Genomic DNA, 288,358 nt, shown 5'->3' on the forward strand with positions numbered 1-288,358 from the left:
ATTCTTTGAAATTACGAAAACAAACTTACTCAGTATAATTAAAGAAAATGAAGTCAGATTGTTTATCATATAATATTCTGAAAGTTTCATAAAAATCATCGAAAGAATAGGAGAAAACTTATGGTCATATAGAGAATAACAGGCTCGGTTCCCTCACCCCTTCCAGCCCATATCAGCCTCGACCTGATAACATTGATATCAAAAGACAGTAGCTTGTTATTCTATTTATCATGAAACTCACACAGACTGACTAGAAAACATATGTCTTCTTCTCGTATTTCTTAAAAAATGTCTTCTGAAGCAAAAAAATAAATTTATATTTTACGGATTTAAAAATTCATCCGCCTCTGAAATTCGGAACGAAAGAATATGGCAGCCATATTGAATTCAACTCCGACAATGTTTTTGACTTTCTAATATTCTTGTAAAAAAATAACAATGAAATAATTTCTTACCTGCGTAAAAATCAAAAATCATCATCTTGAATAAACCAGAACATGCTTTATTTCCATACTATACAATATACAGCATTTGACTCAGACAACTACATGTCAAAAGCGCTGAACATTTCACTTCCAGTTCCAGACTTTAAAGTTTTTAAAATCACTAAAATTTTCATTTTTATCCCTGACAAGATATTATTTGAAAATAAATTGGCTGACTTAATTAATACTGACATAGGACCTGTTAACTTATGCAGAAAAATGGCCGAAAAACACTGCAAAGTCATAGCCATTTCAATACAGACAAACAAAAATAAAATGACTTTAAATTCTGTAAAAGGAACTGACCCTGTACCTTGTGGTCAAACGTTGTACAACCTATTACAATGCCAACTCTGAAAACAAGTTTGTCAATGATAATGCATTGTACTCTTGTACCGTACAAAATTCTTTTTGTCTCATTTTTTAAAGTAAAAAATAGAAACACTGACCAGCTACTGATTTCAAATATTTTTTCAGACTTTTAATAATTGAATGATGTTTTCAGGGTAAGTATAATCATATACACATGTCACAACGCCTGAAAGTGAGTGTTTAACCAGTTGTGACAAAATGCATTATATTTCCATTTTACTAATTATATGCAAATTGCTGGAGGTAGAGGTATAGTTAAGGTTTTTAAAATGTGATTACTGCCTTATCAAAGTGGCATGTACATCTAACAAATCCTTAGGTCAATTATGATACCTACTTTCTAAAGATCGATATCTACACCCGCTCTTATTACTCTAAATACTACAATGACATGAAGACATTTCAATTCACTGAAACACATATTATTATATACATAATTATCAATTATCTTTGATAATACATACCCATGGTTTCTGGTCCCCCTTAATACAGTGACATAAAAGTTCAAAGTATTAAGTATTATCTGACCAGGCCAGGGGTGTCATTGGATGCCATCCAACTCATTGATGCCAGATTTTGGATATGAATGCATTGTGTCATCAGAAAAATATCAGGGATTAAATATGTCAACCATTTTTTGAAGAATCTTCATTTATATTTATTTAAACAAGTTTTTGTGAGGTAAGACACACTCGCTGGCTTAAAATACAACTGGTTACTTAAATCAGCCCAGCACCAGAGTCATAGTATATGTGCTTTGCTTGAACATTGAGTAGTATGACATGATCTACTTTTGCATATTAACTACATCACAGCTGTCATACTTTGCTGAGTGTCTATGAAACAAGGAAACAGCAATGATCTCAATTAAGGAGTTACCCCTGTTACAAAATACTTAATCTCTAATTTTTCAGCAAATTGAAATAAAAAAAAAATGATGTAATTTCAAAGTTTACAGGATAGTGAATACAGGTAATTCTAACACGATCTGCAGCGATTGCTATATAAACATATAGCGAAATTCTACGATAAAATATGGTTGGCTGTTACATTTCACCCCCTTTGATTGTGGCATAAGAGATTCTACTTCAGTTCCATAACATACAAATTATTTCAGGGCATAACGGTTGAAAACAGCATTTCAAAAACATAAATATGATAAAAAGACATACTGACTTATGTGTAGGACCGTAAAACACGTTTCGATCTCTACGAGCGAATTCAATTAGCTTAATTAAAATTCAGCGGTGATGTCATAAATGTATGACATAAAGTATGACGTCATGATGATGTAACGTCATATAAAGTTAACCTCGTAACTTGTAACACAGGGTCAACTCCCCTAATTTGATGATTCTCTTCATAATTAGTTTGCGAGTTGTTAGATTACTAAATTATAAACTTCTGAAAATTCTGATAAAAAAAATCTATACGTTCCATTGGCTATGCAACTCTTTCTAACCATAGGGGGTAAATTGTAACAGTATATGACCCGAATGGCGTATAACGCTGAAAATGTAGTACTGTAAAATGCGAATCATTTGCGATGTTAGAATCGAAATAATTAATTAGTTCCAATAATTTTATCAATTAATAAAACATGGGCAGTCGTTTGGATGCGAACGATTAAATCACTCGTGCTACGCACTCGTGATTTAATTATTACGCATCCAAACTCCTGCCCATGTTTTATTAACTGATAAAATATAGGAACAGATTTATTATTTCTTAAATAGTAACTTATCAGTTTTAGTCTTTGTGGCCGGGTGGTTAGAGTAGTTGACTTTAAATTAATCGTTCTTCACTGCTATTTGTTCGAAACCTTGCTCAGTGTGTAGCATTCTTTCATGTGTGGAAGTAATCTAGCTGGCTTATAGGACAGTGGCTTAATCTAGCTGCCCGCATTGAAAGTTGATATATGGCCTATAATTCTATCAATCTGACATTAAACTCAACAAAAACAAACATTTGTATTCACTCAACTGGTCTATTGGCTTAAGGATAACATGGAGTAATAGGCTTGAATTTCACCAAAAGCGTACATACAACTTGATTATGTAAGCTTTAAAAATGTCAAACGATAGAAATAAGGTGCATATTACGCTGAAAATGTAGTACTGTAAAATGCGAATCATTTGCGATGTTAGAATCGAAATAATAAATATGTTCCAATAATTTTATCAATTAATAAAACATGGGCAGTCGTTTGGATGCGAACGATTAAATCACCCGTGCTACGCACTCGTGACTTAATTATTACGCATCCAAACTCCTGCCCATATTTTATTAACTGATAAAATATAGGAACAGATTTATCATTTCTTAAATAATAACTTATCAGTTTTAGTCTTTGTGGCCGGGTGGTTAGAATAGTTGACTTTAAATTAATCGTTCTTCACTGCTATTTGTTCGAAACCTTGCTCAGGGTGTAGAATTCTTTTATGTGTGGAAGTAATCTAGCTGGCTTATAGGACAGTGGCTTAATCTAGCTACCCGCATTGAAAGTTGATATATGGCCTATAATTCTGTCAGTCTGACATTAAACTCAACAAAAACAAACTTTTGTATTCACTCAACTGGTCTATTGACTTAAGGATAACATAGAGTAATAAGCCTGAATTTCACCAAAAGCGTACATACAACTTGATAATGTAAGCTTTAAAAATGTCAAACGATAGAAATAAGGTGCATATTGACAAGTTATATAGTGAAAGAAGTTCTAAAATATTCCTTTAGATTACCTCCCCAGATAATTTTGGTTTTTCATGAGTTATCTCCCTTGAAAACTAGAAAAAAAAAATATTTTCTCCTTTTCCCTACGGGGAATTTTACATTTCTTTTTCATATTTGTATCAGAATCATATAATGCAGTTTTCTACCGCAAAATTTTCTCGAAACTCAAGCTCAGATTCTCATAATCAAAGAAATTATATATTTCCCATAGGCATCAATGTTAACTTCAATACCGATTATCTCCCCCCAAAAAATGATAAGATTTGAAAACTCTCGGTGAAAAGTTTTTCATTTTGAATGTCTTTAAAGTGACCAAATTTCATTTAAATATTACTATCCAGTTACAAGGCATGCGATATGGCTATTACACCATGTTATCCTTAAGTTGTTGAGTGCAAACGGTAGTGACTCAACTGTCTATGCCATAATTAGTCTTGCTATACACATGTTAAAATAGAGTCGGCGTATGGGGAGTAGTCATAGTAGTACATGTTATTTAATAAGTTTGGCTCTTTGATACAAAATCTGTCATTAATCTCCATTTAGAATAAATTTAATCACCAGTGTTTCTACCTTCGCCATTTTGTTCATACAAACTGCCTGTTTGTTCAAGAACTCCTTTTAAAAGAAACCAGTTTCAGTTTATCACTATTTTTTTATCCAAACCGAAACCTAGAACCCAAACCGGATTTTTGCAAACAAAAGCGCAAATGAGCCGTGCCATGAGAAAACCAACATAGTGGGTGTGCGACCAGCATGGATCCAGACCAGCCTGCGCATCCGCGCAGTCTGGTCAGGCTCCATGCTGTTCGCTTTTAAAGCCTATTGGAATTGGAGAAACTGTTAGCGAACAGCATGGAGCCTGACCAGACTGCGCGGATGCGCAGGCTGGTCTGGATCCATGCTGGTCGCAAAGCCACTATGTTGGTTTTCTCATGGCACGGCTCAAATATCCTCAATGCAATCTTATGCAATATATAATACCGTTATACGCTTCATACTTTGTACTGGAATTGATTATCGGCTATGAATTGAATGTACAATTTTATGTCGAATAAACAATATGTTATAAAAAAAAAAACAACATAATACCGTTACAATCAATAGCGAGAATATTCTACCAAATGTCACTATCGTTATTCACATTTAGCAATTTAAATCCACATCTGTGACAAAGTATAGCGAAACACGGCCATTATGAGTAGTTACTTAACAACTTTCTTTTCTCAATTTTCCTTGTTAATGTATTTGGTAAGATACTGAAACATTTGTGAACGATTCGTTAATAAAGGCTTGGATACAAATAACGTAACTTAGCAAAATAATAGGACTAGGTTAGACTGTGTTTGTTTAGAAAAAAAGAGGTAAAGAAATGTAAAGCACCCGTCACATCCCCTAGTACTGTAAGCTTGAGCGGTATTATATATTGATCATATGGAATGGATTCCATAATCCTGAAGGATCAGAAGTATTTATATCAGCAGTTTTGTGTTTCAGCTTGTTCTCTATATGATTTAAACTGTCCCATACGTTGCGGTAAAACGAGAGCAAGATATTACAGGGAAAACGAATAAAACTATACATTATTTAATTAATAATCATATACAGTTATCCATAAACTAAACAAGTCAAATGGTTTATCGCGGCCAGAAATTTGTACAAACCGGACAGAAGTTGCGAAATTGTCATTTGTGCAGGAAAGAAGCGTTTACCGTAATGTCCAGTACTGGACAGGCATAGTGACCATGCACGGACACAGCCAATTTTCTCAGAGGGGGCCGATCCCCTGCCCCCCCCCCCCCCTGGACATTTTGAAATTTAGCACTTCATTTTTTGCATTCTGGGACAGTTTTATGGACTAACCTGTTAAAATTGGGAAAATGATAAAATCAAACTTTCTTGAAGGTAAAATTCTTAGTTTCTTTTAGATAAATAATATGAATTATGTCGGGGTCGCGTATGTAGCACCAGCCGCATATACTTTACATGCAGTCCTAATGTTGCCTTTTTCGAAAAACATTTTCTTTCCTTCTTGTCTTATTTCCTTTTCTAAAGATTTTCCAGAGGGGGTCCGGACACGCGGTACCCCCACTCTGGATCCGCGCATGGTGACATATCATGCTTTCTGTTTATGCAGGTAAACTTGCGTTTGGTTAAATTTCAACAGAGCACAATTGTCTGAACAGAGTACAAACTCATTACTGTTTTTTCGGGCAAGGGTGGAAAAAAGTGGTAAACAATGAAAGCAGTAACAGTTTTATTAAAAAAAAATAAACAATGAGACAAACATTTCCAACATCTTTGGACGGTTCAAAAATCCCATGTTAAACATACGATAAATCCCGAAACGCGTGAAAATGTTCCGAATGTAAATCGGGTGAAATAGACGCTCGTATAGTTAGATTATGCGTCTAGATTGATTAAACTGGGCGAGTCTACTTACTTATTACTTGATGATGAAAAAAACGTGTTTTTAAATGTTGCTCTTAAACAAGGGTGGCGGTTGAACTACTAAAAGTACAACAACAGTTAATTCACAACAAATCGTACGGTATGTTTTTATAATCAGTAGAATCTAGTCGTATTTACGCTTATGAGGCCTGTTTCACCCATAAGTAAAGAATTCACAGGTCCATCATGAAATATTTTCCCCAGCGTGCAAATACTTGTCCTATTCAATATGATCGCGGCCTCATCGGAGGCGATCAATGAATAAATACATTTTATGGTAAACAAGGAACAAATTGTTAATAATCTAAAATGAAATATATATCACATTTTAAATTAATCCCCCATCACTCGTGGTTATAGGAATGGTCTCCGTCCGTCCTTCCATCTTCCATCCTTCCGTAACATTTTTGTCCGCTCTGTATCTCCTAAACCCCTTGAAAGATTTTCATCAAACTTGGGTCAAATGATCACCTCATCAAGACGATGTGCAGAACCTAAGAGTCAGCCATGTCGGTTCAAGGTCAAAGTCATAAATTAAGGTCAAAGGTTTAAGCCTTCAATTTCGTGTCCGCTCTGTACCTCCTAAACCCCTTGAAGGATAATCATGAAACTTGGGTCAAATGATCACCTCATCAAGACGGTGTGCAGAACCCATAAGTCAGCCATGTCGGCTTAAGGTCAAGGACACAACTCAATGTCAAAGGTTTGAGTTTTTCATTTCGTGTCCACCCTGTATATCGTAAACACCTTGAAAGATTTTCATCAATCTTGGGTCAAATGATCACCTCATCAAGGTGATGTGCAACAAATAAATCAGCCATATTGGCTCAATGTCAAGGTCACAACTCCGGTTCAAAGGTTTGAGCCTTCCATTTCGTGTCCGCTCTGTATCTCCTAAACCCTTTGAAGGATAATCATGAAACTTTAATCACATGATCTTCTTATCAAGGCGATGTGCAGAACTCATGAGTCAGCCATGTCGGCTCAAGGTCAATGACACAACTAAAGGTCAAAGGTTTGAGCCTTCCATTTTGTGTCCGAACTGTGTCTCCTAAACCCCTCGAAGGATTTCCATCAAACTTGGGTCAAATGATCACTTATCCAAGACTATGTGCAGAACCTTTGAGTCAGTCATGTCGGCTCAAGGTCAAGGTCACAACTTGGGGTCAAAGGTTTGAGCCTTTCATTTTGTGTCCACTCTGTATCTCCTAAACCCCTTGAAGGATTTTCATCAAACTTGGGTCAAATGATCACCTCATTAAGAACTCATGATTCAACTATGTCAACTCAAGGTCAAGGTCACATCCCAAGGTCAAAGGTTTGAGCTCTGTTTCTCTTACACTCCTAAAAGGATTTTCATGAAACTTGGACCAAATGATCACCTCATCAAGACAATGTGCAGAATTCATGGGTCAGCCATGTCAGTTCAATGTCAAGGTACAGCTCAATGTCAAAGGTTTACCTTTTCACAATTCATTACAGTGGCGGGGGATTTAGCCGTCTTTCAGACTGCCTTGTTAAAAACTAACATTAAGCATTGTTTAAGATAAATACATGTTTAAAAAAGCAAAATTTACTGAAAATAGAATATTGAGTTTCTGTTGACGTTGTTTCCTCCTTGGCTTCCACTGATAAATGACTTCAATCATAAGTGTATTAACCCTAAGGCCAAACAAAATGTTTAGTTTCTCAGGCCCCGCCGCATACGATTTTGACCCGCCGCATCTAAATTTCTAATCAAAGAAAAATCGACAAAATTCGCGAAAAGAGAAATTTCAACTAGGCATGCAGACACTAAATAGAGAAAAGGCGTGAAAAGAAATGGTCGCATAATGGCGTATGCAAATAGTCAAATTTTCATAATGAAAAAAACAACGTGACAGAATGTTTCATAGAAACTTAGATCATACACTACCACTATAATTTGGGGTCTTATTTTTTATCTGATTTTGCAGTTTGCGTGTTTGACTGAAATGACTATTATTATTTTATTATTATTATTTTTCTTTTTTTTTTTGCATCAAACATAACTCCAACTTTTCTTTTGATTTTTATTTAGCACTGATAATATTCTTTAAGAAAATGTAAGTTACAGATGTTTAAAATGGGTCCTGGTGTGTACTGCGACCATTGGAAATATGTCAAGTTTATATAAAATAAAGAAGAATAGCTGTTTCTTTCACAATGGGCCATATATTATTATACTTTTATGTATCTTTAAAAATGATGGTCGGCGAATTGTAATAAGGAAAGAAGTTTATGATTTTTTCATCTAGCATTTATCTTTCATCTAACATTTTTCAAATTGCAAAACTAAACACCGCACTTTAACAATTTAAATGGTTCTCTTTTAATTTTTCGCAAAGGTTTCTAAGGTTGCAATTTTGTTTCGTTTATCCTTAGACGAATAATTACAGCAGTAGTTTGATGAAGATTCATGAAGCGGTTCATGAGAAGAGGTCATTAAACGTGTTTATATTTTTAGCTAAATTGGTCCCTATCCCCATTTGTAACAAAATAGCAGGAGACCTTACAATATTGATACACATCGAGTTTGATAAAAATCCATTACATTTTAGTGGTTAATGCGAAGAAAGGCATATCTACTTTTAGCTATAGTGGTCCCTAATAGGGCCCAAGTTCCTATATAAATAAATTTGGAAGAGGACCTTATAATGATGCTCCAGACCAAGTATGACAAAGATTCACCAAGCTGTTCATGAGACGCTGTATAAAGGCATTTCTAGTTTTAGCTCTAGCAGCCCCAAAAAGGGGTCAAATGTCCCAGCTGAACAAAGTTGGCTGCGGGCCTAATAAAGATGCTACAAATCAAGTTTGATTAGAATACATGAGAAAAAATCAATTAAAGGATTTTTTTATAATTATTAGATAGGCCAACTGATCCCGCTTTAACAAATAACATATCCGCTATTCATGAATCTTTGGACAATGACGTCACACCTATAAAAAAGTGAAGGTCAAGCAAAACATAATGTAATTATTTCAATAGTTCTGTTTCATAAGCAAAGTTTGACCGTAGTCATATCACATAGATAAACTGTATGCAGCGTACCTTCTTTTCAGTGTTATGAGATTCAGTCATTATATAGCATATATATAATAAAACAGAATTCAACTGAGTTCAATATTTGCCTACCATACTAAAGAAAAATATTCATATATAATAAATCAGTTAAATAATTTGTAACAAATATATCAAAGCAAACAATTACTCATTTTAATATGCAATCTGAATAAGTCACAAAAACAAGAAACCTTTTCATATACAGACGATAAAAGGAAAATCTTTTAAAAAGCACTTCTCTACATAAAAGACTCTTATCACACCCTTATTCATGTGATACGCAGACCGTATTCAGCTCTTTCTTTAATTTGATATATGTTGGTATTTGAACAGGTTTTTATCATATTTATTAAACTTACTTACTTATCATTTTGAGATATATCAATATTCTTGTTAAATATACTGAGCCAAAGTTAGCTTTAAAACTGTAAACAGCGTCGTTTAGGACAAACGCTTTGTCTACATTTCACTCCGCGTAGCACAATCAACAGAGTGAAAGAAATTGACACTCTCATCCAATCAGGAAGAGTGTTGCATAACTCTTCCATTTTGATAAATTATCTATAATGCGTTATCAAGTTGTTTGATTTGCAAACTGAAGTCACGTGGCATAGGTAACGAAAACGAATTTAGACGGCGTCGCCGAAAAAAATCTATATTTAGCCTGGGTTTTTCATATGTACAATTCTTATGACGACCACATCGCGACTACGCCCTCGTGTTTTGAGAGAAATCATTATGTCATGGTACGGACTTGGTTACGTAAGGTGTCAGACAGCCGGTTAGCTCAGTCGGTAGGGCACGCGACCTGTAAGCGAGGGTCCCGGGTTCGAGCCCCGGACTGACTACACATTTTTCTCACCCTTTAACATTCGACGCTATTTTGATGGTTCAGCCAAATGCTTGTCGAAACAAGTCGTCTGACTGGTTCAAATAAAAATAGATTTGCGAAAATAAAAATAGCAATATCGGAAATCCAAATTATACAGAAGACGAAAGTGAATTGGTCATTCTCAGATCTTCGTTTAGAAGATCAAGTACTTTAGTCAGGTTGCTGTTGCATATGGATTAGCTTCAGTGTTCGGTTTTACGCCCGTTTTCAACGTTATTTCAGTTATATCAGGCGGTCAGTTCACCTAAACATCACTCATAGGAAAGACCAGTATTAGACCCTAAAGTCCGTAAGCAACTGCCTAATTTCTCACTTAAAGAATCCTAGTTGGTAGCAGGGCTCGAACCTACGGCCTTGTTTCAGTCAGACTCAGGGGATTCAGAGATTACAAGTCCAGTACTGTATCCCGTACATCACGAATCCGGGCTTAATAAGGGCCGCCAGACATGAGTTGAATCTGCCAACATTCCACCATAGGACTATCAACACAAATTGAAAAGCATCAAAACGTGTAAAAAAATAGTCCTATATTTATTTTTTTTATAATCTTGGAATTGTGCGAGTGTGTAAACAACTGCATGAGGACTACTTTTTAAACAACAAAAACCAAGCAGCAGCAGATTCTAGAATAATTATGAACTTTTTATTCATATTCGAAATATTCGGAATCACTCCGCTCTAGGTTTAGGGTTGAAACTGGCTCCCTGGCACCCTGGAGCAAACTAAGTTGTATATATAGTTGTACAGAAAAGACCTTTTAAAAATCTTCTTGTCTTAAACAATAATGCACAGAGCTTAGATATGTGGCATGTAGCATTGTCTAGTGGACCTCTGCCAACATTTTTCAAATCATGACCGGTCTATGTACAATGAAATGTTGATTCTTTAGGAGTATCGGTTGAAATATCACTCAATAAGCACTGGCTACTAGTCCTTTCAGGGCTTTGATGTTTTATACACAACTAAGCAATTTAAAATACTCAGATGGTCTTTCAACCTGGTCGTTCAAAGGCGGTGCCGAATGTGTCTCTTTATATGTACAACAAACAACAGATTGGCCTGATCCTATTAAAATGCACAATTACTGTATACGTGAAATCCTTAACCGGACTGAGATCTTCCTTGACAGCCAGCTTCAATCCGTTACCCTAAACGGTGCAAGCTCAGTTCCCTTACCTATCTCCCAAGGAGTTCCACTTGGACTCCTACTCTCCTAGGATACATTCTTGACCGCCCGCAAAATATCCAGTGTAATGGCACTGCAATATACATGTCACTTTACCTTTGTCAAAGTGGGAGTTGGGCTGGGATATGGAATTCAATTTCTCCAAATATCAAATTATCTTCGTCAAAAGAAGGAAATATTTTATTCCCTCGCACTAATACATGCATAATATACTACAGTAACTCAGTATTATATATAATACTGGAATCTGCCAGCTCAGCAAAATACCTTGGTGTGAAGATTTCAAATGATCACTCGTGGGAAGCACACATATGTAGGTCAAATAAAAAAGGAAACCTTATTCTAGATTTCCTTCGTAGGAATATGAAGGTCAATTCAAGACCCAAAAGTCAATTGTATGTAGGAAGCCTCATCAAGCCATAGCTGGATTATAGCTCCGACGTCTGGTCTCCATACACAAAAACTCAAATGGACTAAACAGATGCGGTTTAAAGACGTACAGCGCGTTGGGTTATGTCCGACTTTGAAATCACTTCCAGTGTCACCGAAATGCTACATATTCTAAGATGGCGCAGGTTAGATCTCTGAGCCATTGATTCCCGAATCTCCGCCACTCCGACTCTCTTTATGTACAAAATTACAAATACTCTGTTTGAAATCCCAATGAATGATCAAATACGACAGTTCTGCGAAATAGTCTCCCATCTGACGATCCCTTCCTTCAAGCTCTTGAACAGAATATGCTTTGTCACTATAACCCTGCTTTTCACCCCTATTTTTATCTTTGAAATCACTAACACATTTTCCTTTTCTCTTTTATATAGACCGATTTACTATCTGTCGCTTGACACACACGTGTCTATGTCCTTGTAAAGAGTTAAAAAATAAATGAAGAAAGATATAGTTAATGATATTTAATAATCTTTCTTTTGGATCTATGTTCCTACTCTGAAAAAGACACTTGGAAAGGTTTTGCATGTTTAGTAAGATAGCCCATGGAACTATTTTATATACTTATGTATGACTGTACTAAAGTATACCTTACCTGCCCTGTACTTGGTCCTTGCTAAAATGCCTTCTTGATTTAATAAAAAAGCAAATGCAAATGGACCTGGCTCAATTTCATTCAGTTCAATTCAATGCAATTCAATATTTATTCATTTCGGTAAATAATATAACATTACAAACATAAGCTATAAATAGCTTTTGACCGACATATTTATACATAGAAATCAACATGTTAAATTACACTTTTCATTCTACATATAAATATCTTTAATTATTAGAACTTAGGATCTGAAACACGTAATACATCTTTAATAATGGTAAAATATTATAACTAGAGTTTGTCATAAGAATGGAAATAAGATAATTTGATACATAAGTAATAAATAAATAAAACAGAAATAAAGCAACCACTTGCACATGCAATAACAGAAATTGGTAAAAGTCTTAAAATAAAGTTCATGGAGTTTGCAATCTAAGAAAATAAATGAAGCATAAAAATATTAAAACAGCCTAAAAGCTGTATAAGATATAAGATATAAAATATAAGAAGATAGAAAAACAACTGAAAACTAGACCTTAAAACTCAGACACACGAAAATAAGAGAATAAATAAAGCAGATTAAACACAATCTTAGTAAATTCAGGTTTACTGGCAAAATGAACATGAGCAGCTAGACTCCGTTCCATGCACCAAATTTTTTTTTTTTTTTTTTTGGTAGTTAACCTCATCATCTCTAAGAGGTGCTGCGGCAATGAGTTCCAAAGTTTGTGTGCATAGGATCGGAAGGGTTCTACCATAACTTGTTGCTATTGGCTATATTTGTGTACCTAAAATTAAAAGAGTGTGTTTTAATATTAACCATGTCATGTAAATAGGTCGTTGTTTGTGAATAATTTTATGAATTTCTAGTGCCATAGTTCTGATTCATTTTATTTTAATGTTGGTAGTTTAGATTTGGTTAACAGTGAGTCGTAATCTGATTCGTAATCGTTATAGATGAAATGTAAAACTCTTTCCTGTATCTTTTAATTTCTAGTTGGCAGCGGCTAGGTAGCCGGATCCGGATTTTATATGAAATAAATAGCATGCTAGGTAAAAATGGCGGCGTAAGAATTTAATGTCTTGAAAAGAGAAATTGAAAGAAGCAAAAAGGAGTAAATATAACGAAATGTAGTTTGACTTTTATGTCGTGTTACTGGTACTGTTTAGTTTCTCAGCTTGAACATTTCGGCCTGGGTGGTTCCAATACACCCGCTTTCATAGCTTTGAGTATTGTCTGGCACAACTGATACGTATTAGACCTTCCTGGTTTTGTATTATCACCCCTTGGATATGGTGCCTGCTTTTTAATTTTGTCTTTTGGCAGTTCCTGTGATATACCGTGCGGGATATGTTCCCAAGTGTGTCCTGGTCACAAAAAGGTATCCTGCGTGACAACTGCGAAACTTGGTTTCACATAGACTGCGAAGGCATCGGCAGTCATAGTTACGATAAACTCTCAGACTCAAAGTTCAGCTGGTACTGTCAACAGTGCGGCTCTCTTAACCACTCAAGTTCACTGACTGAATCCCTAGATACTCTCAGTGACACTTCTTATTATTCCCCTTTAAGTCACGACCACAGTAAAGCAAGTTTCAGCTTAAATAGCTCTTCTTTTCTCCATGAGCCCCCAGAAACCCCAAAGGCCTCATCTACCCCAATCCCTAAAAAGAAAAAGGTTACTCCCAAACCTAAACTAAAAACATCTGAACGTCTCACAGTCCTTAACATTAATTGTCGCTCTGTCAAAAACAAAATCCCTGAATTACACCTAGTCATTGACCAAACTAAACCAGATGTTATATGCCTTATGAAACATGGCTTAAGCCAGACATCAGTTCCTCCGAAATATTTCCTGATAATCTTAATTATAAGGTATATAGGGATGACAGGAGTGAAGGTCAAGGCGGAGGAGTGATGACAGCTATATCTAACTCACTGATCAGCCAAGAACAACCAGACCTCAAGACTTCATGCAATATAACCTGGGCCAAAATTACCATCACTGGCCTTAAAGATATCTTTGTCGGAGCCTACTACAAACCCCAAGAATTAGACGCCGAATCCCTGTCCCAACTTTGGTTATCCCTTAGTAAAATACCCAAGGGCAGCATAGTATGGCTACTTGGAGACTTCAACCTCCCCGACATTGACTGGTCAAAGAGTCCTTAAACAAACTTGTAAAAACAGATACTTTATGAAGAATTTATTGAAAGATATTCCCATTTAATCTTGAACAAACAGTTAAGATCCCAACTAGGTTATCCAACACCCTTGATCTCTTCTTTACAAACCATCCATCCCATGTCCACTTGGTCAAATCCCTATCGAGTCTAGCAACCTCGGATCATGATATATTTTTTCATGAATTGAATCTTAATAGGGGCCGCCCAACCCAACCTAGACGCCCTATAAATCTCTATACGAAGGCTAATTGGGAAGGGCTAAAATCTGACATGAAGGCTTTTGGTGCTAGCTTTCTCACCGAAAACCATTCAGACCCTGAAGTAGCGTGGAATTCATTCAAGGACCGCCTTAATGAATCCCAGTCAAAACACATTCCATCTAAAATGTCTAAACCCGTGCCGACTTGGCATGGTTAACCCCAAGAATTATCAGGCTTATACACAAGCGTGATAAACTGTACTAGAAACTACACAAATCTCCCTCCCCAGCCCGCCAACAAAGATTCAGATCCCTTAAGTCTTCTATCCAGAAGCAGATAAGAGCCCAATACTGGTCATATATGGAAAGTATCATATTTGACCATGACTCACAACCTGGTAAAAACAAAAAGTTCTACAGTTTCATCAAGCACAACAAAAAAGAAAATGTCGGCATCGCCCCCCTCAAATCAAATGGTCTTACCTACACGGACCCCATCCAAAAGGCTACTATCTTAAACAAACCATTTGAATCTGTCTTTTCCCCTCCCCAGCCCCTTAGTCTGAAGCATATATGTTCCAACGTTCTCTCATCCCCAGTCTCCAAGATGAATAAGATCCAGATCACCACTGAAGGTGTGGAAAAACTGCTCCATGGCCTATCCCCACATAAAGACTCAGGACCTGATGAACTATCCCCACGCATCCTAAAAGAACTCCACCATAAAATTGCTCCTGTACTTGCCCATATATACAGGTTATCTCTCGAATCTGGCCTAGTACCCAGTGATTGGAAAAAAGGCACTGTAGCCCCCGTATTTAAAAAAAGTCTCAAGTCTAAACCTAGTAACTATCGCCCAATTTCCCTAACTTGCATTGCTTCTAAACACCTTGAACACATTGTTGTTTCCAATCTTATGACCTATTTTGACAAGCATAAGCTACTTAGCCAGTTCCACACGGCTTTAGATCAGGTCACAGTTGTGAGACTCAGCTCATTAATTTCACCCAGGAACTTTACAATAACACTGAACAGGGTCAACAAACAGATGTTATTGTCATGGACTTCTCCAAGGCGTTCGACAAGGTCGATCACATAAGACTAATTTATAAACTACAAAGTCTTGGTGTCAACCCACAAATTACCAATTGGGTCAAATCTTTCCTGTCCAACCGATCCCAGAAAGTCGCTGTTGATGGTCATTTTTCCAGTGAACTTCCTGTACTGTCTGGAGTTCCCCAGGGGTCTGTTCTTGGGCCTTGTCTCTTCCTGGTATATATCAATGACTTACCAGACTCGGTCAAATGTAACGCAAGAATGTTTGCAGATGACACCATAATATACCTTACCATCAACTCCATTTCAGATAGTGTATCTCTGCAACAAGACCTCATTAACTTAGAAACCTGGGAGAAGACATGGTCCATGGAGTTCAACCCGGACAAGTGTGAAGTCCTTAGAATCTTTAGAAAGAAAAATCCCGTGGTCTACCCCTACAAACTTCACAACATAGAGTTAAAAACTTGTGAGGCAGCTATATATATATACTAGGCATAACCATTTCCAAAGATCTAAACAGGTCCAAACACATTGACAATATCACTTCCAAAGCAACTTCCACTCTTCGCTTCATACAACGGAATGTGAAAACTGACAATAAAAAGGTCAAAATTGCTGCCTATAACACCTATGTCCGCCCTCAACTTGAGTACTGTTCAAGCGTCTGGCATCCTTGGCAAAAAACCCTCACTAGCAAAGTCGAAAATGTCCAAAGGTCAGCTGCTAGGTACGTCATGTACGACTACAGTTACACCAGTAGTGTTACACAAATGCTGAAAACTTTAGAATGGAATACACTCCAATATAGAAGGTTACACAACTCATTAGTAATGTTTTATAAAATAAGGACCCAGACAGTTGCAGTCGACCAATCTCATCTTATTCCAACTAGAAACCTAAATTACTTAATCCCCATGTCTCACACTCAATACTTTTCTAACTCCTACTTCCCAAGGACCATCCGTCTCTGGAACTCCCTACCAACTTATGTTAAATCTAGCCCCAGTCTCGGTATCTTTAGAGAGAGGCTGGCGGTGGTCAGTATGTAATTCTATTGCCTCTGCCCCATTTTAACTGTAGCATACTGTCTTGTTTAGCTTTTATTATTTTAACATTGTAACATATCATTTCTTTAACAACTGTTTCTCTGACAGCGCCGCCCAGTGATAGTCGGAAATCGACGGTTGGGTGAAAGATGTAGATGTAGATGTAGACAGACTCCATACTGTAACCTCAGATCCCCTTTCTAAATTCAACTTTGTTTAGTTCTGCCCATTGTTTTTTTCTTTTAGGGCAACCCCCTTTATTTTAACTGGGGACCATACGCCGCTTTTCATGGAATTACATGCAAGTGTATCATTGAAGGTTCCATGTGCTACGGTGACCGCCGTATGAACACATCTGCGGATGTCTCTAAATTACTTTTGACTTGTAGCATGTGTAAATGTTGAGTTCTGCTCAACCCGGGGCTAGAGGGCGTGGACGGTAGTGTCCATAAACAGGCTCAATTACACCGAGCAAGCAACATTTTCGTTTTTGTTGTGTTGAGCGACCTCTGGAATTAAATGTCGAAAAAACGTTATAAAGTAACTGGATTTTATATGAAATAAAGAACAGTCGGATATAGTGGTGTTCAGCCTATACACTGCACCATCAAAAATGTTAACGTGCAAATTGCACGTTTCACAAAATGGCTGTCGATATCAGGTTGGCGAGCGCATGCGAACGATTAAAACCCGAAAATGTTGATGAATTGTCGAATCTAGTCACTCCAGGTGATGTCATTACATCTGACACTGGATTTATGAGGTAACTGCTAAAAAATAAATTCATGACAAGGTACAAATTTCAAGCAGCTCTTGTATTTATTTTTTATTTTCTGAATAATAATTTAACTTTAGGTTTAGGAGTATATCACCAAAACACAAAAATATTTTAATATGAAATTAGGCGCTGCCTATCTGACGGGAAACAAAGTGATAGTGATACGGATTCTTTCTTTTTTTCAGCATTAAATTGTTCTTTCTGATATTTTCTGTTTGGCTTTCAGTTTTGACAGTAAGCCTGATGGTTTTGCTATTGTTATAAAAATAAGAAGGGGAAATGTTTTAAAAAGTTTTGTTTAAATGAACATAGATCTAAACATTTCTTCAAATGTATCAAGACAAGACAGACAATGGAAAATAGTGTTCATGAGTTAAAGATAATAGCAGGCCCTTCCCCAGCCGCATAAGGCGCCGCGCTACCGCGGCGCTTAAAACACGAAATACAGCTTCCCGCAGCGCTTAAATATCCCGCGCGGTGCCTCAATTATTAGCGCGGCGTCTTAAATCAGTAAACGATTTCATCCCCGTGAGGTACCTCATGTGTAGTGTATATGTAATTTCCCTGTTGACATGCCTCGACGATTTTTTTGATCAGCAAATTACGTCACGGCGAGTGCACACAGGTAATGAGAATCAATGAAGTGTTAAAATTAATTGATAAATAGTATGGAACTTGCGTAAGCAGCCAGCTGATTACCAAGCACGTGAACAGTGCCCTAGATTTCTTCGCGCAAAATTTAAATTAGACCGTTGTTAGTATAATAACAAGTATATATCAATGCAGTTTGATTCTACTGTAATTTAAATTAGAAAATGCACAAATTTTAATGAATATCGAAAGTAAAAGTACGTTTAGAATGTCCGTTCACGAGTCGTTATTACTCCCGATGTCGTATGCAATTTTTCCATATTTCCTTCAAAAAAAGCTGACAGTCGGTGTATTTTTTAGGATGAGAAACATCAAAATTTGAGTAACTATCTCTGGTTTACCCTAGTAGGTCATGTAACTGAGTAAAAACTACTTTCAGACAACATTCCGAAAGTGTACCAGTATCCGGATAGTATATTTTGGATATGCGTTTTAGTAAACTTTAACCTGACTGTAATAGCACTTTTCTGTTAATGAAATATTGATGAAAGACCTGATCAATACAACATGACTTTTGATAATTATTAGTTTACAATGTGACCTGAAACAGGCCTTTAACTATGTTGTTCACAACATGATCTTGGTTTCAGGATTAAGCTAATATATTTAGGCCCTCCACTATTTCATATTCATATGAATAAGTTGACATTCTTGGTGACATTTTGTAAGAGAAAGGCTTGAATGGTTTAACCTAAACTATAAAGTAAATAAAAAGCCTTTGTAAACTTTGTTACTGGTTTTGGGAAGATTTACCGCTTAAATTTATTCTGTGACATTTCCTTTAAGTGTGCAATAAAGATAAATGGAATACATATTAACTATAGACATCTAGAAATGCAACTACTGCTATGATAACTTTCAGGTTGAAAAGAGCACCCTGCCCCTTTCGGACAGCACCCTGTCCATTTTGAGCTCTAGAAATAACACTATATGATATATATTGATGGTTATATCATTATGTGAAAATGTAGAAGTAATGAAATACATGCTGTTGTGTTTTTTTGCATATGGTATACTTAAAAAAGCACCATTTGGGTTAGATTTAAAAAAAAAAAAAACGAACACGGGAGGGGATACCCCTCCCGCACCCACCCCTTATTCCGCCATACAGACTTTACCCCAGCGCCTTAGAAAATTTCTGGGGAAGGGCCTGTTTTAAAAAGTTTTGTTTAAATGAACATAGATCTAAACATTTCTTCAAATGTATCAAGACAAGACAGACAATGGAAAATAGTGTTCATGAGTTAAAGATAATAGTGATATTTGGGTGTACAGAATCTAGTCCCAAAATACACCATTAGTTGTACTGATGATAAAATAGAGAAAAGTGGAAACTTCACATGTCGCTCAACACGACAAAAACGAAACTGTTGCATAAACCCGGACAGATAACGAGGGATTTTTTACCTGTCACTTTTTTATTTCTGCAAATTGTTATCATTTATTGTTATCAAAATAATGCTTTTGCTGAAAACTTTACATAATTCAAATTTATATCTAGCAAGCAAATTTTAACTCACACGAAGTGAGCGTCGGAAAGGGGTATGTAAAATGGGGGCTGTACGAACATTGATAAATTCGAACACTTTCGTCATTTACAAAATTTTCCTCATAGTATTATATATGGTGCAACAGTCATTCAAAAGTGACCCAATATCAGGCCTTTATGTGTTGTCAGTGAGCATGCGTAAAACACACTCTTCCTCAGTAGTTTTGGATAAATATTTTATTATATACAGATAAATGCAAGTCATTTATTTATACATAATATTACCAATTTTGTTTCTGTTTACAACGATCATGCCTTTGCTATCAATTTGTTTCTCTAATACAAATTTCTGAATCCGGAAATGCACATATTCTTTTCAGTTCATTTGTTACAAACAAATAGTTTCTAAAAATGACAAAACAATCCAAAAAATAAAACACAACAATTTACACATTATGCCTGCGTAACATCACATTCAATATCATCTTGTTCTGATATTCTTTTTTAGTATTGATACCGGAACTTACATAATCCTGCTATCCTAAACACGGACTATTTTAATTCTTTTAAATGCCATTATTGTCAAATGACACTCTTTTAGGACAAATTGTGTTCCACTAATACAGCTATGGTAAAACTCGTGTATGTGAGAATGACAAACAACCATTTACTTGTGAAATTCTTATTTCAAATTCATTGTAAAAAGTTCTTGACCAGAATTTTATATATAACACAAACACTCTTGGTCGAAATTCAATTTAATTTACCTAACTGCTAACAGTCAGGGACCTTTTTTTGAATATGATTAAGGTTAATTTCTTAGCTTGATAGTGATCGTAGTGAGCCTCTCAAGTTTATAGCCAACATTTTTTTCCAAGTGTAATTTTACTAAAACTCTAGTCAATGAATTGACTTTTAGAAAGTAGTTGCAATGTATGTGAAAGATTGTGGAAGGGAGGGGAGATAAGCAATATCGATATAATTATGCTTTTCCATGCCTTCAAATATTTTGTTCAAAATTTACAGACAGAACATTGGTTAACTATACTTATTATTGATTTGTGTTCCAGTAATTGAAAAAAGTGTGATAAATATAAAGAAAAAATATTAAATTGGGCCTAAGGTAAAAAAAAAAAATTCAAGCACCTTACGAGATTCGAACTCGGACCTCGCGCATGGAAAATACGTGCGCAAACCACTGGACCACAGTGACTTGTGACATAAATATGTGATAAAATTATGTATATAAATAAATTTTGTTAGGACAGCGTGTCTATATTCGTTTTACATTGACATTTTTGAAGTTATTGGCTTTTCTACATTCAAAAAATAAATAAACAATGGTTTTGTTATTCAAACAGTGCAGTAATGTAGCTTACATCATAATTCATTATTGGAAACAAAAAGCGGGCCGCTTGAATCATCCATAAACTCGTTTCATGAAGAAACCCGGATAACACCGATTTCTATTGATACCGCGAATTTTCAACTCGATAGAATACTTTGTTTTAATAATGCTGCGCCCGATCGTTCATAAGAAATTTTATTTTATCAAATGTCGTCCTGAAAATTATTTATTGCGCAAGCACGGCAGCAGGTCCGGTAGAATTATGGGAGAACAACAACAACAAAACTGGTGAAGGTATAGAACATATTCCCAAGTTGAACGGTATATAGGTTTACTTTGACATATACACACGTACACATTATCTATAGACGGAAAAACCTTTGGTTTTCCCGTATAAACGAATAACATCGTTACCAATATTTTACTTAACCATTACATGTTCTGCCCTACTGTCCCGTACTGAAAATATTCTGAAAAAGTTGTCCCCCTTTGAAAATGAATGCCATTTGTAAAGAAATAAAAATAAACAATTGCTGAAAACTGTGTTCCACTTAATTATGTGAAATTTCAACACTCGCATGCGATTGCAAATGAATCAAAACTAACATGTGTAACAGTTCTTTGAAAATGGTGACTTTTTGAAGGCGTTTGACAGAACATGTAATGGTTAAGTAAAATATTGGTAACGATATTATTCGTTTATAAAATATTTCTGTGTTTTGGTGATATACTCCTAAACTTTAAGCTTAAAGAGCTACATAGCTAAAAAAAATAGCTAAAAAATTTCAGCTCAGATGTTTATATGCTGTGATGGATAAGTACAACCTCTTCAGAGTTGCCCACTCTTAAGCAAAAACAGTCTCAACTAAACATCATCAAAATTTCTCTAACTTAGAGTCTATGTTGTTGTTGTTGTTTTTCCTTTATGTCAATTTTCAGCTGACAGTAGACTCTGCGTATATATTCTTCTCTTTGTGGAATTATTTCTCTAAGTAAACTTAACACTTTATTAGTCACTTTGGGAAGTTGGTCGCTTTAGATTTACTTAAATCTTCTAGTGTCTTTAATAAATTGCTGAAACAGCTTCTGAATTTCTGTCCCAAACTCCCTCCTCCCCTCTACATTGCCTATCAGAACTTTCAGATTTATGTCTGCAACTGGTTCACTGTGTCTGTTTGATGCCTCTTCAACCTCTCTTTCTAGTTTATTTCTTTGGAAAAATCTCCATAAATCTTTCATTTCCTTCAGTATTTTCATATCTTCTTTGCCATTTTTGCCTCGCAGTTAACCTTAAATCTTTCGTTAATTCTTTCTTGTCTACTTTCCTAGAGTTTTCCTCCACTTGCTTTCCTATCATTTCACTTGCCGCCTCCTTTGCTAGCTTTCTGCAATTTCATTTCCCTCTATATTTTTATGTCCTGGCTTGAATCTTGTTATTCTTGTTCTCTAGGTTCTGTAATATTTGTCTTGTTTCTATTGTTAATGCTATATTGGACTCTGGTATTGTGTTTGAAAAAAATGGTTTTAATTGCTGGCTGACAGTCTACAAACAAGTGAATGCTTTTTTGTTGGATGTTTTTTTCCTCTAAAAAGGATAGAGCCAAATGAATTCCATTCAACTCTCCTACATAGGTGTTGCTGTTTGGACTAACTGGGCGTTTTAATTGGACTGGATCCGAGTTTGTACCTTTAAAGTAGATTACATGCTCCAGCTCCTGTTGGTCCTGGATTTCCCAGTGTTTACCCGTCTGTGAACATGTTGATTTCCCTGTCTGTCAATTTGCTAATTATTTCTGTTATGGGTGGTTTTCAAAATAATGAAGCTTTTTCTTCTCTCTCACCTTACTTTAATTCAGTTCAGTTTTAGAATGTGTTTTGGAGCAAATTATATCCAAATCAATGTAATCAATAAATGTGTGCAATTTCATCTTGATGGCTCAAGCAGTTTTAAAGTTATATTAAATTATATAGCTAATTTTGTCCCCTGTGCACCCAAAAAAGTGTGACATTTTACATGAAGTATAGTTTTCAACTGTGGTTTACTTTTTAAAATCATGCTTTATTGTTACAGCTTTGACTTTTTTATGCAACTTAAACTCTGCACATTTAAATAAAATAATTCTTTTTCATTACATACATCTTACTGTTACCAATATTTCACATCTTGTGATGGAACCCCCTTCACAAAAAATAGTGAAAAAAATACTAAATTAAAATGTTGAACACTACAATTTCATAACCCTATTACTTTTTTAAAGTCTTAATGTTTTTCTAAGATGTTTATCCTTTCAGCTGTGAAGACACAGTATGATTTTTTTCTTTAATAAATCGACTTTCTCAGAAACTTGATGAATTTCTATACACCTAAAAATGTCCCCTGTGCACCTTTTCAGTTGTTAAGTGTCAGATTTCTTTTATTCTTTAAATAAAATGGGATTTTACTTTATTTTCCTTGAAAGGGAGTTACAACAGATACAAAAGCAGCATTCAACTTCACATATTACAGACTGTTAAATATTCACAAAGCCAAAAGTGATGTCCCCTGTGCACCCTTTTTTTACATATATCAATTATCATAGCATTCCAGTAATTTGTGGTGGCAGTTCTATATTCTTAGCAATGTGAATGCAAAATTTAGGCATTACTTGATAATTTAGCATTATATAAGAAACCCTGGACAATTTAAAATTCATTGTTTGCATTTTTTCTGAAGTTGCCAATTTTCAAGTTTGAAAGTGGAAACGTCAATTTTATTGCTTCTTAAGCTCTTAAGTTTACCTACATATGTAAATGTTCACTAGTAAATATTGTGTAGTTAAAAGAATTTTACTTACCATGAACATATTCTATGAATAAATATTTTGACACAATTTGTCCCCTGTGCACCCTTTTTAGTAAAATTATAAAATATGTATGAATTTTACTATTCCGTTTTATCATGCATGGTATTTAGTCATTTTTCTTCTCTGAATAAGCAGTTCATGTAAACTAAATGATTTCAATGTGTTAGTTATGTTTAAAGTCACTTATTTTTTATTTAAAGCATTACATTCTGTTGAATTTTCATGTTTTTGTAGTGAAAATTTTCAATTTTGTAGTTATTTTGTGGAATAAACTAATTTTTTAATAGTATTTGTCTAAAGTTGATTACCATTAGTCTTTTTATGAATAGAAAACTAATAATGGATGAATATTACACTGATCTTCAGTATCTGTCCCCTGTGCATCTGTAGAATAGCTCAATTTTGAGTTGACAATTCTAGAAATTAGAATTACTGGACATTCTTGAAATTTGGCATGTGGTTTATAAGCATGCAAAGTGTGAGAAAAAAATAGGTTTTATAATTATATGTTAGTTATATTGCATTCAGCAACAACTTTTCTAGGTAAAGTTTTATTTTCATGTCAGATTTGTGCAGAAATGGTGATTTTGAAAACCAATGTCCACAAACATATGATTAAATAAGTTTCAAACAATACACATACACCCATTACTTATCATTTATGTTGAAAAAAATACTGTTATACATATTTCCTTGTCATAAAACCATGCAACATTTATCACCCATCTTACTGGAAATTCACTGAACTTTCGAATTAAAGGCTGAAATATTTTCTGATTGGCATTTCTCAACACTTTCCTAAAGTTATTTCCTTCAAATCTGAAGTATTTGCTATCATAAAAAATAGGTGACCACCCTAAGAAATGAGTTTGAATTTTTAACCCCTATGTCACACTTTTGCTTCATTATTTTGAAAACCACCCTTATGTTCTCCACTTGCTGGTCTTTCTTGTTCTGATGTTCCTCTTCATTTTTAATGTAACTGACCTTTCTACATAATGCTAGGCCTCCTTCTTTGCTGTACTTGAAGTCTGTTTCTACATGTTCTAACTCTGTTTGGTAAGAGTGAGGTTGGGTGCGCACCATAAACCGGTTTAAGCTCCCCAGTGGTGTTTTGCCACTGACCATTCCAAGGCTGTGCCCCACTGTGTTCCTTTGTTTGTTCGTTTTGTCCTGATGTGTTGGCTTTGTGTGTGTGTGTGTGTGTGTTCCTTTGTTTGTTCGTTTTGTCCTAATGTGTTGGCTGTGTGTGTGTGTGGTGCACGCGTCTGCGTGCTGTGGATTTCGTTTTGAGGAGGCTGCATTTTTGGTGCGTGGCATTCCCTGTTTGATATTTGTCTTTGTTTTTTACCTTTAACCTCATTGAAATGACTTATCAGGTGTTTGTACATGCACTTGTTTGTCTTAGCTCTGTCTGTCATCCATGCCTGTAGGTCCTGTTTGATTGGGTTTTCTTCCACTTTGCTGTAAAATCTAATCAGCTCTTCTGCATTTTTGCACTTTAAGTGTAGAGATATTGGCAGAGTACCTGTCATCACTTCTAGCTGATCTGTCGCTGTAGAAGACATACATCCTGTTGCAGTCAGTAGTGCCTTTCTCTGTACTTTCCCAAATTCTTTTTCAGCATAATCTATAGCTGTTGCTATCACTGGCATTCCATAATCCATCACTGGTAGAACTAAAGTTTTGTACAGCCTCGTGAAGATTTCTTGATTTCAGCCTCTCTTATCATTACCAAAGTGACTTATTGACCTGAGAGCTTTGAAACCAGATTTTGTTCGATTATTAATGTGTTCATGGAAGCTTAGTTCGTCATCAATAACTATTCCTAATACTTTTTTCTATCTGACAACTTTCAGAGTTTCATTTTTTAACATGACTTTTTGGTCCCCTACGTCATAGCTTTCATTTGGTTTAATGATCAGAACCTCAGTTTTTTTCCGCTGCTACTCCCATATTCCATCTTGTGCACCACACATTTGCTAATGTGTCAATGTCTTTATTCAGTTTTTGTACAACCTCTTTGATGTTCAGTCCCGATTCCCACATTGTACTGTCATCGGCAAATTCGGTATGCTTACTATTTACTTTTGTCATGGCATCACTTGTATATATGTTGCACAGAAATGGTGATAAAACCGATCCTTGAGGAATTCCCACTTTTGATACACAATCTCTTGACTTTTCACCATTAACAGTAATGTAAAATCTTCTGTTATACAGGTAGTTGTGCAAGTATAACCATAGTCTACCTTTAATTCCTTGTTCTCTAGCTTTATGTAAAAGACCTTACCTCCATACTCTTTCAGAGCATGATTCATAGTCTAGGACAGCCACTACTGATACCTTATTATCTGCTTTTGCTAACTGCAGGTTTTGTACCATTCTGCCAACTGCATTTATGCAGGACCTGTTTTTCCTATATGCTTCCTGACTTCCCGCGAAAAATTCCTTCTACTTCACATTTCCATCTCAGCCTATTTGCTATTACTCTTTCAAAAATCTTGCCTATCACACTTTCTAGAGTTATTGGTCTGTAGGCCCACACTATGTTATAATCATCTTTTCCTGGTTTTGGCATTATTAGTTTAGGATCTGTCTTGAAAGCTTGAGGAATTTCTCCCATTTCCCAGCATTTTTGAAAAAATTTACATAGAGCTGTGATCAAATTCTTCCCTCCATTTTTAATAAACTCTATAAAAATCTTTTCTTCTGGACTTGGTGCAGAGTTAGATTTTGCACATTCAACAGCAAGTTTCACTTCATGTTCAACAAAGTCTTGGTTTTCATATTCATCTTCTGTAAAAAGAGACATCTCGTTCTTCTGTAATTCAACTTCTTCTTTCACTTTATTCTCCACTTCCTCAAACCAATCTTTTTGTTTGGTTTCCACTTAAAGAATTTCTTTCCCATAATATTCCAGAAATTGTTCTATAATTTCCTTTTCTGTAATTGCTATTTTTCCATCATTTTTCTTAATTGGTTGCACTACTGATTTATCTGCCCCTTTTCTGTTGCTATTAATTATTTTCCAAAATTTTTGAGGTTCTCTAGGATCAAGAATTTTTGTTATTTTCTAAGTATTCCTCTTTTGCTGTTGTTTCGACCTTCTTAAACTCATTCACCGCTAACTCTAATAATTGCTTATTATATGGATCACTCCTTTTGTGAAAAAAGCGTTTCTGCTTTCTTACGGCTTTTGCATTTTGCTCTAGCTCTTTTGTCCACCATCCCTTACTATGTATACTTACCGTTTTCTTCTGCACTACTTTCTCTGCTGCCTCTAATATCTTATTGCAAATATCTTGGTATGCCTCCTCTATATCTCTGTTTTCCTCCCAACTGTCAAACAGATTGTGGCACTCTACTCCAAATTGGTACCAGTCAGTTCTTTTAAAATCCCACTTGATCACCTTTTCAATAACCTCTAAGTTAGAGTCTAAGCTAAAATATTCTATCAAATTTACCTCTCCAGAACAACAAACTCTACATAACAGTCAAAATTTGTATCTCCTACAAAGGTTGTACTGTATATTAATTTTATTAATTTTATTAAATCCTATTTTCAGTTACTGGTTTAATTCTCCGATACTTGTCAAAAGTTTGAAAATCAATTAAGATAGTAGAAATTTTTTATACATTATTTTTAGTACGTCTTTTTATGGCTCTGTTTGTATACCAGTAAATTCATGTGCAGTATTGAAAGTAGTGTTTTTCTAATCATCTAATTATACATAACATTTATTTGGACAGTTTTAAACAAAATTCTTTAAAGCTTTATGGGACTTTAAATTCTCAGTCTGGTTTAGGTCAGCAATATGACATAAAGAAATTCTTTTATCTTTACATCATTTCAGAGGCCATGGGACGTTTATGGAAGATGGTGGACATCACGCTTCAGTTGCTGGAGTCGTACAAAGAGTTAACAAGCTTATCTGTGTCAAACCTCTCAAAACAAGGTAAGATAACTCTATATTGAAAAAGTATCAAACATCTCGGACAAGAGAAGATAACCAAAAATTGTCATACACACGGGATGTTCAAATTTTGTTTAAAAAAAAAGTCGGTATCTTTAGTATATTCTTTACAAGGTTTGGTGAATTTTCCCCTTCTTTTGAGAAAAAAGCATTTCTAGTTTTACTGTAAAAACAAAGTACCTCCCAGGTCAAGAACAGATAACTCCTGCTGTTAGTCCGAGCTGATAACTTCTGTTTACCAGCTAGGAACTTAACAATGTTTCATGTTTTAGAAATTGTACTCAAAGCAGTCAAAATAACCCAGCTATATACAGTCTTTGCAGTATGTTCATATAAAACGTAATATAATAGTTATTCCCTTTTCTTCCAACTTGTGGTTTAGCCCTTACCCTGCTAAACTTCTAAAATCGACTAGTCCATCATTCAATTTGGGCAACATGACTTCTTATTTAAAGGGGTGTTTGCTGAAAATTTACTGACTGAATAGCAAACAGTGCAGACCGTGATCTTGGCAGTCTGACTAAAGTACATCTCCTATCGCTACGCATAGGATCTGAAAACGACCTACTCATAGCCTCGTTCTGACAACCCTTTCGCTAGCCAATCAGAGCTTAACTTACAAAATTTTGCAAACTACCTGTAGCTTTGACTTTTGATATTTACAATTCTTGTGTCGTAATGCGTCAGATAGCCGGTTAGCTCAGTTGGTAGGCCATTTGCTTTGAAACCGAGGGGTCCCGGGTTCAAGCCCTGGAATGACTGCATATTTTTCTTACTCCTTGACATTCAAACAAGTCGTCTGATTGGTTAAAATAAAAATAGCAATACTGGAAATCCAAAATATACAGAGGACGTATGTGAATGGGTCGTTCTCAGATCTTCGTTTAGAAGATCAAGTACTTTAGTCAGATTGATGATCTTGGTCTGCACTGTTGCAAAGGCAGAAACACTTCCTGCCAGCAGGCAAAGGCAGAAACACTTGCTGCCTGCAGGCAAAGCGTTAAGGTACAGCAGAACTAAGAATGAACACTCCCCATGATAGAAGGGAAAAAGCCAGTTTTGGATGAGTAGCCCATTACCCATTTTTAGGTGAATAGGCATGGGATGTCACATGCTATCTTCTATTCAGCTAAGCTGCTTAAATATTGCAGATATAATGGTGAAGTTGGAGACATTGTAGTTGGAAGAATACTTGAGGTTGGTATGAAACGTTGGAAAGTTGACACACATGCAAAATTGGACTCGGTGCTTATGCTTTCCTCTGTGAATTTACCTGGTGGTGAATTGGTAAGTGTTTTTAATACTTCTGATTCTTCAACAGTCATTACATTCCAGGATATTGAAATCAGGGATACCAAATTGACCTGGATAGGCAACTATGTTTAATAAAGCATAAACATTTTCACTTTTGGGCAGAGAAATAAGATGCTCCTTCGGGAACATAATCAGTTGTCTCCCTTACCAGTGAAGATATATTTTGATATATATCACACTGCAAATAAACAAATATCCTCTATGCAGTTGACTTGGTAGCTGTAACTACTGTAGGAGGAAGCAATCAGATTTTAAAGTGTTGAATTACAGGAGAAAAAAATTTGATTACAGAAGAAAAGTATTGGATTACAGGAGAAAGGTGATTGTCAAGGGCAATGTTTGTGATTGAGTGATTATGCGGAGGGTTATGTGTATTTAGAATAAAATTGTTAGAGACTGATTTTCCATTCTGTAACAAAGAAACGCTGCTACCAGCATTAAAATGGAAGTTTATTATTTTTTAACGTGCTTGATTGCATCTTGTTCTTAAATGAGATCTTTCTGTAGAGTTTATATTTAAAAACAAAAATCAGATTGTATCACAGGCTGTCAAAGAAATGTTTTGTTTTTCAGCGCAGGAGATCAGAAGAAGATGAAAAGTTGATGAGACATTATCTAAAAGAAGGAGATCTGATCAGTGTATCCTTTACTTATCTTCTCTAAGGTTGTCCAAGTGGGGTCACATAGTTGGATCACAATTTGCATGTCACTCATTTTTTATGGGTTTTATTCATTTTTACATGCCTTGTTAAAAGCTTAAATCTGTGTAGTTAGAAATTGAAAATTGGATAACAATAACAGTAAATATAAAGGTAAAGCTTTAAAAGATTTTTCTTAATGGTATAGTTTTATGTATTTTCTAAATATAATAAAAATGATACAAACCTTTGAAGGTTTTTGTGAATAATATTTCTTAAAGCATTTTAAAGCAACCTTAATTTTCCCTGTTGCCTTAATTTTCCCTGCCACCATAATTTTCCCTGCCACTTTTTTATGCCCCAACATTTATGAGGGGGCATATAGCCTAGCTGCTGTCCATATGTATGTCTATACATCTGTAATTTCCGAAATCTTGGGTGTCCAAATCCTCCCACACTGTTAGCCTGATTTGCTTCAAACTTTCCCACATCATGAACAAGCTTGATGTGTAGATGACCATAAAGGAAGGATTTTTTGTGAATATATTTATTGGAGTTATGGCCCTTTGACAGTTTTTGCAGTATCTTTTGCGCACCGGTAATGTAGTGAAATGGGTAAAAAAATTTAATCCTCAAAAATGGGCCAATGTTTACAGTGAATGCCTATAACGCTTTTTAAATGGGGTAAAATTTTCTATCCTCAAAACCTGACCCCATTTTAGTGTAGGAACCCTGAAACTTTTATTTTTTTACTTTTAATTCCTGAAATTGAAACATTTATTTCTTACGGTTCTGAAAAGCGGACTTAAAATTTTCTTTCAGTTTTAATATTTTACCTGTTAAATTCATGATAAATAATTTTTGTCAGGAATGTCTTTATTTAAAATACCTATTTTTATCGATATAAATCAATAAACTATCAAATTTGCATAATTTAAGCATTCTTGAGAAAACCCTGACCTGTTTAAATTCAAATCACATATAAGGCCACACCAAATTGATGTCTTGTTGTTCGGATTTTTTTCAAAAATATTTGGGGCGAGCGAGCAAAAAAAAATTAAAATGTTTTTTTTTCAAATCACCATTTATTGATGCAAGCGAAGAGCGATGAAATAAAAAAAAAAGTAATTATCGCTTGTGTCATGTTTAACACCAAATAAAGTGTATTTCCATCTATATTGTATGACAAGCCGAAACAATCTTAATTTTGGTTCAGCAAAAATGTGTACAAAATAACCTTATCGGCTGATGTTCAAGCAAGTGGCAGTTAGTTTCGGAGAAAAGACTTTTCACTGAAATGGAACTTGGACGTAGTAAGTTAGGAGTCCGAAAATACATTTATTACTGGATATTTTATTGTGTTCCTCAGTGTAAAAGGCACATGTGGCAATTAGTGGCTGAATGTTTGTCCCATATATACTTTCAATGGGTCTTCTTTATTAGTATACTTAAGTGGACATGAGAATATTGCCAGGAGTTCCATGTTTGATAATTATCTTTTGAGTTAGGGTACCTGGTTAGAACTTTATTCAAACTAATTTGACTTGATCCTCGGAATATTGGTATCGGTTAGGTTGCCCAACAGAAATATAAAACAATCATTAATGTGACCGTCAAATTATTTGGACTAGTTTGAATTTTTTATCACGTGTTTGCATTTGCAGGGGACATCAATCATTATACATTGAAAATGCAATTTGTGTTAAACATAATTACTAACAATTGTGATATTACTTATTTTTTTCTTCTCTGACCCCCAATACTTCAAAGGAAAAGACTCTCAATACTTCAAAGAAAAAAAAAATGTTTTTACAAGCTGATACTCACTTTTGCTCTTCCATTTCGCCATTTCTTTGGTGTCTTTCCTTTTTATTAATTGTGGTATTTTTCTGGCAGTCCCACATGAATTTGATCGTTGTCCAATTATAATATACAGACAACAAATCTCGTACATGTGATATACCAGGTTTTTCAACATCTTGACAGCGTTGTTAGTGAACGTCATTTTTCGTAGTTTTACGTGATTTTTCCCAATGTTGAGCTTTAGCTGCTGTAATTTCTACTCAGCTCCAATTCATTTACAATACTTGTTATCACTACCAACTTATTCCAAAGATTATTGTCTGTTAACTAGTATATTTTTCCTAATTTAATTTTACACAATTTATTTCATGCAGGCTGCCATTTTTCATGCGTCTGCTCACTTTGATGAAACAAAACCACTACCATACAGTTTAACTTGTATTGACAGTAGCAGATATGGATGGTTGGCGGGTAAAATGAAAATAAATGTACTGAAAATGACTTTTATTTTTATTTCCTTTTGTCAAAAAATAGGGTCTGCATTCCCGTAAACTAGAAAATTAAAAAATGCTGATATAAAATTCCAAGCTAGGTGCGTTTAAACTTCTGAATTTCCACCTTTTTATTCGTTCCTACTGATTTCGACCGAACGCAAAAAATACGCCAGGTGCGGGCGGTCAAAAAAAAAAATATATTTTTTTTTTCATTTCCCGTCAAATTGATGCGAGAAAACCGGTAATCAATTTGGTGTGGCCTAATAATGCCTTATAAGACGAACGTAAGACTTACGTTGATTTGGAGACATTTTATGGGTTATCTCGAAAAAATTATAAAAGTGATCAGTAAAATTGGTCTTATTGGTCATGATTCGGTCATTATTGATTATTTTTAGCTCACCTGTCACAAAGTGACAAGGTGAGCTTTTGTGATCGCGCGGTGTCCGTCGTCCGTCCGTGCGTCCGTCCGTAAACTTTTGCTTGTGACCACTCTAGAGGTCACATTTTTCATGGGATCTTTATGAAAGTTGGTCAGAATGTTCACCTTGATGATATCTAGGTCAAGTTCGAAACTGGGTCACGTGCCTTCAAAAACTAGGTCAGTAGGTCTAAAAATAGAAAAACCTTGTGACCTCTCTAGAGGCCATATATTTCACAAGATCTCCATGAAAATTGGTCAGAACGTTCACCTTGATGATATCTAGGTCAAGTTCGAAACTGGGTCACGTGCCGTCAAAAACTAGGTCAGTAGGTCAAATAATAGAAAAACCTTGTGACCTCTCTAAAGGCCATATTTTTCATGGGATCTGTATGGAAGTTGGTCTGAATGTTCATCTTGATGATATCTAGGTCAAGTTTGAAACTGGGTCAAGTGTGGTTAAAAACTAGGTCAGTAGGTCTAAAAATAGAAAAACCTTGTGACCTCTCTAGAGGCCATATATTTCATGAAATCTTCATGAACATTGGTCAGAATGTTCACCTTGATGATATCTAGGTCAAGTTTGAAAGTGGGTCACGTACTGTCAAAAACTAGGTCAGTAGGTCAAATAATAGAAAAACCTTGTGACCTCTCTAGAGGCCATATTTTCCATGGGATCTGTATGAAGGTTGGTCTGAATGTTCATCTTGATGATATCTAGGTCAAGTTCGAAAGTGGGTCACGTGCCATCAAAAACTAGGTCAGTAGGTCAAATAATAGAAAAACCTTGTGACCTCTCTAAAGGCCATTTTTTTCAATGGATCTTCATGGAAGTTGGTCTGAATGTTCATCTTGATGATATCTAGGTCAAGTTCGAAACAGGATCATGTGCCTTCAAAAACTAGGTCAGTAGGTCTAAAAATAGAAAAACCTTGTGACCTCTCTAGAGGCCATACTTGTGAATGGATCTCCATAAAAATTGGTCAGAATGTTCATCTTGATGATATCTAGGTCAAGTTCGAAAGTGGGTCACGTGCCATGAAAAAGTAGGTCAGTAGGTCAAATAATGAAAAAACCTTGTGACCTCTCTAGAGGCCATATTTTTCATGGCATCTATATGAAAATTGGTCTGAATGTTTATCTTGATGATATCTAGGTCAAGTTTTAAACTGGGTCAACTGCGATCAAAAACTAGGTCAGTAGGTCTTGAAATAGAAAAACCTTGTGACCTCTCTAGAGGCCATACCTTTGAATGGATCTTTATGAAAATTGGTCAGAATGTTCACCTTGATGATATCTAGGCCAAGTTTGAAACTGGGTCATGTGCCTTAAAAATCTAGGTCAATAGGTCAAATAATTGAAAAACCTTGTGACCTCTCTAGAGACCATATTTTTCAATGGATCTTCATGAAAATTGGTCAGAATTTTTATCTTGATAATATCTAGGTCAAGTTCAAAACTGGGTCACATGAGCTCAAAAGCTAGGTCACTATGTCAAATAATAGAAAATATGACGTCATACTCAAAACTGGATCATGTGGGAAGAGGTGAGCAATTCAGGACCATCATGGTCCTCTTGTTAAAATACGTATTTGAACGTTGTGGGCATGTTGGCAAAAGTTAGGACTCTTTTTGCAATACCCGAAAGAGCACTGTATTGTTGAAGAACGTATATTTGGTTCTTACCCGAAAGAGCACTGTATCTTTGAAAAACGTATATTTGGTTCTTACTCATAAGAGCACTGGAGCGCTGAAGAACGTATATTTGGTTATTTCGTATGTTTTTAAATGGTAAATGAAGTCATTATAATGTAAATCTGCTCTTGAGCTGATAAACAGCAACAACAGAAAAAAACGTACTTGTTCATTTCAACGTTGTTAAACATACCTTTTTCTGAAAATAAGTCAAATCATGCATCCGGTTTTAAACTTGCAAAAAAGGCACCCGTCTCATTACGCTGCAGGCAATCGCTGTAAAGATTGGCCTGGTTTTGAGGCAAGGAATTTTTTGCCTGTTTCAATACGCTACAGGCAATCGCTGTAATACCTTAATTTTCCCTCCCACCTGGATTTTCCCTGCTGCCTTAATTTTCCCAGAGAGCAATTATATAAAGCAGTTAGGTTTAAGCTTGGATTTAGCTTCATGACTACAAAGTGTGAGTGGTAAATGAAGGAAACAGGTGTGACATAGATTTGACAACTTAAAGTCCTTAACAGCATTGTAGGCGGAAGTTCAGTCAGTATTCAATGACGGGTCATTATCTCTTCATACCAGATCATTGAAGTATGGCAAGGTTTGTATTGTCTGTTGTCCATAGAATATATATACAGTAAAACCTGTCTTAAGCAGTCAGCCAAGGGAGTGGGGAAAGCGGCTGCTTACATCAGTTGGCTGCATAATGCAGGTAATTTGTAGAATGAATGACAATTTTGGGAAATGAAACTCTGGCTGCTTGAAGACAGGTTGGCTGCTTAATAGAGGTGACCACTAAAGCAGATTTTTCTTTGGTCCATTTACTGTAAGTGATTGGATTGAATTTCTTGGGTTGACACAATTAGGAAATTAACGAAAAAATAGTCCCCTGTAAGTATTAATGATTTCACAGTATTAAGGATATAATGTAATACTATGTATGACAATGAATATTTGCAGATAATAATACTAGTATTTGTTTTAATATACTAAGTTTATATATGTTTTAGATAAAGTTCTAACAAAGCAATTTATTTGGAGCTTCACCGGTGAAAAACTCTACCCAAAGTTTTTAACTTAACATATGTCTTTTCAGGGTTTTTTTCAGCCGTTTTTATAGCCGTTATTCGGCTATATTCCCAATGCCAAAAAGTATGTATTTTTCCCAAAATGAGTGCAAAAATTCCCAATCTACATTCTGAAAAAAATTTCATCAAAATTGCATAAACATGACCAAATTATGAACAATTTTGCAATGGCAGTATGTTAAAGAGGTCGTACAATGTGAAACAAGTGTATGTGAAAGTGCTTAAACACATCCTTACTGTATGCTATGGGACTAAATATATCCCAATATGGAACATTTACGCATCAAAATTCCCAATATTGGGGGTATAGGCTTTGTTCCCAAATCAGAAAGAAAAAACCTCGAGTGAAACAAGGTACATGTATTCCTTATTCTTGTCACGTTACTGTTGAATATAATTTAATATGATATTATTATTTGTGGGGCAGAGGGATGGTAGGGGGGATAATTTTCATTGATTTCGCGGTTTTGTCCATCCAAGAAATCAATTGTCAATGAACAGATAAAACTTGCACTCATTTTATCTTTCAACATTTAAACCGTACAAATTAATACTCACAAGAAATAGCCATTTTTTGCTCAAACCACAAAAGATTGTGCCCATGAAAGCGATTTCACAGTATACCTACATGTACAATTGGATATAAAATAGGTGTTATTCAGTGTTTGATTTAATGCTATTCTAGCATAAAACTGTTGTTCTTGTCACTTTTTGGGAATGTATAAACAGGAGAGTAAATTGTGTTGACATAGAGATTCTCGCGCTCATGTGTTGTTAAAACACCTTTTCATATATGGTGTTCCATGGCAAAGCGTAATCATATTACGGCCCGAAAAAGATAATTCTTAAGGAAATTATGTCATTGCAATAAAACAATGCAGACATTCCTGCGTATATAATGGAAATGAAACTCAGGAACCAACCTATCCCTTGGCATTCAGCAGATGTTATAACTACAAAAACAACATGCATTGTCCTTACAGAATAAAACTCCCTCTCTTTTCCTTGAAAAACAAGGTTCACTATGCTTGAGTCGGAGTGTTGACTTTTAATTCTTCTTGGAAACATTCCATTGATTTTTATTCATGTTTCAGTTAGGCCAGGGATCACTATATCTAGTTTCGCCATCTCTGATAAAAAGACGTAAAACACATTTTCACTATTTACCATGTGGGGCCACTGTGATACTTGGAAACAATGGATATGTGTGGATATGTCCAACTGAAGGGGAGGTATCAGAACAGACAGGTGGATATGAACAAAATTTAGAGGTATATATAGATATATTAAATTATGTGTAATTTATTAAAACAAGGTAAAGTTTTTTATTTAACGCGGGTAGCCAATAAAAGTCTCCATCTTGAATGGATGAAAAAATTAATTTTCACCCAAGCCCATGACAGGTCATATCTATCTTGCCAGCATCCAGTCTAGTGCTGATACTGCTGGAAACAGTACCAATTACAAAAATGTAGATTGAATCTCCCAGCACTGAACACTAGTAGGGATGTCAGACACGAGGTGGAAAACTCAGATTTCTGGCATTGCAGTGCAACCTGCAAACCACTGCTGAACTGACTGTCTTTGTTAATCACACCTTAGAACAAAGTGCTCAAGGATGAGCTATTGTGATCACCTTTTGTCTGTCGTCGTCGTCCATCCACCTGTCCACCAATTAGTGCTAAGACATTAGAAATCTTATTGAATGAGCAGTCTTCATGAAACCTTGAGTATTCCAGCTTAAATTAAGACAGATTGTATATCATCAATAAAGGTAATATGCAAGATTGCTCCAATAAAGCCCTGTAGAGTTTTGTCCCTTTACTTTTAGTATATATAATAAACTATATTTCAAAACCATTTTCATTTAACTTGTATAAAAAATATTATGGCTGCAAGATCTCATAAAGGGTTAAAAGGAACAAGATTTCTTTGTTAATACCAGAGATCTTTCCTAAATTGAATTAGTTAAAAAATCTATATTTTCACTACAAAAATTTCAAAAATTAAAAGATTGTCATATGACCCATAATTATGTTTGTGTTGCCCTTACAAAAAAAACCAATAAAACAAGAGAGGAAGGCAGTGAAAGGAGTCATGGTGGTTATTTTATTCTTTCAGCCTGTATTGAGATCTGATCGTGAAGTTGTGGCCCGGCTCGGTAACTGTGTACAGGCTCTTGCAGACCACAAAATGATGCTGTATGACACAAGTATTCTCTACACATACGAAGCCTCTCTTAAATTTCCTGTACGTATGAACTCTCTTGCTTCAGTGGACTACCCAAAATTGGATACTTTTCACATCAAGTTTATTCCGACTTGTTTGTCACCAACACAGTGGCAATGTTCATTGTCCTGTCTTGGATATAGTTAATATTTTTGGAGATGTTCGGTAAAATATTTAGAACTAAGTGCTCATGTTACTATTTTTGAATATCAATAATTATCAAAAAATAAATCTGTTAAAATTAATCTGTCTTTAACATCGCATTCAGTCAATGTCTAATGAGTCAGGGGCAGTTAATGTCTTTGACATTTTTCTTGGTAAAACATTTAGATAGATTTTCATGTCATATATGCAATAACAGTGTCATAAAAGATTATGGACTAAAATATATGTAGATCTGCTTGTTGCCTGAAAAACAGAAATCTGGCAAAATTAGCTCCCAGTTGTGTATTGGGAGCTTGAACGGAATTCTTTCTTGTGTGGAAGAATCCAGATGGCTTACAGGCTGGTGGTTCTACCGTACTTACTGGAAAGAAGTACCATCTTCCTACACTGACCATTCTCCTCTATGTCAACTCATATGAAAGACCTACCCTGTGGGCCTGTGAAAAGTCAGTATATCACACACATCTTTGCCTGAAATTATGTCTGAAGGGACACACAGTGTCTTCCTATACCATTGAAACTGGAAAGTTGTCATATGATCCATAATGTATTGGTGTGACTATAAAATCCACCAAAGCAATACATTTTATATCAAACAGTGAGGAATTTATTATGATACATATTTTTAGGTTCAGGATATAGAAGTCTGAAAAAAAAGATTTTGACAGAGATTGGTACAAAACAACTTGATTCTAACATCTGTTGTGGTCTTTGCATAAAATGTAGTGTGTAACAATGTGGGAAGATGTCAGTTTGAGTTAAGGGTTTATAAATATTAGACTTTAATCTTTCAGATAAAGGATATAATGAAGCCTGAGGTTAAGACAGAGATAATAGACTTAGCAAGACAGAGGTTAGAACGGGAAGGAACTTGAGACTGAGATTTATTGTGGTGTTTGTTTCAACAATATTACACTTGTACTGTATGTGACGAAGTGCAGAATGCAGAATTATTAATGAGGCATGGAAAAGGCAACACTGAAAGATGCAAGACATTTTTGTATGAGCCTGACATACTTATTGTTGTGTGAGGAATGAAAAAGTGGATACGTGTCGCCAAAAGTTGGTACAGAAGTGGCTGTACAGTGTAACTTCTGTCAAGGACACATCAAAAACAGCAAACTCCTCTGTAAAGACATATACATTTAATTAATGGAAGTTCTTTGTTAAATAACCTGTAAAGAGCCTATGACGATTCTGCAAGAAAGACATTCTAGTTTTTCAAACCAATGTTTGTCGGGAGAGGTTACAATGTTATTTAAGAAGCAAGGAAAAATACAAAAAGAATATTTTGCGGCTGGAAGAACTTTTGACACTTAACAGAACAGTAATGTAAAGCCAAATACACCAACTGTGGAAAACATTATACATAAATATTGGAGACTCATTTTCATGGTTGTACCATGCCACAAAATTAAATCCGGACAAATATATAAAATTCTCTTTTTTATTTTTTATTTAAAAAAATTGGAAATCTGCTTATTCATGCTCTTAAAACTGCCTTTTTCTAAAGAAATCTACTAAATTCAATAGGGGCCTTTGTGGTCAATTGCTTAACTTGCGGCCATAGGTTTTGTAGGCAGAAAGTGTTACCCCTGTCAACTCAAACCATATCTGCAGCTTATTGGTCATTGTCCCGTTTGTCAATATGTACTCTGTAGTGGGTCGTAAAACTAGCAAATCAACATTAAGTAGTAACAGGATAATTAGCACTGCAGGGGGTCTCCCATAGACCATGAATAGCTATAAAAGTATTTCCTCCTATGATTGTATAATGGTAATAATAATAAACAAGAGGGTCATGATGACTCTGGCTCGCTCACCTTAGTTATATGAGCCACATGTTTCAAGTGGCAAACTGATGCTAAAATATTAAGAAAGTAGTTCAGTAGGTCACATTCATGGTCACTGAAAGTCGGTTTTAATATCGGTGTGCAAAACTGTACATGTCAGTTAAATTTCAAGGCTGTATCTTAAAAAACAAGAAAGTAAAGTAGGTCAAGATCACAGTAAGGTGACACCTAATCACTTTGGGTAATCAGGTAATTATAATTAAACAGTCTAGGAAATACATGTATGATCGGATAATTTTTTAAGTATTTTTTTCCTATATAACTCATATAACAAGTGACCCCCAGGGTGGGGCCTCTTTTCACCCCGGGGCATAATTTGAACAAATAGAGATGCACTAGGTAATGCTACATACCAAATATCAAAGGCCTAGGCCTTGAACTCACAGGCAAGAAGATTTTTTTTTCCCTAATTAGGTCTATATTAAACTTGGACCCCCTAGGGCAGGGCCTCTTTTCATCCCAGGGGCATAGTTTGAAAAATTTTGGTACAGGAACACTAGGCAAGGCAACATACCAAATATCAAAAGCCTGTGCCTTGCAGTTTCAGGCAAGAAGATTTTTAAAGTTTTATCCTATATCAGTCTATGTAAAACATGAGACCCCCATGACAGGGCCTCTTTCCACCCCAGGGTAATAATTTGAACAATTTGTTTTCAAGAAGATTTTTTAGAAAATGTTGACGGACAGACGACGGACATTGAGTGGTCACAAAAACTCACCATGAGCCTTTGGCTCAGGTGAGCTAAAACTAATGAAAATAACAGTATTAATCAAAATTCAGTGCAAGGTGTTAGAGTTGTTGCACATTCCATTACCTTTAGTGCTGAGCAGATCAAGCCCAACTATTGTCTGAATTCCTTTGATGCTTTCAAACATCCTTTTAAAAGAGGACTTTGTTGATAGAAACCGTTAAGTAGAGTGAAAAATTAAGAATGTTCAATGTAGGTATTGGTCAGCTTGGATACAGTATAGTTTTATTTATAGAAATTACACAGATATATGTCAAGCCAACATCACATTTACCCTTTTTAGTTCACCTGTCGCGTAGTGACAGGGTGAGCTTTTGTGATCGCCCTTCGTCCGTCCGTCCGTTCACAATTTCATTGTGAACACGATAGAGACAACATTTTGTATTTGATTTTAATCAGACTTGCACACAATTTGTATTGGCATAATATCTCAGTTCCTTTTGAAAACTGGCCAGATCCCATCATGGGTATCAGAGTTATGGCCCCTTAAAGGGCCAAAATTTACTATTTTTAGCTTGTGAACACGATAGAGACAACATTCTGCAATCAACTTTAATCAGTCTTGCACACAACTTGTATTGGCATAATATTTCAGTTCCTTTCGAAAACTGGCCAGATCCCATCGTGGGTTCCAGAGTTATGGCCCCATAAAGGGTCAAAATTTACAATTTTTGGCTTGTGAACACAATAGATACCACATTTTGCAATCAACTTTAATCAAACTTGCACGCAACTTGTATTGGCATAATATCTCGGTTCCTTTCGAACACCGGCCAGATCACATCATGGGTATCAGAGTTATGGCCCCTTAAAGTGCCAAAATTTGCTATTTTTGCCTTGTGAACACGATAGAGACAACATTTTGCAATCAACTTTAATCAGACTTGCACACAAGTTGTATTGACATGATATCTCGGTTCCTTTCGAAAACTGGCCAGATCCTTTTATGGGTTCCAGAGTTATGGCCCCTTAAAGGTACAAAATTTGCTATTTTGGCTTTTGCAGCCATATAGAGACTTAATACACTTAACAAAATTTCTAATTGGTCAGTTTATATTGTATTACTATTTTGTTAATGATGCATGTATTTACAAGAAATTTCACATACCGACATTTGAATAGGTACTGCAGCTAATTATTGATTTATTATTGGCCGACTCACGCCCCGCGTAATCACATTAGGCGTTTTGACCAATATTGCATATTTTGCACGTGCAGGGCATGCGCACCAATATGCACTTGTTAGTGAACATTTTTGGCACTACTGACGAAAGTCCTACTAGAAAAAAACATTTCATTGTGAAATTAACACAAGAGCAACGCGCCCGGGCTCTCGGAATTTTGCAACAAAGCTCAAAACCGGTCACTTCAATGAATTGTCCTTGGGTTAGATTTTGCCAAAAGAGCGTGGATGGTACATAACCAACGATTGAAGGTTCTTGTAAACAGAAATAAGGTTAAAAATGGAAATAACCATCAAAGTAACACTTACAAACAAATTATATCAAAATTCCTTTGAAATTGCAAACATAATTACACACATGTCGTAAATGTGTCCTGGCTAGCAACATTCCGACAGCTCGATCGCGTTGCTTTTGTGTCAATTTCACCATGATACGTATTTTTCTAGTAGGACTTTCGTCAGTAATGCCAAAAGTGTAAACTCACACGTGAATGTTGGTGCACATGCCCTGCACTTGCAAAATATGTAATGTTAGTCAATACGCTTAATGCGGTTATTTTGGCTGTGAGTGGCCAATAATAAATCAATAATTAGCTGCAGTACCTATTCAAATGTCGGTACGTGAAATTTCGTGTGAATACAAACAAAATAGTAATACAATATAAACTGACCAATTAGGAATTTTGTTGAGTGTATATGGTTTATTTGATAGAAACTTGCAAAATATCTTCAACAACAATAAATCTTGGATTCCATGATGAATCTTTTCCGGAGTAACAGCCCCTGACTGACCCCTAAAAGAGCCAAAATTTAGTAATTTTTACCTTGTGAACACAACTGAAGTGACATTTTATATTTGGTTTTAACCACACTTACACACAACTTAAGTCACAATAAAGGGGCCTTTGTGGCCGAGTGGTTAAAGTCGCTGACTTCAAATCACTTGCCCCTCATCGATGTGGGTTCGAGCCTCACTTGGGGCGTTGAATTCTTCATGTGAGGAAGCCATCCAGCTGGCTTACGGAAGGTCGGTGGTTCTACCCAGGTGCCTACTGGTGATGAAATAATGCGCGGAGGGGCACCTGAGGTCTTCCTTCACCATTAAAGCTGGAAAGTCGCCATATGACCTATCATGTGGCGATGCGCCATTAAATAAAAAAAAAAATAAGTCACAATAAGAGCTGGGTTCCTTTCGACATCTGGCTAGATTCCATCATGGGTTCTAGAGTTACTGCTCCTGAAAGGGGCAAAAAATTTATTTTGGCCTTTTCAGCCATATAGAGGTTTCATTTATGCTTTGATTTGATACAAACTTGCACAGAATGATGATCTGTAGGTCTGGATTGAAACTAGGTCATGTCGGGTCAAAAACTAGGGCATCAGGTCAAATACATTGTAATAGGAAAAGCTTGTAAACAACCTAGGGGCCCCATTTATGACCCTATCTTCCATGAAACTTGGTCAGAATGTTTATCTTGATGGTTTGAAACTGGCTCATGTGGTGTCAGAAACTAGGTCACCCAGTCAAATTAAAGGAAAAGCCTGTTAACACTCTTGTTCATATGATGTGCGTGAAGCTTTTGGTCAGAATGTTTGTCTGCATGAAATATCATATGAATTTTTATCTGGGTCATGTGGGGTCAAAAACTAGGTCACCAGGTCATATCAGTAAGCTTGTTTACACCCTAGGGGACACATATTTTATTCTATCTTCATAAATTTTGGACATAATGTTTGTTTTTATGAAGTCTTGGACAAGTTTGTACCTTGGTCATGTGGGGTAAAAAGCTAGGTCACTAGGTCAAATCAAAGTAAATGCTTGTTTACACTCAAGATGCCACGTTTTTTGGTCCAGTCTTACTGAAAATTGGTCAGAATATATGTTTCCATGTATCACTAGGTAAAACATGTTAACACTGTTATAGCGTGTTACACAGGTGAACGTCCTAGGGCCATCTTGCCCTCTTGTTTAAACAAGACATTGGAATTTAAATCTGATTTTATTTTACCATACAATAAATTAGAGAGATATAACTTACATCACAAACACTAAAATAACAGGTTTTACTTTCCAAATAGAAAATAACTGCAACGTTATGAAATAGTATACTGAAAATGAACATATTGCTATAAAAAACTATGCGCTGGATTGCAATATGAAACCTTTTAGAATAAAGAATTTTATGATATTCCAATAAAAATTAGCAGCATTACACATTCCAGCATTTCCTTTTTTTTTTTGTCAAAAAAGGTCCGGTACCGACTGAACTGGGAAAAATCGCTGCATTTTTTCTCAATTCAGGAATCGTTGGTTTCATTCTGTTTTTCTAGTCATCAGTTACAGTAATAAATGCCCCAGATAGGCTTGTACTTATAAAATTGCAAGCAATCATTAAACTAAATATTGGCAAAGTTATGATCTATTTTGCGTACAAGTCAATAAATTGCCAAACCAATGAATAATTTGATCATTTTCCTTTGTCTTTTTGAGAATAATTTGATGGAAATTGGGGAAAAAATCATTTTTTTAAATTGGGAAAAGGTCCTTTTACCGGTACTTTATATAGAAGGAAAAATATTGCTGCATTTCTCTTGAATATAGGTAAAACAGCATTTTTGCCAACATATTTTTGTACAGAACATAAAGTCATCGCCATAGCATGTACTTCTCCGAAGCATTTTGGTCCCGTAGAAAGTCAAGCCACCACTAGCACAAACTTAAAAAAGGTTACCAGGCTTAGCTATAACACGTTTGTGGTGGAATTAATCCAATTTATTACTCAAACAGAAACAGGCTGTGGTTTTTTAGTTGGCTTTTGGTTTCCACGTATGCAGAAATGAATGCACTTTATGATTCCGCCAATTACTGCAATTCCAAAGGCTGTAGCAAGCAGTGGTATAATCCAATCATTTTCTGGTAAGTCTTTGTCTGAAATAGAATATGAAAATGCTATCAACACTTACATCTGATTATGTCTGAGAGTTTAATTCATAAAACTGAAAGGTAAGTTTGAAATTCCATAAGGCTTTAGATTTTATGTTAAAACAGATGAAACAGCCATCCAAAGAGATGTTACACATAATTACATGGTGAGAAAAGCGCTACTTTCAATACCGCACATGAACATTTACAGAGGCATAAATGGAGGTAATGAAAAGCATGTCATTGAATGCAGTAAAAATACCTCTGTTCGGCTAGTTTTAGTCTCCATTTCTTTTTTGTTACACAATAATTCACAGCCTTGTTTGCTGGGTTTCGATAGCTGCTTTGACAAATCGTCACATGCTGGGACAAGGTAGAATATAAAAAAGTCTACTTAAAATCATCACTGGACTGGAAAATGCCTCGAGTATGCACAGAGGCTCGACACTGATCATTCCTGTAAGGTTTTGTGGAAATCTGCCCAGTACTGTAAGAGAAGTAGCCAGAACATCATAAAATTTGATGAATCAACGGCCATAACTCAGCAGAAAATCAAATCGGAAAATGCCGACGATATGCACAAGTGGGTTTGGCAGTGTTCAGTCTTGTAAAGTTTGGTGTAAAACTGTCTGGTAGTGTCGTCAAAGTTGAGGCAGACAAAGACATAAAAATAAAAACTACCAAAAGACATTTTCAAATTGCTTAGTACTCTTCACAATGTAAATATAAAGTTTTTGTCAAATTTACACGTGCACGCACACGAGGCTACAGCAACAGCGAATGTGTCGTTCTAAGAAAAAAAAGTAAAATGCTCGGACCCTTTGAATTCGAGACACCTAGTTTAATCGGTATACTAGTATAATATATACTTGGAATTCATGTAAAATAAACCAGATATATTGTAACACCACACTTACCTTCCAGATGGTAAACCCAGCTCGTGAGCTTCTGAAAAAAAATATCGAAGAGAGAGTATGTACGAATTAGATCTACTTCTAAGCAGCTGTAATTCCCAATTCCAACGCAAGAATTGGGCGTATCGTGATAGAACCCAGCCGTATGTTCCGTTTACGTCCTAGTACATTTTTCTAAATCTGTTATTGCAGTCGAATGAAGTAAAATAGTGAATTTTGCTATGGTTCCCAAACCTGTAAGACTTGATTTTCTGTTATATAGAAATTATTTATTAGATGACTGTTCTGTCTAACATTCCAGAACGCTGTTCGTGCAGACTGGAGTAATCAATGGAATGCGCGGATAATTGAGCTGCTGAACTAAGACAAAAAACATGTCATTGAATACAGTAAAAATACCTCTGTTCGGCTAGTATTAGTCTCCATTCCTTTTTTTTTTTTTTTTGTTACACTGTAATTCACAGCCTTGTTTGTTGGGTTACGATAGCTGCTTTGACAAATCGTCACATGTGAGTCAATATATTGCTATGGGAAGCCAGAATTTCTGGAAAACCCGTCGGACGACAGTGACGCAAAATTGAACGATAGTTTGTAGATATCTGAGTTATATGGAATTTCGTTTGTAAGGTAAATATGAATATTTGTCAACGAAAACCTTGATGATTCGTTACTAAATTATTCACGTTCTTTCCGAGACCGAGTTTGATTTATTTTACCATACCTTTACCTCCCAACGACCTCAAATGCTGCATCCCATATTTTCACTAAACTTTCTTTATCACCCTTAAATAAAGCTATCTAAAGTGTGTTGAAATCATAAACCTGTGATTTTTTTTTTCAAAATTTTGAAAAAATCTCTTAAAAATGCTAGTGTATACATAACATTTGTAGCAATGGGTCTTCAGCGAGGCCATCGGAGGAACAGTGGGTTTAACTACAGTAATTTTCTTGTATTAGAATGGGCGTTGGAAGTCAGTATGTGAACGGCATTTGCACGACAACTGGTTAGAATGCGACATAAATGCACGTTTGATAAAGTATTGGCAAAAGAACGGATGCATATTTACCCATACCATGCTAAATTTCTATAATGAACCTGTCCATCTTTCAATTTAGACAGTACCATTAACTATTAGAAGGAGTGCTTACCAAAAAGATACTGACTGAATGACGAACAGTGCAGATAATGATCAGACTGTACAGATGTGCAGGCTGATCATGATCTGCACTGGTCGCAAAGACAAAAACTGATAATCAGTCGTGTCGAACATGGACAGGGTAAATAAAGGGGATTTTCAGTTGTTACTATGCTGTTTCTAATTTATTACTACTTCGCTTTTTGTGGTTACATATAAAGTTGAGTAGATGCCGACGGTACCAGCAGTTCGAGTAAATGAAAATTTATTAAGCGGGCAGAAATCTGAAAACCGGTTTATACATTGGTTTATACCTAATGGAACGGCAAATACTATGCCTGTATACAAGGAATGAATTTTGAGGTGAATGTAAATATTGCTCATAGGATATCAGTCATTTTAGATGAAAATTACATCAATAATATCAGTGAACAACCAAAACTTGGTCAATTTTGTATCATTATGTAGATAATGTAGTATACTCACAGCGCATGCGTATATTTTATACACACCCAGTTTGGGATGTTGCTTCAGCAGTTGTTAAGGCGCACTCATATAATAAACATATACTTATAGTAAGAATACTGTGTTGGTCATTCTTTACAATAAGACATGGTGTCAGAAAATTAACGATTTTAATACATCCGCATTTGTCAGGATTATTAACAATCATTGTGCATATAGTGCATATAGTGTATCGGATTTAAATAATGGATTTAACCGGTGTACCGACGCCTACAATGGACTGGGACAGTCCGAATTTGTTGGAAACATTCAAAACCTTTAGAGGTCACGCGGAATTGATATTCCAGGGTCCGTTAAAGGGGAAAGATGAACCAGTACAAATCACATACTTGCTCCTATGGATGGGACAAAAAGGAAGAGAAATTTATAAAACTTTAGTGTTGACAGCTGATCAGAAAAAATCAGTAAAAGCTACCGCCGACGCATTTGAAAAACACGTTCAGCCGAAATCAAACCCAGTATTTGCGCGGTTCAAATTTAATAATGAAGTGCAAGGTGAAAATACCATGGAACAATTCATCACACGACTTAAGATACTTGCAAATGACTGTTCTTATGGCGAAGCGTACAAGGAAGATTTGATTAGAGATCGAATCGTGTTCGGTGTAAAGTCGTCCAAAATTAGAGAGAAGCTTTTGACAGTAGGTGAGAAACTAACATTGGCGAAAGCTGTTGACATATGTCAAACTGTAGAATATGCACAAGAGCAAATGAATAACATGCAAGAATCGTCTTCTATTAACTTTGTACGGAAAACTACTCACAAAAAAGAGGAATCGAGAAAACGAGATATAAAGTGCAAAGGCGGGTCGCGGAAATCAACGGAAAACAAGCCCGATGTCGCGCACAAATCGTGCCAAAACTGTGGTCAATTCCATGGGGACAAAACAGTGTAAGGCGAAGGGAGTGCAATGCCGAAACTGTAAAAAATGGAATCACTACGCGAGGTGTGCAGGAGTAAACGTGTCAATGAAGTGAGGGCTGATGATTCATCTGAGGATATTTACATTGATACAGTAATTAGTGCTGTGGACAAGATGTGCAATCAGGCATTTGTGGATATTAAAACTGGACCTCATTGGGAAACAAATTTCTTTCAAGATAGACACTGGCGCACAGGTGAATGTTTTACCTCATTTTGCATTGCAACAATTAGGTGTAAAAACCGCACTCTGTTCCTCTGTAACGAAGCTCACAGGTTATAATGGCAACCCTTTAGTATGTCTAGGTTCCATTACCCTGCAGTGTACCCATGAACCTTCTGCACAGACCAAGTATGTAGAATTTCATGTAGTAGACACCCAGTCACCACCCTTGTTTGGTTTTCAGACTTCCATAGATTTTGGCCTAGTTAAACTCGCACATGCTGTCACTTCCAATTATGTATCCTCCCCGCTTAACAAAACAGCAGTGCTGAATGAATATTCCCAGGTTTTTAAGGGCATTGGCTCTATTCCAGGGCAATGTTCTATTTATCTGAAACATGATGCTAAACCTGTGGTTCATCCTCCACGTAGGATTCCTGTCGCATTACGAGATAAATGCAAGAAGGAGCTAGATAAGATGGAGAAATTGGGGGTCATTACAAAAGTAAGTGAGCCTACTGAGTGGGCCAATTCAATGGTGACAGTACAGAAAAAATCAGGTGACTTGCGAATTGTACTTGATCCGGGTGACTTGAACAGAAACATTCAACGTCCTTATCATCCGACGAAAACACTGGATGACATACTTCCCCAGCTAAACGGTGCTACATTTTTTACAAAATTAGACGCTAGGTCAGGTTACTGGGCCATGCATTTGACAGAGAAGTCTTCCATGTTGACTACATTCAATACCATATTTGGGAGGTACAGGTATCTGAGGCTTCCAATGGGTATTTCGTCTGCCATGGATCTGTTCCAAAGAAAATAGACGAAATATTTGAGGTCTCCCAGGGGTAGCTGCCATAGTAGACGATATTTTAGTATATGGCAAAACAAGGGAGGAGCATGATGCGAATTTGAGAGCAGTGCTCCAAAGGTCACTAGAACAAGGTATACGCCTTAATCCAGATAAGCTGGAGGTTGGGCAGTCCCAGATTAGTTATTTCGGTCATGTGATATCTAAACAAGGTCTTAGCCCAGATCCAGACAAGGTGTCTGCAATTCGAGAAATGCCTATCCCGGAAAATAGGTCACAACTCGAAACGGTACTTGGCATGAGTCAGTATCTCGCTAGATATGCACCTAGGCTATCTGAGGTCACTTTGCCCTTACGAGAATTATTGGCGAAAGATGTAGAATTTCGCTGGGGTGAATCACAGCAGCAAGCTTATGATCAGATGATTGATATCATAACGCAAGCTCCTGTCCTTGCTTTCTATGACCCGGCCAAACCCTTAGAGTTGCAAACCGACGCAAGTAGGTCAGGACTTGGGGCCACACTCCTTCAAGAAGGTAGACCTATAGGTTATGCCAGTAAAAGTCTTACGCCAAGCCAAATGAACTATGCTATGATTGAGTTAGAGTGTCTTGGACTGGTATTTGGCTTGAAGAAATTCCACCAGTGGGTGTATGGGAAAAAAGTCAAAGTAGTTACAGACCACTTACCATTGATAGCTATATGTAAGAAACCCTTATTTGCTGCACCTGTTAGGTTACAGCGGCTGCTCTTAAACATTTCACAGTATGATATAGATGTCACTTATAGGCAGGGAACTCAGATTCCTTTACCAGATACTTTGTCTAGATTTCCGGTAAAGGATACAGATCCGTCCCTGACGGAAACTGTAGAAGTCCAGGTTAATATGGTCAAAAGAAGCTTACCGGTAAGTGACCGGAAATTACAAGAAATCAAGGTCAATACTGACAGGGACGAAAAACTTTTGTCCCTGAAGCAAGTCATTATTGAAGGTTGGCCTGATGAAAGAAATCACTGCAAGTCAGAACTGCTAGATTTCTGGAATTATAGGGATGAGCTTACCGTCATGGATGGGGTAATCATGAAGGGTCACAAAATTGTTATTCCTAAATCACTTAGGGCAGACTTGTTATCAAAACTACATTCTTCAAGTCATATGGGAATAGAGAAAACAATAAATAGAGCAAGTGATATTGTTTTCTGGCTTAGAATCACCCAGAAATTAAAGATCTCGTTCTGAAATGTCCTGTATGTTTGCAACACAGAGACTCAAACCAGAAAGAACCGCTTGTCTACAACCCAAGTTCCAGAATAACCCATGGCAGGTAGTTGGCACAGACCTATTGAGTTCAATGGCAAAGACTTTTTGATAGTCGCTGACCATTATTCACATTACTTTGAGGTCAAAGAGCTGCCTAACTGTAGAAGTTCGACAGTAATAAGTAGGCTCAAGGGCATATTTGCTAGATTTGGCATACCAGAAATTGTAGTATCTGATAATGGGCCATGCTATGCATCTCATGAGTTTGCAAACTTTGCAAAGCTCTGGGATTTTACACACCAGACCACAAGTCCTTACCACAGCTCCGGTAATGGTTTTGCGGAAGCGTACGTGAAAATTTGCAAGCGCATTTTCACGAAGGCCAGAGCATCAGGCACCGACCCAATGATAGGAATACAAGAATATAGGGTTACAAAACTTAAAAATAGGGTTTTCACCCAGTGAAATTATGTTCCAACGTCAAATTAGGTCAGTGTTGCCAGTTGCTAAGTCGCAATTACTTCCCCGGCAAATCTCACACAAGGTCATTCGTGAGAAATTGTCAGCAAACAAGGAAAGGGAGAAAGTGTATTATGATATGACAGCCAAGCATTTACCACCATTAGAAATAGGAGATTCGGCACGAATTCAGCAAGCAAATAAAAATTGGAGTCCTGCAGTAGTAGTGCAAAAACACCATGATAGGTCATACTCTGTTAAAACACCTGACGGTAACACATATCGTCGCAATAGGAGGCATTTGTTACAAACCAATGAATCAAAAGAGTGCATACCTGATGTTGACATGCAAAATGTGGAAAATAACAACCTTTCGGCGCCTCAAGAAAATTCTGACTGTATTTCACAATTCTCTGATAAAAACAATAAAAGGTCAGATAGTGAAGCAAGCGAAAAAACATATATGAGTAAATCTGGCAGGGCAGTTAAACCTCCGACAAGATTAATTGAAACAATGTAATATGATAACATTAGATAGCGGAACACGCGTGCTATGTAAACAATGAACAGAGATAATTAAGTGTTGATAGCAAAAATATGTCATTCATGGAGAAACAGACTTTATGAAAGAAATTTTACGTTATAGTAAATTTGGAATATTTTGATTTATTTTATTTTAGCTTTCAGAAATTGTGTTCCTTGTTCTTTGCCAAAAGGGGAGATGTATCATTATGTAGATAATGTAGTATACTCACAGCGCATGCGTATATTTTATACACACCCAGTTTGGGATGTTGCTTCAGCAGTTGTTAAGGCGCACTCATATAATAAACATATACTTATAGTAAGAATACTGTGTTGGTCATTCTTTACAATAAGACAAATTTGTTGTATTTGTTTTTAGATATTTCCAAATTAAAAGATGTCGTTGTGTCAGATATAAAAGTACACACCGGCTGAGCATATGTACACAACTTAGTATAAACATACACGAAAAAAGGAACATCCTTGAACCGCCAACGGGAAAGCCAGCACTGGAAATATTGCACAAGTTTATAAGCGCCGAATATTATTTTCTAACATCTACCATATGGCGCCAAACCCTACAACGTTTGAACTTTTTATATAACAGGATGGTTCAAATAAAATTATTACTCTCTACCCGGTGAATCCCTTACCCACGAGATAATCACAGGAACACACTTGTAACAGAAAATGATACAAACCAAACTGCATGAAATCGTGAACACATGGTCTGAGGACGAAACCAGAGTACCATGAGGAACACCATTAGCACTCCTGTTTATTACAGTTTATGCGTGTTTTCGTTGCGAAAACGTCTCTTGTAAAGAAAATATACTCGTGGTCACTAAAACAGACTTTGGGGACAACTGTTACTGATTTGATTTATTTTTTGCAGCACTGTTGGCATTGATATGAAAAAGTCGAGGTAATACATTTTCAAACATGTGTTTGCTAGTCAATTAATTTCTAGGCCAATAGCCTTGAATCGTTCAATATGATAATGCATGTCGTATATTTAGAACGAAACAAAGATTTATTCATGCTTGTTTAGGAAGTAAAATTCTGACTTAAGCTGTGTTTACGGGTTAATCCCTGCATATGTTTCCTTGAACGATATTCTTGTTTCACACATAGCGGTTCTATCCCAATTTCTGGACAAAGCTTAAATACTTGTGAGCCGCGTGTTTGAGGGCACGCTTGATAGCCGCGTGTTTATGACACGCTTGATAGTCTCGTGTTAGAGCACGCTTTAGGACACACTTGATAGTCTCGTGTTTAGAGCACGCTTGATAGTTTTGCGTTTAGGGCACGTTTGATAGTCTCGTGTTTAGGACTCGCTTGATAGTCTCGTGTTTAGAGCACGTTTGTTAGTCTCGTGTTTAGGGCACGTTTGATAGTCTCGTGTTTAAGGCACGCTTGATAGTCTCGGGTTTAGAGCACGCTTGATAGTCCCGTGTTTAGGGCACGTTTGATGGCCGTGTGTTTATGACACGCTTGATAGTCTCATGTTTAGAGCACGCTTTAGGACACGCTTGATAGTCTCGTGTTTAGGGCACGCTTGATAGCCGCGTTTTTATGACACGCTTGATAGTCTCGTGTTTAGAGCACGCTTTAGGACACGCTTGATAGTCTCTGCTTCATTTAGCAATGGCTTTATAGGAACAGACTCTCTGAATGCTGATCTAGTTTGGGAAAGGGAATTGGAACAGCTAAATTGTTAGACATACATTCGTATTGCGATACGTCTGATATTTTTAATCTTCAGTGTCCTGGTCGGTATCATCAGAGGGAATCTTTTAAACTCCAACACCTAATCTATGTAATAACGGACCACTATCCCATTCAATAACTGTTACATTATAGAACGGAAAGTAAAACTTATTCATGGAATAACTCTACATGTAGATCGAATTATCTGACAGTAAATACGTAACACAGAATCATGTCTTTGTATTTTATTACGAAATTACTAATTACATGCAATATTCGTATTATAAATGTCTATTATAGTATATACATTGTACCTGTACATGGTTTCTTTTTATACAAAGTTTACATTTATATAAAATACTATAACCTCCCACAGTGGCCCACCTCGACTGAATGTGTAACGCATCGTCGCATATGTATTTGTTGTTCCGTATTTGTTGTTCAAATAGTATTGTTCTTGCCCTTTAAGCTTGTTCATAATTATATGTATGACTGTCATGAAATCAGTCTTTGTATCAACGAACAACTTTGTGTCGCGTACTCAATGAACTATGAATTTACATTATATGCTTGTACAAGGAAAGAGTTAAAAAAAACAACAACAGAAGACAAAGCACTAGAAATTCACACCTCTAACATACGACTGTCTGTTGTATTCATTTGTCTTGAGCTAGTCAAAACTTTTAATATGGGGCGGGCTTGCAGTCTTTGTATTTCTTTCGTTTCCTTTCTCCCGTCTGTGTTTGAAGCGAGATTTTAAATAGAAGCTACGTACATCTTCGGCAAAGAGAGAGAAGAGAAGAAGCTGTTAACGATGAAATTTTTCAGACTGGTTGTCCGTGGACAGCATTGACATTGTTTTTCAGGTACTTGTATTTATTGCGAGAGATGCACCAACGTACCCACACAACAACAACAACCACAACCATGAGAGCCCCAATGAAAAGCGCTAACGGAATCAACCAGTCTTCAGAGCTGGAATCCTTTGGTAGTCGTTCTTCTGTAATAAATATGAACAACCGATTGTTGAAAATGAAACTACAAGTTGTATTAACATATACTGAATTGTCGAAATGGCTGATTTTGTTAGGAACTAGTCATTGTAATGTAAATATTTGGGAAAAATACGTACTGAAATTTAAAATTAAAATTGTCTAATACTAGTATATATTTTCGTATATACAAATATGCTTACCGATATTGTTGACCAAATTGCCAATTCCAGAGTCCATTCTCTGAAAAAAAAGATACAAAATGTGTGTAAATAAATGCAGACAGTAAACAGATCGCCAACATTACGGAAGAAGAGCAATATTAACGCATAGACTGCATTTAAGTGTTAAATGTTGTGTTTTAAAACTATGTATTGAACTGCAATATTTTCTAATTATCTGAACTATTTATTTAACAATTTATTATAAATATTGATCCAAAGCATGCATTTTGTAAATATCTAGTGTTAATTTTCTTCTGTTACAATCTCATTAATAATATTTTTTTTTTACCTTATCAATCTTGTGAAGCTCAGACATTCTCGCCGGATTATAATACTAATATTCAGTAAATACAAGTTTTCTTTGTGTTTACATCTGTTTGAAGTATGTTTATATTATACGAAAGTTGTGTTTCCAATATATATATATATATGAGCGTACGCAACACGCAGTGAAGGCGTGATGGATGGACTAAACGCACTTTTTTCCGCTATTTATATAGATATGATCATACAGTGCGATTAAATATAGAATATATCTCACCTTGAAGTGTGATAATTTCCGTACTTCCGCGTTCTATCGACACACATGGTATTAATGATTTGAAGACAATGCATACTATTAATTAAGATAAATTTTATCCTGTATCTCAAAATGCTTAAACGCAAATGCGATATGTATGGGATCACACTGTCGGCCAAACTTTATCATTTTTACATCGATTATTCACTGTGTTATAAATGGAATCGTTTATTTAATTTTCTCTTAAAGTCTTCCTGTGTTAAGCTACGGTGTTTATGAATATGTGCATTGAACTCGTCGAATAAAAGAGTACCTTGTATCAGTCATTTGATATAATACCATTTCTTAAGTTGAAACTGCAGTAGGTTAAACAAGTTTAAATTATTAAGTCAATCTAAACTTGGTTAAAATGTAATAAAATAGGCCTATATAGTTGTTTACAACTATCAAATAACGGTGGGATTCCGCTATTATTCATGGGCAGTTACTATATTCTTTCCTGTTCTACTGACACAGTTAAAGTCATATGATGCTATACATAGCAGATTTTAAAACGTAAATAAAACAAAAATAAGACTAGGTCATTCCAAAGTGAAGGACATCGAGCTATAAATAGGACCGACTACAAACACCGAATATACTGGTTATTATCAACTTTACATAGTAAGGAGAATGTCTGTTCCTTTTTAGCTAAACTATTCGAAGAATAGGAAGAGTTGGCATAGATCTGCGTCTGCGTCCCGTTTTGGTTTAGATTTTTGTCTCGGTAATCCGAGTGTTCACTGTGATGATAATAGACATAAAACGCACAGGTCTGTAACTTTTATGAAGTTGTGCCTTTTCGAATTAAAGCAGTATTTGACTAAGATTTTATATGTAAAATGGCGTTTCAGAAACCACTATTGGGAATGAATTGAAACTTCATACACTTATTTACTGTAATGGTCTGGCATGCAATGCAAAGATTTGCCTTTTCTCTAAGTAGTGATCCTTTTACGACATAGCAAGTTTTGTTAAGTTTTGGTATGCCAGCTGATATTAGTGGAACTTTGGGAATATGATATGCATGATTCAATTTCCATACCTCTTTTTAGCTTTTTTTCACAAAACTATGCCCCCTTTTCGTCTTTCGGCATTTATACATTTCACTTTCGTTGTTAACAAGGTTTTTCGTCGTCAGTGGGAAGCCAATAGGTTTTGTTCCCTTCTTTGTCAACTGACTGGTACATGTACACTAGTTAGCATCGTACACTTATCGGCATAGAAAACGCAAATCATTTTTAAAAAATAATCAACTTTTATTCAACATAAATATTTAATAACATCTCTTGACACTAAGTTGCATCTATAACTTAGCAAAAAGAATATTTTTCAAATCAACAGGATTTTGCTCTGTCTTTGGTCAGTATGCCGTCCTTTCAGGTGTGAATCCAACATTTTTTTAGTGTCTTCTCAATAACGAAAATGCGGTGTTTTTTAAGAACCGTCCTAAAATATTCATTTGCGGGTGTTTGGCAGAGATTTCAGCAAACTGAGCATATTTTCCAGCAGGGTTTTCCCTTGGTGCATATACATACATATGTATTTGTTTAATTATCTGTTTATTTATTTATTTCTTTGCGGTCTCTCTCACAACGAGTCCGTAGCTGCCATTCGTTCTTTTAATTCACTTTCACGAAGACGACAGTTTGATTAAAACATTGAAGCCACTTGTCATTTATAGACCCGTAGAATGTGCAATGATGGTATCTCTATCATAGATTCTCATCAGAGTGGAAATCAAAGAGCAACCATGCATTTGTGCCGCCATTTAGGATCGGTAACTTGGGACTGCTTGCTTCCTGCGGTCATAAGTTGACATTCATAGGTCGTCAATAATGGCCGGTTCCTTACAGTTGTTCCTAAGGCGGTAACACCCAAGGCCTACACCGAACATGACCACAACAATTAATGCAAACGTGAATAGCCGCAATATGACAAAGTGGACATCATCTGAAAGCAAATGGCAAAGTCTAGAGACGGTTAAACTAAACAAAACACCAATATTAATGGAGAAATACTTTGTAGCTCTTGCTTCCAAACGTAGAGTAAAGCGCCAGTCTTACATATTGTTTTACCAATGTTGTTTATATGTAATTAACCTTTAAACCCTTTTCTTTTAGATATTAAATTGATAGCTTATTTAACAATACAAGTACCTGTATCATCTTCTTTTGTATAATCTGTCAGGTTTGTGATCTAGAAATAAAAAAAATAAACTATTTTTCGTGCTTTCTCAATGATTTTTTCTGAAATACATAATATCCTGATAAACTCACTGTTTTACAGTGTTTTATTAACTAACTGTTGTCAGTGAGTTTATAGAGCATGCACATGACACTGCGTGTCATTTGGCTGGCATATGCTTACAACAAAGTAATATGCTCAAGATTTCTAACCAGAACATAAATAAATAATACACACACTTTCGTATTAAAATGTACATATTTTTTTCAATCTAACATTAATTTAACCTTCAAAGCTTTGCACTTGTCTAAAATGGGTTTCAAACAAATAGAAAATCTGATTAATTGACATTCCACTCTTATACTGCATCTTTTGCACTCGAGGGAAGAACATTCAATAAAGCAAACAGCCTCTATACATTTGGCAAAAAAAGATCATTTGGCAATTTAAGCTCTGTCAATTGAACGGGTCTTTTAAGATTTTTATGTTAAGCACAGCGTTGTTTTCGTTGTTGGTGTGTGTGTGTGTGTTTTTTTTTTTTTTTTTTTTTTTTTGTAGTTTAATTTAAAGTATGTAAAATGCATCAGTCCTAAAGACATTTATAAAATGTTGTATTCTGTAATTATAGCTTTAATACAAATTAATAAGTTAAAATACCAAATATGTTTCACCAACCTGCAAAGTTCCATTGGGCGCCGTGTAATTTAAAAGATGTAAAAAACTCCAATTCTCTTTAGAATCTTCAACTGGATTCATATCATAAGTAAAATGTAGGTCTACCTCGTCTTGATCTATCATTTTAAATTACATATGTATTAGGTAAGTACAAACAAAATTTCGTCATGCTGATATGCAAATTTTTTAACAGGAATTCCGGTAGATTTTCTAAATATAAACGCCAATAACAATATTCTATATATAGGCGAAACGTTACAGGTAGCGCTTTTCAAAGAAAAGAATTTTATGTAGTTTTATTAGTCTGTTGTCTTTAATTCATATATACAATTATGTTGTACTAACAAAGAAAAGTACTATACACTTTTTTAATAATTAAGGAAGGACTTAAGTCTCAGACCTATATAATTTCATAGTGCTTTTACTTTTCTTAGCGACAGAATGTCCTTTATTCACTATTCTAGACCTAATTGCCAAATACAGTTACACTAATAAAAAAGATATACTGCGTAAATACGAACTAAAAATATACTCCGTCATAATTATTACAATCTAATTTTAGAAACACTATATATATGGGAATTTAAACCTGGTACGTATTTTCCTTCCTTGTCTTTAATTCAATATATGTCTTGGCCATCTTCCAAGCCAGAGATATTAGAAAATATAAACGTAGAAGTTTATTTTTTTAATGACACACGTTTTTTTCATCTTTCACTAAAATATTTTATCATTAGATATTAACTGTAGATTTAGAAAACTATCAAGGATATACAACACTTGACTTCCTTCTTTACTTAATAAACGAAAAAGTTTAGATTTTTTTTTAAATATTATATCACTCGGGCTGCGCCTTCGTGATATCTTTCCTTCGAAGCTGAACTCGACACATTGATTTGATTCTGAATCAACGACAAAATCACTATTCTTAAAAACAAATATAATAAAAACGAAATGTCACCACTAACATTGTAACGACATCTAAGACCAATAAATATTGCAAAGAACCCGTAAACAACTTTAACGACAACTAAAAGGAATGGGGATAATTTAGAAAAAAAATGTATTTAAGACTTGTGTAAAGAAATAACGCATTTTGCGTTGATTTGTACCATTTAGAGTGGAAAAAACTTGCAGAAACATCCTTACACAAGAAGTAATATACCCATAAGTTAAATATTCTTGCGACGCCTTGTTACATAGTCACAAAAGTAGTAAGCCCTTTTTAATTAAAGGTGGTTAATCAGATTTTGACCTAGTAATGAATTTGGTCGAAAGTGTAACAAATGGTCGATTTAATACACTTATTTGTGTTCACTGAAGGCTAATTACATGCTAGAATTTCACTGCATTTGAATTTCCTATCTGAGTTGCCAAACAATAGATAGAGTTATTTCAACATATGTTTAAATTTAATACACACACCTGCCCATGAAATCTTATGAATATAAGAACTATTGTATTTTATTGGTCAGATATGTACATATATTATTACTATATAACAGCCGATATCCATTAGAAATGCAACTTTGTAAAATGAATTTTACCTCCGTTTACCTATATTTGTTGCGCAACCAGGATAGAAACTAGGAAATAAATGAATTCTACTAGCCTGGCTCCCTGGCTGCATGGTTATTTTTTATATAAATACTGCAAGCAAAATTTAAAAATCTTAAGCCTCTAAAATAGCACATTTTATCTGATGGCTGAACCATGTTCGGAGCCAGGGGCAATAAAAAATGTCAATGTAGAAACAACCTGCTGGAGTTACTTCCCTCTTAATGAATAAACTTGTATATATGTAAATAAGAACAAACATAGGGACGGGAGCCAGTCTAGAATTCTACAACTACACAATGTTTTACAACTTGTCTTTTGGTAGCTATCAAATGCAAATGCGAATTTAGAAATTGTCAATAGTTCACATTTTGAAAACTTTCATGTTAGTTAAAGGGAAGTAATTACAAAATTTCATAAAAATAATAAAATATACATTTCTGATAGGAACCTAACTCTGTTAAATAGGGTCTTTTGGTTGTTTTATCTTTAGCCTGCTGGCCTCAACTGATTTTGCCTTTGCGACCATTGCAGACCAAGATCAGCCTGCACTAATCATGGTCTGCACTGTTCGGTATTAAGTCAGTAAGTTTTCAGTGGTGAACACCCCTTGAATAATAAGTGGCATTGTCCAAATTGAATGATGGACCGGTCCATTGAAGAAATTTAGCAGGGTAAAGGTTAGATAAATCTCTAACTGAACATACTAAATATGAAAAATATCATACAATGTTGCCCAAATGTGATTGGTCACCTCAAACAACTTTCGCAGGTCAAAAAGAAACTGCAATCAAGATACATTTTTTAGGAAAAAGAAAACGCTGTTCTATAAATAACATTTTAACACGACGCAGTAAGAGACAACTCAACTTTTCAGTTGTCTAACAATTGTTTTTCCATTACCAAATCTGTACTTCCTTGTCGCTTTTATTGTGGTGTATTGATGACGCTTCAAAAATATCCTATTCTCATTTTTTTATTAATAAATTATTCAATAGATCTACACGTATCATTTATCATTAAACTGTCTTTATACAACAGGGTCACATGTTTTTTTTTTTTATATATAAACGGACACTCCGACTGGACTGCATGGTGTGGTGATGACAATTTGCTGTCCAGTTAAGTGTTTTATCCATGCAATATGCTTTCTGCTTATCAGTCAGACAATTTGTATTGGATGTAAACACATCTATGTGATAAGCTATTTTCCCCACCGTGTTTCCTTAGTCTGTTTCTACTTCTGTTGCATGCTTTGTGCATTAGGCATATTTTGAGCATATCATCAGGCAAGTTTTGCTCATAAACATCAACGTACACATATAATTACTACCATTCATAACATGTTTTGTATTCCGAACAATCTGTTGACACTCAGTAGTCGTCATCCGTTCTTTATTTTATGAAAACGACATTCAGCATGAGAATGTTTGAAACCTTAACGCCAATTTCATCTAGATCAAATGACTGTACAGATTAGCCAATCGCGGACTCTCCTGAGGGTGGAACTAGTGGTACACAAAGCTGTTTTGCCTGTGACGTGCCGAAACTCAGAAAGGTAACTTCAGACGACTTGCTACCTGCGGCCTTGGGTTGAAACTCAAAAGTCGTCAATGATGGCAGGTTCCTTACATTTATTTCTGAGGCGGTAACATCAAAGACCAACTCCAAACATCATTACGATGACGAGCACGAACACAAACAGCCGTAATGTTACTAAATGTACATCATCTGAAAGCAAACATTGAAAATCCATATGTCCGTTATATCAACAAGGCAACAAATAATTGTTAAAGTTCTGGAAAAATGTAGATCTAGTTAAATACCAGAGACAAATATCCTACAGTAAAAGCCACGTTGAATGAATACAGGCGCCTAAAACAGCACATCGTATTTAGGAACGTGTAAATGACTGGCATTTACACAAATATATAGGCATGGTAAAACATCAAACAAAAGAGCGAAACAAACGAACAAACAAACAAAGAAAACAGTGAAACACCAACCTTGGGTTCGAGCTACTATTTCTTCATATAGAAGTAAAATTTAGGGTAGCTGTATTATACCAGTATTACCAGAATTATTTGCAAGTTCATGTGAGAGGAAAAAATAGGCCACTAGGTCGTGGTGGGTAAAGTGGTAGTATTGGACTGGGAATTCATGGCATGGTTTCGTGTTTAGAACACGTTTGATAGCCTCGTGTTTAGGACACGCTTGAAAGTCTCGTGTTTATGGCACGCTTGATAGTCTCGTGTTTAGGGCACGCTTGATATATAACCGCGTGTTTATGACACGCTTGATAGCCGCTTGTTTGGGGCATGCTTGATAATCTCCGCTTCGTTTAGCAATGGCTCTATAGGGACAGACTACACAGTGTCAGACTTTGTGCTTTAGTGGTCATTGAATGCTGATCTAGTTTGGGAAAGGGAATTGGAACAGCTAAATTGTTAGACATATATTCGTATTGCGATACGTTGATATTTTTAATCTTCAGTGACCCGGTCGGTATCATCAGAGTGAATCCTTTAAACTCCAAGACCTTAATCTATGTAATAACGGACCACTATCCCATTCAATAACTGTTTCATTATAGAACTGAAAGTAAAGCTTATTCATGGAATAACACTACATGTAGATTGAATTATCTGACAGTAAACACGTAACACAGAATAATGTCTTTGTATTTTATTACGAAATTACTAATTACATGCAATATTCGTATTATAAATGTCTATTGTAGTTTATACATTGTACATGTACATGGTTTCTTTTTATACAAAGTTGACATTAATATAAAATACTATAACCTCCCACAGTGGCCCACCTCGACTGAATGTGTAAAGCATCGTCGCATATGTATTTGTTGTTCCGTATTTGTTGTTCAAATAGTATTGTTCTTGCCCTTTAAGCATGTCCATAATTATATGTATGACTGTTATGAAATCAGTCTTTGTGTCGATGAACAACTTTTTGTCATATGTCGCATTCTCAGTGAATTATGAATCTGAATTATATGCTTGTACAAGCAAAGAGTTAAACAAGAAGACAAGCACTCTAACATACGGCTGTCTGTTGTATCGTTGTGAAAATTGTTTTCTTTGCATGCTCCTATATATAGCAATTTGGGGCGGTCTTGCAGTCTTTATATTTCTTTCGTTTCCTTTCTCCGGTCCGTGTTTGAAGCGAGATTTCAAAAAGAAGCTACGTACATCTTCAGCAGAGAGAGAAGAGAAGAAGCTGTTAACGATGAAATTTTTCAGACTGGTTGCCCATGGACACCAACGACATTGTTTTTCAGGTACTTGTATTTATTGCGGGAGATGCACCAACGTACCCACACAACAACAACAACCACAACCATGAGAGCCCCAATGAAAAGGGCTAACGGAATCAACCAGTCTTCAGCGCTGGAATCCTTTGGTAGTCGTTCTTCTGTAATAAATATGCGGACAACCGTTTGTTGAAAATAAAACTAAAAGCTGTATTTAAATTTATTTAATTGCTAAAATGATTGATTTAATCAGGATTTGTTCAGAATAATATTGGAAATTAATATTTGAAAGAAAATACATACTGAAATTTAAAAAACAAAATTTATATTAGGCCTAAAAAAATCTTTGTTTCCGGATACATGATCAAAAAATTGGGTAGGTAGGTCGGAATTTTTTTTGGGAGGGGGGGGGGGGGGGGGGGGGGGGTTATCAAGTGAGACTTTTCGGAAATTATTTTTGTGTCAAAGAATGAATACAAATAAAGGGGTTACACCTTTAGAGCATCATTAAGTTGATCTTTTAACTTCACTTGACATGTTTAAAGCATAAAAATGCAGTTTTGCAACTTTTTGTTAAAAACTTGAAAAAAAATCTCCAAGGCCGTAGAAATAGTTAGAGTCGCGCCAAACATTTAGAATAGGTCGGGATACCGGAAACACAATTTCTTACGCTTTATCTAGTATAAAAGGTCAAATTTTCTGGATATCTTAAGTTATCATATTTACCTGTTTTTCCGTAGACGACAAATAGACGACAGTTTGAAACATTGACGTCACTTGGCATTTATATCTAATACTATATACTCGTAGATTGGGCAATAATGATATCTCTCTCATAAATTCTCCTGATGGCGGAAATCAAAGAGCAACGTTGCATTTTTGACGCAATTTAGGATCGGTAACTTGGGACTGCTTCCTTCCTGCGGTTATAGGTTGATATTCATAGGTCGTCAATAATGGAAGGTTCCTTACAACTGCTCCTGAGGCGGTAACACCCGAGACCTACACCGAACATGGTCACAACAATTAATGCGAACGTGAATAACCGCAATATGACAAAGTGAACATCATCTGAAAGCAAGTGCAAAGCATATAGCTTTTTAAACTAAACAAAACACCGATTTTAATGGAAAGATACTTCGTAGATCTTGTTCTAAAATGTATCTAGTAAAGCGTCAATCTTACATTTGTTTTACCAATGTTGCTTATATGTACTTAACCTTTGAAACCTTTCCTTTTAGATATTAAATTGATAGCTTATTTAACAATACAAGTACCTGTATCATCTTCTTTTGAATGCTCTGTCAGGTTTGTGACCTAGAAATAAAAAAAAAATATTTTCTGAAATACATCGATACATATCCTGATAAACTCACTGTTTTACGGTGGTTTTAATAACTAACTATTGTCAGTGAGTTTAAAGAGTATGCACATGACACTTTCTTTGTCAGTTGGTTAAAATAACTTACAACAAACGTGCCAAGGCTTTCTTAGCAGAACAAAAAAACTAGTAAAATGTACATATGTTTTTCAATGATCAGATATCAACTGATCCAGATATCAACTAATCCTTCAAAGCGCTGTGCTGGTAACATGCACGGGTTAATTTGAATCGACATCAAATAAAAAGAAAATCTGGTTGTTTGACATTCCACTCATATATTGCATCTTTGCACTCGGGGAAAGAAAGCTCAATAAAGCAAATAGCCTCTACAGTGTGTACATACCACGTGGTTTGTGACGTCATTTTCGGGTATTACGGCAAGAAAATTAATAAACAAATCCGTCGATTCAGAAATTAAAAACACCGTAAGTATTTCATTTTTTCTCCGATTTGAATAATTCTTTTACGAGACTCAAGCCAAAATAGTGGGCTATAAACATAAGTCAATGTTTTTTCTGAATTTCTAAGCAGTTTTTGCAAAGGTCCGTTCCAACCCTGAAATTCGGCAAATTCTTGGAGGGTAATACGGCAAGAAAACCCCATGTTTTTACAAAATAATGCAGGATTGCATTTTGACTGAATTATAGCCCCTTTTCGACTTAGAATAAATGTTAAAGTTTGCGTACCACCCCAAATATTTTCAAAGTCCATTGAGATACTGCTTTCATATTTTGCGTACTTGTTTACCATCATGACCCCAGTCTGTAAAAAGAAGGAGGCAACTCTATCAAGCATTTTGACTGAATTATGGCTCATTTTCAACTAAGAATAAATGTTAAAGTTTGCGTACCACCCCAAATATTTTCAAAGTCCATTGAGACATTGCTTTCATATTTTGCATATTTGTTTACCATCATGACCCCAGTCTGTAAAAAGGAGGAGGCAACTCTATCAAGCATTTTGACTGAATTATGGCCCCTTTTCGACTTAGAATAAATGTTGAAGTTTGTGTACCACCCTAAATATTTTAAAAGTCCATTGAGATATTGCTTTCATATTTTGCATGCTTGTTTACCATCATGACTCCAGTCTGTAAAAAGGAGGAGGCAACTCTATCAAGCATTTTGACTGAACTATGGCCCCTTTTCGACTTAGAATAAATGTTAAAGGTTGCGTACCACCCCAAATATTTTCAAAGTCCATTGAGATATTGCTTTCATATTTTGCATACTTGTTTATCATCATGACCCCAGTCTGTAAAAAGGAGGGGGCAACTCTATCAAGCATTTTGAATGAATTATGGCCCCTTTTCGACTTAGAATATGCTTATTGTAATGTTAAAGTTTTACTCATTGCTTATATTATACTATCAAGCACTGAGAATAGTCGAGCGCGCTGTCCACTGACAGCTCTTGTTAGGGCATAAAGATTTAGCACTTTCTGGTTTCATCATATATGATTGGATATATGATTTTTAAGTTTTATGATAAGCCCAAGTTATCTTCAGTAATGATTCTGCGATCCTTGCCATAACCAGGGTCATAATTTAGTAGTAGACAACTGTTTCATTACAAGACCTGTATTTGGAAGATGTTACACCGACCCTTGATTCCGTCTGTATTAACTATGTTTTATTTACCAAAAGATAGGTATGCCTCAGGAGCAGCTCAATATCGCACTTATGTGTGCTCTTTGGCTAATCACTAACGCTTTATTCAAAGGTCATGCAATAATTCTTTCTCTCGCGTTTGGTGTGGTCTTTGTGAGATACACATGTATATTTTTGTTATTTATGAGCTCAACCCGGGGCTAGAGGACATGGACGGTAGCATGCTTTTCCACTACCGTCCATGAACAGGCTCAATCAAACCGAGCCTTCAACATTTTCGTTTCTGTCGTGTTGAGCGACAGGTGAAGTTTCCACTTTTTCTGTTTTACTCAACTCGAATTTATTATATTCTTCTAGTCGTTGGTTTACGCGTTGAAAGTGTCCAGATATTTGAGAAAATATTTTAACACATTACGTTTTGTATACAAATGTATTGTTTTTATTTTTTAAAAGTGAATCTGCATTTTACACTCTAGTACGACATACAAGAAATACTGCATACACATGTATATTTTTGTTATTTATATATGGTTTACATTGATTAAACTGTGATTAATGGACGATACGACAAATGCAAAGTCGAGATGGAAATGCTTTGGTCTTAGTTTGCCCATCGTCAGTACGGTTTTTGTTTGAGTAAAATATAATTCTGAAATACAAATTTATCACAAAAAGATGCTACACAGTCTTCATTTATGAACGCTGATTACTAAGTTTCAATGTGCATAATATGTCATTGCGTATATGGAAACTACAAAGCTAGCTTGGTGACCTTTTATTGAGTTTGCATTTGTTGTATTGCCATTGCTTTGTTGGGTCTGACAGAATGAATACATGTTGTATTTCCAATTTTACTTATAATTCACTGTTATGTTTTAATAAATTTCTAAAATGTGTTACTATCTGCATATACATGTACTATAACTTAATGTGTTGATTTTATGTTAATAAGTAACTTTATTGAAAATTTTATCTTCTGTACATATCCACGATGTAACAAACTTTACATTTGAACCCGCTTGTTGGTTTCTGTGTCTGAACACTTACGTCTTAGATCGTTTCCCAAGTTTAAGTTTAGTCTTTGTTCTCGTTTTACTCTGAAACAATTAAAATACGTCATCCGAGTATTTGTCTTTGCTAACATCAAGCTTTTTTTATCAAAGTTTAGTAGGTCTACACCATAATCACGAAACCTCAAAGACTTAATCCTATATAAAAATTCGATACATTATCAATTACTTTTATTGATAGACATTGTTCAGATGTCCCACTTTCACTAATTCTTGATAAGTATACACATAATGTGAACATGTAAGATGTATTTTCAATTTTAAACACTTTTTGTAGGCATTTTGGCAGTTTGAATCTTTTAGGATGGTTGTTAGCATTCGCGGATGCAACAATATAGATACATAAAAGACTCATTTTTAAGATACCTCTTGAGACTATAAATAAAGTAGAAATAAGGAAACTTCTCTTGAAAGCTCTAAATTATTAGATAACAAGTAATGAAATAGAACAATTTTAATAGATCTACTAAACGATCTTTAAAAATCTTTATTTAAAAAAACCGTTCTTTCATATCACATCATACCGAAATTATTCTTAAAAGCTGAAGAAATCTGCAAACAGGTATTATACATGAGGAAACGAGTCTCAAATTCAATAATCCGCGAAACTGTTCGTAAAGGAACAATAGGTGTATTCATGAATCTGCTTGCCGTCATATCATTCTTGCCGTATTAGCATTTTTGGAAGACACATTTTTCACAGAGAAACCTACCATTTTATTTCAAGTAAAGTGGTTCGCAGGCCTTCTTGGAAACGAAATTAACAGCGATGAAAGACACAGCAATGTAAACGGAAGCAATCCTGCATTATTTTGTAAAACATGGGGTTTTCTTGCCGTATTACCCTCCAAGAATTTGCCGAATTTCAGGGTTGGAACGGGCTTTTGCAAAAACTGCTTAGAAATTCAGAAAAAACATTGACTTGTGTTTATAGCCCACTATTTTGGCTTGAGTCTCGTAAAAGAATTATTCAAATCGGAGAAAAAATGAAATACTTACGGTGTTTTTAATTTCTAAATCGACGGATTTGTTTATTAATTTTCTTGCCGTAATACCCGAAATTGACGTCACAAACCACGTGGTATGTACACACTGTTGACGGAACTTTTCGTCATATAGTTGCCAGGCATGTGTTTTGAGCGAGGTTCTGGATGATCGACATACAGCGAAAGAGTTGGGGGCTTTCAGAAGGATATTTGGAACAATAAATGTCGGCGTACAGCTGAAATGCACGACACCAGGTTAAGATATGATTAATTTTTCGAGGAGATGTCTTTTGTACTGACGTAACTGTAGCCGTTTGTGACATTGTGATAGTTGTTGTCTAAGATATGTTAGTTTTGAAGTATAAAGCAGACAAGTCAACATATTGTAAATACCAAATTGCTTTTTTGGTTCTTTTGTCAGCAGGAGGGTGCGTTGTGGAGAATGACCCGAGGTCAACTGGCACGTCCACGCCTTCATCCTCTGACTCGGTGGACGCATCAGACGACACAAAATCGTCTTCCACTTGAAGAAGTGTCATTCCTAATTTTTCTGTACCTTCAGTGCATAGTCTTTTTGGCGGAATTATAAGCGAGGATATTTCTTCTCGAATGTCATGGTCCTGTGAGATGGCCTGTGCTACCAGTTGCACTAATCTGTTACCGGATGTTGCGTTATCAGTGCCATCTTCCTTCCGCGACCTCTTATTGGCAGAAGTTTTGCTACCCACAGCTGTCGCTGGATGAGATTTAGGAATACTGAACAATTTTCAAAACTTTTACGCAAGTGACAAACTGATGCCGTAGAATAATGTCTAGAGCCCTTGACCCTATATTGGTTTGTATGTTATATAAACCACCAAAACATGCTAATCTAATAAACAATTAATTGGTATGAATAGTATAAAGTCACAATTCAATATTGCAGGTGCCCTCGTGGAAATTTACTGAGGTGCCTTTTGTGGCTGTAGAACCGGGTTCCTTGAGAACAGTTTGTACATCTGAGGCAAGTGATCTGAAACAAAAAGAAAAGGTGAACAGTAAATAATTATAATCTTTGTCAATGGCCTTCAGAGTGAGCAGAATTATTGAAATTCCTTCTCTACCTGTAGGACTGCCCCACGTATAGAGCTATAATAGCGCGCCATTCCTCGTTCAGGGTCAATGTGGACTCCATCTGATGCAATGAAGTCCCGAAGAAACCGTTTATTAAAATTGTTCCTGGAATGAGACCAAAATATGATATGGGCTTGGATTGCGCATTGCGCCTGCAACATGGCATTTGTTTCAGACACACGGTTATTAAAAACCCCAGTTCCTAAACGTTCCAGTAACCACCACCCGACAGCCTGCTGCGATCAACCTGTGAGCAAAAGAAATTATTTGGTGAACTAACTCTGGGGGTGATACTTGTGTGTTGCATAAGTCGTTGCTCCCAATGTCTAAAAAGACAGCCTGCACCTGCAAATCCGAAACCACAGATAGCTCAGACCATAAAGATTTATCAAGCATTGGGTTCCAGATAGTGGCACCTCCGAGTCCATGCCAGTAAATCTGCATCCTTTCAGGATCGAGGTTTAGATTAAAAAGACCATTTGAAAAACACCAAACCTGAAGCCGTCTGGTGAAGGAATGGCCTATTATCAATACGTTCAACATTTAATGGTTCTAAGATAAGTGGGCGGATAAGAAATTAGGGTAAAAGTATGAAATATTAACAAATAAAAAAGTTTCAACAATTTATGTAATTTTATGTCAAAAGTAGGTCAGACACGCTGAGCGTGTTTCCGTCATAAAACAAAATATTGCACGCGTTTTAGAAGAAAACTTTAGTATTAAAACATGTACAGATGTTTAATACCTTAAGGTATTGGACCCGTAATAGAGTACCTCTTTTTTGAAGAGTATTCAATTCATACTATAAACCTACTTTGACTGCAATTTTCAGGGGAGCGTAGGTTCAAGCCCCACTGAGACCAATTTATTTTTCTCCATATTTTCCTTTTTTCTAGTAAGTTTTTACTTCTTTCAAGACTATTTATGGATGTATTGTACAGAGGTGGAAAATTGCTCATTTCATAAGCGAGTTCTTTCTGTTTAAGGTGAATTTATCTTTAAATCTGGAGGGGTAGAGTTAGACATCTTTAAAAATATTGAGTTACAGGCGGTAAAAGTTTTCTATTTTGCCTTTATTCTTTAGATTACATATTGTGGAAGAAATGCAGGTAGGTTTTAATTCTGCCCCAAGGTTATTTTTGAATGAAGTGAGCAAACTTCAAAACAGACCCACAGGATTCGACCTTAATTTTTCAGTGCTGGGAGTTAGAATTCTGTCTCATTAAAACTGTTTACTTGACGCAACTTAGAAAAAATGATATTTACAGTTTTATTTTGTGTTTTATAATTGTTTAACAATAGATTGGTGTTTCTTTTATCAAAATTAATGTTGTAATGAATTCTCTGCAATGAGTGTATTACTGTTGAAAAACGGCGTTAAACCCAATAAAAAAAAACAAAAAATTCTCTGCAAATGTTTTAGATAGTGGCCATCGCATTGAAGTTTGTTTCTTCTTGAGCTTGAGGAAATACCATATATTATACAAAATTTACCAGAAACGGCACAGTAATGTTGTTTTAAATTTGCAACACAGTGCGAAACAGTGTCAGCTTTAAGGTAGTTCTGCACGTTTGGATCGAAATTATTTCTACAATGTAGAATTTGATTAAACACTGATTTTTCAAAACTTCAGAATATATCTAGAAAATTAAGCAAATAAAAAAGATAGGGTCGTGTGCTTGATTTTTTGCTAGACTGATTTGAAAAATAGGGACCTCAAGCAATATTTCATAATGAGAGTCTATGGGAAAATCATAACTTTCTTAACATTTTCGCGAATAGAAATTTTTCTACAATGTAGATTTTGATGAAACTTCTCACATTTGTAAATAAAGACATGACCTTTAATTTGATGAAATAAAATATATAGGTCCGTGTGCTTATATTTGAGATATTTGATCATGATTAAAGTAAACCGGACATTTCAGGCTAATTTTAGGACGTTATTTTGAATTATTTAACATGTGATCTGTTTTAATATCATATTTTGACTTTACAATATAGCAACAATACCATTGTAAAAAATTTACTCACAGGTTGCAATTAATTCATAAAATGATTTTCTGTTCCGTACGCAGAATCCAGTCTTTATTCTACGTTTCCGGAAAAATGGCGTCACGCCATCACTTCCGGTTTATCAAACGTGCAGAACTACCTTAATAATATACCAAGCAAATGCCATTTTTTAAACATTACTATTACGGTCCACCTTAAATGCAATAAAAAAGGTTTGTTAAAAAGGGAGAAAACAAAGAAAACATCGATAATAATTATGTAAAAAACTTCTCTGTTCTTTGTTAGGTCCTAATTTCTGAAACGAGGCTGGTATAGGTTAGAACAAACTAAAAGTGTGCTCGGTTAAATGTGCTCGGTTAAAAGGTACTAAAAGTGTACGTTTGTGTGCATCCTCGCCTCTACCGTACAGTAGAAATATGACGTTTCGCAAAAATAAATGAGTTTATATTGTCATATAAATTATCATTTTATACACGGCATTCCGTTTTTTACGACATTCTTTCAGTTCCAACCTGTAAGAAGAGCAAATAGTTTACGCAGTCTAAAATTTTCAAGTCTGGATGACAAATACAACCTGACACCCCTCCTTTTTTACTACAATTTAGACTCGCCTCTTTTTAACCTTTACTCTGCTAAATTTGTATAATGGACTGGTCTGTCATTCAAATTGTGCAATTATACCATTTACTATTTGAAAAGGTGTTTACTGAAAATATATTAGCCAAATAGCGAACAGCGCAGACCATGATCAGACTGCACGGATGCGAGCATGATCTTGGTCTGCACTGGTCGCAAAGGCAGAGTCGCTTGCCTTCAGCATGCTAAAGGTTAAGTAAAAGCTAAATAGCTATAGTGACCTCGTATATTATACCACGGCCTTGTAATGAATGAAGAAGATATAATTACGATACTTCCCACGTCACTTACAGCGTATGACTTGACTCTTTCAAGGCGGGTATTTGATACACAAGTGATGAATAATATAGAGGTTAAGACTGTATTCATTTTTTTCATTAACTTCAGTTGGGAGAGATCTAAACTTATCAAATATCTCTAGAGTATTTAATCAATTTCTTATTTTCTGATCGTTGTTCAGGGCAAAATAGAATTTTTCCTTCAAGCTCTCTGTTTCGTGTATGAAGTTAAACTAACTCGTCCCTTAATTTCTTGTGACTTTTCTCAGCTTCGTTTTTGAAAGATTGAAGCTCAGCCTTGAGATGTCTATTTTCACCTATAATGTATTCAATATAACTTACATTTGAGGATTGACCCCATTTTGAAGATGCTCCGTTCTCCATTCTGAGTATATAAACAGTTACAAAATATTACGTTGTTTAATGACATCAAAGCTTGTGTGAACATGTTCTCAAAGACATGGGCTGATAAAGGTACCTAGTTTGAATTAGTGAGGTCTCTAGTTAACCTAACAACGTAATTATTTAATTATTTAATTGATTTCTAATTACTCTAGTGGTGAGAAAATAGCTTCACAGCCAATTAAATCTTGTAATCGGCCGGACTTAGATACAATTTCCTAACCTTATCAACAAAAATTATGATATGTGAGCCAAACTCTAGACAAAGTTCGGACATTACGTCAGCTTTCACAACAATAAGAACAGAACAGAAACAGAACAGAACATAATTCTATTTTATTAACTTATACATATAAAGTATCTCGCTACATACATACATTTTAAATTATAGTCAAAAAATAAGTCAGACAGCTGGTACAATTATTGACAGGAAACATATCACTTTTGAAAAGGTGTCAGTTTCTGTGTGAAACTTTTAATATTTGATCCTTCCAGGTATACCGCATTACAAAATTACAAAGTTTAAAAAAAGTAAAGTAATGAAACGGCGTTTCCATTTTTGAATTCCCGCACAATGGCATTCTTAGAGAAAACGCACCTGCTTTTCATAGACCGAAATAATATCGCTGTAAAAGTTGGTCTTTAAAAAATCTCAGTACAAAAGTATGCGTGGGTAAAAAGTAAAACATTATTTTTATCATACCTGAGTTTGTTCATGGATCATGAGACACAGATACTGTTAACATGATTTTTTATCAATGAGAAGCGTACCAGTTTTTTAAAAGGTTGAAAGGGTATGGTTACCGTGTCAACAACTTTGAATGGCGAGAGAATATTTGAGATTTTTTTTAATCATACTTCGTTAAACTATTTTTCCCACGCACCCTAAATGGGTATTTTACTCACTGCGTTATAACTAAAAAGATGGATTAATAGTATGTTGTGAATTTCTATATTTTCTTATTTGCTATTATCATTTTTAATATTTATTCCATTTCAGTTTCAACAGTTTTTAAGTTTGTATTATGCTGTCATGTTGTGCTTAATTTTGACTGACTGACTGACTGACTGACTGACTGACTGACTATTCCATAGTAAATTTCACAATTATTAATGTTAACCTCATTGACAAAAAGCGGGTAGATATCGAGTTACAAACGACCTTAAATAATTTCCCACGCACTATGATGTATAATAACCGTGTGCTTTTTGAATTATATTTTGACTCGAGGGATTTCCCTTTATGCGATGGAGAGCAAAAAAAAAAAAAAACAAAAAAAAAAACAACGTATTCCCTCACCGTACCGTATTCTCTTACCATATGCTATGTGTACAATATTTTCTTATTATATGACACGTGTGTACCGTATTCTCTTACCCACCTACCACGTGATCACGTGGTAGGGCTAGAATACGGTGTGCACGTGTTGTACCCACCATATTACACTACTGATATATTTTATTGTGCAACTGCAAAGACCCACGCAGGCATATTGTGTATCGCTAAATGGACCTGACAATGTGTATGTAAGGGTAACTGCATCTAAACGTTTACCTAATCCCAAATATACAAGTGAACAAATCGCATATTCGAACCGTGTGAAAAGCTGTTATTATCATTATTTATAATTTAATATCCTCTACAATGTAAAGATTGCATACTTCTTAGGCAATGAATTGAACGTTATTGCACACATTAGGGATGTACTAGTTATTTTTGTTGTTATCGTTTTTGAAATCTTCGTCAATGTTTAATTTAATGCATGACTTCTGCATCCGAATTTTGACATGTATCTACCCACACATTGCAAATATTTTAAGTTTTCTCGTGCGAAACGTAACCTTTTTCTAGTTACTGTATTTGCACTGCGTAAATTGCTATATGGTATTTCCGTATCTAGACTTGGATATAGATTGATAGATTTAATTGCAAACATGAAAAATCAATATCACCAGGGGGAAGGACGTATGGTGGTATGCTGTAAGGATGAGCGAAATGTATCGCTGTAACAAAAATGGCGGAAATTTAAACAGAAAATACACCTTGCAGACATATTTTTGACAGGTAAGTGGATTTTTGCTTCACATTTCAAGAAATAAATATGCCAGTGCTGTGGCGCAAAGCCTATTCTTTAGCTATATTGTTTTTACAGTCGCATAAGTATAAAGACTTATGCAAGGTTTTGCGCTTGGGTGCAATGTTTACAAATAAATGTCTTGATATTTGACGTAATTTTGCCCTTTTCCCCTGTAAATATGACACTTTTCTGATCACACCAATGTTGTTATATTTAGCGTAACTTTTTTCTTTCTCAACATCGGCTGATAATTTTTGTTCTGCTGCTGCTCTCTTGGTTTACCAATAAAACATATGTCATTTGAAATTTGAACAGCTGTGTTTGCTGTACTATATGATTCCATGACATTTAAACTTACCTTTTACGTTTTTAGTCCCCTACTGGTTGAAAACCAGTTTCGGGGACTATAAGACTGCGCTTTTCCGTCCGTCATTCCGTCCGTCTGTCCGTCCGTCCGTCCGCAATTTCGTGTCCGGTCCATAACGCTGTCATCCATGAAGGGATTTCAATATTACTTGGCATAAATATTCCCCATGATGAGACAACGTGTCATGCGCAAAACCCCTAGCTCAAAGGTCAAGGTCACAATTTGAGGTCAAAGGTCAACAGGGCTTTTTTCCTGTCCGGTCCACAATTCTGCCATCCATGAAGGGATTTTAATATTACTTGGCACAAATGTACGTACCTCATAATCAGACGATATGTCATGCTCAACTTTCAGACCCCTAGCTCAAAAATCAAGATCACACTTGCCAGTCAAATGTTAACATGGCATGAAAAGGGTCTGTTTCGTGTCCGGTCCATAACTCTGTCATTCATTTAGGGATTTAAATATCACTTGGCACAAATGTTCCCCATGATGAGACGACGTGTCAAGTGCAAATACCAGACCCCTGGCTCAAAGGTCAAGGTCACAATTAGGGGTCAAAGGTCAACAGGGCTTTTTTCCTGTCCGGTCCATAACTCTGCCATTCATGAAGGGATTTTAATATTACTTGGCACAAATGTTCCCCATGATGAGACGACGTGTCATGCTCAAAAGCCCGGACCCCTAGCTTAAAGGTCAAGGTCACAATTGGAGGTCAATAGGGTTTTTTTTTCCTGTCCGGTCCAGGACTCTGTCATGCATCAAGGTATTACAATATTACATGGTATAAATGTTCCCCATGATGAGACGACGTGTCATGCGCAAAACCCAGAACCCTAGCTTAAAGGTCAATGTCACATTTGGAAATCAAATGTCAAATTCAAGAATGACTTTGTCCGAGCATTTCTTCATGCATGGAGGGATTTTGATGTAACTTGGCACCAAAAATGTTCACCACCATGAGACAGCCTTGTTTTTAGAATTACATCCCTTTGTTTTACTATAAATAGATTATATTGTAACATTTTTATTACTGGCCGTAGGGAAAAATCGAGACCACTTTTCTGTGGTACAACATGCATGTTACATCCAATTTTTAGGTGTATTTTGACCTATCTCTACCTGGTAAAGAGTTTCTTGTGAACTTAATTTATATAGATTTTTTTGTTTTTTAAGAATTAATTTCCCTTTGTTGTTACTATAAATACTTTATATTTACATTCGCCCTATTCTTTTCCATTGAAAATTATGACGTTCATTTCGTATGAACAGCAAAAGGAAAGCCGCGAAATTTACGTCATCACTGCTTAGTGATAACCGACCGCCGTTTTGACGACGTCCGCGTATAGTCAGGGAAAACGTTCCTTAGATGACGTCGCAGTTATTCCGTGTTTTGAATAGAATGGCCGGGAAGCTGATTTTAATGTTAAACGCCACAAAATATGTGCAATTTATAATATTATCTTGTTTACAAATGGAAAGGAAATATAATGTAAATATAAGAAATGAAACTATTTTTTTCGGTGTTCATGCGAAATGAACGACAGAATAGGATCGGCAAATTAAAAGCGATTCGTGGATTTGCCGATCCTATTCTGTCGTTCATTTCGCATGAACACCGAAAAAAATCATTTCATTTTTTAAATATGATAACTTTTTTATAATTGGCCAAAAAATTCCATATGAAAACAACTGTAGGTTTTTATATATGCAAATTTTAATCCAATTGTTTTGTTATAACATATATAGTACAATATTGTTTATACATCAATAGTTCATTATGTTATACTCCAGTACAAAAATTTAGGTGCCTTCCAATAGGGGACTTTGTATTGCATGGCAATACTTCATTCACTTGTTTTTTCTACTATATTCACGATTATTAAAAAAAAACACAAATCAGTCTCATATTTCAAAAAAGAATTTGATAATCTCATTAACTTAAAGATGATATTGTTCAAATGAAGAACTTTAAGTAGCCACCTTACCTCCTAAGGCTTTACATTTTATTGCATATTTAGCATTTAGAGCCTTTTCATTTTCACAGTGCCGAATTTGAATTGTACGTATAGGCGTATGCCCAGGTACGCTGCTGGCGTCGGACTACGTCGGACTCCGCTTTAGTACGGGCAGCCCCGGATAACTACGTTCAGCTACGGATCAATACGGCAAGGTACGTTTCAGTACGGATGACTATGTTTTAGTACGTTTAACTACGGATGAATAAGTTTCAACCAAGTTGGACTAAAGTCACGCTCAAATGGCTACGGATCGCTCAAACTTTTATGCATGTTCAAAAGTTGGAGAAACTTGCAAGTTTGGGATAAGTCTTGAATACGTTTTGACCAAGTGTTGGTACGGATTGATACAGATTACTACTTTTAGGTACGACTCAGGTACGGATAGATGCGGATTACTGCGTTTCTATCCGTGGCTAGACGTAGCTATCCACGCCATATGTGTGACTGGGGTATTAGGCAAATTTGTTTGTTGTCTATAATAAAATCTGTCTCTTTGTCTCGTATAGAACATTTTCTCGAAAACATTCATCTGTTTGAAGAATATCATGAAATAACGTCTTGATTTTATCATTATTGTGATATTATTTCATTACATCCGCCAACAGAAACAGAGACTGAATTTAAATTAATGGAAATTTACGAAATAAGTATAAAAACGTCGTTATTTTAACTGGATGTAGGGGAAGCGCCGCGGTAAATAGAGCGAAATCTAAAACGATGACACCCATTTTTCTTTTACGGAATCGATAACGATTGAAATTTTGCACGCTTGTTCAATTTTTTTTCAAAAATCTATCTGGCAGTTTCTTAAATATGGGCGTCTTTACGCAAAACTCTGGGTGAAGCTCGACGTCAGTTTTGCGTGTTTTGCGTTCATAAATCGTTTGCCTCCGATGTGACGTCGAAAGAAACTTGACAAATTATATATCATTGGAGAGGTGATTTTAATACAAACTTGAAAATAAGAATTTTTGCCGATTTTTTTTTATATAAAAACGCTACTTAAAAAACCTGTCAAGTACGTCATTTAAGGCTCTGCTGAAAAAATGACGTTAGTGGTCATGTTTGAAGATTAACAGATGCAAAATGGAGAATAACAGAAAACTGGAAAAAAATACCAGTCAATTGGAAATATCGTCAACTTTAATTTGGTAAAATTTCATAACAGTCCGTTGAAAATCGTTAGGTGGCGCATATTACCTTAACAACAATTATAATTGAGCCGCACCATGAGAAAACCAACATAGTGCGTTTGCGACCAGCATGGATCCAGACCAGCCTGTGCATCCGCATTAGCGAGCAGTATGGATCCTGACCAGACTGCGCGGATGCGCAGGCTGGTCTTGATCCATGCTGGTCGCAAATGCAGTAAGTTGGTTTTCTCATGGTGCGGCTCATAGTACTGTCCCACGTCAAACAATGTGATACTTGTTTTATTATACCGAAAACATAAAATGAATTTAAAATACGCACATTTCAAAAATTAATTTATAAATTGTTTCAGAAATAGGAAAAAGTTCGAAAGTATCAAAAACATACAAATCGCTGCCTGTCACTCTGCATTAAAAAGGCATACAAATCGGCGTATCAGACCGCATAAACTGATGAAAGTACCTTTTTGTTTAAAATAGACTAAAAGTAATAAAGGTAGAATTTTTCATTGAAAAAAAAGAAATATATACCAAATTTGTTATATGTGAGTTTTGGTTTGGCAATGAAAATGAAGTACAATTATACCGCATGAACAAAAGCCTAGCTCTCCATAAACATACGTTCAAACATTGGTGTGATGACTATCAAATAGTGTGCCAGTGAATAAATTAAGATAGTCAATGTCCTAAAACGACACTAGTTATCAGTAGACTCGACTTCATAGCTATGCGTAAACACACATAACTAGGTTTTGAAGAAATTAAAATTCTAAGTAAAAATATTTTACAAAATTTACAACTTCTTTAATATAAGTTAGTTTCTTTACGTACCAAATGGATAAAATGCTATCCACATCATATCATTTCAAAACACTAATAGCAATATCACATTCGCTTAGTGATGTACTAATCATGTTGTAAAAGAAAATTCTTATAGGTCAGAAACTAGTATTGTATATGCTTATTATATTTTGAATGACTACAGCTGACAAACAACCGAATGTGCTCATCTTTTTTATAAAAGTTTACGTGTCTTGCAGGAGAAATGGCGAGATTTTCCGAGAAAGTCAACGTGACTATCTGCGGCGGTGGAAACGGTGCCCATACTCTTGCCGGATTATCTTCATTAGTTGAAAACGCCAATGTTACTGTCATTGATGTGTACGAAGACGAGGCTGAACGATGGACGGAGACTATGAAGAGCATGGGTTTCACTGTGAAATTTAGTGATGGTGAATCTCTCTATCAGAAGCCAGGAGAAGTCAAATTCAGAGTCTCAAGAGATGTAAAAAGCGTTGTTCCAAAGTCAGATATTTTGATCATCTGTGTTCCAGCATACACACACGAAACTTACTTAAATCTCGTATCTCCGTACGTGCCCGATGCATGTCCAGTAATTGGTATGCCCGGTCAGCCGGGATTTGAATATCAAGCGCTGACTATTCTAAAAGAAAATGATAGAAAATGCACCGTAATGTCTGTCGAAACTCTCCCATGGGCATGTAGAATATCCAAGTATGGACAAGAAGTGGACGTAGTCGGTACAAAAGAAGAAGTGCGATACACACTGGTAGAGAAATTACGACAAGACAAGAAAACTCTCAAAATGGATCCTGCTAGCATTATTCAAACCATATTAGGACAAAAGCCAAAACTATACAGAGAGAAAAATATTCTAAAGTACACATTCCTTTGCATACCAACTATTCATCCTCCGATAATGTATGCTAGATGGAGAAATTGGGACGGCAAACCATTAAATGCATCACCGCTGTTTTACCAAGGTGCTGATGAGGACGCGGTGAAATATATGAATGGTGTTACAGATGAGTCGATTGAAATAGCCATTGCGCTTACAAAAAAAGTCCCTGACCAAGATTTTTCGGTTGTTTCAACGATGCAAGAATGGCTGTTAGATCATTACACAGACCAGATTACAGACAAACGATCACTTTTCACTTGTTTAAAAACCAACAAAGCATATGATGGTCTTTTACATCCTACAACAAAAACATCCGACGGAAAATATGTACCAGATTTAACCTATCGGTACGTTAGAGAAGATGTGCCCTACGGATTGATAGTGATCCGTCAAATAGCAGAAATGGTTGGCGTGGAGACGCCAGTGATTGATGAGATCATCTTGTGGGCACAAGAAAAACTCGGCAAGGAGTATCTGAAAGACGGAAAGCTTTGTAAGCTGGACCGGGAAAACGGAAGACTTCCGCTGACATATGGCATCCGTACTATCGAGGAGTTCGTCAGCTTTTTCGCATAACGTCAACTGAAATATTTCATATAAGTTTTGTTATCGTTTGTAATCGAGATACAGTAAACGTCAAGTTTAACTATCATCTAATGATTTAATACACCTGCTTCTGTTTTACAAGGGCCATTCTAAAAATGACAATTGCGCGCTTCCGTAGAAATTTCACATGCAAGAAACTCGTGTTTTACACCGATGAAACATGAATGACTCCTATATAATCCTGCAATGTTTTACTGAAAATTATTGTACCGTTTTAGATATTTAGTTTTGTATAAGGCGTAGACACGCTAAGCGAAACATGTAGCAAAAATCTGAAATTAGAGCGTACATTAATGTACGTTGTTACCTAAAAGTACCTGCAAGGCAGATACTCAGTAAACTGCATACTTCATATTTGTTTCCAGGTGTGTACGTATATTTAAAAAAGTCAGGCAGTCCTTAAAGCCAGCCCTGAACAGCAGTGACGTCAAAGAGCATTGCTGCTGTAAGACGTCTGATTGATGAAGACGTCAGGTACACGGTGTCCGAGATAGCGTCTTTTCTTGGCATGTCAACGTGGAGAACTCGCCAATAGGGTCAAATGTGTTATAGAAACGCTGAAAAAGTTTTCAAAGTTAGGTGATCGCACAATGTCACAGCTTTTAACAGGAAGATGAGACCTGGATACATTTTAATGAGCCACAGCCACGTTGACAACAGACAGTGGCTGCGAAAAGGTGATCGTAGACCAGTAATTGCAAAAAGAACTAAGTGTCAAAAAGGGTCTTTAACTGAAAGGGTACTGTTGTGCACATTTCTACACCGTCAGAAAAGTCAGTCACTGGAAAGTTTTATGGAAACAAAGTACTGAAAGCTGTTAAACAAAAATACAAAAAAAAATGCTTTCAAGGACTGGCCTTCACGGTCTCCAGTTGATCCAACCAGCGGGAAGTTAGCAGTAGAGCAGTAACAGCAGTAACAGAAGTATTACTGCTATTACTGTTATAACGTTGTAGCAGTAATAGCAGTAATACTGTTGTTACTGCCGGAACGTTATAACAGTAACAGCAGTATTACTGATACTACTGCTGGAAGTTATAGCAGTAGCAACAGTATTACTGCTATTACTGTTGTAAATTTATAGCAGTAACAACAGTATTACTGCTGTTACTGTTGGCAGATTTAGCAACAACAACAATATTACTGATGCTACTATTGGAAGTTATAGCTGTAACAACAGTAGTTGGAAGTTGCGCAAAGTACAATATTAAATCAATTTTATCAATTTATTATTGGCTATCAGAAAAATTTTCAAAGCTGTTCTTTTTATAATGTTCTTTTTATAATGTTTAAGTCTTTTTATATCTCAGGAAAGGGGCTTCAAGCCCTCTTGCTGCTGTTATTCACAACTTTTATGTAGGTTTTAGGATGTATTTCACGATATCGTAATATTGTTGGTATGTTTGTTCAAAAAGTACTACATATTATATTGTCGGCGGATGTTCAGGATACCAATGGCATCCTATTTTTTAAAGTTTTTTTAATGTCCGAAATTGGCTCAAATCTTTATTACTGCTGTAATTCACAGCGTCCAGTGGGAGTTTGGGATGAAATAATACATGTGGATATACTGCTAGTATGTATGTTAAAATATTAATACATTCAAATTAGCCGACGGATATTAAGGATGTCGACGGCATACGTCCAAAGAAGGCCTCATCGCGAAATTAGAACATGTCTTCATACTCAGTTATAATACTTTATTCTGCACCGAAATGATGCTCTTAAGCCAATATTTGGTCATCTTAGGTCATTGTTGGGGTCTTTATAAGATACGAAATGAAATTAATTTCAGCACTTTATGCATAATGTTTCGACAAAAAACGATGTCCGGAAAATCTGAATTTAAAGCATTTTATAGGTGTACGGAAATGGGCTCGAATCCTTGTTACTGCTGTTATTCTCAGCTTCCAGGATGACTTGAGGATGAATCAAACCAGGTGGATATCTTGCTGCTATGTATGTCCAAATAAAAGTATATATTTCATTGCCGACGGATATTAATTATACCGACGGCATACGTCCAAAGAATACCACATCACGAAATTGGAACATGATTTGGTGGTCACTGCTGTTTTCTGCGCCGAAACGATGCCATTAAGACAATAATTATTTGGTCATCAGAAGTCATCATTAGGGCCTTTATGAGATATAAAATGATTTTTGTTTTAGAAATTTATGCATAATGTGCCGACGTGGAACAATGTAATATGTTGAAAATCGTAATTTAAAGCATTTTTCAGGTGTCCAAAAATGGGCTCGAATTCTTATTACTGCTGTTAATCACAGCTCCAAAGTGGACTTGAGGATAAATAAATACATGTGGATATATTGCTGCTATGTATGTCCAAATGATAGTATATATTTTATTGCCGACGGTGTTTCAGGATGCCGACGGCATACGTCTAAAAAAGACCTCATCTCGAAATCGAAACACGTTTTGGTGATCAGTTACTGCTGTATTCTGCGTCGAAACGATGCCCTTAAGCCAATACTTTGGCAACTTAGGTCATCGTTGAGACTTTCATAATATATGAAGTGAATTAATTTACAGCAATGTATGCAAAATGTGTCTACGAAGAACAGTGAAATGTATTGAAAATCTTAATTTTAAGCAATTATTAGGTGTCCGAAAATGGGCTCGAATCTTTGTTACTGCTGTAATTCACAGCGTCCATGAGGACTTGAGGATGAATCAAACTATGTGGATATATTGCTGGTATGTATGTCCAAAAAAAAGTACATATTGCATTGCCGGTCGATTTTCAGGATGCCGACGGCATACGTCGAAAAAACGCCTCATCACAAAATTGAAACATATTTTGGTGCTTAGATGCTGCTGTATTCTGCGCCGAAACGATTCACATGAGACACGATTTGGTCTCCTAAGGTCATTGATGAAGTCTCTTTTATATACAAAATAAAATTAGTTTTAGCAGTTTATGCTTGATATTACTTCGAAGAAGGGCAAAATCTGTTGAAAATCGTAATTTCAAGCATTTTTCAGACGTCCAAAAATGGGCTCGAATCCTTGTTACTGCTGTTATTCACAGCGTCCTGAAGGACTTGAGGATAAATAAAACCATGTGGATATATTGCCTGTTCATATGTTCAAATGATAGTATATACAACATTGCCGGCGGATTTAAAGAATGCCGACGACATACGTGCAAAGAAGACCTCATCTGTAATCTGGAACAGTTTTGGTGGTCAGTTACTGCTGTATTTTGCGCCAGAACGATCCCCCTAAACCATTATTTAATCATCGCCTTTATGAGATATAAAATGAATTTAGTTTTAGCAATTTACGCAATATGTGACGACGAAGACCAATGTAATGTGTTGAAAATCGTAATTTCAAGCATTTTTCAGGTGTCCGAAAATTGGCTCGAATCCTTGTTACTGCTGTAATCCACAGCGTCCAGGAGAACATGAGGATGAATTAAATTATGTGGATATATTGCTGGTATGTATGTCCAAATAAAAGTACATATTGTATTGCCGAACGATATTCAGGATGGCGACGGCATACGTCGAAAGCACGCCTCATCACAACATTGAAACATATTTTGGTGCTTTGATGCTACTATATTCTGTGCCGAAACGATGCACATGAGACACGATTTGGTCTCCTAAGGTCATTGATGAAGTCTCAATTATATACAAAATAAAATTAGTTTTAGCAGTTTATGCTTTATATTACTGCAAAGAACGGTAAGATCTGTTGAAAATCGTAATTTTAAGCATTTTTGAGATGTTCAAAAATGGCCTCGAATCCTTGTTACTGCTGTAATTTACAGCGTCCTGAAGGACTTGAGGATAAATAAAACCATGCGGATATATTGTTTGTTCATATGTTCAAATGATAGTATATACAACATTGCCGGCGGATTTGAAGAATGCCGACGACATACGTCCAAATAAGACCTCATCTGTAATTTGGAAAATGTTTAGATTGTCAGATATTGCTGTATTCTGCGTCAAAACTATGCCCTCAAACCATTATTTGGTGATCTAATGTCATTGTTGAGGCCTTTATGAGATATAAAATGAATTTAGTTTTAGCAATTTATGCAATATGTGCCGACGAAGAACAATGAAATATGTTGAAAGTCGTAATTTCAAGCATTTTTTCATGTATTCGAAAATGGGCTCTAATCCTTGTTACTGCTGTAATTCACAGCGTCCAGGAGGACATGAGGATAAATCAAACTATGTGGCTATATTGCTGGTATGTATGTCCAAATAAAAGTACATATTGCATTGCCGGTGGATTTTCAGGATGCCGACGGCATACGTCGAAAAAACGCCTCATCACGAAATTGAAACATATTTTGGTGCTTAGATGCTGCTGTATTTGTCGCCAAAACGATGCACATGAGACACGATTTGGTCTCCTAAGGTCATTGATGAAGTCTCTGTTATATACAAAATAAAATTAGTTTTAGCAGTTTATGCTTGATATTACTGCAAAGAACGGTGAAATCTGTTGAAAATCGTAATTTCAAGCATTTATCAGACGTCCAAAAATGGGTTTGAGTCCTTGTTACTGCTGTAATTCACAGCGTCCTGAAGGACTTGAGGATTAATAAAACCATGTGGATATATTGCTTGTGCATATGTTCAAATGATAGTATATGCAACATTGCCGGTAATGAAGTATTTCGACCCCCATAGAATAACGACCCCCGGTCATTATTCTATAGAAAATGTGACTCCTTTCCTGTAAAATATTGACTCCACTTATAAAAAACTGACTTCCTTTGAAAACTCTATAAAATAACGACTCCCCGGTCATTATTCTATAAAAAAAAACTGACCCCTCCAAGTAAAATACTGACTCCCTAAAGATGACTCCCTTCGAAACTCATAGAATAACGACCCCGGTTATTATTCTATAGAAAAAGTGACTCCTTCCATGTAAAATACTCACTGCCGAAATTACTACATTCGAACTCTCATACAATATCGATTCCCGGACATTATTCTATTTAAAAAAATTACTCTTTCCGTGTAAAACACTGGCTCCTAAAAAGACTTTCGACGATAATATGTATTAAAAAGTGATCCCCACCAAATCTAACGGACAATTTTACTAGATCTACAACACTAATACCATCCATTGCCAATAGTTAACATTTTGATTGTACTACTACTAGTGGTGCCGCTACTTCTATTGCTATTACTACATGTACTTCTTCTTCTTCTTCTACTACTACTTCTTCTACTACTACTGCTACTACTGATACTACTATACCTGCTTCCACTAATACGTCTTGTACATCTACTTCTTCTTCTCCTGCTGCTTTTGTTGCTGTCACTTATTCCTCTGGTGCTGCTGCTACTGCAACTGCCACTACCACTACTACTACTACTACTACTACTTTCTATTGTTGCCGCTACCGTATTTTACTGCCACTGCTAAGTATTGCAACTTCTATTAATACTAAGTTCTATGCTAGCAGTTTCTTGTGCAGTTTTCTTATGAAGAATTACTTCATACCGAAGTTTGCAGGGATTATTGACACTGGTGTGTTTTGTGAACGTATTATGAATTGTTATTTTCCTGAAGAAAATGTATACACCAAGATACAGCGTCTAGAAATAGAATCCCTTTTCCCGTTACGGAATGCTCTGAATTCTGTGTCAAGTGATGGTATCTGTGGCTAATGGTCAAACGGAAGGACGGACGGACGGACGGATATGGGCAAATCTATATGCCCCCCTTCCCCGAGTGGGGGCATCAAAATGCAGCAATTAGGCCTTAGATACTTGAGTTATCACTAAATTTGACCAAATGACCGGGGGTCGTTTTTTTATGGGAGTCAATATTCTTCGTGCGGTTCAGTTTACTTCACGTGGGGGAGTCATAGTACTATGATCTGGAGGTCATAATATTATGACCGAGGGGTCACTTTTTCTATAGAATAATGACGAGCGAGGGGTCATTATTCTATGGGGGTCGAAATACTTCATTGCACCGGCAATGCAATATGTACTTTTATTTGAACATACATACCAGCAATATATCCGCATAGTTTGATTCATCCTCAAGTCCTTATGGACGCTGTGAATTACAGCAATAACAAGGATTCGAGCCTATATTCGAACTCCTAAAAATTGCTTAAATCAAGATTTTCAATACATTTCATTGTTGTTTGTCGGCATATGATGCATTTTAAAAATGCTAAAACTAAATTCATTTTACATCTCATAAAGTCCTCGTCAATGACCTAAGATGATCAAATATTGGTTTCAGGGTAACTATTCGGTGCAGAATACAGCAGCAGTAAAGAAATAACGCATTTGTGTTGATTTGTACCAATCAGAGTGGAAAATACTCAGTATTGCAATACTAGCAGAAACATCCTAAAATTTTAATTACAGCCACAAGAAGTAGTATACGTTATATAATCTTGCGTTGCCTTGTTACATAGTCACAAAAGTAGTAAGCTCTTCTTTAAGGTGGTTGATCAGATTTTGATTTGGTAATGGATTTGGTCAAATATTTAACAAATGATCGATTACACTTATTTGTGTTCACTGCAGGCTAATTACATGCTTGAATTTCACAGTAGGTATATTTGACCAACAGAAGATAGATATTTTAGCATATGTATAAATTTAATACACACATCTGCCCATAAAATCAAATGAATATAAGAACTATTGTATTTTATTTGTCAAATATTTACATTGATATATATATATTTTTAGCCGAAATTCGTTAGAAATGCAACTTTGTAAAATGAATATTACCTCCCTTTAACTGTTTTTGAGAAAAAAAGAAGACGCTTCTATAAATAACATTTTAACACGACGCAGGAAGAGACAACTCCTGTGATCAGTTGATTGTGTTTCCATTACCAAATTTGTACTTCCTTGTCGCTTTTTTTTGTAGTGTATTGATGACGCTTCAAAAATATCCTATTCTCATTTTTTATTACTAAATTATTAAATAGATCTACATGTATAATTTATTATTAAACTGTCTTTATACAGCAGGGTCACATGTTTTTTTATGTAAACGGACTGGACTGCATGGTGTGGTGATCACAATTTGCTGTCCAGTAAAGTGTTTTGCCTGCTTATCTGTCAAACAATTTGTATAAGATTAAAACATATCTATGTGATAAGATATTTTCTTCACCGTGTTTTCCTAACTTAGTCTTTTTCTATTTCTGGTGCATGCTTAGGACTATTGTGAGTATTTCATCAGGCAAGTTTGCTCAGAAACATCAACTTGTACACATATAATTACTACCATTCATAACATGTTTCGTTTTCCGAACAATCTGTTGACACTCAGTAGTCGTCATCCGTTCTTTATTTCATGAAAACGACGTTCAGCATGAGAATGTTTGAAACCTTTACGCCAATTTCATCTAGATAAAATGACTGTACAGACTAACCAATCGCGGACTTTCCTAAGAGTGGAACTGTAGGTACGCAAAGCTGTTTTGCATGTGCCGAAACTCGGGAAGAGAACTTGGGACAACTTGCTACCTGCGGCATTGGGTTGACACTCAAAAGTCTTCAGTGATGGCAGGTTCCTTACATTTATTTTTGAGGCGGTAACATCCAAGACCAACTCCAAACATCATTACGATGACGATCACGAACACAAACAGCCGTAATGTGACTAAGTATACATCATATGAAAGCAAACATTGAAAATCCATATGTCCGCTATATCAACAAGGCAACAAATAATTGTTAAAGTTCTGGAAAATTGTAGATCTAGATAAATACCAAAGACAAATATCCTACAGTAAAAGCCACGTGGAATGAATACAGGCCCCTAAAACAACACAGCGTATTTAGGAACGTGTGAATGACTGGCATTTACACAAATATATAGGCATGGTAAAACATCAAACAAAAGGGCGAAACAAACAAACAAACAAAGGAAACAGTGAGACACCAACCTTGGGTTCGATCTACTATTTCTTCATATAGAAGTAAAATTTAGGGTAGCTGTATTATACCAGTATTACTAGAATTATTTGCACGAAGTTCATGTGAGAGGGAAAAATAGGGCACTAGGTCATGATGGGTTAAGTGGTAGTATTGGACTGGGAATTCATGGCATGGTTTCGTGTTTAGGGCACGCTTGATATATAGCCGCGTGTTTATGGCACGCTTGATAGCCGCTTGTTTAGGGCATGCTTGATCATCTCTGCTTCGTTTAGCAATGGCTCTATAGGGATGGACTACACAGTGTCAGACTCTGTGCTTTATTTGTCTCTGAATGCTGATCTTGTTTGGGAAAGGGAATTGGAACAGCTAAATTGTTAGACATACATTCGTATTGCGATACGTCTGATATTTTTAATCTTTATTGACCCGGTCGGTATCATCAGAATGAATCCTTTAAACTCCAAGACCTTAATATATGTAATAACGGAGCATTTTCCCATTCAATAACTGTTACATTATAGAACTGAATCATGGAACACCAGTACAACTAACACTACATGTAGATTGAATGATCTGACAGTAAACACAGAACACAGAATATGTCTTTGTATTTTATTACGAAATTACTAATTACATGCAATATTCCTATTACCAATGTTTATTATAGTATATACATTTTTCCTGTACATGGTTACTTTTTATACAAAGTGTACATTTACATAAAAGACAATGACCTCCTACAGTGGCGCACCTCGACTGAACGTGTCACGCGTCGTCGCATAGGTTCCGTATTTGTTGTTCAAATAGTATCGCTCTTGACCTCCAATTATGTTCATATGTATAACTGTCATGTAATCAGTATTTGTGTCAGTGAACAACTTTGTGTCATATGTCGCATACTCGTTGAACTATAAATTTATATATGCTTGTACATGCAAATAGTTAAAAAAACAGAAGACAAACACTCTAACATACGACTGTCTGTTGTATTCGTTACTGTCTTGAGCAAGTGAAAACTGTTTTCTTGGCATGATAGTATATATAGCAACTTGGTTTTGCAGTTTTTGTATTTCTTTCGTTTCCTTTCTCCGGTCCGTGTTTGAAGCAAGATTTCAAATAGAAGCTACGTACATCTTCAGCTGAGAGAGAAGAGAAGAAACTGCTAACAATGAAATTTTTTCAGACTGGTTGCCAATGGACAGCAACGACATTGTTTTTCAGGTTCTTGTATTTATTGCGGGAAATACACCAACGTACCCACACAACAACAACCACAACTATGAGAGCCCCAATGAAAAGGGCTAACGGAATCAACCAGTCTTCAGCGCTGGAATCCTTTGGTAGTCGTTCTTCTGTAATAAATATGCGGACAACCGTTTGTTGAAAATAAAACTAACAGCTGTATTTAAATTTACTTAATTGCTAAAATGATTGATTTAATTAGGATTTGTTCAGCACAATATTGGACATTAATATTTGAAAGAAAATACATACTGAAATTAAAAACAAAATCTATATTAGGCCTAAAAAATCTTTGTTTCCGGTAACATGCTCAAAAAATTGGGTAGGTAGGTCGGATTTATTTTTTTTTGGGGGGGAGGGGGATTGTTTTTTATCAAGTGAGACTTTTTGGAAATTATTTGTGTGTCAAAGAATGAATACAAATAAGGTGGTTACGCCTTTAGAGCATCATTAAGTTGATCTTCAACTTCACTGGCCATGTTTAAAGCATAAAAATGCAGTTTTGCAACTTTTTGTTAAAAACTTGAAAAAAAATCTCCAAGGCCGTAAAAATAGTTAGGGTCGGGCCAAACATTTAGAATAGGTCGGGATACCGGAAACACAATTTTCTTACGCTTTATCTAATATCGAAGGTCAAATGTTTTGGATATCTGTAAGTTATCATATTTACCTGTTTTTCCGTATGTACCAATACGCCTACCGATGTTATTGACCAAATTGCCAATTCCAGAGTCCATTCTCTGAAAATTAATTTTAAGAAAATGTGTCTACGAAGACGTGCAAATACATACCAAGACAGTAATAAAATGACCAATAATTAGATTTGCAGAAAGTAAAACACATCGCCAACGTTAAAGAGGAGAAATATAAACGCATAGACTTCATTTAACTGTTAAATGTTGTGTTTTAACATTTGAAAATTTGTTTTCAAATTAGAATTTTATGAGTTAAGTGAACCTACCTAACACTATACAATCAGGATTTGTCCGTTCGGCACGGAATTTAGCCCGCTGTAAACCGGAAATGGAAAAATTACCCTAACACCGGATCCATTTCCGTTTCCCCTCACGTGACATCCACGCCTTCTTCAGTTTTTAGCTAGCAGGGTACACTTTCGAATTTTGGCCCCCGTCAATATTTGTTATAAAGAGAACATCGTGATTTTGGATGTCTGTAAATTAAGGTGAGAGATAATGATTATTAATTCTTTAGAAAATTTATACAGCCGATACATGTAAAATTCTGATGTCAGTTGGAAAACTAACTGCTGGTAGCTTTGTATGATCAATGAGACACCATTTCGCGGAAAAATTCAATTCACGGAAGGGTTCTGTGCTTGTTGATTGATACTCAGGAACATTTTCGTTATTTTCCGAAAAAACGAGCTGGATGGGCCCCCATTCCGTTTATGTCCTGACGTTCAGTAAGGACTATTAAATTAAGAAATGCAATAAAATTCGACAGTGTTCTTGCAGCGGGATCATTGTAGACTGTTCAAAAGGTGCAAAATTGATGATTTTGGCACGCTATTTTTCATGGATGATGTAAACCTTTCGCTTTGATAACTTTCTTTATTCTTGTATGAGAATCCCGATCTTGCCATTAATTAAAAGCACAAAACATGCACGCAATTTATAAAATAGCCACCCAAATTTTGCTCATAGGGGAAGTGCAATATTGCGACGCGCTACATGTAAGACCGTCCGTGCCCAAAATTTTCGCATCTAAGTGTACCTTGCTACCTTATACGGCGTGAAGCAGTTGCTTTGGCAACTAATATGAGGGGAGGTGGGAGGGAAATATATATTGTATAGTGTTAGGTAGGTTCACTTAACTCATAAAATTCTATTTTGAAATCAAATTTTCAAATTTCATTTCGTTAAGTCTCACCTACCTAACACTATACAATCAGGATTAATTAGATTACAAAGTAATATATGGTGGATGGGATATTAGTTACCCAAAAATGATTTTTTTTTACAAATAATTTCATAAAATAATGAGATAACTCACCATAAATGAGTCTTCATCTGTGTTATTGTTGGATCTATAATCCAAGCTGACATAAATACCATATAATATAAACATCCCTCCTGTACAATCTCTAGTATTATGTACACATTATACACTTATCTATATAATCTTCTTGATATATGAAAAATTCATATTCCAGCAGCCCGCCGGAAGATATAACCCACAATATTATATCAGTTTGAATGTTCATTCTGTAAACATTCAAAATTTACCCTTTAAACTGTCTCATACATATCTGTTGAAATGTTTATTCTTTAAACATTTAAAACCTCTAGATTTAACTGTCTAATATAATGTTTCACAAAAGTGGTCTCGCGGGACCAATCAGCGGACTCCATGATTTGCTCCAAGGGAGCCCCTTTAAACAAAGCCCATGAAGGACCAATACTTCTGGTAGAGTGTGCAGTAACATGTCCTAAAGACTTATTGCACAATTCATAGCACAATTTGATTGTGCTGATTATCCATCTCGAAACTGTTTGCGTCGATACTGGACGATGAGGTTTATTTATTGCAAGAAACAATTTCAATGTATCTGCCTCTGAGTCAGATCTGAACTGTTCTGTTTTCCTTAAATAATAAGTCAAAGCCCTTTTTGGATCAAGTCGTTTATCCCCTGTAAATTTTGGAACAAAAATGCGTGTTTTAACATGACTGGGCCTGTCAGTTTTTGATAATTCAGTCCGAAGAAATGAAATACCGTTTCTTTGAACATTTAGAAATTGTTCTCCCAGTTTCAGCTGTTGAATATCACTAAATCTTTGAAATGTGGTAATAGCAATCAAAAAACAGGTCTTCCATGTGATGTGTTTCAAAGAAGCATCCCGCATTGGTTCAAATGGAGCCCGTTTCAAGAAACCTAAAACAGAAAGTAAATCCCATTCAGGTACAAGTTTCTTTTTAGGGGGACGTTCATTGAAAATAGCTTTCAGTATGCGTGTAATAGTTGCATTTTGTCCGACAAGTTTGCCGTCAAAAGGTGGAAGAACTGAACTAAGCATTGACCTGTAGCCATTAATTGTCCTATATTGTAGTCCTTTCTCATAAAAAAGATAGGATAAAAAATCACCACAGTCTATCAAAGATGCCTCATAAGGACAGATTTGTTTCCGATTACACCAACTAGAGAATATTCTAAATTTGCTTCTGTAGTCACTTTGAGTGCCTTCTCGCCAAGATGAGGCAAGTAAGGATCTAGTGTTCTTCGAAAAGCCTTTTGATAAAAAATTTTTGTCGATAACTTCCATGCAGTCAGGTCTAGACTCTGAGGGTTTGGATGAAGAACCTTGTTCTGTCCCTGTGATAGTAGATCTGACATGCATGGTAGTTTGACAGGAGAAGCTATCAGTAATTGTAACAACTGTGGGAACCAAAACTGACGAGGCCAACATGGGGCTATTAGAATCAATGTACAGTTCTGTTGATGTTTGAGATGATACAAGATTTTGGGTACTAACTGAATTGGAGGAAAAGTATAGGCAAAAATGTTCTTCCATGATATTGAGAGAGCATCCACTGCAAATGCTTGTAGGTGTGCAATCCATAAGCAGAATATCTCTGTTTGTTTGTTCTGAAAAGTTGCAAACAGATCTATTAGGGGAGTACCCAAAATCTTGAATATCTGCTGTACTACTACCAAATTCAGGGTCCATTCGGTCTCCTGTATCAAATTTCTCGACAGTGCATCCGCTAAAAGATTCTTTTTCCCTACAATGTAAGCGGCTTTCAATTTGATGTTGTTCTGAACCGCTTACATCCACAGTGACCATGTCAAGTGGCACAGCTGTGTAGAATGGGTCCCATCCTGTTTGTTGATGTATTGTATCACAGTTGTATTGTCTGTCCTGATCAATACATTATGATTCCTGATTTTGTTCAGAAAATGTTTGATTGTGTAATAAACTGCATTTCTAAACAGTTTATATGCATCATTTTCTATGAAGGAGACCATGGACCTTGAATTGTTAGATTGTCCATGTGACCACCCCAACCCCATGTCGTACTTGCATCTGTTGTTATTATGACAAGAAAATTGTCTTTCACTAATGAGCGCCCCTTCAGAATGTTCTGATCCTGTAACCACCATTTCAAATGAATTATTAGCTCTGGTGTAACAGGAATTGGGTAAGATAAGGACATTCTTGCAGGGCTCCAATGCTGAAGTAAATGGAGCTGGATTGGCCTCATGAACAGACGGGCATATGGTATCAGTTCCAGACAAGATGCTATCATTCCCAACAATACTGAAAACATTTTTGCTGAGTTTGTTCCTTTCATGATTGACAACACTATATTCTTTCAATTTTCTAATCTTTCCAGAGTTGGAAAAACTATGCCTTTGTCCAGATGAAAATTGTACCCTATGTATGTCAAATTTTGCATTGGAACTAAATGGGATTTCTTTTTGTTCACAATGAAGCCCAGTTGAAAAAGAGTGTTGAGAATTAAAGCTCTGTCTTGAAGCAATTTTTCTCGACAAAGTTTTAGAGCTAACCAATCGTCTAGGTATGTGGAAAGTCTTACTGCCTGCTTTTTTAGAAAAGCAGCAACCACTGCCACTATTTTGGTAAAAACTCTTGGGGCTGACGTTGGGCCGAAGCATAGAGCCCGGAACTGATACACTACGTTCTGAAAAGCAAACCGCAGATATTTTCTGTGACCTTTGAAGATTTTTAGATGGAAATATGCATCTTTCAGATCTAGATTTATGGCATGATCGTCTCTTTCTACCATGTTTAGGACTTTTTGAACAGTTCCCATTTTGAAATGTACTTTTTTTAGAAATTTGTTCAATGGTCGAAGATTTATTACTGGTTTTAATTCCTGAGAGTTTTTCTTTGGAACCAGAAAAAGTGTACTGTAGAAACCTTCCTTGATAAATCATTTTGGAACTTTTTGAATAACATTTTTTTCTAAAAGATTTTCTATTTCTGTTTTTTATGAGTATAGCTTGGTTCGGCGGAACGTTTATGCTTTTTATACCAAAAAAAGGAGGTTTCTGCAGAAATTCCAACTTGTAGCCTGTTTTGATTGTATCCAGAATCCACTGGTCTGACGTTATTTTTGTCCAGGCATGATAGAAAAGAGACAATCGGCCCCCGACAGGAATATGTGGAAGTTTCGCAATTATACATACCTTGTCATTTGATTTTCCCAGTCTCCCCTTGACCGAGGAGCTGTAGACTGATTTCTTTGTACTTGTAGGGAATCTAGATTTACCCTGTTTGTAGTTGAATTTGTTGTCATCTTTTTTCGGGATTCTGTAGTTCCGAAAAGAATCTCTAAAGCCAGTAAATGAACTTTGTCTTTGATAATCATTCGATGACTGATTATCATATCTCGTTTTTTTACTTTTGAACGAGTATCAGAATGTAACTTTCTTTTGTTGTCCTTTTTCTTAAAATCTGGAATTATCTCATCGATCTGCTTCTTTTTTTCTTTGCGGTCCTTCAAAAAGGTATCAAAATCTGGACCAAATACCCCTTTGCCCGATAACGGAATATTGGCCAGATCAATAGCATCATCTAGTTCATACAACTTTGAGTCTGTCATGGCAGCTGTACGACGTATTATATGATGAAATGCTCCTGTACGTCCAAACTGATCCAACTGCTGTGTAGTCATAGCAAAAACATTCTTTACATTGGTGATAACTTTGTCTTTATCCCAATTATCTTCTACAAGAAGATCCAACAAGGTTGCTAAACTTTGCTGTACATAAGATGTCATAATAATACCCATTCTAGAAGCCTGTTGACCCTTGTAAGCAATATGTTCAATTTTCTTACACGGTTGTGTAACAAGAGAACGAGAATTATTCTTTGTGAATGAACCTTTAGCACCATAGTTCTTGATCAAACAAGATTCCAACAACTTATCTAATGGTGGAACTTGTAAGAACTCTTCTGTTTCTTCGCTTGTTGGAAAAAAGAGTCCAGATTTTCTTCTCTTCAGAAAAACATGATAAAAAACGAGGTGTCTTGGAACGTAAACTGTTTTCAATAACTTCTTTCTGAGAGTCATCAAGTTCAAGCCAATACGTTTCTCAGTTTTCTTAACACTGGCATATTCTCCAAATAAGTCTTTTAAACACTTTTTAGATTCACTAGAAAGAGTGTTATTGTCATTGGAATTACCATTACCAGAATTTTGTTTAGAAGTATTCTGATTAATAGACTGTCCAACTGCCTGCAACTCAGACAAGAAATTTTGTTCTTCTTTGTCTGATAAACTGATATTGTCACTGTCTCTAGAAACACTCGACTTTCTTGACCTAGAAAAATCACTGGATGAACTACTGTTCGATTCATAACGCCTATCCTTGCATCTACTTCTATAAGATTTCTTCTTGGGTAGAGAAGTATGTCGTCTGTGTGACATAGAGCTGTCCCGTCAGTGTGACCGGGCTCGCGAGTGTCTGTGAGATATACCCGGATGCCTGTGTCGTGATATTTCTCGTCTGTGTGACGAAGATGGATTATTTGACTTTTTAAAGTCTGATAATATTTTCTTCAGTTCATCCATGACCTGAAACTGACTACTTACATGTCCACTTTTTCCAAAAGATTCTTCGTCAGATTTTTCAATAGTTTTCCGTTTAGAAACAGATTTCTTTTTCTGTAAATCAAAATCCGAATCCGAATTTCTGTTGTCCAAAACTGGAGAACCCTTAGTCGCTACGGGCGAAACTGCGGATAACTGGTGTTTTACTTCTTCCTCAGCCAAAGTAAAACACGAAAACACAAATAAAAAATTCAAAAAAGAATCCAACAATCACTGAGAAGAGCGAACATTTTTGCATCCGACTGCTTCACGCCGAAAGACAAAACTGAAGAAGGCGAGGATGTCACGTGAGGGGAAACGGAAATGGATCCGGTGTTAGGGTAATTTATCCATTTCCGGTTTAGAGCGGGCTAAATTCCGTGCCGAACGGACAAATCCTGATTGTATAGTGTTAGGGAGGTGAGACTTAACGAAATGAAACTATATTTTCTAATTATCTTAATTATTTATTTAACGATTTACTATAAATATTGATCCAAATCATGCATTTTGTAAATAGTGTTAATTTTCTGTATTGGAAGAATCTCATTATTTTAATTATCATAATAAAACTATTTTTACCTTAACAGTCTTGTGAAGTTCAGACATTCTCGTCGGATTTATAATACTAGTATTCAGTAAATACAAGTTTTCTTCGTTTTACATCTGTTTTATGTATGTTATGAAAGTAGTGTTTTCCAATCTATATATTATAGCATACACTTTGGGGAATCACATGATCAAAATAATCTCTAAACCAAAACAAATTTATGAATAATGAGAAATAATACTGAAACAACTTTTGCAGTAACTTTAAAATATATCCTATCATATGGCAACAGAGATGTTTCTTAAAACTACATAGATTTCAAACACAATCACTATATAATTATCTAGAACACTTCAGGAAACAGAAACTTTTTTTATTTTTCTCAGTGTTTATAATTACAGGATATCTATCATTATTGTCAACTACATAATAATTTGGCAACTTTCATTAGTCATAGTTAGGCTATTTCTAAAATTCATATCTAATTCTGGTAGGAAATTTATTCATGTTCTTCGAAATTAACTTTTGTTTGGAGATTAAATTTTAAACCAATGTAAACATTGTTACAAAGGTATAAAAATATAGTAAATAACGATGGGATTCCGCTATTATTCATAGGCAGTTACTATATACTTCCTGTTCTGCTGACACAGTTAAAGTCATATGATGCTATACATAGCAGATTTTAAAACGTAAATAAATACAAAAATAAGACTAGATCATTCCAAAGTCAAGGACATCGAGCTATAAATAGAACCGACTACAAACACCGAATACACTGGTTATTATCAACTTTACACAGTCAGGAGAATGTCTGTTAGTCACTAATTAGTTTCTTTTTTAACTAAACTCGAAGGATAGGAAGCGTTGGCATAGATCTGCGTCTGCGTCCCGTTTTGGTTAAGATTTTTGTCTCGGTAAATCTGAGTGCTCACTGTGATGATTAGACATAAACTGCACAGCTGTAACTTTTATGAAGTTGTGCCATATTTTTTTTCGACTAAGCAGTATTTGACTAAGATTTTACATGCAAGATGGTGTTTCAGAAGCCACTATTGGGAATGAATTGAAACTTCATACACTTATTTACTGTGACGGTCTGGCATGAAATGCAAAGATTTGCCTTTTCTCTAAGTAGTGATCCTTTTACTACATAGCAAGTTTTGTTATGTTTTGGTATGCCAGCTGATATCAGTGGAACTGTGGGAATATGATATGCATTATTCAATTTCCATAACTCTTTTTAGCTTTTTTTCACAAAAATATGCTCCCTTTTCGTCTTTCACTTTTGTTGTTGACAAGGTTTTTCGTCCTCAGTGGGAAGCCAGTGGGTTTTGTTCCCTTCAACTGACTGGTACATGTACACTAGTTAGCATCTTCGTACACTTATCGGCATAGAAAACGCAAATCATTTTTAAAAAATAATCAACTTTTATTCAACGTAAATATTTAGTAACATCTCTTGACACTAAGTTGCATCTAACTTAGCAAAAAGAATATTTTTCAAATCAACAGGATTTTGCTCTGTCTTTGGTCAGTATGCCGTCCTTTCAGGTGTGAATTCAACACTTTCTTAGTGTCTTCTCAATAACGAAAATGCGGTGTTTTTTAAGAACCGTCCTAAAATATTCATTTGCGGGTGTTTGGCAGAGATTTCAGCAAACTGAGCATATTTTCCAGCAGGGTTTTCCCTTGGTGCATATACATACATATGTATTTGTTTAATTATCTGTTTATTTATTTATTTATTTCGTTGCGGTCTCTCTCACAACGAGTCTGTCATTCATACTTGATAGCTGCCATTCGTTCTTTTAATTCGCTTTCACGAAGACGACAGTTGATTAAAACATTGAAGCCACTTGTCATTTATAGACACGTAGAATGTGCAATGATGATATCTCTATCATAGATTCTCATCAGAGTGGAAATCAAAGAGCAACCATGCATTTGTGCCGCCATTTAGGGTCGGTGACTTGGGACTGCTTGCTTCCTGCGGTCATAAGTTGATATTCATAGGTCGTCAATAATGGCCGGTTCCTTACAATTGTTCCTGAGGCGGTAACACCCAAGACCTACACCGAACATGATCACAACAATTAATGCGAACGTGAATAACCGCAATATGACAAAGTGGACATCATCTGAAAGCAAATGCAAAGCATATAGATGGTTAAAATAAACAAAACACCAATTGTAATGGAAAGAAACAAAACACCAATTGTAATGGAAAGAAACTTCGTAGCTCTTGTTCTAAAACGTATCTAGTAAAGCCTCAATCTTACATTTGTTTTACCAACGTTGCTTATATGTACTTAACCTTTAAAATCCTTTTCTTTTAGATATTAAATTGATAGCTTATTTAACAATACAAGTACCTGTATCAGCTTCTGTTGAATGCTCTGTCAGGTTTGTGACCTAGAAATAAAAAAAAATGTTTCTAGCTTTCTCAAATATTTTCTGAAATACATCGATGCATATCCTGATAAACTCACTGTTTTACGGTGGTTTTAATAACTATTGTCAGTGAGTTTAAAGAGAATGCACATGACACTTTTTGTGTCAGTTGGTTAAAATAACTTACAACAAACGTGCTAAGGATTTCTTAGCAGAACAAAAAACTAGTAAAATGTACATATGTTTTTCAATGATCAGATATCAACTGATCCTTCAAAGCGCTGTGTTGGTAACATGCATGGGTTAATTTGAATCGACATCAAATAAAATGAAAATCTGGTTGTTTGACATTCCCTTCATTTATTGCATCTTTGCACTCGGGGAAAGAAAGCTCAGTCGGCACAGCATCGGAACGGTATTCCGAGGCCCCAGGTTCGAGTCCCGGTCTGGCTGCACATTTTTCTCACCCTGTGACATCTATTCCATCCATGAACACATTTGACAAGTTAACCCTTACCCTGCTAAATTTCTATAATGAACTTGTACGTCTTCCAATTTGGACAGTACCATTAGTGCTTACCAAAAGATACTGACTGACTGACGAACAGTCACGCGCAGATCATGATCAGACTGCATGGATGTGCAGGCTGATCATGATCTACACTGGTCGCAAAGGCAGAACCAATCGTATCCAGCATGATAAGGGAAAGGGTCTTTTAAGATTTTTATGTTCGACTACTCATTTTAAGTACAGCGTTCTTTTTGTTGCTTTTTTTTGTAGTTTTATTTAAAGTATGTTAAATACATCATGAACCCATCTATAATTTGTTGTATTCTGTAATTAGCTTTAAAACAGACTAATAGGCTAAAATACCAAAACTCTTAGATAATTTTAGAGTTTCAGTGGTATAAAATGAACATATATTAAGTCAAATTGTGATTTCAATTTTTTATATCAAATTTGCTTACTTCAGTCTTTTGAATGTTTACTGTTATCATATGTGTTTTCTTGCCAGTAGATTTTAACTGTATTATGTGCATGAGAAATAATTCAAGGTCTGATAACTGTTCATGAGAAATAATTCAAGGTCTGAAAAACTGTTCATTTTGTAGAAACAATGCCACAATACACATAGAGAGTATTTCAAAATTTTCGATTTTATTCATATTGTAAAATTATTAATTATGACCACAAATATTCACCATTCGCCCTCCACCTCTGATCCAGGTGGGGAAGTTGGCAGGTACTTACAGAAAACAGGTTTGTACTGGTACAGAATCCAGGAACACTGGTTAGGTTAACTGCCCGCCGTTACATGACTGAAATATTAGTACTGTTGAAAAACGGCGTTAAACCCAAAACAAACAAACATAAAATATCAAATATGTTTCACCAACCTGCAAAGTTCCATTGGGCGCTGTGTTATTTAAAATATGTAAGAAATTCCAATTCTCTGTAGAATCTGCAACTGGATTCATATTATAAGTAAAATATGTAGATCTACCTCGTCTTGATTTATCAACAGTATCTTGAAATTTTAAATTACATATGTATTAGGTAAGTACAAACAAAATTTCGTCATGCTGGCATGCAATTTTATCCGGAAGTACGGCAGAAATGTAAATAGATTTTCTAAATATAGACGCCGATAACAATATTCTATATATAGGGGAAACGTATTGTTTGGGTACAGGTAATGGAGCATGTATCTGAAATTTGTTTTTTGTTTTACATATTGATAATATGCACTTTTCAAAGAAATTTATGTAGTTACTACACGAGTGTTTTATAGATTGAAACAAACTTTCTGTTGTCTTTAATTCATATTTAGAATTATAAAATACTATACATGTACACTTTCTTAATTATGAAGGAAAGTGGTCTATAATTATAATTACCTTTCGTAGCGGCAGAATTATTTACTATTCTAGACCTGGTTGCCAAATACAGGTATACTTAATACTGCGTAAATACGAAGTAAATATACTTCCGTCATAATACAATCTGTCATAATACAATCTAATTTTAGAAACAAATAATACATGGAAATTTTAACTGCCGTACTTATTTTTCTTCCTTGTCTTTAACTCACTGTATAAAAATACAACTTTGCCACCTTCCAAGCCAGAGATATTATAAACGTTGAAGTTTATTTTTTAATGAAATACTATTTTCATCCTTTACTGAACTATTTATCTTTAGATATTAACTGTAGATTTAGAAAATTAACAACAAAATGTAATGCACTTGACTAACTGTGTTAACTAGCAGTGTATGAAGTACTGAATCACAGCTAAATGTCATTTTAGTGTCAGTCAGAGCTAGTAAGTTAGCTAGTGAATAAGTTATCTAGTAAGCTATTATTAAAGGCACTGGCCTCCAGATCAGTTTGGCTAAAATAAATATTGTTCTTTCATAATGAAGTTTGGTTATATTATGAACATTAGAATATGAGCTTTTGTTTCTAAACTATTTTAAAAAGGCCAAATCAAGAATAAAAGACGACCGCGTCGAGAATCGAACACGGGCCGCCGCAGCAATAAAGAAATTTTCCGCCGTCGCTACCAATAGCGCTAGGGAGGATTTAGTGTTCAATGCCCGTTAAATATACTATTAATAATTGAGGCATTTTACCTTGAGTAAAGCGTTACAAACGCTTTTCGATTTTCAACATAAAAATTAGTAAAAAACAACTAATTCTCATGTGTTTCTGTAACATATGGTTTGTCAGTAATTAAGTTTTAAAGCATTCTTAAGAAATATTATGCAAAAATATCACTGCATGCTGCTTAAGTACATACATTATAGTAACGAAAAGGCCTCCATGTGGCTATTTGATGTAATTATTGACATCATAATGTTCTCATACCGGTCCGCGCGTCAGCCGCTCAGAATATACAACACTTGACTTCCTTTCTTTACTTAATAGACGAAAAAATTTAGATATTTTTTTTTTAAATATTATATCACTCGGTTTGCGCCTTCGTGATATCTTTCCTTCGAAGCTGAACTCGACACATTGATTTGATTCTGAATCAACGACAAAATCACTATTCTTAAAAACAAATATAATAAAAACGAATTGTCACCACTAACATTGTAACGACATCTGAGACCAATAAATATTGCAAAGAACCCGTAAACAACTTTAATGACAACTGAAAGGAATGGGAATAATCTAGAAAAAAAAAATAATTTAAGACTTGTGTAAAGAAATAACGCATTTTGCGTTGATTTGTACCATTCAGAGTGAAAAAAAAATCAGTATTGCATTACTTGCAGAAACATCCTAACACAAGAAGTAATATACCCATAAGTTAAATATTCTTGCGTCGCCTTGTTACATAGTCACAAAAGAAGTAAGCCCTCCTTAATTAAAGGTGGTTAATCAGATTTTGACCTAGTAATGAATTTGGTCGAAAGTTTAACAAATGATCGATTTAATACACTTATTTGTGTTCACTGAAGGCTAATTACATGCTAGAATTTCACTGCATTTGAATTTTCTATCTGAGTTGCCCAACAATAGATAGAGTTATTTAAGCATATGTATAAATTTAATACACAAACCTGCCCATGAAATTAAATGAATATAAGAACTATTGTAATTTATTGTCAGATATGTACATATATTATTACTATATAATAGCCGACATTAATTAGAAATGCAACTTTGTAAAATGAATATTACCTCCGTTTACCTATATTTGTTGCGCAACCAGGATAGAAACCAGGAAATAAATGAATTCTACAACTACACAATGTTTTACAACTTGTCTTTTGGTAGCTATCAAATGCAAATGCGAATTTAGAAATTGTCAGTACTACACTTTTTGAAAACTTTCATGTTAGTTAAAGGGCAGTAATTACAAAATTTCATAAAAATAATAAAATATACATTTCTGATAGGAACCTAACTCTGTTAAATAGGGTCTTTTGGTTGTTTTATCTTTAGCCTGCTGGCCTCAAGTGATTTTGCCTTTGCGACCATTGCAGACCAAGATCAGCCTGCACTGATCATGATCTGCACTGTTCGGTATTAAGTCAGTAAGTTTTCAGTGGTGAACACCCCTTGAATAATAAGTGGCATTGTCCAAATTGAATGATGGACCGGTCCATTTCAGAAATTTAGCAGGGTAAAGGTTAGATAAATATCTCACTGAACATATACTAAATATGAAAAATGTCATACAATGTTGTCCAAATGTGATTGACCACCTCAAACAACTTTCGCAGGTCAAAAAGGAATTGCAATCAAGATACATTGTTTAGGAAAAAGAAAACGCTGTTCTATAAATAACATTTTAACACGACGCAGTAAGAGACAACTCAACTGACCAGTGGTCGAACAATTGTGTTGACATTAACAAATGTGTACTTCCTTGTCGGCTTTCAGGTGGTGTTTTGATGACGCTTCAAAAATACCTTATTCTCATTTTTATTAATGAATTATGGAATAGATCTACATGTATAATTTATTATTAAACTGTCTTTATACAGCATGGTCACATGTTTTTGTATAAACGAACTGGACTGCATGGTGTGGTGATGACAATTTGCTGTCCAGTTAAGTGTTTTGTCCATGCAATATGCTTTCTGCTTATCAGTCTGACATTTTGTATTGGATGTAAACACATCTATGTGATAAGCTATTTTCCCCACCGTGTTTCCTCAGTCTGTTTCTACTTCTGGTGCATGCTTTGTGCATAAGGCATATTTTGAGCATATCATCAGGAAAGTTTTGCTCATAAACATCAACAACACGTACACATATAATTACTACCATTCATAACATGTTTTGTTTTCCGAACAATCTGTTGACACTCAGTAGTCGTCATCTGTTCTTTATTTCATGAAAACGACGTTCAGCATGAGAATGTTTGAAACCTTAACGCCAAATTTCATCTAGACAAAATGACTGTATAGATTAACCAATCGCGGACTCTCCTGAGGGTGGAACTGGTGGTACGCAAAACTGTTTTGCCTGTGACGTGCCGAAACTCGTGGAAGGTAACTTCAGACGTTTTGCTACCTGCGGCCTTCGATGACACTCAAAGGTCGTCATTGATTGCAGGTTCTTTACATTTATTTCTGATGCGGTAACATCCAATACTAACTCCAAACATCATCACTACGACGATCACGAACACAAACAGCCGTAATGTGACTAAGTGTACATCATCTGAAATCCATATAGATCTACATGTCCAAAAAATAATTGTTAAAGTTCTGGAAAATCTAGTAAAATAACAAAGACAAATATCCTAAAGATTAGCCACGTTGAATGAATACAGGCCCATAAAACATCGTATTTATAGACGTGTAGATGACTGTCATTTACACAAATATTTAGAGAAAGTAAAACATCAAACGAAAGGACGAAAGAAAGAAACAAACTAAGACCAACCTCTGGTTCGATCTACTATTTCTTCATTTAGAAGTTAAATTTATGGCAACTAACACACAAATGGTAAATATTATACACACACAGTCATAATTTTCTTTGTTAGGCATTACTGTATACACACATTACGATAATGGAAAAAAATCGCAAATACCTGTGTCAGATTCTTCTTTTGGATACCCTCTCGGAGGTAAGGTAACTCCCCCACCCGGAAATGTGTCATTCTATAAATTATAAAAGAAATGATAAACAATGTTTTGTCACTTTAAAATTAGGAGAAATTGTTTTACAAAATTGGTAGGAATTACCTTCGTTCAGTAACGTTTCGGTGTAGTGTTAAAATGGATTTGTGGAGAAAGGTCATATCTTTTTCAGTTAATAAAATAAAAGCTGTAATAATACTCTATAGAAACAAAGAACCCAACCAAGTAAAAATAATAGCAGCTATTGTATAGACAAACTGGACACTATGATACCAAAAACCGGACACAATAATAAAACTTAAAAGTACGAGCGGACTTTTGTGTCAGTCGCAACACGACAGTCATATAATTGCTATTACGTATACCAACGTAACTCTTATATAAATGTAAAAAAAAATGTTTATACTTCATTTATGTTATTTATCAAAAAGTTCATCAAAGCCTAAAACGCAAACACACTTTAACATTGTCAGAATATAACTTACCTGCCAAGTCCCATATGATGCCACGTTCATGCTATCTAAAAGTTACAGAAAAATATTCTTCACTGTAGAACCAATAATCGAAATTCTTCGATATTTTATTTATTCCTCGTTATTGTTTTCAGTTATTTCTCATAGCAAAACAGCGAACAAAATAACAAGATTAAGCACGTGGTTTCTTGTTTAACAGGAATTCTGAAATATAATACACTATACATGTAATACTCTAAACATAGATTTAATCTTTTAATTATGTTTTAGTAAATATTTGCAGTTAGATGAAATATGTTTGATAATTTTAAGCAATACATGATAGTTAAATAGTTTATAGGAAGACCAGTACAGCTGGTGTTTTGTATATTTTACTTATATTAATATACTGTATTACATTATCTATTTTTAAAGACGTGTAGTTTAAACCTGAAACTTATGCATGACAGTTCAAAGTTACATACCGTATAGATCCGTTCTATAAATAATGGTTATCTAAATCAGAACGTAAATCAGTCTAATTCCGTATGCTTCTAAAATGAAGATGAAGGGATAACCGGCCGACGCCCGCTGGACAAAAAAAAAGCACTGGTAAAAATAACCTCGCTGTAAATAGATAGGCAGAATTTTTCATTCATTTTCAAATTGGCAGTTTTGTTAAGGGATAGACATAGCTTACATTTCCAATTTTTGGTCTGAAAATTATCGTTAGATTTATAGAAATTCCCTAAGAAATCTTCAGTCTGAAATTTTTTTTAATAAACAATCTGTGAAAAGTTTGATCGTTTGGTTTAACTGATGTATCTTTTCGGAGCATCTGTGTGAAATTTTGGGGTTCTACGTTCTTTCTGAGAAATGGTATTAGCAATGAAAATGTATGAGCGAAAAAAATCATGACTGTCGCATATAGCCGGCGGTATTTGCAATAGGCAGTCGTACTCAGATGTTGGTTATCGAAAATACAGGCGTAAGCAAGTTTTAAAAACAGTCCTGTTGTCAAAGTATGCCCTACTGTGTCCCTTCTTATGCATATTTTGTATCTTTTTGGCTTGGACTTACGGCTCTATATTGACAAAACTGCCAAGTTGAATGGCAAGGATTGGCTTCATATCAAGTAGAAATTCATGAAAAACTCTTCCTACCCATTTACAGCGGGCGGGGTTTTTTGACCAGCGGGCGTCAGGATAGCCGGTTACCCAGCGGGCGTCAGGATAGCCGATTATCCAGTGAGAAGTCGTTTAAACACTGACGAGAATAATCATATGATTACAGACAGAAAAGACTACCTGGCCAAAGAAAAGTACTCAAGCAAGTACAGTTTTCTATCACTAATCAGAACGATACTTACTAAAAGGCACACTGTGCTCCTGTATGTCTTGGGACAAATACGCGGACAAGCTAAATGATACCGTCAGGCAAAAGACAGTCCTGGTAGACATGTTATGATGTTTTTGTTTGTTTGTTTTGTTTTTTCGTGTTTCGTAAAAAAGATAAATGCCAATGAGTTAAAGGTCACGGTTTCCTGAACCTTAGCTTGTCAGTAGAAAACAGGGCATTTAATTCAGTAGGGTAGTGCGATATGACTAACTTCATATTATATATTTAATAAAACAAATAATTTATTGGAGTAAAGATGTTTATTCATTGGCAGGTCGCCGGCAGTCAGCCAGTGGATGCAGTGGCAATCAACCAACGGATTCCGTGGAAGGCAGTCAGAGGATGCAGTTGCAAGCAGCCGGTAGTTTCAGTTGCAGGCAGCCTACGGATTCAGCACAAGGCAGATAGGGGATTCAGTGGCAGGCAGCCAGGGCTTTAGTTGCAGGCAGCCTACGGATTCAGTGACAGGCAGCCAGGGGATTCAATGACAGGCAGCCAGGGATTCAGTCACAGGCAGCCAGGGGGTTCAGTGACAGGCAGCTAGGGGATTCAGTGACAGGCAGCCAGGGTATTCAGTGACAGGCAGCCAGGGATTCAGTTTCAGGCAGCAAGGGGATTAAGTGACAGGCAGCCAGGGCTTTAGTTGCAGGCAGCCAAGGGATTCCGTGGCAGGCAGTCAGGGCTTTTGTTGCAGGCAGCCAGGGGATTCAGTGACAGGCAGCCATGGATTCAGTTGCAGGCAGCCAGGGTATTCAATGACAGGCAGCTAGGAGATTCAGTGACAGGCAGCCAGGGAATTCAGTGACAGGCAGCCAGGGGATTCAGTGACAGGTAGCAAGGGGATTCAGTGACAGCCAGCCAGGGGATTCATTGACAGGCAGCAAGGGATACTGTGACAGGCAGCCAGGGGATTCAGTGACAGGCAGCCAGGGAATTCAGTGACAGGCAGCCAGGGGATTCAGTGAAAGGCAGCCAGGGATTCAGTTGCTGGCAGCCTGAAGATTCACTGACAGACATCCAGGGCTTCAGTTGCAGGCAGCCAGGGGATTCAGTGACAGACAGGCAGGGCGTTAGTTGCTGGCAGCCAGGGGATTCAGTGACAGACAGCCAGGGCTTAAGTTGCAGGCAGCCAGGGAATTTAGTGACAGACAGCCATGGCTTCAGTTGTAGGCAGCCAGGGGATTCAGTGACAGACAGCCAGGGTTTCAGTTGCAGGCAGCAAGGAGATTCAGTGACAGACAGCCGTGGCTTTAGTTGCAGGCAGCCAGAGGATTCAGTGACAGACAGCCAGGGCTTTAGTTGCTGGCAGCCAGGGGATTCAGTTATAGGCAGTCAGGGGTTTTAGTGGCAGGCAGCCAGGGCTTTAGTTGCAGGCAGCTAGGGGATTCAGTGACAGACAGCCAGGGCTTTAGTGGCAGTCAGCCAGGGGATTCAGTGACAGACAGCCAGTGCTTTAGCTGCTGGCAGCCAAGGGATTCAGTTTAGTTATAGGAAGTCAGAGGATTCAGTGACAGGCAGCCAGGAGTTTAGTAGCAGGCAGCCAGGGGATTCAGTGACAGACAGCCAGGGGTTTCAGTGGTAGGCAGCCAGGGAATTTAGTAGCAGGCAGGCAGGGGCTTAGTTGCAGACCGGCAGGGGATTTAGTAGCGGGTAGCCATGTGATTCAGTGAGAGGCAGTCAGTGGTTTAGTTGCAGGCAGCCAGGGAATTTAGTAACAGGCAACCAAGGGATTCAGTGACAGGCAGCCAGGGATTCAGCGACAGGCAGCCAGGAATTCAGTGACAGGCAGCCAGGGGTTTAGTTGCAGGCAGCCAGGAGATTCAGTGGCAGGCAGTCCGGGTTTTTATTGGCGGACAACTAGAGGTAGTTGATAGTGGAGGTCGGGAAAAGTGAGATTCTGCTCATAGCCTTGAACGAAACGGCAGAGACGGAGATAAACATCTTGGATTTTAAGTAAGTACAACTGTAAATGTAAAGACCTTGCAAACTGAACGTTTTATTGAAAACACATAAAGAAAACAACATTTTAACTGAAACGAAATAATAATGACAGCACATATGACAATGGAACTCAAAAGATATTGCACCAATCCCGATAACAAATAAATCAATAACTAAACATATAATGCATATAGCTAAATGTGAGTCCAACCAGTAAATCACTGCGATGGATGCGTCTAAATATTCATTGTATAAACACTATTTCTATCAAATTAGACAGTAATTCCTGTATGAAATTTTACAGCTGTAAAAGACCTGTATTTTTGTTCAAAATAACAGCCATGCTTATTCCAAATTTACACCTGTAGATTTTATATAACAACATTGATTTTACAGCGGTAGATTTCAATTTACAGCTGTCAAACAACTGTAAAACAGTTCGAAATATGCAAATGAGCTACACCTGTGAAAAAAAGTTACTGCTGTAAAAATGAAAAAAAGTTACAGCTGTAAAAATGACCAAAAATTACAGCTGTAGAAATACAGGTGTTGAAAAAGAAGGCATTATTTTAAGGGACGAAAGTAGAGGTGCAAAAAGTTTTAGGATGAATTGCATTTCTCTAGATAAGTTAGCAATTACTATGAAAATGGCAAAATAAATGATCTAGTACGTAAGTATATGTGGTATGATTACAGTATAGCAACAGAAAAATTCAAGAGTAGGATAAATAGAACATATGCAGATCTTGTTTATAAAACTTTCTTTGTCAGTAATGAAAACATATGACAATATCTTGTAATTATTTCTTTTAATTAAACTTATCGGCTTCCAGCATAGAGTAAATAGTTAATGTATGTACTTATACATGTCCTTTTACAACTATAACAGATAATTAAACATCTGTACTTACACTATACCGCTTTAAATTCCAAAATTTTACAAGATGTAATGTCTGTGTGAATTTCAGTTATATCCCGCCAAAATGCAATAAAGATGGCTGACAATACTCATGTTTCCCTCCAAAAATTTTACAGCTGTAATTTTGAGACATGACCATTTTACAGCTGTAACTTTCAACAGTAAAATTTTTACAGCTGTAAATTGAGACCTTCATATTTTACACCTGAAAATTTCAACTGTATTTCTGATCATTTTTCCACTTACAGGTCTTTAATAGTTGTTATTTCAAAATACAGGACTTTTACAGACGTTTTACAGCTGTAAAACAGGTCCTTTTTTCGTACAGGTTAGCCGGTCATATGTAATATTCAAATTTAAACAGTTATTTCGAACTTTACTTCCAAGGTAACTTGATATGCTATTTCCGCAATTTCTGTCGAGAGTGCGCATGTGCTGCTTGAGTCTCCGGGAGGTATTAATTCAACCGAAATAATAGTATATTTCAAAGATGGAGATTCTAATCAGCTGTCAGATTCTAACATGATTTCTAATCTGTCCGGCTATTTTAGAGGCTCTCTTGCTGCCTTCCTTAACGTCTTGATCTCTGCAATGGAACAATAGAGGAACTTAATTTTGCACACACATTATATAAAAATGCAATGTTAATTATTTAATTCAGTGAAGCGGTCAATTACTTTAACATTTTTTAAAACTGCAATGTTCCTTTTAAATCACGAAAATGATCTGTCACATTAAGATGTTGTAAAAATTCGATGCTATTGTTTCATTTAGGGAACTTGTTAACTACTTTTAAGACTCGGGAATACTGTGGTAAACTGGTTACATCCAAATTTTTATTCAGCAGCCAGCCAAGGACGCGACACTGTCTGCTAAAGCGAGGTCGCCGCTTAAGGCAAGTTGAAATTAGATCAGAAAGTAAATTTTGTAAGATGGCTGACAGGCTGCTTAAAGCAAGCAGCTATGTTATGCAGGTGACCTTTAGAACATGTTCATCTGTAATTCTGTGAATGATGTAAAACTCAATAACAAAAGAAGAGAAATATGAAATGTAGAAAAAATAACTGAAGGATCAATTATATACAACTGCGACCCAAAAAAAAGGTAAGGCAGTGGACCCGTAATGACAATGCTTGTCGGCATTTTTCGTTCGATGCCGTATTCTCCGAATGCTATTTCGGCATTCTTCGGTGTTTATGGAAAAGCAATATTCTGTTATGGCCGAAGGATGCCGAAATATCATACGGTGATACGAAATCGTACGGAAACTGCCGATTTTCATAACGGGTGGTCTACATTAATCATAATCAGACCACATGTAAACAGCATTGATCCCATAATGTTTAGCATACTCCAAGCAACTCACTTGTAAACACCAAGTGATCCTGATAACCACCTAAAGGAAACTTATATTTTTATCGTCTTATTTCCGATCTTTTTGTATTTATTTTATCGCCTACATTAGCATTAAATCTCTTAAAGCAATCAAAAAACAATTCAATAACTAAAAGTTTGGGATGGCAGAGGTATTTTCAATATAAAGGGATGAAAGTGAATGCGTTGTTGTTGTTGTTGTTTTTTTATTCTTGTCTAATTAAAAAACAAGGACATGGAAACAAGTTTGCCTCTCCTGATTAAATCACGAGTTAAACAATCAAAGCTACAAAATCAAAAATACCTTCGACTATTTCGGTTATTTCCCGCATTAACTCCAGGAGTCCAGTTAACGCCCCTTCTAGCCATAAACTCTTTCAAACCGGTCTGTCTTTGCCGCTTTTCTATTTCTTCGTAAACGCATCTGGGCTGCTTTTCCCTCCTAAAACACAGAAGGCTCTTTAACATTTTTTAATTGTAAAATGACCTAATTCCTGCACGACTTTTACGCCACAAAGACCTTTTCGACGTAGAGACTGAAATATGTACTCTGATGTCCACCCTTTATAAATTAAAGATTTTCCAAAGTATTCATAAAAGATAATGACAACATTCTGATGAAATAGCTTTTTATATACCAACAACCATGATTATCAATTTACTTTTGGAATCCCAAATTAGATAATTAAAGAAACCATTTCAGAATAAAAACCCTAAAAAGATATCTCTTTAATTTGGAAACCTTTGGTATTGTTTAGAAAATGTCCAATTATTTTGAGAAACAGCTCATTAATTTTACAAAAAAGGCAACTAGTAAGCCAGTATCGATTTGCTGGTAGATCAAGAATTAGGTAAGCAAAATTTTCAGATTGGAATCCAAGTTATGATAAGCCAGTAAATCAGTAAATCTTTTATTATTACATTAGGAAAGAACAATAACACAACACTAAGGAAGTAGTGCGTAGATAACATATTGGAATTTTTTGCTTTCCTTTTTAGTGTCTGAGAAGGGTGTAAATTTAGATTAAGTATAATAAGCTAATTGGATTATACAATTTTCCTACAAACATTCGATCAATGCCAAGATGCTATTCTGGACATGGAGGCCAACTTAAACACAGTTCAAGACGCCGTACATAACAGACAAATAGGAACAACGCGTACCTTTGTAAACAGAACCGAGGGTGAGGGGCTGGGTGGGGGAGATTATACGTTTTTATAACCAACCTAAAACCTAAAATTAACTTGCATGACGAGACCGTGAAAATAGAATCATTTCATACTAGTTGTAATCACTCTAGTATACAAAAAATGAATAATTTAGAATGACTTGTGTTTCTGCAAGTTTATAATTGAGCCGTGCCATGAGAAAACCAACATAGAGCGTTTGCTACCAGCATGGATCCAGACCAACCATTCGCGCAGTCTGGTCAGGATCCATGCTGTTCGCCTTCAAAGCATATTGCAATTAGAGAAACCGTTAGTGAACAGCATAGATCCTGACCAGACTGCGCGGATGCGCAGGCTGGTCTGGATCCATGCTGGTCGCAAATGCACTATGTTGGTTTTCTCATGGTGCGGCTCAATTAACGCTCTAAATAAAATTTAGGACAATGCTATCCTATATATAACCATGACCTACTTCATTCTAAAATCAATTAGAACAAGGTACTGGCTAAATGTTTAAGATAAGTTAAACAAGTAATTATTGCTTATATTGCATTTAAAAATGATAGTTCGTATGTTACGTGTTCAATCGTTATAAATAAATTGGGATTTGAGACATTTTCATCCGTGTTAAATAGAATAGGAAAGACTGTTTTCGTCAAGTTTATTAATTGCACTGGAGTATTCTAATTGACCCTGTATCTACAAAAGATAAAACTAAAACAAAACAAAATAAAAAGACATAAAAAAAGAATTTAAAAAGTTCAAAGATCTCACTTACATAAGTCTTAGATTAACTTTTTGCATAGAGGTACTGAATGAATGTTATGGATTAAAGTGTCTAATTTTTATTTAGCTAATTGAGTTCGTTGTTATCAGTCATACTAGTGTATAATAATGTTGTTCTCTTCATTTGTACAATGATAAATAGCTATGTTCTCCATGTCAGCTGAGCCTCAATTTTGTTTCTTTAGATTTGGATGGTTATTCGTTGTTGCATAATTTTCAACAATAATTTGAGCCGCGCCATGAGAAAACCAACATAGTGGGTTTGCGACGAGCTTGCTCGCAGACTGGTGTGGATCCTTGCTGTTCGCTTTCAAAGCATATTGTAATTAGAGAAACTGTAAGCGAACAGCACGGATGCGGAGGCTGGTCTGGATCCATGCTGGTCGCAAACCCACTATGTTGGTTTTCTCATGGCGCGGCCCATTTGTAAAACCATTTGACAAACAAATTTAAGTAGTGAACTGAAACCACGTACTACATTTTGTTCGTTCTCCGTGAAGACATAAATTTAACTTGTGTGATTAAAGAAGGATGGAAAACGGGTATCATCATTACAGTAGATACTGTTTATACTATAAACCATGAAGCTAAATTGTATTCTTGCTCTGTTGAGCTTTTTGTACAAAGATGTAAAACAAACGTCATTATCGACAGATATGAAGAGATAGACAATGACCAACACAAATCTGAGAAAGTTGTAACTACGCCAGTCTTTGTCATCGACGAAGAATGAGACCATGACGGAGAAAAACATGCGAAAGAGCTCATTCCCTTATTTGGAGGAACTGGTGATAAAATCATTCTTCGCATTGAAACACTAGGAAATCACGACATCAATTCAGGTGGTATCAACGAAGAAAACGGTTTGATTCAAGATCAAAATGAATTAGAAAATACAACAATACCGGTAAGATTTTGGTTCAGTTTGACTGGGGTTCCATCATTTTAAGCAACCTTATCAAGTCCCCTCCAAATCTTAAGAGGGTTTAGTATATGCAAAGGAACATGGTTCGTTTTGCTCAGAAAAGGGCAAGGACGATATATTTACTTTTTCATGTATAAGGAGCCTCAGTATTTAATTGATGTCTGTTAGAAATGGCTATTGTGCTATTAGATCTTTACAATGTAAATTTTCAATTTATTAATTTCTCTTCTTTCTTTTTTTCTCAGTAAATTATAATACTGTATGTTCATTTCATTTAATTTGATATTTGCACTAAAGGTTTGTATGGGATTATTTTGTTATGAGTACGTGATGGCGGCCAGTTGTTCATAATGTTCGTACTTATTACCGAAAGTGGGAGACGGGCCACTTTCATCGCCTTACTTTTTCTCCTTTTCGTGTCAGGTAGTAGAATACCTCGATTAAATACAGAACCTTAGATATGTACGAAAACTATAACTATACCCGCACTCACTTGTTTTTCAGCCTTTGGTATGCTGGGAAATGACCTGCTCAGACTGTACAAAACAGGAATCGGACATACGTAAGTAAATGTTTTGTGGCCTTCTATCAAATTGTACGTCAATTTGGACCGATTTATGAATTTTACCACTGCGGTAGGTAAAACGAAACTTGTGATTAATGACACTTGATTTTGATTTTGGTTGGTTTATAGTCATAATTTTACCTCTTAGGTCGGTCACATGACGACTTCCCAGCTTTTAATGGCGGATGAAGACAACAGGTGCCCTTGTGGGCTTCGTTTGGTCCGTTTCGGGCACGAGCGGGCATCTGGATACAACCATCGGCCTTCTGTAAGCCACTTTGATGGTATCATCACAATCCATGCAAGTTTTCGAACCAACAGTGGTGACCGGTTTAATGACGTGCAAACACGTGAAAGCATAGAAGAGCATGGCTTCCATTCTTTTTTCCAAAAACATCAAATAACAGACAATATGCCATTGAAAGACCCATCATATAATGCATATTTATAGGTACTATTTTCAATTTTTGAGTGGAAAATCTTGATTAATTAATCAAGAACAAACATCCGCATAGTACGTAGCTTCTGTATTTATATGAACTAAACTTGTGTCGCTTTCATCCCTCGAATTGCGAAAGAAACCATGGCAGCCGCAGACTTACTATGAGTAAAAATACTTTTTATATTGAAAACAATTTTCTTGTGACAGTACAAAGGGTCTTCTATAACAGTTTGCTCATTTTTTTCTGTTCTTGGGATGTTTTCTCCGAGCTTTACTGACAGTAATGGTACGAACTGTATTATGTTTATTGGTGATATTGCTGTTGTTAGCATGCGTTAAAACTGTCCACCACAAACAGAAGAAAGTTGATTCCAATGGAATTATAGGAAGGTTGTTAATGCAGACTACAAAGAACAACCGATCGAAAAATGTGAGAAAGGAACTTACAACTTTGAAAGAATATAACTTTGTTTTGTTTAGAGGACGCTCATGCCAGCTAAGCTGCTTTTCATATATGTAAATGAAATTGTACAGCGTATGTCGCTATATTTAAATTTGATTACTTATATCATACAGTATTATAATTATGTTGAACTCAAAGTATAATTAATTTGACATGTGATAATTTTAGCAAATCTTGTACAGTGTTGGTTTGTCTGTGATAAAAGTTATATCTTAATATTATATTGATGAAACGCATTATGTTTTGCTTTGCGTGAACAAAGTTAGTGTATGTATAAGTAATACAGAGGTATTTTGTTTTAATGTGAATGTTGTTTCAGTTAATTTTATGCTTACAGAAAGGGCTGTAAAATAATATTTGTGCATTGTTAGTTCTTTTGGCTAAGTACGTAGAGGACAGCGATATATCCACATAACTGTAACAGCGTGATATCGGTAGAGGTTCCGTTCCCCGCAAAGTTATTTGAAAAGTATTTGAACTATGATATATCTAAATGTACGTATATGTGTATTCAACTTTTTACAGTGTTAAATTACATGTTTACACCTTAATACTGACTTGAATAAAAGGAAAGCGAAAACGAAAACGGACGTTTATCCACTTCGACTATATGGGTTAAACCTATAAAACAGAACAGACATGACATCGCCTGAAATAGTTTATGTTCTCTGTAAAAGGATTAGGGGTGGAGATGGCGTAAGAGTAGCGTGTTTAGGGCATGCTAACCTCACGGTAACCGAAAGATACCTTAAAAGTTTTACGTTTACTTTTTCCCATATAAACAACTATTCCTAAAAAAAAGTCTGGTATTAAAACAGAAAGCAGTATTTGTAAAGTAAGTTTTGTAAGCATAACACATAACCAGGAAGTTTCAAAACTAAAAATATGTTTATTATTTATGAAAATTCGTTGTTAAGTTTTTACTTCCTTCTAAAACGTATTGAAATGTGCGGAAAAAAATGTTCCCAGATACTCGTTATGTATATTATATATATAGTGATGTGACCAAAATGTTACTCCTAATTAATTTATGACCCTGTATATACACTGGTCAGGATCCATGCTGTTCACTTTTAAATTCTACAGAGAAACCGTTAACGAACAGCATGGATCTTGACCAGACTTGATCCATGATGGTCGCAAATGCACTATGTTGGTTTTCTCATGGTGCGGTTCAATTATTTTTTTTTATCATTCTGTCTTGTACTGCTGTACATAGTTAAAGGCAAGTCGATACAAACAAGCTAGTTTCAAATACGCTGCTGCTTGTATTTCATAAATCAAAGCACTGAAGTACTGACGGGGCGATTGTTTTGTCAGTCCGTTGGAACTCCGCTACCTACCGGACTGTTAATGATTTTGGTCTAGTCCTGTTCCTTCTCTAATCTGCAAGGATTATTAACCGCCATGAAATACTGTTGAAAACGGGTGTTTACACAAAAATCGCTTACATCTACCCTCCCTCAACCCCAAGCAAATTGTAGACAAAGCACTTTTTACAATATTACTGAATGTTTCTAAAACGAACTTGTTTAGTATAGAAATTGTAAAAATAAAAACAACAAACAACCCCTAGAACCTAGCAACTGATCTGGAAGAATTGATTTTTTTTTTAATTTATGCTTCCCTTTTACATTCAAACCATTTTGTGCTCATTTTTTATTGTATTATATGCAAAACCATACCTAGTAAAAGTAATACTTTTATAATTATAATGCAAGGAATATAATACATATCAACATTTGTGATGAATGAAACTGTGCAATAAGTCTGGTTGGTTTCGTAATGTTGTTTGATGAGCTATTTATAGACCGAGGTCATATAGCTATCACGAGGAATCCCGTTTCCATTTAAACAACATAAACATATTTAAGTGTTTCAATAAAATTTTAATTAGAAATATTTTTGTTAAATACATCCCTCATTTCGCATGATTTATTAGCTTTATCTCTGCATATTAAACAGTGTGTGTATTATGTCATTGAATTTTACCTTACCAAAGACGAAAAAGATCCATTCATACGGATATTTCATTCACAGGGGGCGAATTAATTTACCTTTATTATGTAATATTTTCTAATGTTATCTGAAAGGATAACAGACAGCTGTATGGCATAATCATTTACAGAATCACGTAGACATTATAACATTCTGTGTATTTTGGACAATAAACGAATATCAATTAGGAAACCATTACAAAAGTGTTATTAATAGTTAATGTTAATCATGTAACGTAATAACTTCCATCCTGTATATAATAATTTTTGGGAAATAGTATGACTGTTAATTATACTGCACATGTCAACAGAAGTTATTTTATTTTTAGATTGCGGGATAGTCCCATTATTTTTACCAGGTTAATAACTAAAGAAATTAAATATTTGAATAATCTTATTCAACAAAACCCACTTCCGACCTGTTTAGTGTAAAAGCGTTTTCTGTTAAATAGAATGGTACTGCTATAAATACACAATCATATTTAATTTGTACTTCTTTAAATGATTTAGGTTGTTTCGTCATTTTTGGCGTTGTGATTGTATTGTCAATTGTCAACCACAGCCGGAAAGTAGGTAAAGGTCGTTTTTATAGACAACAAATAAAAAACTAACCGAACAAGTGAATCCCACCTTACCGAAAACACATCTTATGTTCATGAACATAGTCTTATTTAAAAAAGAAAATGAAACTGGTTTGTTAGCACGTTCTGTTTGCATCTAACTTTAACACAATGTGGAATTTTGTTCACTTTATTTTCCAGCTTGGAATAATTTACCGGATTACTATTCGTGTGTTTTCCCCAAAATCTCTGTACAAATGTCACAAGTGACTTACCCATGTATAGGCCTATAAATTTATATATATCACTTAAAAAAATAACAAAAGCAGAACTTTTAGGTAATGGGTCCGTAATGACAATATGCAATTTATGTGACATCACGTAATCTCCCTATGCAGCTTCGGCTTTCTTCGGCTGCTAATGTTGCTTGATCGAGCAACCAGACGGAGAATGCCGAAGTCTGTTACGGCGAATACGTAATCACACGGAAATCACCGATATTACGGGTAAACTTTTGAAATTACTTACCCATACCAAATTGTTCATCTTAAATCAGATAAAAGCAAATTCCGGCCAAAAATAAGGATTTTTTTCGCAACAAGTTGAATCTTAATGGTTTAAAAGTTCATTAATTCATATCCTATAAATTATATAACCCCACATCCTAGGTTATTTCCCGTGAGTAAAGAGAGTCTGTTGCATATAGGTAACTTTGAAAAGTAACTGCGAAGGTTTCCACTTAGAAATTAACTGGTCTTCACAAAGTATCAATACCCCGTGTACGTCATGTACAAACCGCTGGCACCGGCTAAAAAAAAGCAGGCGAAGTGTCCCAGTGGTAAAACTACCCTACTTCAAATTTAAAACCAGCGTTCGTGAGTTCGAACCTGGCGGAAGATAAATGATCAAATGTTCAAATATCATAGTACTCATTTGCCGAACTTCACGTTTTAGGCGAGATATGCGAGACTGAAATGAGCAAGTGTATTTTTCCGTTCATGATCACATTCTCTACCTAGAGATAGGTTATAACATAGCTTTCTTTCTGGTATGATGCCAATTTGCAGAGGGTTAATTCAAGGATGACAAGGATTTTAAGACATGTTAACCTATAAACCTACATTACTAGGTATTAAAGGGAGTATAATCCATACATTTAAGCGAAAAATAATCTGTCAAAAATCCATGAAAATGTGAGTATTCTATAAGTGACTAGTGTCAAGATATTCGTATGAAAGTATTAAATCGTTGCAACGCTTTTGAAATAATGCAGAAAATTTACATTCTTCTTGCATTTTTACCAAAATCTAACTTTTTTTCACCAACTTTATCATTTTTCATTTTCATATTTATATTGTGCAAAACTTGGTGGAAATTAACATCTTGAAAATTTTCATTCAAACTGTTGGAGGGTAGCTTTAATAAATGTAAATCAATTGTTTAAACTGCAAAAACGTAAACATACCTAAAAATATAAATTTAGCTCAGCATCTAAAATAAGCGAAAACGTACCTGCCTAAAATATACCACATAATTGTTACTTTTTTATTCTTTCAAAATGTTAGACAATAAGAACTACGGTGAGGAATGTAGATCCGTATTTTTCTAAGAAAATGTCACTGTTACGATACTTTTAAATGTAAAACATTTTAAGTTTTTGACTTTTCAAAGTCGCGTGTTTAATTGAAGGGAATATGTTCTGTTTAAAGTACGAAATCATGAAAGTGATTTTTTGTTATCTTTGTCTTTGGAACGTTTGTCTCGCAAGCGTCATTATTGGTATAGATGGCGGCAATGACGAACGAAAATCTGAAAAAGGCTCTAACTACGCCAGCATTTGTCATCAACGGAGAATTAGAAAATGCACAAGAAAAGGCTGAGAAAGAACGTGTTACAACGCCCCCGCTTGGAGGAACAGGCGACCACATCATTATTCGCATCGAAAAACTAGGAAATCGTGGCATCAAACCAGATGATGTCAATGAAGAACATGACTTGATTGTAGATGAAAATGAATTCGAAAATACAACAACACCGGTAAGATTTTGGTTTGCTATCATACTAAAAGACGTTATCATGTCCATCTCGAGGTATCCGCCCTCAAAACCTGATGCTTCGAGGGTTTTTACTGTGCAACGAAATTTTGAATAATAGAACACAACTTGCTTAGCAAAGATATGGGCAATGAAAAAAGGACACAGTTGAAATAGTTACCTTTTTTCAAGCATTTGACGTCCAAATAATTTTTTTTTCTATTTTAATAACATTTTATACGATTAGATTAATGTGTATATCTTTACATGTGATTTTAATTTCAACTTCTTCTGGTGTGTTATTTCATTCTGAATAAATTGCGATATTATATACACATTTATTTTCCTGCAAAAAAATGCTATTGAATCGTGTACTTGATATGGATTCAACGCAATTTCTTAAAGTTATTTTGGTTTCCTAACAGCGGTCAGTAAATCAAACCCAAATTCCTAGAGTCCGTACCGATCAGTATATAATCATTTAACAAGTACAACAGGAACTGAAAGTGGTACACGAACGCTTTAAATTCTGACACTTTGCATTTTCTCAAGTTTTGCTATTGGTATATTAATCAAGTACATTTAAAAAAAACATCATATATTTATACGAGTATGTTGAAAACAACAAAGCGAAAAATAGAGTAATGCTGTGGGGTCATTGTATTTATTGTTTTCCCAATTTTTGAGTCACAAAATATACATAAAATGTATGTAGAGTTTCTTTATAATGCAGGAAAACACTTTTTTTTCTCGTTTCATGTTAACACTGCTTGTGTTTTTGGCACATCGGTCGTAGTTTTTGTACTATTTTGCCGATTTTTTTCTTGTTTTCAACAGCATATTTTTCTGAATGTACAATATATTTGATGCATGTACTACATATGGCCAAATATATCCGGTGGGGGGAGGGCGGGTGGTTAGAAGTTTCTATTAGTATATGTCAACTTCTTTTTCAGCCGTTGATATGCTGGGAACTGGCCTGTTCGGACTGCGCAAAACAGGAATCGGACATACGTAAGTGTATTTAGTCAAGTTATACTTTAAATGTTTTATGGACTTTTATCAAAGTGTTTTGATCATTTTCTTTCTTTTCCTTACGAAAAAAGAACGATTTGGACCGAATTATGCAGTATGTACCATTTAGCCTGCTTATGGTAAGTTGACAAAGATCAGCCTGCACTGTTCTCTATCCAGTCTGTAATTTTTAATGAACACCCCCTAGAAAAATAAGCGTTACTGCCGAAATTGAATGACGGACCAGTCCATTTTAGAAATATAGCAGAGTAAAGGCTAATTTAATACAGATGATGTGGCTGTATACTTAATCAAAATGCGCAGTAGGATTTTTTTCCCAGTACTGGCAGTACGCCATTATGGAAAATCCCTCAATATAACGTCTATTGATAGGTAAATTACGTAATGTGGATTCCTAAACAATCTTTAACAAATTAAAAATAACTCTCCGCGTAATAATATCAAATGGAGAAAACGAAAGTGCGCCAAGCTTATTATGCTTGCGCCCTTCGATTGATATTTCTAGCAGCGCTGGACTTCTAATTATAAAAGAATCGAATAGTAATATTTGCACGAAATTGTTATGGTGTTATTTATGCACCACAGTTATATTACTGACTCAGCTCTAAATCTGTTTTATTTCATTAGTCAAATTTATTCATTTTGGTTATTATTTATAGTAAGTAGTGACACCAATGTTGGTATAGTATTGAAAAAAGCCACAGAGCTTGTATGTAATATTTGAATTGAATTGTTGAATAAATTATACCCCACCGAAACAAAAAATAAACACTTGGCACTTCGCAGGATGATCTAATTTTGCTGTTTTTCTGACATCAGGTTGCTTTCTTCGAAGTTTACTGACGGTACTAGTACGGACTGTCTTGTGTTTAGTGCCGATGCTGTTGTTATTGATGGCATGCATCAAAATAGCCAACCACAAAGAGAAGAAAGTTTATCTCAACGAGAATTGCGGGAAGGTTCTTAATGAAGACGACAAAACACAACTGATCGTAAAATGCGAGAAAGGAACTTGAGAAGAAAACAAGGAAATACGCCACGCCATTTATTCAATGAGCAAATTCTCAAACCGTTCACGTTTTTCTCCGATTTTTTTTACGCCTTAGTAGCCACAGTGGCTCTGGTTATATGGCTGCATATGTTTTGTTATAAACAGAGCTATAAACTACTCGTTCCTTTTTGTTATTTTTCTGTGAGAAAGATGGCTTTAATATAAACGTTATTATTGGGAGTACAATTATATTTTAGTCTTAGTGTTTCAATAAAAAGAAAACGTAATATGAAACCATTACATACAGATCAAGTATTGTCTGAATATAACCATTAACAAAATCTTCATCATATATTATACAATTATTGACTCTTGGGCTATGCGATATTCACCAGAAAGTAGAGGTCTGCCCTCTCCCGGTGAATATCACATCCTATCCAATGGCTCAAGAGTCAATAACCGTTTTATTATACGGGTTCAGGTTTATGAATATGTAAAAAATATTTTTTGCAGCATATGTGATATTTAATGTTTGAAAATAACAATAAATGACTTCCATTCTATTTTCACTTTATGTTCGATTCTTGTGGATAAGTCGGAGCATACAGCAATTGAATGTGATAAAAAGACACTTAAACGAGATGAATTATTTTGTAACATAGGCTTTAGTTTTGGCGATAATGTATTGCATGAATTATTGAACGATTACAATGACATAAAATTTCAGAAGCTCATTGTTAGACGCTCGATATCAATTTCTTGTAAAAATGTTCATAACCAATTTTTAAGAGTTGCCATTTGATATGGTGTTTCATGTGTACATATTGCTTGCAAAGATGATAATTTATAAAATGATTTAATTAGTAAGTGGTCAAATGCATTAACTGCATCATGTTATATTATTCTGTAATGAAACGGGACAATGTTTGATATAAAGCGAAAACCTTAATATTTGAAAGAAAAAAATACTTCTATTACAATTCATATTGTTGTGTACATTTTGTTTGCTACATTGTTATATTTATTCTCATCTGTAATGTTGTGTTTGAAATGTATATCACTGAAAAGTAGAACTAAGTATATAAGGAATAATATACAAACTGTTTTGCGCGCTTCTTTTCACAAATACCTGAACTTGTCGCTATACTTAAATTGTACTTGCGGATCACTTGTTAATAATCTGTATTATATGTTTGACCAGAAAGTGCAATTAATTTTACGAGTCTTAGTGATAATTTTTGTAAAATCTTATATTTTAAACTGTGATAAAAGTTGTGTCTAAAAGAGGCAAGTATTTTTAGGGTTTTGCTTTGCAAGGAAATACTGTACCTTTAATATTATGAATAAATTATTGTTATACATATGTAGCTCAATTGTATTTTTCAACAGGTATTATGTTCTTTGTGTAAACATGAACGTTGTTTTAATTTCATTTTAGGCTTTAAAAATTAATAAAAGAGCTAAAATTTTGAATACCTTAAGTTCATATATTGTACACAAGTAATAAACCAAAGCGTCTTAAGGACTTTTAAAGATAAGACAGAAATACTGCCTAATGACCTCGCCCTGTAACCTCCGACAATGAAAATGGCATGCTGCACATCGCTCTATTTTATCTTGCCAAGTAACCTTAACAATTAAAAATTCAAATGTTACATACTGCTTACATTGCCTTATTGCAAACATTTGTGTAGGAATTCTTTCAAGAGGGTAAAAACACGTAGAGTTAATAACAGTGCAATTAGCTATTTGAAAAAACAAAGAGCTTTGCCAAAATGTTCTGTTGCCACACGAGGTCATCCCATTATGCTAAAGATGTTTGGAGAATCTAAAAACATCTGGTAAAGTAATTCCTCAGAAGCATGCAAACTGTCAAAGAATTAGTTCTTTTTTTTACAAAATAAAAGCCCAAATTATGTAACTTGCCACAGAAGATAATCACATGATACGTATCATTATTTACATGCTCGTTTCTATATTCCCCGTTAAGTTACACTGGTACCGGAAACGTAAATATTTTTTCATACACTGACGCCTGAATTTCATATCGGGTGCGTGACGTAATTCAGTGTGTGTTGTTTTCTATTTAGTTCAGTATTGTCAATCCTATTCGGGCTATTGAACATATTTATGATAATTACATAATATTTATAAGTGTAGATGCGTATGTAATGAAAAGGTTATTATCTTTGCATCGGTAAATATGCTTTCGTTCTTCAGCGGAAGAATATTGCGCTCCTATTCCGCAGAAGAACTCGTGCATATTTCCCGACACAAAGCTAATAACCTATAATTATCAGGTTTGACAGCATTTAGCAGACTAGTTTTTAGAAACATGCTTCCATGCATTATATATGTATAGGTTATAGATCATTTACTGACTTTGTAATGCAATTAAGTTTGCTAATTGGGGCAACTGTCTGGCTGGACGCGCTCCGCGGATTACATATTACTAAATCCGAGGATGAAATAGTGGCGTTGTTGAAACATGCCAAACAGCTTATTTGTCACAAAGGTTAACATACGTCATTACATTCGAATGCATGGCCAATATGTAAAACAAACCCCATGCGACCCTCTCATTATGCGCAACATATTCACGCATCGAATGTCCGGATGTCACACTTATGAGATTTAAGACAGATACTACTAAATTAAAGCCATGAAATTCTAATCATTCTGTCTTATACTGCTGTAGTCATGACCCACTTCCTCCTGACAAACTGGTAAAAACAAGCTAGTATAAGCTGAGCTTTCAAATACGTTGCTGCTTATATTTCATAAAAAAAATGAGGGTATTGTTTTCCTTTTGATCTTTGTTTTTTTTTTTGTGTTTTTTTTTGTTCCAACAGAGGGCGCTGAAAAGTTCTTATTCTCTGTAAATAATTATTCTATCTGTATATAAGTGATACGTATCTATCAAAAATATAACATGGAAGTTATTGTTTCTCGTTATTATAGCTAAAATACGAATAAATTTCAATTATTGTTGGGAAATGACACGTTCATATAGTCCTGGCTGGTTTACCGGTAAACTCCATTCGAACGACGCAAAAGAAAACTGGCATTTCAGTGTTACCGAAATAAACAATATGTCATTAAGGAAACATTAATCATATAACGTAATAATATCCATCTAGTAAGTTACTATTTTGGGAAATAGTATATGACTGTTGATTACACTTCGCATGTCCGTTTGCCAAACAAACAGCCGAAATTGAAATTATTCCTAGATTGCGAGAGATAGCAAGTTAATAACTACTCGTAAAGAAATTAAATATTCAAATGACTTAAATAAAAATAAAAACCCGCTTTCGACCTATCTAGTGTAAAATGTTTCATGTAATTATACTGAATCATATTTTTAATTCATTAAAATTTCTTTAATGAAGATATTATATCCCGTATCCTGTCACCAACAAGCAGTGTAACGATTTTATCTTGCCGACTACCTTTTACATCCTCGCTGTACTGATTTGACACAATTTTTATATTGATAAAGCTACTTACAGTTACAGTGCAGACAGGAATCCTGAAATGTTCTCTGGTTTTCATGCTTTGATTATAGTTGATTAACACCAGCCATAAAATGCAAAATGAACTGTATTTTGACAGAATCACAAAACACAAAAGCTCATTTATACAGGCCATGAACTGGTTTTGAAAAACTTTTATGTTCCATCCTTTCGAAAAATGATCAGATTACTCGATGTCAGAAAATTCCTAAAACTTCGGCTTTAGTCCCATTTCCTGTTAATTCCTTTATCTTGCAGGTAGATTAAATGGTCCTACAACAAACTGCTGTCTTTCAAATGTGTTAATTCCTTTGCTTTTCGATGATTTACCTAAAACAACATTTCAACCTGTCAATCGCGGCCGTGCCATACAGAGTTACTGTTCTTCTATATAATTTCCACCCCAATTTCCACTAACTTTACGAACCTAAATTAGATAGGAAAAATGGGAGCGGCAAGAAAACACTAAATTCCTTTATCTCTGAAATGATATCTATAGCTTGGGCTCATAATCTGACTTGTTTTTAATTGCCCTAGCGATGCGGCAGCCATTTTGTTTTTAATCAAAATTCGTAACTGTAATGTACTAGCAGGATATGGAATATATCCTGTCTCCACGTGACGTCTGTTGACCAATATAAATGCAAGAATCTTGTAGGAGGCGAGATAAAGGTTGTTTCCTGAAAGTAAATGTATGTAGCATCAGTTTTTGCATTGTGATTGTATTGTCATCGAACGCCGGAAAGCAAATAGTGGTCGTTTTTATAGGCTGATCACTACCAAATAGAATACAAGTAGTCCAAATATAAATAGTACTAATCTTTTTTCCTTTCCTAGTGCATTTTCTCGGCAACAACGTGCTTACTTTTACCCTACCGCGTTTCAGTATGTATCACTTTGCATTCTATTGAAATCGGCATGTTCCTATCGCATGCTAGATAAAAATGGCGGCGTAAGAATTTATTGTCAAGAAAAGAGAAATTGAAAGAAGCGAAAAGTAGTAAATTCAGCGGGTTGTATTTAACGAACTGTAGTTTTCTTATATAAAAGTTAACACCTCCTTTTCTTTTTGTTTTTCTAAAGTAGCGATCTAGTTCTTTATGGGAATATAAGTCTCTGAAAATCTGATATGCTAGAAAATGTTGAAAAACCGTTATGAAGTGAGTGATTTTTATATGAAATAAAGAACAGCTGGATTTAGTGGTGTTCAGCCTTTATATAAAAGCAACAAAAAGAAACTCACTGAATAAGTCAATCCCACCATACCGAGAAATCTGTTCATGAGCATAGTCTTATTTAAGAAATCAGAAATATCAGAACCAGAATAGAAATTACCGATCCCTCTTAAAGAATAGAAGTTACCGATCCCTCTTAAATCAGATGAAGGCAAATTCTGTAACCTTTTTTTTTTCGCAGTAAGTTAAAAAGTACATTATTAGATATATTTTGAGCATTTAGCATTTATTTTCGGAATAAAGTTTGAGAAACATTTTTTTTCTTCAATATGGCTGATATCCTGAGAGAAAAAAACGCTCGTATATTTTTAACAACGAATGACGGGCACCAGCTCATTAAACTAAGCCACCCAATTAATCGCAAATGTTCTATCTTTAAGGATATGTTACAACTTTGGCATGCACTCCAAATGAAAATACATAACTGCAAGAAAGTGTCACTTAATATAGATATATACTGTACAAAACAGGAACGTTACCGCTTAAACAGTGAAAGATTCAAATATAATAAGGTGCAAATCAGGCATTTGTACCGTTACAGCTCAGGGTTAGAAAACAGAGCCTTGGAAACTGAATTTTGAAAATAAACCTAGGACATTTTATTAAAACGTTAAAATCCACCGAGTTCAACAAGGTGCAATATATATACATGTATATATATATATATCTGTGTTGCCTCAATGTCATTTGTCTAGAAATGTAGTAAAACGATTTTGCTATTCTCTACTGCAGGTAGTACAGACAGATCACTTTTCCATTGCTTTCAACTTTTATTTTGTTGGGTTTAACGTCGCACCGACACGTCATATGGCAATTTCCCAGGATTTTATGGTGGAGGAAGACCCCAGGTGCCCCTCCGTGCATTACTTCATCACGAGCGGGCACCTGGGTAGAACCACTGACCTTCCTTAAGCCAGCTGGATGGCTTCCTCACATGAAGAATTTAACGCCCCGAGTGAGTCTCGAACCCATATCGATGAGGGGCAAGTGATTCGGAGTCTGCGACCATAACCACTCGGACACGGAGGCCCCGCAATAGAGATAAGGTATAACATTTTCTTCCTGGTCTGGTGTTAGTTTGCAGATGGCAAAGATGACAAGATTTTTAAAAGACGTTTAAATACTTATTATCCTACACCGTCATCTGACCTACTATCTAAACAGAACAAAAGCATTACTTGGTACGCCGGGTAAACTAATATCCGCAATTACCTCAGCATTTTAAATAAGCGAAATCCTACCCACTATTTTGAACCTAACAATAAACTACATAAATTTTGACAGGATAAGACAATAAGGATTACACTTAGGAATGCTGATCAGCAACTTTAGAAAGGCGTTTTCTTCTGTCACGTTGCTTTAATATATTAAAATACTATTAAATATTAAATATTTTACGTTTTTTGACTTTTTAAAGTCGTGTTTGGTTTAGGATTAGAAATACAGTTTCTTCTACTTATTTAAAAGAGTACGAAATCATGAAAGTGATTTGTTTTCTTGCTCTTTGGTTTATTTGCACACAGAGATGCAACGCAAACGTCATTATTGGTGTAAATGGAAAGATAGACAATGACGAACAAATATCTAATAAGGCTCTAACTTCGCCAGCATTTGTCATCAATGAAGAATTAGAAAATGCACGAGAAAAGGCCGAGAAAGAACTTGTTACGCCCTTACCTGGAGAAGCAGGTGACCACATTATTATTCGCATTGAAAAACTAGGAAATCGTGGCATCAAACCAGATGGTGTCAATGAAGAACATGACTTGATTCTAGATGAAAATGAATTCGAAAATACAACAATACCGGTAAGATTTTGGTTTGCTATTATACTAAGAGACGTTATAAGGTCAATGTACCCCTTGCCTCAAAAACTAACGACGGCTTTTTAGTGTGCAACGAACTTTTTAATCATAAAACAGGACTTGTTTTGCAAAGATATGGAAAGTGAAAAAGGTACAGTTGATACTGTTATTTTTAAGCAGAAGGCACCCAAATATTTCCTCAAATTTACACTATTAGATTAATGTGTATTTCTTTTACGGGATTTCAATTTCATTTTCTGTTATGTTATTTGCTCTCAATAAATTACAATGTTATATACACAAGTCATTTTCTATAATTGCACTACATGTCCGAAACATTGCGGAATTACACTAATTTCACATGGGTAAAAATTTTACTCTGACTTTATCAGACTTCCTACTTAAAAACTACAATCAATGTATTAAACCTATATTATATTTGAATGTCACAAAATATAAATAAAATGTCTATAGAGTTTCGGACAATCGCTTCTTATAAATACCGCTTGTGCTTTTTGGAATTTATAAAAATGGGTATCCGTCGTAAACTCTTTCTATTATTCGATTTTGCGGATTGTTTTCATGTTTTCAACAACATATAAATCTGAATGTATGATATATTTGATAACTGCACTGTTCAAATTTTGAAAGATATTGCCAAAAAATATCCAGGACTGTTTATTCGATTTATATATGTTGTTGTTTTTCAGCCACTTATATGCTGGGAAATGACCTGTCCTGACTGCACAAAACAGGAATCGGACATACGTAAGTGAATATTTAAAAGTCGATTCGAATGTTTTATTTTTCTTACATTTATCAAATTGCAATGAGACATTAACTTCAGATAGTTTATCTTTAAACAAATACAGGTTGTACGGGCACATGATGCGGATCCATATTTAATCACAATGCGCAGTAGGAAATGTTTCCAATAACTGGCAGTATGCTCTAACACTTCATACAACACTTATTTATAGGTAAATTACGTAATGCGGGTTCCCAACCAAGAATAACTTTCCAAGTAATGTGGATTCCCAAACAAGAATAACTTTCCGCATATATTAACTTGCGCTAAGCTTATTATGCTTCCTAAAGAAAAAAAACGCTTCCAAAAGAAAGAAAAAAAAGTTTTAGATAGCACCGAACTTCTAATTACAGAAGCCATCTGCTCTTTTTCTTTTCTCAGGCTGCTTTCTCAGAAGTTTACTGACAGTACTGGTACGGACTGTGTTGTGTTTAGTGCCGATGCTGTTGTTATTGATGGCATGCATCAAAATAGCCAACCACAAAGAGAAGAAAGTCGATCTCAATTGCGGGAATAAAGACGACAAAACACAACTGATCGAAAACTGTGAAAAAGGAACTTGAGAAGAAAACGAAGGCCACCCTGTAATCGTGTTTTTCTGTAAATATTATTTTCACATCTTAAGAATCAAAATGGCTCTGGTCATAGGTTGTGCATGTTTCTTTGTAAGCGGAGCATAATGTATTTCCTATTTTTTTATCAGTATTACCTATTATATTTGTCAAGTTTTATTAACACAGTAGGAAGAATAAGCAAATCCTTATTTTATTATCTCCCTTTATAGCTGACAATATAAAATGCGCGGTATTGAAAGAAATGCTGTTCCAACAGTAATTTCCATTTCACATTTAATCTGGACAGCTGTTTTATCAACCTATTAGGCTGATTGCATTTAGGAACTTCAAATGCATTCTAAAAAAATGGCGTAGATCTATAAATTTTATTACCGGAGTATAATTATATTTATTTTAGTCTTTGTGTTTCAATAAAAAGAAATAGTTTGCTTAGCTTTACATTTTGAGTAAAAAAAATCTAACATGAAAATTGTACAGCATATAAAACGTGTATATTACTCAACAAAACAACTGTCAGTGTAAATGTACTGATACATAAATTGAATTCCGGAAATGCATAAATGGACTACATCTTCGGACAAACGCTTTTTAAAACTCGCCATTTTCAAACAACTGTTAGATATCTTCATTTTGGTGCATTTGAAATAATATCCCAATGCAGAAATTTCATACAACCAGATGGAACTAAGTTTCCAGCAATTATTTATTTTTATTTCCTTACAATGTCATTTCGGTTATTCTTGTTCGTCCTGGAATGAAGGTCTGAATAAAGGTTTAAAACACAAATTACATGTAATGCAAAACAAAATAATTAAGATTCATTCTGGGATACTCTGTTACTTGGCAAGATTATTCACCTAAATGTGTTAAATGTAGAATACAGAGTGAAACGAATACGAATCAATCATAAGCATAGAGTGTTTTATGACACTTGTCTTCGGTGATAATTTTGTTTAAAGTACTAGATCTACTCAGAAGAAGTTTATGTTACCTAGTATTAATAACAACACTAGTAAACAGGGTACTGGTTCTAAGGATTGGAATTTTCTTTCTGACAAGTGTTAAAAACATCAAAACATTCAAAAGGTTAGTCAAGAAATTTCTTTCGGATAAGCAAGTTTCAGAAGTGATTCTGTATACTACTGATCTGTATGTGATATGTGTATCTGTGATAAATAAGTCTGACGCTAATGTGATAAGTGTATTAAATTTTGATAAATTTTATACAATGTATAATGCATACTTTTAGTAATCCCGTTTTGTACCAAAATCAAGGTAATTCTTTTATTACACTTCCTCTCCTTCACTTTATCTTTTAGTAGATAAGCATAGACGCCACTGAAAATAAGCTTTTAGCTAATGGGTTATCCACAGGGCTCTAGCTTTCTCTAAAATGTAACACCTAGCATAGTATTTTCAGTTTTATAAAAGATATGCATTTTATCCTAGTCTTAATGATAGATTTGTTGTTTTTTTTACTACGTATAGTAATTGGTTTTATATGCTGTGATATTATATTAATTGCCTTGTGTTGTATTTATACTACGGACCATAAATGTCAATAATAAATAAACCTAAATGATAATTTGCTTTGATATCCTGTGATTTCTCTGTTCTACTTTTGATAGTTATTTCTATAGGGTATCTACCAAACTCGGCATACAACATGTACAGTAGAGTGCTTTTTCTAAGATGAAGTGCTGTTGTTACAACTTCACAGTGTATCTTTTCTAAAAGAGTACAGTCTTCGTATCCCAAAATTTTTGAGGAATATGATAAAATTGGTAATATTGTATGATCAAAAGTTTAAATATCAAGTCGATAGACAGATGTAGATTATATATTCTTTATACAGTAAAATTAAATTGACGAGCTTTCCTAGCTTGTTGAGCCAAATGTTTGCTAGTTGTAAGGAAACTGCCCGATTTTTCGAAAAACTAAAAATTTGTAACTTTTAACAAATTTCTATTGGTGTCTGGAGTCCAATGTTAAATGAATAATTTCTGTCAGCTCTTTTGCCAAATATTAAAACTTAAGTCTTGCTCGTATAATATTTATACTCAAATTCTAAGTATCACAATACTGTACAAAATCATTTAGGCACTCTTGCAACTAAGTATGGTCTTCTGATAAGAAGACTGTGTCATCAGTGTTGTTAATAACATGCAATTATATATGTTTGACCTAGAAAGTGCAATTAATTTTTTAAGACACAATTTTAGCAGAATCTTATATTTTAAAATGTGATAAAAGTTGTGTCTCAATGAAGCAAGTTTGTTAGGTGTGACCAAGGCAAGGCGGTGACCAGGCGTTGGCACACAACTTTGCATGTTTATAATAAATGTTCATGGAAAAGAATGACAGAAGTTTAATGAAATTCTACTAATTGGTTGGTTTTTTATGTACAAATCTGTAGATTTTTAAACAATCAAAGGGAAATAAGGAAAAATGACCAATTAAAAAAAAAAATGACTAGCATCATCATAGTATGTTAGTTCATATTTATTTAAAGTTTCATGAAATTCTACCAGCTTGTTACTGAGAAATGGCTGCAGACGTGGATTTTTCATTAAATAAAGGGCAATAACTCTAAGGGAAACAGACCAACCAAAAAAAATTGACAGTCATCATCACAGTATGTTGGTGCATGTTTATTTCAAGTTTTATGAAATTCTACCCAATAGTTACTGAGAATTGGCAGCGGATGGACATTTTTCATTAAATCAAGGGCAATAACTCTAAGGGAAATTGACTAATAAAAAAAAAAAACTTGACTGGCATCATCGCAGTATGTTGATTCATGTTTATATCAAGTTTCATGAAATTCTACCTGCTAGTTACTGAGAAATGGCTGCGGACAGACGGACGGACGCACAGACAATGTCATTTCATCAGCGGGGGATTATAAAAGTGGCATACTGCACATCACCCCCATTTGATCCCGCCCAGTAACCTTGACAACTTCAACTGTTACATACCGCACATGGCCTTATTGCAAAAATTTGTGTAGGAACTCTTTCAAGAGGGTAAAACCATGTTGAGTTAATGACAGTGCGCTCAGCTATTTGCAACACTTCCGCCTCATACTGGCTTTAATAAAATTTCTATGTTCAAAGCATATACTAGCTAAAATGTAAGCCAGATTAATGAAATTTGCCATGTGAGGTCATCTCAGAACTCAGATGTTTGGAGAATCTAAAATCATCTGGTTAAGTAATTCCTGAGAAACATGCTTATATGCAAAACTGTCAATTAGGTTTTTATTTACAAAATAATAAGTTACATTTATGCAACTTGCCACAAGGTAATCACATGATACCCGTCATGTTTGAAGTTTGACAGCATCTAAGCATGCCCATACTTTAAGGATCATGTAAAGCATGTCCACCCCTCAGTTATATGTTCATTTTGGAAATTATACCCAACAGACCTGTATTGATCTCAGAACATACATATGCAGAACTGTTCATCAGAAGAAAATACTTTCAATACAGGTTGCCTTATTAGGGAATACGTACTTTGTCATACAACACATTTTATTTTGTAGAAAATATCGAACTTCAGAACTTATTTCTTCTCTAAATCTGTTTTTGTTGTGTGTCTAACACACTTATCTAGATACTCCAGGAAATGAAAACTAGTGTTTTGAAATTTTCTTCTACTTTTTATAAACAGTTTAGTATATGAGCCGTGCCATGGGAAAACCAACGTAGTGGCTTTGCGACCAGCATGGATCCAGTCCAGCCTGCGCATCCGCGCAGTCTGGTCAGGATCCATGCTGTTCGCTGATGGTTTCTCTAATCGCAATAGGCTTTGAAAGCGAACAGCATGGATCCTGACCAGACTGCGTGGATGCGCAGGCTGGTCTGGATCCATGCTGGTCGCAAACCCACTATGTTGCTTTTCTCATGGCACGGCTCATATATTCTTATAAATGGTAAGCAAAAGCTTATGTGGCGCAAAAAAGCTAGAACAAAAATTCACCTGGGGAAAGATTTCAAAGGCTTTACAAGGACCTTACACTGACAATGTGGAACATCCACACCAATAAGAACTACATCTTTCTCTGCTTTTTGATATAATTTTACATAGGACGAAGTATTCGGACAGACTGAAATCAAACCGGTGTCACACAATTATTGACAGTTGCAATGTTAATTCAATATACATGGCCTTAGTATCTTGTTAATTTTGGCTCTGTATCAAAATTAACACGTACAACACGATTGTACCTCAGGAGGATAATTTTAATGAACTTGGTACAGGACCATTAGATGATGCTATACCAAATATCAAAGCCCTCGGACTGATGGTTTTGGACAAGAATTTTTAATTTTTTCCCTTTGGTTGAGAGTTCTGTATGGGATTCAATTCTTTGAACAATTTTTGAAGAAGACCATCCAAGGAACACCCCTGTGAAGTTTCATCAAAATTGGGCTGGTGGTTCAGGAGAAGATGTTTAAAGGTAAGTGTGGCCGGACGCCGGATGGTGAGTTATCACAGCTGTAGCTCACCCTTGAGCACTTTGTGCTCAAGTGAGCTAAAAAGTAGGAAATTGTAGGAAATAAGGCCTGCAATTTTGACGTCAGCTTGGCAAGAGCACTGAGTAACAATTGAACGGCATCTTTGAAAACAACGCTCGATATTTTGTGATTTTTTTTCTTTGTTTTCACCACAAGTACATACAAGCAGTGCAAATGAGAGTCTATAATTTTAACGGTTGGACTTGGCTACTCTCTCCAACTCATCCTTCTTCTTGATGGCATGGGAATTTGATGATCCCTGAAAGATAAAATATCAAGTTTGTCAAGCACAGTGAAAGTGAAAACAAATTATATTGGTCACCTTCTATTACACAGAGATCAGAAACAAACTGAAAAATTTAAGCAAGGTCACTGTCAAAACTTAGGCCTGAAAAATAAATGTGCTTATGTTAAAGGCAGTGGCCTACAGATCCTACGAAAACAAAAAAAGAAAATTTTTAGGTATCAGGAAATTAATGCTAGATATTTCTTTAGAATAGAAAGCTTTGAAACTTAATTGCTGTCAGACTATATGTTATAGAAACAGGAGAGAAATAGTTGTTTTTACTATTTTTTACACTGAACATTGGAAAGCGTTTGTAACACTTTACTGGAGGTAAACTGCCTTAATGATAAATATCTGTATTTAACATTCAGTAAATACATATTCTTCCGTGGTGTATTGGTAAATACCGCATGAAAATCTTCATTGCCATAGGTATGTTTGTTTCTTAATTTGGCATTTTAATGATAGTTTAAAAACAAAATTAATGTTGTAATGTTCTTAGTAAGACTAAACTTTTAATTTCAAAGAAAGATCATTTTCTAACCCAAATTTGGAGGTCAGTGTCTTTAGGCTTAGTTCACTTTATAATAATTAACATCTGAACAGCTTTTCACATGCATTTATATCATATGTGTATGTCAAACATCTCATTTACCATATATTAAGTCTTAAATACCACAGAAGAAAACAGAACACAGAGCTAAAGCAGGGTATTAGCCATTTTTATTAACTGAACAGACCCTTCTTTAGAAACAGTTTTTATAATTTTCCATAGAAAATTTACATTTTTTTTGTATTGGTATGGTCTTTGCAGACTTTGTGAAATTTCATTTATACAGTGACCTTTTCTGCCCTTTAAATAGGGATATCTCTAACTGAGCTCTGAGCAACATTTTACCTTTGCAGCATTAATCAGTTCGTCAGCCAAGCACTCGGCAATTGTCTTGATGTTTCTGAAGGAGGCATCACGTGCTCCCGTGCACAGCAACCAAATAGCTTGGTTGACACGTCTGAGAGGGGACACGTCAACAGCCTGACGTCTCACTGTACCAGCACGACCAATACGTGTTGAGTCTTCACGTGGTCCACTGTTGATGATTGCATTCACCAAAACTTGGAGAGGGTTCTGTAAGTAAAGCAACTCCTAGTTTACCTCAGTTTATTTAAAGTTAGACCATAAAGCAAACCTTAGTGGACGCACTGGTTAAGAGGGCCAAGACGCTTTCTTAGAGGTTAAGGCCCTGGGTTCAGCGTGTCCTTTAGCAAAGCACTTCATTCACACTGCTTCAGTCTAGTACTGTCTACCCAGCTGAAAATGGGTACTGACAAATTGCTGGGTGTAAGGTATAATTTGTTTCAAATGTTTTTAAAATAGGGTCACTCAAAATCTCAAAAGAGCTTATTTTCGTTGTTACACAAAAGGACGGTAAATAAAATTTACCTTTACTTTTAGCTTTGTGTTGGCAGATTCCAACCCCACCTGCCAATATCTTCTTGAATCATTCCTAACATCTCTGTGCCTTTATGTATTATATCTTATAAGGTTTATACTCCCATGTAGCTTTTCCCCCCAAATTGTGGAGGCCCTAGCCTTTTTTTTTTTTAGAAAAACAATATCAAATCTTCTTGAATTTGTTAAGTTTCAGCACTGTTTTCCCTAGAACTGTGAATTATATATTGCCTTTATATGTGAAAAACAATTTACATTACAGATTCAAATTGAAATACAGTCGACTTGCGACCACCTCTTTTAAGTGATTTTTTTATTAAACGACCGGTCAGAATCCCTCCCGAATGTTTTCATTCTATTAAACGACTAGCGACCACATTAACGACCACAGGTAAAATATTCGATGAAAGTATATATTAAGCACCTGTGTACTTGGCAAGTACTTTTTGCACCTGACTGAATGCATTTAACTTTGTTCACGATCTTAAAACAAATTTTGAAATCATACATGCAGTTTTTCGCCATCATGGCATCCACATTGGTTAAACACAAAGTACATTAATAGTTAAAAGTAACTTTTCTCTTCACCTGATTGAAATTCATTAAGAGACCATTCCATTAACAGACCACTTTTTAGCAGTCCCTTGTGCTGTCTCTTAATACAGTGTTGACTGTATACATCATTTAAATTATTCTACATGGAAGTGTTATTTTGTTTTGTATCTATACAAATGTTATGGGGCAACTTTTCTTCTGAAGCCTGAACCTGTTTATTTATCAACTAAATGTATGTCCAAATACTAGTAGTGATATGCAGATATTTTCCCATCATTTTGCAACTACTCAACCAATGTCCTAAAAAATTAAGACCTGTATCAATTACCTCCCCTGTTAGCAGGTGAATGATCTCAAAGGCGTGTTTGAGAATTCTGACAGCCATCAGCTTCTTGCCATTGTTTCTACCGTGCATCATCAATGAGTTGACGAGACGCTCAACAATTGGACACTGGGCCTTACGGAACCTCTTCACTTGGTATCTGCCGCTAGAGTGTGGCAGGTATTTGGCATATTTCTCCTTGACAGCAATGTAGTCCTGAAATAAAACAAGCTCTTTAATCCTTAGCCTACTATATTTCTATAATGAACTTGTCCATCTTACAATTTGGACAGTACCACACTACCACTTATAATTTGAAAGGGTGTTCACTGAAAATTTACTGACTGAATAGCAAACAGTGCAGACATTGATCAGCCTGCAACAATGTGCAAGTGATCATGGTCTGCATTGGTCGCAAAGGCAGAATCACCTGCTGCCAGCAGGATAAAGGTTAATCAATGCAACTATTGAGATAGATACAACATATCTGGATCATTGTTTGGAGTAAATCTTGATTTATTCAAGAATATTTACTGTGAATGAAAAACAAGTAAGCTGTTTGTAAACCAAACCGAACAAGCAGGAAACTGGGTGTTTATTCTTTAGTGTAAAGTATTTAATGTGACCTTCTTATAATAGGAAATCATCCTACCAGTTCACCAACGTGAGGAAAGTGTTCTCGAGTTATTCAACTTACTGACTGAAAAACATCCAATGAACTTCCTCAATGGCAAATCATCCTATGAAGTGTCACCTGTGTGCCAAAAAGTCAATCATGATACATTGACCTTAGGCCTACTGTCACCAAAAAGAATCATGGTTGTCTACTGTATAATACTACAGACAAAAATACTTGTGCAGTTCAGAAAAGTCCAAGTGCCAAGTATTATACCTGACAGTATTAGTTTTCAAAGTGATATAGTCATATACGTACAGTCAAACTGATATCGCTAACTTGAACGTCTTCTGTTGACCATTTTCCAAATAGTTTGATTTCCGGCAATTCTGCCACAACTGGTGCTGTATCATCCCAGCTCTCCATGGTCTATTCTATAATGATAAAATAAAGGGGTTTAGTAATGTCAGAGTAAGAATGGTCACTAAGTCTATTCAGGAAATGTGAAAAGCCTGTTATACATATAGTAGAATTTATCACATACAGGTACTATGTGACACACAGAGCTCAGGAACTGACCAGGGTATGTAATCAATTAAATCTAAATGACTTTACCATTGTAATCATGGCTACTTTTGTTTACTTTATCATTTAGCAGGGCTCAACAAATTCTTTGAAAGCAAGTCGCCCAGGGGTCTAGCTAGGTCCTATTTTTTGGGAGCTCACTTCTCCCTCAAGCTGATTTAGAGAGAAGTGGGGAGACTTTTCCTACCGTTATGCTGTTGGGTTATTTGAAAGGTGGTGATTTTCTTGTTTCTAGATAAAAATCATTGATGTGACCATTCATTTTCTTAGTTAGATCATTTCCCATACAGTGGTTATTATTTCATTACAAAATTCTGAAGAAAAAAAAGTCGTTTTCAAAATTCAAGCCGATGCTGTAAATGTAACCCGCCGAATTTTGGTAATATCTTGTATGAAGTGTTGATTATTAACACTGAGTCACCACATCAGTGAATGTCAGTATCTCACTCGAATAAAACTGAAAACAAACTGTGTAAACTAGAAATACATCAGCCCTTTTTTTGAGGTTTTGCGGAAGGGTGGCGGGTCCTTTCAGAAGGGGAAATTTGCGTCGTAAAATACCAAATTGGGGATTTTTTTTTATATATAAAAAAGCCCCCAAAAACACAGATTGAGTAAGATTAAGGCCTCCCCTGGCTCTTTCACACTTTTAACCATGACTTAAGCCAATTGCAAAATCTTGGGACCATTTCATACCCTGAAGTGCCAAAATTAGAAGCCATTATTTTTTTAAAATCCCTTATTTCATTTTATACTAACTTTAACCAAGCAATTTGCCCTTGAACCATTTCATCCTAATATCACATTGAATCAAAAATAGTTTTTAGTCTTCTCATTAAAATGTTAAAATCATTTTTAAAGAACAATTTCAAAACTAAAGTAATTGCTCAATGTACGAATCTATTCCTTCAATAGTTTGCAATTTTTGAGTTATCTCCCTTTAATGGGCATTTTTCACTACTTAGATGTTTATAAAGCATTAATATTTAGTTCTTTATTTTTGACCTTTGTATTTCAAACTTAATATAAGATCATTTATCAACAAGAGCACCGCCTTGCGGGTGCTGACGCTCATCTGATTTTTTTTGTATAATAGAAATATTGTCCTACCCATGATTTTCTAAGTCTAAAAAGGGCCATCACTCTTGCAAAAAGCAGGATAGAGTTATGTTTCTTGATGTACAGTGTCCACTTATGATGGTGAAAAACTGTTGCATGTTTTAAAGCAATAGCTTTGATAGTTTATGAGAAAAGTTGACTTAAACATAATATTCAACCAAGAAAATGATTTTTCTAAGTCCAAAAAGGGCAATAATTATTGCAAAAAGCAGGATGGAGTTATGTTGCTTGCTGTACAGGGTCAGCTTATGATGGTGAACAAGAGTTGCAAGTTTTAAAGCAATAGCTTTGATAGTTTAAGAGAAAAAGTTGACCTAAACATAAAACTTAACCAAGAAATCTGACATTTTCTAAGTCCAAAAGGGACCATAAATCTTGCAAAAAGCAGGATGGAGTTATGTTTCTTGCTGTACAGGGTCAGCTTATGATGGTGAACAAGTGTTGCAAGTTTTAAAGCAATAGCTTTGATAGTTTAGGATAAAAGCTGACCTAAACATAAAACTTAACCAAGAAAACTGATTTTCTAAGTCCAAAAGGGGCAATAATTCTTGCAAAAAGCAAGATGGAGTTATGTTTCTTGATGTACAGGGTCTGCTTATGATGGTGAACAAGTATTCCAAGTTTCAAAGCAAAAGCTTTGATAGTTTAGGAGAAAAGCTGACCTAAACATAAAACTTAACCAGGCAACGCCGACGCCGACGCCGACAACCGCTCAAGTGATGACAATAACTCATCATTTTTTTTCAAACAAGAGCACCGCCTTGCGGGTGCTGACGCTCATCTGATTTTTTTTTGTGTAATAGAAATATTGTCCTACCCATGATTTTCTAAGTCTAAAAAGGGGCATCATTCTTGCAAAAAGCAGGATAGAGTTATGTTTCTTGATGTTCAGTGTCCACTTATGATGGTGAAAAACTGTTGCAAGTTTTAAAGCAATAGCTTTGATAGTTTATGAGAAAAGTTGACTTAAACATAATACTCAACCAAGAAAATGATTTTCTAAGTCCAAAAGGGGCAATAATTATTGCAAAAAGCAGGATGGAGTTATGTTGCTTGCTGTACATGGTCAGCTTATGATGGTGAACAAGTGTTGCAAGTTACAAAGCAATAGCTTTGATAGTTTAAGAGAAAAAGTTGACCTAAACATAAAACTTAACCAAGAAATCTGATATTTTCTAAGTCCAAAAGGGGCCATAAATCTTGCAAAAAGCAGGATGGAGTTATGTTTCTTGCTGTACAGGGTCAACTTATGATGGTGAACAAGTGTTGCAAGTTTTAAAGCAATAGCTTTGACAGTTTAGGAGAAAAGCTGACCTAAACATAAAACTTAACCAAGAAAACGAATTTTCTAAGTCCAAAAGGGGCAATAATTCTTGCAAAAAGCAAGATTGGGTTATGTTTCTTGATGTACAGGGTCTGCTTATGATGGTGAACAAGTATTCCAAGTTTTAAAGCAATAGCTTTGACAGTTTAGGAGAAAAGCTGACCTAAACATAAAACTTAACCAAGAAAACGAATTTTCTAAGTCCAAAAGGGGCAATAATTCTTGCAAAAAGCAAGATTGGGTTATGTTTCTTGATGTACAGGGTCTGCTTATGATGGTGAACAAGTATTCCAAGTTTCAAAGCAATAGCTTTGATAGTTTAGGAGAAAAGTTGACCTAAACATAAAACTTAACCAAGAAATCTGATATTTTCTAAGTACAAAAGGGGCCATAAATCTTGCAAAAATCAAGATGGAGTTATGTTTCTTGCTATACAGGGTCAGCTTATGATGGTGAACAAGTATTCCAAGTTTCAAAGCAATAGTTTTGATAGTTTAGGAGAAAAGCTGACCTAAACATAAAACTTAACCAGGCAACGCCGACGCAGATGCAGACGCCGACGCCGACAACCGCTCAAGTGATGACAATAAGTTAACTCATCATTTTTTTTCAAAAAATCAGATGAGCTAAAAATCAGATGAGCTAAAAATTGAGTTGTCCTTTTTTATTTTATGACTTTTAAAAAGCTTTTTAAATGCTTTTAACTGCATTATATATAAATCTCAATTTACAATTTATTCCATACATATTACTGTATAGCGAAAATACCACCTAAAGGTATGATTAGCACTTTGTTTTGAAGCTCTTGTTAGGTGCTTTTAAAACTCCATCCCGTGTATCAATGCTTTACATTAGGCATGTGAAAGAACCAAACAAACTGCTTTAGTTCATTTGTATCTCAAACTTTCTTTACTGAAATTTAACCAACGCCAGTGAAATGTTGGGCAGACAGAAATGTTTTACGCGTAGACTGAAATGAACGCGATTGAAATCTTCGCGTCGACTGAAATCATTTCACGATCGTGCAGATTGTTTGTGAGCCCTTCAACTTAACAATATTTCCAGATTTTTTCGTTCATTTCTTCCGCGAATCGGCTTGTTATTAGATAAATATATCTGCGAATCGGATTGTTGTAGATAAATATATCCGCGACTCAGAAATTCTGGAAAGGGAAATCCCGATGACCGACGCTAATGGTAATATCTGAGATGTTCCGATTGCGGCGTTTTTAGAAGAGATGTTTAGAACGCATATACATTCAGACCTATTAACAGCATGCCCATTCACGCACTGCAGTACGTGAATCACGCACAAAATATCAAATGCACGCATAAAAATCACTTGTTGGGGGTACATGCACGCAGAGATTTGGAACTCCTGTTCAGCTGGCAAATCGCTGTTTATTTCATCATGCACTTGCCAATTGTTTGGTACAGTCTTAAACACAGATCCGGTCCAGGGACGTGATAATTTCGTTTCCATCACCGAATTCTCGGCGTAATTGTCAGCCGCATAGAGGGGTTTCGTAAGTGTTTTGGTCAGACGTCACATGGGTCGTGTGCAAAAAAAGTATGGATACAAAATGCAAAAAGGCATTTTAGCTTTTATAAACTCAACAAAAGGTTAAACAGTATTTTATTTTTGGATATTTAACTGCAATTTTGATACACATTGCATATCTGTAATAGTTTGGAAGTCAATTTAACATAGTTAATACATTACATGTCGTTCTTTTATCATAGATAACAAATAATAATTATTGTATACAGTATTCCAATAAATCGCATTTTTTTTGCTCTCGAGCATGTTGACAAATGCAAAGTGTCAAAGACGTAACCGCGGCGCTTATTGGCTGAACTCAATTGAACCTGGTATATCAGATAATTTGATTCACTTTCACATTTCTCGGGAAAATCTCGCAAGTACCTGAAGTAGGCGGAGCTTAAGTTATGCTATCGGTGTGTGTTTGTGTATTCAACACTCGTTATGACCATGCAAACTGTCAACAGTACTGGTCACAGTAATTAGTGTGGAACTCGAAGATTTCGCTTCGAGGTTAAATTTGAGCGAAGTTTGAAGTTCCAAAGCGCCTTTTTCGCTCAATCGCCCACTCGCGAGAGCCCTGTTGCCCTGCAGGAAAATCTGCCTAGAATCTTCACTCTTCCTGCTTCTATTTGGACTTCTGTTTTACAGACCGTAATCTATTTTAAAGTTGTTTCATAACACTTAAACAGTACATATTAAATGGAAATCTTGTTCTGGAATTTCCTATGTCTGGCTAAATTAAATGTGATCATAATATGGTACATAACCAAACTGGACTGATTTTAGATAGCAATAAATCAACTTCAATTTCCAGTTGTTTTATCCGACAGCCTTCTTTTTTTCCCCAAATGTAATATTTTTAATATTTTCGTATTCATTATAGTTCTATTATCTCATAAAAAAATTATTCCAAAAAAAAAAAAAAAAAAAAAAAAAAAAAAAAAAAAAAAAAAACGCCAACAGCAAACCTGCGGCCCTGGCAAAAAACATGCAATAGTATGAAAAAGTGCCTTAGATCTCTCGGCAATCCCGCGGATAACTTCGAAGGAGATTATTTTTTATAATAACCACCTAGCTCTTTTGGTTAAACTGCCTGCACAACATCAACTAAGCTCTGATCTATTCTAGCATTCCTTAGACAAGCAATTTGTGTTGAAATGCTCAGAGTGAGTTGTTTTTACTTTTTATTGCATTGATATTAAATGGTAATTTTTAAAACTAGTCCAACTAATTTGACGTGATCGAAGGAAATATTGAGTTATTTTTCTTATGGGCAATGTCTTCACTCAACTCAAACACTCCAAAGGACAAAAACAGTGGAGGAAGTTTCTGATGAAATCGTCATTGTTGTCGATTTGAGTTTAAATGCTGATTCTGTTGCGAGTATGAGATAAATTCAAATAAAACCTACACATATCAAAAGGGTTTCAATTCCTCATTGATATTATGTAAAAATTAACAAATAATTTCAAACATTATGAATTTTCTGGTGATTTAAACCTGTGTACGTACTGTACACGGTTAACATTTAGTATGATTTATTGCATAGTGCAACTTCACTACTTCTGGCTACCGTAACTTAACTGATGCGGTTTTTAATTTCTGATGATCGCATCCATTAAGTTTGGCAAAACCCCATTTGGTTAACTAACCAGTATCAAACCGCAATATCTCGTACAGTCTCTCATGAGAAACTGATGACATCGTGCAACAGTTTAGAGCAGATGGTTATTTTTGAAGATCAATTTCAAAATTTTACCTATTTATGAATCTATTTTAATTATAAATATACCCACAAAAAACATAGGTTTAAGTTCTCAGAAAATGTCAATAAACAAAGATTCTATACCACCTACTGGTTTTCAAAATGAAGAGTACCCTGATCATTAGTGTTTCATAATCGGACCCAAAGTGCAATCGATCATCAAATCGAATCGGAAGGGTACAATCGATTGATTATTAATCGAAACACTCATATATATATATATATTATATATGGTATTGTTAATTGGTTTCACCACTGTCTACACTCAAGAACAGTAATGACACTATATTGTTCTTTAATTTATTTCAGTTGAAATGTATACAAAATGTACATGTAATGAATTGTAAGAGTAACATTCAAATCAATATTTGTCTTTAAAATTGTATTGTCACACGTTTCGAACTAACAATTTTCTTCAACCTTGGTATATTGTTGTGATTATCTCAGGACAATAATATAAAAATGGAAATGTGAAATGAAATTCATTGGTAACCATTCTTGTTTAAGAGCTTTTTCCACTTGAAAATAGCCAAAATCAACAATATATCTATATAAAAAAAACATCTTGAAAAGCAGATTTTTCCAAAACAAAAACAGTGATCTTTCTTTCATACTTTTATTTTCTATTTCCTCCCAACTGTTTGTACACACACACAAAACAAAAATATTTACAGTAAAATGAAACAAGAGATCACAGAGTGATCTTGGCGCCCACCAATGTGCCATTTTTGAGTGTTCCAAATTTCTAGACTTGACCAGCTCAAGGTCAAATTTCATTTCCGTACACACAGTCTAAGGAATCTTGGTCAGATACAGAAAATATCTGTGGTTTGCTGCCCAGCATGTTATCTCATTATCACTGACAAGCTTGCTGACCACAGTGAATTATGACCCAACACTGGAGGCTGATATAATGTTGAACATCTTGGCAAATTGTAATCTAAAAATCTGTAACACATTAACTTTCTATGTTTTTTTTCTTGATCAAAACTTGAAACCCTTTGTCTAAAGAAAAATTAAAATGATGATGTGTACGACTTCAGTCCAGATGCACATTTTACAATATCAGTGAGCTAAGAATCCAAGCATGTCTAAAAAGCACAAAAACACATCATTTATGAGAGCACCACAAACGGAAGCAACCTCTGAATTAACCCCTGAGTCTATCAAATATTGCGTAAATTGATTATGGAAGTGCATGTTACACTGACACTACAGTTTATGTGCAAATATAGTAAATGTATCATTTATTGGACATACTAGACGGAAGGAAGGGAGTAGGGCATCAGACCAGGGCTTGGGGGAGTGTGTAGTTTGCCCCCACCTCCAACAAGTTTAGTGTTGATATGGTGTAATCTCAGGATCTAGACTGCTTATACTAATTTCAGCCCGCCCACTTAGCTCAGTAGGTAGAACGTCGGTCTACGGACTGCGGGGTCATGAGTTCGACCCTTGGGTGGGGCGCATGTTCTCCGTGACTATTTGATAAACGACATTGTGTCTGAAATCATTAGTCCTCCACCTCTGATTCATGTGGGGAAGTTGGCAGTTACTTGCGGAGAACAGGTTTGTACTGGTACAGAATCCAGGAACACTGGTTAAGTTAACTGCCCGCAGTTACATGACTGAAATACTGTTGAAAAACGGCATTAAACCCAAAACAAACAAACAAACTATACTAATTTCATCTGTGGATATATTTAATTTTATTCATCTTATTTATGATAAGTTTGAAACATACTTCCAGACTCATATTTCGTGGGCTGAGCGCGAAACTATTGTAACTGTATATAAATAAAGAACAAGATACAATAGTTTCGCGCTCAGCCCTCGATTTGTGTCCTCCCTGATCCCCATGATAAAAGGACCCCTGTCCTCCTTGTTGAAATGGCTTCTATGTGTGTATGTATGTATGTAATTAATATACTACATATTTATACATACATGTAATTGTTAGGTTTTATTAATGTATTTTAGCTCGATTGTGAAGAAAGCTTGTAACTAAATTATTGTTCAAGCAAGGTCAAAAGTTCAAAACTATGTACTTTAAATAATTTTAACTCTAAATATTATGCTAGCGGCAATTGCAGTGGCAATTGTATTTGCCTCTACGACCATTGCAGAACAAGATCATGATCTACACTGTTTACAATTCAGTTAGTAAGTTTTCAATTAATACCCCTATAAACTATAAATGGTACTGTCAAAATTGAAAGATGGGCAAGTTTATATTGTAGAAACAAGGTACATAGTAACCGTTAAAGCTTCAAAAGCTAAAAAATATTAAGAAATCATGATCATTAATATTCTACAGTTGAATATAGAAATAATGTATTTTGTGTTGGCTAAATTTAAAACATACTTTTAATTATCATTGTTACTTATTTTTACTTTTTTGTTCTAAAAACATGAAAAGTCGGTTTTTTATTGTAAAAGCATAAAAATGTTTGAGATCAGGATGTTTAAATTAATGTCGACCAGGAGACTCAAGAACAACAAATCCATTTCTTTCACGTCTAACGTTATACATGTAATAAGACATTATAAGACATGTACATCCTTCTTATTTTGCCTATTCAAATGTCAGGCTGGTCTGGATCCATGATAGTCGCAAAGCCACTATGTTAGTTTTTTCATGGCGCGGCTCATATTTTGTTTCCTTTTCATAAAATGTTACTAATTGTTATCAATATATATTTTGTTACAGAGACTCTACATATTATAATTAAAAACTATAACTTTTTAGGGCCTTTGATTGTTAGCAATGTTTTACCTATATTTGACATTGAAAAAAAAAACTGAAATTAAAATATAACAGAATTTAGAATGATAATTTAAATTTATACTTATACTTTATTAACCATTTGATCAAACTTGATAGAGATCTATCCCAAAATTCTACTGACCAAGTTTTGGTATAAATGTAACCAGTAGAGAAAAAATTTTAAGTACAATGTTGACGCAGAAAGACGGACGATGGACGCCGTACAATCCACCTATACTAATAGCTAAAAAGAGACATGAATATAACATTGATTGTGTTGTGTAAAAGAGAACTGGTATGACTGACAAGTACAGTTGCATGCAAAAATTAAACATAATATAAAAACTGTCGTTTTGTGAAAGAATACAGTTATTACTGAGAATATTTAGTTGCAAAGACAATGTTATTAGGTATTGTTATAATGCTTAGTATTATGTCAAACTTAATGCCAACTGATAACAAAACACGGAAAATCTTACTCCGCGTAATGAAAAGCTAGTTGTATTTGGCAAATAGAATAGTTACGACTAAACATATTTGAGATCTTTGTTCATTGCTGACAATAATTATTGTGGTTACTGAACAATTAAATTTCAAAATCTTTTTGTTGTTGTTTAACACAATACTACGATATGGTTTACGAATACCCATCTGCAAATAAGTAGGACCAATGTGCGAGGCTAGTTTAATAGCCAATTATGTTTATAGCGTAGCAGTTCAGTTAACCCTGAACAATACGGTAAAGCATGGTAAAACCATTGGCAAATCAGTCCAAATCTTCTGACTTTGAACACCAGCCCCTCACCACTGTTTGAAACCTCGCTTTTTCATGTTAGGAAGCCATCCATTTGACACGAAGAAAGTCACATACCCAGGTATCCGCGCATGCCAAAAATAATGCAACTAGAGACCTCCTCCTCAAAGAAAATCTTGAAAGTTGCAATATGGCCTATGATATTGTGTCAGTTTGATGATACTAAAACCAAATCCAATCCTCCTTTAATTTCAAAATGAGTACAGTGACTGTCATTACTGTTTAAGAGCTCTCGCACTATTTTCAATATACATTTATGATAAATATTTTCTTGCTCTATGTCCAATTTTGTAAATTTATAGTGCTCTATCTCCCGATAGAGCAATACACCTTTAACATTTTTTTTCTATTTTTGTCAAATTTGCTCTATCTCCAAAGTGAAAAATATATAAATGCAGAAAAGTAAAAACGAAATGTATTTAAAAGCAATTACAGTCTAACAGAACTAAGCGCAAGGAACAAGTACATATATTTATCATCATTTTCGCCCAGAAATAAAGAAACTAGACGAGAATTAAACTTTGGAAGCGATTTTCGCCACGTTTAAAAAATGGTAGATAGAGCATCGTTCCACTCACGCGACGATATACAAAAGCAATCTTCAAATAAAGAAATCATGAGATAATTGTTGCTAAACTGATGTATAAATTATGTCCATAGGTCTTCTTTAATATTGTTTAGCTTTGGCTGTGTGCTTGTAATTCTTATTAGCCCCACTCTATCCCTCAGATTGCTGACCACCAGCTGACTGTCAGGGTATATTAGATCAAAGGGTCTGTAGAGTAATTACATCTGTATTCCTGCTGAGGTGTTACTGCTCAGAGCTGAGCAGTTTCTTGTCAAGATTCCTTAGACTGCACAACACTGTGCATGTGGTCCAAATTCGAAAGCTGTAGCTGGAGAAATGTGAAAGTAGGTCACTAGGTCAATGTCAAGGTCAAAGTTTGTTTCGGTACACAATCCTATGCATGTGGTCCAAATTTGAAGCCTGTACCTTCAAAAATGTGAAAGTAGGTCACTAGGTCAATGTAAAGGTCAAAGTTTGTTTCGGTATACAAAACTATGCATGTGGTCCAAATTTGAAGGCTGTAGCTTGAAAAATGTAAAAGTAGGTCACTAGGTCAATGTAAAGGTCAAAGTTCATTTCAGTACACAAAACTATGCAAGTGGTCCAAATTTGAAGGCTGTAGCTTGAGAAATGTGAAAGTAGGTCACTAGGCCAAAATCAAGGTCAAATTACACTTCAGAACACAAATCTATGCATGTAGTCCAAATTCAAAGCCTGTACCTTCAAAAATGTGAAAGTAGGTCACTAGGTCAATGTGAAGGTCAAAGTTTTTTTCAGTACACAAAACTATGCATATGGTCCAAATTTGAAGGCTGTAGCTCGAGAAATGTGAAAGTAGGTCACTAGATCAAAATCAATGTCAAATTTAATTTTGAAACACGGAACTATGCATATGGTCCAAATTTGACGCCTGTACCTTCAAAAATGTGAAAGTAGGTCACTAGGTCAAAATCAAGGTCAAAGTTTTTTCCAGTGCACAAAACTATGCATGTGGTCCAAATTTGAAGGCTGTAGCTACAGAAATGTGAAAGTAGGTCACTAGGTCAAAATCAAGGTCAACTCATGTCAAGGTTCATTTTGCCACTCAAAAATATACATGTGGTCCAAATTTGAAGGCTGTAACTACAGAAATGTGAAAGTAGGTCACTAGGTCAAAATCAAGGTCAACTCATGTCAAGGTTCATCTTGCCACTTAAAAATATACATGTGGTCCAAATTTGAATGTTGTAGTTATTGACAAGAACATTTTAAAAGCTTTTCCCTATACAAGTCTATATGAACCATGTGACCCCCGTGGCGGGGCCATTTTTGACCCTAGGGGCATAATTTGAACAAACTTGGTAGAGAACCACTAGATGATGCTACATTACAAGTATCAAAGCCCTAGGCTTTGTGGTTTGGACAAGAAGATTTTCAAAGTTTTTCCCTATATAAGTCTATGTAAACCATATGACCCCCAGGGTGGGGCCATATTTGACCCTAGGGGTATAATTTGAACAATCTTAGTTGAAGACCACTAGATGATGTCACATACAAAATATCAAAGCCCTAGGCCCTGTGGTTTTGGACAAGAGGTTATTCAAAGTTTTTCCCTATATAAGTCTATATAAACCATGTGACCCCCAGGCGGGGCGATATTTGACCCCAGAGAAATAATTTGAATCATCTTGGTAGAGGACCACTAGATGATTCTTCATACCAAATATCAAAGCCCTAGGCTCTGTGGTTTTGGACAAGAAGGTTTTCAAAGTTTTTCCCTATATAAATCTATGTAAATTATAGAAATAAACAAAGGGCCATAACTCACTCATAAATTGTTGAACCAGTCTGATTTTCAGGGGGACACAACTAGGGTACCAATACATCATTCTGACAAAGTTTGGTCAAAATCCCCCCAGTAGTTTCTGAGGAGATGCGATAACGAGAAACTGTTAACGGAAGGACGGAAGGACGGACGTCGGACCACGGACGCAGAGTGATTTGAATAGCCCACCATCTGATGATGGTGGGCTAAAAACACACACACACATACTAGCTGTTGGCACATATATCTCCAAGAATTATATTTCTGCTTTTAAAAACCAACGAGTCCACAATATTTTTTTCAAATCACACCACGAGTGACCTACAGAGATATCAAAAGAATAGTGCATCACATCAGCAGTACATTCATGTCAAAGATCAAAGCGGTACTCTGTTTGAAGTTTAAGAATTTTGATTGACGGGTAGAAGCGGTTACATCTGGCAGGGTTCGAATTTAGCCAGATTTTCTACTCGCATTTTTTCGCAAGTGGTATTTTTTTTAACTTGCTAAATGAAAAAACAACTTGCATTTTCCGCGACTTGTCACTTTATTAGAACATGAACACAAACATCCACGTGACGAGTCCAGCCAATCGTATCTGCGCTATATAAATAGTAACTTAATATAGATTACCAAAACAGGGTTTTTTCTTGCTGTTTTGGGAACATAGCATATACCCCCAAAATTGGGAATTTTGACGCGTAAATGTTCCAGATTGGGAAATATTTAGTCCCATAGAAAAAAGTAAGGATGTGTTTAAGCACTTTCTCATACACTTGTTTCACATTGTACAACCTCTTGAACATACTGTCATTACAAAATTGTCCATAATTTGGTCAATGTTTGTGCAATTTTGATGATTTTTTTTTCAGAATGTAAATTGGGAATTTTTGCACTCATTTTGGGAAAAAAACATACTATTTGGCATTGGGAATATAGCCCAATAACGGCTATAAAAACGGCTGAAAAAAAAAACCTGCAAAAAAACCCATCGGATGCGGTAAACGTCATCAAAATTGGCGCAGGTACTTGTCAGCAGTTGAAAAGACATGCACACGGGACATGTATCGAGTGTAAACTTCCGTTTACGACGAAAGATGATAGAGTGCTCCGGAATTCGTTCTGCAAATGACAATGCGCTGCAATGACCGCAAGTTGTTAAAGAAGGAACAGTGTAAGATCGAGACGACCGTTAGAAATGCACATTATTCGGCCAAAAATTTTCACACGCAAAAAAATGCTGGTGTCTGAAATCTCACCTCGCAGTTTGAAATTTGCGCTCGCATTTCGCGAGTATGCGAGCTTAAATTCGAACCCTGTCTGGGTGTGATGTCACACTGTGTATTGCAAATATTACGAACCTTATGAATTTCTTTCGCCAGTTAGAGTTATTGGATTAATAGGATGTTTTAACTTTTGTAAATTTTTAAGGTAAGAAAATTTTGTTATTGTAATATTTTGACACGCTTATTTGACTTGTAAAATATCAGTGTAGTTTTATCCTCGGAGCAGATTGAAAAGATTATGCAGAAAAAAAAGATTGAAACTGAAATTAATATTTGTTTGTATAATTGTTTAAGAAATTATGATTGTAATAAATTCACGATTGTTACATATACGCAACTGACAGAATGACAGCATATTACAATCAGTCCGATAGTTGATTCTAAGTATCTTTTGTGATGTGTGACAAATCCATTTAAACAAGAATATAATTATATTTCCCCACGATTTTTCTCACTTTTTTGTTGGTAAACAATTGCTTCACATACTATCCGAACTTACAGGAACAGAAAATTATCCAAGTTCCCGGTATTTCAATGCAAACAAGTGCTCTTTCTTGACAAAATATTTGGTAAAATGGCGGAACAACTCCCATCGTCGGAATCGGGTCCTGAATACGTGTAGTCCTATTCAGCAGGTTAAGTAAATAATACATGGAAAATAGATCTATTATTACAGGACAATCGATTGCATCTCACACAATCGATTGTCGCCGACCTGGAAAAATTAGCGATGATTATTCGATTGTCGGTGACAATCGGGAAATCACTACTGATCATGTAACGACTGGCGAAAATATTGCAGAAAGGGCAGGGATTCCATTTGACCCGGGACCCCGGGTCTGGACCCGGGAGATTTTCAAAAGACCCTCAATGGACCCGGCATGATACTTGCCTGTGCGTCCTTCGGGACCCGGAGGCATTTTCCTTTAATAATCCTTTCTCTTATCATTCATTTCCTTCAGTAAAACTATTTCCACGATAGACACGTGTATTCCAAAACAAGAGATCACAGAGTGATCTTGGCGCCCACCAATGTGCCATTTTTGTGTGTTCCAAATTTCAAGACTTAATGACTAGCTCAAGGTCAAATTTCATTTCCGTACACAACACTGTGCATGCGGTCTAAATTTGAAGCTGTAGCTTGAAAAATGTGAAAATAGGTCACTAGATCAATTTCAAGGACAAAGTTCTTTGTACACAAAACTATGCATGTACATCAAGTTTGAAGAATTTGAAAGTAGGTCACTAGGTCAATCTTAAGGTCAAAGTTTATTTCGGTATACAAAATTATGCAAGTGGTCCAAATTTGAAGCCTGTAGCTTGAGAAATGTGAAAGTAGGTCACTAGGGCAAAATCAAGGTCAAATTTCACTTCAGAACACAAATGTATGCAAGTGGTCCAAATTTGAAGCCTGTACCTTCAAAAATGTGAAAGTAGGTCACTAGGTCAATGTAAAGGTCAAAGTTTGTTTCGGTACACAAAACCATGCATGTGGTCCAAATTTGAAGGCTGTAGCCTGAGAAATGTGAAAGTAGGTCACTAGGTCAAAATTAAGGTCAAATTTTATTTCGGAATACAGAACTATGCATGTGGTCCAAATTTGAAGCTTGTACCTTCAAAAATGTGAAAGTAGGTCACTAGTTCAATGTAAAGGTCAAAGTTTGTTTCGGTACATAAAACCATGCATGTGGTCCAAATTTGAAGGCTGTAGCTACAGAAATGTGAAAGTAGGTCACTGGGTCAAAATCAAGGTCAAATTTCATTTCGAAGACGAAACTATGCATGTGGTCCAAATTTGAAGCCCACATGTACCTTCAAAAATGTGAAAGTAGGTCACTAGTTCAATGTCAAGGTCAAAGTTTATTTCAGTGCACAAAACTATGCATGTGGTCCAAATTTGAAGGTTGTAGCTACAGAAATGTGAAAGTAGGCCACAAGGTCAAAATCAAGGTCAACTAATGTCAAGGTTCATCTTGCCACTCAAAACCATACATGTGGTCCAAATTTGAATGTTGTAGGTTATTGACAAGAAGTTTTTAAAAGCTTTTCCTTATATAAGTCTATATGAACCATGTGATCTCTGGGGCGGGCCATCTTTGACCCTAGGGAGATAATTTTAACAAACTTGGTAGAGAACCACTAGATGATGCTACATTACAAATATCAAAGCCCTAGGCTTTGTGGTTTGGACAAGAAGATTTTCAAAGTTTTTCCCTATATAAGTCTATGTAAACCATGTGACCCCCGGGGCAGGGCCATATTTGACACTAGGGGGATAATTTGAACAATCTTAGTAGAAGACCACTAGATGATGTCACATACAAAATATCAAAGCCCTAGGCCCTGTGGTTTTGGACAAGAGGTTTTTCAAAGTTTTTCCCTATATAAGTCTATATAAACCATGTGACCTCCGGGGCCGGGCCATATTAGACCCCAGGGAAATAATTTGAATCATCTTAGTAGAGGACCACTAGATGATGCTTCATACCAAATATCAAAGCCCTAGGCTCTGTGGTTTTGGGCAAGAAGATTTTCAAAGTTTTTCCCTATATAAATCTATGTAAATTATAGAAATAAACAAAGGGCCATAACTTACTAAAAAATTGTTGAACCAGTCTGATTTTCAGGGGGACACAACTAGGGTACCAATACATCATTCTGACAAAGTTTAGTTAAAATCCCCCTGGTAGTTTCTGAGGAGATGCGATAACGAGAAATTGTTAACGGAAGGACGGACGGAATGACGGACGGACGGACGGACGGAAGGACGACGGACCACGGACGCAGAGTGATTTGAATAGCCCACCATCTGATGATGGTGGGCTAATAAACGCTCGCGGTCATGCCCTCCTGCCTTTGATCTTCTGCTAAATCCCGCCCTTTCTCCTGCAGACATGCCTCGCTGATTTTTTTTATCAGCAAGTTACGTCACGGCGAGTGCACATAGGTAACAAGAATCAATGAAGTGTTGAAATTAATTGATGAAGCCTATTGATCCTGTGGACAGTCAAAAAAGGCGCCAATTATTAAATTATCGTAAGCAGCTGATTACCGAGCATGTGAAAAGTGCCCTGCAAGATTTTTTCAGGCATACCTTAAATTAGACCATTGCTTAGTGATCATACCGTAATTTCAACAAGAAACTTCACAAATTTTGATGAATTTTGAAAGCAAAAATGAGATTAGAATGTCCGTTCACGAGTCTAATTACACCCGATGTCATATGCATATTTCCAAAATTCCTTGAAAAAAACTGACTTTCAATGCAGTTTTTAATGATAAGTAACATAATTATTTTAGGAACTATCTCTGATTCACCTTAGTTTGCCAAGTAAACTGAGCAAAAACTACTTTCCGGTGACATTCCGAAAGTGTACCAGTATCCGGATAGTACATTTTGGATACATTTTTATAAAGTGTTATAGCACTGTTCTGTTATTAAAAATTAAATGAAACATAGAAGAAAAATCTAATCAAAATAACATGAATTTTGATAAATATTAGTTTACAGTATATGACCTGAAACTGACATTTTTATTATGCTGTAACATGATCTTGGGTTTATTGTTTTCTTAGGTAAAGATCTATGTATTACTAAAAAAAATATAGTCAATTATATGGACGTGTTGGGACAGGACTCCTGTATTTTGGAAAAGGACCCTTCAAAATTTGGGCCCAAGGGTCCTGGGACTCTTGGGTTTTCAGGTCTAGTGGAACCCCTGAAGGGGTACCAATTTGAAAACTTGTGTGTGTAACTTTTGTTCAAATTATGTTGCATGGATTATTTTATGCCAGATCAACAGGCTGGTAACATTGCCCGATCGGGCTTATGACACAAAAAGTAATATTTCTTGAAAAATAATGAAGATATTTCTTTCAAACTTGGTCCGTTTGTTAAGCATAACAAATGATACAAATTAGAATAAAAATAACTTGGTTGCCTTCAGTTTTGGTAAAATTATTTCCCCTTTTCAGCGTTCGACACTAACTTTTTTGCCAGGTATCCTGAAGGAATACCTGCTGGGAAATTTAGGAATCCCTGCTGAAAATTAGGAGTCCCTGATAACAAAATGTGGTAAGAACATGAAAAAACTAAAATCTAACAAACACAACTGTTTACAGTACTACATGTATTTTATGTCCACTTTATTTCCATTTTACATCAATGACAACAATAGCTTGTATGACTTTTGCTGTAAAAGAATAATGTCATTTCTGTCTAAGTCCTCTTGCCCCTCATCTTCACTACCATCGCACTCCTCTGCCATTTGTTGTAGTTCGTCTAAATGTATGCCGCCTAGTTCATTCCCCCTTATAACCCCCTTATTTGTAATCATGTTTTTAATATAAAAAAAAAATTCCGAAAAGTCTCCCTTAAATAAAAAAAATTCAAAAAAAAAAATGTTCCGACCTACCTACCCTAATTTTTTCAGCATGTTACCAGATACAAAGATTTTTTAGGCCTTATTAATGCAACTCCCACAGACTTTATCTAAAACTAGTACATTGGTCATAACAGATTTTCTTAAACATTTCATATTTTAGTTGTTTTATTTTGCACATTGCCTAAAAGTGGGTGGGGTTTAGTGTTTGCATGCTTTTATTATCAGCAAATTCTTCTAAATAAGAGCTGCTTTGGCAACAGTGATCATATTTTTCGTAAATGCAGACGTTTATTGGCTTTTTATTTTAGTTTGTACTTGAAAAATCTTGTAAGAAATAATAAAAATGTTCGAAAATGTCGGTCTAGAAAACGAGTGACAAATACGAAAAACAAAAGTAACAGTTAAAGTTCTTGAAAAGATAACTGTTTTAACTTTATTTTCTCATCATACCACGTATAATTTCTGCTTATTTAATTTGTTTTGCCCAAACAAAGCCTCGGCAATTATGATAATAAATTTGTTATAGACCGTAACGGCCGACCGGCTCATGTAATCGTATCGAGCACACAAAATAATGGTACCAACACGATAATCTAAGGCTGCATTGTTTATCAATTAACTTGTAAACATTGATCAATAAACACCTTTGATAATGACAAGGCAAATTGTACTAAATACAAACCGCGAGATAAGCACGTGTCATTTGGCGCGTGGCGTGACTGACATCTGTCGGTAGCTAATTAACATACGACGCTCCGCCTACTGCCATATTTCCGCTTGTGCCGGCGAACAATATTGAAATTCACTGGGATTTTGATTGACAGGGGGCAGAACTATCGAACTTGGAACGCATCTAAGTAAATTTCCGCGAGTCAAGCCGACGCACGTGCCGTAATTTATGTGGGTAAAATACGAGTTTTTCGCGGGTCAAAACCCGGGAGCTCGGGTCAACTGAACGCCCTGGAAGCCTTAGCAAAAGACCGATGTTTGAGCGAACAAGACTGGGGAATTTCATTGTTTAGAATAATATTTTATCTGAAAATCAAGAGTCCCGACGGAACACCGAAATTGTGAACTTTAGGATCCCTTGCGGATTTTTGGTGTCCTCGGGATCCCGGGACACCGTTAGTGTCGAACGCTGCTTTTCAGATTTTTATGACGCATAATCTTTGAAGTCCAAAAAAAACAATGTTCTAATGCTAAGTTTAAAACAAAAAAGGGTTAAATGGCTTTCTAATGCTCTATATTATTGCGCCAGTACACGAATGTAAACATTTTACTCTGCTTTCACTTACAACATTATAGAGAAATGTTAGTCCTAAAAAAATTGCTCATACATCTGCACTAAAAACAAAGTATTTACCCTAAATATATAGAATAAAGGTATTGGCGCACAAGTTTGGAGCACTAGAAAGCCATTGAACCCTTTTCTGTTTTAAACAATGCATTAAAACATAATATTTTTGGACTTCAAAAATTATGCATCATAAAAATCTGAAAAAGGGAAGTAATTCTAACTAAACTGAAGGCAACAAAGTTATTTCTATCTTGATAAGCATTATATGAAATGCTTAATAAATGGACCAAGTTTGAAAGAAATATCTTCATTATTTGTCAAGAAATATTACTTTTTGTGTCATAAGCCCGATCGGGCAATGTTACCAGCCTGATCAAAGGAAAAATGGATTAGAAATATTTTAAAGTTGAAGGTGAGACCGTTTCATTTCATGAAATTATACAGATGCCAGACATACTTCAGGCATGATTCCTGGTTAACCTTCAGTACGCGATTCGTTTCAGCTCAGAGATGCAGAACAGCATTGGATCATCTCTGAGCTGAATTGTTTTAGCTACAATTTAACCAGCAAAACGTGCTATTACATAAAACAAAAGCTCGACATATCATGAAGGACAAGAATAGATTTCTTCCACCGGTTCTGTTCTAAACCAAATTCAAAAAGGGCATTTTTCTCATCACTTGAAAAACACCAAATTCCTTAAAGGTGGAGTGTAATTTCTCAATTATTTTAACATGTATCTATGTCAACACGGTCACTCTTAAACCTTATTTGAAATCAATACAAAATTATGGTCTTTATGAAGAATAAAACTGAAAATTCGTACGAAAAACTAATATACGACCTGTTTCGTACACGACCGGAAGAAAAGAAAGTCTGGGGAGCACATGCTTCCGGTGAATGGATTTAGACTGGTCTCCATCTTTACATTAAAAAACCTTAAGATGTAAAAACGACAAAAATAATTTTATTTACGGGTATCACTAAAAATCGACAAGAAGGGTTTTAGTGAAAAGAAGCAACACTGAAGACCCAAGAAGGTTTATTTAAGTATTCAAAAAAATAGAAAAAGTGGAAACTCCACAGGTCGCTCAACACAACAAAAACGAAAATGTTGCAGGCTCGGTTTGATTGAGCCTGTTTATGGCGGTAGTGGAAATGCATGCTACCGTCCACGCCCTCTAGCCCGGGGTTGAGCAGAACTCAACATTTACACATGCTAAAAGTATAAAAACAATTTAAAGACATCCGCAGATGTGTTCATACGGCGGTGCAAATGGAACCTTTAATGCTACACGTGTGTAATTCCATGAAAAGCGGCGTATGGTCCCCAGTTAAAATAATGGGTTTGCCCTAAACGAGAAAACAATGAGCAGAACTAAACAAACTGGAATTTAGAAAGGGGGTCTGAGGTTATGGAGCCTGCATATTACAGGAACTGCCAAAAGACAAAATTAAAAAGCAGGCACCATATCCAAGGGGTGATTAAACAATACCCAAAGCTATGAAAGCGGGAGTATTGGAACCACCCAGGCCGAAATGTTCATGCTGAGAAACTAAACAGTACCAGTAGCACGACATAAAAGTCGTGCTGAACGATCAAAGTCATTTCTTAATAGAAAAAGGGACTGATTATATTAAAGAAATGATTTTATACATTATGCCATTAAATTTTATTTTTTTATTAAATGACATAATTAGACCTAAGAAAACAAATCGTATACTGCCGTATTTTTTTTGTCGCTTTCGGGCCTGCTTTAACAAAGGCAGCGTCATGAAGGTTTATTTTATTCTCCATAAGTTTTTTATATATATAAATATGATTGATTTATAATATTGACGAATGATTTTAAAGACATCATATCATTTAATAAAGATTTTTTTATCATTAAATTAGTTAATTATACCAAATAACAAAATCTTATACTGCAGTAATTCTTGTCGCTTTCAGGCCTGCATAAACTATTTGAAGGAAGATTTTTTTTCATGCTAAACAACGAGGATAAAAATCCAACAGGGAAAGACACATTCCAAAAATGCAGCCTCCCCAAAACTTTAACCCAGCACGCGTACGCACATATGGCCAACACACACACATTCTCACACAAAACAAACACACTTGGACAAAACGAACAAATTAAGGAACAAAGTTGGGCACCACCTTGGAACGGTCAGTGGCAAAACCAACACTGGAGAGCTTAAGGATGTATAAGCGGTTTTCCTAGGATATCCGCCATTTTGTGGTCTATGTTTTAAACCCTGAACAATTATATTACATGGTGGCAGCTAAATGTAATAACAAAATTATTAACAATTGTATTAAACTGAAAACTTTCAATCTGTGAATCTGGATCATATAGCTCAATTTAATTTCGCACATCGAGAAAAATTTGACTTTTCAAGAGCTGAAAAGTGGTTTAAAAGATTCGAACGTTTTTGGTTGTCATCAGGACTTACAGAAAAATCTAGGAGATGGAAAAAAAAATACTTTGATTTATCGAATGGGACAAGAAACGGAAGAAATTGTTATAGTATTCGGACTCTCCGCTGATGACAGTAAAAAGTGGGACATAGTAACTCGGAAATTAAAACAATATTTCATTCCAAAGACAAATGTAATATTTGAAGGAACAAAATATAACCAATGAATTGAACGAGAAAATGAGACAGTGGACAGCTTCGTGACAGATTTATATGTGTTAGTAGAAAACTGTGAATTTCGGGACTTGCATGACCAGCTTATACGGGATAGAATACGAGATAGAATAGCTGTCGGCATCAGAAACCACAAACTGTCGGAAAGACTGCAGTTAGATCCGGCGTTGACCGTAAAAAGGGCAATAGCTGAAGCGAAACAGCGGGAAGCAGTAAGGTTCCAGCAAACTGAAGTCAGAGGCAGAGCAAGTAGTGAAACTGTGGATGTTGTGCGCAGTCATAAGACATCAAGTCGAGTAAGAAACTTTGGCAAACAACAGTCATCGGACCCTAGGAAACATACGTCGTCAGCTAGCCAACGTCGCAGGTGCGGCAGCAAACCAAAGCATCCAAGAGCAAGAAATATAATGACATAAATGTCAAAATATAGGACATTTCATGAAAATGTGTCTGACAAATATAGCAGAAATAGAGCGGGACTGTGACGATAGTACTTTGAACGATAGCGATTCATTCTTGAGAACGATAGAAACTCATAGTACCGCGGACGAAGGTGATTCATTCTTGGGGGCGGTAGAAACGGAACCATAGAAAATAAATGACTGTAACATTACCTTTGAAATCGACACAAGGGCAGATGTAACAGTCATATCAGAGACGCTATTCAATACGATAAGGTGTGGAATTAAAAGAAAATAACAGAAAATTACAAAGTGCTGGAAGCACTAGATTTAACGTGCTAGGAAAATTGCAGTGTGTTTTAGAGTCCAAATACACAGTGTGTGTCACGGATTTATATAATGTAGTTAAAAAATTAGGATATGCCTGCTATCGATCAAGCCCTTGAGATCATACAGGTAAACATATTTGATTATGTCTCTTCTGTCAATTCCGTGGAAGAACAAGTTAACAAGAAATTTCCTAAGCTGTTCAATGTGCTAGTTAGGACAGACTGGGAATTCAAAATTTCATTAACAGAAAACGCAAAACGCTATTCTGTATCTACACAGTGTAGAATACCGATTCTATCAAGAAAAGGTAAGAGACGAACTCGTCCATATGGTGAAAACAGGGATTATCTCAAAAGTGTCCGAACCAGTTGAATGGTGTTCTTCCCACCCTTGGTTGTGGTTCCGAAACCAAATGGGGAACTAGATTTAACTAAGTTAAATGAGTCAGTAAATCATGAACGGTGTCATCTGTCGTCAGTTGAAGAGTTGCTAGGCAAGTTAGCAGGCGGGCGCTATTTCTCCAAATTAGAGGCACGCAGCGGATTTTGGCAAATTAAGTTAGCAGAATATTCGCGTCATTTGACAACATTTATCACACCATTTAGCAGATTTTGTCACAATTTCTGGGCTTTCGGGATAACACTTACCAGAATTCTATCAGTAGAAAATATCGGAATTACTAGAAGGCATTCCGGGTGTGGTATGTAAAATGGACGACGTTTTGGTATTCGGGCATACAGGAACATAACAACCGTCTGTTTCGCGTGATAGTGGTAATTGAAAAAGCCGACATCACGCTGAACAAGGAAAAATGCGAGTTTTGTAAGCCGAGCCTGACATTCCTAGGTCATGTCATACGTGACCGTGGTACGATTGAGACCGACCCTAACAAAGTCAAGGCAATAGTAGAGATGCCGAGACATGTATAACCAGAGAGTAAAATTCACCCCTAAGATATCAGACCTTTCACAGGCATAACATAACCTACTTAATACACAAAACTCATGGGTTTGGGATCGGTTTTCCAAAGGTTAAAGACAGAGTTAAGCCCCCTCCACCACCCCGAGGTTTCGGTACACAACGACCCAAAAAAAGAAATCTTGGTCTCGGCCGATTGAAGTTCATTTGGCATGGGTGGGGTCATAAGGCCAAAACATGGTAATGTGTGGAAACCAGAAGCATATGCATCTCGCTCTTTGCCTTACACGGAACAGAGATGTGCTCAAACAGAGAAACTGGGTTTTAGCATTAACTTGGGTTTGTGAGAAATTCCAAAGTTATCTAACAAGTACTCATTTCACTCTTGATTAAGCGAACACAAGCCATTGGTTCCGCTACTAAATACAATACACTTGACTGATTTTAGCCCAAAAATTGAAAGATTTCGTATACGCCTGATGCGATACGATTTCAAAAGTGTCTACAAAATGGGAAGTAAACTGATAACAGCTGATTATTTATCAAGGACACCCCAGTCCCAGAAAGTAAAGAATTGAAGTCTGAAAGTGACACATACGTTCAAATGGTCATTAACAGCCTACCTTCAAGCGTTAATCGACTGGAACAAATTTATCTAGGAGATGAAGTATGCTCTAAGCTGATAAAATGTTGTAAACAAGGATTGGCCAGAGAGGTCAGCACTCCCTAAGGTCATTGAAAAATACTGAGTATTTAGAGGGGAAATTACGTTTCAAAAGGGTCTCCTCCTCAAGGACACCGACCTTGAAATACTACAAGCTATGCAGACTGAAATAATTAATAAAATTAACGGTGAGGCACATCAAGGAATAGCTAAATGTAGGGATCTGGCTAAGCAATCTGTATGGATGATCGATTGGCTTAAGCTCAGTATTAGAAGAGGCCGTAAAGTCATGCCAATATGCACTGAGTCAAAGTGACTATGCAGAACTATTGATACCACTTGAGTTTCCCAAACATCCTTGGGAACGGGTAGCCAGTGATTTGTTTGAAATAAAAGGCCAGACTTACTTATTATTAGTAGAATATTTCTCTAGCTATACTGAAATATTCTAGGCCAGACAGAGGAAAATAAATGTGAAAATAATGAAATGTTGACCTTGCCAAGCCAAAGTGAAACAAGTGAACACAGTGAACACATGGTCGAAATCGAGGACAGTAATACCACATGTTAAACAACAAGATCGGGAATATTATCGAAGCCTCACAATAGATTAAATGAATCATGTCAACTTCTCATTTTAATGATTATTGCTTATAATAAGCTTGTAAGGGAGGTGTTGTGTTAGCTATCTCGGACATGTACAAGTAACGCCCCATGTGGTTCTGGGACAATCTGTGTATGAAAAGAATTGGAACCACTGCCTTACCCTTGCATGATCGTAAGAGGCGACTAAGAGGGTCTTAACACTTGGTTTTGCAGTAACTCTGTGATTCCAGCAGGTATGCAAATTTTGATTCCATACCTCGTTTTTATTTCGATGTAAATGAGATGTGGAACCAAAATTTGTAGTCCTGTTTGGCGCCATATAACCTTTACTGTGCTGGTGCGCCGTAAAACCCAAAATAAATAAATAAATGTACAAGTAACATGATACTTTGCATGCAGGATAAGATATTACAGTAGAGTAGAGACAACACTCTGTGACTAGTGCTTGAATTAATCACATCAATCTATCTCGTGGTCTATGTTTTAAACCCTGAACAATAATACTACACTCCCAACACCCGAACCGTTTATCGATCCATTACCCCACCCAATCCGCACCGCCTCCCTTTTCTGTATTTTGCATATAAGTTAAATGTACTTCTTGGATTTTTAAGGAAACCGTATACAATATTTTTCCGTTACAGCTTCGTTTTGTTGTGGGCCTACTTTGCGATGCTTGCTCTATGTCTGCGTTTGGGGTGTTCTGTAAATGTTCTTCCGGAAAATCTACTCCTAACTTTTATCTTCTAAATGGTCTTTAATAGACAAAGTCAGTTCTGAATAGGTTAAGTTTAATTTTTGATATTTAAACATACATGTAAATACATTTTTATATTCACGTATATTTTCTTCAGCAAGCCGAGGATCATAATAGAAGCTTCATTTACACACATGAAGATAATTCAACAGAAAATAATTAAGGTGGCTATGCTTTCAGAGTGATACTGATGAATCTTGATACCTTAAGGATATTTTCATTAAAATTTATCAAACTGGCATTTTTTTTAAATATTAGCCTATTTTTAAATTTTCGAACAAAAATATTTTCAAGATTTTGCTGATTACTGCGGTATTTAACGTTGTTTTACTTCAAACCGTTAAATAGTCTATTCGGCCTGTAATTGTTAAAATAGTATACTTTTATGAAACTCTGCATGAACGACGTTCTACAGCTAATATAACTCAATTGATAATTTCAGCATTATCAATATTATATACGCAAAGGGGAGAACGAATCAAATACTTGATGTTCCTAATTATAAACGTTAAACGGTTGCTTGTTGATATATTGACTTTGGAATTATATGTAGCAGTGGCCGGGGTGCGTGCTCCCGGAACTTTGGACAGGACTGGGTTATTTCGCACCTATCCTACAACTGTTATTAAGTAATTTAATTCAGACAAAGCACATGTCGACTGAAATGCTATTTTCAAGCACATGTCTGCACTAGCTCTTTGAAGATGTGCCCATTTAGCTGCTCAATGACAGCTGAAACCCATCACAGCATTGTCGCCCATGTGCTTTGTGCGATTGTTACAAAGTATTTAAAATAATGAACACAATAATGTTTCTAATCAACTTACTAATGCATCTTTTGACATCCAATGATACTCCCATCTGTATTATTATTAATCCACAATGATTGAATATTATTATAATTCTTACTTCTAACAAAACAAGTACCAGGTCACCTTTCCATTGTCAGTGCACATACTTTTACCAAGAGAACCAATCAATTGCGAGAACGTACCGATAAACACGCCCATGTGTAGTCATTCACACGTTTAATAGCTTTGACCCAGTGATCGAGTCAATACACATTGTCACGTGACCTGTGTATTCCATATTTGTAAACAAAATACCTTAGTTAAATATAGTCTGTTTCAAAAGTTATAGTTTCCCTTTCTCGCTGCCGAAATGCTCCATAAAGATCATAATCATAGAAATGGTATTTGTTTTGCGTGTATGACTGGGATGGGGCTAGAGACACATTCGCAGTACTGTAAAATACTTATTTGCTGTAGTGTGGATGTGCACTTACCCCCAAAACAGTCCAGTCAGTGAAAATGTAATTCTACTTCCTAGCATATTTTAGAATTGAAATTAATAACACCATGTCACGTATACTTGTATTGTATTTAGAGCAACTGTTCGCTCATACATCATGTAATATGATTTGAGGTGAAATAAAGTGTTGTCTATGTCTATGTCTATGTAATATGTTATAAACGTGTAACCGTATACAGTATTTTTCTACTTCCAGTGTATTTTAAGCATAGATTTTTGCTATGAAAATTAGAAATATTTCTAACATGCATTTGCATAACTGTTGGTAATAATTCTACCACTCTCTTAATAAGCATTTATATAGTAAAACTATGAAAATATTGAATTTCAAACCTAATCAAAATTCGAGCCTTTGTAACAATGACTCGTGAAATCCTAATCCTGAATTCATCAAATGCGTAAATTTACAAACAGAGAGAGAGAGAGAGAGAGAGAGGGAGAGAGTGAAACGAGAGCTTTTCTCGTCACAAAAATCTGCCACATTTAATTAATAGGTCTTCAAACACTTCACCTAACTTCCATTGTGTACGTTGTCTACACATTTGGTCCTTGAAAGAAATAACATTTGGTCAGTGTTTGAGAAAAGTATAAAGGATTTATGGCAGACTTGTGGCGAGTAAAGCACTCATTTTTCATTAAAATCTGTCAAGTAATAAGGAAATTATATATGCAACAATCTAATATGAATCCAGCGATACTTCCAGTGCGCTTACCGAAAAGTCACGTTGTTGAGCCTGATTTAATATCACATCGCTTTATTAAAGCAACAAAGTGTCAATGCGTTTGCAATTTTGGTTTTGAAATAAGTATATATAATACTTGTTATCATGTCACTGAACGACCCAAAAGATGAATTTTGTGCAATTTGTTACTGACAGGTGAAAGATTTTCTAGTTTTCTTACTTTAAAACTATTACAAAAATGATAATTTCCAATATTCTAACAGAAAAGCGAATGTAGTGTACACAATGGTTTGAATATTCCAACCCATCCTGAATTGTAAGTGACGACTGGGACAAACAACGCCGGTTACCACAATTTTGCTGACTGACCTATCAATGCCGCAAATTCTAAGTAGGCAGGGTATCCTTGATATGGACTGTGTCAATAACAATATATGACAGCTATTTCTTTCAGACTTAAATTAGTTTTTCTTACTTTTATTTCGTTATTCAGCCTTGTGTCTCAAAATTGTGGAAGACGTGGAAAGTCGAAACTCAAATTAAGGTCTAGTGCTTAATTGTAATCTGATAGAGTACCGTATTCCATCTGGCACTACAAATTCTAGACAGCGTTTAATCATAGTAAGCTGAATTCTGAATTAAACTGTTCTCTACTTATTTAAATGTAGAAAGGTGGTTCTTACTTACAAAGAGGAACTCTTGTGTCGAGCGTGACATTTTCTATTTCAGTACAAAATAGAAAAGTCTTCTAACGACTTCTAACCAAACTGTTTCAATGTTGCCTACTCCGAGGTTTACCAATGGATGTGGTGTCCCACAATTCATCGATTTCAAGATAAAATATATGTAACCCTGTAAACATGAAGTCATTAGGCCAGCAACGGAAAACCGTCAAAGGATAATCGTTGTTGGGCCACTGTTGAATATATTTTGATAAATTTGTGGAATCTAAGAGAAGTTCTTTTTATAGTCTGTATGCATGTAGTATCCATATGACTTTAACATTATATTGAATACGTTTATCTAAAACTGGCGGATGGCACAAGCGTTGATCGAGTACTTAATTCTGTAAATAAAACAACTCATATTCTCGTAAATTTTAACATATTTTTCTCAGTTAAATACAGACAAAAGTAAATTTCATACATTTTACGCAAGTTTATGTGCATCTTTATAGTTATTGTTATCAATTTGACGTAGGTGGTTTAATTACCATTTTCGATTGTTTTACAGGGGACTGTTCAAGAGTAATAATGGAGCGCCTAGCACTGTAGTACACAGGAAAAAAAGAAAAGATAGAAAGCTGCAACTTCAGTGAGAAAAGAAAACAATCAGACAGAACTTGGATATATAATGAGTTGAAATACAGACAGTAATTCATTTTAATAGGATTTAATCAGTGACTGAAAAGAGAAAAATGGTTAGAATGAATCAATATTTGACATGTTTTAATGATGAAATATTCGGTTATATTTCTTCAGGAAACTTGCAAACAAACTTTGAATAAATGTTAGATTTCTTCTTGTTAAATGTCAAACAAAATCACAATTATTTGAAAATAAAATGTGTACTATATATGATATTAATCTTAGTTTTTTTTTCAAATTTGTAATCGTTTGGATAGCGTTGGCATCTTTCTTTTAGCCAACAAAGAAATAGAGTTGACCCAACGTTGGACCAACCATGATAGACGAAAAAATGTTGTTGGCCCAATGGAGGGCCAAAGATAGGTGTAGGATACCAGTCATTGGGCCAACGGTGTACCAACAGTTGGGCCAACGTTGCGCCAATTAGCAAAATGGCTTTGGGTCAATGTTGGAATTCTTCGTTGGGCCAACGAAAAGTCTGCAGTTGGGCCAATGCTTGGTCAACACCTGTCTGCTATCTGGGAAATTTGGTCACTTAATTTTGTATGAACTTGCCCAGTGAGTGAACCTCTAGTGCTTTTGGGGTCATATTCGGGACAGTACAATACAGGAATCGTATAAAGGCTCCGATTCTAAAGATTGGTTTGCGGTGGGTTGGTTTGGCAACAGCCGAACTAGTGTATTGTTGCTTTCCTCTAAATCATAACCACGTGTGCCCCGCTATCTGGCTGTGTGTTGTCAAAATATGCAATAACATTAAACTTATCCGGATAAAGCAATTCTGCAAATAGCACCTTGCATTCTGTTTAACTGAATTTAAACCAAACTTGACATAAATATCCCTTTTTCAAAGGCACCTACATTCATTCCATGTATATATGTAAAACATTTTATGTAGCTGGAAATAATAAGTGAAAACATCTTCTTTAGTTTCTATGAAATACCCATAATATTATGTATTCTATATACACTATTTATATGGAAAGTTTGTTCACTTCAAGGAATTTGCACAAGTATTGTCCCTGAAGTATGGATATTTCGCCTCGGTCAATATTGCCTTCTTCTGGTGATTATTACATCATATCAAACGACTCAAGAGTCAATAATAATTATTGTATACTGTTTAACATTCTAAGTACAGTATTCCTTCAATAATATAATATTGCTTTGTTATTTTGACAGTTTATATACTTTGCTATCTAATTTGAAAATTTTAATGTAATTCTAGAGGCACGCCCTTTTAAACATTTTTCCTGTTACTTGTATCTCCTAACAACCTCTTTTTTTAAATTGTCCCAACGAAACAAGTTAATAAAAACATTTTGTCCAGGCCAATTAAACATATCGCCTTTTGTCTAAGATATCAAGTGCGATCTCTTACATTGCTATATTCAACTTCTATCAACCGTCCTAATTACTTTGAAGATAAGTAGAGCGGCTCGAATTTGATTTTTCTTATGTATAAGTTTTTATGTTCTGACATACGATACTGCGAAGAAGATTATAAATTTAACATAGGCAAGCCATTTTCAATTTTTTATCAATTCTATACATGTAAACAAGATGTATTCTAATGATGTGTGATGGTCGTAAAAATACAAATATAAATACATGTTATGGGAGATTCATTTGAAAGTTAATGCGAAGGACATATTCTCATAGTTTCATACCTTAATTTTACTGACAAATATATATATACATGTTTGGGAGATCCATTTGTAAGCTAATACGAAGGGTCTAATCTCATATTTTACCTTAAAGTTACTGACAAATATATATACACGTTTGGGAGATCCATTTGTAAGCTAATACGAAGGGTCTAATCTCATATTTTACCTTAAAGTTACTGACAAAATATATATACATGTTTGCAAGCATTCTATCATATACCATAAATTGAACGTATATGTGCATCAAAGAATGACAAATCGACATTCCGTTAAAGGGGCATGTCATCAGACGTACACCAAACTTTCCATTACTAGTATACCAGTGAAATATCAAAAGGAAATAATTCATTTGAAGTAGGGTAATATTCTACGGATATGTTATAAAATGCAGCTAAATTCCATTTGTGTTTCGTATTTGTTTACCGCGTTACTAGCGCAAAAGAGAATTTTATAATACTTTACAGAATGTAGGAAATGTTCTAAAAATAAGTTATCTTGAGTGTATACCGTATTTATTTTCAATCAGTCAAACATTTACAAAGTTTTCAAGTACTTATTCATGAAGAGTGTACAAATTGTACAATGATTTGTGAAGGGAATGATTTATTTAAACATGCAGCAGCATTGAAACGTAGTAAAATCTGATAGAGGCTATACGAAGTAATAGTTGCTAAGCTTCATTCCTATTTTTTGATTTCGCTCCATAGCCTCTACCCTATACTTAGAAATGAATGAATCATTTTATTTCATTTTCGTCTATTAACACAATTAGAATAGTAATAACCCAAAGTATTATTTAAATCTAACACAATGATCGTGTCCTACAATTCCACTGTCGACGCTTTTGTTTTTGAAGTCATATCTATGTCTTCTTTTATGTTTAATGTCATGCTTAAACGAACAATGAGAATACCGTGTAAATATATAATTATGAAATATATTTGGTTCTGAAATTTGTTTTGATTTTTCTGCACTGGAATGAAAACAAACGTTTTCTTACAATGTATGATATAATAAAAAATTCAATGTTAAATTGTAAGACTTCGTGTTAATCAACTTTTAATTTAGAATCTTTGGAGTAAAAATGAATCCGGAAATGAAGGTATTTAATTACAAAAAGGCTACTAATCTTACCGACGATTTTCGTCGCTTACAATGTGTAACGCCGATGGAATTTGATTTCCCGTGGGAGGTCGATAATTGTCCGATATGTCTAGATGTCCATGATGACCCAAAACAGCTAGCATGCAAGCATACCTTCTGCAAAGTGTGTCTACAGTATACTATCGACAAGACACCAACAGATACCAGGCATGATGACAGGGGCTTTGAGTGCCTTATTTGCGGATACTTTACTAAGGTACCATCTTGCACTCGAGATTCATGCTATACAAAGAATAAAATCTGTAAAACAATTCTTTGGAAGGATAGAATGCAATTAAGCAAAATAATAGTAGGCTAAGTTTGATCGAGTCTGCCCATGAGAGGTAATGGAAAGTGCATACCTCTCGCGTCCCCTAGCACCGACTTAAACGGAATCCTATTTCATAGATACTGAATGGACTCCATGATCCCAAAAACACGCTGTAACAATGTTTGGTAAGAATTTGATAATTTGTTTTTACTGACAATATCTGCAAATGTTTTAATAATGTAATAATGACAGAAGCCACACCTGTGAATTTGATCTTACCTTTAAACTTATATACAATACCTATAAAACTTTACATGTATGGATGACACTTAAATTAATAAATAAATGTAATTATCTTAAACGTACAATCACTATAACTGAAATATAATATAACGAGATAATATCAAATTATTATGTTTAATCTTTAATAACTTTAGTTCATGTTTTTTCATTTGCAACTTTTACGCAAAACCATGTGCAAAATGTGGCATAGAATTTTAATAAATACACGTCCTGGTGTATCTTGTCACATGATTAAAAAGGGACGCACGGTGTCGTACTATTTTGAACTGACGAACTATATTTTGATAAAATCTAGTGACTTCAATTATTCTTAATTCTAACACGACCAGCAAATAACCTACATACATGTAGAGCAAAATCTATCTCATGTTATTCCGCAATATACTGTTTGCGTGCAAGGACGTCATCCGATCCAGGTGCGTAGCACGGTCGTAAAAAGTAGTTACCATTTTTTTCTAACACTGTTGATACTAGTATGTCTTGTTAGAATCGAAATGATTAGTTCCCAAGTGTGATTTATCGCAATAATCCGAATTTTTCAGTCAGGACTACGGCCTTCGTGATATATTCTTACGCATAAAAACTCAAAACTCGGGTTATTCTACGATAAACCACGTTTGGGATCTTATTATTTCTTAAATAATGTATTACCACCTTTGTATTTATCCTAATTGTACAACGAGTCAGCTGTCTGACAATATTTTACTCTTCTGAATTAATTCCTTTACAGTACGTACTTTTCAGCCTATTCACAACAAACAACAGTAATTATATAAGAAGCTGACCTAGTTTGAACTGCAAATAAAAATGTAAGAAAATCACTAAGATGTGCACTTTCGGTTTTTTTTAATTCTAATAATTTCATTTGGTAGCCTCTATCCAATACATAGAAATCGACGCAAGTATGTAGGAAGTCCTTTAACAGATCATGTGTCTGAAAACTTATTTTACTATTACAGCGTATATTATTGGTCTGGTACTACAAAGGAATAAACCTGTTTTTCTGTTTGCAGATACCGAATTATTCCATTCCACGTTGTGACTGGGCATACAATATATCAGAAGATTTCAGATTTCCAGAAGCTATACAAGATGCTGATGGTAGTACCGGTGATGATGAATACAAACCAACTACAACTAGTAACAACGATGACGATGGTTACAAACCAACTAAAACAGGCATTACAATTAATTGATAAAGAAGTCTTATATTTAACCCCATGAGCATTATTTTGACCAAAGAAAAATGTGTTACGAGGTGACATGTGACATGTAGTCAGTTTAAGGTAGTGGACCCGCAACGATAATCGTTAATATCAGTTTAGTTTACGCAATTCGGCATTATTCGGGCGTAAATACATGACTTTCCGTAAAAAAAATGGAGAATGCCGAAATCGCATACGGAGAAAAACGTCATTTGCCAAATGTCATTACGTGTCCAATCTCTTTAGTCAATTCCTTTAGATACTTTATTTTTACAATCTTATTAACTATATATTATATTCTGCATTCTTCATTCAGTGATTTTAAATATTCTACTCCGTTTTAAAATCAGTATGAAAGAGGCCTACATTACAGAAACAACACAAGCAAATACAATTTTTTATTCTATCACGCGTCTTTCAGCGAAAAACACTTATACAGTACCATAGAAGAAATTTCCCTCTCAAGAAATCAGCCGTTGGGTTTGCACTACATCCGGAACGGGAAATTTGTAATTAATGCCATATGGAATATATTCAATTTATGACCCTTCATTAAACTGAATATTATTTTAACTACAATGTATATATGCAAATTAAACAGATGTATTAAGTTTTATTCTTGCCTTTTTAATTAAGCAAAAACAGCGATATTACTTCCCGAACAGAAGATTATATTAAGTAAAACATTCCCTTTTAATGAGTACACATAATTCAAAGTCGACTTCCCAAACGGAAAATTTCGACTAATATGAAACACAAATTAAACGTCTTCAGACGATAATGACACATTTACTCTGCTTTAATTGAAAGGCATATAATGATTAAGACATGTAATAGTTAAATGTTTTCCCATGTCTGCTTTGCCTGAAATAAAATATTTATGTTATACATTGGTTGTACTTTCAGAACGCTTGAAAGAAGATAATTGGTTTGTCAAGTGGAAAATTTCAACATTTCCAAAGTCTTATCTGCTAAACAGAGGCTTAAACCCATTTAAGAGGCTCAAAAACTGCTATGTGTTTGCCAACACGACCAGTACAGATGATATTCAAGGAAGTGGTGAAAGGGAAAACGGCAGACTGGTTCAAGATGACTTTGATGACACAACTGAACTCCAGAGCGAAATATTAGCTATTGCTTTCTTCGAGGATAACGTCATAGTTTATGATAATGGTATATCTTATGACTTCCAGTGAGAACCTAAATATCCAAAATTTTGAAACAAAATTGTCTTTGAATTATCGTAAAACATACATGCGTGTCATCGTAATTTTTTGGCAGCAAAGTACAGCTTACAGTACTCTTCAACACTTTCTAAGTCTACACAGAAGTATATACCCTTAACAAGTATTTTTTAAAAAGCAAATGTTGTCTGTAACTCAGTTGTCATTTACAATTACTCGTAAGCGAAAAGGGAACAACTAAAGTGGAAACTGGAATAAGCTATTTGCGAAATGTTTGCTTTACTCAGTTTGCTCCAGTGTAAAGTGTTTTGAAATGTCCCCTTACTTACTTCTAGTTTTACGAGAGTTTCGAATACATAAACCTTATAGATCTACCTTTATAATGTCTATATGGGGTTTGAACGATGCTCTGTTTACTTTATCATTAAATAGTCATCTGACTCGCCTAAAAAGGTAGAAGAAAAGTGGCTCCTACTTGAAAAACCCAATTTTTAAAATTCATCATTACAAGCAAAACTGTACATGTACTTCTTTCATGATATTTTCTTTCAGGTCTACACGAGATTCAAATGTACAACAAAGAAATGACATTGGTGTCAAACATTAGGGAGAAGGGTATATTTGACATAGCAGTTCTTGGGACAATCATGTACATGACAGTTCCAGAAGACAAATGTATCCATGTATATGATCTCTTAAACCAGTGCTATCAAGATCCACTTTATCTAACGACAAAATGTTTCGGTATTTGCACATTTATTGACAATCTTGCGGTTTTGTTGTGCGAAGAAAACGACCAAAAGTATCAAATTTGTTTTTTGAAAGCTATTGGAGTTTTTGGAGAAAAGATAGAACTGAGAGGTGGCCGTTTTAAATTCACGTGTCCGAGACAGCTAACCATTTGTGCAATCACACGTGTGGCTTACGTCAGTGACAATGAGGCGGGGCTTGTGAAATGTTTTCGCCTTGATGGACGTCTGAGCTGGGAAAGATTGGTTTATGGGGCGGGGCCTTTAGCGGTATATAATGGTTATCTAATGGTAGGTCGAGGATATACTAACTCAGTAGATGTACTTATCAGTGGCGGAAGATTTAATGGAAGGCTGCAATCATTTCAATACGAATTGCTTGAACCTCAGAGCTTAGCAGTTTCCAACGAAAAATCGGAAATTGTAATTGTTGACGGGAATAACATGATCCATTTGTTTACTCTTCACAAAAGAGAAGAATTTGTACAAAAGAAAGAAAGTCGGTCCTGCTTGATAGTTTAGATATTCAAGTACAGTGGAATATTGTAAATCAAAATATCAAAAATAAAGGTTCAGAAAATGATCGCAGACATTGTAACAAAGACCCGACAAATACAGGCATAACAGAACAAGTCAAAATATTCTTGATTACATCAGTTCTTATTAAAACAAATGATACTTATTTTCAAAGTACTGTATCAAAATGTATGTCCAACATCGTGTTCAAATCAGAAAGCCATTTCACGATGATTTACCTTCTTTTGAACACGTGTTGTGTAAAATAGTATTTTGTTGTTATAACATAGCCTCATTGTTCACTAACCGTTACTGTAGTGTATTCCTTAGTTGACTGTTATAATGACTTCAGGATTCATATAATCTTTATATTTTAATTCTCTTATTGTTACATTGACATTACTGTTCACCGAAATTGTGTTCACATTTTGTTTACTGGTTATAATTCTGACTGTACTATTTTTTACAATAATGTTAACATTATTGATAACAATTTGTTAATGTATACATTGTATTGCTCACTGGTTGCTATACTGACTACATGAAGTGATGGCATATTAAATTGATGGTGTCGAATAGCGCTCTTTAACTTAATAATTATCTTCGAAACTGTTCATATTTGTATGATGAACATTCGTAAAGTGAAGAAAAACGACCCGTCATTTCATTACAATCATCCTATTATCTCACAACAAAAAGTCTCAAACAGTTTTCTTTTAGAAAAGTCAATACATCTTCTAAACACTTAAGAACACATTTCTGTTTTATGCTGTCTTTAATTTGAATGAGTACAAAAGATTTTCAAAGGAATAAGCAATGACTTATATGTTGACATTAGACATGTCTTAAATAAAATATATATAAAATATAATATATTTGTCTAAATTTGTAACGTTATCTGGGATTCGAGATTTTGTCAAATGTCAATTATATACAACCATTTCATTACCACTACGCCCCATCTAAAAACAAAAACAAAGATCGACTCCTACGAACACTGTGTACATTTGCGTGTGTATGTACGAGCTATGAACACAAACTTACATAGACAAATCAGAGAAAGGAAGACGAAACAAACAATGAAAGAAACATAATATGGCACTGCCATTGAATGGTCTATGACAAAAAGCATGGTGGAGTTAAAATCATTAAATTGTAGCAACATCTCACTCTTAATCCTAAATGCTATGGCTCAAGTTGCAATACGATGCAGATGTATTTGGTAACCAATGCACAAACATTTAATTGTGTATATATTTAAATAATTTTATTCAATAGTGTAGTCTTAAACTTGTCAACGGACACCTGCTTGGACTTAGGATACAAATTTCCATCTGTAGCCCCTATCCCTGCCGACTACATTTAAAACCTCCTGGATACTTAATCGTTGCTTTCTCTGGGGATCTAGTAAGGCTAGTTGACAATCTCAGTAAGTCAGTGATAGAATATCAGCTTTGAGTGCGTGAGGCTAGGGTGGAGGGGGAGTTATTCCTGGCCTCATGATATCAAAGAGGTAAAAAATGGCAGTATATCCATCATGTTTGGCACTCAGTATTTGAAGAGTTGTTCAGTGAGGTAAAACAGAAGTCCAAATAAGTATCTGTTACTGGATTCCACGAGAGCTTTGTAGCTCACTTGGTCTGGTGATAATATATCAAGTGACGTTAAACAAAGTTTACCTTTTGATTTATACTCGTAAGAGATGGAGTCAATATAAAGCTGGAGTAATCCCAGGTAACAACAAGCTATGAGAACAGTTTAATGTAGGAAAGATATCATAAAATGCAAGGTTACAGGAGAAAAAGGGTACCTTGTTATTATAAAAGACAAAATAACTTACCTTAAATATGGAGTACAGTAGCCAATTGCCCAGGAAATAGACTAAGGGCGCTTTTGTTTGTAACAAACTCAGTTCGGTTTCAAACCGGTTTGCCAAACTTTCGATTTGTTTTGTAAAACTGGTTTTGATCTCGAAAAGGTTTGTGTCATTTGTTTTTAAAAACCGCTAACCGGTTTGTCAAACCGACCAAACTGTCCCCGGAGGCGGTTTGTTCGGTTTGTTGTATCCGAAATTTATTGCAGTTCGAGAAAGAATGGCGGACCTTGTAGATTGAAATGGAAACGGGCGAAAGAAAAAAATTAAGAACTGGTTCATTTCTGGTGAAAACTCTTGGTAATCTTTATGCTCAGCCGAATTCATTTGTCAATAATTACTTCTAAAAACATTTTCTTTGATTGGCATACATCGTTTTCATCAGTTTCTCTAACCATCGAATATCCCATTCATTTCGTTCCAAGATTATTCGACCTCCAACAGTCCAAAATCCAATTACTGTTATAGAATAAAGTTTTAATTTATAATAAATGTGTCTGTTTCTGAAGGATAACATACATATGCAATATTTTGTATTTAAATAAATGTCTCTGTTGCTAAGCAAGGGATCACTTCTTGTAGTGTAAAGAAACACACTTACTTTTGTAAGAATTCTAGGTTCAAGTCCTAGCAAGAAGTCCTATGCACATTGACATAACTTTATATGCACATAAACATCATTAGTAAATAAATACATATGCAAAGCAGTTCTCTAGCCTGACTAAAAGATGCAATTTTAAATTTAAGAGCAAAATGAGGATTTTTTCTATTTTCATGCATACAACTATTCATATCAATGAACATTTCATTTTCCAACTACATTTTCATTTTTGTTTTATCCCTGACAATATATTTATTGAAAATAAATTGACTGACAGCTCTAGGACCTCTTAACTTATGCAGAAAAATGGCCGAAAAACACTGCAAAGTCATAAATACTTGTGGGGGACTAATTTTCATGGATTTCATAGTTGTGTAATAATTTCTAACAAGCCGATAAATACCATCGTTTTTATCTTCAAAAGTTGAATTCCATAAATTCGTGTCCCCATGAAATAGCCATTTCAATATAGACAAAGCAGTTATCAACAACAAAAATAGAATGACTATTAAGTCAGTAAAAAGAGCTGATCCTTGTTGTCAAATGTTGTACAATTTATTACAATGCTAACTTCGGAAACAAGTTTGCACAAGTTTGTTTCAATTGATAATACATTGTCTCGTTAGTGCCTTGATGTTGGTGACTTTCTCCTTGTAACTCACAGGTTCTGTTGGTTGTTCTGACTGAGCTCCTAGCTTAGCCAGTTTGTCTGCCTCTTCATTGACTGCAAGTCCACAATGGGATGGAATCCACTGAAGTGCTACTTTGCAGGTTATACTCAGGCTCTGCATTCTCCTGGCTAGCTGCGGAGCTTTATTGTCGATCAGAGCTTCCATGACAGACAGTGCATCTGTTAGAAAGACGACTGAGAAGCTTTCTTCTGCCGAGTCTTTAATTATTGAGACGGCCTTCATGAGTGCTTCAGTCTCTGCCTTGTTATTGCTGCAGTGTTTTCCTGTGGCTGCGTGTAGTGTAGACAAATTTCAATGCACCAAAATACATATAATTATACAATTATGTTTAACAATGTATATCCATGGTTTCTGGTCCCCCTTAATACAGTGACATAAAAGTTCAAAGTATTAAGTATTATCTGATGAAGTCAGGGGTGTCATCGGATGCCACCCAACTCGATCATTGTTGCCAGATTTTGGATGTACAGTGTGTCATCAGAAAAAATGTCAGAGATTAAATATTTCAACCATTTTTTGAAGAATCTTAATTAATATTTATTTAAATAAGTTTTTGTGAGGTAAGATACACCCGCTGGCCTAAAATACAACTGGTTACTTAAATCAGTCCAGCACCAGAGTCAGAGCATATGTGCTTTGCTGGATCCTTGAGTAGTATAACATCATCTATTTTTGCACATTAACTACACCACAACTGTCAAACTTTGCTGAGTGTGTCTAAAACAAGGAAACAGCAATGATTTCAATTTAGGAGTTATCCCTGTTACAAAACACGTAATCTCTAATTATTCAGCAAATTGAATAAAAAAAAAGTCTGCTGGATAGTGGATACAGTTAAATGATTACATCTCAGTCTTAGTCTTTGTGGCCGCATGGTTAGGGTAGTTGATTTTAAATTATTTGACCTTTACTGCTGTGTGTTCGAAACCTTGCTCAGGGTGTAGAATTCTTTCATGTGTGGATTTTTTTAAGTAATCCAGCTGACTTAAAGGACAGTGGCTTAACCTAGCTGCCCGCCCATGCCTTAAATAATGCATTGAAAGTTGATATATGACCTATAATTCTGTCAGTCTGACATTAAACTTAACAAAAACAAACATTTGTATTCACTCAATTGGTCTAATGGCTTATGTTGTTGAGTGCAAAAGGCAGTGACACAACTGTCTATGTCATAATTAGCATTGCTATATATACACATGTTAAATAGTGTCGGCACATGAGGAGTAGTAATAGTAGTACATGTTATTTAATATGTTTGGCTCTTAGTCTGACTGAGGCCCGATAGGGGTAGCCGAATTCAGAGCTCTATGTATAGATCTATAAGACTGGAGGAGTGTACTGCACATGCGGAGTAGTATTTTTGCTTAAATGTGGGACCTTTTTCAGTCTCCATACATTACTGACAATCCGATTTTCAAAGATTCAAATCCATAATTTTCAATCTTTTATTTAGTTAAGTTGCAACGAAATTTAGATATTACGGGGGAATTACAGTGGTTTCGTCAAATCACCGGTTCGTCATACTTAATTTATATAGTAAGTGAGAAGTGGTTTCGTCATAAAGACTTTATATAGTTAATAGCATATAATAGGTCAATACAATGGAAGATGATCGCACCTATTTAATGGCAGTTAATATCGATGATTGCGTTAAAGTAATTCGCACATACTTTAATCGATAATGTTACTCAAATTGCAAATGAGTTATTAAAAATTATTGTGTATTAAAAACGAGTTCTTGATAAATATTACGTTTCTGAAATAGACGGCCCGATGTATAATTCATTTCATGAAAAAAAAAAAATGATTAGCGAACAATATAAAGCTGATCTTGATCTGCACTGGTCGCGAATGCAGGTACATGTATACTTGCGATTAAGATGTTGATAATTAAAGGATGCTGTAAGAAAAATGTACAATTTTGGTAATATGAATTATCGGACTTGTATTAAATTACATTAAAAATTTGGCAAACAGATATATTTAAATATGTAAAATATGAATGTTATAAATGTACCAATGGAAATAAATTGTGTCTATCTTCACATTTACTCTTATAATTTTATATTTGTAGAGTAAGTATTTGTTTGCCATAATACTTATTTTACACAACTTCAATTACGGCCTTTAATTAACGCAAACTATACGTTGTTTTTAGCTTATGAACATCGTTAGCTTGTATGTTTAATTATCCCCGCGTAAGTTTGTGAACATCGTTAGCTTGTATGTGTAATTATCCCCGCTTATTAGCTTGTATTTGAGTATGGTTTGTCATCAGTTTGGTTATGGAAGCGATTCATGTCAACTCTCAAACATGGTATAAAACGACATGCCCTGATTTTCACAATCAGTCTCAACCATGGCTACTATCTACAACTGTATTGGTTGCAATGGCATTGTATCACAGCGTATGCACGCTATCAGCTGCGACGGTTGTGAGAGATGGCATCACAGAAAATGCAAAACTGGTAAATATATTAGATTTTCACAAGGTCTTGAAGTACAGATTCTTTTAAACAAAACGTCCGTTTACGCGACGCCGCCGCTTCCGTATAATTAAAGTAATATATTTGCTTTTCTAATATATATGATTGTTTATTCATAAGTGTTTTCTTTTTTTCCAGGTGCCACTACTGGTATTACGGCCGACCAGTACAAACAAATGAAAAAGGGTACGCTAGAATTAGAATGGAAGTGCGCTGGTTGTACAGAGCAGGAAATGCAGGTATTGTTTTAAGCCCATACTAAGTTTAGTTGTTTAAAAATTAATGTCATTTACTTAAATACTAGTATAATATTAATAACATTGATTTAATTATATTTTAATTTTACAAATGATCTGTAGCTACTAAATAATTGATATACAATTAAACAAATGTATTCTTGTATTTTCAGGTCGACGCCGATCTCAGCATCCCACCTGTCCGCAGCAGATCAACATCCCCAGTCCGTGAACTGCTCAATGTCGATCTCAGCATCCCACCTGTCCGCAGCAGATCAACATCCCCAGTCCGTGAACTGCTCAATGCTACTTACGTAATTCGAGACAGCGCAGACTCTTCCATGCCGGAGATGGATCTACAAAGCAGCTTCATCGAAGACAGGTTAGTTAAATTATTTATTACGAATTTTAACTTAGAAACCGGTATGAATTAAAATACGAAGGATGTTACCTAACAATATTATACAATTTCCGGAATGTGCATTTTTTTTTTTGTTGGACTGAACGTCGCACCAACACATAGAAGGTCATATGGCGATTTTTCAGCTTTAATTTGCATAATAATAATGATAACAATAATAATGATAATAATTATAGTTATAATAAATGTTGCAAATATATTCCACAGGTCCTTCGATGTCAGCGGCAGATCCTTCAGTCAACCGGCACCACATCTGGATGAATCCTTAAGAGATCGCTCCCTTGACGATTCAATTCCAGATGACGCCCCAGTTACCTTCAACGTAGTGGAAGGTGGTACCAAACGCGGGGGACAGAAACTGGTCAGTAGTGATGGTTATACATACACACGAAGGGTAAGTTTATTATTATTTCTCTTAATAAAAACAATGAATTTTCATACTTTACTTCAAGTTTATTTATATATAGTAATAGTTCGATTGTTCAATCATTTATAATATCAGTTTTCAGTTGGTATCCTGTAACATTCCTGTAACATTTTACATCTGTTTATCTATAACTACATTATTTTCATTTCAGAATGTTAAAGAGGGCCGCGTATACTGGACCTGCAGCATACGCAACAAAAACTTCAAGTGTATGGCAAGTGTGAAACAGTACGGAGACTTGTTCACACCCAGTCTGAATGGACACCAGCATCCGGCTGAGCCTGGCGTTCTGAAGAAGGTGAAAATAGCAGCGAAGGTAATTTTTATCGACATAATAATTAACAGGATGGGCATGGAAAATCGTTATTCAATGATTGTTATTTAATTTATATATTTAACTTAAATATGAAAATGGTTTATTTATATTCCAATTGCAATTAAATCTAAACACGTTCATTTCGCATTTTCTTTTTTCATTGCAGGTGAAGCAAGTTGCCCGGGAAAATGTTTTCCGTCCTGCCGGTGAAATTGTGGAGACCGTGATGAAGGATCTGATTTCGGCAGAAGAATTCGCTCTACCGAAACCAGATCTTCTTATCAGGGCCGCCAATCTTCATCGGCAGAATCTCCGACCAACGGACCCAACTACGCTGGACTTCGTGATCAATACCAATTTCATCGGGCCAGACTTCGTTGCAGACGACATCCGGGTAGACGACCAGAGGCACATACTTCTTGCCACAACACCTCAGCTACAGCAGCTTAAACAGGCCAGGCGGTGGTTCTTGGATGGCACCTTCAAACTGGTAAAACGCCCGTTTTACCAGTTAATGTCTGTCCACGCGTTCGTCCGAAAGGGTGAAGATGCCAAACAAGTACCACTCGTCTACGTACTGATGTCACGGAGAACAAAGCAGGATTATATTGCGGTACTTAATTCCTTTATATATTTATATATTACTTGCATAACGGACCTTTAATAGTTTAAGTACGTTTTAAAATAAAATGATAAACAGACCAAGCATTTTTGTCTATGTTTCAGTATTTTTTACCAACTAAAATATTCTTTTCTATTTTCAGGTGCTGACCAGTCTACGTAGTATGCTGGAACGCCCGCAGGTTGAATGGTTCATGCTGGACTTTGAAGCTGGTAAGTAGAAAAAATCGATTTTATATCATGTGAAATTCTATAATGGTTAAATAACTTTCATTAGACAACTTTCATATAACATTTAATACATAATACAATCATTTTTCATGCAGAAATATATTAATTTCTATTTATTATATTTTCAGCTGCCTGGCAGGCATTAAGGGAAGTTTTTCCGGGGTGTGTTCTGAAGGGATGTGTGTTCCATTGGAGTCAGCGGGTTTACCGTAAAATCCAGTCCGAGGGTCTTACCACTGCCTACCTGGAAAAAGAAGATAAGTACAGGTTCTTACGGAAACTGCTGAGTCTGCCATACCTCCCTTCAGAGCAAATTCCAGCGGCTTTCCACCAGTTGAAGCAGCAAGCTGTAGAAGTCGGCGGCCCAATCCTGCACGTGACGCAGTATGTCCAGGGTACGTGGATAGAAGGAAGTATGTGGCAGCCGAACCACTGGAGTGTGTTCAGGGAGACGGTCAGGACAAACAACGACGTTGAAGGTAACCAAACTTTTCAGACTTCTGTAAATTCCATAATAATTAGTTTAACAAAAACTAAATCTCTATATATCTTAATCGATTGGCAATTATATCATTTATTTTTCTTTTCATTTTCTGTATAAATAATTAGCTTTGAAATTATCTTTGCAAAATTAACAACTTGTTTGCCACACGAAGTACATCAACAATAAAACGACCAACAAACAATCATTATTACACTATAACAATAAGTATGACGAAACCACTTCTCACTTACTATATAAATTAAGTATGACGAACCGGTGATTTGACGAAAACACTACCATCCTTACGGGGCCTCTATGACCAGTCTACACAGTGTCCTTTTGGTGTTTATTATTCTTTAGGGTCTTTTTCAGTTCTTTACAAGTGGAGGAACTAAAGGATTTAAAGATGGCCGACTACGGGCCTACGTGTCTCACTGGGCGCAAATTTTGCGCAATTTTATGTTATTTAGTGATATTTGGTGCATTATTTTGCACGCAATGTACAGGGCTAGACACAGAGACAAAACAGAATGAAGAAGAACAATCGTTACCGACTGTGTTCTTCGCAATTCTAGTTAGAAATAAAGCTCATACTCTGCCCTGGTTTTTCGGTCATTTAGAAAAATTAAATTATCCAAAGGACAAGATTGCGTTATGGTATGCTTCTACTACCTATTGAATTTCTTTTATTTGCACCCACCTCCAAATAAGTGATGTCTAAATTTCATCAATTACTGAATTAATTTAGTTTAGTGTAATATGGAAGATCATGCAGGTACCCTGTTTGCAGCTATTTTTCGCGGTACTAAGGAAATAAAGGAAAGACAAACAATATTATGTTGCTATTATTTCCTAAAATGAAATAAGGCAAAGCCTCAAAGCGAGCTCAAAGAAATCGGATTTAGCTAAAAATATTATGCATCATTTATTTGTCACAAAGAAACTATTCCCTACTCACAAGAATTCAGGAGAACCTATTCACTTGAAAAAAGTCTACATTTAGTGTCACCATACCTGTAACAGTGAATATCATACGTTGCAGAAATTATGGGAAGCCGGTGTCACGATGGCTTTATTACCGCATTCCCGTTTCTTTCTGCTTATTAATGACATTTTTCCCATTTTCTGGCCGATGCTTGATCTTTTAAATGAAAATAATATTTTTTTCAAACAACTGGAAAGCATTCTTTCATTATTGTTGAGTGATGAATATTTTTTAGCAATTGAATGAAGTTCTGTATTCACTCCGGAAAGAAGTACTTCCTGTGAGCACCTATCCGTTAGGGTGCGCTTTTTAAGAACTTCCGACGAAACTTTTCAAAACCATCACCAAGTGTGGAAGTATACTTGCGTTACCGTAAAGCTCGATTCTCTTCGAGCTCGCTATTAACTTCGTAAACCTTTTCTTTTCCACTAATATGAATTAAGGCATTGCCTAGCATGGAGATTTATCTTTTATATTCTGTTACAAAGAAGTATTCAACACTCAAAAGAAAGTGAAACTTCGCTCTAAGTTCTAACTAGTTTACATTTAGTGCCATCATACCTCTTACAGCAAATATCATACTTTGCAAAATTTACGGAAAGCTGTGACGGTGACGTCATTCACCGCGTTCTCGCACTGGCTTTTAGAATTTTGTTTGTTTGTTTGACTCCACGCAGAAACTTGATGGTCCTTACACTTCCTTACTGTTTTAAAAGTGTTTTCAGTTGCATGTAGGGGCCTACAGTTTTCATTATGAAAAAGAAGTAAACGAATCATGTTGGCACGGTTTACGAATTTCTGTGACTGATTCGGGATGCTCGGGTGTTCTTGCAGACAACCAGTCTGCGTTGTGCACATAAACCGGAACCAGAAAACACCGAAAAAATTGCCTCAGTATATGCAGACAACAAAGACGAATAACTATATACAGACGTTACCGTCTCGGGGATTTTCATCCCTGGAGCTTTGCGCCGTGGATAAATCCCCTATTATTTCAAGTAGAAAATCATTTTTCTAGTCTTTGTTTACTTTTAAACCCATCATGATTCCAGTGCATGTGACTTTCACTTTTGCCAAGGGAGTTAATTCTAATTTTGTGGTATGGCATCCGACTTGATAAAGCACTTCCTGTGATAGTGTAAAATGTAAAGAACCCCTAAAATTATTGCAATGTAAAATTAACACAGTGGAAAGGTAATTCTGTCAAATATATGGACAACACACAATTCATTACCGATTTTACTTAGTCAAATGATCGACGAAGGCATTTAAAAATAATTTACCTACGTTTACAAAAATAGGGTGTGAAACGTAATCAGCTTTCAAAGTAGGTCAAATGTGTTTACTGTACAGAGCGCTGCTCATTGTTGGTCTCGCAAAAATCAAGCGAGACCAGATGTAACGCGAAAATAGCAGCAAGTGGTATATATTTACAGATTATCTGTAAATTTACAGGGTCAGGTGCCGTCAAAAACTAGGTCAGTAGGTCTAAAAATAGAAAAACCTTGTGACCTCTCTAGAGGCCATATATTTCACAAGATCTTCATGAAAATTGGTCAGAATGTTTACCTTGATGATATCTAGGTCAAGTTTGAAACTGGGTCACGTGCTGTCAAAAACTAGGTCAGTAGGTCTAAAAATAGAAAAACCTTGTGACCTCTCTAGAGGCCATATATTTCACAAGATCTTCATGAAATTTGGTCAGAATGTCCAACTTGATGATATCTAGGTCCAGTTCGAAACTGGGTCACGTGCTATCAAAAACTAGGTCAGTAGGTCTAAAAATAGAAAAACCTTGTGACCTCTCTAGAGGCCGTATATTTCATAAGATCTTCATGAAAAGTGGTCAGAACGTTCATCTCCATGATATCTAGGTCAAATTCGAAAGTGGGTCACGTGCTGTCAAAAACTAGGTCAGTAGGTCTGAAAATAGAAAAACCTTGTGACCTCTCTAGGGGCCGTACTTTTCAATGGATCTTCATAAAAGTTGGTCAGAATGTTCACCTTGATGATATCTAGGTCAAGTTTGAAACTGGGTCATGTGCCATCAAAAAATAGGTCAGTAGGTCAAATAATAGAAAAACCTTGTGACCTCTCTAGAGGCCATATTTTTCATGGGATCTGTATGAAAGTTGGTTTGAATGTTCATCCTGATGATATCTAGGTCAAGTTTGAAACTGGGTCAACTGCAGTCAAAAACTAGGTCAGTAAGTCTAAAAATAGAAAAACCTTGTGACCTCTCTAGAGGCTATACTTTTCAATAAATGTTCATGAAAATTTGTCAGAATGTTCACCTTGATGATATCTAGGTCAAGTTCGAAACTGGGTCACGTGCCGTCAAAAACTAGGTCAGTAGGTTAAATATTAGAAAAACCTTGTGACCTCTCTAGAGGCCATATTTTTCATGGGATCTGTATGAAAGTTGGTTTGAATGTTCATCTTGATGATATCTAGGTCAAGTTCGAAACTTGGTCAACTGCGATCAAAAACTAGGTCAGTAGGTCTAAAAATAGAAAAACCTTGTGACCTCTCTAGAGGCCGTACTTTTCAATGGATCTTCATGAAAATTGGTCAGAATATTCAACTTGATGATATCTAGGTCAGCTTCGAAACTGGGTCACGTGCCATCAAAAGTTAGGTCAGTAGGTCAAATAATAGAAAAACCTTGTGGCCTCTCTAGAGGCCATATTTTTCATGGGATCTGTATGAAAGTTGGTCTGAATGTTCATCTTGATGATATCTAGGTCAAATTCGAAACTGGGTCAACTGCAGTCAAAAACTAGGTCAGTAGGTCTAAAATAGAAAAACCTTGTGACCTCTCTAGAGGCCATATTTTTCAATGGATCTTCATAAAAATTTGTCAGAATGGTTACCTTGATGATATCTAGGTCAAGTTCGAAACTGGGTCAAAAACTAGGTCAGTAGGTCAGATAATAAAAAAACCTTGTGACCTCTCTAGAGGCCATATTTTTCATGGGATCTGTATGAAAGTTGGTCTGAATATTCATCTTGATGATATCTAGGGCAAGTTCGAAACTGGGTCAACTGCGGTCAAAAACTAGGTCAGTAGGTCTAAAAATAGAAAAACCTTTTGACCACTTTAGAGGCCATATTTTTCAATGGATCTTCATGAAAATTTGTCTGAATGTCCACCTTGATGATATCTAGATAAAATTTGAAACTGGTTCACGTCAAAACTAGGTCAGTAGGTATAAGAATAGAAAAACCTTGTGACCTCTCTAGAGGCCATACTCTTCATGAGATCTTCATGAAAATTGGTGAGAATATTCACCTTGATAATATCTAGGTCAAGTTCAAAACTGGGTCATGTGCCTTCAAAAACTAGGTCATTAGGTCAATAATAGAAAAACCTTGTGACCTGTCTAGAAGCCATATTTTTCAATGGATCTTCATGAAAATTGGGTCATGTGGAGAAGGTGAGCGATTCAGGACCATCATGGTCCTCTTGTTTATCTTTTAAAACACCTGTCTTGCATGATTTTTGAGTGATGAATAAGTATCAGCATTTGAATAAAGTTTTGTAAAGAACTACTTCCTGTCCGCTTTGGGGCAACTTGTTACCGCCACCATTGAAGTATGCTTGGGTTACCGTAAAACTCGATTCTCGAGCTCACTCGGATAAGCCAAATTTCGGTTACCTTTATCATGCCCCAGAAAAGTCACAAATTAGCTTTATAATATAGCTAAATCTAGCTACAGTCGAGACTGCCTTAACGACCCCCTGAATTTAGCGACTCCCTGTCATATGCGACCCTTTTTTATGCTCCGGACGCAATTTACTATTAAAAGAGTCTTAATTAAGCAACCCCCTGCCTTACGCGACAAGCGACTGTGAAATCAGGCTCCCGAATCGATTATCAGACCGTTTTCAGCGACTTTGAGACGCTCCCTCGCAAGATTTTACACGATAGAGTTACCGTTCGTTATCTCGCGTGAAGTTGTTTGTGACGAGAACTTACTTGTTTACAAACAATGGTGGATGAAAAACATAAAAAAGAACTGTTTTGACATTAGAACAGCGTGTTAATGCACTTGAATTGCTCGATTGGGGAAAACCAGCGTATAAAGGCGGTGAAGAATTCGGAGTCGGTGCATAAATTAACAATGTTCCTGGTGAAACAAAAAGATGGCGGTATTTAACAGGAAACGACGAAGAAAACACGGATTAAAGATGCAGTCAATAAACGGATAAATGTCAATGAACCATTAATACACAAAAATATAAATATCATAAACCTCAGTGTGTAAAATAGTTCTAATGGAACATTTATATTTTACTGCTCCCCTTTATTTTCTCGCCTGATCATGAGCTTATATTTGTTTTATCAACATCATACGAATGATGCAAATTATTTGAAATTTATATTTTATCAATATGCAATTAAAGAAATAGAATTTAATCATTTTTCACGCATACCTTAAAAGAGGTCTATATATAAGTATCCGATATACATGTACTTTAACTGGAAAAATATATGAAACCAACGTCATCCAGTTAAGTGAGACTGTTTTAAGAGACTCCCTGTCATATGTGACCTTTTTTGCTGCTTCCCAAAGTCGGTCTCTTAAAACAGTCTCGACTGTATTATACAGCTAGAAATAGCTATAAAACCAATAACATTAACAATTGTTCAAAGTATGTCAATATCAAATATAAAACAGTTACTATCCCATCTAGTCCAATTTTTCAGCTGCAAGGCAGACCGATTTCACAGACTGACATTTCACAGACCGATTTCACAGACTGACATTTTGCGAATTTCTGTGATTATTCATTACAAAATTTGTTTTATGCATTCAGCAACGATGATTCTCACAAGTGGCACATTCCTCAGTGATTTAGTGCAAAATGTTGCTGTATTTATTGTTACAACCTTAAAATGTTACAACTCCTTAGTCAGTAATTAATAGCTTATGTTGACCTATTTATTCAGGATCAGGAGTGACCATAACATAGACAATTCAACAGCTATTGTACAGAAATGGATACAGTCTACAGAACACCTTTACAACTCAGTGGAATTTGTTTTTGATGATAAACCTGCCGGTATGTTGTATTTTGTCTTTTTCTTTTACCTTATGGAGAGGGTTTCAATATATTTCTGTGTATGCATCTGCAGTCAAATAACTTAGCAACTTTACTTCATTTCTTCAAGATAAACTTTTATGTTTCCTTAAAGTTAAAAGTAATTACCACCTTTGTCATATAACACATACTTTTAGGGATGTAACACATACTTGTAGGGATGGGAATTTTATTATAATTTTCTTTAAAAAGGAAATTTAAATTTGACAAAAAAGAGTGTAAGAAAATAATTACATCTATAATAAGTTTACATGTATGTACATATTTAGGATATGATGGGGAGATCGGCACAGGTCATTGGACATTGGGAAGATTTAATCATGTGATAAAGCTTAGAGAAAAGGCCATTAAAACTGCAAGAAACATGTGGGCAGATTATTTACTGGTGAGTTGAATTATTTACATTTTTGTCTCTGTTAAGATTGGTTTTCTTTTATATTGAATAGGGGTGACTATTGAGGCCAATTTTGACTATTGCAATACTATTGATATTGCTTAAAAACTATTGCGATACTAATCTATTGCAGGTTACTATTGCGATACTATTGCAATAGTTATCGGCCATCATATTTTATACAGTAAAGCTACCAACTGGCATTGTTACACAGTGTAAGAGACGGCACTGTTTATAATTGCTGTTAACACACATTGAGATGTTTGTATAACTGAAATGGACAGAAATAATTCTAACATTAAATATTTCTTGCCTTCCTTGGCTTTGGAAAAATAAGTAAAACAGTAAACCTATGCAAGGTATACTCAAACGAATCGGCCATTTTGTTGCGAATGTCAACATGTTTAAAAACCCAAAGCATCAAAAAAGACGAAAATTAACGGATCGGATTAAGGTGTACCAGCACTAAATGAAAGGCCCTACCGAACAGTTTGCTGTATAAAACAAGTATATAACCTTCTTTCTCTATGTCCATAGGACATTTTCTCATCTAAAATTAACAGGTTATTTAAATATATTTAATCAAAGTTTCTAAGAAACTAAATTTGTTAATTATCTCCCAGACTTCTCAGTCCTTTATGGTTGTTTAATTCCGTGAGGGTAATTATTGTAATGGAGACGTTAACATTTTCCGAGGTGCAAATGAAAGCTGGCTCTGTTTCTTGGTTTATAAATTAATAATTATTTTGAAGATGTATTTACAAAAATTTCAGAACTATCGAAACTATCGATTGTTGAAGGAACTATCAGCGATTGTTATTGGATCGTGATTTTTCTATCGATGAATGCTATCGGGACACTTAGTATCGCAATGCATCGATAGTTCGATGTATCGTTACACCCCTAATATTGAAAAGCAACATAATCTCTTGATTTGTTTGTTTTGGGTTTAACATCATTTTTAGCTCATCTGATTTTTTGAAAAAAAAATGATGAGTTATTGTCATCACTTGAGCGGTTGTCGGCGTCGGCGTTGCCTGGTTAAGTTTTATGTTTAGGTCAGCTTTTCTCCTAAACTATCAAAGCTATTGCTTTGAAACTTGGAATACTTGTTCACCATCATAAGCTGTCCCTGTATAGCAAGAAACATAACTCCATCTTGCTTTTTGCAAGATTTATGGCCCCTTTTGTACTTAGAAAATATCAGATTTCTTGGTTAAGTTTTATGTTTAGGTCAACTTTTCTCCTAAACTATCAAAGCTTTTGCTTTGAAACTTGGAATACTTGTTCACCATCATAAGCAGACCCTGTACATCAAGAAACATAACTCCATCTTGCTTTCTGCAAGAATTATTGCCCCTTTTGGACTTAGAAAATCAGTTTTCTTGGTTAAGTTTTATGTTTAGGTCAGCTTTTATCCTAAACTATCAAAGCTATTCCTTTAAAACTTGCAACACTTGTTCACCATCATAAGCTGACCCTGTACAGCAAGAAACATAACTCCATCCTGCTTTTTGCAAGATTTATGGCCCCTTTTGGACTTAGGAAATATCAGATTTCTTGGTTAAGTTTTATGTTTAGGTCAACTTTTTCTCTTAAACTATCAAAGCTATTGCTTTAAAACTTGCAACTCTTGTTCACCATCATAAGCTGACCCTGTACAGCAAGCAACATAACTCCATCTTGCTTTTTGCAATAATTATTGCCCCTTTTGGACTTAGAAAAATCATTTTCTTGGTTGAATATTATGTTTAAGTCAACTTTTCTCATAAGCTATTGCTTTAAAACTTGCAACAGTTTTTCACCATCATAAGTGGACACTTTACATTAAGAAACATAACTCTATCCAGCTTTTTGCAAGAGTGATGGCCCTTTTTAGACTAAGAAAATCATAGGTAGGACAATATTTCTGTTATACAAAAAAAATCAGATGAGCGTCAGCACCCGCAAGGCGGTGCTCTTGTTCAACAGTATTTCAGTCATGTAACGGCGGGCAGTTAACCTAACCAGTATTCCTGGATTCTGTACCAGTACAGACCTGTTCTCCGCAAGTAACTGCCAACTTCCCCACATGAATCAGAGGTGGAGGACGAATGATTTCAGACACAATGTCTTTTATCAAATTGTCATGGAGAATATAATTTCTTGAAGTGATGTTACACGTTTGAATATTTCTGGAACAGACATCTTTATTCATGAATCAATGTTATTAGTAATAATGGTAAAATGTTCAAGTCAAATGATACACTGTAAAAGCAGAAATTTTCGCTAGGGTTTAATTTTCACAATATTTGCGAGGCCCTAATTATGTGGATATAAATTTGTAGAATTAACTTTTAAACATAAAATTAATGGGAATTTTACTTTTTCATTGGGACTTTAAGCTTTATGGAATCAAGTCTACAAAACAGTCACCCATGAATATTAATAATTTCCGAGCATTAGTACAGAATTTTGGAATACCATTACAATCAAAGCAGAAAAAAGCTATGAAGAAGAGTAGCCCTAATAAAATGATAATTATGTCTCCCACCACACAGTGGTGTGGGAGACATATTGATTTACTCCAGTCTGTGTGTCTGTCTGTCTGTCACAAAGCTTGTCCACACTCTAAGTCGAACATTTCTCATCCGGTTTTCACCAAACTTAAACAAAATGTACTTAAACAAAATGTGTTTGACTATAAGACCTCGGCCAGGTTTGATAAGTAGCCAAATCGGTCTAGGCATATTGGAGTAATGGCCCTTGAATTACCAAAAATCGCCTTTTTACTCTTGTCCGCACTCTTAAGTCAAACATTTCTCATCCGATCTTCACCAAACTTGAACAAAATGTGTTTGACCATGAGACCTTGGCCAAGTTTGATAACTAGCCAAATTGGTTCAAGCATTTTGGAGTTACGGCCCTTGAATTACCGGAAAAATCAGCCTTTTTGCTCTTGTCTGCACTCTTAAGTCGAACATTTCTCATCAGATCTTCACCTAACTGAACAAAATGTGTTTGACCATAAAACCTCAGACAAGTTCGATAACTAGCCAAATCCGCCCAGGCACTTATGGCTCTTGAATTACTGATTGGATCCACTCATCCAGACCATCTAATTGGATCAACTTGTCTAAACCATCTAGAGAAACTAGACATTTTTCATAGGGGTAGTTGTGGGAGACATGCTATTTTCTCAAAAGCATCTCTAGTTATATAAGAAAATATTCTTCAAAGAAATTAACATAAAACAAATTTTCCATTACTTATAAATGATCAAAACAAAACTTGTGGTTTACAATTTATTCATAGATTTTGATAACAAAATGTGTTTTTTCTTCTGGTATATTACCAATATTTTATCAGTATATGCCATGTGATTTTCTTTCTGCAACAACCTTATAGGTAGTACTGAAGTCAGTCATTTTGTATTGCATTTTAAAGAAATATGTTTTAGAATAACTAGTTGTTTAACTAAGTATTTCGGTATGAGGCCAAACAAAAAAGGCAATGCATTTAGGGTTATCTCACCCATCCCCCACCCCCAAAAAAATCTTGTAGGGAGTTGTTGTTTTTTTTTCAATTTTAATGGAGGAAGAGTTCTAAAAATAAAACTTCTCATGAATGAATTTTAATTTTTAACAAATTCTACCAGAATATCTCTAAATTCACTTATGGCAGCAAAAAAGAGAAAAGTTAAGGTGAAAAAAAAAGCCAGTAGGGACTTGGTCAGTTTTAGTGTTGGTATAGTAACCCTAAACATAGGCATGTTTTGTTTAGTCTGACTTCAAGCTTTATTAATGAGCTGCACCATGAGAAAACCAACATAGTGCATTCGCAACCAGCATCTGCACAGTCTGGTCAGGATCCATGCTGTTCGCTAATGGTTTCTCTAATTGTAATAGGCTTTGAAAGCGAACAGTATGGATCCTGACCAGACTGTGCGGATGCACAGGCTGGTCTAGATCCATGCTGGCCGCAAATACACTATGTTTGTTTTCTCATGGTATGGCTCAAGTATGTTTTTTCTCTCTGTAGATGATTGATGCAGACGTAATGGTGGAAAATCCAAATACTTTGAAACTTCTGATTGACCCGAAAAAGTAAGTAAAACTTTCAACATTAAAATGCTGCTCGCTTAAAATCACAATAAGATGTGCTAAATGCTCAAGTTATCCAATGTTTGAGCAATCCTGCATAATATATTATGATATTGTTATCTTACACCAGAAAAAAACAACCTTGGTATGTTAATTAAGAGATCTCTGTTGTTAAGGTCACTGACTTTTAACTCTTATCATGCTGGACACAATTTATTCTGCCTTTGTGACCAGTGTAGATCATGATCAGCCTGCTCATCCTTGCAGTCTGATCATGATCTGTATTGTTTGCCATTCAGTCAGTATCTTTTTGGTAAACACCCCTTGAAACAGTTAATGGTACTGTCCAAGTTGAAAGATGGACAACTTCATTATAGAAATTTAGCACAGTAAGGGTTAATATCTTACTACTCTGTGCTATATCTTTGGAACCATCATGTGTAGAAGCCATCTAACTGGCTTATGGAAGGTCAGTGGTTCTACCAAGCTGGTGCCCACCCACACCTTAAATAATTGGGGTCTTCTTTCATCCTTGAAAGCTAGAAATTTGCCACATGACCTGTATTTTATTGGTAAGACGTTAAACCAAACAAAACAAACTGTATATTAATTGACAATTACCGTTAACAAATAATATAGATTGTTAGAGAAAGGTTGCCCATTGTCTTAGAGTTGTAAATGCAAAACATGGAGGTGTGTATCAGAATGTTATGGAATAAAATTATAGATATTTTGCTGTTCTCTTTAGGACTATGATTGCACCAATGATGAATGCATCTGTAGGAGAGACTTATTCTAACTTCTGGGGTGGTATGGACGAGGAAGGGTATTATAAGAGAATTCCCGAATACTTCGATATAGTTGAGAGAGAAACTCAAGGTTTATTTGTCGTGCCAATGATACATACAATATTTTTGCTTGACCTGCGACATAAACAGTCAGGTAAGTTGTTCTTACAGGTTTTTGTAAGCAGTTTACAAAGTTACCTTTTCACCTGCCAGCTTAGCTCAGTAAGAAGAGCACAGATCTATGGATTGCAGGATTGTGAGTTCGATCCCCGGGGAAGATGTATGTTTTCCATGACGGCTTGATAAAAGACATTGTGGCTAAATTCATTTATCCTCCACCTCTGATTCATATGGGGAAGTTGGCAGTTTCTTGCAGAGAACAGGTTTGAACTGTTTCAGAATCCAGGAACACTGGTTAGGTTAAGTGCCCCTTGTTACATAACTGAAATACTGTTAAAAAATGGCGTTAATTCCAAATCAAACAAAGAATTTTTCAAGTAATGAAGTGAGTTACGTTTTTAGCTCATCTGATTTTTTGAAAAAAAATGATGAGTTATTGTCATCACTTGAGCGGTTGTCGGCGTCGGCGTCGGCGTTGCCTGGTTAAGTTTTATGTTTAGGTCAGCTTTTCTCCTAAACTATCAAAGCTATTGCTTTGAAACTTGGAATACTTGTTCACCATCATAAGCTGACCCTGTATAGCAAGAAACATAACTCCATCTTGCTTTTTGCAAGATTTATGGCCCCTTTTGTACTTAGAAAATATCAGATTTCTTGGTTAAGTTTTATGTTTAGGTCAACTTTTCTCCTAAACTATCAAAGCTATTGCTTTGAAACTTGGAATACTTGTTTACCATCATAAGCAGACCATGTACATCAAGAAACATAACTCCATCTTGCTTTTTGCAAGAATTATTGCCCCTTTTGGACTTAGAAAATCAGTTTTCTTGGTTAAGTTTTATGTTTAGGTCAGCTTTTATCCTAAACTATCAAAGCTTTTGCTTTATAACTTGCAACACTTGTTCACCATCATAAGCTGACCCTGTACATCAAGAAACATAACTCCATCCTGCTTTTTGCAAGATTTATGGCCCCTTTTGGACTTAGAAAATATCAGATTTCTTGGTTAAGTTTTATGTTTAGGTGAACTTTTTCTCTTAAACTATCAAAGCTATTGCTTTGAAACTTGCAACACTTGTTCACCATCATAAGCTGACCCTGTACAGCAAGCAACATAACTCCATCCTGCTTTTTGCAATAATTATTGCCCCTTTTGGACTTAGAAAATCATTTTCTTGGTTGAGTATTATGTTTAAGTATACTTTTCTCATAAACTATCAAAGCTATTGCTTTAAAACTTGCAACAGTTTTTCTCCATCATAAGTGGACACTGTACATCAAGAAACATAACTCTATCCTGCTTTTTGCAAGAATGATGGCCCTTTTTAGACTTAGAAAATCATGGGTAGGACAATATTTCTATTATACAATAAAAATCAGATGAGCGTCAGCACCCGCAAGGCGGTGCTCTTGTTTAAGCTTTTAATGCTTTTGATAAACTGTATCATCTATAATCTGTACGGTAGATAAAAGTTCCATGCGCTGAATCTTTAACTCCTCTGCTTAAGAAGGGTTTATCAGGACAGCATGGCAGTTCCAGTCAATAAATCAGAATTATGAGATGTTAGAGGTTTAATCAACAGAAGTGCATGAATAAGCATAGAGATAATGTGTTTTGATGAAATGAAATTTACTTTGGTCATTGTAAAAATAATTTTGTTTTGTTTTATTTTCACAGAGAAGTTGTCATATATAGCCCCACCGGGATATAAAATGCCTGAAGATGACATCATAATATTTGCCCTATCAGCAAAAGAGGTAAGAGATCACATAATAGATTGAGCTACTTATTCAAATTATCTTCAGATGCTGCTATATTGGCTACCCCACCCACCTGCTTAGCTGAATAGTGATAGGGCATATCTATGGATCTTTTTCTTTTGATATGGGGACATGAATTTGATCCAAAGAAAAGCAGATGTTTTCCATGATGATTTCGAAAAAAAAATGTTTGAAATTATTCATCCCCCACCTCTGATCAATGTGGAGAAGTTGGCAGTTACTTGCAGAGAGGACGAGTACAGAATCTAGTGTTGACTTGTTAACTGTCAGCCGTTACATAACTGAAAGACTGTTGAAAAGCGTTGTTACACCCAAAACAGACAAAAGATAAGTTATGCACCATATTCATATTTGAAAATATGACTAATTACTGAACAGTTCCAGTGTAGATATAAAATTAACATGTATTTACAAACAGAACTGTATTTTAGGTAATTTAACACAGTCTGAATATGTAATGCCACTGAAAAACATCAAACATTGTAGGATTGTCATTTAGTATGTGAAGTAGGGGCCTCCGTGGCCGAGTGGTTATGGTCGCTTACTTCAAATCACTTGCCCCTCATCGATGTGGGTTCGAACCTCGCTCGAGGCGTTGAACTCTTCATGTGAGGAAGCCATCCAGCTGGCTTACGGAAGGTCGGTGGTTCTACCCAGGTGCCCGCTCGTGATGAAATAATGCACGGAGGGGCACCTGGGGTCTTCCTCCACCATTAAAGCTGGAAAGTCGCCATATGACCTATCATATGTCAGTGCGACGTTAAAACCAAAATAAAAAAAAAAATAGTATGTGAAGTTTTGCACCTTGGACTTTGTTTGAGATTTCACTCAGTAAGACTAGAATTTCAACCCTTGACTAAGTAAAAAATTTGCATAAAGGTTCTGCAAGTGCGTCACCTGTACAGTGAATCAAAGATCGCTTGAGGACACAAATAGACAGAGTTGTTAATGAATTCGGAAAAAAACAAAAGCTTTGGAAGCATATATCACAACAAAGCAAAGTAATAATGTATTCCATTCCAGAGAGTCAGTTTGAAAAACTGTTGTATAAGTGAATATATTTGGTGGTCAAAAATTCTGCAAATTGTCAATTTCAGATGTTTTCAATGTGGGCAGAAATAATACAAATTGCCTAAAACTGGAGTGACAAGCTAAGTTTGTCTATGCTTGAATATGATAATGTGTCTTGGCAAACATGGGAATTTAAGCTGGCTGATATTTTCACAGATTTCTTGAATTTGCAAAATTTGCGAACATTTCAATGTTCCGAAGTTTTCTAATTACATAGTATCTTCAACCATGGTCTATCTAAAAATAGTTTAGTCAGAATTTATGTTTTTCAGGCAGGTGTGCCAATGTATGTGTTAAATACGGAATATTTTGGGCATGTGATGGTACCACTGGATGAGCACCACTCACTGTATATAGAGGAGGAGCAGTTTACCTACATGAGAATAGAAACATTAGGTATCTTTATACGTGGTTAGATTCCACATTACTGTTTAAAACTATCCCTTCAAGTGTTACATGATATTTAATATTGTACTCAGGGGCCTTCATGGTTCATGGTTGAACCATTACAGTTGTGGAATAGTGGGTTTTAAATCTTGCTTGAGGTATAGTTTTCTTTCATTGAAGGAAGCCGTCCAGCTGGCTTGCTGAAGGTGGGTGATTTTCCAAATGCCCGCCCATGTCTGAAATAATGCTTGCAGGGGCACGGCCCCGGGCACCTCTAGTCATCCTCAACCTGTAAAAGTTGGAAAATGACCATAAATCGTGTTAGTATGATATTAAACCCGAGACAAAACCAATGAACTTTGTAATCTTTGTGGTTTTGTTCAAAATTACCTCACAGGAAACTCGAGTTGTCAATTTTAATTTTTAAAGGTAAGATGAACAGCAATTGTATTTGTACATTGGTATTCTGTTGTGTGAATTGTTGCAACCAAATGGATGATAAAATGTTATACTCGGCCAATTTATATCAAAATACTAGAACGTTTGTGATTTTACCTTTCTTATGTTTAAAATTTTCACATGTAAAGCTATACTGTAAATGTAATATTTTTATGAGTTTGCAAACAAGATTTATTGTTTACTCTAAGCCTAAAGATTGTAAGTGAGATAGGTAGATATTTAAAACTATTAAACTGAGCATTATGGCTTATGAAATGGAGTTTGAGGACCAGTCTGAAAATCCAAGCATCTGATTGGTTGTACCTGTGCACAGTATTTAAATTGACCAATGGGAAGGTTTCTACAATTTTAGACTGGTCTCAAAATTTTTGAAGAAAAAGTTATGAGGAATGCTGCTCTTGATATATGTAGTAGTTATGCTTTCATTTTATTTATTTCATTGTTGCAGATTATGCAAATCCAGAAATGGGACCTGGAGTGGATTATATAGGTAGGTTTTCAACATATAAAATCACTGATTGGTTTTAAATAGCTGTACATGCCATGATTTTTTCATCAGTAACAGTGTTGAAGATGTGATAACATATACCCAGGGTTTCAGAAATCCCATGTCCGGAGCCCGGGGGCTACAAGAAAATTCTGCCGGGCTACTAAATTTCTTCAGAGCGTGCCCGCCGGGCTACCTTGAAACTTCATATTGAGTAGCCCGGAAATCAATAATTTAGTCTTCAAATATAGTTTTGATAGTTGTCTATAATCCCCTTATTTATCAAGAGATACACGCCCAAGGCTTTAATTATTATCACCTACTGTCATAATCGGCAAACAATTAACCCTTAGATCGTACCCGCAGGCAAATGTTTACAAAAACATGTGCACGAGTGATTTTAGACTGATCCAATAACACCAAAGTCGCTGATCGGTATTGTTTAAAACAATATGCAAGCCAGTCTTAAAATTACGTCATTTTAGCGCCACCTGCCAAAGTGTACTTTCGGTTTCGCTGACCTCAATATTTATCGAGCGATCAGAAAGAACAGATGTTTGATTTTAAGGCAGTTTAGTGCCTACACTGATTGTTTATGCTTTTCTATTTAAATACTTGCTTAACATGCAAAAAAATCGACCATGATTTAGCAAAATATCAGAAAGTATACAGAATTTTGGACAAACATAAATTCGGATAAGTGAATACACAGTGTCAAGAATCTGAGTGACGTTATATATGCTGTTCTAGTCCGTTTATTAAACCAGACATGTTTAGAATCAGACAAGACTATTATGTCAACTTTAAAAAAATTTGAGATAAATTTTAATTACAATTCATACCGCTCTAAGGAATTTGCAAGTTTATAAAAATTGATTTGCGTTCCCTTTATATTGCCATGTTGCAATAACTATCAGGAGTACTCCTGATAATATTTCTCAGTTTAAATACATGTTCCAGTTTTATCTTTTAAAAGGAGAAAAAGGAGTAATGACAATTGCTATTTAAGAGAACAAAATTTATAGCAATGTGCTTATGGCTAAAATTATGAAACCTCTAATAATTTAATCAGTCCATCCACTGTAGTATGGAAGCACATAGTCAATAAACCGAAATGGCCATTGCCAAATAAACTTAAATGTCCGGGCTACCAGATTAAAAGTTTGGTAGCCCAATGGGCTACCAATAAATTTGCAGATTTCTGAAACCCTGCATATACCCCATACTATTTTTGGTTCGAAACCTTGCTTCATATGTAGAATTTTTTGTATGTAAAGAAGCTATCCAACTAGCTTGCAGTTGGTGGACCTACCCAATGGCCATAATACCTGTCCTTAGAATAATGCCTAGATGGGGGACCAGGGACCATCACAGCACCAATGAAAGCTTGAAAGTCACTGTGTGTTGAAGCGCATTTAAAAAGAACTGTAACTAGAACTGTAACTCAGTATGGTCCATAGACATAATATTTTCTTACTAATAGGTATGTGTAAAATAAGTATGTTGAACAAGAAGATTATGCAAGCATGCTAGAAGAAGGAATTTGTTATTATGTGTTGAAAATAATACATTAAAAATAAGTTAAAGGCATGCTGGTAATAATGGAGTAATTTAAATATAACTGAAACAGAAATTACTCCAGTCTGTGTGTCTATCTGTCTGTCACAAAGCTTGTCCGCACTCTTAGTCGAACATTTCTCATCTGATCTTCACTAAACTTGAACAAAATGTGTTTGACCATAAGACCTCGGCCAAGTTCGATAACTAGCTAAATCTGCCCAGGCACTTTTGAATTATGGCCCTTGAATTACTGATTGAGTCCACTCGTCCAAGCCGTCTAACTGGGTCCATTCATCTAAGCCATCTAGAGAAACTAGACATTTTTCATAGGGGCAGTGGTGGGAGACATGCGCTTTTCTCAAAAGCATCTCTAGTTTATATGTCAAATGATATCTGATTTCTGTAGTAAGAGAAACTGACATTTCCAATGCATTTATACATTTATCACATACTTACGTTTTACAGTTGAAGGAAGAGGCCTTATACCATCGCCCTACCTAGATGTTCCGGTGAAAGATAAAGACAGCCTTGGTTTCGATAAGGTAAATAGTATGTTAGTACTTCAAACATCTCAGGGCCTTAACTGAAATCAGATTTACCCAAGCTTGAGTTGAAGTTTAATTATTCTGCTCATTTTCGTAGACATTATGTAAAACTTGATCATGAGTTTTTGTCTTTTGACTCATTTTCCACAGAATATTATGACAAATGTGTCATGTAAGTATGCAACTTATTTTATGCAACTCTAATGAGATGTTCTTTTACTATTATTGACTTTAAAGATTTTTAAATAAGTAGAGTTGGATTTAATGTGTATCAGTAGGAACCAGAATCAGAGTTGCAGTGTTCATGTAGGATAGTTCCATGGACAGATTATAACTTTGCTGAATCATTTATCGCAAGAATGGTTTCTCTTACATTGCGGAGGCTAGACTTTTGAGGATCTGCAATCCATTGCGGTGTCTTGGCAAGGCACTTTACATTGCCTGCGACCCTGTAAATGGTACCACAAATTGCTGGTAGGTAAGGTTTACTTCTTAATAGTGCAGAAAGCTATAGAGCTTTTTATTGTTCACAAGCACAAAAACTACCTACCACTACAGATACTGATATTCAACACTGTTGGGTTACACTTTATGAACATTTTCGAATTGAAGAGGTCACTGACCAAATTATAATGGCACAATTATAAATTAGCTTAGCAAGATTGGACTCAAAATATTGTAAACTTCTTATGTGAAGGGCTGAATGGTTGAGTTGCTGACTCTAAATCACATGCCCCTAACCAGTGTCGTACAAGCCTTGCTTGGGTTGTTGAATTCTTCATATGAGGAAGCCATCAAGCTAGCTTACAGAAAGTTGATGGCTCTACCTAAATCCATGCCTGTGATGAAATAATGCACAAAAGGCACCTGGTGTCTTCCTCCTCCATTTAAAGCTTGAAAAGTCACTGTATCCCATAATTGTGTCAGTTCGATAATATTCCCAACAAAAGGTATACAAAACTTTCATTTGAGAGGACGCCATCAAGCAGGCTTACAGAAGGTCAGTGATTCTACCCAGATACCAGTGCCTGAAGTGATGCATGGAGGGACACCTGGAGTCTTTCTCCAGTCAGAAGCAGGAAATCTGCCATATAACTTGTTAACTTTTTCAGTGTTTTATTAAATCGAACTTAAGAAAAGCAACATCAGTTTCACTGTGTGTACCTCTGGTCTTTATCTTAGGTGTACATGATCAATCTTGACCGTCGGTCAGAGCGTAGGAAAAGAATGTTGTATGTGTTTGATGTACTGGGGATAGAAGCAGAACTCATACCTGCTGTTGATGGAAAGTAAGACCCAGTTTTATATTTATTTTCATTTAATGTATTAACACTAAAAATTTGCGTAAAATTTGTTTCACTATTTTTTTTTTTTTTTTCATGAAATGTTGAATTTGTGGTGTTCTTTAAAGTGAAACCAGATTATTTTTATGTATGAAAAGGATATGATTTGTCCTTAGGTACCTCAATATTTTCATTGGTTTGTGATTTTGAATACAGTAAAATTTGCTAGGCATGAAATTTTTTAATTTTAGTGAAAATAAATTTTACGCAAATATCAAGTGTTTAACAGTTTGAATATCACTTTATTATTATTTTCCGCAATTAACTGTTTTGGAATAATTGTTTTTGTATTTTCACAATCAACACCAAATAAGCGTCAAGCTAAGTTTTGTCTTAAACACAAAAGACTATTTCTAAATTAACTGGAAAGTTAGATTGGACTAAATTGTTCTTTTATATCAGTGAAATACATTTGTACATTTTATTCTTGATATGTATATTATTTATTCATGTGCTTGATAATAAATTATTTTTCAGGAAAATTAATGCATCATATTTAAAAAGCTTGGATATAAATATCCTACCAGGATTTTCTGATCCAGTGAAAGGCAGGTTAAGATCCAGTTTAGATTTTTCTGTTTAATAGCTGTAAATGAAGGGTTATTTTAGTCGGTTGACATTGTAAATGGACAAGTTACACCCAATTGCGAGTTTCATTTTAGTTGTGTTTGGGAAGTCTGATTTTTTTTCAGTAGACTGGAGATGGATCCAGGTCCACAGACTTAAGAAATTTTGCAGGGGTTTCATTAATCATTTAAGTAGAAGCAGAAAATCACTATGGGACAGATACAGTAGTTATATTAAAACACAACCTTTTTCTGTCAAGCCTTGAAACAATATATTAAGAAATTCTATAAAACAGACTATACTAAAATAACCCTTCAGCTAGTGTCAGTTTGTGGTGGAAGTTTTACTGAAAGCTGAATTCAACATTGTTCACAACTCGAAAGAAGCAAAATTCAGAATATTTATAAAACAGGACTGAGTTCTTTCTCATGTGTGTTCTATGACAAAGATCTTTCATTATACCTGGGTCTCTGTCAAAACTGTATAATTATACAGACCATCTTGATTTGTGGGGGAACTTTACAATAGGTCAAAATGAATTGCAAAAGTTTAAATTTATAATGAGGTTAATGCTTAGTCAAGTAGTCTTTAGTAAGGGTTTGACAGTTCTTGATTATTTTTTGTGAATTGTTGAATTCAGTTTGCAATTTCTTTACAGGCTTTCAAGAGGTCTTAGTGTGGCAGCAAATTTCAGCACCTTGTTTCTGTTTTTTTTTTCCAAAATATATATTTTTGTATTCAAACAAGTTCTTTGGCTGTGTTTGACTCTCCATAATTATGTTTTGTTTATATTTTACCTTTTTACTCTGTCATCACTTGTTCAACGAAATGAACACTGCCACTTTGTGTAAATTTAAAAATAAAGACCTGTTGAAAATCTGTATGGTGTAAAATAGCTGTAGTGCAGATAGAGTTACCTTTCTTGTGCTCTCTGATATAGGCACCTACTTGCACCATGATCTAAAATTAGAAGGAGTTTCAGCAGAGTTATCTTTCTTGGGTCTGCAAAGATCTAAAAATAGAAATAGTCCAAGCAGAGTTATCGCTCTTGTATAAATTTGATATGTCCTCTTACATTTTAGGCTCCTGAATGACACATACTTATACAAAGATCTAAAAATAGAAGTAGTCCCAGGCTTTACAGACCCCTATGGTGGAAGGTTATTATAACACTTTCATTGCATGTTTTTTCTGACTTGGATCATATTAAGTATCCATACCTTTTACCAGCTACATGTATGAAGCTACCACAAAAAACTCAACAAGTTACTGATTTAAGGTAGTTCTACAGAAGTAATGGCATAACATCATTTTTCCAGATAAGATAAAATAATGCCTGAACTCGGAATCCGGAAATGAAAATAGCTTACTAAATTCATGGCAACCAGGGTTTGCAACCAGCATAGATCCTAACATAAATTCATGGCAACCAGGGTTTGCAACCAGCATAGATCCAGACCAGCCTGCGCATCCGCGCAGTCTGGTCAGGATCCATGCTGTTCACTAACAGTTTCTCTAATTGCTATAGGCTCTGAAAGCAAACAGCATGGATCCTGACCAGACTTCGCAGATGCGCAGGCTGGTCTGGATCCATGCTGGTCGCAAACCCGCTATGTTGGTTTTCTCATGGCACGGCTCATTTGTCTTAAAAGATTGAAGTAGAAATTTTCTTTATTTCAAGTCATTATCGCTAATCAAGCCGGTTCTGTCACTTTTCCGGAGTTAAAAATGATAGTTAATATCCATGCTAACATAACTAAAATAACCAAATTCTTCTCAATGTGTACATGAGATTTAATAGACTAGGTGTACATGAGATTTAGATTATTGTGTAAGTTGGTCAGCTGTATAGATCCTTAAAGCCCAGCAAGGCTAGAATCTCCAAAACAATGTTAAGTGTGTCAAAATGTGGAGATGGGTTTGCTCCCACAGAAAATATAGAAAGATCCTCTAACTGTATGTAATCTGTATCTCTTTCAAACACAGAATTCAAAGAGCTTTAGGACTTGTAAGCATTTTTTTTATCAGAATTCAAGTGTTAGATCACTAAAAAAAACTAACCATTTAAATATCTGCTTTAAATTGCAAGCAAACATTTTAGTATTTAAGTCAACATTTTGAAGTCATAGGACATTGCACAGTTGCCAGCACTTCCCTTAAATGCACATTTTATATCATTGCTTACCGATAATACATTTTGCTAAATCTTGTAGACATAGTACGAGAAATTTAGAATATGGAACTTTGCATAATTGTTGATGTATGTCATTTAAAATGCTGTATACATCTGAAATCTTGATTTGATAATTTTTGAGTCAGCTAAAGGCTGAAAGCCTTTTGACGAGTCCTTGCTGTTCAGCGATTCTCTAAATGGACCGAATAACACGTGAAGGGATGTAGTTCCATTAGATTTCTCAAACTTCAAACAGTTCACTGCATGAATGAAGTTAAGTTGTGTCAATTCCCTTTGCTATGACCATTATACGTTGTAATCTGTCATATTTATGACTTGTAATTGTGCAATACTCGAATGTAACTCATTAAGCATAAATGTGCATTTTAAGAATTGCGCAGGCTTACAAAGCTTGGGTAACATCCAGCGAAAGACAAAAAATTGTTCCACAGGGCTCCAGATAAGATGTGTATTAGGGTAAATTACGTATAGTAATAATGCAAATATGCATGTCTAATAATTTCTATGCGTATAAAAACGTATATAAAATTACAGAAACGCACACCATGCTTTTTTAAAAACAAAATCTGAATCGTCTGGATGCGTTGGGTAACATAACCGATCAGCCTTAATTCTCCCACATTGAACGTAAACACGCATCATATGATTTCTATAAACTTTGCATGGGTTGAATTTTGCAGTCAGTAAACGGATAAATTATCGGAAGAAGAAGCTCTTACTGGTTTGTTTAGTTACTACTGATATTAAAAATGATTTTATTTCTTATTTTTCGAGAAATAAACAAATCGGCGAAACATTAAATTGTATTTTCTTGTAGTTTTTGAAATCGAAAGTAGATCGTCTATGTTTGGCTGCTTTCACGAAAGGAAACAACTTTTTTATGAAAAGATTTAAATAAGAGGTAATTTAACCGTAAACTTCAATGTCAGATACTGCCAATTGCTGCTAAATGTCTTCGTATCATCACAATTTGTAAAATATATTGTTGAAACTGGAGAAAAGTGTAATCGTATCTGGATATAATATTTTGGGTAAATATCGAGCTGTGTTATGAAATTTTAAGAAAAAAACTAAAAACAAACTGAAACTGGTAGACTATACTGTCAGTACATCAATCATTAGCCGACTCAGGCCCTTCAGGCCTTTGATTAAGTATTTAATGATAGCTTTTTTCTGCTATCTTTATTTTATTTAGTTTCCAAGTAGTCCCATTGCAATTAGGCCATCAGAAAATATGTATTTTTTATTGATTTATAGCTGAATGACAAAAGATATATGAGCCGTGCCATGAGAAAACCAACATAGTGGCTTTGCGACCAGCATGGATCCAGACCAGCCTGCACATCCTCGCAGTCTGGTCAGGATCCATGCTGTTCGCTAACAGTTTCTCCAATTCCAAATGGCTTTAAAAGCGACCAGCATGGTGTTGCGAACAGCATGAATCTATGATATAATATTTTGGGTAAATATCGAGCTGTGTTATGAAATTTTAAGAAAAAAACTAAAAACAAACTGAAACTGGTAGACTATACATGCTGTTCGCAAACCCACTATGTTGGTTTTCCCATGGCACGGCTCAATTAGTCTTTGAACAGTGTTTTAACAGAATACATTGCTTCACATAAACTCAATTTGTTATAATATGATAATAATTATTAAAGATTTGAAGAATGTATCAGTATTTATAAATTCTGTGTCATAGTCAAATACCCACAGGAGATTTATTCTGCCTACGACATGATAATGTAGGCAGGGTCTATCAGATGTTTAGGGAGTAATCCATTTTGGCAGTGTCTTCTGTCCAACTGTTTGTAATCTAAGCCAACTTTAGTAAAGTGTTTGTCACCATAGTGACAAATGTTAGAAACAGAATAAGTCTCCTGTGACAGTTTCGAACAGTTTAGCAGAAAATTGTAACATAATTTCTGCAACAATTTTCAGGCCTATGACTATGGGAGAGATAGGTTGTTTCTTGAGCCATTACTTTATTTGGAAGGATATGGTAGAGAAAGGATACTCTGAGGTTGTAGTGTTTGAAGATGACCTGAGGTTCGAGCCTTACTTTAGAACCAAGTTGACTAATATCATGAGACAAGTTGCGATGAAAGTTCCAAACTGGGACTTGATGTGAGTATTGAGTATAGGTCTAAGGACTGCTATTTAAAGTTTTAAATTTTGTTGACTCGTTTTCATTTGAAATGCTTGATAAACATTTCATATTTAAGTTTTATGTCGTTTTCGTCTTTGGACGAAATATTGGAAATGAAACATGTATCCTACTAGTTGTAATGGTACAGTAAAGGATCATTTTATCACCTTTAAGATTTTGGTGCCTCCTTGGCAAAGTTGTTTATCTTGTTTACTTAAATATCTTTTGTTCTTTCCTTTTAAAAATCTTTTAAACAATGGGTTTTTTTTTTTTGTGTTGTAGTTGTTGAAATAACCTTGAAGAAATTTTTTGTTGCCTTTAAGGTGAGCATGTTTTAAACTGTAAATGTCCCAATTTCACAAAAGACCTGCCTATATTAAGTCAAGGCATGTGTTCTAACACAGATATCTGGGACGTAAAAGATTGAACAGGAAAGATGAATATTACCTGGAAGGGACAGAATCCCTGGTATGGCCGAGTTACTCGTATTGGACCTTGAGTTATCTCCTCTCAAGCAGGGGAGCTAAGAAGCTTCTGGCACAAAAACCACTTCAGAAACTACTACCAGTGGATGAATATCTACCTGTAATGTTTAACAAGCATCCTGAGTAAGTTAAACTACCATAATGCTCTTGTATTTTACCCATAATGCTGTTACCTTACCCAAAATGCATTTTTAGCCCACCATCATCAGATGGTGGGCTATTAAAATCACTCTGCGTCCATGGTCCGTCCGTCCGTCATTCCGTCCGTCTGTCAGTCCGTCCGTCCGTTAACAATTTCTCGTTATCGCATCTCCTCAGAAACTGCTGGGGGGATTTTGACCAAACTTTGTCAGAATGATGTATTGGTACCCTAGTTGTGTCCCCCTGAAAATCAGACTGGTGCAACAATTTATGAGTGAGTTATGGCCCTTTGTTTATTTCTATATTTTACATAGATTTATATAGGGAAAAACTTTGAAAACCTTCTTGTCCAAAACCACAGAGCCTAGGGCTTTGATATTTGGTTTGAAGCATCATCTAGTGGTCCTCTACCAAGACTATTCAAATTATTTCTCTGGGGTCAAATATGGCCCCACCCTGGGGGTCACATGGTTTATATAGACTTATATAGGGAAAAACTTTGAAAAACCTCTTGTCCAAAATCACAGGGTCTAGGGCTTTGATATTTTGTATGTGACATCATCTAGTGGTCTTCAACTAAGATTGTTCAAATTATACCCCTAGGGTCAAATATGGCCCCGCCCTGGGGGTCATATGGTTTATTTAGACTTATATAGGGAAAAACTTTGAAAATCTTCTTGTCCAACCACAAAGCCTAGGGCTTTGATACTTGTAATGTAGCATCATCTAGTGGTTCTCTATCAAGTTTGTTAGCCCACCATCATCAGATGGTGGGCTATTCAAATCACTCTGCGTCCGTGGTCCGTCGTCCTTCGTCCGTCCGTCAGTCCGTCCGTCCTTCGTCCGTTAACAATTTCTCGTTATCGCATCTCCTCAGAAACTCTGGGGGATTTTGACCAAACTTTGTCAGAATGATGTATTGGTACCCTAGTTGTGTCCCCCTGAAAATCAGACTGGTCAACAATTTTTTAGTAAGTTATGGGCCTTTGTTTATTTCTATATTTACATAGATTTATATAGGGAAAAACTTTGAAAACTTCTTGTCCAAAACCACAGAGCCTAGGGCTTTGATATTTGGTATGAAGCATCATCTAGTGGTCCTCTACCAAGATGATTCAAATTATTTCCTTGGGGTCTAATATGGCCCCACCCTGGGGGTCACATGGTTTATATAGACTTATATAGGGAAAAACTTTGAAAAACCTCTTGTTCAAAACACAGGGCCTAGGGCTTTGATATTTTGTATATGACATCATCTAGTGGTCTTCAACTAAGATTGTTCAAATTATCCCCTAGGGTCAAATATGGCTCCGCCCTGGGGGTCAATGGTTTCATAGACTTACATAGGGAAAAACGTTGAAAATCTTCTTGTCCAAACCACAAAGCCTAGGGCTTTAGCATTGTAATGTAGCATCATCTAGTGGTTCTCTACAAGTTGTTCAAATTATCCCCTAGGGTCAAATATGGCCCCGCCCCTGGGTGGTCACATGGTTCATATAGACTTATATAGGGAAAAGCTTTTAAAATCTTTTGTCAATAACCTACAACATTCAAATTTGGACCACATGATGTTTTGAGTGGCAAGATAAACCTTGACATGAGTTGACCTTGATTTTGACCTAGTGACCTACTTTCACATTTCTGTAGCTACAGCCTTCAAATTTGGACCACATGCAGTATTTTGTGGCAATGAAAAGACATATTGACCTTGATTTGACCTAGTGACCTACTTTCACATTTTGTAGTACAGCCTTCAAATTTGGACCACACGCATAGTTTTGTGTCCGAATGGAACTTTGACCTTGATTTTGACCTACTGACCTACTTTCACATTTTCAAGTACAGCTCAAATTTGGACCACATGCATAGTTTGTTTACGAAAACAAACTTTGACCTTTATTGACCTAGTGACCTACTTTCACATTTTGAAGTACAGCTTCAAATTTGGACCACATGCATAGTTCTTGTGTTCCGAAAAAAATTTGACCTTGATTTGACCTAGTGACCTACTTTCACATTTTCTCGAGTACAGCTTCAAATTTGGACCACATGCATAGTTTTTGTACGAAATGAAATTTGACCTTAAATTGACCTAGTGACCTACTTTACATTTCAGCTACAGCTTCAAATTTAGACCACTGCATAGATTGTGTACCGAAACAAACTTTGACCTTGACATTGACCTAGTGACCTACTGTCCACATTTTTAAGGTACAGGCTTTAAATTTGGACCACATGCATATGTTTGGTATTCGAAGAGTAATTTGACCTTGATTTTGACCTAGTGACCTACTTTCACATTTCTCTGAATGTTATGACCTACTTTCACTTTCTCAAGCTAACAGCTTTCGAATTGGACCACATGCAAAGTGTTGTGTACGAAAATGAAATTTGACCAAGACTAGTCGAGTCTTTACATTTGGAACATCAAAAAGGCCATTGTGGGCGCCAGATCACTCTGTTCTTGTTCAATTATGCCCTAGGGCAAAAATGCCGCCGGTTGTCACTTGTTCATTGACTATATAGGACATAGCTTTTAAATTTTTGTCAATAACTACACATTCAAATTTGGACCACATGATATTTTTTAAGTGGCAGATGAACCTTGACATGAGTTGACCTTGATTTTGACCTAGTGACCTACTTTCACATTTCTGTAGCTACAGCCTTCAAATTTGGACCACATGAGTATTTTTGAGTGGCAAGATGAACCTTGACATGAGTTGACCTTGATTTTGACCTAATGACCTACTTTCACATTTCTGTAGCTACAGCCTTCAAATTGGACCACATGCATAGTTTTGTGCACTGGAAAAAAACTTTGACCTTGATTTTGACCTAGTGACCTACTTTCACATTTTTGAAGTACAGGCGTCAAATTTGGACCAAAATGCATAGTTCCGTGTTTCAAAATTAAATTTGACATTGATTTTGACCTAGTGACCTACTTACACATTTCTCAAGCTACAGCCTTCAAATTTGGACCACATGCATAGTTTTGTGTACTGAAAAAAACTTTGACCTTGACATTGACCTAGTGACCTACTTTCACATTTTTGAAGGTACAGGCTTCGAATTTGGACCACATGCATAGTTTTGTATTCAGAAATAAAATTTGACCGTGATTTTGACCTAGTGACCTACTTTTACATTTCTCAAGCTACAGCCTTCAAATTTGGACCACTTGCATAGTTTTGTGTACTGAAATGAACTTTGACCTTTACATTGACCTAGTGACCTACTGTCACATTTTTAAGGTACAGGCTTCAAATTTGGACCACATGCATTGTTTGGTATTCCGAAATAAAATTTGACCTTGATTTTGACCTAGTGACCTACTTTTACATTTTTGAAGGTACAGCCTTCAAATTTGGACCACATGCATAGTTTTGTGTACCAAAACAAACTGACCTTTACATTGACCTAGTGACCTACTTTCACATTTTTGAAGGTACAGGCTTCAAATTTAGACCACATGCATAGTTTTGTATTCCAAAATAAAATTTGACCTTGATTTTGACCTAGTGACCTACTTTTACATTTCTCAAGCGACAGCCTTTAAATTTAGACCACTTGCATAGTTTTGTGTACTGAAATGAATTTTGACCTTAAGATTGACCTAGTGACCTACTTTCACATTTCTGTAGCTACAGGCTTCAAATTTAGACCACATGCATAGGATTGTGTACCGAAACAGACTTTGACCTTGACATTGACCTAGTGACCTACTTTCACATTTCTCAAGCTACAGCTTTCAGTGTTGTGTACGGAAATAAAATTTAACCTTGAGCTAGTCAATAAGTCTAGAAATTTGGAACACTCAAAAATGGCACATTGGCGGGCGCCAAGATCACTCTGTGATCTCTTGTTGTCCATAATATATTTATTTTACCATTAATGCATTTGACTTTACCCACAATGCTCTTTTCACCATAATGCCATATATGCTAAAGCTCTGATAAAAGAACCACCAGTGGACAAAGCATTCTCAGTAAATTTAACTCCCTAAATGTTTTCTGTATTGATACCCATAATGCATCGGCATTTTTATGCTATTACAATTACCTATAATCCTTTCTTTTTTAACCCATAATGTCTTGCAATGTTATACATAAACAGAACACTCCTAGTTGTATTTAGTCAAATAACTCTTTTGAAGTCAGTCAAATTTTGTTGTCATAAAATTTTGTAGCTTAAGCCAAAACATCTATTTGCAGGAAATTGAATTTAAGATACTAATTTTTAAGAAATTAGTAGATTTCAAATTTTGAAGAGGAAATAAATGGGACTTTATTTGTTAATTGGGATTTGATTTCATGGGGAGATGCAACCCCAGAATCCAAGAAAAATCCAAGAAAATTTGTCATACAAAGATACTATTGATTTTGTAGTATTTGTTGATTTTTACAGAGAATCATGGAAAGAGCCATTCTATCCCCGTGATATGATTGCCCTGTCCGCAGAACCATTGTTGATCTACCCCACCCACTACTTGGGTGAGGCACACTATATATCAGACACAGAATGGTCAGAACTTATTACGGAAAAAACTAACCACAACAGTGCTGAAGAACCCCAAAGCTCACCAAATACGGAAAATATAGGAAATCACCATAAAGGAGACCAGTTTAGTCCTTCATCTGCCAGACAACAGGATGAGTTGTGACCCCTGTCCTTCTCTATTGTTTTGTTAGTTTTTTATGTAAAACACGTCTGTATTTGTGAAAAATTTATTTTTGCTAAGTTTCACATTATTTTCCCAATTACAAATGTCATATGTGGGTGAAATTTTATTTCCTTTAGGTGTCTGAATTAATTTTTTATTTAGAAAATAAACTGTTCTTTGTTGAATAGGAAAAGGCATACATTTCTAAAAGATATGATCTTGACAGGTTTGCCAATACACATGTATGAAAGTCCAACTCCAAGCAAAATTTGTGGATTTTTTTTTAAAGTTTGTTTACAAAAAAAATAATTAAAAAATGGAAATAATGTTTCTGTACATCTTGCAAAATGAAAGTTTCATGAAATAAAACTATTTTGCTTTAATTTGGGTACCTCTAGTCATTATACTTTACGTTATTTATATATATATATACATTATCTCCTATTCAGTTGTCTCCCCTTACAGTAAAAGAGACCGTTGCCATCACAGATTTTGATAAAATGTTTTTGTTTTTCATTTGATGTTGGATTTTAATGATTGAAATAGTTTTGTGCATATTCAGAGATTTAATGCAGGTGATATAACGAAAAAATAATATCAAAATTTTGATTTCTTTTTAACAGTCGTGTGATATACATAATCAAAATTGATATTTGTGATGACAGCGAATATTGAAGGTAGTGCCATGGGAGGTAATCCCTGCTGAGTGTTTGATATTTTTATGATCTTGTAATGTTTGTTTATTTTGACCATGCAATATTTGTTTGCTTAAAAGGAGAGAAGTGTATTCAATGAATTTATCTGCATATGACAGTTTTCTATGAAGCAATAGTTTTACCATTAACTTACTCTTTGCATAATATATGTTTTTTTTGCATGTCTTTCTTAATCATTTTTTGATATTTTTTAATTTTATGTATAAATAATTGTATAAAACAGGTTTGTAGGTTAGATGTAGTATAAATAGAGAATGTAGAATACTGTAAAATCATTTAATTTCGTGGGCATTAAATTTCGTGGTTTTGGTCAAAACGGCAGTTTCATGGGGATATAAATTCGTGGATTTCAACTTTTGAACATAAAATGAATGGGAAGTTTACTTGTTCGTTGGGATTAAATTTCGTGGATTGACTCAACCACGAAATCCACGAAAATTAGTCCCCCACGAATATTAATGATTTCACAGTACGTTTAGAAAAAAAAAATTGATAGTTTTTATAGGGTTTTCAGGTACAGTAATATTGTACTTTCAAAGATTTTACCAACACTTCATTGTAAAAAACATACGCTTTCCTGATTACAAAACTCATGTGTCACTTTAAAATTCTGTCGCCATTTAATAGTTACAATGGACAGTGGCAAAGAAAGGTATTTATTTCATTGCTGACTTTTTCCTCATTCAAATGCTTTTCAGCGATACTCAATAAATGAAAACTGAGGTCTTTATATGTAAAGGATAAAGGTCCTTTTTTTCAAAGGACTTTCCACCAGTAGCTCACACATGGGCCATATTTCTTTGACTGACCAGAAGATTCTGCACATATTCGAAGTCAAAGGAGTGGTAAAGAGTAATGTTCTGGAATGTTTAGAACATGTGTGGACTGTTCCAATGATACTTGGTGTAGACAGAACAGTCCTACATTGGAAAGCAGGTTTTGGTTCCTACCCACTAATGATAAGTCAATAGAGCTGGGTACCAGAGCAGAACATTGTACTATTCGAAGATTAGTCAACATTTTTCAACATTTTTTGGAACCTTTCCGAGTAGTGAATAGGAAGAGTAGTGAATAGGAATTTGGCGAAGTTTAAAAATAGTTTCATTTGAGGTAGTTATGATTATCTAGTTGTTATTAGATCTATTCATACACACACACAAGTGCCTAAATTGATGTCTGGAGGGACACCTGGGTTCCTCCATCATTTGTGTTGGAAAATTGCTAACATTTTGAAAGGATATTTGAACAATAATTCCTTGCCCTGTAACGTAGTAGATGTGACAGCTGTGTAATTACAATGTATATCTAACATTCTGCTGAAACTTTTTATTGATTTTATAGTGAAATCTGTCGCTTGAATCTGATCCCTTTAGATATTGACAGTGCTGACAAAAACGTATTGATTTTGTTTGGTTTAGAACACAGACCACTATAAAGACCATTAGGCAATTTTTCAGCTTTTGATATTGGAGGAAAACCTGGCATTGTTTCATCACAAACAGGTACCAGGGTTGAACCACGGGCCTTCTGTAAGCCAACTAAATGGCTTCTACTCCTGAAAAATTCTACACCCAATATTGTATTGTTACATGGAATATAGTTTGTTTCACATTAATATTTTTGTTAAAGTTAACATATTGTGTAATACAGCAAGTATAGTTTAGTTATGAAACGACATATCTGCTAAGTTAAATTCTTTGATATGTGGTGATCCTAGTGATTAAGGTTGCTACCTTAAAACCACTTTGCACCTCACTTATGTATGTTCAAAACCTTGCTTGGGATATTGAATTGTTCATGTGAGGAGGCCATCCTTTGATATCTGGAAAGTCGGTGATTCTGACAAGGTCTTCATCTGCCATCAGAAGCCGAAAAAGTTGTTATATGACCAAGATTGTGTTTTTATAATGTGTTCAAATCATTTAAGCAAAATGTTGATGAATGGCTTTTCATTTCATATCATAATTTCTCTTTTTGTGAGAAACAGCAATTTATATATAATATCTAAAATGTGTTAATTTCTGCATGCATCAGTAGATTAATGAATGTTATTATAAAATGTGCTTTTTTAGCTTTTTGCAACTTTACCTTTTGTGCATCCCTATGTTCTCATTATTTAAGGGTGTGGCAATCTCAAGTATTATGATGAAGGGAGAAGTGACGTGGTTTTAAAGGTATCAGCTGCTCAACTCGCGTCTTCTCACATGACGCCAGTACTGGTTTTTCCAGGAAGCGGTCTCGAGTGTGGTTCAAATAAGCTGGATGCTTGCATCAGTTGAGCTAGAAGAAATTAGTATAAACTTAACTAAGTATTATCATATTTTGTATACTCAATACTTTGTAATGTTTTTCAATGTTATTTGTTCAGAAATCCATTATATTATTTTGCTCATATTTTGATATTTTGGCAAGTATAGTGGCAGATTTTTGTAGTTTCTTATTTAAGACATTTATTGTACTTTTTGATAATGACTTAGTAATCAGATATATTGAACTATTTTATACAAAAAAAAAATAATCCGGTGTTTTTTTCATGGTGTGCTTATGCCTGGTTAAGATGCAGTACATGCATAAATAGATTCTGTGAAGTCATTTTGTGGATGTAAAATATAGTGTTTTTTTTTTTGCCAAAACTGATATTTCATAAGGTGCTTAGATTCATGTATGTAGGAATTTTCTGTGTTCACTGTATTTTACTTTCCTGTATTGACATAACTGTGAAATCCATGAACATTTACCAACAACTAGAAATATTAGATTTGATAGTAATCTTTTTTTCTTGAGAATTGATAAAACAGCAAGATTATTATTGCTTAGTAAACTATAGAAGTTTTGCTGATGCAATATTGTACATGATATTACTGGTTATCTAAAGGTCCTTAACAGGTCCTTAACATTGTTAGCAATTCATTTTTATCTGTTCTCACTATGACCTATATTATCATGACTAAATTAAATCAAATCAAAATAGATCAAAATGATCTCAGAGTGCCAAATTCTCACCGTCCCTTTTATATAATCTCATACCCTAACCTAGCTTCCTCAGAATGTCTGCCAGAAGTCTTCATAGCTTGAGCCATGAAAATATTCTCACAGAATTGTTACTATTACAGTTATGCCATAATAAATGTTTCAGTTTGTAAGTAGACTTTTGGTGAGGATGGATCAAGAATGTGGACCCATAATGGCGCATGGCAGCATACGCGTATTAGGTGGGCTTGATCCCTACAACACTGTGCTATCTAGGTAATGTGATCTGTACACTGAAATACGCCATGATATTACAATAGGCATGGCCCGCAGGTGTACAAAATTGATGCGTGTGCAACTAGCCCGACTGAAACAAATACAAATTGGGCGATATTGGGGTAATACAATGCAATCAAACTACCTTAACCATGTTAACATTCTTTGAACATGAAATATAGCTGAAGTTCCACATGACTGACTTTTAAAAAATGGAGAATTCCGAAGTCACATATTGAGAATACAGAATATCGCGGGCTTAGCGCAAAACGGTTGTAACTTATATGAAATAAAGAAGGAGTTACAACCGTTTTGCGCTAAGCCCGCGATATGCCCATTGTCATTATGGATGCACTACCTTAATTTAAAAAAAATTGAAAAGTTCTGTTGCTGTGGTTGCCTGGATAGACACATTTTTCAGCATAGAATAAAATCGACAAAAAGCTGTACTGACAGACTTAATATTTTATTTTGAAAGCAGATATCTTGGGCATTTCTTGCTGGCCAAAATTTGTTGACTGTATCAACAGTTGTATTAACAGTTTTAATGCTAAAACTGGAAATATAAAGTTCTATTTTTGCCATGATAGCTTGGTTGCAATAAGCATATTCTAGTTATTCTTATCGCCTCATTGCTGTTTTTGTGCCATACATCGATAGTTTAGTCTCCATGTTATATTCTTGTTGTTTTTTTCTGAATTACCTACCTTAATATACAAAATGTAAAATATTACGTGACTCCTTTTATAAGTCACCAGTCAATAGTTTGACAGTCAATCTGTCTGACCAAGCTGTTCAGTAAGTGTGTAATAATGTATCTTTCATGAAGGGGTTTTGGGGTTTGATATTTTGTTAGATATTTATCTTGTTACATATGTTACTTCATCTAAATAAAAAAAAACATTCTAACATGGCTCGATTTGATTTCCATTTAAACAAAGAAGAAAATCAGGCTCTGTATATTCTGCGATAAACAACGGTTGACGTGCGGACCAGTAAGAGATCATTATGATGTCAATTATGACGTCAAATTGCCACATTACGTCCGAGACATTACTCCTCGCGTAAATGAAGTCCAGTATAATATTTTCTAAAATATATCAATGAGCATGTCAGAATGAAAACAGTCAAGGCCTTCTTGTGATTGTTCGTCTAATTTACCATGGTTCATCGCTCAGGTGGTTCAGTATTTAACCACTCGGGCTAACGCCCTTGTGGTTCAATTCTTACGCATCTAAACTCTGAACCGTGGTAAATCAGACGATAAACAACGCGAAGACCTTGATTATTTGTTAAATGATCACTGAATACTAGAAATTTGATGCACATTTTTGTAGCTATAAAAAGCATTTGAGCCGTGCCATGGGAAAACCAACATAGTGGGTGTGCGACCAGCATGGATCCAGACCAGCCTGCGCATCCGCGCAGTCTGGTCAGAATCCATGCTGTTCGCTAACAGTTTCTCCAATTCCAATAGGCTTTAAAAGCGAACAGCATGGAGCCTGACCAGACTGCGTGGATGCGCAGGCTGGTCTGGATCCATGCTGGTTGCACACCCACTATGTTGGTTTTCCCATGGCACGGCTCATTTATATCTTTAAATAATTCAGAGTGAATTACAACTTTTTTACATGAAACTTCATATCATTATTTCAGTGGTCATATCGGGTTTTATTATTTTTATTTTCATATATGCCAAGGGCAATATGAAGTTTTGTTGACCTTTGAAGATAATATTAACCTTGACCATAGTTTTTTTGTACTTCAATATTGGTCAACAAAGCTACTTACTGGCTTTAAAATAAGCTCACATTTTTTTTTTATATAGTTTTTTGGTATTATGTCCCTTTTTATGTTGTGAACAGCAAGTTAGTCAAGGTCATTTGTAAGTTTCAATGTTTTTTTGTGGACATGAACATGCTATGCTCTCGTCCAATCAAATGAAAATGTGTCAGCAGATTTGATAACATTTTAATTAATACTGGTGCTTTCAGAATTTTTTTACTTTGTGACATTTTCTAGATGTTTTTGCGTAGGTAAGCATCTGATAAAATGAGGCATTACATTAGATTTGGAGATATTTGCTTCAGATATCTCTGTGACATTATCTGGATGCTTTTGCATAGGCATTTGGTAAACTGAGGCATTACATTTGTGTATTTGGAGGTATTTGCTTCAAGTATATATGTAGTAACACTCGCAACATCTTTTTGCATGTTATATTTTCAATAAAAGTAACATTATACATGTATATGCTAATCTTCTTGTTTATAAAAGTATTCCCCTGCACATAAAGTTAATCTTTTGCTGTCCTGGGTCTATACTGGAAGTGCATGATAGTTTTAACTTTGGGATTATTAGCTCGACTATTCATAGAATAGTGAGCTATTGCACTCGCCCATGTGTCGGCGTCCGCGTCGGCGTCAGCATCGGCGTCCGCGTCCCGATTTTGGTTAAGGTTTTGTATGTAAGCTGGTATCTCAGTAACCACTTGTGGGAATGGATTGAAACTTCACACACTTATTCACTGTGACAAACTGACTTACATTGCACAGGTTCCATAACTCTATTTTGCTTTTTTACAAAATTATGCCCCTTTTTCGACTTAGAAATTTTTGGTTAAGGTTTTGTATGTAAGCTGGTAACTCAGTAACCACTTGTGGGAATGGATTGAAACTTCACACACTTATTCACTGTGATGAACTGATCTACATTGCACAGGTTCCATAACTCTATTTTGCTTTTTTACAAAATTATGCCCCTTTTTCGACTTAGAAATTTTTGGTTAAGGTTTTGTATGTAAGCTGGTATCTCAGTACTTACTAATGGGAATGGATTGAAACTTCACATACTTGTTCACTATCATGATCTGACATGCAATAAGCAAGTCCCATAACTCTACTCTCTTTTTTTCAAAATTATGCCCCTTTTTCGACTTAGCAGTTTTTGGTTAAATTTTTGTATGTAATCTGATATCTCAGTATCCACTAATTGGAATGGATTGAAACTTCACACACTTGTTCACTGTCATGATCTAACATGCACTGTGAAGGTCCCATAACTCTACTTGGCATTTTTACAAAATTATGCCCCTTTGACTTAGCAGTTTTTTGTTAAGTTTTTGTATGTAAGCTGGTATCTCAGTATCCACAAATTGGAAAGGATTGAAACTTCACACACTTGTTCACTGTCATGATATGACATGCAGTACAGAGGTTCAATACCTCTACTTTGCATTTTACAAAATTATGCCCCTTTTTCAACTTTTGTATTCATTCAATTGACAAGGCTGTTGAATAGTCGAGCGTTGCTGTCCTCCGACAGCTCTTGTTTTTTTTAGCTCACCTGTCACAAAGTGACAAGGTGAGCTTTTGTGATCGCGCGGTGTCCGTCGTCCGTCGTCCGTCCGTGCGTGCGTGCGTGCGTCAGTCCGTAAACTTTTGCTTGTGACCGCTCTAGAGACAACATTTTTCATGGGATCTTTATGAAAGTTGGTCAGAATGTTCACCTTGATGATATCTAGGTCAAGTTCGAAACTGGGTCACGTGCCGTCAAAAACTAGGTCAGTAGGTCTAAAAATAGAAAAACCTTGTGACCTCTCTAGAGGCCATATATTTCACAAGATCTTCATGAAAATTGGTCAGAACGTTCACCTTGATGATATCTAGGTCAAGTTCGAAACTGGGTCACGTGCCATCAAAAACTAGGTCAGTAGGTCAAATAATAGAAAATCCTTGTGACCTCTCTAGAGGCCATTTTTTTCATGGGATCTGTATGAAAGTTGGTCTGAATGTTCATCTTGATGATATCTAGGTCAAGTTCGAAACTGGGTCACGTGCGGTCAAAAACTAGGTCAGTAGGTCTAAAAATAGAAAAACCTTGTGACCTCTCTAGAGGCCATATATTTCATGAGATCTTCATGAAAATTGGTCAGAATGTTCACCTTGATGATATCTAGGTCAAGTTCGAAAGTGGGTCACGTGCCTTCAAAAACTAGGTCAGTAGGTCAAATAATAGAAAAACCTTGTGACCTCTCTAGAGGCCATATTTTTCATGGGATCTGTATGAATGTTGGTCTGAATGTTCATCTTGATGATATCTAGGTCAAGTTCGAAACTGGGTCACGTGCGGTCAAAAACTAGGTCAGTAGGTCTAAAAATAGAAAAACCTTGTGACCTCTCTAGAGGCCATATATTTCATGAGATCTTCATGAAAATTGGTCAGAATGTTCACCTTGATGATATCTAGGTCAAGTTTGAAAGTGGGTCACGTGCCATCAAAAACTAGGTCAGTAGGTCAAATAATAGAAAAACCTTGTGACCTCTCTAAAGGCCATATTTTTCATGGGATCTGTATGAAAGTTGGTCTGAATGTTCATCTTGATGATATCTAGGTCAAGTTCGAAAGTGGGTCACGTGCCGTCAAAAACTAGGTCAGTATGTCAAATAATAGAAAAACCTTGTGACCTCTCTAAAGGCCATATTTTTCATGGGATCTATATGAAAGTTGGTCTGAATGTTCATCTTGATGATATCTAGGTCAAGTTCGAAACAGGGTCATGTGCGGTCAAAAACTAGGTCAGTAGGTCTTAAAATAGAAAAACCTTGTGACCTCTCTAGAGGCCATACTTGTGAATGGATCTCCATAGAAATTGGTCAGAATGTTCATCTTGATGATATCTAGGTCAAGTTCGAAGGTGGGTCACGTGCCATCAAAAAGTAGGTCAGTAGGTCAAATAATGAAAAAACGTTGTGACCTCTCTAGAGGCCATATTTTTCATGGGATCTGTATGAAAGTTGGTCTGAATGTTTATCTTGATGATATATAGGTCAAGTTTGAAACTGGGTCAACTGCGATCAAAAACTAGGTCAGTAGGTCTTGAAATAGAAAAACCTTGTGACCTCTCTAGAGGCCATACCCTTGAATGGATCTTCATGAAAATTGGTCAGAATGTTTACCTTGATGATATATAGGTCAAGTTTGAAACTGGGTCACATGCCATAAAAAACTAGGTCAGTAGGTCAAATAATAAAAAAACCTTGTGACCTCTCTAAAGGCCATACTTTTCATGAGATCTGTATGAAGGTTGGTCTGAATGTTCATCTTGATGATATCTAGGTCAAGTTCGAAGGTGGGTCAACTGCGGTCAAAAACTAGGTCAGTAGGTCTAAAATTAGAAAAATCTTTTGACCTCTCTAGAGGCCATATTTTTCAATGGATCTTCATGAAAATTGATCTGAATGTTCACCTTGATGATATCTAGGTCAAGTTTCGAAACTGGGTCACGTGCGGTCAAAAACTAGGCCAGTAGGTATAAAAATAGAAAAACCTTGTGACCTCTCTAGAGGCCATATTTTTCATGAGATCTTCATGAAAATTAGTGAGAATGTTCACCTTGATATCTAGGTAAAGTTCAAAACAGGGTCACGTACCTTTGAAAACTAGGTCAATAGGTCAAATAATAGAAAAACCTTGTGACCTCTCTAGAGACCATATTTTTCAATGGATCTTCATGAAAATTGGTCAGAATGTTTATCTTGATAATATCTAGGTCAGGTTCAAAACTGGGTCACATGAGCTCAAAAACTAGGTCACTATGTCAAATAATAGAAAAAACGACGTCATACTCAAAACTGGGTCATGTGGGAAGAGGTGAGCGATTCAGGACCATCATGGTCCTCTTGTTTTGCAATTTTTCCAGTCCATCACACATTTGACTTAGGCATAACGCCAAAAGTTCTAAAGTGATTTCTGAGAAACTTGGAATATAGATAAATGGTATGATGAGAAAAAGTCCAGGATGCAAGAAGCCATTCTTCAATAATATCCAGGTTATCTCCCTTTACGTTCTTAAATTTCCTTGTGTAAAGCATAAATAAAAGAACTTAAGAGATCTCAATGAAGCTTAAAATATTCACAGTAATCAGTGAGAGGAATTGTAGAGAACAAGATTGTCACCTCCGTGTTGAATAACATTTTAATTGTCTTTTTTTGCACTTAAATTAATGATTTGAAATTTGGCATTAATTTGCAACTTGTGAAGGAAGTTTATGAAACTACATAATTGCAGTGGGTGTGGACACAAAACCTTATTTATCATACCCCAACAAACAAAGTTGTGTTGTTTTTAGCTCGACTATTCGAAGAATAGGGGCGCTATCCTACTAGCCCGTCGTGAGCGTGAGGGTCACACAAATGTTAAAGTTTGCGTACCACCCCAAATATTTTCAAAGTCCATTGAGATTTTGCTTTGATATTTTGCATACTTGTTTACCATCATGACTCCAGTCTGTAAAAAGGAGGAGGCAACTCTATCAAGCACTTTGACTGAATTATGGCCCCTTTTCGACTTGGAATAAATGTTAAAGTTTGCCTACCACCCCAAATATTTTCAAAGTCCATTGAGATATTGCTTTGATATTTTGCATACTTGTTTACCATCATGACCCCAGTCTGCAAAAAGGAGGAGGCAACTCTATCAAGCATTTTGACTGAATTATGACCTCTTTTCAACTTAGAATAAATGTTAATGTTTGCGTACCACCCCAAATATTTTCAAAGTCCATTGAGATATTGCTTTGATATTTTGCATACTTGTTTACCATCATGACCCCAGTCTGTAAAAAGGAGGAGGCAACTCTATCAAGCATTTTGACTGAATTATGGCCTCTTTTCGACTTAGAATAAATGTTAAAGTTTGCTTACCACCCCAAATATTTTCAAAGTCCATTGAGATATTTCTTTGATATTTTGCATACTTGTTTACCATCATTACCCCAGTCTGTAAAAAGGAGGAGGCAACTCTATCAAGCATTTTGACTGAATTATGGCCCCTTTTCGACTTAGAATATGCTTACTGTAATGTTATAGTTTTACTCATAGCTTATAATATACTATCAAACACTGAGAATAGTCGAGCGCGCTGTCCACTGACAGCTCTTGTTTGTTGTTTTTTTTGGGTGAGGGTGTGGGCGGGGGAGGGGGGGTACATAGGAGTGAGTGAGCTTGTTGGTCGGTCCGTTGGTTTTCATGGTTTCTGGACAATAACACATAAAAGGCTTGACAGATTTAAACAATTTTTGGTACACATGTGTAACATCTTAAAATACAGGTAAAGTTCGACTTTGGCTACAAACCAATTTTCAATGTAGTTCTGGCCCTTTTCCAACTTAAAACTTGCCAAACTCATGGTTTCTTGAAAGGCTTGACAGATTAAAATAATTTTTGGTACACAGGTGTAACATCATAAAATATAGGTCAAGTTCGACTTCAGCTAAAAACCACCATTTTTTAACTTAAATGGCACCTTGTGGCTATTTCTTTCTTATGGTTGCCATACTTCTGTGACAAGGCCATATTGTGGGGGTTTTATTTGTCACTCCTGTGACAGTTCTAGTTGTGCTAGTCAATTCAAAATTATTTCTGGAGGGCCCGCCGTGGCCGAGTTGTTAAGGTTGCTGACTCAATCACTTGCCACTCACCGATGCAGTGCCATGTAGTTGGCTTACTGAAGGTTGGTGATTCTACCCAGGTGCCCGTTACGTGATGAAATGATGCAACCCAACAAAAACAAAACACGGGTACAGAAGTATAGTTTGCCATATACCTTTCGAAAAGGGAGCTTCTAGTGTTGTATATATGACTTACTGTGGTATCATTTATATTTGCAGTGGCATGGGACTTGTTTTCCCGGTCGAATAGTTCCGCAAAATTCAATCCTATCAAATGAATAAAATATCCATTTAATCTTCAATATTTTCCCCCACGAAATAACTACAAATGTATACTACTAGTGTAGCCGTTTTTTTATTGGAGGAAATAAAGAAATCTATCTAACTTGAAAGTCAAATAAATATTCTATTTAGAAAAATACTTAAATCTCACCAAGTTTATTGAGTTTTACTGGTGTCACGGTTGACTAAACGGCAAAGGTCAACGAACCGGCGCGGCTTTGTGTTAACTGAACTTCACTTGTTTAGTGAGTATTTAACTATTATGTCATAATAATTGAACTATCATAATTATTGAATTGTATGCTTACCTTCCCACTTTACATGCTGAAAAATTGTGTAAACAATCGTATTTTAATCTATGGTAACGTACATAATGATGTTTGTAATGGGCCTAAGAAGTTGCTTTCATTGTGAGAGAATTTTATAGAATATGATTTTCCTTAAATGATTGTTAAATCACTTTGTAATTCGGCTCTATTTGACCAAGGTAGACAAATATTCCCCAGCCTTTAATTTTGCCAAATAAACTTTTTTGTAAGATATTTTTTTTTTTTGTTAAATGCAATTTTGATAACATTTATATTTTTTTTCAACGGACTGAAGTGAAAAATTGTATATCATTGAAAATTCTAAGTGAGGATTTTGTTGTCCGCCTGGGGGGATTTTGTTTGGTTTGTGGGGATGGCATTTGCCCGTACCGTGAGAAACGTGTCCTGAATAGTTTTTTACGTATGCAAGTATTCAAAGTTGGGAGGGTAAATGGTGTGTGTATATTGTGGCTGGGGATCAAACCTTTGCATCGTTTCTATTTCTAGTGGTATAATGCTACAATTATTCGTGTTCTGCACCGAGGAGGGAGTAAAGTCGTATATTGTCTAACCAACGATTCGGTCACCCTATTTTCACTGTTCCGGGTGTTTTCGCGCATGCGTGGCCGGACTTCAAACCCAATTCAGTTAGAGAAGGGTGTCTTGGTTAACTTCCTCTGAATATTAAAACTAGATATACTTTTACTAAATAAAAGTGCACCAATATATGCCTTCCCAGGTGCCCAAGTATCGGGTTTTCATTTTGTATTTTCATAAAACAATACATGGGCGGATTTGTATACATCACCACCCTAACAAATAAACATGTGACATAAATAACACAACTTGCACCGGAACCGGAAAATTATAGGGGTTGCACGACGGGCCGCCATAATCTACTTCCGCGCGTGATTCATATTTATTCATAAACCCAAACAATGTAAGCTTATAGACCGGTAGACGCCAAAATACAACGTTTAAAGGTGGTCAGTCATGTTCAAAATTGTTTTGGTAGACACTTGATCATAAGTTTACACTTATTTTTCTTTGCCGATCACTTGATAGTTTCGACCTGGTTGTCCTATGGTCTGTCTAAAGTAGCGTTAATTGGAGATGTACTTTAAAATAGTCAGATTGTAGCGCTATTTCGCATAAATATAGATTTGTTTAACATATTTAAAGGATGATCAGTTTATCAGAACAGAACTGATCTATATACATCGCTTCAATTCAGTAGAAATGCATGATTTCTTCCCATACATGTGTCTAGGTGCGAACCCCCCCCCCCCCCCCCCCCCAAAAAAAAAAAAAAAGAAAACAACACCTAAATCTCTGACATGTATCTAGTTTCATGAATTAAATGGCGGTTTTTCTTAAATAGATTTCTTAAATGTTGTTGAAATGTGATTAAATCATGCGATAAATACCTCTATTAGTCTGCTAATCTACTTGACTGGCAAGTTAGTATACTGTATACTTCATAATAATTGTTGGACAGTGAATAGTATCCTGCCCTTGACTGTGTTTACTGTACCTACATGGCCTACTTCTAGTCTGTAAATTACGAAAAGGTATTATAAACTTAAAGTGAAATTGAGATCTCCCTTTTAACCGCCGGGCGCATTGTTTCTGCGTGACGTTTTAAACATGTCAAACATCAATTGCCTGAGGGACAAGGAAATTAAAGTAAAAAAAGTGCAAGTGACAATGTTATCAAGGTGCGATTTGATAAACAAATGAGAATATTTAAATTGTTACTTGATAAATAATATTGTTTTTAAAACGCATTATAGTGGATTATCTTTAATTTTCGTCAAGATGCCTGACACCAACACTTGAACGTACGTGACGGAAAAATATCAGGAAAGGAACGGAGTGTATAAATCTTTAAGCTTAGAAATTACGCCATGATTGGAAATTACGTCATACCCAGAGTTTCAAAAATCTTTAAAATAGCAGCAAGTTAATGCATGTGGTATGCGCTTATTTTCGAGAAGAGTTGTTATCAAAAGATCAGTTATCGAATGGAGTAAACCATCTGTGACACATACAGGATATTTGTACACTTAACATAAACCCGTGATTAATTACAGAGTCAAGAAGTGAATTCGGATGCGCCGATCACATTAAAATTTACTTTCAGAATCACTCGCGCTTTGTACTACACCATTCGGTGTAGATATCGAGGATGGCTAAATACATGGATATAATACTTTTAGCATTGCTTGGTAAGTTGTTTTTAACATCTGTTACACGATTCATAATAAAATGAACGATTTTCTATATTAAGTAAAGCTGGGAGAGAAAATACAAAGACATGGGTGATGTTAAACTTTTCATTTATTGACGACATAAATCTGTTGCATTTTAAAAGATCCCTAAATAATGGTTTTAAAGGGAATTTAAACATTTCCGCTGAGATGGAATAATCAGTTGAAACGATATTAATATGCTGTGGTCTGTTAAACAATTGGCGAATCAAGCAGTACTCTTACAGTAACATGTTAGGTGTTTGAAAACACAGTCTGGTAAAACATGGCACCGTGTGCATGCCGCAGTACGTTATTGATCATTTTCTAATGGTGTGACAATTTATAAAATTTCTTTTACAAAACTATACTGGGTCACAATGTCTTGAGATTCTCAAAATGTCCAGCGTTTAAAACGCATACTCTGTAGGCATTTTAATATCTCCGCCCAATGTATTGATCTGTGCCCCCAATTTATAGTGAAATTTAATCGAGTTTCTAAAACTTCCATTTTTATAACCATCTAGATCTATCAAAGTCCTATCATTAACCTATGGAAGTGCCGAATTCATGTACATGCAGTCACAGAGAATGTTTAAGTGCATACTTAAGTAAGAAACGCTTTGGAGATGAAAGGATTAGAGCAAAATTAACATACTTTATCCATAAAACTTCGTTTTTGTAAAACTAATACAGTATGCAGGGATATTTTTTATGTCTGAAGTAATCAACTTAAAATATTCATATTTCATGGGATTACATTTTGTAAAATCGTTTGAGTGTTATATAACATTTTGCTGTTTACATGCTTTCCAATTTTATGACTTCATGTAGAATCTAGCTATTATTAGTTTCAAAAACAAAATCTTCACGCTTGTTGTGCTCTTGATTCGATAATACGTTCTACTTCGTCGTGAACTTTAGCTTTAAATCTGCATATTTCGCATCCTTAGCCGTTAGCATACACTTCTACATGTATTTTATAACCTAGTTGTATACAAACGACTAATAAATACAAAGTAACTATTTATCTTGCAAAGTTCTTTGATGTATACTAGATTTTAATTAAATTTGGCGAGGACCTGCTTAATATAAATATATACTGTACGACTGCTGGGAACCAACGATCAAAATATTTAAAGTACATGAAGTCAGTTAATACGAAAATTGAAATAAATTGTATGTGTAAAAGTTCACCTTTAATAATAATCTAGATCTGCTCCTTTGATTTTATCTTACATTTGTATTGTTATTCGATTTATGATGATATTAATACATTAAACTGTTATCTGTGGTTTAAACGGTGCGGTTACCGGATCAATCGATGTTGATGTATCATATAAATTATAGCCATGGGGTCATGAACATTTGAGCCATGCCATGAGAAAACCAACATAGTGGGTGTGCGACCAGCATGGATCCAGACCAGCCTGCGCATCCGCGCAGTCTGGTCAGGCTCCATGCTGTTCGCTTTTAAAGCCTATTGGAATTGGAGAAACTGTTAGCGAACAGCATGGATCCTGACCAGACTGCGCGGATGCGCAGGCTGGTCTGGATCCATGCTGGTCGCAAAGCCACTATGTTGGTTTTCGCATGGCACGGCTCATTTTACATTTATTTACACTAACACATTCGTACAAAGTTAATATGAATAAATGCATATGACCTTATATAGTTGCTTGACAAATCTCATATCTAGTGATAATGTAGAACATGATCAAATCATATTCCCCCACCCACTAACGCCCACCCACATACACTCCTGGCCGGAAGAAGTTAAAATACTAGCCTATACATGCATGTATACTATAGTATCACCTACATGTATGAGTTGGATGGACCGAGATGTACTTGATCGACGGAAATTTATCATTGTTTATATAGCTTATATGTAGCGTCAAGTAGAGGTTAAATAAACACTGTTACAAAACCATTAAGTGAGTTTCCGCATACATCATTTCAATTTCTGTGTTTTTGGTCCAGTTTAAACAGAAACCAGTCATATAAATATTATATGCTTTAGACGGCAGTAATATTACGTTTAGATAAGAGATGTTGCGTGCTTTGGGGTTTAGCGCCGTTTTTCAGGAAGGTCTAATAGTTCCAGGTATTTCTGAGTCCAGTTATACTGTATTCTGTGCCAGTTCTAACATGTTTTCGCAAGTAACTGCCAACTTCCCCACATGAATCAGATGTTGATGAATGATTTCAGACACAATCTTTCATCAGTCATCACGGAGAACATACGCCGCGCCCAGGGATCGAACTCTCCACCCCGCGGTCCGTAGATCTGCACTGTCCCTATTGAGCTAAGCTGGCGGACACATATTTTTTGTGGGGTATATAACGTCGCACCGGCACAAATATAGGTCACATATAGGTCATATGGCAACTTTCCAGCTTTCATGGTGGAGGAAGATACCGGGTACCCCCTCCGTGCATCCCGAGCGGGCACCTGTGTAGAACCACCGACCTTCGTAAGCCAGCTGGATGGCTTCCTCACATTGAAGAATTCAACACTGAGTGAGGCTCGAACACACATCGGTGAGAGGCAAGTCATTTGAAGTCATTAACTTTAACTACTCGACAACGGAGGCCCCGGGCGGACACTTCAAAGGTTGAACTGCAGGGATATAAATTAACACTCGCCCAGTCGCCCAGTGCGACCAGAATTGAAGCTGGTCGAGTCAATTTTCCAAAATAGTCGCCCAGCCGGCGAATGGCTTTGGATTCACCTATTAATGTCAATATTCTGGTTTTTTCCGAGACTGTCTTATTAATATGCACTACGTCACTTAAATCGACCAATCAAAATTACCGATATATACTACGACCAATCGGAATAGGCGGATCATTTACTCCGACACTAACAATGGCTGCGCCCATAGAAATACAGCACTAGAAAGTAGAGGTTTATTGAAGGTTGTTAAAGAGCTTAGAACGGCCGGTCGTGGGGACAAAAGTAAATATTATCAGGATTATATAAAGACCTAAAGGCCAATGAGGACTTTTAATGAAAAATGGGCTGTTAACAGACCGCGGCTGCATAGAACACCGACCGCAACATGGTGTGTACTTTCTGTACAAGTAATAATTTCATAATTGTGAGTGACCTGTAACACGACAATGTAACAAAATACTACAATTCAGGTGTCCATAAGCATGCAGCCTCTATCAAAATGCCCATAAACAACCCAAATCCTCTAGTGCTGCAAAAATCATTCAAACTTTAAGTGCGTCTGTGTTTGAGAGTCTGTGTCCGAATGTGTGAGTTTGATGAGTGTTCTGTAATTATATTTAAGAAATTGATGTATTTTGGCAGGAAGCAAATTACAAGACTTATCATTAATTATGTCGATCTAAACTGCTGTTAGTATATTTTCCCGCTAATAATAGCTGGGCCCCTAACTTTTAGGCTGGGCCCCTAGAATTTGCCTGTAATGAGCCCAGTTGGCTAACAGGGTCTGAGTGTTAATTTATATCCCTATGAAGGGACCATTGTTGTTAAAATCATATAAAAAAATGTTTTTTTCTTTCATTTTGTCAAATCTCTAGGGTTTGGTGGAACCCATTCTCGCATACCAGAGGTCTACCGTGGTTCCCCGGTCTCGGGATTTTGACGAACATCTGATGGATGAGAATGGGTGGAACCAGGGGTGTGCGTGAGTGCGTGCTAGTTTGCAGATGTGAGGGGAGATATAAGGAGTGTACTGAAAGGAGTGTGACCGTTAGGTATAGGGTCGGGCCGCCCAATTGACGGCATATTTTAAACCATAATAAAATATATGATCAGTAATGATATATTCAGATTCATAGTATTCAAGCTCTTCTACAATGTAGATTGTAGATCTTTAATCAAATGTCGTTTGTTCAAATTTTGATGAACATTAAAAAAACCAAGCTCGCCGGTGATTGCATTTGCAAAATTTACTACTAATGAATTCAGGTGTACAATATTGCATTTACTTTCAATAATGATATGTTGCGGAATTCAGTTTTCAACGAATTTGTAAAAAGTTATGTTATCTTTCATTTCATCCAGTTTTTAAAACTCACAAAACTTCGTATAAATGTTATCAACAAACGAAGGAATTTCAGGTTAAATGGCATTTTCTATCCCGTCATATCTTAATTAGAAAGAAATATGTGACTCAATATAATTTGATCATATAAAATAATTCAGTATCTACTATCCAGTGTGCTTGTAACGTAGCACGTTGCTCCTAGGAATTACATTACAATCCAAATTAATGATATTCCCGTTTATTAAAAAAAACAAAACTTCGGGTGTACTTTTGTGACTTTTAAAAATGTTTAAAAGTGATACTAGTGCGTCACTAGATTTTATTAAAATTTCAGTATTGTTTTTTGAGACATGTGTGAGAAATTTCTTAGATGTACAGTACTATTTGTTATTTGAAAGGTAAATGCAAAACAAAATATCGAGGGAGTGTGAAGGGTTTCGAATAGGATACTTATAAAAATCTTTACATATACATAATTCTTTTCTTTGTTGTATTGAGCATCCTAAGGACACATTTAGACTAAGGTATTTGAGGCCAACAGTCAAACTCGGGCTTTGCTAAAGTTGCCGGGCCATCTGACAAGTCGCAGGTCTGGTAACTTTTCAAGTTAAAAGGACTCTGACTTGATATCCGACATTTAAACAGACCTAGTTACATTTACAAACAGATAAAAAATGGTTTTCCCTTGACAAAAAATGTACAACAAATGTTTTGATGATTTGTCAGTTACTCTTAAACATTCAGTCATAAACGGACAGTTTAGTATAATATAAGAATCACATTTGGAAAAAAATCTTTAAAACTGATGAAAATGTTAACAAGGCCAGTCTTCACTCGGTCAGACATAAATTGTAAGTTATTCTGACCGAATGCCAGAACTCTGTCCATCACCTTCGCGAAGTCCGCAAACCGTCACGGTGCGAAATTTTGAAGAAAAAAATAGTATATGTTGCGAACAATGCTTTGAGTAAACATTGTCTTTTATAAAGTATTGTAGTACAATAAATAGAAAAGTGTTCAAACATCTATAGCTGTCTTAAATACTATTTGATATTGACTGAAATCATTTAAAATCTTTAACGGAATAGACATCTTGGTAATCAGACTTTATTTACATCAAGATTGCGACTTAAGGCAAGACAAGAGACATGGTGGTCTTAATTGGGTATATTTCAAAATTACTCATTTGACGTAAATTCTCATGTTTTTTGCCTACCCGTCTAGTTCATAATCTGATACGCCTTCATATATTTATTAAACTTTCTTATTCCATTGGACGTTAATATCCAGTGAGTCTCGATATGCTAATCATATATTCAAGTTTTAAAACAGCAAAAAATATGTTTTTAAAATTGAAGTTTAAAATCAGTACGATTATGCTTAATGCATTAATGGATGCATTAATGGAAATTGAAAAAAAAAAACACTTTAAAATGTTTTAATTATTGAAACGATGCATCTTTATATTTTGTACAAATTTTGAACTTAATTATATTTAGAAATAGATAAGGTCTTTCTCCTTAAATTGCAAAACTGTTTCATGGTTTACTTTATGTTGTTATTATGAAATGTTCCCCCTACTCGCAACCACAAGGTGATTGACTGAGTTCATGATACTGGCAGTCGGCAAAATATGAGCCGCACCATACGAAATCAACATAATGCGTTTGCAGTCTGATCAGGATCAATGCTGTTCGCTTTCAAAGCCTATTGCAATTAGAGAAACCGTTAGCGAACAGCATGGATCCAGACAAATTATTGCGTGTCCGCACGCACTTAGTGTATATGTATAATATACTGACTAAAGGTTAGGCTGTGTATTACCATGGTTACAAAATATATACATTTAAGATACTGTTCGTTCAAATTGCTTGAATCCGGTATTTACCGGAGTCTGTAATTTATACAGGCGCCCCGGGTCTGTATTGAGTCACAGCCAGCGAGAATACGTAACTGCACGGGAAGTACGGGTACACGACTGTTGCTTCAAATATCTCGGGTCGTACAAAAATCTCGAACTATCAGTACCGGCTTTTCTTGGTGCTGCGGATGGAACAATAGAATGTATTTCAACAAAATTTAATGTGGTATCTTCGGTTGCTTTTGGCCTCACCCAGAAAAAAAAAGACGCCAGTATCAGCTGCAGTATGAATTTGCATTTATCCCTGAAGCATACACGCCTAGTCATTGGCTACAAGACCAACCTCTGCTCCCCACCCCCTCTTGAAATGACTCTTAATGCATAAAAATGAGATTTTCATTTTTACGCGGGACATTCTTTAAGCAAATGAAACGTTTCCATTGAAACAGTTTCTTGAGCCCTTCTGATAAGTCCGCTAATCAATAAAGGGGTGGATTTTCCCCTTTTTGACATTAACTTTCCAATTTTGTTATCGTTACTTATAGAAAACTGCCATATTGGGTATATTTTAAGTTTGAATCCCGCTGAAGAGCACTCCGAATCCGATGCACAAGTTTAAAAAGCCAGGACTAATTTAATTTAAATTATTCATTTTGCCAATATGTAGATACATTTATTTTCATATTGTTTCAAAGCTGCATCTTTTTTTTGCAGTAGGATTGTATCGTGGATAAATTGTATACATTTTATACACCAGTCATTCCATTTACTAAAAGGTTTAAAGGGTGATCTCTGTTATTCGACTCCCCCCCCCCCCCCCCCCCCCCACCACCAAAAAAAACTTCTTTCTCTTATATGCTGACCTTAAGTGAACTTCCTTCTCAGTCTCTCAGCAAGCATCATTTTTACTGCTTACATTGCAGTGTCTGCGACGAATGCGATGACCACGCTTCAAGCTGTATACAATATGGGCGGAGTAACGGGCAAGGTGACCTTCACTCAGACGACAGCAGGTCAAAATGTGACCATTAACCTTGACCTTGACGGGTTGCCAAATGATGGTTCCTACACGTTGGAACTGCACGAGTATCGTGTCAATTATGATACAGCAGACCGCTGCAGCGATGATAGTATAGGACCAGTGTAAGTATCATAAGGGAAAAAAGTAAATTGCATATTCTTTTAGACCCAAATGAAGTTAGTACGTGAGGTGGTTTTGCCTTGTAAAATACCATGATATAAGTTTGGTCAATTGATTTCTCCATTGACCGGTCAAATAAATTTTTATTCATAGCAAATGAGCCATGAGTCACATCTCGTTCTCAAGATGACGGCAAATTTTGATTGGGCAATATACGTTACTTCTACGGAAGCGCGAAAGTGCCAAAATATTTCCTTTAAAACATGCTTCAGCTGTTCGAAGGGTACGAAGCTGCAACAAACGAATAATTTTGAGTAAGTCCTGATAAAAATTTCATGGCTGTTTTACCTTTAGTACTTTACAAGTGTATAAAGTACAAGAGCTGTTTTCACGAAGTCTTGTACAGATCACATGTCGATCTAAAAATGTGATATTTATTTTTCAACAACAAAAATGTTTTACATACTTTTTTTACAATTACCCGTTCCAGTAGGTAACATATACTACTGCCTAGCAGCAGCCTTATTTAGAACACGAGACATTTTATAATTATAGGCAATCTATAGATGATGAAAGTTTTTAGAAAGTCATGATAAAATTTTAAAATTTACATTAAAATTTTGGTTTATCAGTTGACCTTAAAACCATCAATAACATAATGTTTTAGTGGGAACTTTTTCCTGCGATGTATATCACTACTGGCACATTTTTTTCTAGCTTAGTTATGTTTTTTCGAGATTTGCCTGATTAAGTAACATCAGTGACATTCCCCATTTCACGCTGTCTGTATGCGAACCAATCCCGGTCGAATTTTTTCACTATTAAATTAAGTTCATTTTATGAATACTCGCGCATGTGTCTAATTTTTAATGGTGAATAATTTTCTTCTCCTTTTTTTTGTTTTAAATTGTAGTTGTAAATCTATAAAACTTAGCTTTTTATTCCCATTTGTGCATACTGTTGATAGTGTCCGCCGCCATTTTTTTTAAATAGAACAAGGGGGGAAATAGAATATGGCTGTGTCGGTCCACTCTTCCTTCACACTTGGTTTTAGCTCGTACTTCTGAAATACGTGGAGGAATTTTAATACTGCTTGGCTGGGATGTTTCCTAGCTCAAAGGTCAAGATCACACTAAGAGGTCACATGATTACATGCCCTATTTCATGTCCGGTCTGTAACTCGGTCATCAGTCAAGAGGTTTGAATATTACTTTTCTTAAATGTTCTTCATAAGGTTACTAGTTGCGCACAAGACCTAGAAATGTACCTTCAAGGTAAAGGTGACGTTCTAAGGTCAGCTGTTGACAAGGTCTGTTGTGTCCGGTCCATAACAGTTGGCAACAACCAATGTCGCGAGGATTACCCAGGCCGATACATCTAAGGGAAATGTTCAAATGTTCACAGGGGTGGTTTCGTGTCCGGTCCATAACTTATGATTTTAATATCATTCACCACATACGTTACTTATAACGAGGCTTTGGGCCTCATCAAACACCAAGCTTCAAGGTCAAAAAGGTCACGCTGTCTAGTCAATAACTCGACTATACATAGCTTGTAGATCACTTAACCCATACAAAGTCATGTACAAGCCTCATGTTTTAGTTTTCCATTAAAGTCGGCTAATGTTGTGCGCATTTTTTTTTTTCATCTTTAGACTTTAAATATTTTAAATTATCCTGTTTTAATTGCCTGGTACGTCAAAACTAATGTAATATAATGCGTTCTTATTACTTCCTGAAAAGGAAATGCTACACGGGTATGCATTTAAATGAAAATCATGCAGATATGTTAAATTAATGCGCATTTGCCAAATCAAGCATCAAGCCATTCCTTTTTTAAAAAACGTCTGCATTTTTGTTCAGCCTATCCGGGTTGACAAGGCTTATATAAATATCCGGTTCTGATAAGATTTTTGTTTTGTCATATGTATATTCTTGTATTATTCAGTTTATATTTAAACCATGCAAAAATTGGAATAAGGTGGGCTGATGTAATAAACACGAAATACACTTTTTTTGCACTTTTCAAAATTCAAACACGTAGGTATGTAAAAAATATTCGTGACTAACAAAAAACGATTACATTAAGTAAATATTCATTTAAATAAGAATTAAATTCAAATCAATTTACAAAAGTCGCAAACTGCAATGTCCCTTAACCTGACAGACGTGGATAAGAGGTCATCTGGGGTCTTGACATGGTATTGACATAGGTATGACTTACGACAGGCAGTGTACAGTCCAGTTCCGAAGAGATGTTCCTCTGTACGATTAATCAAGCATACAAGTTTTTTCGCTAGTTTTGTACAAAGTTAAATAAACTTGATTTTAAGACATGGCGTAAGAAATACATCTCCATTTAAGACGTATTTATATGTTGGATTTACATGTCGAATTCCTGAGCACTTCATTGGTGTGCTTGTGATACCACCATTTTGAATTTTCTGTCAAACACAACCATTTTATCCTTTATATATCATTTGTATGGCAGTAAACTTCTAATAAAATGTCACATGGTTCCTGTTAAGGATGGGGTGGGGTATCAGTGGATGTTTTTAAGCAATTTAAGGTATCATATGAATATGCATATTTTATATTCAATATTCACTTATTTCTCATTTGTTATTCTATCTAATACATTGTACCATCTGATTCTAGGAAGAAAGAGTAAGTATAGAATGTTTGCACGTGTTGTTAGCGTATATATATATATATATCTTGTGACGTAAGCAGTGCTCTCAATACTGTAAAATCATTGATATTTTCGTAGAGACTGATTTTCGTGTATTTTGTAATTGCATAATATTCCATTTAATCAAATCTTGACAGCTTGAAATTCACGAATTCATGACCTCGTGAAGAAGCTGTGAAATTTTATGAATCGAAATTTAATGATTAGACAGTATTTAAGCACACAAAATAGTAGCAGCGCAGTTTGGAAGTGGCTAATAAATTAATATGCGATAAATGCGTTGGATTTGAACGCAACAACCGGCTGCCCAAAGAGGCGGAGTTGTTGCAGAATTCCATCCATGTGCATTCAATTCTACGGTCCTAAACAAATCATATACATTCGCCCTTGCAACACATTATGTAACAATACTAGCCCTAATGTTTTGAGAAACACCAATTTGAGTTGCTACCATTTTGCGGCTTAACAAAGCTTGATATAAAATGTCTGCTTTTCTTGCTTCTTTATTCCCCGCTGTTAGTTGTTGTTGTTGTTGTTGTTTGATCAAAGTGTTTAGATCTATTTTTTAATGCAGCGGCCCTCCTGATAAAAAATTATGCGCTAAAATTTCACATTAAAAATTGATTATTAATTCAAATGTAATTGTTATATGACATGTCGACTTAAAATATAGCTTATCTTAAGTATCTTTAACTAACTAGGTTGATATTTTGGTATATAATGCTTAGTACAGATTTCTTTTCTTCAAACGTTTCACTATAATTTTAGTAGAATATTATGAGTAAGTTTCAGCAAGCGTTACAGCTGTTTAAACACAAGTGCTTTTGAAGTAAAATACTGCACCAATAATTTTAACGCCTTTAAATCTTATTTGTGTCATGCTGCTGCTATAAAAATGTAGAAATGCATTTAAATCAACACGTGGAACATATGGGCCGCACCATGAGAAAACCAACATAGTGCATTTGCGACCAGCATGGATCAAGGCCAGCCTGCGCCTACGCGCAGTCTGGTCAGGATCCATGCTGTTCGCTAACGGTTTCTCTAATTGCAATAGGCGGATGCGCAGGTTGGTCTGGACCCATGCTGGTCGCAAATGTACTATGTTGGTTTTCTCATGGTGCGGCTCAATTATCTCTATTTTTTTTGTTATGCGTAGGTGCATTCTGTACATATTGATTGAAAGGACCGACCGATTACAACTGTGATAATGAAATTACATTATTGGCTGTTAAATTTCGCTCTCCATACAGCCAAGATTTCATGAGTTTTGGCGAAATTAACGAAAATCTTAGAATGGCATGTTATGTATGGTTATAACACGCTGTAGCTACAATTACCTTAAGTTTTACAGTTACCTCCCTTTATAGTGTCATATTTCCATTTCTCTGGCGTTTCTTCAGGAGGCAGTAAACAGTTTTCAGTGCTTCTCGGACTACAGTCGCCTACTGGACATGCAAAACCTCACACAAAAGTCTGTAAACACACACCAGAAATAAAATTATTGCACTTTTAACATGACTTTATGTGTATCATTACAAACCATCTGCACTACATGTCTAATATCTAGAGACCTGAATTTTGTTACTCGGGTAAAACTGTTAAATCTGAAATTAAGCTCAAATATGTGTGCCATCCGTACCGTTTTTCATTATTCCAATTTCCCTGAGGCTGCTGCTAAAAATGACAGCTCCACTTTTAAGCTAGGTATTCGCATCTGCATGTCACTATGTCATAATTTCAAGATCAGTGATACTCAGCTAATTTTCTATCAATAACTGAAACTCCATTCTTGCAACTGAAAGTTCAATTCATTATAGAAATTATTATTGCTTTTAAGTATACAAATATGCACTTCAATCCGTAAATTGCCTCTTATTTGTAAATTTGACCCTGGCTAATTCGACACTAACAGCTGAAAAATGTTAACTGACTCCTAGCTTTCCTTCGCAATGTTATACTCTTTTAGTCGTTAGCGTCCTAGCATTTAAACGGGCATCCATGTATTATATGAACAATATATATACATATTGAACTATTAGATAAACTCTCTTTTTTTTTTTTTTTTTTAGAAAATGTCAAATACATGTTTATATTATGTTAATCTTTATGCAAGAAAAGAATCTCGGGCCGTGTTATGTTATACATACTCTGATCATTGCTATGTATAAAGTCAGAGATTTTGGCGACGATGCACCGCCTTTTTTTCTACCACCGTGCTGTTTATAATAAGAAATGTCCGGAAAGTATCATTTAAAGTTTGAAGCAAACGTTAAACAAAACAAAGAAATTGTTACTGTTTTAGTTTATACTGTTTGTCTCAGCTCGATTGTGATGAAAACTTGAGACTTGTTTGAATCAATGTCGAGCCCGCTTTCTGGAAAAGCTAGCATTTGTTCCATACAATAAGGTGCGATCGTGTCCCCAGTGGGGCTCGAACCTACGAATTTCAGATTCAGCGGTCTATATTTAAATTAGTACACCGTCCATCTCATAATAACCACGTTTTACTATTGTTATAAATACTATAAACGTCATCTTGCATTGCAGCATTGGTACAGCTTCGGTCACTTCCGGCAAGGGTACGCTGGTTGCGGGAGGTATGGATTTGTCAGGGACAATGTCCATTGAAGGTATTCTAGTTATTTTCTTTGTAAATGCAGTGGACTCCAAATGACAGTCGGTACTTTACGTATTATCCGTGTGCGATTTGCGATTTCGATTTAGACAGTCTGTCCGTCAGTCCGTCTGTCTGAAGCCCACCCGCTTAGCTCAATAGGGAGAGCGCAGATCAACGGATCGTGGGTTCGAGCCCTGGGCGAGGCGAATGTTTTCCATGATGATTTGGTAAAAGACATTGTGTCTGAAAACCATTCGTCCTCCACTTCTGATTCATGTGGGGAAGTTGGCAGTTACTTGCGGAGAACAGGTTTGTACTGGTACAAAATCCAGGAACACTGGTTAGGTTAACTGCCCGCCGTTACATACTAGTAGCTGAAATACTGTTGAAAAACGGCGTTAAACCCAATACAAACAAACAAACTGTCTGTCTGAAGAAGAAGAAACAGAAACCTACAGGTGGGCAAAAGTAATACTAGTGTATTCGTCAAATGTTGAAATCAAGGATATGAGAGCGTTTGTTAAAAAGAAGAAGATACAGTTAAAAGAGATTAAACATTCAGGCTGTCTAGCGTCCCTAAAATTCCTACTTTTTCCTATTTTTTTTCAATTTGGCTAAAATTCCTATTTTTTTTAAAAAATCAAAGGAAATTCCTAAAAAGGCCCTGTTTTTTCACAAAAATTCCTAATTTTTTAACTTTTTTGCAATGATCAAAAAGAGAAAATGTTTTAAATGTTGTTTAAAAGTTCTTCTAATTCAGAAAAAAACAGTTTAGCACAGTTCAAAGCAGTTTACCAGTGGTAGACGTCTTTTCTGTAAATAAAGCACTATTTGTAAGTTACTTTTATGTCAATCACATAAAGGTAAGCACATTACATGGTCTTTAAAGTCCATATTTTAATTTGAAAATTCCTAAATTTAGCCCTAAAATTTCCTTAAAATTGTACCAAATTCCTAATTTTAGCCCTATTTTTTTGTACAAATTGCCCTAAAATTAGCCCTAATTTTTTGTCAGGGTATGCTAGACAGCCTGAACATTAGACCTTATAATAATGTTTGGTCACACCCTGTCTCTTGTTCCGGGGTGGGACTTGCACCACCGCGGTCGGAAGAGAGTGCCATAGAACTGTATCGGCTAGTGTGAAAAAAGAGAACCGATAGTAGTTACATGATGTAAGAATCCGTTTGGGTTTAGTGAAGCGGGTTTTTTCTCCGTTTTTAACGAAAATCCATGCGCACTTTAAGCTCTGTTTACATATGGAGAATGCCGAGTGCGTAATGAGAACACACGGAAATTTCCGAATGTCATTACGGACCCACTGCCTTGCTATGCTTTTTGTCCCCCATGATTTATTCATCGCATTTTAATGACGCATAGAGCCTTTAAATAAATAAGACAGTTCCGCTGCTGAAATAGCTGCTATTGACATCTGAGACATAATATACTGAATTGTAATGCATCTTTTTCTAATTTCTAGCTTTTTAAAATACTTCTTTCGTTGCTACTTCCGTTTTGAAATATTCTAATAGATATATCCCAGATAGCAGACATGCGTTGGCCCAACGTTGGGCCAACGGCAGACTCTTCGTTGGCCCAACGAAGATTTCCGACGTTGGCCCAACGCCATTTTGCTAATTGGCGCAACGTTGGCCCAACGGTTGGTACACTGTTGGCCCAACGACTGGTATCCTACACTCATCGTTGGCCCTCCATTGGGCCAACAACTGATATCCTACACTCGTCGTTGGCCCTCCATTGGGCCAACAGCATTTTTTCGTCTTATCACGGTTGGTCCAACGTTGGGCCAACTCTGTTTTTTTGTTGGCCAAAGATGGATGCCAACGCTATCCCAACGATTACGAAATTGAAAAAAGACTAAAACTAGCATTGTTTAATACATGTTTTATTTTCAAATAGTTGTGATTTTGTTAACATTTAACAAAAAGAAATCTAACATTTATGTAAAGTTTGTTTGCAATTTTCCTGAAGAAATATAACAGAATATTTCATCACTACAACATGTAAAATATTGATTCCAGTCTTTTATAAATCTAAATATTTTTCTTATTTCAGTCACTAATTAAACCCTACTAAAGTGAATTACTGTCTGTATATTAACTCATTATATATCCAAGTTCTGTTTGTTTGTTTTCTTTTCTCACTGAAGTTGCAGCTTTTTATATTTTTATTTTTTCCTGTGCACCACTGTGCTAGGCACTCCATTATTTCTCCCTTGAACAGCACCCTGTAAAAACAATCAAAGCACTGAGAGTACTGATGGGGCGGTGCATTTCAGCTGTTTTTGTAACATTCTTAGATGAAAGTCAAATATTGAGATAGGAACCTGTGGTTTGCGCAAGAGACTTCGTCTGACCGACGATGACACTCATGCCAAATATAAGATAGATTGCATGATAAAATGTGAAACACCACATTTTATCAATTATATTCAAAGAGTTTAATAAATTCAACGCGGATAGTCACAAATGTAAGATGAATTCTTTTTATCACATGTTAGCCTTTCTTGTCGAAACACCAAATATTCGACTTTCTTCTGCTATATAAACAAGTCAATTTGACCGACGTCGCCTATACTATAAATCACGTCAATGTCAAAGCTTTATTACAACAGTGTAGTATCGTTTTTATTTAATGGCTGTATTACACTCCTGCAACGCCATTTATGTAATAAATAGAGAATATTAGGTTACTGTCATATAAATTTAAATTTATTAAGCGAGTCAGAGAAAATATAAACAAGAGGGCCATGAAGGCCATGTATCGCTCCCCTGAGCTACTGACCTAAAGATTATCAAAATTAACATTCTGACCAAGTTTCATTAAGATATGGTCATAAATGTGGTCTCTAAAGTGTAAACTAGCTATTCCTTTGATTTGACCCGGTGACCCAGTTTCTGACCCGACATGACCCAAGTTCGAGCTTGACCTAAAGATCACCAAGATTAACATTCCGACCAAGTTTCATGAAGATACAGTCATAAATGCGGCCTCTATAAGCTTTTCCTTTGATTTGACCTAGTGACCGAGTTTTTTACCCCACCTCACCCAAATTTGCACTTGACATAAAGAATATCAAAATTAATATTCTGACTAAGTTTCATTAAGATATCTTCATAAATGTGGCCTCTTTAGTGTAAATTAGCTTTTCCTTTGATTTGACCTGGTGATCTAGTTTTTTTATTCTAGATGACCTGGATACAAATTGGACCTTACGATCTTTAAGATCAACATTCTGACCAAGTTTCATGAAGATATAATCATAGATGTGGCCTCTACAGTGTTAACAAGCTTTTTCCTTTAATTTGAAGTGGTGACCCAGTTTTGACCCAAGATAACCTGATATCAAACTCGTCAAAGACTTTATTGAGGGTAACATACTGGCCAAGTTTCATTAAGATTGGGCCCAAATTGTGACCTCTGGAGTGTAAACAAGCTTTCCTTTAATTTGAACTGGTGACCTAGATTTTGACCCCAGATGACCAAGTGTCAAACTTTTCTAAGATTTTATTGAGGGTTCCATTCTGACCAAGTTTCATTAAGACTGGGCCAAACATTTGACCTCTAGAGTGTTTACAAGCTTTCCCTTTGATTTGACCTGGTGACCTAGTTTTAGAGCTAAGATGACCCAATCAAGAACTCATCAAAAGTTTTATTAAGGGTAACATTCTGACTAAATTTCATTGAGGCTTGCTCAAAAGTGTGAAAATTTCTGCGTGATAACTGTTCAGATTGGGAAAAAATGCCATTTATCAGGGTTCGAATTTAGCCTGATTTTCTACTTGCATTTTTTCGCAAGTGGTATTTTTTTAACTTGCTAAATGAAAAACAACTTGCATTTTCCGCGACATGTTACTTTATTAGAACATTAACACAATCATCCACGTGACAAGTCCAGCCAATCGTATTTGCGCTAGATAAATATTAACTTATTAATAGATTACCAAAAAACCCACCGGATGCGGTAAACGTCATCAAAATTGGCGCAGGTACTTGTCAGCAGTTGAAAAGACATGCGCACGGGACATGTATCGAGTGTAAATGTCCTTTTACGACGAAAGATGAAAGAGTGCTCCGAAAGAAAGAACAGTGTAAGATCGAGACGACCGTTAGAAATGCACATTATTCGCCCAAACATTTTCACTAGCAAAAAAATGCTGGTGTCTGAAATCTCACCTTGCAGTTTGAAATTTGCACTCGCATTTCGCGAGTATGCGAGCTTAAATTCGAACCCTGTTTATGGAAAGAAGTTGTTAGTGTAAAATAACTTATGGTGTCCTAAAAGTTGAGGGCATCTACAGCGCTATTTAAATCATACGACATTTAAAATGGTTATTCAGTTTCAAAAGATATTTGAATAACGAAACAAGAATATCGTTTTTCATTGTACACTAATAGAATGAGGTCCAATTGATTGGATACCAATTTGTAAAAATGTGCGTTTTGTAATATTATTAAACCGAATGCGACTTGAGCCGTACACCTGTTGACTTTCAAAGAACAACTACCTTTGGCGATGTAATTTAATGCTCGTTCATGATCATCATCAAATACATTCGACTACCCAGGGGTGGCAAATTCAATTGTCCGTATTGCCCAGCTTGTCCCAAAGCTTGTACGGACGAGTCTAATTTGACTAGAATTTACTGTATACATGTAACTACTATACGGACAAGTACAAAATAGCAACTGACAAAAAGGACAAACAAGTCAAAATCAGATTTTGCCACCCCTGCTACCTTGCATAAAAATCTGAAGATTAATACGTCAAACCGTTACAGTGTACGGAATTCAGATTTGAATCCACTAGCCCGAATTTCACTAGCCCGAACTTTAATACCTTAAAATGTCATAATTTTTGCACCATATAACATTTTGTTTTACAGACATCTCTATGCATGTTTGAAGTAATAAAAAAGACATACAGTACATGTCAGAGTGCCATGTTTTTGAAAAATTTTAACTCTAAATACTCCAGTCCAGATCAGCATCGTCAGAGTCCAAAAGCATCGGACATGACACTCCTTGCCAAAACAAAATCTAAACTGTTACGCCCAATTTTTTAGGATCCGCACTCGCCAATTACTGCAACTCGGACTGTTGACAATTTGCAAGATGTAATAACGAGTGCTGAATATACATTTACACACACGCTGATAGCATAATTTAAGCTCCGCCTACTGCAGGTACTTGTGAGATTTTTGCGAGAAGTATGAAAGCTAATCAAATTATCCGTTACGCTAGAGGTGATTGTATTCAGCCAATTAGCGCTGCGGTTACGTCTTTGACACTGTGTTTGATTGTCAACACGTGAGAGTGCAAAACCAACAATAATTCTATAAGCGTTTCTCAGTCTGGATGCAGTACTCGTTTAATTAGCATGATTTTTTAAACAAATTAGGAAAATTCGGTAGCCTGGTCGGGCTTGTACCTGCGGCAAATCGGTAGCCCGAGCTGAAATTTGGTAGCCACAGGCTGTCAGACTACCGCGAATTTCGAACACTGCCATTATCTATCTTTATACTGCATTACCCCTCTTTACGAGTATTATGTGCAGCTGCGCACCTGTACAAGAAATTTAAAGTAGAATTGACAGTAGAATACTAGAATACACAAACAGCTAAATTATTGAATAGAGCCTTTGAAATAAATCAAAAATATTATAAAATAAGAGTAGTCCAATGTACATGCTCATTTTACCTTCAACATTCATTATTTTATATTTCATTTTTAATCTGCATTGTAACGTCTAAAAGGGCCCTAATATGTAGAATGTAGCATTTTCTCAAACGTAAAATATATGATGTACGCAGATTTAAACAGTTTAGCCTACCGTTATTTATCATATTCTAGTAATATATCGTTTAAATTTACCTTTAAAAACCCTTATATTCAAGGTATGCCAATTGTGTAGAGTTTTCAATACACATTCCGCCATTTTTCAAGCATATGCAGCAGGTTATAATAATAATATATTTAGATGCGACTTAGACGAAAAACAACGTGAACTATTTGCCAACTGATTTAGAGCGAAAATATTTCGTCTAAAATTGATTCTCAAAATAAATTGTATTTACACAACATTCGGAATAGACCGGCAATATTGCACACCATAACACAGATACACAGCGATACATACAGTTGAAAGAAACAACTCTATATTTAACATGAAAAGTAACTTTTATTTTGTAATTATTCACATATGCAGTTGAAAAAAGGATTATTTTCGGTGTAAATAGTGTTCTTTCACTTTGGACTGGGTTATGTTGTTCGTAATTTGAAGAATAAAGGCGACATGATGTGTATTCACTTCTGGCTACATGTTATAAATGGCGATCCTGTAAGACCAGACATAACAGATAGACGTCAAATTGTTAAAATATGTTATGTCGGGTCTTATTGATAGGACTAAAAATATGAGCTGATAAACAAATGCTAACCTTGTTTAACTTTTTGCCCGACCTCTCTGTTCTGCTTAACATTCTTGAATAATTTTGATTTGCTGCCATGCAAAATTTTGTCCGAAGTTCAGTTGTTTACCGAATTACCCATCTTCTCCAAGCAAACAAATGACGTGACTTATACACACGCCATTACGCCGCTTGACAGAACAAATAGGCAACCCGTATCCTCGATGATTTTATTCAATAACACTCCATTCCAGATGCAATATCTTCCTAATTTGAATTGCAGAAAGCTAAACAGCTAAAATCCTGAACAAATGCTAACATGAGTCACTTTCCGTTTCCTCAAGCGTTTCCGTTATAAAAACTTTTATGTAGTAATTGCAAATACGGTATGCATACACTATACATTTGTACCATGGTCTCACGAACCTAATAAAAGTCCAGTTTATAATAATAATCGCGTAGATATGGTTTTTTGCAGTTATTGGAAAGAACAAGATGGCGTCGTTTTAAGAAAAAAATTAAAAAAGTAGTCCGCCAGGCTACAAGTCACTGACTTGTATATATTTTTAGACAATTCAGATTAAAACCAAGTGGGGTTTTCCCTCATGACGTCAGAGTGTAAAAATAGTCTGGTTTACCTGCCCCTCCTTCACTGTCGTACTAAAATACATAGTACGACGGGAACCAGACAAGTCTAAAATAGCCGCAATATAGGTCATATTCATCCGCTTTGTTTTCGGTGCTCTTCTTTATGAGAGGATGTAGAAAGTGGATGCGCTTTGCCGTTTTGCACTAAGAAGTGACGGGCTTTCATTTTCCCGTCTTAATTCCATTGGAGGCGGAGCTTACGCACCGCCCTAAAAATCATAATGTTGATTTAACCATCTACGTCAAATTGATAACAATAACTAAAGAAATGCACATAAACATCTGGACATAAACTTGCGTAAAATGTATGAAATTAATTTGTGTCTGTATTTAACCGAGAAAAATATGTTAGAATTAACAAGAAAATTAGTTATTTTATTTACAGAATTTAATACTCAACACAAGTGCCATCCACCAGCTTTAAATATAAGTATTTAACATATGTTCAAGTCATATGGATATAACATGCATACAGGATATAAAAAGAAATTCTGTATAAGATTCCATAACTTTATCAAAAAATATTCTTTTTAAAAACTTCTACTTACGGTTTATAGCTGGAAGACCGGGTTTTTGTTAAATCTAGACCTATCACATGTATAATAGTTTCCTTTACTTCACATGTCTATAAAGCTAGAAATCTGGCCTAGAGAGTAAAATTAACCACATTTTCTGGGATTTCTTACATAACTCGGGTTAACGAGAGTTCATGTTCTGGAATATTCAACAGATTTATTGTAAACATTTTATGATTGTATAAAATTAGATATTTGTTACAGAGTTAGTAAAGCTTTTTTTTTCAATACCTTTTTCATAATTTTTTCAAGGTAGTAGATTTGAAATAGTTCAAAATATCATTACGGCTGCAGATAAGTTTTTAGTTTAATTAGCCCAAATTTAACTGATTACGAATTGGTGCAGAAAAGTGTTTAATAATTAATTAAATATTGCATGTTACAGCTACACAACCTGTGTATACCTGTGGGGGTTTGTGATAAAACAGTGACCTGTAAAATATATGATTATTATATCATTACTTCTAATGGACCAACGTTGGCCCAACGTTGGGCCAACGATGTTTTCTCTGTATAAGTCTTTCCCTGAAAATCAATATCGGGCCAATGCAGAGATATCTTTGACTGAAATTTAAAGTTGGTTCAACGTTGGCCCAACAGCTGTATTTACAATACTTATTAATCATTGTTGGGCCAACAGTGGCCCAACAACGATTATCCTTTGACGGTTTTCCGTCGTTGGCCCAATGACTTCATGTTTACAGGGATAAAGGATTTTCATGCGTTATTTTAAATTCTAAATTCTAAATTTATGAAATAAGTTTTAAAAAAGTAATAAAATGCGAGGCTCTGTCGAGTATTAATGTCGGTATAGAAAAGTGTAAATTCTTTTAATCCTATTGATTCGTTTGTTCCACACAGTATTATTAGAGATTTGACATTTTGATTATTAGTACGCGAAAATTGCACCGCTCAGACAGATATAAAAAGGTGTATTACAGCAAATGCAGCATTTCAGATTTTCAATACAAATTGAACGGCACCAATATCTCAAGTCGAAAATAAAAAAAATAAATAATCGTTTTCACAAATTCACCTTTAGAAATCTCACTCTCTACACATAGGCAGCTGCTTCCTCATCAGAAAAGGCAATATCTGTATGGTTATTCTTAGTTGAAAACTGAAACTTTTTCTTTCTCTATCGCTGTTCTCCATATTCCCTATAAATTTATTTATGAAGCTACCCTTATTTTCTATTTTTTTTAGGTCGTTCTTTCGCCATCAAATCATCCGTAAATAACTTGATAACATGCGCTACAGTCGAAGCAGACGCCGACTATATCACAGCTTTTGCTAATTTACCGTCAGGGATTGGCGGCAAGGTGATATTCAGACAGCAAGATAACTCCGAAACTGCCGATACCTTTATATATTTAGACTTATATTTCGTCGGCGAGTCAAAACCTCAAAGTCCGCTTTCGTGGCAAATCAACAGCGGGATGGTGAAGATGGACGTGGACGCAACAACCGACATAAATAACAGGTGTGGTAGTACAATAAAAGATCTTTATAATCCGGATGGTGCTACCGGAAGCGGATGTTCGACCGATGATCATACGAACTGTAAGATTGGCGACCTTAGTGCCAAACATGGAGACATTACTATGCAAATGTCTGGAAAAACGAAAGCATTTTACGGCGATTTAAGACTGCCACTAAGTGGCGAAAACTCAATTATAGGTAAGACACTGGTCTTTATGAACGGATCAGATTACTACGCATGTGCAAATATTGTGCAATATCCTCGCATGGGGGCCATCTCAAAGTTTAGTAATGACAATGTAACAGGAAGTGTATCTTTTCATCAGAAGTCGCCTCTCGATCCGGTTAACATTAATGTTAATATAGAAAATCTTATAACGCGTGGTGGCGGCTATCACGTGCACGAATGGCCCGTGCCACTCCAGATTAACCAAAGTGAAGTCATGTGTAGTTCAGAAAATGTAGGCGGACATTTCAACCCATTTAATGTCTCGGTATTTGGCCTTTACCCTGATTCCGCCACAACAACACCTGATAAGTACGAAGTCGGGGACTTGAGTGGAAAATTTGGCAGTATGGCAACCATGAATAGATATGTTAAAAATATGACTGACCCTAATTTGCAATTGTTTGGGGAAAATACGATAATAGGACGTAGTTTAGTTATTCATAAAGACGCCGCAGGTGGCCCTCGCTGGATATGTTCGACTATCTGGCCCGCAGACGATATTCCTATGGTAACAGCATACGCTAGATTCACTTACCCTGTAATAGGATACATGATATTAAGGCAACCCAAGAATAAGTGGTTTGCAGAGACACAGATCTACGCAGAACTGGACTACTCGAGCTCAACCATGTCAGCAACTGTTAATCACAATTGGCACGTGCACGAGAAAGCAATGGGTGATGACATGTTATCGCCTACACAACGCTGTCAGTCCGCAGGGCCACACTATAACCCGTATTCTGTTTTCTTAGATGGTGATTATGCCAGTATGTGCAACCCTGGAAATCCTTTCCGGTGTGAACTTGGAGACTTATCTGGAAAACATGGTAAATTAAATATTCGCTCCGCTGTAGACAATAGAAAACTGAAATATTTCTTTTCGGATATGCAGCTGCCTTTATCGGGGCCTCAGTCTGTTGTTGGTAAGTCGATAGTGATCCATGAAGCAAATTCTGGTGGCGGAAGGTTATCGTGTGCAAATGTCATGGAAAAGGTCAGAAGGGAAGCCACAGTATCCGAATGGTCGTCTGCAGAAGGTCAGAGTAGCCCAACTGGAACTATTTCTTTTGTGCAAGATTGTATTGATATTCTGTCATGTATGACAAAAGTTAGTGTATCTTTGTCGGGACTAAATTCAATGGTGGCGGGTTACCATGTACACCAATACCCTACCGATGTCAACACACCTACCTCACAAGTTTGTCAAAGCTCTGACGTAGGCGGACATCTGAACCCTTTCCAAAGTCCGTATCCGGGTCCAGCTAAGGGAACACAAGACGAGTATGAAATTGGCGATTTGAGCGGGAAATATGATCCACTTAGCGGGGCCTCGTATTCTACGAACGTCCTAGATATGAATTTACCAATGGAAGGACCGTACAGTATCGTCGGACGATCTATTGTTATTCACAAGAACGATGAAGGAGCGACGCGTTGGGCTTGCGGAAACATTGTCGATACTACACCAGGAATTAAGCTGGTACAGCAGAAGGCGGTATTCGAAGGAGAGATCACAGGTTACATAATGTTGGTACGTAGTTTATTTACTGACAATATTTTGACATTGGTTGTCTGTGGCATATAGGGTCATAATTTTCAGGTTAGCGCACACTAAATATCGAAAAATATGCCTTGCGCACTCGCTGTGTAACAATTGAGTTAACCGTCTGGGCGTGTTCAAATGTCAAGTAGTCGGAAGGCCATCAAATCCACAAGCTCGCCCATCCAAATGTCTGCTAGATCGGAAGTAAACATGGTTGGAGATCTGGCTAAGTTCAGTAGACCTTATAGTCAAAAGTTAAGCATGCATTGATCACAGATCGAAAAAGTAGTTCAAAGGATCACTAGTCCAAAGGCCCAATTGTCGAAAAGTCAAGGTTTAGGTTGAACATAAGGTCATTGGGTTAATTTAGGTTTTGATAAGGATGGGAGTTTAAGAATACGAAGTGCAATTTTAAGTTACTGTTTGTTTCACCTGTTTTGGGACGAAGTTTTTATGCCCCACCCCCTTTTATCGGCATAAAGTATTTGAAGCGTCCGTTCGCTCGTTCATCCCGATTTCGTGTCCGGTCTGTTTTAAGTCTGTAATTTTGTCGTTCGTGCCGATCGTGAACAGATACCGAAAATAACTTTGCACTGCTGATCAACTAACATATCCTACGTTTTTGACTATTATCCTTATTGAATGCCAATCCTGATTTCCTGTTTGGTCTCAAACTTTGTCATTCATGGATGGATTTAAAAAAACTTTGCACCAATGATTAGCAAGAAATGATTATGTCATGTGCAAGAACCATAACTCTCGTGTTTTCCCTATTGATTTATCGCCCTTTATTCTTACTATAAGATATTACAGCCATAGTTTGTATCAAACTAACATTAAAAATATGAATGAAATCACGATAAGATTTGACTTTGTCGTCAAAAAAGGGGGATTTTGAGAGAGTATTGTTTATTGTTAATACACTGCAGCAGCCACTTTCCAAGGTTTGCAATTTTGACTAGACTTGATTCTGATTGATCGTGATACTTCAGAAATATCTTAAATAAAAATTTGTTAGACTATATGTTCAGCTTTCCGTATCTTAATTTAGTTGATTTTTTTTTTCACTTAGTCTTTTCTTTTCACACAGTAAAGATATTACAAAACGCAGAAGACCCTAAATATCTTCATTCATATTTAAGAAACGGACACATTATTTACTACAGATAATTAAAGTTGTGGAAAGTATTTTATAATTTTAACGTCAATAATATCGTGTTTTATTACAATTTTGTTATTTCTTCCTGTCATTAAATGCAAATAGCACGGTGTGGGAGGATCGCATTGCGTGTAAACACCCCATTACTGGTATCTACTGTAACCTGTAAGCTTCATTTTAGCCAAGGTTCTATCCCGCGTAAATTAAAACCTATAACCTAAATGTATTTTTTGTTTTAAATTTCAGAGCGTGGTGAATTCAAGATTCTATCCCGCGTAAATTAAAACCTATAACCTAAATGCATTTTTTGTTTTAAATTTCAGATCGTGGTGAATTCAACCTTTCGCGAATAAATGAAAAAGTGCAAAAATTGCGAGATGAGTTCAAGTCTCGTAACTTAAAGCGTATTTTGTAATTGTCGGAATTTTGTTTATAGGATGGGGATGATGTCCTCTCTGTAAATAACACACATCTCTCACAGTGTTTGTCCGGATTCTTTAACCATAAACCTGGGTTTTATCAGGTCATTCTAAAGATAGACACAAGCCCGGGGCTGTGATTAGAGAATGTGCTATGAAATACAGAAATTTTATTATGTCTTATGTCACTCGACACAGTTAAAACCTCTGCGCTAGTGACCTCTATATGTAAGGTACAAAAGGAAAAAAATCACATATTTGGCGCTAAAATTTGAAAACAAAATCCAAAAGATAAAAAAAGTGTCACCACAGTCTGGGGCGAGACCGTTTGGAAACCAGTCTCAAAATATCAGTGTCTGATTGGTTGTTTCTATACACAGTTTTGAAATTGACCAATGGCACAGCAGCATCCCGTTACTGGCTCCTATACTCATTGTCACAACATTCGAATCCATGGTTTTGTCTGCATACTCGACAATACTGAAAAAGTGTGTGTTATTTTTACTGATATATCCCTGCTCTAACGATTGTATTCAAAATGATATAATTTTTTTATCACGTTAGATATTATCATCAAAACCATGCGAGATGAGAACGTAGTGTTGGCCGTGTATTATTTTCAGATTGAAATATTGTAAACGAGTACTTCACTACTTGTATTTCAATATCAAATTAATTTCTTTTCCAAAATGAATTTTATGACATAAGAGAAATGCGTCTGTATTATTATTTTTTAAAATTTTTATCATGATTTAATATCATTAAGCAGGTCATTTAAATGCGAGCGTCCTGTGCTTTCTAAAACTTAAAATATTACCCTGCAATAGTTATTCATAAATCATCAATGTGTTTCAAATGGCTTTCAACTGTTACTGTAAGTCGTCACTGGGTGGTTTTATGTAGTTCTTACTCTCGATATCGAGACAGTCATATTTTAACTAAACCCAGGTTCGGGTTAAAACGTGTTTTGAGAAGAAAAGGGGTATACTTATACAAAATTTGAACATCATCAGAAGTTATCTCCATGTCTGAATACACATTATTATAATATTTTAAATATAGTAATATACCAGATATCAGTTAATCAACCTGCATTGATATATAGAGACAATAGAAAGAGAAACCCTTTTAGAAAGTCTTGTTAAAAAGTTTGAATCTGACGGCAAACGAAGTAATGGTGTCATTGTTTTTAAAACAATCAAAAAGCCTTCAACACACCTACATATTTCTTTTTTGGAATCTGTTTACGTATTTCAGACCAGGTGGTTTTTATTATATATGTATTTTTTCAGAGCCAGTATATATATGAGAATGGAGACCTGAGCAATACCATGATCGTCGTAAATCTGCATAATTCAAGTGACCAAACAATGATGACCACAGGCCATAACTGGCACGTGCACGAGAACAGAAAGAGCTCGGATTGTGCAAGCTGTGGACCCCACTATAATCCCTATATGGTCGGCATGGTAAGTATTTAGATACTAATTTTTCCTGTGCATGTAAAATCTGTGATAACAAAAACTCTAAAAGAGGAAACAGGCATGTTTCTCGTTGCAGCCGGAGAGGTTCCCATTTATCTTTAGCATAGCAGAAGCCAGATAGTAATCATTTGGTGCCAGAACCGACGGTACGGATTCGAAACCAGACTCGTTAGTTTTGGAAAGTTTTGGAAAAGTGTGAATAAAAAAGTCGTATGTGAGGGTGTTTTCCTCATAGAAATTGCGGTCATAAAATCGTTGTATTTAAAATCATTTTCTGCCGACACAACTCTCGAGAAGAAAAAAGTTTGCAGCCCGCACATAAATCCACTTCGCACAGCGATTTACGAAGAATTAATAGCAGTAAAAAGACCCCCCCCCCCACCCACCCACTCAATACTTATGCAAGAACCACACATATTGATCTTTTAATAGGCATTGATAAAGTTTATTGCTTCCGATTAATATGTGATATATCAAGTATTGGTAAGGTATACTTTCGATTAATATGTGACATGTTATCTGTCATCTGTTGATTATAACATTTTCGTGATGATGCCCTTGGGTCTGCTCGATTGGCGTGTCTGTGGCCGTAGAAAGTTCACATCCGAATAACACCCCCAAGAAGTTTCATACGTCGGCTGATATTAAATGTTTTTACACAATGTTAAGTGATGATGATATAGATGTTTTTCTTGGACTTTTTATGCTTTGATATAGATGTTTTTCTTGGACTTTTTATGCTTTTATTCGCTGAAGATACTGTTATTCAAGCTGAAAGTGACCATTAATTACATTAATTTACATTAATTGAATGCTATGCGTCTAGTTAGTCCCCAACCGATGGAACACCAGAGCGGAGTAAAGGAATGATTTCCGTCGTCTGTCAGTACGTCTGTCAAAAAGTATTCAAGCTAGCTTCATCAAACTTGGTATGTAAAAAGGGGGCAATATGTAGATTATGCACGTATATGACTCATGCTTGTAGGTCAAAGTTCAAGGTCACTATTGAAGGTCAAGTATTTCTTTCTGCTTCTTAACTTTTATATGCATTGACGGATTATCTTAGTGCTACACACAAATCTTCGCCATGATGAGACAATGTGTCGGCACATGATCTATAATTGTCGGTTAAAGGACAAGGTCACCGATTAAGGTCATGTAAACATTTGCTCCACTCCACATCTTTAAATTGCATTGCAGGATTTTTATCACTACAAGGAATGTTTCCCATGATTAGACTGTGTGTCGCGCACATGACACATTGTTGTCGGCCAAAGGCCAAGGTCAAGTAAAATTATTTCTGCTCCATAACTTTTATGATGTGCATTAATAGGTTATATTAGTACTGCACACAAATGTTCCCCATGATGAGACAATGTGTCGCGTACATCATCAATGCTTGTAAGTCAAGGTCACAATTGAAATTTAAGTAAAAATAGTTTTTGTTTCTTCGCTCCTAATTGCCTTGAGGAATTTTAGTCCTAACACTGTTGCCAACAACCACAAGGGACGAACACTAACAAAGTTTTCCACGGATAGTGGACTTCTGTATTGCCACTGCAATACTCGGTCACTCGTTAATGTAAAAGTTGGAGTCTACAAGTTATTTCTGCCAAAACTAGTATTAGAATAAAAGAGATTTAAGAAAAAAATCCAGATTTTGGATTAGATAATGTTATAGAGCTTGTTGGTCATTGTACAATTCTCTTATAATGGTAGATACGATATGACAAAAACATGCACTAGAAAATCTATGTTTTCTATTATCAAAAGGGCTCGTGAACTGGTACTTGAAATTTACACGCATACAAGTTTATTCCACTTTGGTTAGCTCCATTATTCCATATATTAGAGCAAAGGAAATGTTGATAGATTTCAAACTTGTTCTTAAAGGCACTAGCCTCCAGAGCGTACGACAAAAATAGGTTTGAAGAAATTAATATTTTGTTTCTTAAGAAAGCTTTGAAACTTAATTACTGATACGGAAACACATGAAAATTAGTTGTTTTAACTAATTTTTACAATGAAAATCGAAAAAGGTAAACTCCCTTAACTATAAATATATATATTTAACGCGTTGAAGACGTAATCCTCCATGGTGGTATTGGTAAAGACTGCGGAAAACTTCAATTGCCTCAGCGGCCCGTGTTCAATTCCCCACGCGGGCAGTTTTTAGCTCACCTGTCACAAAGTGACAAGGTGAGCTTTTGTGATCGCGTGGCGTCCGTCGTCCTTCCGTCCGTGCGTGCGTCCGTCCGTCCGTAATCTTTTGCTTGTGACCACTCTAGAGGTCACATTTTTCATGGGATCTTTATAAAAGTTGGTCAGGATGTTCATCTTGATGATATCTAGGTCAAGTTCGAAACTGGGTCACATGCGGTCGAAATCTTCATGAAAATTTGTCAGAATGTTTACCTTGATGACATCTAGGTCAAGTCCGAAACTGGGTCACGTGCCATCAAAAACTAGGTCAGTAGGTCAAATAATAGAAAAACCTTGTGACCTCTCATGAAGCCATGTTTTTCATGGGATCTGTATGAAAAATGGTTTGAATGTTTATCTTAATGATATCAAGGTCAAGTTCGAAACTGGGTCAACTGCGGTCAAAAACTAGGTCAGCAGGTCTAAAAATAGAAAAACCTTTTGACCTCTCTAGAGGCCGTACTTTTCAATGGATCTTCATTAAAATTAGTCAGAATGTTCACCTTGATGATATCTAGGTCAAGTTTGAAACTGGGTTACGTGCCTTTAAAAACTAGGTCAGTAGGTCAAATAATAGAAAAACCTTGTGACCTCTCTAGAGGCCATGTCTTTCATGGGATCTGTATGAAAGTTGTTCTGAATGTTCATCTTGATGATATCTAGGTCAAGTTCGAAACTGGGTCACGTGCGATCAAAAACTAGGTCAGTAGGTCTAAAAATAGAAGAACCTTGTGACCTCTCTAGAGGCCATACTTTTCAATGGATCTTCATGAAAATTGGTCAGAATGTTCACCTTGATGATATCTAGGTCAAGTTTGAAACTGGGTCACGTGTCATCAAAAACTAGGTCATTAGGTCAAATAATAAAAAAATTGTGACCTCTAGAGGCCATATTTTCCATGGGATCTGTATGAAAGTTGGTCTGAGTATTCATCTTGATGATATCTAGGTCAAGTTCGAAACTGGGTCAGCTGCGGTCAAAAACTAGGTCAGTAGGTCTAAAAATAGAAAAACCTTTTGACCACTCTAGAGGCCATATTTTTCAATGGAACTTCATGAAAATTTGTCTGAATGTTCACCTTGATGATATCTAGATAAAGTTCAAAACTGGGTCACGTGCCATCAAAAACTAGGTCATTAGGTCAAGTAATAGAAAAACCTTGTGACCTCTCTAGAAGCCATATTTTTCAACGGATCTTCATGAAAGTTGGGTCATGTGGAGACAGGTGAGCGATTCAGGACCATTATGGTCCTCTTGTTTTTCTTGATTTGCCATTTTAAGATAGTTTAGAAACAAAATCACATATTCTAGCCAAAATCTGGAGGTCTCTGCCTTTAATCTTAAACAGAGCCCAACAAACTGTATGATTTATGGCGGTCTTTGTATAAAGCCTTCGTCCCTGCAAATTCATAGTCCTATTCTTAATTAGTGATACCAAAAATTATAAGATTTGTAATAAATTGTATAAAACATCTTTTATGCTTATATACTCGTGAAAATGTGAGTTTAAATTGGATTCGGTGTGATAAGAAAACATTGAATAACCTTGGTTCGTCATTTTTTTAGTTAGATTCGCAAGTTTTTTCACCAACATTGTTTAAGAAAGTTGTTTAACTCCAGGTTAGAAGACAACCTTTTTCAAAACTGTAGAGGTGCACTAAAATAACTCTGATAAATGTTGCAGTTATCGCATTTATAAAGATTTTGTTTTTGAAATGTCCTTCAACATTTTTTTTTTCATATGATCTTATGCTCTTTGTAAATGCAGATGCATAAATCATAAATTACGTTCTGAAACAGGAAGTTTTTTTGAATAGCCAGAATTCATAGAATTTGTTATCCATGTAATCAGACACTTAAGTTGACGCATAAATTATCTTTTCGGTATTATCACATTACAGTTGAGAGAAGAAATACTATTATAGAAATCCAAATTTGAATAGCTAATGAATTGTCAGTTTTCTGAATATCTTGTCCGTATGCAAATTGTGCAGGAATCTAGTTTATGTCTGCTGAGATTACGTGAAATCATGTAAGGTGATCGGCAATAGCGTAAAATTGTATCATTAAGTACGATGGTTCAATACGACGTGGGACGGTACGAAAGAGAGAAGATACATATGACACCTACTTGGTGGTTTATACTTTATAGGTCATTTAAGAAAAAAAGGCTAGTAATTCTTTAATGTTACCTGCACACTGTATGTGGAATGAAGGGTCCGCATAACGTTATCGTGAATCTCTATGCGGAAAAAAGTGTACGCATAACGCCTCTGGATAGTTCCATACGCAAGAAGATTACGCATAACGCTACTGTGGATTTTTGTGCGGATGTGAGGTACGCATATCGCTCCTTGTAAGGCAGGGAACTTAATTACGACTCATTTAGATTTGAAGATTGAATACTGCTTAAGCCGATGCTAGCGGGGTGGCGGGGGTGGGGGCGTGGGCAGTGTTGTATTTTCCATTACTGGTCATGAACAGGCTCAATCAAACAGTCTGCAATTTTAATTGTTTGCCTTGTTCTCGAGCTTGTAAGAGATAAGGGATCTACTTTACAGATGTTATTCATATACGATCTCACATGTTGTTGAAACTTAAACGGAATCGGGATCTGAATTGTTTTATCAAGTTTGGAATTGTCCATGCGCATAAAATGTTTCTGCACGGAAACAACAAAACAATGCGACTGCAAACGTTCATTTATCAAAATTTTATAACCGTGATCTGTGTATTTACATCCTGTTGTTTGACCAGGGTACCCGAGCCTTTATTTTTCACGGGATAGAATATCGTACAGAGATGACCCACGTATTTCAAAGTTTTAAAAGGTGTCTACCGAATAACCACCCTACTTTCATTTTCAAATGCACAACACGAAAAAATACCGCGGGTAATTAGCATAAAAAGTGTGTAAAATTCATTCCGCAAGTGAAATGATATTGTATTGCAACCTATTTAAGCGCAAAAATGTTAAATAGTTATTTTTTATAAGCAATAATGACGAAGCAAGAGTTAACAATAGGTTTCGGCTTTCTATTTGATCTTATCTTTCAAGTTTTTATATTTTCACAATGAAATTTGATTAACCGTATCTCTATCAGCGATATATTTTGTATCATATTCACATAATTATCACAGTAAGGAAAGTCATAAACATGCCATTTTTTTCTATACGGGACCTAAAATATTTAGGTTAAGCCGCACTAGTTGTAACAGAATTTTCATTAATTATTAAAAGAGAGCTGAGCTGTAATTGGGATTTCATGCAAACGGATATACATCTTGTACATTATCTTAATTTTCCTTTAATTAAGGTATCCAATCCACAAATAAGCAAGTTCTATATAACAGTGCTATAAATATATAAAATATTGATGCCTGGTAAGCTCATATAATTTTGGTATCATTTGAAAGATTGTCTACTGAAAAAGAAAATATAAAATACAATGCAAAAACGCAAAAGAATTTTTATTATTTTTACTTTACTGAGTATAGTCTTTGGTAATATTTAAACAGCAATCCAGTCATTACAGTGTAAGGTTTAGCATTTCGCAGACAAAAAAAAATATGACTGTAATGATTCTAACATATTATTCATGGTCATCTTATTTAATTCTTGCTCATCAGACACAAAAAACTTTCAGATGATAAAAAAAAAAAACAAAGGGTCACCAGGTATCGAAATGTTACCTATTTGTGGATCGAATACCTTAAGGTAGTGAATCCGCAATGACAATCGGAAATTTTCGTTCGATAACATATTCTCCATATACGATTTCGGCATTCTCCGTTACGAACGGAAAGGCAGGTGCTCGGACGAGCTACATTATTGTCCGAAGAATGCCGAAACACCATACAAGAATACGTAATCGTACGGAATTTACCGAAGAACGTCGAAACACCATACAAGAAGACGGAATTTACCGAAGAATGCCGAAACGCCATACAAGAATACGTAATCGCATGGAATTTACCGAAGAATGTCGAAACACCCTATAAGAATACGTAATCGTACGGAATTTACCGAAGAATGTCGAAACACCCTACAAGAATACGTAATCGTACGGAATTTATCGATGAATGCCGAAACGCCTTACAAGAATATGTAATCGTACGGAATTTAATGCCGAAACGCCCTACAAGAATACGTAATCGTACGGAATTCACCGAAGAATTCCGAAACGCCCTACAGGAATATGTAATCGTACGGAATTTACCGAAGAATGTCGAAACACCCTACAAGAATGTGTAATCGTACGAAATTTACCGAAGAGTGCCGACACGCCATACAAGAATATGTAATCGTACGGAATTTAATGCCGAAACGCCATACAAGAATACGTAATCGTACGGAATTTACCGAAGAATGCCGAAACGCCATACAAGAATATGTAATCGTACGGAATTTACCGAAGAATGCCGAAACGCCCTACAAGAATACGTAATCGTACGGAATTTACCGAAGAATGCCGAAACGCCATACAAGAATATCTAATCGTACGAAATTTACCGAAGAATGCCGAAACGCCATATAAGAATATGTAATCGTATGGAATTAAATGCCGAAACGCCATACAAGAATACGTAATCGTACGGAATTTACCTAAGAATGTCGAAACGCCATACAAGAATATGTTATCGTACGGAATTTACCGATTGTCATTATTCGTCAACTAGTACCTAAATACAGTTATCTGCCTTTACTAAAATTTCGAGGCGTTACATTAAACAAACAATTTTTTATGTCTGACCTTATTTAATGCTACACAATTTAAATGTGCATACTTGCGTAAATTGGAAGTATTGTAACAGTTTACCCGACATTAAATGTATTAATAAAACGACAAGACACCTGTATAATTATTATGCGTAAAAATATATAAAAAAAATTCGTTGAATCGGTATCACCTGCCGAAAAAAAGACCAACAGCATTTTAAACACCCGTAAATAGGACATTTTGTGTTTCACCTTTTCACGAATGGAATTGGCGTTCCTTCACTAAAAAGTATTTTCCCCCAAAACTGCACTTTTTGCGAGGGCAGTGGCAACGATTACGGTACCGTAATCGTAGCCTCCGATTCTAGGATTATGGAAGTTCCGTATTCTTAGACACATCTATAAGGATAGGCTATGATTAGGAAAGTATTTAAGAGGCATCAAATTTATGTTAGGACATGCATAAATGTTATTATAAACTAAAATAGCGTGTTTTTTTCATGCCTGCCCTTTTATTTCGTGTTATCGATCAGCCATTTCGGGATAGTATAATCTTAAAGAAACAGGCGAAATCAACACCCGTATACATGTATACATACTTTTGTCAAAAACCACAGTGTATATATATATATATATATATATATATATATATATATATATATTTTTTTTTTTTTTTTTTTTTTGAAAATTGGCAGACAAAGGAAGAATTGTATATATATTTAATAATAGCTCAAAAATATTTTTAAAAATATTCATTACTTAAAATTTTATTTATGATTTGATTTTGCCTATCACTTTAGATTTCCGCGCATATAGAATCGGGCGAAATTTTTGTATTTCGTTTCTGTTACTTGAGTGAAAAAGTAAGTTCACAACATTATTTATGCATGTCTTAGCATGTATATGATGCCTCTTAAATACTTCCATAATCCTAGCCTATCCTTATAGGATTGTCTAGGAATACGGAACTTCCGTAATCCTAGAATCGGAGGCTAGGATTACGGTACCGTAATCGTAGCCACTGCCTTTTGCGAGACACTACCTAGAATGAGTATATATTTTCTGTAAATTCAACACCCTTTTTATGACGCCATACCTTCTGTTGTAGGGGAGTGGCTACAGTGAATGCGGTATGGGCAACCAATTACGCTGCGAGGTTGGAGATCAATCCAGCAAAGTGGGTCAGTATGACATTGGAGGGGGTAAAAGGTTCTACACAGACGTCAACCTCAATCTTGAAGGAAAATATGCTGGTATTTATACATTGATACAGTTTATACTTAATAAATTTAACTATATAAGCGTCCGTGGCCGAGTGGTTATAGTCTTGTCTTCGTGTCTTCGAATCACTAGTACCTCAATACTGTTTGGGTTATTATGCGAGGAAGCCACACAGTTAGTTTATGGATGGTCGGTGGTTATACCTAGGTGGCCGCCGCGTATGCTTAAATCGATACGCGGAGGGGCTCCTTTGGGCGTCTTTCACCATTAAACATTGAACAGTCACTATATGTCGTTAAGGTAATGGATCCGTAATGAACATCGGTTATTTCCGTGCGATTACGTGTTTTCCGAATAGGACTTCGGCATTCTCCGTTTGGCTGCTCATATATGCTACATTAGCAGCGGGAAAATGCCGAAGTTGTATCGGGATATTCCGTATTGTCACATAAATTGCTGATTATCATTACGGGTCCATAACCTTAAAGAAAAATAAGCAAGTTTTTTTCTTTAAAATTATATTTGGCTTTGTACAGAGTGAGAGTCGGCGAGCTTAGACAGTTTAGTATCCTTTCTCATGATTTGCAATATAATTTTCGGGTCATGATTTCCTAAAAGGAACATTTTTGAATGAATATAATTATGTACATGTAAACATAATGTCTAAAGTTTTCTATTCATATTAAAACGAAGTTCTAAATGTTTGAGCCGCACCATCAGAAAACCAGCATAGTGCATTTGCGACCGGCATGGATCCAGACCAGCAAAGCCTATTACAAGTAGAGAAACCGTTAGCAAACAGGATGGATCCTGACCAGGCTGCGCTGATACTGGTCGCAAATGCACTATGTTGGTTAGTATTCCTTCGTTTTTTTCCCGAAAGTAGAGCAGCATAAATAGAAGAAAAACATACGTTGAATAAAAATCATGAAGCGTTTTTTATCCTACCCTCATATAAGATATAGCGCAATATCAGCCTGCCTAATAAACTTTGCTTTATCTAGTCAGTGTCAAGATACCACTTTTGCGGGAACTTCTGAAATCACTTATTTTATCAAAATTTTGCATTTAAATCATCACCATTGTATTGGAAATGTCTGAACTTGGAAAATGTGTGGTCAAATCAATGTTTTTTATCCTGAAACAAAAGTTATTGCTATTTTTCACTTTTACAGTACTTCAGCCGGAAATTTTGAAAACAATTTTTTTTTTCCGAATTTTTCATTGAAACTGTTATCATTGTATTGGAAATGTTCTAACTAAGAAAATAAGTGGTAAAATCAAAAGTTTTTACCCAGAAACAAAAAAGTTTTTGCATTTTTTCAATTTTCCACAAACTGAATTAGGCCTACACTAGCAAACGTCATATTATATGACGTCAAGTCTGCACGCTGTTGCTCTTTCCAACGACTTTTTCTTAATTTTATGAACAGGTAGGATAAATAGAATATTAGATTACTGTCTGAATAGATTTAAATTTATGAGGCTCGTCTACGAAAAAATATAAGGCTCGGCAGAGCCTCGCCTAATATATTTTCTTCAACTCGCCTAATAAATTTAAATTTATCAGACAGTAACCTAATATTCTCTATATAACCATTTCACTACGATTAACAGTTTGGATTAATGTTTTAGATAAGTGTAGTGTTACTGTATAGTTAAGTTTCGAGGTCAGCGCTGTTTTTGTACTTTTACTGGAACGGTTCATTATTAAGACGAGGTAAATTAAGCATAATTCCCTGTTCGGCGGACGAGTCTATAAATTGATCTCTCAAACGTCAAACTATAGGGACCGTTAAGTGCATGTAATATTTCGGGCAGACAAGTAATAAATAACTTTCCAGTGATTCATCAAATAACATTTTTATTAGATTTAGCCGATACAGTTAAAACAAATATTTGAATTATTTATTACTTTTATTCATAAACATAAAGTTAAAAATGAAAGTAAAGGGAAAAAATAAGCATAGAGATTAAAATATCTGTTATAAGTTTGTAAACTAGTTTAACCTTTAGCATGTTAGATAAATTGTCGTCTGCTGGAAATGTCGTCTGCTAAAATTGTAAAGTTCATTCAATTTGCTCCAAAATTGGAGGAAATATTGTCAGAGTAGCAAACAGCTTGGAACCTGATCAGACGCCGATTTAATCGGCGTCTGATCTGGTTCCAAGCTGTTTGCAAAGGCTGTTAAATTCGCCTGCAGCAGGCTAAGGGTTAAGAGATGACGTAGAGTGCGGATGTGCTGCACACTATATTCACGGGTACTAAACAGTGCCTGCGGCACCGCCTGTGCCGATGAGGAATGAAGGCACTTCGCTTCCGGTACCGCAGGCATTTCGACAATGTTGACAAATCAAGCGAGATCGGTGTGTGATTTTTTTCGTTTTTGTCATTTTGTTACTGCATGTAGAATTCTTTTCACAAATCGGGGAATGTAGCGGGGTGTAGAAGTACCTCATGAACATATTCATGCTAAAGTTTGTGAGAAATAATCAATTTCATAGAAATGTAAGGACAAATAAGTTGAGAATGAAACGTGATTTTTTCACATCAGTGACTGTTTAGACTCATTTCTTTCCGCTGACCCAGACCATATCGTCTCTGCCGTCGCAAAACATATTTATAAATGATATGTGATCTGCAGAAACATAAAGTGTGTCCAGAAAATTCCAAATTTGAACGTTATGCCTATTTTGAAAATGTGCTGCAGACGGTATTTAACTTTGCTAGTAAGTTTATCAAAGTTTATTGTCTATTCCATCACATGCTTACATATAATACATGAAATCAATTCAATAAAATACACGTATGGCCAATCGTAATAAGAACGTCTCGGTGAATAAAAGGGAAATAATTAATACAATACTACACAGTTAGGCTAGAGTTAGTAGTACACCTTAATAGGTGAATTTATTTGTTGTAATATATTTGTTTCCATAAATCGAAGATTTGAAAAACTAAACGTATGAAATTGTTTATGCTAAAATATGACTTCATATTTTGGACACTATCATCTATTTACAGCGGCGAAACGATCTATTGTTGTTCACGCATCTAATGGAGGAGGACCTAGGATTGCGTGTGCCAATTTGATACCCTACGGACCTTCGGCTGCTAAAGCAGTTTTGAAATTTCCAAAGACCAGCTACACAGTGTAAGTTCACTGGTATACATGTACATGTATATATAACGTTTGTTGTAAACAGCTACTTTGTCCGTTTGATTATGTCTCCCAACACACAGTGGTGTGGGAGACATATTGATTTACTCCAGTCTGTGTGTCAGTGTGTCTGTCACAAAGCTTGTCCGCACTCTAAAAAAGTCGACCATTTCTCATCCGTGTTGTAGATCAGACGTCTAGGTCACTGTAACCTAGAGACTGGACCCACGTTTTTGCATACGGCTGTGAAACTTCATAAGATGAAAGCTTTTTTTCAGTTCAGAAAATGATCTCTGTTGAATTGGAGGTCAACAGGCGGGATGTCCTTGTGACAGGAAACAGTTTCCAGTCAGTAGCTAATACTGTCGTACAGTCGTCAAACTACATGAATGTGTGTCTATGATAAGTACATAAAGATCAAAAGTCAAGGTCAAAGTGCCCTCGGGACTGAAAGTGGTTTCCGCTCAGTAACTCAGTAAGTTAAGGTAAAACATCTGGAGCTCTTTTAGGCTTACTAAATCAAACCGAGTCTGCAATTTTCACTGTTTGCCTTGTTCTCGGTGCTTCCGAGGGATCTACTTTCCAGATTTTATTTACTTCACAACAGCGGGTGTTAAGTGCTGTGTTGCGGCCGTAAAAAGTTGCCCCGACTTCAACTCATTGTTGTTATATTTTCTGGTCCTTCGGGATCATTGATTTCAACTCGTTTAGATTTGAAGATTGAATACTGCATAAACCGGTGCTATGGGGCGTGGGCAGTGTTGCATTTTCTAACTGCTCATGAACAGACTCAATCAAACCGAGTCTGCAATTTTCACTGTTTGTCTTGTTCTCGGTGCTTCCGAGGGATCTACTTTTCAGATTTTATTTACAGTCGTCAAATAATGTAAGATGATTGTTGTAGTCAGTTGATGCCCCTTTCATTTTTTTTGTTTGGTCAGTACTTCAGGTCAGTAATGCGTTATTATAGTGAAATGTATCTGTACCTTGTATTTTCTTACAGGGATGACGTAGAAACCAAGGTTGCGGCGTTCGTAGGGACAGATGTTGGCAATATACTTGTGGAAGAAAGCAGCAAAACTTTGACATGTATAGATATGGATGTATATTTCTTAGGTAGGTTGTTAGAGTTACTTGAAATCTGTTTAATTACGACATAGAGTTTAATTAAGTTTTTCAGAGTCATACTGACAATCGGTAATTTCCGGTTGATCACGTATTTTTCCGTAAGTAATATCGGCATTCTCCGGCTTGCACGGGAATACATTCTTTGCTCGTGGCCAGCGCCGATAAGACGTGAACTTCATGCGACTTCAAATGAACAAACTTGAGATTTCAGGCTATTGAAATATAAGCAGATTCTATGTTCGTGACAAGCGCCTGTAAGCCGTTAACAGATATTTCATACTATTTTGAACAACTTGAGATTTCATGATGAAAAAATATAAACAGATTCTATGGCCAGGCCCTTAAGAAATATCTCATATCATTTTGAACAACTTGAGATCTCATGATGAAAAAAATATGTATATTCTCTATCCAGGAGAGAGTAAAGGAACGCTAAGACAACAGTTCTTGGATAATATAAACAGTAAAAATCACGGAAATCTCGGGAAATACGCACCAGAAGATCCTTGTTCACTTGTTGCTGGCTCAGGTAAGAAACCCTTCTTAGTTTTCTGTAAGAAACTTTATTCATACTTGAAACTATGTTTTGTATCAAGCCTTTAATTTTGTATAACTCTCATATGTTATGACCCCCCCGTCGAAGGCAAAGGGATAAAGGGTTGGTTTTGTTCGTCTTCATCCGTCCGTCCTTCCGTACGGAGCCATGTCATAGACATTGTTTGAAGAATTTCAATAAAACGTGGTAAAAGTGTTAACTACTTCAAATTTCAGTCATAAGGCAACAGTGAGTGTATTGTGGTACTTTAAATATAGTTTATATATAGTGATTTTCTGCCGTCTTTACGTCAGTCTGGAGCCATATTTTAGACATGATTAAGAATATTTCAATTTAACATGGTGAAAATGTTAAAGGAAAGGGCAATGATATTGCTATGTTCATTTTGTTGTGTACGGGGACTTCTTAAATACTTTAAGGCAATGAAATAATTTTCAAAATTGAATTTAAAAAAAATATTCCAATATTTAGCAAAACCGTAGCCATCCTTTTCCCATGGCAACGAAAATCAGAACAGCGAAATTGCTTAAATTCACCTGTATTTCCTTAGGTCTCAAATGACTTTTTCTACTTTTCAAATTAAAAAGAAAGAATTTGTCGTGATTTACATCTTAAAGTTAAATAATGCGTAAAATTTTCGTCTGTTTTAAAGACTATAATTATGCTAAACAAAGAATTAATTGATGGGCAAATGACGTCATAAACGCCAATTGTGTGAGGATATCTTAACTAACTTTAGAGTTATTACTTAATTATCTTTCAAAATATAGTCCCCTAATTCACAAAACAACCTTTTGGGCGGGGGATATAAATTCACAGAATTTCGTTGTGAAGTCTACTTTATTGGGGTCCATTTTACCATGAGATACTGTTGCCAGTGTTGGTACAAATGTAGCTCTCTTAGAGACTGTGGTGCATCATGTTTCTGGGATCAAGATAAAGTTGCTGTTACTGGAAATTGAAAAATGGTTCTGTTTATTTACCTCAGTTAGGAACAAGACAAGTTACTGCAGCAAGACTTGGTATCTAGAAAGTTTGTAGTTGCATTTTTTGGTTATTTGCATCAAGGACATGATCGCTATATCTAAAAATAGAAAAGAAGCACATTGAGTTGGAAATGAGATAGATATACCGAACCTGGTAAATAAGTAGCTTGCATAGAGACCAGTACTTAAGCTTGCATGGCCGAAGTCATTGTGAATATAGAAAAATAATTTGGGTTTAATAACCCAGTTAGGAATGAGGAATTATGACAAAACCTGGTATATTTATGAAACTTTAATGGAGACCAATTTTCAGGTGCATTTTTAGCTCACCTGTCACATAGTGATCACGCAGCGTCCGTCGTCCGTGCGTCCGTCCGTCCGTAAACTTTTGCTTGTGACCACTCTAGAGGTCACATTTTTTGTGGGATCTTTATGAAAGTTGGTCAGAATGTTCATCTTGATGATATCTAGGTCAAGTCGAAACTGGGTCACGTGCCTTCAAAAACTAGGTCAGTAGGTCTAAAAATAGAAAAACCTTGTGACCTCTCTAGAGGCCATATATTTCACAAGATCTTCATGAAAATTGGTCAGAATGTTCATCTTGATAATATCTAGGTCAAGTTTGAAACTGGGTCACGTGCCATTAAAAACAAGGTCAGTAGGTCTAAAAATAGAAAAACCTTGTGACCTTTCTAGAGGCCATATATTTCAAAAGTTCTTCATGATAATTGACCAGAACGTTCACCTTGATGATATCTAGGTCAAATTCGAAACTGGGTCACGTGCCTTCAAAAACTAGGTCAGTAGGTCTAAAAATAGAAAAACCTTGTGACCTCTCTAGAGGCCATATATTTCACAAGATCTTCATGAAAATTGGTCAGAATGTTCATCTTGATGATATCTAGGTTAAGTTTGAAACTGGGTCACGTGCCATTAAAAACTAGGTCAGTAGGTCTAAAAATAGAAAAACCTTGTGACCTTTCTAGAGGCCATATATTTCAAAAGTTCTTCATGATAATTGATCAGAACGTTCACCTTGATGATATCTAGGTCAGATTCGAAACTGGGTCACGTGTTTTCAAAAACTAGGTCAGTAGGTCAAATAATGGAAAAACCTTGTGACCTCTCTAAAGGCCATATTTTTCATGGGATCTGTATGAAAATTGTTCTGAATGTTCATCTTGATGATATCTAGGTCGAGTTTGAAACTGGGTCACGTGCGGTCAAAAACTAGGTCAGTAGGTCTAAAAATAGAAAAACTTTGTGACCTCTCTAGAGGCCATATATTTCATGAGGTCTTCATGAAAATTGGTCAGAATGTTTACCTTGATTATATCTAGGGTCAAGTTCGAAAGTGTGTTACGTGCCATCAAAAACTAGGTCAGTAGGTCAAATAATAGAAAAACCTTGTGACCTCTCTAGAGGCCATATTTTTCATGGGATCTGTATGAAAGTTGGTCTGAATGTTCATCTTGATGATATCTAGGTCAAGTTCAAAAGTAGGTCTCGTGCCCTCAAAAACTAGGTCAGTAGGTCAAATAATAGAAAAACCTTGTGACCTCTCTAAAGGCCATATTTTTCATGGGATCTGTATGAAAGTTGGTCTGAATGTTTATCTTGATGATATATAGATCAAGTTTGAAACTGGGTCAACTGCGGTCAAAAACTAGGTCAGTAGGTCTTGAAATAGAAAAACCTTGTGACCTCTCTAGAGACCATATTTTTCAATGGAACTTCATGAAAATTGGTCAGAATTTTTATCTTGATAATATCTAGGTCAAATTCAAAACTGGGTCACATGAACTCAAAAACTAGGTCACTATGTCAGATAATAGAAAAAACGACGTCATACTCAAAACTGGGTCATGTGGGAAGAGGTGAGCGATTCAGGACCATCATGGTCCTCTTGTTTTTCTATGGTCATTGTTTAGGTAATTGTTACAACAAAGGAAGAAAAAAATTTGATCAGGATCATTTTTACATGTTTTCTACTAACTTGGAAAAAAGGTTTAATGACTTATCTATTAACTTTTTAATGAATGAGACGGTGGGTTTTGGTCTCTTATTGACAAAAAATAGCATGCGTTGATGGTTTTTTAAGTTTTTACTTTTATTCGAGTCGGCGGTGGATATCAATATACTGAATTTCATTTGATCTTCATATGGTTATTGCAGAGTCCGTCCGTCCGCCCGCCTACCCGATTAGATCATCCATTCGTGGACTTAAATATACCTTGGCAATGATTAATGTTTCGACGTTTTTGAATTTATAGTGCCATTACTTGCACTAAGATGACAACAAACCCAATATAAAATTTAAACGTCAATTGATATAAAAAAAAAAAAAAAAACAGAAATGAAAATATTATAAATAATCTTACTGTTTGATCAACTGTGTCTGTTTCAAGACCTTTCCTTAATTATTCTTTTTAATACAAGGCAATGTACTGATAAGTTTATCGCCAAACAAACCGAAAATTTTCATGGGCCAAATTTTACAGAGTGAAATACATTTTTGCAATAAAATTGACATTATCAAAAAACGTTTTTAAAGTCTGGGATTTTGTAGAACAAACAGGGATTCTTTACGATACATTTCAAGATTCACCAGCTGGTAGATATTAACCTTTTTATGCCCCCACTTTGGGGGGGAGCATATAGATTTGCTCTTGTCCGTCCGTCCGTCCGTCCTTCCGAAAATGTTGTGTCGCGCGTAGCTCTGAAAGTATTTGACGTAGAGTCACAGAACTTTACAGGAATGTTGGTCAGCATGTGTAGTTGTGCACCTTGGGTTTCGCGTCCGGATTCATTCAGTCATGTAGAAGTTATGGCCCCTGACTTTGTAAAAATTGGTTATTTTAATGTTGTGTCGTGCCTAGCTCCAAACGTATATGACCTAGAGTCACAAAACTTTACAGGCATGTTGGTCAGCATGTGTAGTTGTGCACCTGGGGTTTCGCGTCCGGATTAATCCAGAAATGTAGGAGTTATGGCCCCTGACTTAGTAAAAAATTGGTCATTTTAATGTTGTGTCGCGCATAGCTCCAAAAGTATTTGACCTAGAATCACCAAAGTTTACAGGGATGTTGATCAGCATGTGTAGTTGTGCACCTGGGGTTTCGCGTCCGGATTCATTCAGTCATGTAGCAGTTATGGCCCCTGACTTTGTAAAAATTGGTCATTTTAATGTTGTGTCGTGCCTAGCTCCAAAAGTATATGACCTAGAGTCACAAAACTTTACAGGCATGTTGGTCAGCATGTGTAGTTGTGCACCTGGGGTTTCGCGTCCGGATTAATCCAGTCATGTAGGAGTTATGGCCCCTGACTTAGTAAAAAATTGGTCATTTTAATGTTGTGTCGCGCATAGCCCCAAAAGTATTTGACCTAGAATCACCAAAGTTTACAGGAATGTTGATCAGCATGTGTAGTTGTGCACCTGGGGTTTCGCATCCGGATTCATTCAGTATTGTAGGAGTTCTGGCCCCTGACTAATGTCATGTAGTGGGGGCATCTGTGTCCCATGGACACATTTCTAGTTGTTTGTTTTTTTTAATCAGTTTGCTGTAAATCTAAAATATAGCCTATCATATGACAACATAGATGTATCCTGAAACTACATAGATTTCAATCACAATCATCTTCTGATAACACTTCAAGAAAACCGAGACTTCTTATTTTCCTTAGTGTTTGTAATTACAGGTTATCTATCATTATTGTCAACTACATAATAACATCAATTTTCATTGGTCATATGTTAGGCTATGTTTAAATTTCATATCCTATCATGGTAGGAAATGTATTAATGTTCTTCAAAATATAACTTTGGTTTAGAGATTATTTTGATCATGTGATACCCCCACAGTGATCTAGCTATGTTGGTCTACATGCTTAAGTTTTATCCCCAGAAAAAGTAACGCATTCTCGACATGTTTGAGAATTAGAATAGTTTGTATTCTTTTAAGATATTTCTGTTTACCATGAATAGATAAAACATTTAGATAGTTCATCTGTAATGACAGTCGCAAATTTCCATTTAATTATGCCTTGTCTTAGCGATTTTGGCCTTTCCGTCCATACGCACGTGGGGGAAAACGGAAAATCACGAGAGCTAACGGAAACTACCGATTGTCATTTCAGGTATTTTAAGAACACTTTTTAACATTTCTTTGTTGTTATTTTTTTTTCAGGAATCATCACGATGTCAGTGTTTACAGTTGTTCTCTGCTTATTCCTGTCAAAATTACGCATCTGGAGTTAGACAAATGTGTACAAATAATATATTATTATAGAGAGAGAGAGAGAGACCGGGGGTGGGGAGGGGGGAGGGTAATTGTGCTGGCTAAATAGAAGCAGACCAGAGCTTTAATTAGTCAAAAACGCAGTTGTAATTACCGAATATGCTACTTAGTGCTTTACAAAAGGTAAACAGAAGTTTGTTTTTTTCACCGAACAACTGCATAGCAGCATATCAAAATTAAGTAAAGTTGTTATTACAGAATAGACTACTTAGCTGTATACAAAGGCAAAGCTGTTGGTACTGAATTGTACTAGCATAGCTATTTGGAATTTAAAGACAGCTGTTATATTGCCGAAAACTGCATAGATATGGCACGATATACATTTCTGATTTCCAAAACAAAAAACGACTGTTATGCCGGAAATACCTTTGATTGCCAGACTGTGTATAATCGAAAGTTAAGCAGTAAAGTGCCGTTGCTTGCCTTTTTATTTGTACTAGACAGTTATGCCGAAGGTATACGTAAAATCGACAGTTATGTCGATAGTACTTTTGCTTGCCTTTTTGTGAATAATGGGGATCGAGTCAGCACTTGAAGTTTGTCCCGTTTTCATTTATCATGCTTCCCATTTACTAGTTTCCGCTTTCATAAGCAAGCATGAAAACCATGTTGTTGTTGCCATGCCCAATAACACAGATTACCCCTAATCTACTCAGAAAATCAGCTTGACTCTATAAAGTCATTCATTTAAAATATTTGTAATCTATTATTGATTATCTATTTGACATCTTTCATGTTTGACTTGAATATGATAGTCATGTATATTGTGTAAATGTTGAAAAGTCTCTTGTAAATTTGTATAGAATTGTCATGTTCTTATTTTAATGTGTTGTTTTCTCAATTGTTTTCGAGTTTTAATGCGTTTTTTATTGCGATGTTAGTCACTTCATTTGTGTATTTATGGAAGATACTTACGTACAGATACCAACAAACAAGGGCAGGCTGATCACCATTGACCCGGATAACCTTTTTCAATTAAAACTGGATTGTATTTATCTTGTGTCACATGTTTACAGGTCTTTAGCTCGACATCTGATGTCATTTGGTAAAAAAGGAATGTAAAAATGTTAAGAGAACGTCTCTGAGCTTTAGAAAGTGTTCAGTACCAGATGAAGTATTAGTAAACTGTGTATGTGTGAGAGACATGAAATCACGTGACATTTGTTTACTAATATATGATAATTAATTCTTACTCATGAACCAAAATTTTGAAAGTGTCTCGATTGATTAGTTTTTGAAATTAATAATTTGGTGAGTTCTTTGCATTATTTTATTTATTCAAGTACTTATATAGTCTTTAAAGTAGAAAAGCTACCAAAAGCGATAGTCACATATTTAAAATGTTAATTTAATATAAGAAACTGTACATGCTGGACCTGTAATGACATTGACAATTTCCGTGCAATTTCGTGTTCTTTTCTGTTATTTCAACATTCTTTGGCTGTTCATATTGCGTATACAAGCAACTTTTTCCGTAAACAACCGGAGAATGCCGAAGTCACATACGGAGAATGCCGAAGTCACATACGGAGGATACGTAGTCGAACGTAAACTATCGATTATCATTACGGGTCCACTACCTTATAAACAATTCCGATTTTTTATTGGTACACGTTGCTTTCTGATTGTAAGAAAAGCGAACGTTTTATTTTGTTTTACATCTGGAGTCATAGCTTTTGTTTCAGATGTAAGGAAAGGTTTGATAATTTACTTGACTAAGTTGAAATCCTTTAATCATCTTTTTTTTTGTATTTTAAAATGATCTGTATAAATGTTCTATAAAAGGGTGCTTTTATACTGTATGTACTCAAAATGTAGATCTATGATATTCATTTTAAACGAGAATAGTTTACGTTATCTTAAATTGCATGCTTGTCTGTAATATTCATGAAATCCTTTATTATGATAAGATTTTGCAATTTTTGCTCTATTTTTAGCAACGTAGTGCTTAGCTTTTATATTATATTTATTTATGTATTGATAATAGAGTAAAAGTGTGTTCTAATTAATTTAAACACAACAAAGTATACGTCTTGCGGATTAATTCAGTCCGACGTATTACCCATTTGGAGTGTTTAAATTAGTTAAAAAACGCTTCATCTGTATATTATTTCCATTTTTTGAGTCTTATTTATTTCTGTGTTACTTCAAACAGGTCGATGTGATGTATTTTTTTTAAATAAACATAATTTGTTATAGAAATACATATTTTTTCATGTTTTTTTCGAACATTTTTGGGGTTATGTCACCAATAGGGTATAAAGTGATTACTTAAAAATATACTATGCCCAGCTTTTAACTGAACTATTTTATCACTGGATATTAATTTTAGATATAGAAAATCCTCATCTTAGCCACATATTAAACCTTACAGTATATGCAGAGGCTGTATTCATAGTTTATTTAAAAACTGACAATTTTAGAGGTTGTGCACGTGCATACGTTGTGTAGTTATACATTTGCTATGTGTGTACTGTTTTTAACCTGGTACACTTTTTGTACACAAAAAACATGTTTATTCCGTGTTTACGTTGACACCATGAAATAATTGCTCATTTTTAGCTCATCTGATTTTTTGAAAAAAAATGATGAGTTATTGTCATCACTTGAGCGGTTGTCGGCGTCGGCGTCGGCGTCGGCGTCGGCGTCGGCGTCTGCGTCGGCGTTGCCTGGTTAAGTTTTATGTTTAGGTCAGCTTTTCTCCTAAACTATCAAAGCTATTGCTTTGAAACTTGGAATACTTGTTCACCATCATAAGCTGACCCTGTATAGCAAGAAACATAACTCCATCTTGCTTTTTGCAAGATTTATGGCCCCTTTTGTACTTAGAAAATATCAGATTTCTTGGTTAAGTTTTATGTTTAGGTCAATTTTTCTCCTAAACTATCAAAGCTATTGCTTTGAAACTTGGAATACTTGTTCACCATCATAAGCAGACCCTGTACGTCAAGAATCATAACTCCATCTTGCTTTTTGCAAGATTTATTGCCCCTTTTGGACTTAGAAAATCAGTTTTCTTGGTTAAGTTTTATGTTTAGGTCAGCTTTTATCCTAAACTATCAAAGCTATTGCTTTAAAACTTGCAACACTTGTTTACCATCATAAGTTGACCCTGTATAGCAAGAAACATAACTCCGTCCTGCTTTTTGCAAGATTTATGGCCCCTTTTTGACTTAGAAAATATCAGATTTCTTGGTTAAGTTTTATGTTTAGGTCAACTTTTTCTCTTAAACTATCAAAGCTATTGCTTTGAAACTTGCAACACTTGTTCACCATCATAAGCTGACCCTGTACAGCAAGCAACATAACTCCATCCTGCTTTTTGCAATAATTATTGCCCCTTTTGGACTTAGAAAATCATTTTCTTGGTTGAGTATTATGTTTAAGTCAACTTTTCTCATAAACTATTAAAGCTATTGCTTTAAAACTTGCAACAGTTTTTCACCATCATAAGTGGACACTGTACATCAAGAAACATAACTCTATCCTGCTTTTTGCAAGAATGATGGCCCTTTTTAGACTTAGAAAATCATGGGTAGGACAATATTTCTATTACACAAAAAAAATCAGATGAGCGTCAGCACCCGCAAGGCGGTGCTCTTGTTAAGATATGAAATCTGGACATAATGTAACTTTAAAAAGTTTAAAAAAGTGGCTTATTTCGTAGAGAAGTGATTCTTACATGTATTTTAGACAATTTGTTTTACTTCGAACAAACCTAATACGTAAACACGGCAGTCAGTATCCTATTCCACAGAAAAAACCGATATTTCAAAAATCTATAAAAAATTAACTGAATTTTAAGGTATTCCTTCCGTAAAATAAAACATTCTCTTCAATTGCTATTAATAGTATACACGTATTATTTTACCCCCTATATATCATAACCCTCTGTTCCAAATGGTTAAGGCTTTCGGCCACAAATTTTACATAATTTCAGGTCGTGGGTTCAGTCCCCACCCATTTTTTCTCATCTTTCTTTTTTACCCTTTAAACATTTTTGATTAATGTGTAGCACTAACTGATAAACAAAATATTATTGAATCAAATAATGATAATTAACATGTCAAATAGATCTGGTAGTGACTTATTTGAATTCTACATTCTACATGGTAAACTTTTGATTATTTTTCTTGAATGGGTTGCATACAACCTATGTGTGTTTTCTAATATAACTTTATTCAGAAACTTTCAAAAACTTCCGATTGCGATAATAATTAGTTAGATGTTAATTTCGTTTAGACGAAGAAAAAATTCAGTCTTAAAATACTAGTATGGTAATTTCCAAACAATAAATGACTTGTATGTTTCTATTGCTTCAAAAACCACTATTTTAATTTGTTGTCATACGATTATATTGTATAGTATAAACAACTATTTTGTCCATAAATGATTAATATAAAAAAGACAAAGTCATTATGTATTGATCGTGTATTGTCTAGATTTGGTTATTCTAGAAACTGTGGGTCTTGATGCTGGAAAGAACATAACCAAGGTGCCCATCCAAGCATTATTTCATCACAGGCGGAACTTGGATAGAGCCACCAACCGTCAGTAAGCCAGCTGGAGGGCTTCCTTACATGAGGATTTTAACGCCTTGCTCGAACCTACATCGGTGAGGGGCGAGTGATTCATAGTCAGCGACCTTAACCACTCGGCCATTGAGCCCGTCTCATATTTGATTACTACAAGTGTCAATACGTAAGCTTTCAGTGCATGTATAGATTTTTAAGGATTCTGAGTATTTATTGTTATGGGTGGAACACGTTACACTATTTGCAGTAATAATGTATTTGCACGTGATCCACTGCACATGAAATATATTGGGACTTTCCGTGAGAAAACTTGTATTAAAAACCTTGCATAATAAATAATTTAAATAGTGGAAAATATTGTTTTACTAATGTTTGTGCATTAACTAGAAACTGGTATACCGTAATTCAGTTATCTAAGGCAAATGGAATTCTACCATATTTTACAAATACTAAATGTCATTTGTGTTGTCATGGCATCCAAAATTCCAAAGCACCATGAGAAAATAGAGGTGTACAGAAAAAAAAGGCCTGTGATGAAACAAACAAAAAAAAGCACGGTTAAAGGTTATTTTCCATTAAATCATTTGAAGCTTAATATTGATATGGATGGTGTTTTCTGAGTGAAACTCGTAATTTGTAGAATAAATGACATAAAAAAGACAACGTCATAGTGCTTTCACGATGTTCTTAACGTCACACCTCTGAACGCATTTGGTGACTTAACTAAAAAGCATTGTAAGTCTTGAAATAATGAAGACAATTTCTTCAAATCAGATTTTAAAAGTGAAAGAATGTTCTTCTTGAATATTTTGTTATCTCAATTTTGACTCTTTTTTTTGTCGCAAATACAGTTTTTGTCATGGAACGTCCCAAAAAATATTTGAGCCGTGCCATGAGAAAACCAACATAGTGGCTTTGCGACCAGCATGGATCCAGACCAGCCTGCGCATACGCGCAGTCTGGTCAGGATCCATGCTGTTCGCTAACAGGTTCTCCAATTCCAATAGGCTTTAAAAGCGAACAGCATGGATCCTGACCAGACTGCGCGGATGCGCAGGCTGGTCTGGATCCATGCTGGTCGCAAAGCCACTATGTTGGTTTTCCAATGGCACGGCTCATTTGTTCATGCTTATACCGATAAATATGCCATATCTACTATCTTGATATTTAGATTTCTATGCTGAAAGTCATACCTTTTTAATATCTCTTTTAAATGTTAAATTATTGTTTAAGCAGAGTTTAGCATATCTACTATTCAGTATAAAGCATCAATGTTAGTTATGAATAAAGTTGTTTTTAATCATATTTTGTTGTTCTTTGCTAAAAAGACAACCTAAAAAAGTTTCACCCCTTCCCCCACCCTAACCTCATATGGCCTCCAATCGTGTATTTCCTGTAAAAAGGATAGAATGTTCTGCATCTTCTAATTCGTTCTCGCTCTCGTTAAAGTCACCATTTCGTAAATGGTTAAATTTATTTCTAAAACGAACAGTCCCTGTGTTACTAAATTGAATGAAGAAATACTTAGGGTACAATGTGAGTTTTTTTTAATGTTTCATCTATCCAAACAGATGAACAATTCACTCGAACTCAGCTTGTAATTTTATATATATATAAAGTCTCTAACATGCTATTGCTTCAAGCTTTGCCCTAGAGATTTGTTTGTTTGTTTGTGTTTTTTTTTTGTTGTTTCTTTTTGGACATCGCACCGACACATGATAGGTCATATGGCGACTTCCCTGCTTTAATGGTGGAGGAAGACCCAAGGTGCCCCTCCGTGCATTATTTCATCACGAGCGGGCACCTGGGTAGAACCACCGACCTTCCGTAGGCCAGCTGGGTGGCTTCCTCACATGAAGAATTCAACGCCCCGAGTGAGGCTCGAAGCCCTAGAGAAGTAACGTAAACTACACTAACTATAGTTTGTTTATAAAATTCAATCCACTAGTTAATAGTCCCTCCCTTTTCATTAATAATTTCTCCCACAACACTGTGTGGTGGGAGACGTATTGATTTACTTCTGCGTGTGTGTTTGTCGGTCCGTCCGTCTGTCACAAAATGTGTTTGCCAATAAGTCCTCGGTCAAGTTTGACAACTTGCCAAATCGGCCCAGCACTTCGAAATTATGGCCCTTGAATTACCGATGGGCCACTTACTCCAAAACTTACCGATAGGCCGCTTACCGGGTACTCCAAAAACTTACTCCAAAACTGTCCAAGGTATATTTTCTGTGAGTAAACAGTATATAAAGACAGGCTTACCATTCAGATAATAAGGCAGTTGTGGGAGACATGCGCTTTTCTCAAAAAACAGCTCTACGTAATAAATTAATCTCCATCAGATCTTAATTACAGATGTGTTTTTTGTGGATATGTTTTTAATTTCTGATATAATACCAATTTTAAATCAGGTGTTGCAGGTGTGTATTTTTCGACTCAATTTCAACACAGAAACCTTGTATAATATAAACAGGTCTACAGGGGACGCCAGTCCTGTGAGTGAACGTCAAAATTGTGAAATAAAACATGCCCTCTTAATCAATTTAACTTTTCTGGAAAACCGCTTCATGAAAAGTACTTCGAAGGAAAACTCTGTCTGATTAATTGTTAAAATGCAGAAAGTTTACTGGCAGTACGAACGTACAAAACTGTACAAGATATTTTAGATAACCTACACGACCTTTTGTAAAATACCTGACCTAAGCAGTGACCAAAAATCACGGGTTGTAAACACGCGATCAAATTCCACCTGTGAAAACGCAAAATGATGCTAGTTTAATAGCCTGACTCCCTGGCTGCATGGTTATCTTTTATTAGACTGGCTCCCGTCCCTATGTTTGTTCTTATTTACATATAGTAGTTTTCTTCATTAAGAGGGAAGTAACTCCAGAAGGTTGTTTCTACGTTGACTTTTTTTTTATTTCCCCCTGGCTCCAAACATAGGGACTGGTGAAAGTTGGCTACCAGTGTCTCACAAATTTGTGAGACAAATTCCCATTAATTTCTTTCAGTGACAATCTGCTGCTATAACTGTGACCTGTTACCTAAGGGTTTCATCATTTAATGAACCGCAGCTAATTGACCGATTTATGGCCTGCCATCAGGTTGTATTGGCTTATCAGACAACAGGAATGTTCTTTTACATATTAATAAGAGGATTTGTGGTCTTATGATCAAGAACTAAATCATTTTCAACTTCACTTTTAATGATGAAATGGACGAAGGTATATTTAAAAGTTTTAAAATATGAACAAATAAGACCAAACCAAAAGCATGTTGTAAAAGTATATTTACAAGGAAAATATGTTTTATTCTGTTGACCAACTGGCAGTGGCAAAAGCTTAACTTTAGAAATTGCCCCAATCGCATTTGCTTTTTTTATTATGACAGCACACAATGTACCATTATTATTGAGTCACCTATTGTACCTTAAGTGACGTCCCATAGCTCTGACATGCATTGTCTAAATCATGCCCCCTTTTTAGACTAATCCTGGTTAAAGTAAATTTTGCATCCAAGTTTCCATCTCCAAAAACGAATGCAGATACTGGATTGAAACTTTACAGATATTTTAACATTTTAAGAGGGTAATATTCCTGTTTCTGGGAAAACAATTTGAATAGTCGAACATTGGCTGTCTTACGGACTGCTCTTGTTAAGAATAACACTCCAAAACACATAGACCAAAAAATATGAATAACAGCAATTTATGATTTAAACGCTTTATAATACACACAGTTCATCACTGGTTTAAAACTTTGTGTAAAAGAATGTACATATTTAAATAATGCTGTTTTCTCATATTGTTGGGGCCTTAAGGGATCGTTCTATTCCCAATAACAGATTAACCATTACATATACAGAGTTTTTGATGTAATTTTGTAGAAAATTCACTTGTCTTTCAGATGGAGCAATGAGAAGTTACAGAAATTATCCGGATTAATTGTTTTGATACATTATTTGATACCACCCCAACCTCAGTAATTTATTGTTAGTCCAGTAGAAGGTAATCGTGGCGACCATGTAAACGTGCCTTATCCGACCAGGTGGAAAGGTAGCCCACACTATACACATAACATGCAAGACGGCACAACCCATGAAACATCACCAATAAGCTCTGAACAGACATTTGATTTAACAGAATTAGTCCAGGCGGCTGTTTCCAGTGATGCAGTTATTGCTGCTTTAACGTCAACCATGGCTCCAATTTTGAAATCATTAATGGAAAAATCAGTCCAACCTCTTTCAGAAAAAATCAGTGAACAGTCTGTTCAAATAAAGGCATTAGAAGCCAAAATTGACAGTCAAACCTCTCTAACTGAAAGTCTTAGGAAAGAAAATAGAGAGTTATGGACAAGACTAAGATCTACAGACGAGCGTGCGGAGGTACTTAGTGATCACTTAGATGACCTTGAGCAATATGGGCGACGAACAAACCTTCGTTTTCATGGTGTCCCGCTTGAAAAAGACAAATCTACTGATGAACTGCTTGTGAATATTTGTAATGATAATATCAAGGTAGAACCAAAAATCACAGTAGATGACATAAACAGGTCACACACAATTGGCCAAGCAAAGAATGGCAAGTGTCAGATTATTTGCAAATTTAGAAACTGGAAGATTAAAAACAATATTTATATGAACAAGAAAAACTTAAAAAATGTTAAAAGTGACGATCACAAAGTATTTATATCTGAAGACCTCACGAGGAGGAGACAAGAAATTATTCAGGAACTGAATCAAGCACGTCGGGATGGTAAAATACATTCTTACTGGATTTATTCACTCATTCATTCTTTAAAATAGTTCATTTGTTCAAAGAACCATTCATTCACTCATCCATTCATTCATTTTCTCATTCAATCATTCATTTGTTCATCCATTCACGAACTTAATCAATATTTTATTCATGCAGTTACATATTTGTATATATTTTTCTATAAATTCTTGCGATATTGTTAATTTTCACAGTCATTTCTTTTATCAGTCGGTAGTATACTTTGTGAATACATGTATACTGGTATAAATTAATGTACAATTCCTTCTCTAGAAACCATTTACCTTTACCTACAGACAGTTATTGTTACAATGAAACTATTTTGTTTATTATCATATATTATATGTGATTTTTGTCTTTGATTCACTTTTTTTTTTTGTATGTTGATAGTAAAGAACGTTTTTTTAATCACTTACCCTGTACTTTTCTTTATTCTATAGATGATCTTTAAAATTATTCTAAACTGTTTTAAAAATACCTAACATATACTTTAAAGATGTAAACGCGCTTACCTTGGATCTTTTTTATTTTATCCATCACTACATGTAATCCTAATAATAGCCATTAAACACTATAAAATCCAAGAAATATCAATCATGTATAATGTTCAGTTTCTATAAATAGTAGGTGGACTCTAAGGGCTGTATTCATAGACAATACTCCAACACCACTCATTGAGTACACTCAAATAAATTGCCTAACGGTCACGTCTTTACTCATGAAAGATTCCATTTGTATTCAGAAAGGTGAGTGACAGTCGAGTCAACTCCCAAGAGAAAGTGACTGTTGAGGGATGTCCTGGGGACCCTTGAGTGTTTCTCAAGGTCTCATAATGTAAGTTTAGATGATAAATTTACAATATTTAATTAATTTGAAGGTAAGATAACAGTGTCATGTTAAAGCGGAAGTTCATATTTGTGCAAGGTTTTTGGAAAAATATATAATTGTTCTTTTTTAATACATGTTGCTGAGGACCACGAAAACGCAAAAAAGACCCAACAAATTAAAAGACTGTTTAATTAATAAAAACGATTAAAAAGACATAAGAAATCAAATATACACATACCTACGAAACCTAGCCTAACGGGGCTCATCAGTCAGTCCCAGAAACACACGACGTAGTAACAAATATTTACATTTCACAAGCCTAGATATCCGTTAATTCATACTGAAATACATACAATCCGTCAAATTAAATGTCATGAAGAACCTATCATTATACTGTAACTGTAAACTCTATTATTAAATCTCATTGTTTAAATGACAACGGAAACACTTATTTATACAAAAAGATATGAGCCGCGCCATGAGAAAACCAACAAGTTTGATCTGGATTCATGCTGGTCGCAAACGCACTATGTTGGTTTTCTCATGGTGCGGCCCAATTATGTTTTTAGTAATTGCACTTAAAAAAAATACGCGGGCTGGCATTCGGGAAACACCAACAATTAATGGCATAGTTAAAAATTCAGTTGTTTAAATAAATTTAAATTTCAGCGAAAGTTAAACTCAATATTTCTAAATATTAATTAATTTTACTAATGCAGATGAGTAGATTGGCTGATGGACGGACGAACGGACGGAAGGACGTATTATAAACAAATAGACGAAAGAACGGACGGATAAACATACAGACGAGCAATAACATGACAAGTTCCAACTACAAAAATAATGATCAGCACTTTTGCATATCTTTGATGTTATTGTCATATAAACCGTTATAATCCTCTAAATCCATTGTGTACAATGAAACCATTACTCGAGCTGTCCTTCCGAAAGTAAAGATTGAGTGGAATTTATGAATATGACTTTCGAACTCCACTCACACTCCCGCAAGGTCTACTCGAGATCCACTTCAGTGATACTTACCCAAGTTTGAGTCAAGTGTGAGTTTGAGTGACGTCTATGAATATAGCCCTAACAACCACTTTTCAGAGTATAACAACGCTGTGTATGGTAGAACTCTAGAAATTGTTGTTAACTGTTTAAGTATACTATTAAAAAGGTTTTGTGTTTGTTTCATTGAACTATTTGCATGGTATCTTGTATTTTGGTATCATCATTTATGATTTTCGCTCTACGTTTTTGTATGTAAACAAATTGATAAAATGACATATGTTTTTCCTACTCTTCTCTTTCTCTTTCACTTTTCTTCGTCTTTCGAGTCCAGGCTTCTTGGGTGTAGCATTTCAGGGGTAACGTTATTTTGTTTTGATAACCTACCTGTCGCCAACAAACCAATTATGTACTTATTATGTCTATACCCTCATAGGTAGTGAATGATTTAAGTGCATACCGTGCGACAATAGGTTTATTTTATAACGGCATTCAAAGGTTCTTTAAAACAGATCATTTTTACTGTTATCCTCTAGAAACATTACTGAAAGTTATAATTTATTTGTCAATTTATGTATCTATGATACGAAAAGTGACTTGTTTTATCTATTCGAGTCTTATAAATCTTCATACTGGGATACTAGTTTCATTATATGCTGGTAATCTTGTTACAAACGAAATTGTTTTCAATGTGTTCGATAAATCGGACATGTTATTCCAATCAATGAATCTACAATTTTGTTTCCTCTTAATAAATTTTTTAATGTTATCTGGTGATGTCGAGTTAAATCCCGGACCAATTGACTTGGTTGAAAGCGCTCTTTCTGTTTTTCATCAAAATATCAGAAGCATTCGAAATAAATTAGAGTATATACGCGATAGCTGGTTGGACTTTGATGTCGTCTGTTTCACAGAAACTCATTTGGATAACTCAGTCAGTAATGACATATTGAAAATGTTAAACTTCTGTGAAATTCATCGTAAAGATAATACATGTCACTCGGGTGGACTTTTAGTATACGTTAAGGATCATTAATATCTAAAAGATTAATTGAGTTAGAAAATAACTTACCGGAATCTCTTTGGATTGAAATAAAATGCCGAAATGAAAAATACTTAATTGCAAATATATATAGACCACCAAACACAGGTGTTGAATTTTGGGACAGGCTAAGTATTTGTCTTGAAAATGCTTTTCAAAAATGTGGTAAAATTCTGTTAGTAGGGGACATTAATGAAGACCAGCTTAACTCTAGTAATCATAAATTTCGAGACGTCCTCTTATTAAACAATATGTATAATGTTATTTCGGAACCAACAAGGGTTTCAGCTAATTCATCAACATTAATCGACCCTATTGCCATCTCTGATGCGGATTTACTTTTACATTCCGGTATTTTTCATACCCCGAGGTATATAAGTGACCATTTTGGCACTTTTATTTACATGAAGTTTAATTTACCCCCATCTGTTCCTTATAAAAGACTAGTATGGTATTATAACCGTGCAGATTTCGATAAACTCAACGACTTGATAATTGCAACTGATTGGTCATTTCTTGATTTAAACACAACCGATGAGGCTTCCGAAAATTTTAATACTAAATTTATGGAACTAGCAAAACTCTGTATTCCGTCCAACTATGTAACGATAAGGCCAAAGGATAGACCATGGTATGACTCATTCATTCGTCGTACTTCCCGTAAAAGAGACCGTCAAAAATCTATAGCTATAAGATCTGGTAAAATTAATGATTGGAACGTTTACAAACAATTTCGGAAAAAAGTAAACAATCTTAAAACACATGCTAAACAAAAATACTATAATGACTTAGAATCTACATTAAGTGACAGTATGTATAATAATCCAAGATCGTATTGGAAAACAGTTAAACAATTAGTAAAAGACAACAAAAACTGTGAAATTATACCACCATTAAATGTTGATATCGATGGCAATGATGTGATTTATACGTCAGATACCGAAAAAGCGAATTGTTTAAATGATTACTTTGTATCTATATCTACAGTTGATGACTCACGAACAAACCTTCCAGAATTTCTCCCAAAAACTAATAACGTCTTACAGGATTTTTATATTCAAGAACAAGAAATTATTGATATTTTATTTTCTCTCGTTTTAAATAAATCATCTGGGCCCGATGAAATAAGTCACAGAATGTTAAAAGAATGTAAAATCTCAATTTGTAAGCCATTGTGTATTCTCTTTAATAGGTCGTTATCCGAAAGAAAATATCCCGCAATCTGGAAATCGGCCGTAGTTATGCCACTTTTTAAGAAAGGTAATAAAAATAGTCCTTCAAACTATAGACCTATATCTTTAATCAGCTGCGTTGGTAAGGTTATGGAAAGAGTTATGTTTAAACACATTTACAATCATCTATTTGCTAATAAGTTAATTTACGAAAGGCAGTCAGGTTTTTTACCAGGGCACTCTATTGTATATCAGCTGTTAGACATTTATCACCAAATCCTATACTCCTTCGATAATAAAATCCCAACATGTATGGTTTCTTGTGACATTTCAAAAGCCTTCGACCGTGTCTGGCAAGATGGATTACTTTTTAAATTAAAACAAAACGGAATTTATAGACACATTTTGCAATGGATTGAAGATTATTTAAGTAATCGCAATCAAAAGGTATTTGTAGGTTCTTCGTATTCTGATTGTAAGTATGTCACTGCAGGTGTTCCACAGGGCTCTGTACTTGGGCCCTTATTATTTTTAACCTATGTCAATGACATTGCAGACAACCTTGCTAGTGTAACACGGCTCTTTGCAGACGACAGTTCTCTCGCAGTTTCCACCTCTGATATTGCTTCTGTGGAAAGTACATTAAATGACGACTTAAATAAAATAGCTGAATGGTCCAAGCGTTGGTTAGTAACTTTTAATCCGAACAAAACAGAAGTGGTATTTTTTACTCTCGGATCTGAAGTTAAACCGTCTCTTTACTTTGATAATGTTCATCTTGATTATGTTGACAGTCATAAACATTTAGGAGTTACTTTTAGATCAGATGGTAAATGGCACGATCATATCAATAATATACTTTCATCTGCCTCAAAAATTCTAGGGTCAATGAGAGCATTAAAGTTCAAACTAAAAAGAAATACGTTAAATCAGATTTATATATCCTACATGAGACCTGTTCTAGAATACGCATCAATAGTCTGGGATGGCTGTGCAGATTACGAAAAACATTCTCTTGAAAAACTCCAATACGAGGCTGCACGTATTGTCACAGGTCTTACGAGGTCTGTTTCTATCGACCGTCTTCTTAATGAAATTGGTTGGGTATCTCTGTCCGATAGACGAAACATTCAGAAACTCGTTACCATGTATAAAGCTAAGCATCGTACATTACCGGACTATCTATTAAATCTTATTCCAGATACAGTTGCCAATGATGTACCCTATCTTCTGAGAAACAGGAATGATTATATAACAGTTGCTCGTCGTACGCAAATATTTAAATCGTTTATTCCATCAGCTTCTTCTTTATGGAACGATTTAGAATCCGATATAAGAGAGTCATCCACAATTCATATTTTTAAATCAAAACTTAAACTAAAATACAAACCTTCATCTGTACCTACATATTTTTGTATTGGCGAAAGGCTGTACTCGGTTTACCATGCTCAAATGCGTAATAAATGCAGTAATTTAAATGCTGATTTATATAAAAATCATTTGAGAGACAATGCTGCATGTGATTGTGGTCACGATACTGAAGACGCAGAACATTTTCTCTTTAAATGTAGACATTATGCTTTACAAAGAATACAACTTTTTAACGCCACACGTATCTTTCATCCACTGAATACGCGTACTCTTTTGTTTGGAGATGAAAATTATACTGAAGAAGAAAATTCACTAATATTTTTAGAAGTACAAAAATATATCAAACATACAAATCGTTTCCATTAAGAAATCTGATTGCTGCCGTATTACTTTAGTATATAAACTTAACGCAGTTGTACCCCACACATCAAGTTACGACCCTTGGAACACTCTGGACTCTCTCTCTTCTTATATTACCATCTATCTAGCTTTCTTTTAATTTTTACAGTTAAATCATTCTACTTCTTCTCCAACCTTGTTGTTATTCATTTCGCTTAACTTTGTTCTCTTCCAATTACATTTTGTCATTTTTATAAGAATACAATGCAATCTATAATATAAAATTTTCCTTTAAATATACCTTCGGGGACGGACCGAATTACTAATGTTATATGAACTTGTGGTCCAGCCCTTTTACCTTTCTTAGAATGTTTTGTATATTTTCTGTATATGTACACTGTATACGTTGTCATAAAAAGGAAGGAATAAAATATGTTTAAATCAAATCAATCAAATCAGTAATTTACCCTGGTGTTTCTCATATTCCCGTGGATTTAGATTTGACTCTTCAGCAAAGATAACTTGTAGAATTTGTGCAATAAAGATATATATTCTGTAGTAAACACATTAAGAAATGTGAAATTAATAGCACAATGAATAATTTATGGCGCTTTTGCTTACCCCACTAGAACAAAATAAAAATTTGTTTTTGGAATTTTAGTAAAATACCAGTATTTTCATCCATCTGCGTTCAACTCATTTGAAATTGCCAGTGTGTCTGTTCTGTCCCATACCTATATAGAAAATAACAAAAAATGTATCATTTGACAACCGAGAATACGAGAAAAAAGGATATATCTGACGCAAGGTTAAATGCAATTAAAATGTATGTGGATTGTTGCCGTCTCCAAGTACTGTAAACGCACATATTTTCGCGGGGTCAAAAGTTCACGAATTTGACGTTTTGAGTATGTTCGCGAGGTTTTATATTAGCGAAATTGTAAAAATGGCATCCTGATTGAATTAGAATTCTAACACGACCAGCAAATAACCTACATACATGTAGAGCAAAATCTTTTTTACTTTTATTATCCCCGTCATATGTGTGTGTGGGTCGGGGAATCATCCACACTCCACACCTTACAAGTTATATATAAATATGTATAAGCATAATATATGCAAGTGTGATTCATGGCATAGTATCATTATATATAGACATGAAAGAACTGTCATGATATATAGCATGTATCTGGAAAGTTTAACATTGCATTAACACAAGTAGCGTTATATACAGATATGAAAGTGCAATCTGTCATGATATATAACATGTACCTAGAATCATTGCATCAACACAAGTATCGTCATGAAGTATATACAGATATGAAAGTGTAAACTGTCATGACATAACATATCTGTCATGACATATAACATATCTAGAAACACTGCATCAACACAAGTATCATTATGAATTATATGCTATATACAGATATGAGAGTTTAATCTGTCATGATATATACCCTGTATCTAGAATCATTGCATCATTATGAAGTACATGTATATACAGATATGAAAGAGTGAACTGTCATGATATATAACATATCTAGAAACATTGCATCAACACAAGTATCATTATGAAGTATATACAGATATGAAAGTGTGAACTGTCATGATATGTATCTAGAAACACTGCATTTGCAAAAAAAATTTGTATAATACAGATGCGAAAATGCTACATGATGCTTAACATATAATGCTGAAGTACTAAAAGTATCAAATAAGCCTTTAAGAATAAGTGAGAGAAAGGGTTGTGCTCTGTATTTCTTGTTCAATAGTCTGGAATTTTTTCTGATTATTTTTTGAAGTATATAAAAAAAAAAAAAATTCCTCTGCCTGAATAAAACAATATGAAACACCTGACAACTAATTAATAAGGTTGTTTATTATTTTCCAATTTGCCTCAAATTTGTTGGAAGTTTGGTTTTTTATTAACAATTCTTTATTAATATTGAATTCATGTTGTAGATAATATTTCATATTATTCACTGATAATAATCTACCAAAACTTTTACTTGAGAATATGAATTTTTTAATATATAGCGGTGTTAAGTATTCTGGAGTACCTTTTGCTCCGAACAAGAAGCTTATTTTGTCTAATGCTAAGGAAATATTTTTAATCTCCAACTGCCTCTTAAGATCTTGAAGGAACAAACTTGTGTGTATACATTTCCAAAACAAATGTTCTATGGTTTCTGATTCACTCTTACAAAAGTCACATAGATCATTATCTTTCAAGCTTAATGTTCTTAAATACTTATTGACTGGCAAAATACGATGTAGAAGTCTATATTGCAGCCATTGTAAATTGCTGTCCCTGGTTACTTTAAATGGCATACTATAAAAATATTTCCATTCATCATAATTGAAGTGAAATTCTGATTTCCATTTTGTTGGCTTGTTGGGGTATCAGGAGTTTCTGTTTAGAATATTATAGATGTCTTTACATCCTGATTTTGATTTTAGTATTATTCCTATAGGAAAAGGAATGAATGGATTACACTGAGATTCTGTTTCTGCTTCTATTAGTGTAATTTGTTTACTGTAGTTCAATATAGCTCTTGTTATTCCAAGATAATGTAATGTGTTCACATGTATTTTTGTGCTATTTTTAAATTCTTCATAAGACATAAGCTTGTTTTGTCTATACATATCATTAATATATCTTATACCATTCTCATACCAGGATTTGAAAAATAGACTTTGTTTTCCAACAAGAATGTTATGATTATAAAAGATTGGACACTTTAAAAAGTCTGTCTTAGTTTCCACAGGAGTAACTTTTAGAAAATTGGAATATGATTGCAAAACACTTTTCCAAAATTTATTTGAAATTTTTTGTTCCATTTTGTCTGCATAATGTTTCCCGCAATTAATCAGTTTGTGTTTATCAAAAAAAATTTCTGCCAAAATTGCCCAATTTGCTTGTGTGGCTAACAATCTTCTTATCCAGGTTATTTTCAAACTTTGAATAAAACACTGGACATTTGTCATTTTAATTCCTCCTTCACAGTAATCATTTATTATGACTGATTTTTTCACTTTTGCTGGTCCATGCCACAGGGAGTTATACAAGGTGTCATTAATAGATTTCAGTATTTTGTCACCAGGATCTGGGAGAGAGATAAACAAGTGATTAAAGGCTGGTAACAATAAACTCTTAATAACTGTACATCTTCCAATTGGCGTAAGGTTCTCTCTATTCCAAAACTTAACAGAATTTTCTAAGCTACTCAATTTATCTTTATAATTAAGTATAATATCTTCTCTAAGTCAACATGAAATTGAATGCCAAGTATTTAAATTCATGTTTTCCCCAAGCCAGCTTGAACTTTGTTCTAATGGACTCGGTACTGAATTTTTTAGAACCAAACATATTACATGAGTTTTTTCAAGTTGATTTGAGGCCTGAATATTTGCAAAAAAGTCCAACTCTGTCAAGGTTTCATTTAATGATTCATTGTTCCATCCAGAATTACTGATGTATCATCAGCAAAAAGTGATAATAATTGTTCTATACCATTTACCTTTATACCTTTTATTTTTTGTTCTTTTTTATTTTCTTAGTAAGAATTTCAGAGCAGAGGATAAATATATAAGGTGACAAAGGGTCACCCTGACGACAGCCACGGCCAATATTAAAAGAATCTGATAAAAAACCACACTGGCATACAGATGACTGTATATTCGAATAAAAGAGTTTTACCATCTTTTAAGACAATCTCAAAATTAAAGAAATTCAGTGTTTTCTGAATAAATACCAAGAGAGGGAATCAAATGCTTTTTCAAAGTCGATCAACAATAATAGACCAGGAATGTTGCTTTCTTCAGCAAAATGCATAATATCATAGATCAGTCTTGTATTTTCACCAATATACCTATCTTTTATAAAGCCTGTTTGTTCATCGCTAATGATGCTTTTCAGAACAGTTTTTTATACGTGATGCAATTGCTCCAGAAGCTATTTTATAACAGTATTCAAAAGTGTTATTGGTCTCAGTTTTTAAGGAACTGTTTTGGTTTGTTCTCTTTCGGAATGCAA

General features: G+C 35.5%; 11 protein-coding genes, 1 long non-coding RNA gene and 1 pseudogene across 30 annotated transcripts; 9 read left to right on the forward strand and 4 right to left on the reverse strand.

Annotated features, from left to right (window-relative positions):
- The first annotated feature begins 17,344 nt into the window (after positions 1-17,344).
- Positions 17,345-39,111, forward strand: LOC123557730 (exosome complex component RRP4-like). The gene is made up of 8 exons (XM_045349377.2): positions 17,345-17,505; positions 27,709-27,810; positions 28,980-29,115; positions 29,716-29,781; positions 34,724-34,792; positions 36,374-36,550; positions 37,401-37,529; positions 38,468-39,111. The coding sequence occupies exons 1-8, from the start codon at positions 17,387-17,389 to the stop codon at positions 38,546-38,548; spliced, it is 879 nt and encodes a 292-aa protein (XP_045205312.2). The 5' UTR covers positions 17,345-17,386; the 3' UTR covers positions 38,549-39,111.
- Positions 39,112-43,453: 4,342 nt separating this feature from the next.
- LOC128549167 (uncharacterized) lies at positions 43,454-46,860 on the reverse strand. 2 transcript variants are annotated; one of them, XR_008367497.1, is made up of 3 exons: positions 45,299-46,860; positions 44,644-44,868; positions 43,454-44,387 (listed from the first exon to the last, which is right to left on the reverse strand). It is a non-coding gene; the product is annotated as an uncharacterized LOC128549167 (long non-coding RNA). The 2 variants fall into 2 exon arrangements; XR_008367496.1 differs by having other exon boundaries at positions 44,644-46,860.
- A 13,041-nt stretch (positions 46,861-59,901) lies between these two features.
- Positions 59,902-102,682, reverse strand: LOC123557756 (uncharacterized). Of its 14 annotated transcripts, XR_008367499.1 has the most exons (7): positions 99,779-102,682; positions 98,362-98,401; positions 96,019-98,127; positions 90,874-91,753; positions 89,822-90,031; positions 89,531-89,600; positions 88,217-88,970 (listed from the first exon to the last, which is right to left on the reverse strand). XR_008367499.1 is itself a non-coding variant. In XM_053525601.1 (5 exons), the coding sequence occupies exons 1-2, from the start codon at positions 95,272-95,274 to the stop codon at positions 89,992-89,994; spliced, it is 1,284 nt and encodes a 427-aa protein (XP_053381576.1). In that variant the 5' UTR covers positions 95,275-96,011; the 3' UTR covers positions 59,902-60,738; positions 61,832-62,439; positions 89,531-89,600; positions 89,822-89,991. The 14 variants fall into 14 exon arrangements, 9 of the variants coding, with proteins under 9 accessions (XP_053381576.1, XP_053381575.1, XP_053381578.1 ...); XR_008367500.1 differs by lacking the exon at positions 90,874-91,753 and having other exon boundaries at positions 99,779-102,675; XM_053525601.1 differs by lacking the exons at positions 88,217-88,970; positions 90,874-91,753; positions 96,019-98,127; positions 98,362-98,401; positions 99,779-102,682 and adding exons at positions 59,902-60,738; positions 61,832-62,439; positions 94,031-96,011.
- On the forward strand, positions 73,637-80,220 carry LOC123557744 (opine dehydrogenase-like). Of its 2 annotated transcripts, XM_045349409.2 has the most exons (3): positions 73,637-73,838; positions 76,266-76,391; positions 78,431-80,220. In XM_045349409.2, exon 3 carries the CDS (start codon positions 78,436-78,438, stop codon positions 79,666-79,668), a length of 1,233 nt encoding a protein of 410 aa, XP_045205344.2. In that variant the 5' UTR covers positions 73,637-73,838; positions 76,266-76,391; positions 78,431-78,435; the 3' UTR covers positions 79,669-80,220. The 2 variants fall into 2 exon arrangements, with proteins under 2 accessions (XP_045205344.2, XP_045205351.2); XM_045349416.2 differs by lacking the exon at positions 76,266-76,391.
- A 1,236-nt stretch (positions 102,683-103,918) lies between the features above and the next one.
- LOC123530239 (uncharacterized) lies at positions 103,919-113,521 on the forward strand (annotated as a pseudogene).
- Positions 107,815-119,223, reverse strand: LOC128549170 (uncharacterized). 3 transcript variants are annotated; one of them, XM_053525610.1, is made up of 3 exons: positions 119,195-119,223; positions 110,377-110,514; positions 107,815-109,284 (listed from the first exon to the last, which is right to left on the reverse strand). In XM_053525610.1, the coding sequence occupies exons 1-3, from the start codon at positions 119,206-119,208 to the stop codon at positions 109,209-109,211; spliced, it is 228 nt and encodes a 75-aa protein (XP_053381585.1). In that variant the 5' UTR covers positions 119,209-119,223; the 3' UTR covers positions 107,815-109,208. The 3 variants fall into 3 exon arrangements, with proteins under 3 accessions (XP_053381585.1, XP_053381584.1, XP_053381583.1); XM_053525609.1 differs by lacking the exon at positions 119,195-119,223 and adding an exon at positions 116,421-116,455; XM_053525608.1 differs by lacking the exon at positions 119,195-119,223 and adding an exon at positions 113,660-114,113.
- LOC128549169 (uncharacterized) lies at positions 117,865-122,512 on the forward strand. Its single transcript, XM_053525607.1, has 3 exons — positions 117,865-119,017; positions 119,970-120,027; positions 120,868-122,512. Exons 1-3 carry the CDS (start codon positions 118,766-118,768, stop codon positions 121,062-121,064), a joined length of 507 nt encoding a protein of 168 aa, XP_053381582.1. The 5' UTR covers positions 117,865-118,765; the 3' UTR covers positions 121,065-122,512.
- Positions 122,513-126,740: 4,228 nt separating this feature from the next.
- LOC123557782 (uncharacterized) lies at positions 126,741-165,892 on the forward strand. Its single transcript, XM_045349472.2, has 4 exons — positions 126,741-127,597; positions 128,305-128,362; positions 128,784-129,002; positions 165,546-165,892. Exons 1-3 carry the CDS (start codon positions 127,268-127,270, stop codon positions 128,963-128,965), a joined length of 570 nt encoding a protein of 189 aa, XP_045205407.2. The 5' UTR covers positions 126,741-127,267; the 3' UTR covers positions 128,966-129,002; positions 165,546-165,892.
- On the reverse strand, positions 133,621-156,851 carry LOC123557793 (40S ribosomal protein S5). The gene is made up of 5 exons (XM_053525611.1): positions 156,833-156,851; positions 137,048-137,163; positions 136,120-136,329; positions 134,685-134,912; positions 133,621-133,759 (listed from the first exon to the last, which is right to left on the reverse strand). The coding sequence occupies exons 2-5, from the start codon at positions 137,153-137,155 to the stop codon at positions 133,691-133,693; spliced, it is 615 nt and encodes a 204-aa protein (XP_053381586.1). The 5' UTR covers positions 137,156-137,163; positions 156,833-156,851; the 3' UTR covers positions 133,621-133,690.
- Positions 165,893-167,295: 1,403 nt separating the features above from the next.
- LOC123557809 (uncharacterized) lies at positions 167,296-173,600 on the forward strand. Its single transcript, XM_045349519.2, has 4 exons — positions 167,296-168,709; positions 170,080-170,245; positions 171,178-171,444; positions 172,008-173,600. The coding sequence occupies exons 1-4, from the start codon at positions 168,434-168,436 to the stop codon at positions 172,724-172,726; spliced, it is 1,428 nt and encodes a 475-aa protein (XP_045205454.2). The 5' UTR covers positions 167,296-168,433; the 3' UTR covers positions 172,727-173,600.
- A 4,580-nt stretch (positions 173,601-178,180) lies between these two features.
- On the forward strand, positions 178,181-216,633 carry LOC123557804 (uncharacterized). The gene is made up of 21 exons (XM_053524312.1): positions 178,181-178,611; positions 178,782-178,990; positions 179,237-179,423; positions 179,608-179,772; positions 179,939-180,385; positions 180,537-180,606; positions 180,753-181,103; positions 181,492-181,765; positions 187,049-187,161; positions 187,470-187,585; positions 191,615-191,679; positions 192,425-192,618; positions 194,263-194,342; positions 195,710-195,833; positions 196,732-196,773; positions 198,796-198,872; positions 200,058-200,164; positions 200,696-200,770; positions 204,921-205,106; positions 205,533-205,736; positions 210,165-216,633. Exons 1-21 carry the CDS (start codon positions 178,549-178,551, stop codon positions 210,418-210,420), a joined length of 3,405 nt encoding a protein of 1,134 aa, XP_053380287.1. The 5' UTR covers positions 178,181-178,548; the 3' UTR covers positions 210,421-216,633.
- A 7,349-nt stretch (positions 216,634-223,982) lies between these two features.
- LOC123557821 (uncharacterized) lies at positions 223,983-275,091 on the forward strand. 2 transcript variants are annotated; one of them, XM_045349538.2, is made up of 10 exons: positions 223,983-224,651; positions 231,482-231,701; positions 236,941-237,023; positions 245,869-247,904; positions 250,787-250,963; positions 259,010-259,154; positions 262,148-262,277; positions 263,287-263,399; positions 263,827-263,940; positions 269,141-275,091. In XM_045349538.2, exons 1-10 carry the CDS (start codon positions 224,612-224,614, stop codon positions 269,209-269,211), a joined length of 3,129 nt encoding a protein of 1,042 aa, XP_045205473.2. In that variant the 5' UTR covers positions 223,983-224,611; the 3' UTR covers positions 269,212-275,091. The 2 variants fall into 2 exon arrangements, with proteins under 2 accessions (XP_045205473.2, XP_053381588.1); XM_053525613.1 differs by lacking the exon at positions 223,983-224,651 and adding an exon at positions 228,262-228,404.
- A 6,753-nt stretch (positions 275,092-281,844) lies between these two features.
- On the forward strand, positions 281,845-284,541 carry LOC128548821 (uncharacterized). The gene is made up of 3 exons (XM_053524314.1): positions 281,845-282,139; positions 283,106-284,068; positions 284,492-284,541. The coding sequence occupies exons 1-3, from the start codon at positions 281,845-281,847 to the stop codon at positions 284,539-284,541; spliced, it is 1,308 nt and encodes a 435-aa protein (XP_053380289.1).
- The last annotated feature ends 3,817 nt before the right edge of the window (positions 284,542-288,358 follow it).

The sequence above is a fragment of the Mercenaria mercenaria genome, chromosome 15, assembly GCF_021730395.1.
Source record: "Mercenaria mercenaria strain notata chromosome 15, MADL_Memer_1, whole genome shotgun sequence".
NCBI classification, from domain to species: Eukaryota; Metazoa; Mollusca; class Bivalvia; order Venerida; family Veneridae; genus Mercenaria; species Mercenaria mercenaria.

Coding starts and splice junctions, on each gene's coding strand:
- LOC123557730 (XM_045349377.2), top strand. CDS start 17,387: ATGGCTGTCGATATCAGGTTGGCGAGCGCATGCGAACGATTAAAACCC. Junction 27,811..28,979: donor GTCAAACCTCTCAAAACAAG/GTAAGATAACTC, acceptor TAAATATTGCAG/ATATAATGGTGAAGTTGGAG. Junction 36,551..37,400: donor GATATGAACAAAATTTAGAG/GTATATATAGAT, acceptor TTATTCTTTCAG/CCTGTATTGAGATCTGATCG.
- LOC123557744 (XM_045349409.2), top strand. CDS start 78,436: ATGGCGAGATTTTCCGAGAAAGTCAACGTGACTATCTGCGGCGGTGGA.
- LOC123557756 (XM_053525601.1), bottom strand. CDS start 95,274: ATGTCACACAGACGACATACTTCTCTACCCAAGAAGAAATCTTATAGA. Junction 90,032..94,030: donor TGGGAAAATCAAATGACAAG/GTATGTATAATT, acceptor CTTAATTTACAG/ACATCCAAAATCACGATGTT.
- LOC128549170 (XM_053525608.1), bottom strand. CDS start 113,763: ATGCCCGCTCGTGCCCGAAACGGACCAAACGAAGCCCACAAGGGCACC. Junction 110,515..113,659: donor TCATGTGACCGACCTAAGAG/GTAAAATTATGA, acceptor TCTGTGTTTTAG/GAGGGAAAAGCAGCCCAGAT. Junction 109,285..110,376: donor AATAACCGAAATAGTCGAAG/GTATTTTTGATT, acceptor GTTCCATTGCAG/AGATCAAGACGTTAAGGAAG.
- LOC128549169 (XM_053525607.1), top strand. CDS start 118,766: ATGGCGGCAATGACGAACGAAAATCTGAAAAAGGCTCTAACTACGCCA. Junction 119,018..119,969: donor TCGAAAATACAACAACACCG/GTAAGATTTTGG, acceptor CTTCTTTTTCAG/CCGTTGATATGCTGGGAACT. Junction 120,028..120,867: donor AAAACAGGAATCGGACATAC/GTAAGTGTATTT, acceptor TTCTGACATCAG/GTTGCTTTCTTCGAAGTTTA.
- LOC123557782 (XM_045349472.2), top strand. CDS start 127,268: ATGAAAGTGATTTGTTTTCTTGCTCTTTGGTTTATTTGCACACAGAGA. Junction 127,598..128,304: donor TCGAAAATACAACAATACCG/GTAAGATTTTGG, acceptor GTTGTTTTTCAG/CCACTTATATGCTGGGAAAT. Junction 128,363..128,783: donor AAAACAGGAATCGGACATAC/GTAAGTGAATAT, acceptor TTCTTTTCTCAG/GCTGCTTTCTCAGAAGTTTA.
- LOC123557793 (XM_053525611.1), bottom strand. CDS start 137,155: ATGGAGAGCTGGGATGATACAGCACCAGTTGTGGCAGAATTGCCGGAA. Junction 134,913..136,119: donor TTCACCTGCTAACAGGGGAG/GTAATTGATACA, acceptor CTTTACTTACAG/AACCCTCTCCAAGTTTTGGT. Junction 133,760..134,684: donor AACTGATTAATGCTGCAAAG/GTAAAATGTTGC, acceptor TTTATCTTTCAG/GGATCATCAAATTCCCATGC.
- LOC123557809 (XM_045349519.2), top strand. CDS start 168,434: ATGAATCCGGAAATGAAGGTATTTAATTACAAAAAGGCTACTAATCTT. Junction 168,710..170,079: donor TTTGCGGATACTTTACTAAG/GTACCATCTTGC, acceptor TTCTGTTTGCAG/ATACCGAATTATTCCATTCC. Junction 171,445..172,007: donor CGTCATAGTTTATGATAATG/GTATATCTTATG, acceptor ATTTTCTTTCAG/GTCTACACGAGATTCAAATG.
- LOC123557804 (XM_053524312.1), top strand. CDS start 178,549: ATGAAAAAGGGTACGCTAGAATTAGAATGGAAGTGCGCTGGTTGTACA. Junction 179,424..179,607: donor GTTATACATACACACGAAGG/GTAAGTTTATTA, acceptor TTTTCATTTCAG/AATGTTAAAGAGGGCCGCGT. Junction 181,766..187,048: donor AAGGACAAGATTGCGTTATG/GTATGCTTCTAC, acceptor CTATTTATTCAG/GATCAGGAGTGACCATAACA.
- LOC123557821 (XM_045349538.2), top strand. CDS start 224,612: ATGGCTAAATACATGGATATAATACTTTTAGCATTGCTTG. Junction 237,024..245,868: donor AGGGACAATGTCCATTGAAG/GTATTCTAGTTA, acceptor TATTTTTTTTAG/GTCGTTCTTTCGCCATCAAA. Junction 263,400..263,826: donor TATGGATGTATATTTCTTAG/GTAGGTTGTTAG, acceptor TTCTCTATCCAG/GAGAGAGTAAAGGAACGCTA.
- LOC128548821 (XM_053524314.1), top strand. CDS start 281,845: ATGAAGTTTAATTTACCCCCATCTGTTCCTTATAAAAGACTAGTATGG. Junction 282,140..283,105: donor ATCTATAGCTATAAGATCTG/GTAAAATTAATG, acceptor ATGTCACTGCAG/GTGTTCCACAGGGCTCTGTA. Junction 284,069..284,491: donor GGTTTACCATGCTCAAATGC/GTAATAAATGCA, acceptor TAATTTTTACAG/TTAAATCATTCTACTTCTTC.